Source organism: Crinia signifera, chromosome 5, assembly GCF_055691185.1.
Source record: "Crinia signifera chromosome 5, ASM5569118v1, whole genome shotgun sequence".
In the NCBI taxonomy this organism is placed as follows: Eukaryota; Metazoa; Chordata; class Amphibia; order Anura; family Myobatrachidae; genus Crinia; species Crinia signifera.
Genome location: NC_139221.1, coordinates 6,773,282 through 7,047,467, shown reverse-complemented (window position 1 = coordinate 7,047,467; position 274,186 = coordinate 6,773,282). Strand labels below are relative to the sequence as shown.

The 274,186-nt window shown below is 49.9% G+C and overlaps 5 protein-coding genes and 1 pseudogene across 6 annotated transcripts in view; 3 read left to right on the top strand and 3 right to left on the bottom strand.

Annotated features, from left to right (window-relative positions):
* Window positions 1-36,369: 36,369 nt before the first annotated feature.
* ELP6 (elongator acetyltransferase complex subunit 6) lies at window positions 36,370-44,002 on the top strand. Its single transcript, XM_083186586.1, has 7 exons — window positions 36,370-36,533; window positions 37,149-37,227; window positions 37,309-37,379; window positions 39,064-39,191; window positions 39,275-39,464; window positions 39,622-39,768; window positions 41,770-44,002. The coding sequence occupies exons 1-7, from the start codon at window positions 36,480-36,482 to the stop codon at window positions 41,875-41,877; spliced, it is 777 nt and encodes a 258-aa protein (XP_083042712.1). The 5' UTR covers window positions 36,370-36,479; the 3' UTR covers window positions 41,878-44,002.
* SCAP (SREBF chaperone) lies at window positions 43,365-150,774 on the bottom strand. Of its 2 annotated transcripts, none has more exons than XM_083186584.1 (23): window positions 150,625-150,774; window positions 99,933-100,134; window positions 86,927-87,050; window positions 82,828-82,985; window positions 82,448-82,668; window positions 82,181-82,286; window positions 81,884-82,056; window positions 79,257-79,383; window positions 79,066-79,178; window positions 78,886-78,980; window positions 72,497-72,595; window positions 71,396-71,602; window positions 70,736-71,178; window positions 70,305-70,496; window positions 69,919-70,120; window positions 68,061-68,176; window positions 53,146-53,698; window positions 51,852-51,937; window positions 51,562-51,644; window positions 49,069-49,235; window positions 46,559-46,639; window positions 45,971-46,177; window positions 43,365-45,816 (listed from the first exon to the last, which is right to left on the bottom strand). In XM_083186584.1, exons 2-23 carry the CDS (start codon window positions 100,052-100,054, stop codon window positions 45,571-45,573), a joined length of 3,921 nt encoding a protein of 1,306 aa, XP_083042710.1. In that variant the 5' UTR covers window positions 100,055-100,134; window positions 150,625-150,774; the 3' UTR covers window positions 43,365-45,570. The 2 variants fall into 2 exon arrangements, with proteins under 2 accessions (XP_083042710.1, XP_083042711.1); XM_083186585.1 differs by lacking the exon at window positions 150,625-150,774 and adding an exon at window positions 123,500-123,521.
* A 5,294-nt stretch (window positions 150,775-156,068) lies between these two features.
* On the bottom strand, window positions 156,069-185,121 carry PTPN23 (protein tyrosine phosphatase non-receptor type 23). The gene is made up of 25 exons (XM_083186577.1): window positions 184,914-185,121; window positions 183,087-183,161; window positions 182,856-182,983; window positions 179,165-179,241; window positions 178,991-179,040; window positions 178,364-178,495; window positions 177,901-177,981; window positions 177,086-177,217; window positions 176,880-176,927; window positions 176,725-176,781; window positions 175,934-175,992; window positions 175,625-175,704; window positions 175,428-175,542; window positions 175,178-175,243; window positions 173,846-173,991; window positions 173,337-173,648; window positions 167,731-167,885; window positions 167,502-167,653; window positions 163,369-163,548; window positions 160,781-163,289; window positions 159,076-159,260; window positions 158,758-158,862; window positions 158,541-158,679; window positions 158,335-158,448; window positions 156,069-158,172 (listed from the first exon to the last, which is right to left on the bottom strand). The coding sequence occupies exons 1-25, from the start codon at window positions 184,995-184,997 to the stop codon at window positions 157,582-157,584; spliced, it is 5,772 nt and encodes a 1,923-aa protein (XP_083042703.1). The 5' UTR covers window positions 184,998-185,121; the 3' UTR covers window positions 156,069-157,581.
* An 18,400-nt stretch (window positions 185,122-203,521) lies between these two features.
* LOC146079892 (cyclin-dependent kinase 5 activator 1-like) lies at window positions 203,522-208,054 on the top strand. The gene has a single exon (XM_083186576.1). The coding sequence runs from the start codon at window positions 204,565-204,567 to the stop codon at window positions 205,444-205,446; it is 882 nt and encodes a 293-aa protein (XP_083042702.1). The 5' UTR covers window positions 203,522-204,564; the 3' UTR covers window positions 205,447-208,054.
* On the top strand, window positions 207,530-213,050 carry LOC146079832 (uncharacterized; annotated as a pseudogene).
* Window positions 213,051-220,230: 7,180 nt separating this feature from the next.
* The window catches only part of LOC146079830 (unconventional myosin-Ig-like), a 194,502-nt gene continuing 140,546 nt past the window's right edge, over window positions 220,231-274,186 (bottom strand). The window contains 1 exon segment of the mRNA XM_083186470.1: window positions 220,231-221,567. Coding sequence (XP_083042596.1) covers window positions 221,411-221,567 — 157 coding nt within the window. The 3' untranslated portion in view covers window positions 220,231-221,410.

The window sequence follows — 274,186 nt, the reverse complement described above, 5'->3', positions numbered from 1 at the left end:
ATATAACCCTCATACATCCTCATTACCTCCAGCACACCGACACGTGCTCCTCACTGCCACTGCCTGCTATATATAACCCTCATACATCCTCATTACCTCCAGCACACCGACACGTGCTCCTCACTGCCACTGCCTGCTATATATAACCCTCATACATCCTCATTACCTCCAGCACACCGCCACGTGCTCCTCACTGCCACTGCCTGCTATATATAACCCTCATACATCCTCATTACCTCCAGCACACCGCCACGTGCTCCTCACTGCCACTGCCTGCTATATATAACCCTCATACATCCTCATTACCTCCAGCACACCGCCACGTGCTCCTCACTGCCACTGCCTGCTATATATAACCCTCATACATCCTCATTACCTCCAGCACACCGACACGTGCTCCTCACTGCCACTGCCTGCTATATATAACCCTCATACATCCTCATTACCTCCAGCACACCGACACGTGCTCCTCACTGCCACTGCCTGCTATATATAACCCTCATACATCCTCATTACCTCCAGCACACCGACACGTGCTCCTCACTGCCACTGCCTGCTATATATAACCCTCATACGTCCTCATTACCTCCAGCACACCGCCACCTGCTCCTCACTGCCACTGCCTGCTATATATAACCCTCATACGTCCTCATTACCTCCAGCACACCGCCACCTGCTCCTCACTGCCACTGCCTGCTATATATAACCCTCATACGTCCTCATTACCTCCAGCACACCGACACGTGCTCCTCACTGCCACTGCCTGCTATATATAACCCTCATACGTCCTCATTACCTCCAGCACACCGACACGTGCTCCTCACTGCCACTGCCTGCTATATATAACCCTCATACGTCCTCATTACCTCCAGCACACCGACACGTGCTCCTCACTGCCACTGCCTGCTAAATATAACCCTCATACGTCCTCATTACCTCCACCACACCGACACGTGCTCCTCACTGCCACTGCCTGCTATATATAACCCTCATACGTCCTCATTACCTCCACCACACCGACACGTGCTCCTCACTGCCACTGCCTGCTATATATAACCCTCATACGTCCTCATTACCTCCAGCACACCGACACGTGCTCCTCACTGCCACTGCCTGCTAAATATAACCCTCATACGTCCTCATTACCTCCACCACACCGACACGTGCTCCTCACTGCCACTGCCTGCTATATATAACCCTCATACGTCCTCATTACCTCCACCACACCGACACGTGCTCCTCACTGCCACTGCCTGCTATATATAACCCTCATACATCCTCATTACCTCCAGCACACCGACACGTGCTCCTCACTGCCACTGCCTGCTAAATATAACCCTCATACATCCTCATTACCTCCAGCACACCGACACGTGCTCCTCACTGCCACTGCCTGCTATATATAACCCTCATACATCCTCATTACCTCCAGCACACCGACTCGTGCTCCTCACTGCCACTGCCTGCTATATTTAACCCTCATACATCCTCATTGCCTCCAGCACACCGACACGTGCTCCTCACTGCCACTGCCTGCTATATATAACCCTCATACATCCTCATTGCCTCCAGCACAGCGACACGTGCTCCTCACTGCCACTGCCTGCTATATATAACCCTCATACATCCTCATTGCCTCCACCACACCGACACGTGCTCCTCACTGCCACTGCCTGCTAAATATAACCCTCATACATCCTCATTGCCTCCAGCACACCGACACGTGCTCCTCACTGCCACTGCCTGCTATATATAACCCTCATACATCCTCATTACCTCCAGCACACCGACACGTGCTCCTCACTGCCACTGCCTGCTATATATAACCCTCATACATCCTCATTACCTCCAGCACACCGACACGTGCTCCTCACTGCCACTGCCTGCTATATATAACCCTCATACATCCTCATTACCTCCAGCACACCGACACGTGCTCCTCACTGCCACTGACTGCTAAATATAACCCTCATACATCCTCATTACCTCCAGCACACCGACACGTGCTCCTCACTGCCACTGCCTGCTATATATAACCCTCATACATCCTCATTACCTCCACCACACCGACACGTGCTCCTCACTGCCACTGCCTGCTAAATATAACCCTCATACATCCTCATTACCTCCAGCACACCGACACGTGCTCCTCACTGCCACTGCCTGCTATATATAACCCTCATACATCCTCATTACCTCCAGCACACCGACACGTGCTCCTCACTGCCACTGCCTGCTATATATAACCCTCATACATCCTCATTACCTCCAGCACACCGACACGTGCTCCTCACTGCCACTGCCTGCTATATATAACCCTCATACATCCTCATTACCTCCAGCACACCGACACGTGCTCCTCACTGCCACTGCCTGCTATATATAACCCTCATACATCCTCATTACCTCCAGCACAGCGACACGTGCTCATCACTGCCACTGCCTGCTATATATAACCCTCATACATCCTCATTACCTCCAGCACAGCGACACGTGCTCCTCACTGCCACTGCCTGCTATATATAACCCTCATACATCCTCATTACCTCCAGCACAGCGACACGTGCTCCTCACTGCCACTGCCTGCTATATATAACCCTCATACATCCTCATTACCTCCAGCACAGCGACACGTGCTCCTCACTGCCACTGCCTGCTATATATAACCCTCATACATCCTCATTACCTCCAGCACAGCGACACGTGCTCCTCACTGCCACTGCCTGCTATATATAACCCTCATACATCCTCATTACCTCCAGCACACCGACACGTGCTCCTCACTGCCACTGCCTGCTATATATAACCCTCATACATCCTCATTACCTCCAGCACACCGACACGTGCTCCTCACTGCCACTGCCTGCTATATATAACCCTCATACATCCTCATTACCTCCAGCACACCGACACGTGCTCCTCACTGCCACTGCCTGCTAAATATAACCCTCATACATCCTCATTACCTCCAGCACACCGACACGTGCTCCTCACTGCCACTGCCTGCTAAATATGACCCTCATACATCCTCATTACCTCCAGCACACCGACACGTGCTCCTCACTGCCACTGCCTGCTATATATGACCCTCATACATCCTCATTACCTCCAGCACACCGACACGTGCTCCTCACTGCCACTGCCTGCTATATATGACCCTCATACATCCTCATTACCTCCAGCACACCGACACGTGCTCCTCACTGCCACTGCCTGCTAAATATAACCCTCATACATCCTCATTACCTCCAGCACAGCGACACGTGCTCCTCACTGCCACTGCCTGCTAAATATAACCCTCATACATCCTCATTACCTCCAGCACACCGACACGTGCTCCTCACTGCCACTGCCTGCTAAATATAACTCCATACATCCTCATTACCTCCAGCACACCGACACGTGCTCCTCACTGCCACTGCCTGCTATATATAACCCTCATACATCCTCATTACCTCCAGCACACCGACACGTGCTCCTCACTGCCACTGCCTGCTATATATAACCCTCATACATCCTCATTACCTCCAGCACACCGACACGTGCTCCTCACTGCCACTGCCTGCTATATATAACCCTCATACATCCTCATTACCTCCAGCACACCGACGCGTGCTCCTCACTGCCACTGCCTGCTATATATAACCCTCATACATCCTCATTACCTCCAGCACAGCGACGCGTGCTCCTCACTGCCACTGCCTGCTATATATAACCATCATACATCCTCATTACCTCCAGCACACCGCCACCTGCTCCTCACTGCCACTGCCTGCTATATATAACCCTCATACATCCTCATTACCTCCAGCACACCGCCACGTGCTCCTCACTGCCACTGCCTGCTATATATAACCATCATACGTCCTCATTACCTCCAGCACACCGCCACCTGCTCCTCACTGCCACTGCCTGCTATATATAACCCTCATACGTCCTCATTACCTCCAGCACACCGCCACCTGCTCCTCACTGCCACTGCCTGCTATATATAACCCTCATACGTCCTCATTACCTCCAGCACACCGCCACCTGCTCCTCACTGCCACTGCCTGCTATATATAACCCTCATACGTCCTCATTACCTCCAGCACACCGACACGTGCTCCTCACTGCCACTGCCTGCTATATATAACCCTTATACGTCCTCATTACCTCCAGCACACCGACACGTGCTCCTCACTGCCACTGCCTGCTATATATAACCCTCATACGTCCTCATTACCTCCACCACACCGACACGTGCTCCTCACTGCCACTGCCTGCTATATATAACCCTCATACGTCCTCATTACCTCCAGCACACCGACACCTGCTCCTCACTGCCACTGCCTGCTATATATAACCCTCATACGTCCTCATTACCTCCAGCACAGCGACACGTGCTCCTCACTGCCACTGCCTGCTATATATAACCCTCATACATCCTCATTACCTCCAGCACACCGTCATGTGCTCCTCACTGCTACTGCCTGCTAAATATAACCCTCATACATCCTCATTACCTCCACCACACCGACACGTGCTCCTCACTGCCACTGCCTGATAAATATAACCCTCATACATCCTCATTACCTCCAGCACACCGACACGTGCTACTCACTGCCACTGCCTGCTATATATAACCCTCATACATCCTCATTACCTCCAGCACACCGACACCTGCTCCTCACTGCCACTGCCTGCTATATATAACCCTCATACATCCTCATTACCTCCAGCACACCGACACCTGCTCCTCACTGCCACTGCCTGCTATATATAACCCTCATACATCCTCATTACCTCCAGCACACCGACACCTGCTCCTCACTGCCACTGCCTGCTATATATAACCCTCATACATCCTCATTACCTCCAGCACACCGACACCTGCTCCTCACTGCCACTGACTGCTATATATAACCCTCATACGTCCTCATTACCTCCAGCACACCGACACCTGCTCCTCACTGCCACTGACTGCTATATATAACCCTCATACGTCCTCATTACCTCCAGCACACCGACACCTGCTCCTCACTGCCACTGACTGCTATATATAACCCTCATACGTCCTCATTACCTCCAGCACACCGACACGTGCTCCTCACTGCCACTGCCTGCTATATATAACCCTCATACGTCCTCATTACCTCCAGCACACCGACACGTGCTCCTCACTGCCACTGCCTGCTATATATAACCCTCATACGTCCTCATTACCTCCAGCACACCGACACGTGCTCCTCACTGCCACTGCCTGCTATATATAACCCTCATACGTCCTCATTACCTCCAGCACACCGACACGTGCTCCTCACTGCCACTGCCTGCTATATATAACCCTCATACGTCCTCATTACCTCCACCACACCGACACGTGCTCCTCACTGCCACTGCCTGCTAAATATAACCCTCATACGTCCTCATTACCTCCACCACACCGACACGTGCTCCTCACTGCCACTGCCTGCTATATATAACCCTCATACGTCCTCATTACCTCCAGCACACCGACACGTGCTCCTCACTGCCACTGCCTGCTAAATATAACCCTCATACGTCCTCATTACCTCCAGCACACCGACACGTGCTCCTCACTGCCACTGACTGCTATATATAACCCTCATACGTCCTCATTACCTCCACCACACCGACACGTGCTCCTCACTGCCACTGACTGCTATATATAACCCTCATACATCCTCATTACCTCCAGCACACCGACACGTGCTCCTCACTGCCACTGCCTGCTAAATATAACCCTCATACATCCTCATTACCTCCAGCACACCGACACGTGCTCCTCACTGCCACTGCCTGCTATATATAACCCTCATACATCCTCATTACCTCCAGCACACCGACACGTGCTCCTCACTGCCACTGCCTGCTATATATAACCCTCATACATCCTCATTACCTCCAGCACACCGACACGTGCTCCTCACTGCCACTGCCTGCTATATATAACCCTCATACATCCTCATTACCTCCAGCACACCGACACGTGCTCCTCACTGCCACTGCCTGCTAAATATAACCCTCATACATCCTCATTACCTCCAGCACACCGACACGTGCTCCTCACTGCCACTGCCTGCTATATATAACCCTCATACATCCTCATTACCTCCAGCACACAGACACGTGCTCCTCACTGCCACTGCCTGCTAAATATAACCCTCATACATCCTCATTACCTCCAGCACAGCGACACGTGCTCCTCACTGCCACTGCCTGCTATATATAACCCTCATACATCCTCATTACCTCCAGCACAGCGACACGTTCTCCTCACTGCCACTGCCTGCTATATATAACCCTCATACATCCTCATTACCTCCAGCACACCGACACGTGCTCCTCACTGCCACTGCCTGCTATATATAACCCTCATACATCCTCATTACCTCCAGCACAGCGACACGTGCTCCTCACTGCCACTGCCTGCTATATATAACCCTCATACATCCTCATTACCTCCAGCACACCGACACGTGCTCCTCACTGCCACTGCCTGCTATATATAACCCTCATACATCCTCATTACCTCCAGCACACCGACACGTGCTCCTCACTGCCACTGCCTGCTATATATAACCCTCATACATCCTCATTACCTCCAGCACACCGACACGTGCTCCTCACTGCCACTGCCTGCTATATATAACCCTCATACATCCTCATTACCTCCAGCACACCGACACGTGCTACTCACTGCCACTGCCTGCTATATATAACCCTCATACATCCTCATTACCTCCAGCACACCGACACGTGCTCCTCACTGCCACTGCCTGCTATATATAACCCTCATACATCCTCATTACCTCCAGCACACCGCCACGTGCTCCTCACTGCCACTGCCTGCTATATATAACCCTCATACATCCTCATTACCTCCAGCACACCGCCACGTGCTCCTCACTGCCACTGCCTGCTATATATAACCCTCATACATCCTCATTACCTCCAGCACACCGACACGTGCTCCTCACTGCCACTGCCTGCTATATATAACCCTCATACATCCTCATTACCTCCAGCACACCGACACGTGCTCCTCACTGCCACTGCCTGCTATATATAACCCTCATACGTCCTCATTACCTCCAGCACACCGACACGTGCTCCTCACTGCCACTGCCTGCTATATATAACCCTCATACGTCCTCATTACCTCCAGCACACCGACACGTGCTCCTCACTGCCACTGCCTGCTATATATAACCCTCATACGTCCTCATTACCTCCAGCACACCGCCACCTGCTCCTCACTGCCACTGCCTGCTATATATAACCCTCATACGTCCTCATTACCTCCAGCACACCGACACGTGCTCCTCACTGCCACTGCCTGCTATATATAACCCTCATACGTCCTCATTACCTCCAGCACACCGACACGTGCTCCTCACTGCCACTGCCTGCTATATATAACCCTCATACGTCCTCATTACCTCCAGCACACCGACACGTGCTCCTCACTGCCACTGCCTGCTAAATATAACCCTCATACGTCCTCATTACCTCCACCACACCGACACGTGCTCCTCACTGCCACTGCCTGCTATATATAACCCTCATACGTCCTCATTACCTCCACCACACCGACACGTGCTCCTCACTGCCACTGCCTGCTATATATAACCCTCATACGTCCTCATTACCTCCAGCACACCGACACGTGCTCCTCACTGCCACTGCCTGCTAAATATAACCCTCATACGTCCTCATTACCTCCACCACACCGACACGTGCTCCTCACTGCCACTGCCTGCTATATATAACCCTCATACGTCCTCATTACCTCCACCACACCGACACGTGCTCCTCACTGCCACTGCCTGCTATATATAACCCTCATACATCCTCATTACCTCCAGCACACCGACACGTGCTCCTCACTGCCACTGCCTGCTAAATATAACCCTCATACATCCTCATTACCTCCAGCACACCGACACGTGCTCCTCACTGCCACTGCCTGCTAAATATAACCCTCATACATCCTCATTACCTCCAGCACACCGACTCGTGCTCCTCACTGCCACTGCCTGCTATATTTAACCCTCATACATCCTCATTACCTCCAGCACACCGACACGTGCTCCTCACTGCCACTGCCTGCTATATATAACCCTCATACATCCTCATTGCCTCCAGCACAGCGACACGTGCTCCTCACTGCCACTGCCTGCTATATATAACCCTCATACATCCTCATTGCCTCCACCACACCGACACGTGCTCCTCACTGCCACTGCCTGCTAAATATAACCCTCATACATCCTCATTGCCTCCAGCACACCGACACGTGCTCCTCACTGCCACTGCCTGCTATATATAACCCTCATACATCCTCATTACCTCCAGCACACCGACACGTGCTCCTCACTGCCACTGCCTGCTATATATAACCCTCATACATCCTCATTACCTCCAGCACACCGACACGTGCTCCTCACTGCCACTGCCTGCTATATATAACCCTCATACATCCTCATTACCTCCAGCACAGCGACACGTGCTCCTCACTGCCACTGCCTGCTATATATAACCCTCATACATCCTCATTACCTCCAGCACACCGACACGTGCTCCTCACTGCCACTGACTGCTAAATATAACCCTCATACATCCTCATTACCTCCAGCACACCGACACGTGCTCCTCACTGCCACTGCCTGCTATATATAACCCTCATACATCCTCATTACCTCCACCACACCGACACGTGCTCCTCACTGCCACTGCCTGCTAAATATAACCCTCATACATCCTCATTACCTCCAGCACACCGACACGTGCTCCTCACTGCCACTGCCTGCTATATATAACCCTCATACATCCTCATTACCTCCAGCACACCGACACGTGCTCCTCACTGCCACTGCCTGCTATATATAACCCTCATACATCCTCATTACCTCCAGCACACCGACACGTGCTCCTCACTGCCACTGCCTGCTATATATAACCCTCATACATCCTCATTACCTCCAGCACAGCGACACGTGCTCATCACTGCCACTGCCTGCTATATATAACCCTCATACATCCTCATTACCTCCAGCACAGCGACACGTGCTCCTCACTGCCACTGCCTGCTATATATAACCCTCATACATCCTCATTACCTCCAGCACAGCGACACGTGCTCCTCACTGCCACTGCCTGCTATATATAACCCTCATACATCCTCATTACCTCCAGCACAGCGACACGTGCTCCTCACTGCCACTGCCTGCTATATATAACCCTCATACATCCTCATTACCTCCAGCACACCGACACGTGCTCCTCACTGCCACTGCCTGCTATATATAACCCTCATACATCCTCATTACCTCCAGCACACCGACACGTGCTCCTCACTGCCACTGCCTGCTATATATAACCCTCATACATCCTCATTACCTCCAGCACACCGACACGTGCTCCTCACTGCCACTGCCTGCTATATATAACCCTCATACATCCTCATTACCTCCAGCACACCGACACGTGCTCCTCACTGCCACTGCCTGCTAAATATAACCCTCATACATCCTCATTACCTCCAGCACACCGACACGTGCTCCTCACTGCCACTGCCTGCTATATATGACCCTCATACATCCTCATTACCTCCAGCACACCGACACGTGCTCCTCACTGCCACTGCCTGCTATATATGACCCTCATACATCCTCATTACCTCCAGCACACCGACACGTGCTCCTCACTGCCACTGCCTGCTAAATATAACCCTCATACATCCTCATTACCTCCAGCACAGCGACACGTGCTCCTCACTGCCACTGCCTGCTAAATATAACCCTCATACATCCTCATTACCTCCAGCACACCGACACGTGCTCCTCACTGCCACTGCCTGCTAAATATAACTCCATACATCCTCATTACCTCCAGCACACCGACACGTGCTCCTCACTGCCACTGCCTGCTATATATAACCCTCATACATCCTCATTACCTCCAGCACACCGACACGTGCTCCTCACTGCCACTGCCTGCTATATATAACCCTCATACATCCTCATTACCTCCAGCACACCGACACGTGCTCCTCACTGCCACTGCCTGCTATATATAACCCTCATACATCCTCATTACCTCCAGCACACCGACGCGTGCTCCTCACTGCCACTGCCTGCTATATATAACCCTCATACATCCTCATTACCTCCAGCACAGCGACGCGTGCTCCTCACTGCCACTGCCTGCTATATATAACCATCATACATCCTCATTACCTCCAGCACACCGCCACCTGCTCCTCACTGCCACTGCCTGCTATATATAACCCTCATACATCCTCATTACCTCCAGCACACCGCCACGTGCTCCTCACTGCCACTGCCTGCTATATATAACCATCATACATCCTCATTACCTCCAGCACACCGACACGTGCTCATCACTGCCACTGCCTGCTATATATAACCATCATACATCCTCATTACCTCCAGCACACCGCCACCTGCTCCTCACTGCCACTGCCTGCTATATATAACCCTCATACGTCCTCATTACCTCCAGCACACCGCCACCTGCTCCTCACTGCCACTGCCTGCTATATATAACCCTCATACGTCCTCATTACCTCCAGCACACCGCCACCTGCTCCTCACTGCCACTGCCTGCTATATATAACCCTCATACGTCCTCATTACCTCCAGCACACCGACACGTGCTCCTCACTGCCACTGCCTGCTATATATAACCCTCATACGTCCTCATTACCTCCAGCACACCGACACGTGCTCCTCACTGCCACTGCCTGCTATATATAACCCTCATACGTCCTCATTACCTCCACCACACCGACACGTGCTCCTCACTGCCACTGCCTGCTATATATAACCCTCATACGTCCTCATTACCTCCAGCACACCGACACCTGCTCCTCACTGCCACTGCCTGCTATATATAACCCTCATACGTCCTCATTACCTCCAGCACAGCGACACGTGCTCCTCACTGCCACTGCCTGCTATATATAACCCTCATACATCCTCATTACCTCCAGCACACCGTCATGTGCTCCTCACTGCCACTGCCTGCTAAATATAACCCTCATACATCCTCATTACCTCCACCACACCGACACGTGCTCCTCACTGCCACTGCCTGATAAATATAACCCTCATACATCCTCATTACCTCCAGCACACCGACACGTGCTACTCACTGCCACTGCCTGCTATATATAACCCTCATACATCCTCATTACCTCCAGCACACCGACACCTGCTCCTCACTGCCACTGCCTGCTATATATAACCCTCATACATCCTCATTACCTCCACCACACCGACACGTGCTCCTCACTGCCACTGCCTGCTAAATATGACCCTCATACATCCTCATTACCTCCAGCACACCGACACGTGCTCCTCACTGCCACTGCCTGCTATATATGACCCTCATACATCCTCATTACCTCCAGCACACCGACACGTGCTCCTCACTGCCACTGCCTGCTATATATGACCCTCATACATCCTCATTACCTCCAGCACAGCGACACGTGCTCCTCACTGCCACTGCCTGCTATATATGACCCTCATACATCCTCATTACCTCCAGCACAGCGACACGTGCTCCTCACTGCCACTGCCTGCTAAATATAACCCTCATACATCCTCATTACCTCCACCACACCGACACGTGCTCCTCACTGCCACTGCCTGCTAAATATAACCTCATACATACTCATTACATCCACCACACCGACACGTGCTCCTCACTGCCACTGCATGCTATATATAACCCTCATACATCCTCATTACCTCCAGCACACCGACACGTGCTCCTCACTGCCACTGCATGCTATATATAACCCTCATACATCCTCATTACCTCCAGCACAGCGACACGTGCTCCTCACTGCCAGTGCCTGCTATATATAACCCTCATACATCCTCATTACCTCCAGCACACCGACACGTGCGCTTCACTGCCACTGCCTGCTATATATAACCCTCATACATCCTCATTACCTCCAGCACACCGCCACCTGCTCCTCACTGCCACTGCCTGCTATATATAACCCTCATACATCCTCATTACCTCCAGCACACCGCCACCTGCTCCTCACTGCCACTGCCTGCTATATATAACCATCATACATCCTCATTACCTCCAGCACACCGACACGTGCTCATCACTGCCACTGCCTGCTATATATAACCATCATACATCCTCATTACCTCCAGCACACCGCCACCTGCTCATCACTGCCACTGCCTGCTATATATAACCCTCATACATCCTCATTACCTCCAGCACACCGCCACCTGCTCCTCACTGCCACTGCCTGCTATATATAACCCTCATACATCCTCATTACCTCCAGCACACCGCCACCTGCTCCTCACTGCCACTGACTGCTATATATAACCCTCATACATCCTCATTACCTCAAGCTCCTTGAAAGATTTCCAGGTCTGTGGGTTGGAGAAAATTGGTCTTGGCATTAGAGGTGGCGATCTCATGCAAGCCCTACTCAAAAAAGAAAGCCAATGGACATTTGAGTTGGGTACACTTAACCCCACCGGAATGAATGAATACATCAATTATGGTGTATTCCTCTCATAATTTCCCTTAATATATCTGCTCTAATCGCACATCCAGGTTCCTCCACTAGTTAAATCAGCCACAAGTCCATTCAGCTTATATCATTGGACAGGTCTGTACTATATCTCGTAATCTTATATCCTAGTATTCCAATTTTAATTTAATTTAATTTCATTTAAAACTTGAGGCCATAAGGCTATTCACCCAATATCATGTAGCGATATATTAATATTGTAATAATAGTACTTAACATGGGGCTAATTATTTCCCCCCCAAATTCTCCTTACTACTTCCCATTCCTAATAGACCCAGAATACACTAGAGTATATATACCTATTCACAAATTTTTAATAATCCCCTTTTCCTTAATCTCTCTTCCCCCTCTCCCCCCCCTTTCCCTTCATCCCCCTTTTTCACTCTTTGATTTTTCTTTTCCCATTGCCCTTTCTTCTTCCCCTTTTTTTCTCCTTTTTCTCCACAGAGTGGTATTTAAGTATTGGCACCATTATTTTATGATTTATCCACTTTTTTACACATTTATTAATTAATCCTTTTTTGTCTTTTTCTTTTTTCCTTTCTCATTTTGTGCCTAAGGGCACTGTATCACTTATATATTTGACAACCTTAAAGTTTGTCTCTTAACATGTATTTAATACACATTATCACTGTGATGGGCATATATGGATATGGGGTGAGCAATAGGAGCAACACTAGAAGCTGTGGAGCTCACCATTTGTGAGCGCATAAGTACCAATGATGGCAACAATAAGATCTTCTTAAAAAATTGCTTTGAGAATGTGCATCACAAGTGGTGTTAAACCACATATTCCCAAGTATGATAGCAAGGTATTAATATAGGTGGGATTGAATTATGCATCCCTAAAAATTATACACAAAAAATTATACACAAAATATTGCTAAATAGCAATCACTCTAAATATCGCAGTAATAGATAAGGGTGGCCAGCCTGGGCCAAGATAGGATTATACAGTAAGCCACAACGGAAAATAGAAAAAACAATATAAAAATATATTTATATACATCTCTTGAATTCAAATAAAAAATAAAAATATAAAAATATTAAAAAACAGAAATATTACTAAACAAACATATATATAATAATAATAAATTATCCTAAAAAAATCAAAATAGAAAATTAAAAACAAAAAGCAGTTTTTCACGTTTTTCTAAAAAAGGTTGTGTACCTTTAAATCACGCAGGTGTGTTGAAATAAACCCTAGTATAAAAATCCCGTTTATTTGAAAATAGTATGGTGATATGTCATGCATCAGTAATGGAGCAGCTGTGTCTTACAAATTATAGACACAGAGCGATTGGATAGTCACCACTATAAAGTCTCACAACAGAGCAGCTGCAATACGCTGCCTGTGTGATCAAGCTCCGGCGAAACGCGCGTCACAACGTTCGGTCACGTGTGCACACGTGACCGCCTGAGTGTCTCCCTATACGAAAATTCAAAGAACCCGTCAGCGGCTCCTGGAGACCTCACCGCTTGCAGGATAGGTAACGAGGGACCCTCTCCCTGTGTGCTGGCCAGTCAGCTGGTCTTCTGGCACAGGACAGCGGTCCTTCGGTGCACTTATTTATTTATTTATATTGTTCATGTACTGCATAGTTTAACGCTACCTGCTTAATTTCCCCTGGCATCCAGTCTGCACAAAATTTGTTTAAATGGCATACCTGTGTAACTAATTCTGTCGCCATACACACGCTGCATTTTCTCTCCCCCATATATGCTACATTCCCGGGGCCCCCGCAGAGACACCCAGTAGTGGCAGTTCTGGTATATCTTTGCGTTTAATTCCGTGTTGGGCGATATGACATTTTGGGGCTTGTGAGATGCATCAAGCATAGAGTGCAGCCACAGGTGTTTTATTCAGAATTATACCTGAACAGCATGTGGTGATAACTTTGGTTTTGATTGTTTGATAATGCTCCTCTGTTATGTGCCTGCTCTATAAATTCTTGTAATTTATCAAATCCAGTGAGGCTGCTCTGTGACTTTGAGGGTATAACTGACAGCGACTTTTCTGGTTTTGGTCTGTGTTTTTTGGTCTGGGTTTTTTGCTGTACTCCTCTCTTTCGCATATGATATCTATGGTGTGCGCTAATTGCTGCAGGGGAACTGCAGGTGTGGGCATATTGACATGTAGCTCAGCACTCAAATAGTATTCATCCAGTTATTTTTGATTTATGCCTGCGCTGCCGTTTTTGCTGCACCTTAAATCACAGGAGTATATGATGCACATACAGATCAACTTGTAGCTGTAGGAGTATTTAATAAATTAGCATAAAAAACCACAGCCACTTCTAAAAATTACATTTCTTAAAGAGAGTCAGGATAATTAACCTATTAACCCTTGCCATCTAAAAGCATAAGATTTGTTACAATGTATGACAGCAGGTCTGCCACATAGTTAAAAGTGTTGCCAAATTGTATTAGATGCCAGTTAAGGGATTTTTTCATGATCAAAAAAGCAGTACAATATGTATATATGTAAATAATATTGCAAAAATTGTTTTACTTGATATGTGTTTTTTCATCATCTATTTCTTTGAAATTTTGAGTTATGCTGGCCAATGATTATAATCCTTATCTCAAAATTTATTGAGACTGCATTGACTTTGCCTTTTGGATAAGGGCATAAAGGATTTATGACGGCCAGCTTTTACACTCATAATTGATGGATTTTTGCACATATCAATTGGATTAAAATCCTGCAAAAAATTAACAAATCGCCAGTATAAAATAAATATCTGATTAAGTTAGCGATTTTTGCTATTGATTTAATAATCACTCAGCAAATATTAAAAAAAAAGCACAATAAAAAATAGTTTAAACATACTTTATTGAATAACTTTAGTGATTAAGATATTAAGAGTGCACCCCACCCGAGTTTCTTTTCTTTTGTTTTCTCTATCCTCATTACCTCCACCACACCGACACCTGCTCCTCACTGCCACTGCCTGCTATATATAACCCTCATACATCCTCATTACCTCCAGCACACCGACACCTGCTCCTCACTGCCACTGCCTGCTATATATAACCCTCATACATCCTCATTACCTCCAGCACACCGACACGTGCTCCTCACTGCCACTGCCTGCTATATATAACCCTCATACATCCTCATTACCTCCACCACACCGACACGTGCTCCTCACTGCCACTGCCTCTATATATAACCCTCATACATCCTCATTACCTCCACCACACCGGCACGTGCTCCTCACTGCCACTGCCTGCTATATATACCCTCATACATCCTCATTACCTCCACCACACCGACACGTGCTCCTCACTGCCACTGCCTGCTATATATAACCCTCATACTCCTCATTACCTCCACCACACCGACATGTGCTCCTCACTGCCACTGCCTGCTATATATAAACCCTCATACATCCTCATTACCTCCAGCACACCGTCATGTGCTCCTCACTGCCACTGCCTGCTAAATATAACCCTCATACATCTCATTACCTCCACCACACCGACACGTGCTCCTCACTGCCACCTAAATATAACCCTCATACATCCTCATTACCTCCAGCACACCGACACGTGCTCCTCATTGCCACTGCCTGCTATATATAACCCTCATACATCCTCATTACCTCCAGCACACCGACACGTGCCTCCTCACTGCCACTGCCTGCTATATATAACCCTCATACATCCTCATTACCTCCACCACACCGACATGTGCTCCTCACTGCCACTGCCTGCTATATATAACCCTCATACATCCTCATTACCTCCAGCACACCGTCATGTGCTCCTCACTGCCACTGCCTGCTAAATATAACCCTCATACATCCTCATTACCTCCACCACACCGACACGTGCTCCTCACTGCCACTGCCTGCTAAATATAACCCTCATACATCCTCATTACCTCCAGCACACCGACACGTGCTCCTCACTGCCACTGCCTGCTATATATAACCCTTATACATCCTCATTACCTCCACCTCACCGACACGTGATCCTCACTGCCACTGCCTGCTATATATAACCCTCATACATCCTCATTACCTCCAGCACACCGACACGTGCTCCTCACTGCCACTGCCTGCTAAATATAACCCTCATACATCCTCATTACATCCACCACACCGACACGTGCTCCTCACTGCCACTGCCTGCTAATATAACCCTCATACATCCTCATTACCTCCACCACCACCGCCACGTGCTCCTCACTGCCACTGCCTACTAAAATATAATCCTCATTACCTCCACCACACCATGCACCAGGTCCCTCGTCCGGAGTTGTTGCCGCATGATTGCATGAATTGCGCTATGAATTGTTGACACATCCACCGTACTCGCCCTCACTTGGCTCCCTGCTACTTCTTTCTGTTCCCCTAACCTGAAAACGTGGCTCGCGTGGGGAAAAAAACAATTCATAGCGCAATTCCTGCAATTTGGCCGCAACAATTCCGGATGAGGGAGCTGGTGCATTGTCGTGGTAGAGAAAAAAACTATGAATCAATCTGAGATTTGGTATGGCGTTGTTTGAGAGATGGTAGCACACGACAGTAATACCAACTCTCCTCAGCAGCGCCACCTGTCTTCAAACACAGGTACTTATTGATCCACCCTCGTATTAATATTACATAGATACACAGATAGGTATTACATAGATATTGCATAGATAGATAGATAGATATTACATAGCTAAACAGATGGATAGATAGATGGGTGGGTGGGCACTAGCCGTGGCCCCCAGTTCCTCTGGGCCACGTGCCACTGTCCCATCCCCTCCTACAGTCCGCTGCTGCCGGACGCCCCGGTTGTCTCCTTATTTATGCCTCACCCTAATTGTGAGAGACGGTTGCAGCCAGCAGAACCACAAGCGTTGCACCGTTGCACATAAGTCACCCAATGTATTACATAAGTTATATATATACATATACACATGAGATCTGATTACGGGTCACTGGTGGTTCCCTCAGTCCAGCACGATACATCCTCTCACATGTCAGAAGCACCTAACAGTCATCTCCATCGTCACTGGGCCGAGCGGAGCCTGCTGTTATTACATTACAATGCTCCATTAGGTCTCAGATTTACACCGACAGCCGCGTCCTAGGCGGGAAGAGCAGAAGAAGGAGAAGTCGCTGCTTGTGGCTGACTCAGAGGTGGATTTTAATTGGGCATGCACCAGGACGGAAGTCCGCCCTATCCGTCAATGGTACTGCGGCACCGGTCACAGCGCCCAATGGTGATCCAATGCACCGGATCACAGAAGCTGATAGTGCGTGTCTTTCGCCTTCTGCTGCAACTGTGCCATTACCATCCCTCTTGCCCCAGCCATGTATCCCACTTGCCCCAGCCATGTATCCCTCTTGTCCTAGCCATGTGTCCCACTTACCCCAGCCATTTTTCCCTCTTGCCCTAGCCACGTGTCCCACTTTCCCCAGCCATGTTTCCCTCTTGCCCTAGCCACGTGTCCCACTTGCCCCAGCCATGTATCCCTCTTGTCCTAGCCATGTGTCCCACTTACCCAGCCATGTATCCCTCTTGCCCTAGCCACGTGTCCCACTTGCCCCAGCCATGTTTCCCTCTTGCCCCAGCCATGTTTCCCTCTTGCCCTAGCCACGTGTCCCACTTGCCCCAGCCATGTTTCCCTCTTGCCCTAGCCACGTGTCCCACTTGCCCCAGCCAGGTTTCCCTCTTGCCCCAGCCAGGTTTCCCTCTTGCCCTAGCCACGTGTCCCACTTGCCCTAGCCACGTGTCCCACTTGCCCCAGCCGTGTTTTCCTCTTGCCCTAGCCATGTATCCCTCTTGTCCTAGCCATGTGTCCCTCTTGCCACAGCCATGTTTCCCTCTTGCCCTAGCCACGTGTCCCACTTGCCCCAGCCACGTTTCCCTCTTGCCCTAGACACGTGTCCCACTTGCCCCAGCCACGTTTCCCTCTTGCCCTAGCCACGTGTCCCACTTGCCCCAGCCATGTTTCCCTCTTGCCCTAGCCACGTGTCCCACTTGCACCAGCCATGTTTCCCTCTGCTCTAGCCATGTGTCCCACTTGCCCCAGCCATGTTTCCCTCTTGCCCTAGCCACGTGTCCCACTTGCCCCATCCACGTTTCCCTCTTGCCCTAGCCACGTGTCCCACTTGCCCCAGCCATGTTTCCCTCTTGACCTAGCCACGTGTCCCTCTTGCCACAGCCATGTTTCCCTCTTGCCCTAGCCACGTGTCCCACTTGCCCCAGCCATGTTTCCCTCTTGCCCTAGCCACGTGTCCCTCTTGCCACATCCATGTTTCCCTCTTGCCCTAGCCACGTGTCCCACTTGCCACAGCCATGTTTCCCTCTTGCCCTAGCCACGTGTCCCACTTGCCCCAGCCAGGTTTCCCTCTTGCCCCAACCATGTGTTCCACTTACCCCAGCCATGGACCCTCCAAAGACCTCATCTTATGCTCTTAGCCCTTTCGGGGGTCCATGGCTTGGGCAGGACACTCCCTGGTCCAAACACTAATGTGCTAATTTGATTTGTTTATTTTGTACTGTTAAATTAATAATTAAAATATGTATATGAAAAAATAATTTGAAATAAATGAACAATATATATATATGTACATATATCTGCAGGTTTAGAATGTGTCAGTGCAAACACATTCATTAGTTCAGCCTTGCTTCGCATATACTGGGAATAACTAAACAAAATGTGCAAAACACTGCGCAAATAAATGTAAATGCACCATGAACTGGTTCCGGACCACAAGTGTAGATGATGGAAGCTGGGTATTTGTCCCACTGGCGCGTTTTCGCTTATAGACTTTGTCACAGCTGGTGATTACACAGCCGCAGTAAGAGACACCAGCATTACCAGCCAGAGCCGGAGTAGGTGGTCACGCAGGTGAGAGACACCTGCACCAACTCTACACCACCCTCCGAGAGCCCCCAGGCAGGCACTGTACACCGCTGCAGGACTCCCGCTGTGGGTGCAGTGTCCCGGCAACACCGCGGTTTTACAAGCGGCCAAATACACCAAGATACAGAGCCAGATCCGTGCAACTATATCCGACAGTGACTCTTACTGTACATTCTGTGCAGTTTTCTCTTCCGCTAATATCTACAGGAACATTATAATATAAATTACCATCAAAGCTGGACAAAGGACACACGTGCAATTAGCACTTTTATTGGTACTTGTGTATTATCACGGCGCCCATTGCATACCATCGCATAACGTATTTAGTGGTATGCGATATTAGCGTTAAATTAGCCGGAATGTACAATTAAATATCGTATAGCATCGCATGCCAGCAAATGGCATGCGATGCGATGCGATTTTTCATTGTACAAGCACCCTGATGGGTGCTTACATTGTTAAATGCACCCCCATTGTCAACGCCACCCCCACTATCAACGCCAACCTGAAGCGTGGTGAGCGCAGCGAGCCACCGTGCCCGAAGCGTGGCAAGCCCCGTGGGGGGCCGCGAAATACATGTTAAGTAATCCGCATGCGCTCGCCACGCTTCGGGCTCTATCTAAAATCAACTCCACACCGCCGTGGATAGTGGGGGTATGAAAAGGTCGGAGGACGCGTACCGCCGCCCCTCGCGGGCTCGCTGAACTTGCCATGCTTCGGGTTGGCGTTGATAGTAGGGGTGGCGTTGAAAATGGGGGTGCATTTAACATTGTAAGCACCCATCAGGGTGCTTGTACAATTAAAAATCGCATTGCATGCCGCTATATTGCAAGCGATGCGATGAGATGCACCTTCGATGAAAATGGTGGGCGCCGTGCTAATACACAAGTACCCTTTTATTTATAAGTGACCATTTGAGGCTCTTAATTTAATATTTATTCGATGCATTGCATTGCTATACTGTATGTGTTGTATATAAATAAATCTTGTATACTACCGTATAGAGGGGCTGGTCCGAGTCTTCCCGTTATACCCCTTCCACTCTGTTGGGTGGAATCTTTCAAATACTTAGGCATATGGGTAACTAATGACCCACCCAATATATACCTCTTAATATCCAACCCCAGTTGGATTACTGTGTGGGGGAAATTTCCCATTATGGTTAAAATATTTAGGTGCATTGATGGAATATTGTACTCTAGTATTTGGCACAGCCGGAGGACTCCAAAGGACCCAGTAAGTAACAACAGAATAGGCGCCACACGTGTGATCAATTTCTTACACAATTGCAGAGACAAACTCCTTTCAGAGAGAGATAGCAGGGATAGAGGATGGTGGGAAGAGGCAGTGTGAGGCTGGGCAGGCAGTGAATGACGGGGAAAGGCAGTGGGTGGCAGAGGCCCTTGCTGCCAGCCATGTGCCCCTGTGGATATCTGCATGTAGGTGAGAGATCCTGGAGTGCAGCTTCCTGGTGGCTGTGGTGGGGGAGAGGCAGAGCACTGGAGTGTGTGGGTGGGGCAGTAAGGATGCCCTGTTGGGGTCCTGTATGGCTGCCTCTGCCACCTGCAATGCTTTATGTCCCCATTATGCCAAGATGCCAAGGAAACGTTCATACTTGTGGTTCCAGACCTCCCTTGGTCCGTCTTGAATGGAGAAGGAAAGATTCATGGATCGGATGGTGCCTTGTATAAGCGCAAGAGGCGCCACCTCCTGGTGTGAGTGAGCCAATACCCTTATCTCATCTGACAATGTGGACAATGAGTCCCCTGAAGAAGCAAGTACTGGGGGCAGGACAGTCCCAGGCCCTGGTCCAATAGTGAGACATGGTCCACAGTCACCAGATCTAGGAGAATTTCAAAGTCTAATCCAATATTCCAGGACTATGTTACTTCATTTGCAATTTACAGTTTAAAGGGGGGTATTCAATCCTGGTCGTAAATGGCACAAACTGTCAATTCCACTTGGTTTCGTTTTGCTCGCCTGTCGAGTCTTCCGCATGTTCACAGTTTGAGACTGTCGTAAAGCTTCTGACGAGTTTGGATCAATGTCCCTAACTCACCTTCCCACCTCCACAGTTTCTATATAAATCCCTGCTCCGTTTGAAATGGTGCCAATTTGTCTAACTGCAGAGCTGTAATAGGAGCTGTGGGGGGACCGGAACTGGACCCAGAACAAGATTCCGAACCGGGAGCAGAACTGGAACCTGAACTAGATTCAGGACCAGATTCAGAACTGGGACAAGAACCGGGACCAGAACCAGATTTAGGACCAGAAATGGGACCAGAATCAATACCAGAACCAGACCCAGACCAAGATACCGAACCGGGCCCAGAACCAGATTCAGAACCGAGACCAGGATCATAAGTAGGACTTTGGAGAAGTCGGAGAATACAAATCAATCAAAATTCTGAGAAACGTAGACTGCTCCGACAGAAAAAACTGTCTAGCTCAAATTGTCATAATTACGATTGAAAACAGTCAAAACCAATATGACAACTTAACATTGAATAGGTCAATGCCATTTTTTGACAAAATTGTAAAAAAGTCAAAATTAAGAATTAACGACGGTCAAGAGAAACGAAAAACGAAAACTGTCAAGGTGGATGCGACAGTTGGGAAAAAAGGATTGAAAAGTCGAAAGCAAAACGACTTTTTCTGTTGAAAATCCCACTTGTTTATTGATTAATGCTCCTTTCCCACTGCAGCAAAAAAACGGTCAACTGCCGATTTTCAGCGCAATTTACCATTTTAAGGCTGCAGTGGGAAAGTGCCAGAGTTGAAATACCGTTTAAAGTTAAATGGTATTTCAACCCGTTTTTAAAGCAGAGTCCTACACGTTAAAATAACGTTTAAGAGGCAGTGGGAATGCCTCTTAAACGTTATTTAGCCTCCAGGCAGTCCCAGTGCCTGATGAGAACTAGTAGTTCTCACTTTGTGCATGTGTAATGAGTGCACTTGCATAATAATGAGCCGCTCATTACATATGCGCATATGTAATGAGCGGCTCATAATTATGCACGTGCACTCATTACATATGCGCAAAGTGAGAACTACTAGTTCTCATCAGGCACTGGGACTGCCTGGACCCCCGCTGCCTCCCCACTGCCCTGCATCCCCGTGCAGGTAAGTACAAGGGGAGGGGAGGTCGGGGCACAGGGCAGGTACGGGGGGGTTAGGCACTCTTTACACTGGGGGGGGGGGGGGGGGAGGCAGGGCCGGCGCCACCACTAGGCAAATCTAGGCATTTGCCTAGGGCGCCGGCTACTGGAGGGCGGTATTTCGCCCCCCCTTGCCGCCCGTGTACCTGTCCTGCGTCGTATATGTGCGTAAAAGCTGGCGGCGACGGCAGCGGGGGGGTCCCTGTGGTCATTAAGAAATAACGAGCGCTATCCGCCGGGCAATGCGGAAGCGCTTCTGTTTTGGAAATACTGGCCGCACGCTGATTGGCTGAGATTCAGCCAATCAGCGTGTGCCGTGCGGCCAGTGTTTCCAAAACAGAAGCGCTTCCGCACAGCCCGGCGGATAGCGCTCGTTATTTCTTATTGACTGCAGGGACCCCCCGCTGCCTCCGCCAGCTTTACAGCGCCGCAGGACAGGTACCCGGGCGGCAGACACTGGGGCGCCCCCACCCCGACTTGCCTGGGGCGCTCTGGTGCCTTGCACCGGCCCTGGGGGGAGGGATTAGGCACTCTTTACACTGGGGGGGGGGGGGGTTAGGCACTCTACATTTTACATGGTTCACGGTACTTGTGTATTTTGACGGCGCCCACGAAATCGGCCGAAAATCGGCCGCAAATCGCATGGAAAAATCGGATGCGATTTTGCTGCCGATTTTTGGCCGATTTCTCACTTTTTCCGGCCGATTTGCATGCTGTTCCATCATTGCACACCCCCGATTTCCATCGCAGTGCATCGCATGCAATATAGTGGCATGTGATGCATGCCATGCGATGCATGTGAAGCGATTCGATTTGTCCCTGATGGGTGCTTACAATGTTAAATGCACCCCCATTGTTAACGCCACCCCCACTATCAATGCCAACCCGAAGCGTGGCGAGCGCAGCGAGCCCGCGAGGGGAGCGGCGGTACGCGTCCTCCGACCTTTTCATACCCCCACTATCCACGTCGGCGTGGAGTTGATTGTGGCGAGCGCAGCGCAGCGAGCCCCGCGAGGGGACGCGGAATACATGTAAAGTAATCCGCGTCCGCTCACCACGCTTCGGGCTCGGTGGCTCGCTGCGCTCGCCACACTATCTAAAATCAACTCCACGCCGACGTGGATAGTGGGGGTATGAAAAGGTCGGAGGATGCGTACCGCCGCTCGCCACGCTTCGGGTTGGCATTGATAGTGGGGGTGGCGTTAACAATGGGGGTGCATTTAACATTGCAAATCACATCGCATCGCATGCCACTTGCTGGCATGCGTTGCTATGCGATATTTAATTGTACAATCAGGGGCATTTTCCCGAAAATCACATCGCATACCACCTGGGGGTGTGCAAGGATGGAATAACATGCAAATCAGCAGGAAATGGCCGAAAATCGGCAAAAAATCGGCCGAAAATCGGCTGATAAATCGGATGCGATATCGGATGCGATTTACATGAAATCGGGCGCCGTTGTAATACACAAGTACCTGGATCACTGCAGTGGGAATGGTACTTAAATGGTATTTAAAACGGTAATCTGCTGCAGTGGGAATGCTAATACCGTTTTAAATACCATTTAAGATTACCAGTACTTTAAATTGGTCTGCAGTGGTCTGCAGTGGGAAAGCAGCATAAGTCATAGTTGCCTACCCTCCCGCTTTTAGCGGGAGGCTCCCGCTTTTTCACCCATCCTCCCGCTCCCCCGCAAACCCCTCGGTTCCTCCCGGTTTTTGGCCTCAATGGAGAGAAAAAACTGTCTGCGCATGCGTGAATGCAATTTTACGGGACGGGGTCTGCATGCGCAACGTCATGATATTTAAATCCCATCCACCGCGGGGCTGTGTGGGTAGCAGTGACTGTGGGAGAGCAGACTGTATGAGGTACAGTATGGCTGCGGCAGCAGGAGCAGGAAAAGAAGCGGCAGCAGCAGGTAAGCGGAATTGCCCGGCCCCGGAGTAGAAGAGGCAGCTTCTACGGAGGTGCCTTCAACGGAGGTGCGGCAGTGTCAGTGAGCGGGATCAGAAGAGCCGGGCAGCGGGAGCGGAAGTGCCCGGCCCTGGAGTAGAAGAGGCAGCTGAGAGGGAGAAGTTGAACGGAGGTGCGACAGCGGCAGCAGCAGTGTCAGTGAGCCGCTCACTGACACTGCTGCTGCCGCACCTCCGTGCCGGGCAGCAGGAGCAGGAGTGCAGCAGTGTAAGACTAAGTGTAAACAACATGCCTCTCCCCCACCCACTAAGCCTGGGCTGCTTCGTGATTTCTTATTATTGCTCTCCCCTACTACCCCAGAGCCCCGACTGGCACCCAGTACCTGCTCCAATCCTTAGGTTCCTGTCACACCCTGTCCTGTCATGGACATGAGGCATGCCCAATAATCTGTCTGCCTGTGTAGTGATCCTGTTAAGTATTTAAAAAAAAGTATTCCTACAAGGGGCACTGTTTTGAGATAGATATATATATATATATATATATATATAATGTGTGGAAATAGATATGCCCATAGGTGAATCATAATACGCCCCTTGGTGCGCAACGCTGCATTTTGCTTCCATCTAAAATCTCCCTCAAACTGCTCTTTAAAAGTAGGCAAGTATGGCATAAGTTGGGATGTAGACATCCGCTGTGCATCGTGTTGTGGGGCCGGTTTAGGATTTTGAGTCAGTGCTGGAATTGGAATGGAAACTTGAAATGTAGCAAACTAAAGGATGGTCAGGAACTAGTCCAATAGTTGATGAGACCTGGAACACGGTCGTGGGGTCTAACCAGTCCTAACCAAAAGTTCAGGACTTTACCCATGCTGCACCCCTTCAGTGGAATGCACTCCCTCGCTCCATTAGACTCTCCCTGACCTTGCAAAGCTTCAAACGGGCACTGAAAACTCACCTATTCATCAAAGCGTACCCTTCCACTGCATAAACCAGCTGGTTCTCCGACCCCTTGCCTGTTTACATCCTGCTATCTAGTCACCACCCACTTGCTTGCACCTCTTGTAATCTGTCCGTCTCCCCTTTCTACTAGATTGTAAGCTCCTCAGAACAGGGCCCTCTTCCCTCCTGTTGTCAAAGCCCACTACTCACAGCTCTCCTATACTCCAACACTCAGTGACCATCTTCGTCTGCATACTCATCTCCATCATTGGCCTCAAGCCTCTAGTAGTATGTTGATTGAGTCCTCACTACTTATATCTAAGCTGTAATGTGTATTGTACTGTGGCGCTCTTTATTTGTACTCTATTTTTGTTATTTATTTACTTTTATGCCAAGTTTTGTCTCTCTGTACTGTTCCTTTGTACGGCGCTGCGAAACACTTGTGGCGCCCTATAAATAAAATAATAATAGTAATAATAATAACCTACCAGCGGTCTTCACCAGCGGAGCCAAGGAGTTTTGGATTCTGCTGCAACTGACAAGCTTGTCACGCTCACCTGTCCGGGTCACCGGAAACTAGTGGTGGAAATAGAATGGTGAACGTCATTATATATTGATACTGGACTGTTTGTGAACACTCAATGCTAGACCGATAGGAGCCGGGTTGACCAGAAATATTCTATACTGGATCGGCTGGCACTGGACTAAACTGGGTGGACCTGTACTGACAAAGAACACACGATGCTGGACCAGTGACTGGACCACTAGAGCCAGACTGGCAGGAAATACTTGATACTGGACTGGCTGGAACTGAACAGGAAGGACCCAGATAGACAAAGAACACTTGCTACTTTTTTTTGCAAAAAATGGGACATTCCCATGGAAAGCGGAACACTTGGGAGGTACAGATGTAGCGGCCGTCATTCATTGCCGGCGCCCGCCAGATCCTCCCCTCTGGCGAGCACCGGCGGATGGAGACTGGGATGCGTGTGCGTCTCACGCCCGACCCAGTATCACGGCGGCTGGGCAGTGTTAGGGAGGAGACAGGTAGTGTTTAGGGGGCGGTGGTGTGTCGGGCGGCAATCAGGACCGGCGTGGGAAGTGGCGGACGGCAGTGGGCAGCTGCGTTGCCCCGGAGCACGCGAGCGTCTCGTGTGCGCACGCCCCCTGGCGGAAGCTGTCGGCTATTTCGCCAGCCAGTGCAAGGAAGACAGCGGCTCCATCTGTAGGTGTGTAGAAAGGTTCTTCTCCGGGTGTATATAGATAACCGCCATGGTCAGACACCAATTCTTTCTGCTTGTCACAAACTAATTGTTGTGTTTGGAAGCCGCAGTCTCAATTTACTGCCACTGGGGGCAGTGCTGAGTAAGGCAGGTTGGACTCCTGCATAGGACCTGGCTGTTGGAACATAACAAATGAGGTGCCTGAGCAATAGAACAGATGTAGCTTCATATTAAACTGCCAGGCAGTATGTAAGGACATCTCACCAAGCCTTTGTGTTGGAGGCCTAGTCATGGTCAGAAAGGAACAATGTTTCAGTGGTTCCTCTTGGAGCAAAGGGGAGTTTTGGTTTGCATGTACAACTGTCTGCTTCCTATTATATTATTTTTGAATGCCCAGAATTGAGAAATGTCTGCATTTAACCAACTTAACGTCCATTTAATCATTTTCTGATGTGCAGCCAGCTGAATAGATGGCGGAGCCTCCGTTTGCTGCAGCCATGATGCTAATGCATTGGAGGGCTCAGTGACAATAAGCAGCCAGATAATGGCACCGTACCAGCCTCCGGCTGCCTAATGGCAGGTGGCTTTGTGGGTGGTCCCAGGGGTGCCGCAGAATAAGGGGTGTGGCAGCCAGAGTAGGCGGGGTTGCCAGGAGCGGCTGCTGGGGTGGCCTGGTATCATAAGCAGCAGGTGTTACATAATATATCGGACAGCTAGGAATTAATAACAATAAAGATCTAGCAGGTATAAAACAACCAAGAAGTGGATACATTCTATGCAATATTGCTGATCCCCTACTGCCGTTCTCAGCTAGATGCTTGGCCCAGACCTCGTACACAGTACGGCGGTGAATGTGCTGGTAGGAATAATAAAACGTAATGGTCATTATACGAGAGGTTAGGCGACCACAAGACCGGCAGAGAAAGCCATCAGTAACACAAGCACCGGCCAATTGGCAGAGGTACTGAACCAGTTCAGATAGGTGCTGAGACCAGTAAATGCGGGGAACCAGATGACACGCCCCCCCGGCTTCTCTGGGAAAGGTTTCTAATAATTATACTCTAGTAACGGACTGAGGAGCAGGAGACGGAGACACAACGTAGGGGAGATCTGTCCAGAGAACTTGGTGCTTTGTGGGTTACAATACAACGGAGATGAGAACCTCGTACAGATACATATAACGTGTGTACAGGATAAGTATGTTTTATTGGAATATGGGCAGAACATCTTCAATGCATGAATAAAATGTTGCATATTATGGGCGCGATTCCTGTGGTGCTTCTGGATTCCAGATGGCCTTATGTACTATCATTAACAACAGCGTTTAATTGTAAGTCGCCACAAATCCTACAGCGCCCAACAGTCAGTGTACAAATCACATGAATGCTAATTACACATAATAACGCGGCAAACAAAGGGGTGCAGCTGGGATACAGCCAGCAGCTGAGGGCCATCATCCTGCCAAGGCCCTATCTGTATGTGTGCCAGTCACACTGGGGCAGTACTTGGGCCAACAGATATATCTAGTCTGTAGGTAAGGGGCATCCATATTCTGGGTAAGGTGTGTCTAGGCTCTAGGTAAGGGGCATCCGTAACCTAGGTAAGGTGTGTCTAGGCTCTAGGTAAGGGGCATCCATAACCTAGGTAAGATGTGTCTAGGCTCTAGGTAAGAGACTTACATAACCTAGGTAAGGTGTGTCTAGGCTCTAGGTAAGGGACATACATAACCTAGGTAAGATGTGTCTAGGCTCTAGGTAAGGGACATACATAACCTAGGTAAGGTGTGTCTAGGCTCTAGGTAAGGGACATACATAACCTAGGTAAGATGTGTCTAGGCTCTAGGTAAGGGACATACATAACCTAGGTAAGGTGTGTCTAGGCTCTAGGTAAGGGACATACATAGCCTAGGTAAGATGTGTCTAGGCTCTAGGTAAGGGACATACATACCCTAGGTAAGGTGTGTCTAGGCTCTAGGTAAGGGACATACATAGCCTAGGTAAGGTGTGTCTAGGCTCTAGGTAAGGGACATACATAACCTAGGTAAGGTGTGTCTAGGCTCTAGGTAAGGGACATACATAGCCTAGGTAAGGTGTGTCTAGGCTCTAGGTAAGGGACATACATAGCCTAGGTAAGGTGTGTCTAAGCTCTAGGTAAGGGACATACATACACTAGGTAAGGTGTGTCTAGGCTCTAGGTAAGGGACATACATAACCTAGGTAAGGAGAGTCTAGGCTCTAGGTAAGGGACATCCATAACCTAGGTAAGGAGAGTCTAGGCTCTAGGTAAGGGACATACATAGCCTAGGTAAGGTGTGTCTAGGCTCTAGGTAAGGGGCATACATACCCTAGGTAAGGTGTGTCTAGGCTCTATGTAAGGGGCATCCATACCCTAGGTAAGGTGTGTCTAGGCTCTAGGTAAGGGACATAAATAACCTAGGTAAGGAGAGTGTAGGCTCTAGGTAAGGGGCATACATACCCTAGGTAAGGTGTGTCTAGGCTCTAGGTAAGGGGCATCCATACCCTAGGTAAGGTGTGTCTAGGCTCTAGGTAAGGGGCATCCATACCCTAGGTAAGGTGTGTCTAGGCTCTAGGTAAGGGACATACATAACCTAGGTAAGGTGTGTCTTGGCTCTAGGTAAGGGACATACATAACCTAGGTAAGGAGAGTAGGCTCTAGGTAAGGAACATACATAACCTAGGTAAGGGGAGTATAGGCTCTAGGTAAGGGGCAGCCATAATCTGGGTAAGGTGCACCTACTGTAGGTTCTAGGTAAGGGACATACAGACCCTAAGTAAAAAGAGTATAAGCTTCAGGTAAGGGCAGGGGTATCCAAACTTTTTGAGACGAGGGCCAGATTTGGTGAGGTGAAAATGTGGGGGACCGACCATTCATCCTGACAGTCTTTGAATCATTAATCGCGTCAGAATGGTCCCCCACTCTGCCTACATTCACTCTATGTCCCCAAGCTTGCCCCTTCACTGTATTTCCCCCAGCCTGCCCCTCCTTCACTGTATGTCCCCCAGCCTGCCCCTCCTTCACTGTATGTTCCCCACTCTGCACCCATTTACTCTGTCCCACAGCCTGCCCCCCTTCTCTTAATGTCCATCAGTGCCTCCATTCATTGTATGTCCCCAAGCCTGACCCTCCTTCACTGTATGACCCCCATTCACTGTATGACCCCCATTCACTATGTACCCCACTCTGCCTCCATCCATGGTATGTCCCCCAGCCTGACCCTCCTTCTCTGTATGTCCCCCCACTCTGCCCCGTCCCTTCTCTGTATGTTTCCCAGCCCCTTGTGTGAGCCAGAGGAAGGAGAGGCAAAGCAGGCACTGCAAGGACAGGAGATGCTTGGCCTCCCGCTGCTGCCCTGCTCCACTCTGCATGTTATGGGTGCAAGCTTCCCCCTTGCTGCCCCCCTCCCCAAACACTGCTGTCACTGTGATTGTGGAGTAGGGTGATATAAGATTGCAGCAGCAGGAGTAGGATGCCAAACACATCTGACTGTGGCGGCCGGCACCTCCTCACTGCAGCAGACAGCAAGGTAAAAGCGCGCTCGCCAGGGGCCCACCTTTAGTGTCCTGTGCTGTGCTTCCCACATCTGATGTTCTGCCCGCTTCCAGCTGGAGGCTGCGGGCCACTTGAAATGACAGCACGGGCCGCAATTGGCCCCCGGGCCTAACTTTGGGCATGCCTGAGGTAAGGGACATACAAACCCTATATAAAGTTTGTCTAGGCTCTAGGTGAGGAGCATCCATACACTAGGTAAGGAGTATAGGCTCTAGGCAGGGCCGGCGCCACTGGAGGGCGGCAGTTCGTCCCTCGTCCCTGCTGCACCGTCTGGGGAGAGGGCAGGGGGGGTCCATGCCGGCTTCTGACATGCGCCTGCAGTGGTGTCCTTGCCACGCGGGTAACTGTGGTGCTGTGTATAAAGCTGGCGGCGGTGGGGGGTCCCTGCAGTGAATAAGAAATAACTAGCGCTATCTGCCCGGCTATGCGTCGGCGCGGGAAGCGCTGCCGGGTTTGAAAACACTGGCCGCACGCTGATTGGCTGAGATTCAGCCAATCAGCGTGCGGCCAGTGTTTTCAAAACAGAAGCGCTTCCCGTGCTGCCGCATAGCGCTAGTTATTTCTTATTCACTGCAGGGACCCCCCGCCGCCGCTAGCTTTATACACAGCGCCGCAGGTACCCGCGCGGCAAGGACACCACTGCAGGCGCATGTCAGATGCCAGCATGGACCTGCCCGCTCCCCAGACGGCGCAACAGGTACCCCACCCCCCGGCACCGGGGCGCCCCCACCCCGACTCGCCTGGGGCGCTCCGGTGCCTTGCACCGGCCCTGGCTCTAGGTAAGGGACAGCCATACTCCAGGAAAGGTTTGTCCAGACTCTAGTATGAGACATCCATACCCTAGGTAAGTAGGGTTTAAGCTTTAGGTAAGGGACATACATACCCTAGGTAAGGCGGTCTAGGCTCTAAGTGCAGTGTGTCTAGGCTCTAGGTAAGGGCCAAACATACCCTAGGTAAGGCGGTCTAGGCTCTAAGTGTGGTGTGTCTAGGCTCTAAGTGCAATGTGTCTAGGCTCTAGGTAAGGGCCAAACATACCCTAGGTGAGGTGTGTCTAGGCTCTAGGTAAGGTGTATCTAGGCTCTAAGTAAGGTGTGTGTAGGCTCTAGGTAAGGGACATACAAACCCTAGGTGAGGTGTGTCTAAGCTCTAGGTAAGGGGCATCCATACTCGTGGTAAGATGTGTCTAGGCTCTAGGTAAGGGACATCCATACTCTGGGTAAGATGTGTCTAGGCTCTAGGTAAGGGGCATCCATACTCTGGGTAAGATGTGTCTAGGCTCTAGGTAAGGGACATCCATACTCCAGGCAAGGTGCGTCCAGACTCTAGTAAGAGGCATCCATACCCTAGGTAAGGAGAGTTTAAGACATACCCTAGGTAAGGCAGGTCTAGGCTCTAGGTAAGGTGTGTCTAGACTCTACGTAAGGGACATACATACCATAGGTGAGGTGTGTCTAAGCTCTGGGTAAGGGGCAGCCATACTCTGGGTAAGATGTGTCTAGGCTCTAGGTAAGGGGCAGCCATACTCTGGGTAAGATGTGTCTAGGCTCTAGGTAAGGGGCAGCCATACTCTGGGTAAGATGTGTCTAGGCTCTAGGTAAGGGACATCCATACTCCAGGCAAGGTGCGTCCAGACTCTAGTAAGAGGCATCCATACCCTAGGTAAGGAGAGTTTAAGACATACCCTAGGTAAGGCAGGTCTAGGCTCTAGGTAAGGTGTATCTAGGCTCTACGTAAGGGACATACATACCATAGGTGAGGTGTGTCTAAGCTCTGGGTAAGGGGCAGCCATACTCTGGGTAAGATGTGTCTAGGCTCTAGGTAAGGGGCAACCATACTCTGGGTAAGATGAGTCTAGGCTCTAGGTAAGGGGCAACCATACTCTGGGTAACATGTGTCTAGGCTCTAGGTAAGGGGCAGCCATACTCTGGGTAAGATGTGTCTAGGCTCTAGGTAAGGGGCAGCGATACTCTGGGTAAGATGTGTCTAGGCTCTAGGTAAGGGGCAGCGATACTCTGGGTAACATGTGTCTAGGCTCTAGGTAAGGGGCAGCCATACTCTGGGTAAGATGTGTCTAGGCTCTAGGTAAGGGGCAGCCATACTCTGGGTAAGATGTGTCTAGGCTCTAGGTAAGGGGCAGCCATACTCTGGGTAAGATGTGTCTAGGCTCTAGGTAAGGGGCAGCCATACTCTTGGTAAGATGTGTCTAAGCTCTAGGTAAGGGACATACATACCAAAGGTAAGGAGTGTCTAGGCTCTAGGTAAGGTGGGTCTAAGCTCTAGGTGTGGTGTGTCTAGGCTCTAGGTAAGGGACATACATACCAAAGGTAAGGAGTGTCTAGGCTCTAGGTAAGGTGTGTATAGGCTCTAGGTAAGGGACATACATACCATAGGTGAGGTGTGTCTAAGCTCTAGGTAAGGGACATACATACCAAAGGTGAGGTGTGTCTAAGCTCTGGGTAAGGGGCAGCCATACTCTGGGTAAGATGTGTCTAGGCTCTAGGTAAGGGGCAGCCATACTCTGGGTAAGGTGTGTCTAGGCTCTAGGTAAGGGGCAGCCATACTCTGGGTAAGATGTGTCTAGGCTCTAGGTAAGGGACATCCATACTCCAGGCAAGGTGCATCCAGATTCTAGTAAGAGGCATCCATACCCTAGGTAAGGCGGGTCTAAGCTCTAGGTATGGTGTGTCTAGGCTCTAGGTAAGGGTCATACATATCCTAGGTAAGGAGAGTCTAAGCTCTAGGTAAGGTGTGTCTAGGCTCTAGGTGAAGGAACATACATACTGACCCTAGGTACGGTGTGTCTATGCTCCAGGTAAGGGACATAAATACCCTAGGTGAGGTGTGTCTATGTTCTAGGTAAGGGGCATTCATACTCTGGATAAAGTATATCTAGGCTCTAGGTGAGGTGTATCTAGGCTCTAGGTGAGGTGTATCTAGGCTCTAGGTGAGGTGTATCTAGGTTATAGGTGGGGTGTATCTAGGTTATAGATGAGGTATATCTTGGCTCTAGGTAATGTGTATCTAGGCTCTAGGTGAGGTGTATCTAGGCTCTAGGTGAGGTGCATCTAGGTTATAGGTGAGGTGTATCTCGGCTCTAGGTGAGGTGTATCTAGGCTCTAGGTGAGGTGTATCTAGGCTCTAGGTGAGGTGCATCTAGGTTATAGGTGAGGTGTATCTAGGCTCTAGGTGAGGTGTATCTAGGTGAGGTGTATCTTGGTTCTAGGTGAGGTGTATCTAGGTTATAGGTGAGGTGTATCTAGGCTCTAGGTGAGGTGTATCTAGGCTCTAGGTGAGGTGTATCTAGGTTATAGCTGAGGTGTATCTAGGTTATAGGTGAGGCGTATCTAGGCTCTAGGTGAGGTGTATCTTGGTTCTAGGTGAGGTGTATCTAGGTTATAGGTGAGGTGTATCTAGGCTCTAGGTGAGGTGTATCTAGGCTCTAGGTAAGGTGTATCTAGGTTATAGCTGAGGTGTATCTAGGTTATAGGTGAGGCGTATCTAGGTTATAGGTGAGGTGTATCTAGGCTCTAGGTGAGGTGTATCTAGGCTCTAGGTGAGGTGTATTTAGGCTCTAGGTGAGGCGTATATAGGTTATAGGTGAGGCGTATCTAGGCTCTAGTTGAGGCGTATCTAGGTTATAGTTGAGGCGTATCTAGGTTATAGGTGAGGCGTATCTAGGCTCTAGGTGAGGTGTATCTAGGTTATAGGTGAGGGGTATCTAGGATCTAGGTGAGGTGTATCTAGGTTATAGGTGAGGGGTATCTAGGCTCTAGGTGAGGGGTATCTAGGCTCTAGGTGAGGGGTATCTAGGTTATAGGTGAGGTGTATCTAGGCTCTAGGTGAGGTGTATCTAGGTTATAGGTGAGGTGTATCTAGGTTATAGGTGAGGTGTATCTAGGCTCTAGTTGAGGTGTATCTAGGTTATAGGTGAGGCGTATCTAGGCTCTAGGTGAGGTGTATCTAGGTGAGGTGTATCTAGGCTCTAGGTGAGGTGTATCTAGGCTCTAGGTGAGGTGTATCTAGGTTATAGGTGAGGTGTATCTAGGCTCTAGGTGAGGTGTATCTAGGTTATAGGTGAGGTGTATCTAGGCTCTAGGTGAGGTGTATCTAGGTTAAAGGTGAGGTCAGTGGTGGGATTGAAATAAATTAACAACAGATTCTATGTCCTAATGCCCATTGCACATAAGGCCACACACTGTATACCCATTACACATTGTGCTACACGCCGTGATGTACACATTTTGCCGCACACATGATGCCCATTACATATTTGAAACATGTGCCACTTACCTACATGCTCATTGCTCACCCCCTGTGTTGCTCGATGCCAGGAGCTTCATGCTGGATGCTAAGGGGGCTTCATGCTGGTTGCCAGGGGCATAACAAGAACTTGTTGGGCCCCATAGAAAAAGTTTTGGAAGCCCCCCCCTCTCAGGGAGGGAGAGAGAGTGTGTCAGAGAGAGGCTCTACCTGCTCAGCGGTAAATACAGGCATCTGTCCCAGTGTCAGGGATTCCAGGAGTGAGAGCGAGTGAGGGGTTCGCCGTCATCTGCCGGGTCCACACTCCACACCTCAGCGCTCAGCACGGAGGAGGAGACTGCAGGGATGACTGCCACCATGGAGCGCTCGGCTAATAGAGAGGAGAGGCGCTGTAAGGAGCTGTGGCAGCCGGGCTGCAGGCAGAGAGCTGCGTGCTGAAAGCAGGTCCGCGGCTATTTTGAATTCTCCCGCTGGACCGAGAGACAGTAGGAGCTCGCGGCCGGCAGCCAATAAGAAGCCCCGATTGCCGCTCCTTATTGGCTGCCGGAACACGAGCTCCTATTAGCTCGCGGTCCAGCAGTAGCATTCAAAACAGCCGCGGACGGTGGCGAAACCGCTTTCAATATACAGCCGGGCAGCATGCAGCTCTCTGCCCGGCTGTTACAGCTGCCTGCTTCAAGTACCTTGTGAGCGTCCGCAGCGCTCCTTAGCCACCGGTTCTGCAGAACCGATCGTATATTAGGTATGTGACCGGTGCAAACCGGCTGAATCCCACCTCTGGGTGAGGTGTATCTAGGTTGTAGGTGAGGTGTATCTAAGTTATAGGTGAGGTGTATCTAGGCTCTAGGTGAGGTGTATCTAGGCTGTAGTTGAGGTGTATCTAGGCTATAGGTGAAGTGTATCTAGGCTCTAGGTGAGGTGTATCTAGGCTGTAGGTGAGGTGTATCTAGGTTGTAGGTGAGGTGTATCTAGGCTCTAGGTGAGGTGTATCTAGGTTATAGGTGAGGTGTATCTAGGCTCTAGGTGAGGTGTATCTAGGCTCTAGGTGAGGTGTATCTAGGCTCTAGGTGAGGTGTATCTAGGCTCTAGGTGAGGTGTATCTAGGTTATAGGTGAGGTGTATTTAGGCTCTAGGTGAGGTGTATCTAGGCTATAGGTGAGGTGTATCTAGGCTCTAGGTGAGGTGTATCTAGGTTCTAGGTGAGGTGTATCTAGGCTCTAGGTGAGGTGTATCTAGGCTCTAGGTGAGGTGTATCTAGGCTCTAGGTGAGGTGTATCTAGGCTCTAGGTGAGGTGTATCTAGGCTATAGGTGAGGTGTATCTAGGCTATAGGTGAGGTGTATCTAGGCTATAGGTGAGGTGTATCTAGGCTCTAGGTGAGGTGTATCTAGGCTCTAGGTGAGGTGTATCTAGGCTCTAGGTGAGGTGTATCTAGGTTATAGGTGAGGTGTATCCAGGTTCTAGGTGAGGTGTATCTAGGCTCTAGGTGAGGTGTATCTAGGTTATAGGTGAGGTGTATCTAGGCTCTAGGTGAGGTGTATCTAGGTGAGGTGTATCTAGGCTCTAGGTGAGGTGTATCTAGGCTCTAGGTGAGGTGTATCTAGGTTATAGGTGAGGTGTATCTAGGCTCTAGGTGAGGTGTATCTAGGTGAGGTGTATCTAGGCTCTAGGTGAGGTGTATCTGGGCTGTAGGTGAGGGGCACAATGATACATAATACCGTTGCACGTAATGAGAGATAGGGAAGTGCAGCAGCAGCAGCAGGACACTGACAGGTCGGCTCTCTGGCTCCCTCTTCCGGTCGCAGCCACACACAAGGGACGTCACTGCAGTCGCCAGCCACAAGATGGCCGTGCGGAGGGCAGAGACCCGTCACCCGACGTCATCCCGGAAGTGATCGCTTCTTCCTCGCAATAGCATCCACGTGCCGGGCTGTGCATAATGTTTCCCGAGCTAAATGCTCTGCTGGGCGCCAGCACCGAGACTGCGGAGCGGGTGAGACCCGGGACACCCGAGTGTGTGTGACCCGCTCAGTGCCAGCTTCTCCTTTTCACCCGGACGTCACTGTACCCCTACTACTGACCCCCCCCCCACACTGTCACTGTGCCCCTAGTACTGACCCCCCCCCCCACACTGTCACTGTGCCCCCAGTAATGCCCTCCTACTGTCGCTGTGCCCCCAGTAATGCCCTCCTACTGTCGCTGTGCCCCCAGTAATGCCCTCCTACTGTCGCTGTGCCCCCAGTAATGCCCTCCTACTGTCGCTGTGCCCCCAGTAATGCCCTCCTACTGTCGCTGTGCCCCCAGTAATGCCCTCCTACTGTCGCTGTGCCCCCAGTAATGCCCTCCTACTGTCGCTGTGCCCCCAGTAATGCCCTCCTACTGTCGCTGTGCCCCCAGTAATGCCCTCCTACTGTCGCTGTGCCCCCAGTAATGCCCTCCTACTGTCGCTGTGCCCCCAGTAATGCCCTCCTACTGTCGCTGTGCCCCCAGTAATGCCCTCCTACTGTCACTGTGCCTCCAGTACCAACACATCCGCCCCAGCTGTATATCTGTCCCAGAGTCAGTGGCATGTATACATACCCAGCACGTGGTATTTTGTGTCTTCCAGGGCCAATTCACCCTGATCAGCGGCTGTAAGACCGATGCCGGCTTCTTGGTCCATCATTTCCTGTCCTATTACCTGAGAGGTCAGTGGTTGTAATTCTAGACGGTGATAATTGTAATACCTGTGTGCGCTGTACAGTCATAGGCTTCTCTTCTGTCCCCAGCCAACTGTAAAGTGTGCTTTGTGGCCCTGGCGCAGTCCTTCAGCCACTACAGTATCGTCGCGCAGAAGCTGGTAAGCTTCCCCTACATTGCACCCCCTCTCTAAATGACACATGGCATTATATCCTGCTTTATCTCAATGATTGAAGCTTCTTTGTGGAGGGTTAAATAACAGCTAGATATGAAGCTTGCAGTCTGGTCCCCTAACACTTCGGGTCAGATTCAGTCAATCATAAAAAGAAAGTACCAATACTAGGTAAAAGCCCATGGCAACAACGGCTTCTGTAATGTACCTTCACTTTGAGCTGCGACAGTTTTTAGCCCACAAACACGTGACCCCACTTTCTATCTGCTCCTGCCTCCAGTCTGTCATCCTCAATCACTATGTAGCACAAAAACATTGGAAATGCCTTATCTGGGGTAACACCGGGTATTTATTAAGATTTCATGTGGGTGATGTTACTGCCCTTCTGGAATACATGACTACGAGTCCTAAATCCACAAAGACCCATGTCTCTGTATAAGTGGGTGTGGTATATTTCACAGACAGTCATTACTCAGACGTCAGAATCCCGACTGCACAGTGGGGGGGGTGAGCGCAATGATGCCCCTTGCGGGCTCGCTGCTCTCGCCACGCTGCGGGCACGGTGGCCACCTATTTTATTATCCACGAGGGAGCAGTCAGGATTCCGACGTCGGAGTAATGACTGTCGGAATCCTGACTGTCCGGCACCCGTATAAGCCATGTACTTATGATGTATCAAATGCAGCAATACTTTGTTATACCCACTTTAGTAGTGGCTATACCTGATTAGCAAAGGATTGGTCAGCATGTGCGTTAGTACCAGTGTCCGTATGGGCACAGTCCTGATAAATGACAATCTTCCACTTATAATCGTCATTACATTACAGAGCCCTTGGTAGATGATGAGAGGGTGACAATAAGCAGCTTGCTTTCTATTGCAGAACACAAATATAATTCCAAGTACAGCGGTCACAGTGTGAGGACATTATACCCAACGCGTTTCATCTTAGACTTCCTCAGAGGTTGCAGTGTGAGAACATTAGACCCACCGTGCTTCATCTTAGACTTCATCAGGGGTAGTATGTGAGCACATTAGATTAAACATGTTTCATCTTAGACCTCAGGGGTTGCAGTGTGAGAACAATAGACCCAATGCGTTTCATCTTGGACTTCCTCAGGGGTTGCAGTGTAAGAACAATAGACCAATGCGTTTCATCTTAGACTATCTCATGGGTTGCAGTGTGAGAATAGACCCAAACACGTTTCATCTTAGACCTCAGAGGTTTGTATGTGAGCAAATGAGATAAAATGTGTTTCATCTTAGACCTCAGAAGTTGCAGTATGAGAGCAATAGCACCAACAAGATTCATCTTAGACTTACTCAGGGGTTGTAAGGGAGCAAATGAGATCAAATCATTTTATCTTAGACCTCAGAAGTTGCAGTATGAGAGCAATAGGTCCAACGCGTTTCATCTTGGACTTCCTCAGGGGTTGTATGTGAGCAAATGAGATAAAATGCATTTCATCTTAGACCTCAGAAGTTGCAGTGAGAGCAATAGGCCCAACCCGTTTCATCTTTAACTTCCTCAGGGGTTGTATGTGAGCACAAGGTGCTATCCAGGGGTGGGTTATATAGCGGTCCACCAGATCATTCTACGTTGCCCATTGTTGCATGAATAAATGTTAGTTTCGATGTGACTGGACTGCGTGTTACAGCCATGTTCCTTTCCAGGGAGTAAGCCTGGCGAGTGCCAGGGATCAGGGGCAGCTGGTGTTCCTGGAGGGGCTGAAAGCATACAACAGGCTGTTATTCTCAGAGACGCCGGATGCAGAAGCTGAGAACCCTCTCCGTTTCCTGAGGTCAGGAATGTCCTTATTTTATTTGGTTATTTTCCAGCATTTCTTGGCTCTTCACCATCCCAGTAATTGCACCTTTCTTGCAGGACGGGTTCGGACCTCAGCCCTCTTTATCATTGTATTCATGCTGCACTGGAGTCCTCTGCAGGGGAACAGTGGAACTGCCCAGTGCTGATCGTGGATGACGTCAGCCTGCTGCTTAGTCTGGGAGCCACCAGCCTGCAGGTGCTGGACTTCATCCACTACTGCAGAGCCACCGTGTGCAGTGAGGATCAGGTACGGACATCCAGCATTGGTTTGTGGGAGGAAGACTGCTCCGTGTCCTGTAATAAATAGACCCTGGTGGTAAATACAGTAGCATTGTGCGTATGACTCTCATGTAAGGGTCACTGCATGGCAGAAGGCTGACGTGTGACCTGTTGATGTGTTGCAGGGGAACGTGGTGTGTCTGCTGCAGACAGATGACGAGACGGAGGACGAGGAGAACGAGATGCTGATGAAGTCACTTTGTCACCAGAGCAGCCTCATTCTGCAGGTCCACGGCCTCATGACCGGGTACTGTAAGGATGTACATGGGGAGGTGAGTGATCCTTGTAGCCAGTGACTATATGCGGTGCTGGGACAATGCTTTTGAATTCAAAGGAAAGATCTAGTAATGCCCAGGCTGAAAAAAGACATTAGTCCATCGAGTTCAACCTATCTGACTTGTAACTACTGATGTGAATGAAGGTGCGTACACACGGGGCAATATGATCGCTGGCAATATATTGCTCAGCAATCATATTGTCCCGTTTTCATCTGCGACCAGATGGGTGAAGAGGCTGGGTGAAGAGGCAGGGGATGTCGCTGGTCGGAGGAGCATGCTCCTCCGACCAGCGACCATTCAGGGGCTGAAAACGGGAGCGCGCACCTGGCGATTTATCACTGGTGCACACTCCAATCACTGGCAATATGGTCGCTCAGCGACCATATTCCCAGCGATTTCAGCCCCTATCGCCCCCGTGTGTACACAGCATTAGACATATCTATAGGATTCCCTTAGTGGCCAAAAATGCATCCAGTTTTGATGTCATTTCATTACCAGTAGTTGCTGTAATCACCCCACCGACAATGAGTTCCAGAATGTTACTGCTCTAATGGTGAAGAATCCTCTTCTTAATTCAGTACGGAATTTCTTTTCCTCGAGCCTCAGTACATGCCACGTGTCCTAAGTATAGGCCTGTTAGTGACCAGTCATCTCCCAATTCCATATGATTCCCAATCCTGTATGTGAACATACTAATCATATCACCTCTCCGTTTCTGCAGTGATAACATATTCAGCCTGGTATAACCTATCTTTGTATTCTAGTGATTCAAGACCTTTTACTAGCTTAGTCGCCCTTCTCTGTACCTGTTCCAATTCATTTGTGTCCTTTTTATGGTGCAGTGCCTAGAACTGAACACAATACTCCAAGTGTGGTCTCACCAATGCCTTCTAAAGAGACACTATCACATTGGCAACCCTTGAATCCATACCCCTTTTATTGCATGCCAATGTCCGGTTTTCTTTTGCTGCTGCACTTGACCAGCGTGCACTATTACCCAATTTTTCATAATGACCCCCCCCCCCCCCCAAGCCCTTCTCTACAGCAGAATTCCCTATAAGAACTCCCATTAGCCTATAAGTAGCTTGTTCATTTTTTCCCCATAATTAATTTCTTTACATTTATCAACGTTAAACCGCATTTTCCACCTTTCCAGTTTAATTAAGTAACTTAGTAGTTACTTTGTAGTGTAGTGTTTCCACATCTTTCATTTCCTTACTCAATTTTGTGTTGTATGCAAATATTGCAATCTTACTCACTATGTCACTACCTATATATAATTAATGAATATATTAAACAAGGTGGGTCCCAATATTGAACCTTGTGGGACTCCATTTTGGACCCTTACCATAGCTGGAATGTATGCCTTTTACCACCACTCTCTGTCCCCGATTGTGCAACCAGTTATCAATCCAATTTCAAATTTTACCTCCTAACCCTAAGTTACCTAGTTTCATTAATAACCTTTCATGAGGCACCATCTCAAAAGCTTTAGCGAAATCAAGAAGTATTACATCAACAGATTTCCCTAAGTCCAGCCCCTACTGACTTCCTCATAGAAGCTAATTAAATGAGTCTGATATGATCTGTTTTTTATCGAACCCATGCTGAGCCTTACTTATCACTTTCTCCTGTTCTAAGACATTTTGGATACTATCTCTTATTATTCCTTCTAATATTTTCCCCACAATGGATGTAAGGCTGACAGGTCTGTGATTTTCAGGGTTAGTTTTGCTACCTTTCTACCATATTGTTACTACGTTAGCTATGCGCCAGCCCCTTGGTACCGTCCCTGAGCTAATTGATTTCTTGAATATCAGATATAATGGTAGTGCTATGACAGAACTCAGTTCTTTTAGTATCCTAGGGTGTATTTCGTCCGGGCCAGGAGATTTGTTACTATTTAGGTTCTGTAATCTGTTTTTGACTATTTCCTCACTCAAACATACAGTTTGGGAGCAATCACTGGAGTGTAACAACATCTCTTCCTCATAGCTGATGATCACCCGGAAGACACAGAAGCAGTCGGCCGTCTATCAGTACAAAGTCCAGGACAAGGTGGTCAGCTTTTTCGCCAGAGGCCTCTCTGCAGCGGTCTTATAAGCAGAGAACCCTGTGCTCTTATGCCCTCTGCGGGGACTGGACCTGCTGGGACGACTGCTGTCTGGTGGTGCTACATAAGCAGGACATGGTGTGACCAATATTAAGGATGCTGACTGCTGCGAGGATACCTGGCTGTACCGGATGACGTCTCTGTGCAACACACCAATGCGTTCTACTGCAGAAGCTAGAACATGCACAATTGGATTCTGGGTATTACTCTGTAGGAGCCTGGTACTGGGATGTTACTACAGCTGTGATTGAGGACAGGGCTGCACAGTGGTTAGTGTTGCTGGTTAATAGCACTGAGGTTTGACTCCCACCAATGCCTTATCTGTGTGGAGTTTGCGTGTTTCCTCTGGGTGGATCACTTTACCTCCTGCAATAATGTAAAGCGTTTTTGAGTAGTTTTGGGAGAAAGTACTACATAAATAAATGACTATTCTCATCAGCTGCCTTCTGCAGAGCTCAACCATTTATCACAGGATACTTTGGTTTCAGCATTCCAGCCACACGGTATCAGCTAAAGGTAGTATCACGTAGGAAGGGGGCGCAGATGGGTACACGGTAATCAGTGGTGGTTCCTGCTATAGGGCTGCAGTCCTGCAGCCCCTCCAGTTAAATCACAACACCAGAGACACAGACAGACAGCACCAGAGCTCCGGTGCTCCCCCCCCTTCCCCGGAGCTCTGGTGCAGACTGTCTGTGTCTCTGACAGGCTGGTAATCTCCTCTCACCAGGCTCCATGAAGCAGCAGGACAGATACAGCAACAGCCCAACCCTGTGGGGAGGAGTTCAGCATGTGGTAGCCTCCTACTATTGGAAGCTGCTACTGCTCATCATACACAGAGCTGGAAACTCCTCCCCCTCTTGGGCTGCCAGTAGATGGAGTGATGACAGCAATAGCTTCCAAGAGGAAGCCATTCTGTGCAAATCGCCAGAGCTACAGTGCTGCCAAGGGCTGCTGCCTGTGCAGCCCAGCAGCAATTCTCTGCAGTGAGCATGCCCAGACTCAGTGAGTACCTGTTAACTGGTTCACAGGAGGTTGTGTGATGCAGCTGAAGGAAGGTATGCATTGCACCAGAGAGGTGCATGGAAGTTCTTTTTATGTTAATATTTGTGTGTAGATCTTTATTAAGAGTATAATTTTGTGTACTTTAATATTAAAGTTAGTAAAAGTGTGTATTTTGCTCTGTACCTGTGTTTGTGTGCATACGAGTACATTTACAGTAAATGCATACAAACACAGCTACAGCGCAAATCAAACTAATAACCTGCAAGTAATTAATGACTGTGTGTAACAAGCAGCACCCAGGAAATTGCAGCCCCCCTTAAGTCTAAAGGCCGGAGCCGCCACTGACTGTAATGCTGATGGGAACGTTCTGGGCCGTGCTAACCAGGGTGGCACACTATTCTGACTCAGTAACCGTTCTATGCTCGGCAGTGAAGGACAGACCAAGCCCCGGAGAACCAGACGCACAACAGCACAATGCATTTGAGGAAATGTTTTATGTAAGAAAATCATAGAGGAAGATTAAAAAAAAAAAGTAAACAAAACAAATTAAAAATATACAAAGAAACTAAAACTGTACAATGAACATTTACCTCTCATGTAAAGCACTAAAGCAGAAGACCTACATCAAAATAAATTATAACCGTTACCAAAAATATTATGTTTTTTTTTCTGTAGACCATGACGCAATTAGACTTGACATAAAGCAGTAGTTGCGGCAGAGAACCGTCCCGGGCAGGGGGGGCAGCGTGCTGGGTATCAGGCTGTCCCCTCCTGAAAGTAAATGATAAGACGACCCTCATCACACTGTGCGTTCCTTCCGTGCAGTATATTCATTACCTGTGTCCAGGAGGGCTCTGAGACCAGAAACGTATGACACTACTAGCCCCGGAAGTGGATGAATAGTACAAGGGGGGCTGTGATGAGGATTTGCTGGGGAGGGTTCACGCCAGCTATCGCCCTCATGGTGCGGTTTGATTGGATGAGAAATGGTTCCCTGGGAGAAGGATGTTTGCACAAGTGCCCGTTATACAGTGTTGCTTGGTAACACACAGACTCCAGGATAATAGGGCAGGAATTGTCCTGTTACAGTGATGACTGACATTCCTTGCAGGACCCCCCCCCCCTTATTGTAACTGCCCACGTCTGGGCTCAGAAAATTTCCTGCACCCCTCTACTAAGAGGATTTGTGTCTGTGCAGGAAGATCTTTGGTTGCATCGTTTCCCTCCAGTGCATCCATGTTGACATTAATCTCGTGTTTCATGTGCATCATTGTTCAGTGCATCTGCAAATAATTTATTAAATAGTCACCTCAATATCAGGAACAAGTGTACGTCATTGTCAGAGGGGACTGCAGCAATGGGTGTCTCTCCCCATCCCCCCAGTAACTATGCTGGGCTGGACAATAATACGTGTCCGGGTCAGGCTGCAGCAGAAGTGTAATCGGACTGTTCTACAGGCTCCTCTGCAATCACCCCCACTCTCCAGCAGCTGGCAGATGCAGATAAGGACACTTGGGCCAATGCCAGCTACCCCTAGAGGGTGCAGGGAAGACATCATTGAAGAACCTGCCTCAAATCACTGCTCAGCTTCACTGGTTTCTCTACAGCCATAAATGTCCATAATGGAGATAACACAGGAAGTTGTGACTGCTCTCTATTGAGGCTTCAGGCCTGGCCACACCCACATGAGACCAAGTATTAAGCCACACCCCTACCCTGTTGTACGCAGGATCGAGTAACGGTAAACTGGGGAACAGAAGCGGCAGACTGCAGCGAGTAACCATTATAACGCCACCAAAGGAATCCGCTAAATCCCCTGTGTGGGGATCAATTGATTTAAAGATATTTGTTGGGCACCTTGCACCACGCGATTCACAACTCCTGCATTCTAAAATGTGTCTTATTGTTTATGCTCAAAGAAACCTCTCAGCATAAACATCCCTCCAGAAATCTGCTGTTAAATGATCTCTCGCGGCTGGGATTCAGAATATCGTCACACCCAGCGTTAAGGAACCCCAGGACAGAGTGGCAGCAGCACGTCACCTCCACAGCTTTCTCCCAGAACCATTGCAGCCTCTGACAATAACATTTGGGGACAGTCAGATAATCTATATCATCATAATGAAGGAAGGAAGAGCTTGGTCTCCTTCCACTGACGATCGTGGAATGAAGTGCATGTTGATACTCAGTATCATGAAATAGTGCAGCATCGGTTTTCCCCTCTCCCACAATCCGGAAAATTTTCTCTCTCTTTTTTTTTTCTTACCAAGTGCTAGATCTGTACTCACCTACGAGGGGCCCAATGACATTCCGAAATATGAACCACGCCCACGCAAGGTGTGCTATACAATGACACAGTAATGAAATATAAAGCTGGCGGAACTCCACCAGGACATGCGCCATGTGATCATGAAGTGCTACGGATTCATTACGAATCTCTCCAGGCTTCTGCATTTTCTGGGACACCACCGACCAGCCTCAGCTGAAGATGGAAATGTACCTGAGACAGGTGAGTGCTGTGCCGAGAAAACCGGGAGCTAGAAATTGTACAATTCCATTGGAAGTATAGATAGTGTTCTCTTATGTATTGGAGCCTGTTCTTTCAATGATAGATCAACCCCTTCCAGACCAGCCCTTCGGCATGGCAGGGATTAAAGCCAAGTTCCCGACTCGAGTCCTCCTTAGTCCAGCTTCTCCAGGACTGACGGAACATAGACCAGGTTGAGCTCACTGCCAAAGTCACAGACTATCGCTGCGTTGTCCAGAACCAGGATCTGCCGGGCCGGCTGTGCCTCCTCGCACTTCCCCAGATACACCGTCTGCAGGAGATCGCCATAGCCAATGTCCCAGAATGACACACAGCCCTGACCCCCAGTCACCAGCAAGTTGTCAGAGATGAGGCCCAAACTCGAGCCGCAGCCCAAGTCCTGCAGAGAGAGAGAGGATGTAACGGTCATTACGGGGACAGAGTCTGCGCAGAGCAGCAGGGGTGGAACACGGGTGAGCAGAGACGAGAAAAGGCAGATAACACACATGTAAGTCAGAGCGGAGGAGAGGCAATGTTTGCCACCCAGAACTCACTTGTTGTATGGAGTAGAGTTTGATGCACGTGCTCCGGTCCCACACGCTGATGACATCATCCAGGCCGCTGCTGATTACGCAGGATGCTGTGCAGATCAAGAAAGTGATGTCCCCGCGGTGTCCGTGCATGTGGCCAACGCGGCTTCCTGTGAGGACATCCCAGAGACATATGGCTCCATCCTGCCCTCCGCTGGCCAGAACCATAGTCTGCGGGTACAGAGGAAGGCAGGACACCAGTTACATACTGATTTATGGGCCGACAGCCTCACACTTATATTAAATAGGGGGGTCTGCGGAGGAGGGGAGCCAAAGTCAGGATCTTAGGGTAGTGAGGGGCAGCATCCGTCTCAGCCCTTTCAGTCTAAGGTACATTAGCTAGTTAACCGATCAGCCAGCATCCTGTCATATACTCACTGATTACAGCACAGCGTTGTGTGTATAATTACAGGACATAGAATTGTTGTGAATCCAGCTCCATAATTCCAAATGTAAACCTTTCAGATCTCATTTCTCCACCAGTCATTGCTATAGTTACACAGTGACCTCTATATACAGTCACCATTCAGTCTTCAGTCACAGGCCACTTACCTGGTCAATATATATGGCAGTAATCCCCCCTGAGTGTCCCTGCAGTGTGAACAGGCAGCACGCATCCTCTAAACGGTACACCTACACAGAGAGAGAGAGAGAAAACATGTCAAACACTAGAGGGATCCACTGTCTATACCGCAGGAGAAGGCTTGCTCATCCTCTACCCCACAACAGGTTACCAGCCTCTGCCCAGGCTACGTATGGTCTGGGTCTGATGACAGCTATTTACAGAGCCACATCAGCCTTATATAATCATACGGCCTGTTATAAATCTTCCTATAGGACTCACAGACCAACAACCTAGCAAAGTATAATTACAGCTGAAAGGAACGGCCTTCTTCCAGTCACATATCTACTACAAAAAATCTAAATCTATGTGTATACACTAATAAGGTTAGCATGTGCCATCCACAAATGTACAGGAAACTTTTGAAACAAATACTTTTTCCGCAAGACGCACACAGGAGACCCAATCCCCACCAAATCCCTGCAAGATCCAGGACAATGACCATCGCTTCCTGTGTCACAGGAGACCCAATCACTACCAAACCCCTGCTAAAGCCAGGACAATGACCATCGCTTCCTGTGTCACAGGAGACCCAATCACCACCAACCCTCTGCTAGAGCCAGGACAATGACCATCACTTCCTGTGTCACAGGAGACCCAATCACCACCAAATCCCTGCAAGATCTAGGACAATGACCATCACTTCATGTGTCACAGGAGACCCAATCACCACCAACCCTCTGCTAAAACCAGGACAATGACCATCACTTCCTGTGTCACAGGAGACCCAATCACCACCAAACCTCTGCTAGAGCCAGGACAATGACCATCACTTCCTGTGTCACAGGAGACCCAATCACCACCAAATCCCTGCAAGATCTAGGACAATGACCATCACTTCATGTGTCACAGGAGACCCAATCACCACCAACCCTCTGCTAAAACCAGGACAATGACCATCACTTCCTGTGTCACAGGAGACCCAAACCCTCTGCTAGAGCCAGGACAATGACCATCATTTCCTGTGTCACAGGAGACCCAATCCCCACCAACCCTCTGCTAGAGCCAGGACAATGACCATCGCTTCCTGTGTCACAGGAGACCCAATCCCCACCAACCCTCTGCTAGAGCCAGGACAATGACCATCACTTCCTGTGTCACAGGAGACCCAATCCCCACCAACCCTCTGCTAGAGCCAGGACAATGACCATCGCTTCCTGTGTCACAGGAGACCAAATCATCACCAACCCTCTGCTAGAGCCAGGACAATGACCATCACTTCCTGTGTCACAGGAGACCCAATCACCACCAACCCTCTGCTAAAACCAGGACAATGACCATCACTTCCTGTGTCACAGGAGACCCAATCACCACCAAACCTCTGCTAAAACCAGGACAATGACCATCACTTCCTGTGTCACAGGAGACCCAATCACCACCAAACCTCTGCTAGAGCCAGGACAATGACCATCGCTTCAGGTGTCACAGGACACCCAATCACCACCAAACCTCTGCTAGAGCCAGGACAATGACCATCGCTTCAGGTGTCACAGGAGACCCAATCCCCACCAACCCTCTGCTAGAGCCAGGACAATGACCATCACTTCCTGTGTCACAGGAGACCCAATCCCCACCAACCCTCTGCTAGAGCCAGGACAATGACCATCACTTCCTGTGTCACAGGAGACCCAATCACCACCAAACCTCTGCTAGAGCCAGGACAATGACCATCACTTCCTGTATCACAGGAGACCCAATCACCACCAAACCTCTGCTAGAGCCAGGACAATGACCATCGCTTCCTGTGTCACAGGAGACCCAATCATCACCAAACCTCTGCTAGAGCCAGGACAATGACCATCACTTCCTGTGTCACAGGAGACCCAATCACCACCAACCCTCTGCTAGAGCCAGGACAATGACCATAATTTCCTGTGTCACAGGACACCCAATCACCACCAAACCTCTGCTAGAGCCAGGACAATGACCATAATTTCCTGTGTCACAGGACACCCAATCACCACCAAACCTCTGCTAGAGCCAGGACAATGACCATCGCTTCCTGTGTCACAGGAGACCCAATCACCACCAACCCTCTGCTAGAGCCAGGACAATGACCATCACTTCCTGTGTCACAGGAGACCCAATCCCCACCAACCCTCTGCTAGAGCCAGGACAATGACCATCGCTTCCTGTGTCACAGGAGACATCCACGCGCAGTGCATTAAATAAAATGGGGCATATGTAACAGCATTCAAGTTCGGGTTGCCATCTGACTGACCCCTTTTTTTTTTTAAAGCGGCAATCATTTATTGGTTTTGCGTAAAAGATTGAAGCTTTAAATAAAACTTTCTGAGGGCGGGCAGCATTCTGCACCTCTGGCAATCTCTGGTGCTTCAGTGGTTTTAGGGAATGTACAGGGAAATGGGCAGCAATCCAGCAATAGCTCCATAAGCAGGTAATGAGGGTACAAGACGAGTGCCGCTGTCGTCCAACTCACTCTCAGAGTGTGATCTTGGCTCCCAGTGACGAGTCGGCCAGCTGCTGCTCTCAACACGGTGATTGGCTTCTGGTGGGCACATGCCACGTTGTGGGTCAGCTGACAGCGGATGATATCATCACTGGAGTATAATGGGGAGCTTGGAACGGTGCTGCGGTTAGAGGTCCCTGGATTGGAGAAAACACATTGCTGAGCACCTTGTATAGTAAATAACTGCATCATCTTGCACAAAGTAACCAGAGACCAAGCACAACATGCTCCTTTCACGTCTGTATTTATAATATTCAAAAGAGGCTACTCTCATTGCACACAGCATCGCAGTCAGACACAGGACTCAGATTTCATATAGGATGTAAGAATCATACTAAGCTCATTGCATCAGTGTGATGGGAGCCTTGTATCACTAGTCTGAGCTCCATGGTCACCCTGCTCCTCCACTATATAACACTCAGTCTGTGGCTTCCTGCTGCCCCCATTCCCCTCCTCACATCATGTCACTGCCCCTGTCACATGCAGCCCTGTCCTCACTGACACATCCCTCATCTCCTGATATACTCTGTGCTGCTGTGGACCCTGCTCCTCCCACTATATAACTCTCAGTCTGTGGCTTCCTGCTGCCCCCATTCCCCTCCTAACATCATGTCACTGCCCCTGTCACATGCAGCCCTGTCCTCACTGACACATCCCTCATCTCCTGATATACTATGTGCTGCTGTGGACCCTGCTCCTCCCACTATATAACTCTCAGTCTGTGGCTTCCTGCTGCCCCCATTCCCCTCCTCACATCATGTCACTGCCCCTGTCACATGCAGCCCTGTCCTCACTGACACATCCCTCATCTCCTGATATACTCTGTGCTGCTGGGGACCCTGCTCCTCCCACTATATAACTCTCAGTCTGTGGCTTCCTGCTGCCCCCATTCCCCTCCTCACATCATGTCACTGCCCCTGTCACATGCAGCCCTGTCCTCACTGACACATTCCCCATCTCCTGATATACTCTGTGCTGCTGGGGACCCTGCTCCTCCCACTATATAACTGTCAGTCTGTGGCTTCCTGCTGCCTCCATTCCCCTCCTCACATCATGTCACTGCCCCTGTCACATGCAGCCCTGTCCTCACTGACACATCACTCATCTCCTGATATACTCTGTGCTGCTGTGGACCCTGCTCCTCCCACTATATAACTCTCAGTCTGTGGCTTCCTGCTGCCCCCATTCCCCTCCTCACATCATGTCACTGCCCCTGTCACATGCAGCCCTGTCCTCACTGACACATCACTCATCTCCTGATATACTCTGTGCTGCTGGGGACCCTGCTCCTCCCACTATATAACTCTCAGTCTGTGGCTTCCTGCTGCCTCCATTCCCCTCCTCACATCATGTCACTGCCCCTGTCACATGCAGCCCTGTCCTCACTGACACATCACTCATCTCCTGATATACTCTGTGGTGCTGGGGACTCTGCTCCTCCCACTATATAACTCTCAGTCTGTGGCTTCCTGCTGCCTCCATTCCCCTCTTCACATCATGTCACTGCCCCTGTCACATGCAGCCCTGTCCTCACTGACACATCACTCATCTCCTGATATACTCTGTGCTGCTGGGGGACCCTGCTCCTCCACTATATAACTCTGTCTGTGGCTTTCTGCTGCCCCCATTCCCCTCCTCACATCATGTCACTGCCCCTGTCACATGCAGCCCTGTCCTCACTGACACATCACTCATCTCCTGATATACTCTGTGCTGCTGGGGGACCCTGCTCCTCCCACTATATAACTCTCAGTCTGTGGCTTCCTGCTGCCCCCATTCCCCTCCTCACATCATGTCACTACCCCTGTCACATGCAGCCCTGTCCTCACTGACACATCACACATCTCCTGATATACTCTGTGCTGCTGGGGACACCGCTCCTCCCACTATATAACTCTCAGTCTGTGGCTTTCTGCTGCCTCCATTCCCCTCCTCACATCATGTCACTGCCCCTGTCACATGCAGCCCTGTCCTCACTGACACATCACTCATATCCTGATATACTCTGTGCTGCTGGGGGACCCTGCTCCTCCCACTATATAACTCTCAGTCTGTGACTTCCTGCTGCCTCCATTCCCCTCCTCACATCATGTCACTACCCCTGTCACATGCAGCCCTGTCCTCACTGACACATCACTCATCTCCTGATATACTCTGTGCTGCTTGGGACCCTGCTCCTCCCACTATATAACTCTCAGTCTGTGGCTTTCTGCTGCCCCCATTCCCCTCCTCACATCATGTCACTGCCCCTGTCACATGCAGTCCTGTCCTCACTGACACATCACTCATCTCCTGATATACTCTGTGCTGCTGGGGACCCGGCTCCTCCCACTATATAACTCTCAGTCTGTGGCTTCCATCAGCAATGACCAGTCCGGCTGCAGGGTTGGACACAGATGGATTCCCCCTCGGCCATACACTCCTCAGACCTATAGATGATGTGCACATTCAGATCGGTCTCACCTCTGAACTGTAAGCGGTTGGAGGATTTTTGGGACTCTAGACAGAAGAAGTCCAGGGAGCCATTGAGTCTGGCAGCCACAATCCTGGGGAAAAGAAATCATATAAAGATTAATACAACAGCCATCCTCTTATGGCCTGGCCCCGCCTTGTGGCGGGTCACTTACACCCACAAGAGAGACACGCAGATTGTGCAGCAATGCAAGCAACCACTGCAATACGTTCTTGTAGAACAAAGTCTTATAACCGTGGGTTTGTGGTGCCGTGGCTGTGCCTCTGTGGGAGCATCGTACCTGTGATTAAGGAACACGAGTGCAGTGATTCCGCTCTGTCCCTCGTAGTTGCTGCAGCGCAGAACCCCCTCGATGGCATCCCACACCTACAGAGGAGGAGACAAGGGAACACGTCACTGACAGCAGCAGAGGGGGCGGGACATGCACGGAACTAGCCAGTAATACAGGACACTCATCATCTAAGCATCAGAGATAGATCTGCCCCCATCAGATATATAGGCAGGGGCCACTGAACCATCAGATACGTAGGTAAGGGCCACTGAACCATTATATATGTAGGCAGGGGCCACTGAACCATCAGATATATAGGCAGGGGCCACTGAACCATCAGATACGTAGGTAAGGGCCACTGACCCATTATATATGTAGGCAGGGGCCACTGAACCATCAGATATGTAGGCAGGGGCCACTGAACCATCAGATACGTAGGTAAGGGCCACTGAACCATTATATATGTAGGCAGGGGCCACTGAACCATCAGATACGTAGGTAAGGGCCACTGACCCATTATATATGTAGGCAGGGGCCACTGAACCATCAGTTACGTAGGTAAGGGCCACTGAACCATCAGATACGTAGGTAAGGGCCACTGACCCATTATATATGTAGGCAGGGGCCACTGAACCATCAGATATGTAGGCAGGGGCCGCTGACCATCAGACAGGTAGGCAGGGGCCGCTGACCATCAGACAGGTAGGCAGTTACAGTGACCCCTCAGACAGGTAGGCAGGGGCCGCTGACCATCAGACAGGTAGGCAGGGGCCGCTGACCATCAGACAGGTAGGCAGGGGCCGCTGACCATCAGACAGGTAGGCAGGGGCCGCTGACCATCAGACAGGTAGGCAGGGGCCGCTGACCATCAGACAGGTAGGCAGGGGCCGCTGACCATTAGGCAGGTAGGCAGTTACAGTGACCCCTCAGACAGGTAGGCAGTTACAGTGACCCCTCAGACAGGTAGGCAGGGGCCGCTGACCATCAGACAGGTAGGCAGGGGCCGCTGACCATCAGACAGGTAGGCAGGGGCCGCTGACCATCAGACAGGTAGGCAGGGGCCGCTGACCATCAGACAGGTAGGCAGGGGCCGCTGACCATCAGACAGGTAGGCAGGGGCCGCTGACCATCAGACAGGTAGGCAGGGGCCGCTGACCAATCAGACAGGTAGGCAGTTACAGTGACCCCTCAGACAGGCACACAGAGGCTGCTGATCCTCAGTCACCCCTCGTTGTGCAGATTACTCCCACACCACACACAACACAGTCCCTGATATTCTTAGTACATAAAAGGTCTCCCTCACCTCCAGCTTCCCATTACTCCGCCCGGCCACAATCAGGTTACCCTGGAGCCCCAAACTCCAGACAGAACTGTCAAAGTCTTCTGCCCAGCCAGAGACCGGGGAAGACGTCCCGTTACAGAACACCGGCTCTTCTGCAGAGCTCTTCCTCCTGGCAGGAACACATCCACCCTCTGCACGGCTTCCAGGCGACCTGCTCCGTCCTCCTGGCACAAGCTGGCAATGTCCATATGGAGCAGGTGAGAAGACTGGGCTGAATGTGCCCATGCTGGCGTGTTCCTCGTAGGCACGCTGCACCAGGCTGCTGAAGTCATACCCGGTAGCGTCTGCCCCCTGCTGGTCAGTCCCAGGCTCCTGTTTCACCTGGTCAGAGAAGTTTGAATCGATGAAACTGGACAGGTCTGGCTGGTCGTAGAAGAGCGAGGGCTGGTTGGTGGCGGGTCTCCTCTTCAGCAGGTAGCCATTCTCCAGGGAGTCCTCAGGGTTGTATTTACACTCGGATAACTGGTCCCAGGCGTCCTGGTACTCAAAGATGCCGCTGCTGTCTCTGCGCAGCCTAGGGATGAGAGAACGCCGCCGTTATGGAACACCGTCTACAACACGCAGCACAGTTCTTGTATTAGGGAATGCTGGGATGTGTAGTTCCACAACTTTTCTTTGAAACAATACCCTTTATTGGTAACTGTCTGTTGTATCTATCTTATACAGATGTGTTCACATGCATCTAGCCTCCTTGCGCATTAAACAGACCTTCCAGTCACACCATGCAACATATTTGCAAAATATAGTACAATGTAAAAGTATAGGATGCACAAGCAGCTTTTGCTGACTAAAATTATATACAGCATGCCTATATTCTGTGTGCGACAATGGCTGTATCTGCATATGAAATGTTATGTTACAGTGTTTTCCAGTAAAGAATGGATTTTGTACTTACCATTAAATCCTTTTCTCTGATTCCCCAGGTGGCACTGGAGTTCACAGTGGGGAATAGAAGGGCGACTACAGGGTGCATGGGCACTTTAAGAAATTATAGTGTGGCTGACTCCTCCCCTTCTACTTCCCCTTCCCAGGCAGTCTGAGTAATTGTGCCTGGAGGGAGCTGGAAGAAAACATACTTCCGAAGAGGTTAAACTTCACCCATACATAAAAGAACAGGAACAGTGACAATAGAAATTGCAAATGGAAGCAACCATACACATAAATGACAAGGGCGTTCCAACAGACAACCGGAATCAACCCTGGCAGGAGACTTCAACTTAAGAGTAAAGTAACCTGATCGTACAGAAGAGCAGTGCTGGGAAGGTGTCCAGTGTCACCCGTGGAATCAGAGAAAAGGATTTGAAGGTAAGTACAAAATCCCATTTTCTCTTTCATCCACTAGGTGTCACTGGAGTTCACAGTGGGGACGTCCTAGAGCTCCCATCACCAAAACACCAAACAGCCTTACTGGGAAGCCTGAGCAGCAAAGGTGTCAAAATGGTAGAACTTGATAAAAGGTTCTCTGACCAAACCAAGTAGCGGCCCTACACAGTTGTTGAGCCGAGATCCTTCAGGCAGCCGTCCATGAGGGGCCAACTGATCATGTTGAATGCGCTGTAATAGAGGAAGGTGGCACTTGTGAAGCTGCCACGTACATGGATGAATGGTAAGGTGGAGCCACCTAGCTGATGCTTGTTTAGATGCCGGACAGCCTGGAGTCGTACAAAACAGAGTTTCTGATGTCCGTATGGAAGCCGTTCTGGAGGTGTAGACCCTAACGGCACGCACCACATCCAGAGATCTGGAGTCTGCGGAATCACCCTGGAAGGCAGGTACAACAATCTGTTGATTGATGTGAAATGAGGACACAACCTTCGGAAGAAACGACGCCTGTGTTTGCAATTCCGCCCTATTGTTATGGACATGACAGTGCCCTTAAGTCTGATAGGCCAAAGCCAGCACCAAGAGCAGGATCTTCGTCTTCCAGGAAAGGTACTTGAGGTGTAATGATTCCAAAGGTTTGAACAATAGAGTTTGTAAGAACGACAGCAATAAATGTAAGTCCCCGGTGCCGTGGGAGGTCGGAAGGGGGGGGGGGGTTGAATTCTCAAAACTCCGATAGAAAGTCTGCACTTGTGGCAGCAATGCCAATTTTCGCTGAAGGAAATTAGAAAGGACAGACACCTGTACCTTTAAGGAGCCTAGACGCAGACCAGCGGCAAGTCCAGCCTGAAGAAAAAGAAGCAGCCGCGCCAGCTTGAATGCCCTAGGTGAGACCTGGCGACCCTAGCACCATGAAATGTATGCTCTCCAGATACGGTAATAGTGAACAAAGGTCACTTCTTTTCTGGCAAGCAACATGGTGGGAATTACCGCAGAGGGGATACCCACCTTCCTGAGGATGAACCTTTCACTAGCCAAGCCGTTAAATGAAGCCTCCCTAAGTCCGGATGGACAAAGGGACCCTGGGACAGCAGGTACTCTCGCAACAGCATGGCCATGGTTCGTCAACAAGCAGAGATGTTAGAGTGGTGTACCAGGACCTGCTCGGCCAGTCCGGTGCTATGAGAAGAATGGTGACGGTCTCTCTGCGAATGTGTTGAAGGATCCGTAGTAACATTGGAAATGGAGGGAAAAGGTTGACAAACTGGTAGCACCATGGGATCGTGAGTGCGTCCACCCCCACCACTGCCGGATCCCGAGTCCGCGCACAGTACAGAGGCAACTGATGTGTCGCGATGCCACAAAGTCTATCTGGGGGCATCCCCAATGATGTGTCAGACTTTGGAAGACGTGTGGGTGGAGTGCCAACTCTCTCTGATGTACATTGTGCCAACTGAGGTAGTCAGCTTCCCATTTTGTCTACACCATGTATGAAGACAAGATTACCTCGTGGTGGTCCTGAGCCCACAGTAGATCCGACTGACCTCCTTCATGGCGGCGCGGCTGCACGTCCCACCTTGTTTGTTGATGTATGCCGACTGTACTCTGAGATATCGCCCCCAACAATGCAATGTAGATTACGCATAGTTCGAGAATATTGATTGGGAGGAACGCCTCCTGAGGCGTCTAAAGACCTTGGAACTGACAACCCATCGTGACTGCTAAATAACCGCGGAGGCTGGTGTCCATGGTGAGAAGGGTCCAATCCCAAATTCCAAATCTCCTCCCCTACAGGGGGTTCGAGGAGTTGACCCACCAGGCTAGGGAGAGACGAGTCCTCGATGTAAGAGTGACCCGCTGATGGATACTGAGACGAGAGCCCGACCACTGGTGAAGCAGACTGAGCTGGAAAGGTCTGGAGTGGAAATGACTGTACTGGATCGCTTCGAAAGCGGCCATCATCTTCCCCAGAAAGCAGGTACATAGGTGTATAGTCACCCGCCGGTGTTGTAAGACCAGCCGAACTAAAAGTTGGATCGAGGTGACCTTGTCTGCTGGCAAGAATACTTTTTGCTGAACCGTGTCTAGGATAATTCCCAGGAACAGCAAACGTTGTGAGGGTTGGAGCTGCGACTATTGGAAGTTGAGTATCCACCTATGTTGCAGGAGGACACGCTGGTTCTGTTGGATATTGCAGATCAGAATATCCTGTGAAGATGCCTTTAGCACCTAGGATTTTTGTAAAGATCCTGGGTGCCGAGGACAGCCCGAACTGCAATGCCTGACACTGCAAATGGTGTTCTCAGATGGTGAAATGCAGAAACGCCCGATGTGCCTGCCAAATGGGAACGTGATGGTAGGCGTACATGATGTCCAGGGACACCAAGAATTCCACCGGTTCCAAACCTGCTATTACAGAATGTAACGATCTTCCATCTTGAACTTCACCACTCCTTTAGGTTGAGGATGGGTTGTGCCGAGCAGCAGAGCAGATCCTGTCCCCTGCACAGTTCCCAGAGCACATGTGTAAGATGGCTGCCGTCTGTGAGGAGAAGCTGGGAGCCTGCAGTGTTAAGCTCCGCCCCCCTGTAAAAGTGTGCATATTAAATGGCCCTCATGTCCCTAATACCGCCAATTTTCACAGACTCCCTCACTAACGGAGCAGGGATATACTTACAAATGATCAGAGGGGGAGGGGGTTTGGGGTGATCGCACAGGACTGCAATATAGGAAGGACCCCTAAATAACAATAATCTATAGAGATGTTGGTAGGGGTGTGCTACCTTAGGACAAGATAAATGGACAATTGAAAAGAAGAAAAGAATGTCCCTTAGTTAGGTGCACCTTACAGAGAAGAATCTAAAATATAACTTTTATTATTTACGTTCATAAAAGGCTGCGATAGTTTAAAACCATATAACAAACAGGGGTGGGTAAACACACATAAAATATGGGGTGGCAGGCAGGTGTCCGCTGATAAGAGCTGGAATATAAGGATTTAATTATATCTGCAAGGATGGTAGTATATAGGGCTGTTATTGGACCAGTGCTGTGTCTGGTCCTCGGATAAAGCTCTGCTAAAGAGTCTGGCTTTTAGCCCTAGTCTGTCAAAAATAGTTGTATGTGCTCAGTTACAATAACACAGTTGCCGTGTTTATGCTAATCACTGGCAATATTAACACTAAACTGCAGCTAGGATAGTCGTAGCTTTTCCTACATGTAGTCTCTCTATGAATATCAGAGAGACCTTACCACACGTGAATTAGTGTGTAATTGGAAGGAAGTGGGGGTATGGCTAGGTTAGGTATGTCGCCCAACAGCACTAGTACCCCTAAGTACTAGAGTCCCAATGAAGGGTACCCCTAGTCTGAGCACAGAACAGGCTGGAAGCCCTGATAAGGGCTATCAAGTCTGGATACTACTACACATCAATCAAAATTGCATTGTAAGAAAAATAATAAATCTATCAGCGGAACACTGCTGTCTGCACACCGCTAGCCGGCGCGCTTCGCAGTTAAGCTTCCTCAGGGCCAACCTGCCTGAGGGATTGTGAGGGTTTAAATACCCACTGTTGAATTGTATGGCCAATCACAGCACTCGCTGTTTGGCGCCAAAAAACGCGTCATGGGGGCACAAGGACCAATCTATAATGTGTATGAGACGCACCTCTAATAGGGCTGAAGCGTCTGTCAAAATCAGGAAGTGTCGGTAACGTGTGGCCAATGAGGATCGTATATGCGTGGGTGTGTCGTTGTGACGTGGCGCTGGTGCGTCACCGTCATGTCCCCACAGCGGATGTGTATAGCGGTTGCTGTGGTAACCCGCCGGATAGAAGAAGGCGGGAGCCTGGTGTGGAGACGTCACCGTCATGTCCCCACAGCGGATGTGTATAGCGGTTGCTGCGGTAACCCGCCGGATAGAGGGGGGCGGGAGCCTGGTGTGGAGACGTCATGACGTTCATGAGTGTTCGGCGTCTCCATCTTGATGCGATGTGCATTGCGTTGCTATGGCAACATGAAAACCGGCTACCTGATCACGTAGGATCATACATATGCTGGCATATACGCATTGCCAGCATGTTTACATTAGGCGGGCCAATAGTCTCCGTGGGTGTGGCCATTGGTAAGCTGTCATAATATCACCCTGGTTATTTAGAAGGAGGGCTATGCGTATGTGATTTGGGATCATGTATTGGTGTACTATAACAATGGACAATCTACGTGTCAAAGGTAAAGTATATCACTTATGTACATCATGAATATATAATCCAGGGCAGTCTGCGTCCCATTAAGTTATGAACTGTCCGATGTGAAAATAGCTATCAGATGAATAACAAATAAAATAAAAGGTTTTGTGACTCCATGAGTCATCTGTCAATCCAATATGAAAATACTCAAATGTGGTGTACCGTGCCCTATTAAATAGGTCGACATACTGGACGTGGTATGTCGATCTTGTGGAGTTAAAGTGCTGGTGCACAGGCTACATGTGAGCCTGTTCAAAATTGTAACAAAATATACGTTGCAGAACCAAAGAAAATAAGTGACCAAACTTGAAAAACACACAAAACACTCAAGTGAAAATGTGGAGATTCTACAATTAGAATGAAGTGAATAATGACCGCTTGGGTCAAAGTGTCCCCTAATTGGGGATTTGGGGTGATTATAGGCGACAACCAAAAAAGGTACTTGGGAGTAAGCCTATGAGTATTGTAAAAAATATATATGGAGTGTGGGAGGTAAGGAGTGAAGAAGGAAAAATGTGAACATGGAGTCTCAATAATTTTGTGCTACTACATGCTGAGTAGAAATAAATAAACATTGATTGAATCTGGTGTTGGGACAGATGGTCCCAAAAAAAAAAAAAAATAAAAAAAATAAAAAAAAAATTTGTCACATTTAGCTAGTATATCTGTAGGTTATGTTGATAATTAACATGCAGTTCTTCGCGACCACCTGATATCCTCTGGATTGTCCAAGTTCCTGTACACAGTGATGCAGTAAAGATACATAACTAACTGGTGTATGTCGAATATGCGGAATCCCTATCTGGGGTATGTATATCAATGCATACAACTGCTAGCATCGAACATAGATCTCTATCCCCATGGGTAAGTATTAATTCGTCCAAAGCAAGATGCCACTTAGTGTATGACCGCTGGTGTCTCTCGTATCTATCATAATTCGTCCGGGACATTTGTTCGCCCTCAGGTAAGTAAATTGTTGTCCATGTGTGTATATGCCAGAATAGACACTGTATACATGGATCATACACAACTTATAATGTTAATGATGTCAGAATAAGATCCGGTATCAGAAAAGGGTCTATAGATTCAGAGGAATGCAGAATAACTGTTCTCCTCATTGAGACCCCTAGGTACCATAGTACCCATCATGAAGATCATCTGGGTTTCCCGCTTAAGAAGTTCGGTGTCCAGGTCCCCTCTTCTAAAACCTAGGTCAACCTGAAGCATGCCATAGGCCTGTAGGCCTGTTGGTTGGCTTTGATGATATTTGTGAAAATGCCTGGCAATGGGAGTTAGAACCTTCATTGCTCGTTTGTCCTTCTCGGCATTCCTAATACTTGTAAGATGTTCAAGAATCCTCTTTTTCAATGGCCTTATGGTCTTGCCGATGTACTGTTTGTGACATGGACATTCCAAGTTATATATCACTCCCACTGTGTTGCAATTGATATATTGCTTGATCTTATTGGTGTGTCCATATTTGTCTGTGTATTCGTGTTTTGTAATCATAGTCGAACAGGCTTTACATGACCCACATTTAAATGAGCCTTTCCTTTGATGCATGGGTTTGTTAACCTTGCCCATATGGCTTTGGACCAGAATGTCTTGGAGGTTTCGGCTTCTCCGCCAGCTCAGTTGTACTCTATCATCTAGGATGTCTGCCAGGTCTGGATCAGTTTTAAGAATAGGTAGGTGTCTGTCAAGGATATTCTGCACCTGTCGCCATTCCTGGCAGAATGTGCCTATGAAGCGTACAGTGTTATCAGCTGGATCAGCATTGGTAGGTGGTTTGGGAACCAAGAGATGTTCTCTCTTACATTCCCTTGTGTCCTTGAATGCCTTTCTCACACATCTCTTGCTGTATCCTCTATCTGTTAATCGAGAACTGAGTTCACTGGCTCTTTTTTTATAAGTATCAGCCTTCGAGCAGTTCCTTTTTATTCTAAGGAATTCTCCCTTAGGGAGCCCTTTGATAACCGGCGGAAAATGGGAACTGGTACTGTGTAGCAGAGAGTTGGTTGATGTTTCTTTGCGAAAGAGATCCGTTGCAAGTGAGCCGTCTTCTTCAACAGTAATACGTAAATCTAAGTAGTTGACTCCTTGTTTGCTCATTTCATATGTGAGGCGTAAGTTAAAGTGATTACAATTGAGGACACTGATCATTTCTATAAATAGATCTTGATCTCCCTCCCATAGGATGAGGAGATCATCTATATATCTCACCCACAGCAGTATGTGATCAGTATACCGTTCGTTGCTTTCGCTGAAGACAACTTCCCTCTCCCACCACCCCAGGTACAGGTTCGCATACGTGGGGGCACAAGTACTCCCCATCGCAGTCCCCCGTACCTGGAGGTAGAATTGTTCGTTACAAACGAAATAATTCTTGGTCAGAACGAATCGAAGCAGTCTAATCAGGAGTTCCTGAAAGTCATCATCTTTCCCCATTTTTAGAAAGTATTTTACTGCTTCCAGGCCGTATTGATGGTGTATGCTCGTGTACAAACTCTCCACGTCGCATGTGACTATCCATGTGTCTTTGCTGATAATGACATCTTGGAGTTTGTTGAGCACCTCCATAGTGTCCCGTACGTAAGATGGAAGTGTGAGTACGTGTTCCCTAAGATAGGCATCCACGAACTGGCTAGCCTTCTCAGTGATACTGCCAATACCGGACACTATGGGACGGCCGGGTGGTGTTCTTTCATTTTTATGAACTTTGGGGAGGAGGTAGAGGGTGGGAATCCTAACCTCTTTGACTTGGAGGAAATCTGCCTGTGTTTTAGTGATGGTACCCATATGTGCCGCTTCCTTGATCATGTTGGAGTAAAGGGACAAAAAATCGTGTGTAGGATTAAAAGTGAGTTTTTTGTAACACGTAGTGTCACCTAGTTGTTTTTGCAACTCCGCAACATATAGGGGTCGTGCCCATAGGACTATGTTGCCCCCCTTGTCAGACGGCTTAATAATGGTGTCGTCCCAACACTTGATTTCGTTGAGGGCTCTCCTCTCTTCAGGACACATATTGTTTTCAAAATGATAGATGTGTTTATCATTTTCCAGTTGGTCCAGATCTTTACTCACTAGATCTATGTACGTTTTGACCACTGGACAAATTTGAAACTGAGGGCAAAATTTGGACTTCTTTTTCAATTTAGGTGGATTCGGATGTGCTGGGTGGGTTATCCCCAGATCTCCTGTATCAACTTGTCCCTCCATTTGTAACTCCTCAAGGATACGGATAATATTTTCGTCCTCGCTATTAGGGATAAAATTTTCATCCTCACTATTAGGGAGTGGGACCGTGGGACCAAGTGGGAGGTTGGACGAATTCCGGCTGGTGTTATCCAGAGCTTGGGTTCTTAAACAGTAGAATTTTTTAAGAAGCAATTTGCGTCCATACAGATTGAGGTCTTTTTCTGTATCAAATCTGTTAAAAGAGCTTGTTGGAGAGAAAGATAACCCTTTCTGTAACACTTTAGTTTGTAAATCAGTTAGGGTGTGTGACGAGAGATTTATTATCTTAAGGGAGTCAGATTCTGATATTATTTTCTGTATCTCTGAAACTCCCTGTGATCCTCGCGCCACTCTCTCATTGGTCTTTTTCTTCTTCTTCCCCCTCCTTGTCCTGGGGTGTCCCAGCCTAGACGGTCTCTGGTGTCTCTGGGACTCACCCCTAAAAAATTCCTCTGTGTGGTTCTAGAGGTCTGGTCAGATGACTCATTCTCTGATGAATCCACATCAGAGGTGCTATAATTGAGGGAATTTCGTAAGGGGGCTCTTTTATTTTGTGTGGTGTTCCACCTATAGACCTTATTGGTCCTGAAGTCCTCAATATCTCTTTGTAGTTTATTCTTCTTCCTACTTATAGTTTCTTGTTCCATGCCCTCAATTTCAACTTTAAATTTGTGATATGTGTGTTGAAATTTCTCTAGCCCTTCAAAGTCCTTCAGTTTCGCACTCAATCTGGCGATTTCTGTGGCATGTCTGTCCAACATAATTCTGTCATGTCTGACTAATATCTCTATCAATTGGAGGGAGCAGTGTGTTAATGCTTTTTCCCAATCTAATTTTAAAGTCTCATCGGCTAGCTCGAAAGAAGGGAAGACACGTGGCCTCAGACCCCTAGGTGTTATCTTTTGTTTTAGGTAGCTCTCTGATGTCATCTTGTTCCAAAAATTTTTGGATTGTTTGATGAGTACGGATTTTAGCTGGAACAGGTCATTAAGCCAATCCTCCTTGGCGGTATTAATGTGGGAGATATCTGTTGTTAACAAAGATTCCATACATTTTTGTAAATTTGTCTGCCTGTTGGATAATTCCTGGCTCAGACTGAACACAGACACGTTCTCTCTACTATTTTCTGCGTTAGACATCATGTTGTGATGTTAATAATTGTGTGTGATTTAAACAGGTACAGTGAACCCACACAGTTCTCAGGTCAGGTTGTTCGTAACAGTCATAAGGTTACAGTAAGGTTTTTATATAAAGCATGTGCATGTGGATCCGTGCTGATCTCCCAGAAAGTGAGTTAAGGAGGCTCACTATATACATGTGATCAGAGGGGGAGGGGGTTTGGGGTGATCGCACAGGACTGCAATATAGGAAGGACCCCTAAATAACAATAATCTATAGAGATGTTGGTAGGGGTGTGCTACCTTAGGACAAGATAAATGGACAATTGAAAAGAAGAAAAGAATGTCCCTTAGTTAGGTGCACCTTACAGAGAAGAATCTAAAATATAACTTTTATTATTTACGTTCATAAAAGGCTGCGATAGTTTAAAACCATATAACAAACAGGGGTGGGTAAACACACATAAAATATGGGGTGGCAGGCAGGTGTCCGCTGATAAGAGCTGGAATATAAGGATTTAATTATATCTGCAAGGATGGTAGTATATAGGGCTGTTATTGGACCAGTGCTGTGTCTGGTCCTCGGATAAAGCTCTGCTAAAGAGTCTGGCTTTTAGCCCTAGTCTGTCAAAAATAGTTGTATGTGCTCAGTTACAATAACACAGTTGCCGTGTTTATGCTAATCACTGGCAATATTAACACTAAACTGCAGCTAGGATAGTCGTAGCTTTTCCTACATGTAGTCTCTCTATGAATATCAGAGAGACCTTACCACACGTGAATTAGTGTGTAATTGGAAGGAAGTGGGGGTATGGCTAGGTTAGGTATGTCGCCCAACAGCACTAGTACCCCTAAGTACTAGAGTCCCAATGAAGGGTACCCCTAGTCTGAGCACAGAACAGGCTGGAAGCCCTGATAAGGGCTATCAAGTCTGGATACTACTACACATCAATCAAAATTGCATTGTAAGAAAAATAATAAATCTATCAGCGGAACACTGCTGTCTGCACACCGCTAGCCGGCGCGCTTCGCAGTTAAGCTTCCTCAGGGCCAACCTGCCTGAGGGATTGTGCGGGTTTAAATACCCACTGTTGAATTGTATGGCCAATCACAGCACTCGCTGTTTGGCGCCAAAAAACGCGTCATGGGGGCACAAGGACCAATCTATAATGTGTATGAGACGCACCTCTAATAGGGCTGAAGCGTCTGTCAAAATCAGGAAGTGTCGGTAACGTGTGGCCAATGAGGATCGTATATGCGTGGGTGTGTCGTTGTGACGTGGCGCTGGTGCGTCACCGTCATGTCCCCACAGCGGATGTGTATAGCGGTTGCTGTGGTAACCCGCCGGATAGAAGAAGGCGGGAGCCTGGTGTGGAGACGTCACCGTCATGTCCCCACAGCGGATGTGTATAGCGGTTGCTGCGGTAACCCGCCGGATAGAGGGGGGCGGGAGCCTGGTGTGGAGACGTCATGACGTTCATGAGTGTTCGGCGTCTCCATCTTGATGCGATGTCACAACGACACACCCACGCATATACGATCCTCATTGGCCACACGTTACCGACACTTCCTGATTTTGACAGACGCTTCAGCCCTATTAGAGGTGCGTCTCATACACATTATAGATTGGTCCTTGTGCCCCCATGACGCGTTTTTTGGCGCCAAACAGCGAGTGCTGTGATTGGCCATACAATTCAACAGTGGGTATTTAAACCCTCACAATCCCTCAGGCAGGTTGGCCCTGAGGAAGCTTAACTGCGAAGCGCGCCGGCTAGCGGTGTGCAGACAGCAGTGTTCCGCTGATAGATTTATTATTTTTCTTACAATGCAATTTTGATTGATGTGTAGTAGTATCCAGACTTGATAGCCCTTATCAGGGCTTCCAGCCTGTTCTGTGCTCAGACTAGGGGTACCCTTCATTGGGACTCTAGTACTTAGGGGTACTAGTGCTGTTGGGCGACATACCTAACCTAGCCATACCCCCACTTCCTTCCAATTACACACTAATTCACGTGTGGTAAGGTCTCTCTGATATTCATAGAGAGACTACATGTAGGAAAAGCTATGACTATCCTAGCTGCAGTTTAGTGTTAATATTGCCAGTGATTAGCATAAACACGGCAACTGTGTTATTGTAACTGAGCACATACAACTATTTTTGACAGACTAGGGCTAAAAGCCAGACTCTTTAGCAGAGCTTTATCCGAGGACCAGACACAGCACTGGTCCAATAACAGCCCTATATACTACCATCCTTGCAGATATAATTAAATCCTTATATTCCAGCTCTTATCAGCGGACACCTGCCTGCCACCCCATATTTTATGTGTGTTTACCCACCCCTGTTTGTTATATGGTTTTAAACTATCGCAGCCTTTTATGAACGTAAATAATAAAAGTTATATTTTAGATTCTTCTCTGTAAGGTGCACCTAACTAAGGGACATTCTTTTCTTCTTTTCAATTATATACTTACAAATGCCTTGCTGGCCAGTGGCGGTATGGCTGGAAGGACCGCGACGCACGCAGCGGCATCTGGTCACTGAGAGGCGGTGGTCTCAGGAGCCGGGAACCCTGACCCTGTCCTCAGGTAAAAGTAGCACAAAATAAAACATAATTGAAAATGAAATTTCAATTCGCACTAGAGAGAGCACTGCAAGTGCCCAGCTCCCGCAGGACACAATCTAAGACTGCCTGGGAAGGGGAAGTAGAGGGGAGGAGTCAGCCACACTTTCTTAAAGTGCCCATGCACCTGGCAGTTGCCCTTCTATTCCCCACTGTGAACTCCAGTGCCACCTAGTGGATGAAGGAGAAAAACAATATTGTAGCATTTCCTATGGATATACACAGCCCTGGTGCACACAGAATATAGGCATGCTGCATATCATTTTAATCCGAAAAAGCTGCTTGTGCATCCTATACATATTATTTAGCAAATATGTTGCATGGTGCTATAAGAAGTTCTATTTAATGCGCAAGGAGGCTAGATGCATGTACAAAGACGCTCGGACGTAATACAAAGACGTAGTACACAAAAGATAGATGTAGGATGCATGTGTACGACCTACGTTGGTCAAACACACCAAGTGCCAAATCCCGGCCCAACAACATAGATCTAGGAACTAGGACATGGATAGAACACACCACAAAATAATTTGTATGTCCAATTTAAAGACAATATATGTGTATGTGTACTGTATAATATATATATATATATATATATATATATATATATATATATATATATATATAGACAGGGTTCGGCGGCAGCACTCGCAATGTCAATAATAACTGACTCAAAGAGCTCAGAATAAGTTCATAACGTTTCGGACGACTTCTTTTACAGAGGGAAGCAAGCTGGATCAACCGTCTCAGGACGGTGGCACCAGCGGGGTTAAATGAATATGTGAGCTATAATTGTTTCTTCTGATTCTTTGCATGTTTTATTCAATTTACGATTATATTGTACATTGTATGCAACAGAGGAATGTATTGTTTATCCTTTGTACATACTGTTACTTAGTGTATATTTTCGTACAGTGCCGCATCCCCTCGCCTTCGTTCACCAGGAACGGTATGTTATGGAGTATTGTTTCCGGACACTTACCACTGAACATTTTTTTGTGAGCACCTGGGGTGTTTCCGGTGCAAGCACGGTGAAGGCGGTGAGGGGAGGCCCCTCTACACTTAACACTTGTATAAAGGTGAGCACTGATATGTACTTTTTTATCTGAAGACGGAAATAAATTCCGAAACGTTATGAACTTATTCTGAGCTCTTTGAGTCAGTTATTATTGAGATTGCGAGTGCCGCCACCGAACCCTGTCTATATCATTGCTGCAAAGCTTAGAGGGCACTGCACCGGTTGTTTTATTGTCTCCATCGGAGTGCCGACCATACAACAATTTCTATATATATATATATATATATATATATACATACAGACAAATTACCACTGCGCAAATAACCTCCTGTCACAGAAATTAGTTCAATCTGTCCCCCGTAGTCTGCAGCTCACTCCAGGACTCTACCACCGTCCAAAGTAGTGTAATATACAAAAGAAGGAGAAGCGCACTATGAGCGAAATAAAAGTACAATTCCTTTACTGATATTATATGCTCACATGCATGGGGGTTAAGAATAAACAGCTTGCCAAGCCAAGGTGGACACAGGAACACGTGGATACCAGGACAGCCTCTCACGCTGCACTTTCACAGGTCAGTCTTCCCTCACCGATAATCCACAGCTCACTCCACCAGACAGACGTCACTACGTCCACCGTATAGGCCACGTCCAACGCGTTTCGTACAAGGACTTCGTCAGGGGCAAGCTGTTTATTCTTAACCCCCATGTATGTGAGCATATAAAATCAGTAAAGGAATTGTACTTTTATTTCGCTCATGGTGCGCTTCTCCTTCTTTTGTATATATATATATATATAGAACAATCCAATAAGCCGGCACCCTCCAAAGTTGTAAACAGCTGCCGTGGTGCACTTGCTGAATAAATAAATGTACAGACCAGTCCAGATCAGCGGCACCCAACGGACTTCTCACAGATGAATGACACAGGACACCAGAACTGCAAGCTTTCGGGTTTATTCACCCTTCATCAGGCGGCATACAAGTACTCGTATTTGTATGCCGCCTGATGAAGGGTGAATAAACCCGAAAGCTTGCAGTTCTGGTGTCCTGTGTCATTCATCTGTGAGAAGTCCGTTGGGTGCCGCTGATCTGGACTGGTATATATATATATATATATATATTTATTTATGTATGTGTGTATACTGTACTTATTTAGGATTTATCCTGGGTAACAAGTGATGCAATAACTTGTGAATTTAGGGGTGCATGCACTAAGTTCGGGGTCCCCTACTTCCTGCGTCTGTAGAATACATAACGTTCCTGCTGTGCACTGTACATATAATAATAATAATAAACACTTCCAGCTCACCCCTGCTTGGGAATAACAGTGAGACAATCTCCAGTCTGTGCATCCCACACACGAATCTGCCCCGCCAAACAGCAGCTCACTAACAGCATCCCGTCACTGGCCAGACACTCAATGTCCTGCGGGAGAGAGAATGGAACCAAGAAAGAGAGAGAGAGAGAGAGAGACAGATGATTGAGGGGGAGAGAGAGCGAGAGGCAGTGAGAGAGAGAGGGAGGCAGAAACAGATATGAGAGGGGGAGAGATAGCGAGAGACAGAGACAGATGAGAGAGGGGGAGAGATAGCGAGAGGCAGAGACAGATGAGAGAGGGGGAGAGATAGCAAGAGGCAGAGAGAGAGGGAGGCAGAGACAGATGAGAGAGGGGTAGAGATAGAGGGAGGCAGAGACAGATGAGAGAGGGGTAGAGATAGAGGGAGGCAGAGACAGATGAGAGAAGGGTAGAGATAGTGAGAGGCAGAGACAGATGATTGAGGGGGAGAGATAGGAGAGGCAGAGAGAGAGAGGCAGAGACAGATGAGAGAGGGGGAGAGATAGCGAGAGACAGAGACAGATGAGAGAGGGGGAGAGATAGCGAGAGGCAGAGACAGATGAGAGAGGGGGAGAGATAGCAAGAGGCAGAGAGAGAGAGAGAGGGAGGCAGAGACAGATGAGAGAGGGGTAGAGATAGAGGGAGGCAGAGACAGATGAGAGAGGGGTAGAGATAGAGGGAGGCAGAGACAGATGAGAGAAGGGTAGAGATAGTGAGAGGCAGAGACAGATGATTGAGGGGGAGAGATAGGAGAGGCAGAGAGAGAGAGGCAGAGACAGATGAGAGAGGGGGAGAGATAGCGAGAGGCAGAGACATATGAGAGAGGGGGAGAGATAGCAAGAGGCAGAGAGAGAGAGAGAGAGGGAGGCAGAGACAGATGAGAGGGGGGTAGAGGTAGTGAGAGGCAGAGACAGATGATTGAGGGGGAGAGATAGCGAGAGGCAGAGAGAGAGAGGGAGGCAGAGGCAGAGAGAGAGAGGGAGGCAGAGACAGATGAGAGAGGGGGAGAGATAGCGAGAGGCAGAGACAGATATGAGAGGGGGAGAGATAGCGAGAGGCAGAGACAGATATGAGAGGGGGAGAGATAGCGAGAGGCAGAGAGAGAGAGAGGCAGAGACAGATGAGAGAGGGGGAGAGATAGCGAGAGGCAGAGACAGATATGAGAGGGGGAGAGATAGCGAGAGGCAGAGAGAGAGAGAGGCAGAGACAGATGAGAGATAGCGAGAGGCAGAGAGAGAGAGAGGCAGGCAGAGACAGATGAGAGAGGGGCAGAGACAGATGAGAGAGGGGCAGAGATAGTGGAAGGCAGAGACAGATGAGAGAGGGGGATAGATAACAGAAGGCAGAGACAGATGAGAGAGGGGGAGAGATAGTGGAAGGCAGAGAGAGAGGAAGGCAGAGACAGATGAGAGAGGGGGATAGATAACAGAAGGCAGAGACAGATGAGAGAGGGGGAGAGATGGCGGGAGGCAGAGACAGGAGAGAGAGGGGTAGAGATGGCGGGAGGTAGAGACAGATGAGAGAGGGGTAGAGATGGCGGGAGGCAGAGACAGATGAGAGAGGGGGAGAGATGGCGGGAGGCAGAGACAGGAGAGAGAGGGGTAGAGATGGCGGGAGGTAGAGACAGATGAGAGAGGGGTAGAGATGGCGGGAGGCAGAATAGGAGAGAGAGGGGTAGAGATGGCGGGAGGCAGAATAGGAGAGAGAAGGGTAGAGATAGCGAGAGGCAGAGACAGATGAGAGAGGGGGAGACAGAGAGAGGGGAGAATATTAGAGGCTGCAACACTACATAAGTATCATTCTATACCACACGCAGGTCCAGCATACGCACCATAAGATGACCTCTCAGAACCAGCGGCACGATTTCGGTCTCGGGTGGTGAGTACCCGTAGTCGTCACACGGGAGGTCCCCCTTCTTCCGCCGGTTGTGAGACCGCCCATTCTGTCCGTAGTTTTTAGGGCACAGCAGCCGGTAGAGACAGAAGAGAAGCAGAACCAGGAAAATCCCAGAAGCCAGACCCAGAGCAGCGACTCTGTAGAGGGACGTGGACAGCAATGGGTGTATAACGGAGGGACGGAGAGGGGACATAAGCAGAAGGGGGGGGGGGGGGGGGGGGCAGGGACAAGGTGAGAAGTGGTAGAGGAGACAAAGATGGGGGGGGGGGGGGGGGGGGCAGACAGGAGGAGACAGGACACAGGAGACATCCTCTCTCTTACTTGTACAATGTGACATCCACATGCCCCTGGACTTTGCTGGGAGGGGGGGCAGCTTTGTCGTCCTCCAAACGTCCGTCCCGCTGGGGCTGAAAGATGTGGGAGTTCTGAGCTTCATGTGGGTGTCGGGCCTCGGACACCTCCTCTGGGGTGAGGTACAGTGTGATGGGAATTATGGGTAAGATGCTGATGTACCTAGAACCAAAGAGAAAGAGTCGATGCCCAGTGAGACATCGGACGGAGTTCTGGTAACATCTCAATGTAAGTGGATGAGAAGCCCATCTCATCAGATGATGTATGAAGAGGTTGTGTGGTGAGTACATGTGCGTGTGTCTGTTACATGGTGCCTAACAATAGAGGCTTTATAATGAGGGTTCTACTGGTAATGACAATGTGGAGAGTTCCATCTCCACCTGTTTTGTAGGGACACTCACTTCTTGGCCAGGGTGAGGTTGTAGTAGCTGAAGAGTGTTGGCCAGTGGCGGAAGGACAGCTTTCTCCAGGTCTCCTCATCCTCCGGGCCCCAGGTCACCTCCGTATAGGCCTGGTCCTCCTTGGTCTGTGGTCTGAGTTTGCTTTGGTCCTTTGGGTGGCTTTCTCCCCAGCCTCTGGGGTTTACATCCAATCCCCCTCGGAGGGTCTCCAGTACCTCCTGGTGGTCTCTTTGAGACTGGTTCTCCAGGAGTTGCGATGAGCCGGTAGGGAAGATGGAGAGTGAGCTCTGGGGATCAGAAGCTGGCAGGACGGGCACGGGAATAGGGGGCACCACTGCTCCGCCCATGGGACTCTGCTCCGTGACCTGGACTGTAGTTAGGTAGGTGCGAAGGCCTGTAGGGTCGGTGTACAGAAGGATTCCAATCCAGACCACAGTTCCTGTCTAAAGAAGAAAATTAATGAGCAGCTTAGAACCAGTACTACGGAGGATACGAAACTGTCCTCTGCTATAAAACTCTAGAAACGTTACACCAGTTGAAGAAGTGCCAACTCCTCCGGCCCCATGGTGAGCAGTGTCCCCCCGATTGGAAGGAGAAGGCACCGCGGTTACACCAATGTTACAATGTAACATAATTAAATATAAGATGCACAGGTCTTACCATGATGATCCGCTGCGCCAGCCGCGTTCTGGCAAAGAAGTAGATGAGGCGAAGTCTTTTGGGAAGGCGCAGATTTCGGAAGGGCTGCAGGGTGATGGTGTGAGGGGTGTTGGGGCGCAGGGCTTGTTGGCGCTCGTATCTGGGTGTGCGGGCCTTGGCGGGCAGCATGCAGGCTTCAGCTGGCATACGCTTGTTCAGGTCAGCGAGCTACAAGTAATACACAATGGAACGTTGAGAATAGTCAGAGTGTTCCCAGGAAGTGACACATTCTGTTTCCTTCCCCACTAGTCCCTGGAGGTCGCGGCTCTCCTGCTGTTACTTCATATAGGATTGTTCTACATCGCGGCCCTCATTCAGATCCCACGGGATCTGTGGTGCACGCTGCAACGTACTGATGCTCAGTATGGGACTGCGACGGGGAACATAGGACGGCATCAGATAGTCAATGATGTCATTTGGGGGCAGTGACTGCCTGATAAATCAGAGGCGTGTCGCTGGGAAGGAAGAGGCCAAGATCTCAAGGATGGAGGTTTCCTGGCCTCTGTGTAGGACATGCAGCAGCTGGCTGATGGTAGACACTAGGGTCTTAGGACACAGATTGGACCAGTAATGGATGTAACTATGTTACATCTATGATCAGGTATATTTTACAGCGCTGCCGGCTCACGTGACACTCGGAGGCTAATTCCAATGCACAGGAGAGACCTTGGAGGCGGTGTCCGACGGCTCGCAGCCCAGCGATCAGGTCTGAGTTAGGCCATTACCCCGTTGTAGGCCGCAGCTCAGGAATTGTCATGTATACAGGTTGTTGGATGTATGGGGGAAACCCAGATACCAGGTAGGAATCACATAGGGGCTGACTAACCGTGCGCATTACTCGGTTTCTTGCATGCAGGGTAAATACAGGCTGCTTTTGCACGTAGCCCACAAATGCTGGGCAGATAGGGCGCACCCCACCTCACTGGAGCCGGTTGAGCATTTACACTCAATCTGGCTGCTCTGTGCCTCCATAGATTACGTTCACCCTATACTGTGTTCCGGACCACAGCGGGCCCTATGAGTCCCATATGACTCGCTCAGCCGCTCCCGCGCTCTCCGTACCTCCATCCTGCGGATGTCGATGGATAAGACGGTGGTGAAGAACAACATCTGGAGGAAGAAGTCAGACACCAGCCCGACGACAGCGAAGAGGCAGAACTCCTGGCAGAGGGAAGACACAGGGAGAGGATGAGGGAGAATACGGACTTCAAGAAAATGGCTACATACTACATACATACGACCTTCCCTCTCAGTGCCTTTATATAGCCCCCTTTCCTCAGCCAGCTCCCCCGGGACACACATGCGCTGACAATCATCACTGTGGCTGTTTGGACCTACCAGATAACTACTGGGTGTGGATGTGACAATGGCAGATATCCAATTACCAGTGTTACATTGCCGGGCACCGGCTCCACCCAACAGCTATGGCCCTTCACAGCTCCGTCTCCCCCATCACATTACCTCTGCCAGGCCGGGTCATGTGATGGAGGAGCCGGGGGATGTGGGTTACAGAAGCTCCACCCCTGCTGTCCCCAGATGCTGCACGGCACACGGAATGGAGGGGTCACCGCGGCTTATCATTGAACAAAAAATCCCAGATACAGTAAGTGCTGGATTTTTAACTCTGTGGTGGTGAAAACGCACTAAAATATATTTTTTTTATGGGAGATCTATTTGTATACCCCATAATTTTTTTTAAAATCAGTAATACATCGGAAAAAAGCCCGATGTTTCATCCCACTAAGGGGTAAATTTACTAAGATGGGATGTTGCCTGTAGCAACCAATCAGATTCGACTTCTTATTAAGCACCTTTTAGAAGATAATAGAATGTGATTGGTTGCTATGGGCAACACCCCGTCTACAATAGAATGTGACGGCAGATAAGAACCACTTGGCCCATCTAGTTTGCCCCTTTTTTAAACAATGTTACCTCAAACCATATTTGATCCTTATTGCTTTGTAAGGATATCAATATACCTATCCCAAGCATGTTTTCATTGTACTACTCTATTTGCGTCTACGACCTCTGTTGGGAGGCTATTCCACTTATCTACTACTCTTTCTGTGAAGTAATTCTTCCTCACATTTCCCCTGAATCTTCCTCCCTCTAGTTTCAGTGCATGTCCTCGTGTTCTGCTGCTCCTCTTCCTGTGACTAATGTCTCCCACCTGTACCTTCCTCCCTCTAGTGTCGGTGCATGTCCTCGTGTTCTGCTGCTCCTCTTCCTGTGACTAATGTCTCCCACCTGTACCTTCCTCCCTCTAGTGTCAGTGCATGTCCTCGTGTTCTGCTGCTCCTCTTCCTGTGACTAATGTCTCCCACCTGTACCTTCCTCCCCTAGTGTCAGTGCATGTCCTCGTGTTCTGCTGCTCCTCTTCCTGTGACTAATGTCTCCCACCTGTACCTTCCTCCATCTAGTGTCAGTGCCTGTCCTCGTGTTCTGCTGCTCCTCTTCCTGTGACTAATGTCTCCCACCTGTACCTTCCTCCCTCTAGTGTCAGTGCATGTCCTCGTGTTCTGCTGCTCCTCTTCCTGTGAAGAATGTCTCCCACCTGTACCTTCCTCCCTCTAGTGTCAGTGCATGTCCTTGTGTTCTGCTGCTCCTCTTCCTGTGAAGAATGTCTCCCACCTGTACCTTCCTCCCTCTAGTGTCAGTGCATGTCCTCGTGTTCTGCTGCTCCTCTTCCTGTGACGAATGTCTCCCACCTGTACCTTCCTCCCCCTAGTTTCAGTGCATGTCCCCATGTTCTGCTGCTCCTCTTCCTGTGAAGAATGTCTCCCACCTGTACCTTCCTCCGCCTAGTGTCAGTGCATGTCCTCGTATTCTGCTGCTCCTCTTCCTGTGAAGAATGTCTCCCACCTGTACCTTCCTCCCCCTAGTGTCAGTGCATGTCCTCGTGTTCTGCTGCTCCTCTTCCTTTGAAGAATGTCTCCCAACTGTACCTTCCTCCCCCTAGTGTCAGTGCATGTCCTCGTGTTCTGCTGCTCCTCTTCCTGTGACTAATGTCTCCCACCTGTACCTTCCTCCCTCTAGTGTCAGTGCATGTCCTGGTGTTCTGCTGCTCCTCTTCCTGTGACGAATGTCTCCCACCTGTACCTTCCTCCCCCTAGTTTCAGTGCATGTCCTCATGTTCTGCTGCTCCTCTTCCTGTGACGAATGTCTCCCACCTGTACCTTCCTCCATCTAGTGTCAGTGCCTGTCCTCGTGTTCTGCTGCTCCTCTTCCTGTGACTAATGTCTCCCACCTGTACCTTCCTCCCTCTAGTGTCAGTGCATGTCCTCGTGTTCTGCTGCTCCTCTTCCTGTGAAGAATGTCTCCCACCTGTACCTTCCTCCCTCTAGTGTCAGTGCATGTCCTCGTGTTCTGCTGCTCCTCTTCCTGTGAAGAATGTCTCCCACCTGTACCTTCCTCCCTCTAGTGTCAGTGCATGTCCTCGTGTTCTGCTGCTCCTCTTCCTGTGACGAATGTCTCCCACCTGTACCTTCCTCCCCCTAGTTTCAGTGCATGTCCCCATGTTCTGCTGCTCCTCTTCCTGTGAAGAATGTCTCCCACCTGTACCTTCCTCCCCCTAGTGTCAGTGCATGTCCTCGTATTCTGCTGCTCCTCTTCCTGTGAAGAATGTCTCCCACCTGTACCTTCCTCCCCCTAGTGTCAGTGCATGTCCTCGTGTTCTGCTGCTCCTCTTCCTTTGAAGAATGTCTCCCAACTGTACCTTCCTCCCCCTAGTGTCAGTGCATGTCCTCGTGTTCTGCTGCTCCTCTTCCTGTGACTAATGTCTCCCACCTGTACCTTCCTCCCTCTAGTGTCAGTGCATGTCCTGGTGTTCTGCTGCTCCTCTTCCTGTGACGAATGTCTCCCACCTGTACCTTCCTCCCCCTAGTTTCAGTGCATGTCCTCATGTTCTGCTGCTCCTCTTCCTGTGACGAATGTCTCCCACCTGTACCTTCCTCCCTCTAGTGTCAGTGCATGTCCTCGTGTTCTGCTGCTCCTCTTCCTGTGAAGAATGTCTTCCACCTCTACCTTCCTCCCTCTAGTGTCAGTGCATGTCCTCGTGTTCTGCTGCTCCTCTTCCTGTGACTAATGTCTCCCACCTGTACCTTCCTCCCCCTAGTGTCAGTGCATGTCCTCGTGTTCTGCTGCTCCTCTTCCTGTGACTAATGTCTCCCACCTGTATCTTCCTCCCTCTAGTGTCAGTGCATGTCCTCGTGTTCTGCTGCTCCTCTTCCTGTGAAGAATGTCTCCCACCTGTACCTTCCTCCCCCTAGTGTCAGTGCATGTCCTCGTGTTCTGCTGCTCCTCTTCATGTGACTAATGTCTCCCACCTGTACCTTCCTCCCTCTAGTGTCAGTGCATGTCCTCGTGGTCTGCTGCTCCTCTTCCTGTGACTAATGTCTCCCACCTGTACCTTCCTCCCTCTAGTGTCAGTGCATGTCCTCGTGTTCTGCTGCTCCTCTTCCTGTGAAAGAATGTCTCCCAGCTGTACCTTCCTCCCCCCAGTGTCAGTGCATGTCCTCGTGTTCGGTTGCTCCTCTTCCTGTGAAGAATGTCTCCCACCTGTACCTTCCTCCCCCTAGTGTCAGTGCATGTCCTCGTGTTCTGCTGCTCCTCTTCCTGTGACTAATGTCTCCCACCTGTACCTTCCTCCCCCTAGTGTCAGTGCATGTCCTCGTGTTCTGCTGCTCCTCTTCCTGTGAAGAATGTCTCCCACCTGTACCTTCCTCCCCCTAGTGTCAGTGCATGTCCTCGTGTTCTGCTGCTCCTCTTCCTGTGACTAATGTCTCCCACCTGTACCTTCCTCCCTCTAGTGTCAGTGCATGTCCTCGTGTTCTGTTGCTCCTCTTCCTGTGAAGAATGTCTCCCACCTGTACCTTCCTCCCCCTAGTGTCAGTGCATGTCCTCGTGTTCTGCTGCTCCTCTTCCTGTGACTAAGGTCTCCCACCTGTACCTTCCTCCCCCTAGTGTCAGTGCATGTCCTCGTGTTCTGCTGCTCCTCTTCCTGTGAAGAATGTCTCCCACCTGTACCTTCCTCCCTCTAGTGTCAGTGCATGTCCTCGTGTTCTGCTGCTCCTCTTCCTGTGAAGAATGTCTCCCACCTGTACCTTCCTCCCCCTAGTGTCAGTGCATGTCCTCGTGTTCTGCTGCTCCTCTTCCTGTGACTAAGGTCTCCCACCTGTACCTTCCTCCCCCTAGTGTCAGTGCATGTCCTCGTGTTCTGCTGCTCCTCTTCCTGTGAAGAATGTCTCCCACCTGTACCTTCCTCCCTCTAGTGTCAGTGCATGTCCTCGTGTTCTGCTGCTCCTCTTCCTGTGAAGAATGTCTCCCACCTGTACCTTCCTCTAGTGTCAGTGCATGTCCTCGTGTTCTGCTGCTCCTCTTCCTGTGAAGAATGTCTCCCACCTGTACCTTCCTCCCTCTAGTGTCAGTGCATGTCCTCGTGTTCTGCTGCTCCTCTTCCTGTGAAGAATGTCTCCCACCTGTACCTTCCTCCCCCTAGTGTCAGTGCATGTCCTCGTGTTCTGCTGCTCCTCTTCCTGTGACTAAGGTCTCCCACCTGTACCTTCCTCCCCCTAGTGTCAGTGCATGTCCTCGTGTTCTGCTGCTCCTCTTCCTGTGAAGAATGTCTCCCACCTGTACCTTCCTCCCTCTAGTGTCAGTGCATGTCCTCGTGGTCTGCTGCTCCTCTTCCTGTGACTAATGTCTCCCACCTGTACCTTCCTCCCTCTAGTGTCAGTGCATGTCCTCGTGTTCTGCTGCTCCTCTTCCTGTGAAGAATGTCTCCCACCTGTACCTTCCTCCCCCCAGTGTCAGTGCATGTCCTCGTGTTCGGTTGCTCCTCTTCCTGTGAAGAATGTCTCCCACCTGTACCTTCCTCCCCCTAGTGTCAGTGCATGTCCTCGTGTTCTGCTGCTCCTCTTCCTGTGAAGAATGTCTCCCACCTGTACCTTCCTCCCCCTAGTGTCAGTGCATGTCCTCGTGTTCTGCTGCTCCTCTTCCTGTGACTAATGTCTCCCACCTGTACCTTCCTCCCTCTAGTGTCAGTGCATGTCCTCGTGTTCTGTTGCTCCTCTTCCTGTGAAGAATGTCTCCCACCTGTACCTTCCTCCCCCTAGTGTCAGTGCATGTCCTCGTGTTCTGCTGCTCCTCTTCCTGTGACTAAGGTCTCCCACCTGTACCTTCCTCCCCCTAGTGTCAGTGCATGTCCTCGTGTTCTGCTGCTCCTCTTCCTGTGAAGAATGTCTCCCACCTGTACCTTCCTCCCTCTAGTGTCAGTGCATGTCCTCGTGTTCTGCTGCTCCTCTTCCTGTGAAGAATGTCTCCCACCTGTACCTTCCTCCCCCTAGTGTCAGTGCATGTCCTCGTGTTCTGCTGCTCCTCTTCCTGTGACTAAGGTCTCCCACCTGTACCTTCCTCCCCCTAGTGTCAGTGCATGTCCTCGTGTTCTGCTGCTCCTCTTCCTGTGAAGAATGTCTCCCACCTGTACCTTCCTCCCTCTAGTGTCAGTGCATGTCCTCGTGTTCTGCTGCTCCTCTTCCTGTGAAGAATGTCTCCCACCTGTACCTTCCTCTAGTGTCAGTGCATGTCCTCGTGTTCTGCTGCTCCTCTTCCTGTGAAGAATGTCTCCCACCTGGACCTTGTTAAAGCCCTTGATATATGTGAAAGTTTCTATCTTAGTAAATTTACCCCTTAGTGCCTAATTCAGCACAGATCGCTATTTACTGAATCCGCCTATAAATTTCCATTTACAAAGCAGTCACAGTTTGATTGAGTGGAAGTCGTCATTCCTGCGTAGAAACATGGCGGTTTATGGGAGTGGAGTCATGTGCAGGAGTTTTTGGGGTCCATAATGTCAGTGCTGCCCACTTCCAGCTCATCTCAGCTGCAGATTAATGGCGGCCTCAGACATATTCACAGATGGAAAGTACCCTTCCACGTTCCGGGAATTGTGCATGGATCTGCGAATGGATCGTTATTTTCGATGCAGTCACAATTTCGCACTGGGCAGCAGCTTTCTGATTGAAGTCAACGGCTTTTTCTCTGATTAGCGATCCGTTCCGAATTAGGCCCCTTATTGGATACCCCCATTCAGTTTGACTCCATGAAATGACATCGACCAATCACGTACCTTCACACATTACCAATTCTGAGGCAACACAAGAAACGTTATATTCCGGTGCGGTTTATAACCAGAGACAATCGCTCAGTATACAGCTGTATCGCTGCAGCTGGGGATTCTGGGTATGACCCCCATGTATTAATGAGATGCACTAGCATCACTGTGTGAGCAGGTTAGCGGGAATACCCAGCACACCGGGAGCATTCGGGCGCACTGCGTACACAACCTCACGGTGATATATTAATACCGACACGGATCAATAACAGCTATAGCACATACAGGAAATGTCCAGATGGCCGGTGACACAGAGTGGGACTCTGTAATAAGGGGTTACCTGAATGGCAGGAACCAGGGTGAAATAACCGATCAGGATGATCCCCAACTCTGTAGCCATGTTCTTCATGATGGACCAACTCTCATTACTCAACCCTGCGGGCACAGGACAGATGAACGTGGGAACACAGCCGGAACCACTTCTAAACGACCACAACACATTCCCAGCCAGCTCGCTCACCTTGTGCTATACGGAGCTTAACCTCAAGGTCCACCGGAGTGGACACAACAGATTTCGTCAGCACCAAAACGTTTTCCAAACCGATGACCACAACAAGGTAGGGGAAGATCTCTCTGCGGGACACAACAGGTAAGTGAGGACTTTCCCACAGTGTGACAATGACACACCCCGGGCTAATGGCTGGTACATACCCGCCATTGAGGGTCGGCGTCAGTCCAAAAAGAGTGCAGAGTCCCACGGACATGAGCAGCGAGCTCAGGACCGTCACCACGGCCGCCAGAGCTAGGCCCCATTTGGACTTTACCAAGTCAATCTTCCCTAGAAAAAAATAAATCAAAACTCGTTTTGTATATGGTCAAATTATTTAGGATTTCATATCCCAAAATGCATTTATAATTACTGTTGGTTTATATCACAGGTTCTCAAACTCGGTCCTCAGGACCCCACACAGTGCATAGATTTCCCACAATTACAGCTTAATGATGATGCAGGTAAAACATGTAATGCCCGATTTCCTGTTCCGCCTGTCTCATCCTATACACGGACTTGATAAGAAGAGCTCCGCCTTGGAATCAGGAATTGCCACATTTCCAAAGTGTTGGGTTTCGCTGATCCCCTGCCCAGTTATGGGCAGAACGGGAATTGTCCTGATCGCTGCCAAATGTGCGGGCCCTTAAGCCGGACACAAACTATATATAGGGGCCAGCAAAGCAAATGTAGAACATAATGACCACAACCTCTGTAAAATTTGTTGCATGATTGCGGCTTCTTTAAGGTAAAAAGCACGACAAGGAAAAAGGTTGGTGACATAGACAGGTCTGGTGTTTACACAGGTAACCCGTATAATAGGAACATTGTGCCGAGTCTTCCTGTATTATTATTACTGATTATTTATAACGGTGCCTCGCTGTGTACTGTACATATAAATACACACCCTAGCAGGGACTAGTAATGAGCAGGGTAACTGGTGCGGGAGACACGTCCTGGCTGGTGGTGGTGGGGTGACACGTGCCCGGGCTGGGGGAAGGGAGATGTGTCCTAGCTAGTGCGGGGGGTACACGTCCTGGCTATTGCGGGGGGTACGCGTCCTGGCTAGTGCGGGGGGGGGGGGGGGGGTACGTGTCCTGGCTAGTGCGGGGGGGGGGGTACACGTCCTGGCTAGTGCGGGTGGGGTACGGGTCCTGGCTAGTGCGGGGGGTACGCGTCCTGGCTAGTGCGGGGGGTACGCGTCCTGGCTAGTGCGGGGGGGTACGCGTCCTGGCCAGTGCGGGGGGGGGGGGGGGTACGCGTCCTGGCTAGTGCGGGTGGTGGGGTACGCGTCCTGGCTAGTGCGGGGGGGGGGGGGGGGGGTACGCGTCCTGGCTAGTGCGGGGGGGGGGGGGGGGGTACGCGTCCTGGCTAGTGCGGGGGGGGGGTACGCGTCCTGGCTAGTGCGGGGGGTACGCGTCCTGGCTAGTGCGGGGGGTACGCGTCCTGGCTAGTGCGGGGGTTATGCGTCCTGGCTAGTGCGGGGGGTACGCGTCATGGCTAGTGCGGGGGGACGCGTCCTGGCTAGTGCGGGGGGTACGCGTCCTGGCTAGTGCGGGGGGTACGCGTCCTGGCTAGTGCGGGGGGTACGCGTCCTGGCTATTGCGGAGGGTACGCGTCCTGGCTATTGCGGGGGGTACGCGTCCTGGCTATTGCGGGGGGTATGTGCCATGGCTAGTGTGGCGGGTACGCATCATGGCTAGTGGGGGGGTACGTGTCCTGGCTAGTGCGGGGGGTATGTGCCATGGCTAGTGTGGCGGGTACGCATCATGGCTAGTGGGGGGGGTACGCGTCCTGGCTATTGCGGGGGGTACGCGTCCTGGCTATTGCGGGCGGTATGCGTCATGGCTAGTGTGTCGGGTACGCGTCCTGGCTAGTGCGGGGGGTACGTGTCCTGGCTAGTGCGGGGGGTATGTGCCATGGCTAGTGTGGCGGGTACGCATCATGGCTAGTGGGGGGGGTACGCGTCCTGGCTATTGCGGGGGGTATGTGCCATGGCTAGTGTGGCGGGTACGCATCATGGCTAGTGGGGGGGTACGTGTCCTGGCTAGTGCGGGGGGTATGTGCCATGGCTAGTGTGGCAGGTACGCATCATGGCTAGTGGGGGGGGGGTACGCGTCCTGGCTATTGCGGGGGGTACGCGTCCTGGCTATTGCGGGGGGTATGTGCCATGGCTAGTGTGGCGGGTATGCATCATGGCTAGTGGGGGGGTACGTGTCCTGGCTAGTGCGGGGGGTATGTGCCATGGCTAGTGTGGCGGGTACGCATCATGGCTAGTGGGGGGGGTACGCGTCCTGGCTATTGCGGGGGGTACGCGTCCTGGCTATTGCGGGGGGTATGTGCCATGGCTAGTGTGGCGGGTATGCATCATGGCTAGTGGGGGGGTACGTGTCCTGGCTAGTGCGGGGGGTATGTGCCATGGCTAGTGTGGCGGGTACGCATCATGGCTAGTGGGGGGGGTACGCGTCCTGGCTATTGCGGGGGGTACGCGTCCTGGCTATTGCGGGCGGTATGCGTCATGGCTAGTGTGTCGGGTACGCGTCCTGGCTAGTGCGGGGTAACCGCGCCCTGGCTAGTGCGGGGGGTACGCGCCCTGGCTAGTGCGGGGGGTACGCGCCCTGGCTAGTGCGGGGGGTACGCGCCCTGGCTAGTGTGTGGGGGGGGTACGCGGCCTGACTAGTGCGGGGGGGGGGGGTACGCGGCCTGGCTAGTGCGGGGGGCGGTGTACGTGTCAAGGCTAGTGGGGGGGATGGGGTACGAGTCCAGGCTGGCGGGGGAGTCGCGCACTTACTGGTGGAGAAGTAGATGTATGCGAACAGTATGAAGTAGGTGGTGACCAGAGGAATCAGCTCTGCGATCCCGATCTCCTCCTTGAAATGGACGTGGACAATGTTCTGCCCTCGGGAGGTGCTGTTGGTGCTTGGATAGAGCTGTCGGAGACGAGACCTCAGGCTACTCAGGAATCTATCAGACAGAGCAGAGATACCCAACGTGTTACACAAGCAGACAGCCTTACGCACCATCTGTCAGACATGACGGCAAACAGCGGCTTTGTGCAAAGGTTCTGCTCATCCTCCACACGACTTACTTTGCATCATGCGTGCGCAGGGCCAGTGTGACGGTGTACGACACGATTCGCTTACGGTTGTACAGGCTGATTCCGCTCTGCTTCCCTGGAACGCCAAAAAGTAATTCTGCGGGACAAAGAGAGAGGATAAAATAATCCGACCAGAACTGGGGGGACACTGAGAACAGCACCCAACACTGTATTCCCCAATAAGGGATTCATATACACCAGTCACATGCTACAGAATGGGTGGGCACACATCTAACGGACTATGGATATTCCTCCAACCTCTAAGTGTGGCCGAGGTCTGCAGCGTCTTGGGCTCATGTTGCTGAATGGTCCGAATAAGATCTGGGTCGTTATTGAACTGCTCGCGGCTGTTCTGCCAGAAGTTAGCCGGTGACAGCAGGAGGCAGCCATGTTCTGGTAGTCTGTTCCGTAGCTTCTTCAGTCCTGGCAGGAGGTCGGTCACCTGCAGACACACGTCCTCCAGGCTCTTCTCACTGGTCCTGCAGGGAACACACAACAGAAACCGGTTATCTGTCTGTGCCCAGTCAGATGTGGTGCTATGGGTCCTATATCTGGTTACTGGGCGCCATATTCCATTGGTCGCTTTTGAAATTCTTTCCAGGGGTATGTGGGCTGTTTAGGACGTAAGCTGCCGTTACCTCTCTCGCAGAACATGGTTACGGATCTCCTCCACTAACTGGAACACTCGGGAGAGAGGGGAGCGGAACACATCGACAGCCAGGAAGTTCTTGTCCCACGGAGACACGACCCCTTTCACCAGGACTTGCTGGATGTAGGCTACGGGTAAGCCGAGATACTGCGGGGAAAGGTTTCCATATATTATACATGTACATAGGACTGTGCCATATTATGTCTTGCAGAGATAAGAGAACGGTGTGCATGCTACAAATCATGATCTACGGAGTGGCGCAGGTCTATCCTGGCATGTGCAGGTGGATTACAGCGGTGTGCCATCAGATGCCTTATGTCAGAGGCTCCACCTTGGTGCAAACACAAACGTTGGTCCTGACTGCACGGCCGTCAGCTCCCCAGCTAGACCTGCTGCACACAGAAATGACAGGCAGAAGGTAAGCTGTCTCTTGTCTGCCGTATAGTAGTAGTCAGCTCCCCGCCCTCAGGACCGGCGCTCACGTCTGCAACAAGGCGGAGCCTCGGACACAGGGCAGCTGATCGCCTTCCGCTGTGATCCAGCCGCACCAGGGTACTCACCACCTGGAATACGGCACTGACCCCCAAATAGAAACATCAGGGTGATCATTACAACACACCCACAATGACTATAGGCTCACGTTATACTGAAGACTGATATGGAGCCATTGGAGTGAATTGCTACAAGTGACCTGCTGCTCACCTGGTGGCTGTGGAGTAGCAGTGTCTTTGCCTGGCAGCATGGGGAGGCAGGGTGTGAGTGTGTGTGGGCGGAGTCAGAGGCTCTGATAGGCTATTAGCCTATGACTCCACCCAGCGTTATAGACACACTCACACATTGAGTGACAGATGTAGCCAAATATATAAGAGATGGTGCCTGTTATATGAATACGGTGCCTGTTGTATGAATACGGTGCCTGTTGTATGAATACGGTGCCTGTTGTATGAATACGGGGCCTGTTGTATGAATACGGGGCCTGTTATATGAACACGGTGCCTGTTATATGAATACGGTGCCTGTTGTATGAATACGGGGCCTGTTATATGAATACGGTGCCTGTTATATGAACACGGTGCCTGTTATATGAATACGGTGTCTGTAGTATGAATACGGGGCCTGTTGTATGAATACGGGGCCTGTTGTATGAATGCGGTGCCTGCTGTATGAATACGGGGCCTGTTGTATGAATATGGGGCCTGTTATATGAATACGGGGCCTGTTGTATGAATACGGGGCCTGTTATATGAATACGGTGCCTGTTATATGAACACGGTGCCTGTTGTATGAATACGGTGTCTGTAGTATGAATACGGGGCCTGTTGTATGAATACGGGGCCTGTTGTATGAATGCGGTGCCTGCTGTATGAATACGGTGCCTGTTGTATGAATACGGTGCCTGTTGTATGAATACGGTGCCTGTTATATGAATACGGTGTCTGTAGTATGAATACGGTGCCTGTTGTATGAATACGGTGCCTGTTATATGAATACGGTGCCTGTTATATGAACACGGTGCCTGTTATATGAATACGGTGTCTGTAGTATGAATACGGGGCCTGTTGTATGAATACGGGGCCTGTTGTATGAATGCGGTGCCTGCTGTATGAATACGGTGCCTGTTATATGAATACGGTGCCTGTTATATGAATACGGTGTCTGTAGTATGAATACGGGGCCTGTTGTATGAATACGGGGCCTGTTGTATGAATGCGGTGCCTGCTGTATGAATACGGTGCCTGTTGTATGAATACGGTGTCTGTAGTATGAATACGGTGCCTGTTATATGAATACGGTGTCTGTAGTATGAATACGGTGCCTGTTATATGAATAAGGGAGCACAATACCTCATCTGGAGATGTCACTATATTAGTAACGGTTATTAACTCTTCCAGTGCCAACGTTGCCGTGAGAGCCGTGCAAAATATCCGCTAAAAGGGTCAGCGCTGTAGTGGAGGAATATGAATCACTTTAGTTATTGCCTGCAATTGATCCGCGTCCGCTCACCACACTTTATAAAATCAACTCCACGCCCACGTGGATACTGGGGGTATGACGTGGATACTGGGGGTATGACGTGGATACTGGGGGTATGACGTGGATAATGGTGATATGACGTGGATAATGGTGATATGACGTGGATAGTGGGGGTATGACGTGGATACTGGGGGTATGACGTGGATACTGGGGGTATGACGTGGATACTGGGGGTATGACGTGGATAATGGGGGTATGACGTGGATACTGGGGGTATGACGTGGATACTGGGGGTATGACGTGGATAATGGTGATATGACGTGGATAATGGTGATATGACGTGGATAGTGGTGATATGACGTGGATAGTGGTGATATGACGTGGATACTGGGGGTATGACGTGGATACTGGGGGTATGACGTGGATACTGAGGATATGACGCGGATAGTGAGGATATGACGCGGATAGTGGGGATATGACGTGGATAGTGGTGATATGACGTGGATAGTGGTGATATGACGTGGATAGTGGTGATATGACGTGGATAGTGGTAATATGATGTGGATAGTGGGAGAAATGTGTGTGTGGTGCTTTATACTTACCTTCCTCCAGCACGGCCACCGCATCCATCAAATCCACAGATGGGCAGTGTTCAGTCACCCTCCTCCGGCAGTCACTCCCGGCGCCAGCGTTCAGTCCCCCTCCTCCGGCAGTCACTCCCCGGCGCCAGCGTTCAGTCCCCCTCCTCCGGCAGTCACTCCCCGGCGCCAGCGTTCAGTCCCGCTTCTCCGGCAGTCACTCCCCGGCGCCAGCGTTCAGTCCCCCTCCTCCGGCAGTCACTCCCCGGCGCCAGCGTTCAGTCCCCCTCCTCCGGCAGTCACTCCCCGGCGCCAGCGTTCAGTCCCCCTCCTCCGGCAGTCACTACCCGGCGCCAGCGTTCAGTCCCCCCCCGGCGCCAGCGTTCAGTCCCCCTCCTCCGGCAGTCACTCCCCGGCGCCAGCGTTCAGTCCTCCTCCTCCTCCGGCAGTCACTCCCCGGCGCCAGCGTTCAGTCCCCCTCCTCCGGCAGTCACTCCCCGGCGCCAGCGTTCAGTCCCCCTCCACCGGCAGTCACTCCCCGGCGCCAGCGTTCAGTCCCCCTCCTCCGGCAGTCACTACCCGGCACCAGCGTTCAGTCCCCCCCCGGCGCCAGCGTTCAGTCCCCCTCCTCCGGCAGTCACTCCCCGGCGCCAGCGTTCAGTCCCCCTCCTCCGGCAGTCACTCCCCGGCACCAGCGTTCAGTCCCCCTCCTCCGGCACTGGACAATGTACGCAATTAGCGCAGCGCCGCTGGGGGAGCAGGGAAACCATGTGATGCTCCTCCATTAGCAATACGCTGAATTACATACATTGCTGGCGCCGGGGAGTAACTGCTGGAGGAGGGGGGACTGAAAGCTGCTGCCGTTGAGTGACCGTCGCCCGCGGGGATCGCTGACCGGAGGACGGTAAGTATAAAAGCAAGCACCCACCACCCTGCTCCCTCTGCCACCCACCACCCTGCTCCCTCTGCCACCCACCACCCTGCTCCCTCTGCCACCCACCACCCTGCTCCCTCTGCCACCCACCACCCTGCTTCCTCTGCCACCCACCACCCTGCTCCCAGTCTGGTTTCACGGCGGTGGCTGACAACGTGAAACGAAACAAGCACCAATGATCCTTTAAAAGTCAATTAATTGAAGCTTCGATAAATACTGCGCTCAAGAAAAGACCGGTCGCTGTGATCAGTGCCGGCATGTTTAGCGGATACTTTGCACATCTCTCACAGCACCATTGGCACTCACAGGGTTACCGATCCCTGCCGGACACAGATAACTGCACCCCCCCCCCCCCCCAGCTGTATTCCTGGATGTGTCAGTGAATTCATGGTACCAAGGTCAGTAATCAGATCCTTCCCTTGTAGATAACATCACACGTGGACAGATAAGAGCGGCCCCAGCCAAGGCCACGTCCAGGAATTATCTGATCACTCGCTGGTGTACTGGGATGTCCTCACACAGGCCAGCGGCGCCTCTGCGCATATATATATACATACATACACACATTATATCAGAGAGACTGGATGTATAACGCCGCTCACCCAATCCGGCCGCTCGCTGAGGGTGTCAGGGCTCACATCAGCAGGAGGGGGAGCGTAATCCTTCACAGGGGTGATGTACTCCACTGGTCCGGTCCCGGGCAGAGGGAGCTTTAACAGGGGGTAACTGAGAGCAGGGGAGAGAGAAGGGAGGGGACAGTGAAACAGAGAGAGAAGGGAGATGAGGGGGAGAGAGAAGGGAGGGGACAGTGAGACAGAGAGAGAAGGGAGATGAGGGGGATAGAGAAGGGAGGGGACAGTGAGACAGAGAGAGAAGGGAGGGGACAGTGAGACAGAGAGAGAAGTAAGGGAGATGAGGGGAAGAGAGAAGGGAGGGGACAGTGAGACAGAGAGAGAAGGGAGATGAGGGGAAGAGAGAAGGGAGGGGACAGTGAGACAGAGAGAGAAGTAAGGGAGATGTGGGGGAGAGAGAAGGGAGGGGACAGTGAGACAGAGAGAGAAGTAAGGGAGATGAGGGGAAGAGAGAAGGGAGGGGACAGTGAGACAGAGAGAGAAGGGAGATGAGGGGAAGAGAGAAGGGAGGGGACAGTGAGACAGAGAGAAGGGAGATGAGGGGAAGAGAGAAGGGAGGGGACAGTGAGACAGAGAGAGAAGGGAGATGAGGGGGAGAAAGAAGGGAGGGGAGAGTGAGACAGAGAGAGAAGGGAGATGAGGGTGAGAGAGAGAAAGAGTGAGGAGAAAAGAGGATCAGAAGGAGGAACGGACAGAGAGAGAAGGGGGAGAAAGAGAAGGGGGAGAGAGAGAGAGAGAAGGGTGAGAGAGAGAGAAGGGTGAGAGAGAGAGAGAGAGAGAAGGGTGAGAGAGAGAGAGAGAGAGAGAAGGGTGAGAGAAAAGGGTGAGAAAGAGAGAAGGGTGAGAGAGAGAGAAGGGGGAGGGAGAGAGAAGGGGGAGAGAGAGAGAGGGAGAGAGAGAGAAGGGGGAGGGAGAGAGAAGGGGGAGAGAGAGAGAAGGGGGAGAGAGAGAGAAGGGTGAGAGAGAGAAGGGGGAGAGAGAGAGAAGGGGGAGAGAGAGAGAAGGGGGGGGGAGAGAGAGAAGGGGGAGAGAGAGAGAAGGGGGAGAGAGAGAGAAGGGTGAGAGAGAGAGAGAAGGGTGAGAGAGAGAGAGAGAGAGAGAGAAGGGTGAGAGAGAGAGAGAGAAGGGTGAGAGAGAGAAGGGGGAGAGAGAGAGAATGGGGAGAGAGAGAGAAGGGGGAGAGGGAAAGATAGAGATAGGAGGATAGATAAGAAGGGGAGAGAATAAAGAATTCATATCAAAATGACAGCATACAATAACACATTTATGTATATTTATCACTGATTCTGTGTGCAGATGAATCCATTACCATTGTAGAATAGAAGCCACCACAGTAACTCTATATATACACACACACACACACACACACACACACACACACACACACATCCTGTACATACAGACAGAGGCGACTGAGCAGCGGGGACACATCCTGTACATACAGACAGACGGCTGAGCAGCGGGGACACATCCTGTACAGGGATGCGGTCATTTGGTCTACTGCATTATGGTAGACAGTCATTAGGTCGAATCCATTAGGTCGACATGCTAAAAGGTCGACATGACTCTAGGTCGACATGGGAAAAGGTCGACATGATTCTAGTTCGAAAGGTCATTAGTTCGACAGGTCATTAGTTCGACAAGGTCATTAGTTCGACAAGGTCATTAGTTCGACATTGTCTATGTCGACATTCACAAGGTCGACATGTAGTTTTTCACTGTTTTTTGAGCCAACATGTGCCGACAGGCGGTATTTCATGCCCTACCATCCACTAGGGCGTGGTGGGAGAATAAAATAGTGTGCCGAGCGTAGCGAGGCACCGTGCCCGACGCATTGCGAGCGCAGCGAGCGATGCGAGGGGATGCAGTGCACTTTAAACTGTGTCCATGTCGACTGTGTTGACATTCAGGTAAAAAAACAGTGAAAAACCCCATGTCGACCTTGTGAATGTCGACATAGACAATGTCGAACTAATGACCTTGTCGAACTAATGACCTGTCGAACTAATGACCTGTCGAACTAATGACCTTTCGACCTAGAATCATGTCGACCTTTTCCCATGTCGACCTAGAGTCATGTCGACCTTTTAGCATGTCGACCTAATGGATTCGACCTAATGACTTTCGACCATAATGCAATAGACCAAATGATCCCAACCCCCTGTACATACATAGAGGCGGATGAGCAGCGGGGACACATCCTGTACATACATAGAGGCGGATGAGCAGCGGGGACACATCCTGTACATACATAGAGGCGGCTGAGCAGCGGGGACACATCCTGTACATACATAGAGGCGGCTGAGCAGCGGGGACACATCCTGTACGTACAGACAGAGGCAGCTGAGCAGCAGGGACACATCCTGTACATACATAGAGGCGGCTGAGCAGCGGGGACACATCCTGTACATACATAGAGGCGGCTGAGCAGCGGGGACACATCCTGTACATACATAGAGGCGGCTGAGCAGCGGGGACACATCCTGTACACAGAGGCGGCTGAGCAGCGGGGACACATCCTGTACACACAGACAAAGGTGGCTGAGCAGCGGGGACATATCCTGTACACACAGACAGAGGCGGCTGAGCAGCGGGGACACATCCTGTACACATACACAGAGGTGTCTGAGCAGCGGGGACACATCCTGTACATACAGACAGAGGCGGCTGAGCAGCGGGGACACATCCTGTACATACAGACAGAGGTGGCTGAGCAGCGGGGACACATCCTGTACATACAGACAGAGGCGGCTGAGCAGCAGGAACACATCCTGTACATACAGACAGAGGTGGCTGAGCAGCGGGGACACATCCTGTACATACAGACAGAGGCGGCTGAGCAGCGGGGACACATCCTGTACATACAGATAGAGGCGGCTGAGCAGCGGGGACACATCCTGTACACACAGACAGAGGTGTCTGAGCAGCGGGGACACATCCTGTACATACAGACAGAGGCGGCTGAGCAGCGGGGACACATCCTGTACATACAGACAGAAGCGGCTGAGCAGCGGGGACACATCCTGTACATACAGACAGAGGCGGCTGAGCAGCGGGGACACATCCTGTACATACAGACAGAGGCGGCTGAGCAGCGGGGACACATCCTGTACACACAGACAGAGGCGGCTGAGCAGCGGGGACACATCCTGTACACACAGACAGAGGCGGCTGAGCAGCGGGGACACATCCTGTACATACAGACCGAGGCGGCTGAGCAGCGGGGACACATCCTGTACACACAGACAGAGGCGGCTGAGCAGCGGGGACACATCCTGTACATACAGACCGAGGCGGCTGAGCAGCGGGGACACATCCTGTACATACAGATAGAGGCGGCTGAGCAGCGGGGACACATCCTGTACATACATAGAGGCGGCTGAGCAGCGGGGACACATCCTGTACGTACAGACAGAGGCAGCTGAGCAGCGGGGACACATCCTGTACATACAGACAGAGGCAGCTGAGCAGCGGGGACACATCCTGTACATACAGACAGAGGCAGCTGAGCAGCGGGGACACATCCTGTACATACAGACAGTGGCGGCTGAGCAGCGGGGACACATCCTGTACATACAGATAGAGGCGGCTGAGCAGCGGGGACACATCCTGTACATACAGACCGAGGCGGCTGAGAAGCAGGGACATATCCTGTACATACATAGAGGCGGCTGAGCAGCGGGGACACATCCTGTACATACATAGAGGCGGCTGAGCAGCGGGGACACATCCTGTACATACATAGAGGCGGCTGAGCAGCGGGGACACATCCTGTACACAGAGGCGGCTGAGCAGCGGGGACACATCCTGTACACACAGACAAAGGTGGCTGAGCAGCGGGGACATATCCTGTACACACAGACAGAGGCGGCTGAGCAGCGGGGACACATCCTGTACACATACACAGAGGTGTCTGAGCAGCGGGGACACATCCTGTACATACAGACAGAGGCGGCTGAGCAGCGGGGACACATCCTGTACATACAGACAGAGGTGGCTGAGCAGCGGGGACACATCCTGTACATACAGACAGAGGCGGCTGAGCAGCAGGAACACATCCTGTACGTACAGACAGAGGTGGCTGAGCAGCGGGGACACATCCTGTACATACAGACAGAGGCGGCTGAGCAGCGGGGACACATCCTGTACATACAGATAGAGGCGGCTGAGCAGCGGGGACACATCCTGTACACACAGAAGTGGCGGCTGAGCAGCGGGGACACATCCTGTACATACAGACAGAGGCGGCTGAGCAGCGGGGACACATCCTGTACATACAGACAGAGGCGGCTGAGCAGCGGGGACACATCCTGTACACACAGACAGAGGCGGCTGAGCAGCGGGGACACATCCTGTACACACAGACAGAGGCGGCTGAGCAGCGGGGACACATCCTGTACATACAGACCGAGGCGGCTGAGCAGCGGGGACACATCCTGTACATACAGACCGAGGCGGCTGAGCAGCGGGGACACATCCTGTACATACAGATAGAGGCGGCTGAGCAGCGGGGACACATCCTGTACATACATAGAGGCGGCTGAGCAGCGGGGACACATCCTGTACGTACAGACAGAGGCAGCTGAGCAGCGGGGACACATCCTGTACATACAGACAGAGGCAGCTGAGCAGCGGGGACACATCCTGTACATACAGACAGAGGCAGCTGAGCAGCGGGGACACATCCTGTACATACAGACAGTGGCGGCTGAGCAGCGGGGACACATCCTGTACATACAGATAGAGGCGGCTGAGCAGCGGGGACACATCCTGTACATACAGACGGCTAAGCAGCAGGGACACATCCTGTACACACACACAGAGGTGGCTGAGCAGCGAGGACACAGCCTGTACATACAGACAAAGGCGGCTGAGCAGCGGGGACATATCCTGTACATACAGACAAAGGCGGCTGAGCAGCGGGGACATATCCTGCACATACAGACAGAAGCGGCTGAGCAGCGGGGACACATCCTGTACATACAGACAGAGGTGGCTGATCAGCGGGGACACATCCTGTACATACAGACAGGCGGCTGAGCAGCGGGGACACATCCTGTACAGACAGAGGCGGCTGAGCAGCGGGGACACATCCTGTACACACACACACAGACAGAGGTGGCTGAGCAGCGGGGATATATCCTGTACATACAGAGGCGGCTGAGCAGCGGGGACACATCCTGTACATACAGACAAAGGCGGCTGAGAAGCAGGGACATATCCTGTACATACAGAGGTGTCTGAGCAGCGGGGACACATCCTGTATGTACAGACAGAGGCGGCTGAGCAGCGGGGACACATCCTGTACACACAGACAGAAGCGGCTGATTAGCAGGGACACATCCTGTACACATACACAGAGGTGTCTGAGCAGCGGGGACACATCCTGTACATACAGACAGAGGCGGCTGAGCAGCGGGGACACATCCTGTACATACAGACAGAAGCGGCTGAGCAGCGGGGACACATCCTGTACATACAGACAGAAGCGGCTGAGCAGCGGGGACACATCCTGTACATACAGACAGAAGCGGCTGAGCAGCGGGGACACATCCTGTACATACAGACAGAGGCGGCTGAGCAGCGGGGACATATCCTGTACATACAGACAAAGGCGGCTGAGAAGCAGGGACACATCCTGTACATACAGACAGAGGCAGCTGAGCAGCGGGGACATATCCTGTACATAGAGGTGTCTGAGCAGCGGGGACACATCCTGTATGTACAGACAGAGGCGGCTGAGCAGCGGGGACATATCCTGTACACACTGACAGAGGCGGCTGAGCAGCAGGGACACATCCTGTACACACAGACAGAGGTGGCTGAGCAGCGGGGACACATCCTGTACATACAGACAGAAGCGGCTGAGCAGCGGGGACACATCCTGTACATTCAAACAGAATCGGCTGAGCAGCGGGGACACATCCTGTACATACAGACCAGAGCTGTGGAGTCGGAGTCGAAGGAAATCTCGAGTACCTGGAGTCGGAGTCGGCAAACAATGCACCGGCTCCGAAAATTATAATTAATGACTTCTCTACTGTAAGAATAAAGACCAATGCATGCAGTGCCTCACGTAACCGCAAAACGAACACGTTAAGTGACCATAAAAAAGCATGCTTTTCATGTGCTTCACTATATGGCACGCAACGCACAATTCGGAGCACCAATACTTATAAATGTATTCTCCCTTGTAGTTTACAACTTATTTCCAAAGTTCAATAAGGTTTTCAATACCTCGTTGGTAGAAATCACCTGGTGTAGACTTGAAAAATTCATTCAACCAAGCTCTCCCACCATACGCACAACATCTTTTTATGCGGATGAAGATCTTGTTTCATGCGCGGGGTTGTTTGTTTACCTTGGCTAAGCCATTCCTTACGCTGGTTCATATTGATGTACAGGCACCATTTTTCGTCACCAGTAACGATTTGGTTATAGATAAGCTTTGTTTTTGTTCCCAAAACAACCAAATAATGTGGTTTTTATCTTTGAACTGGTAAAGTTTCTGTTCCTGAAGTTTATGCCTACTGCTACTATCCAGTCATTTAATTAATTAATAAAAAAAATTAATACAACTTTGTTTTCATTGTGTTTGTCCTTTGCTTTAACTGTTCAATACAGTAGACCAGAGGTTCCCAAACTGTGCGCCTAGGCTCCCTGGGGTGCCTCGGGACACTTGCAGGGGTGCCTCGGGTTGGTCGTCCAGGACCAATTAAAATTATTTATGATCAATTATATCTGGACAAAACCAGTGCTGGTGGCTGCCAATCATAAAATGTGTACAATCAGAACCAAATCCTGCCCTTTACCACATAACTGAATTTAAGAAGCACATATAAACACAATCTACTTATTTGACATATATTTTTTGGGGCCTAGGGGTGCCGTGGAAAAATTCTGATACTCTAGGGTGCCGTGATTAGAAAAAGATTGGGAACCTCTGCAGTAGACTGTTGGCTTCCCAGCCTCTAGTTTCTGTAGTAATAATATGTATGTTGCCTTTCTTTCCTTCAAGGAATGTATCAAATACATTCGCATATTAATACAGAGGAGTCGGAGTCGAAAGTATGAGGAGTCGGAACATTTATCTACCGACTCCACAGCCCTGATACAGACAGAGGCGGCTGAGCAGCGGGGACACATCCTGTACATATAGACAGAGGTGGCTGAGCAGCGGGGACACATCCTGTACATACAGATAGAGGCGGCTGAGCAGCGGGGACATATCCTGTACATACAGACAGAGGCGGCTGAGCAGCTGGGACACATCCTGTACATACAGACAGAGGCGGCTGAGCAGCGGGGACACATCCTGTACAGACAGAGGCGGCTGAGCAGCGGGGACACATCCTGTACATACAGATAGAGGTGGCTGAGCAGCGGGGACACATCCTGTACATACAGATAGAGGCGGCTGAGCAGCAGGGACATATCCTGTACATACAGACAGAGGCGGCTGAGCAGTGGGGACATATCCTGTACATACAGACAGAGGTGGCTGAGCAGCGGGGACACATCCTGTACATACAGACAGAGGCGGCTGAGCAGCGGGGACACATCCTGTACATACAGACAGAGGCGGCTGAGCAGTGGGGACATATCCTGTACATACAGACAGAGGTGGCTGAGCAGCGGGGACACATCCTGTACATACAGACAGAGGCGGCTGAGCAGCGGGGACACATCCTGTACATACAGACAGAGGCGGCTGAGCAGCGGGGACACATTCTGTATACACACACACACACACACACACAGAGAGGTGGCTGAGCAGCGGGGACACATCCTGTACATACAGAGGCGGCTGAGCAGCGGGGACACATCCTGTACATACAGACAGAGGCGGCTGAGCAGCGGGGACACAGACTGTACATACAGACAGAGGCGGCTGAGCAGCAGGGACACATCCTGTACACACACACACACAGAGAGGTGGCTGAGCAGCGGGGACACATCCTGTACATACAGAGGCGGCTGAGCAGCGGGGACACATCCTGTACATACAGACAGAGGCGGCTGAGCAGCGGGGACACATCCTGTACACACAGACAGAGGCGGCTGAGCAGCGGGGACACATCCTGTACATACAGACCGAGGCGGCTGAGCAGCGGGGACACATCCTGTACGTACAGACAGAGGCAGCTGAGCAGCGGGGACACATCCTGTAGATACAGACCGAGGCGGCTGAGCAGCGGGGACACATCCTGTACACACACAGACAGGCGGCTGAGCAGCGGGGACACATCCTGTACACACAGACCGAGGCGGCTGAGCAGCGGGGACACATCCTGTACATACAGACAGAGGCGGCTGAGCAGCAGGGACACATCCTGTACATACAGACAGAGGCGGCTGAGCAGCGGGGACACATCCTGTACATACAGACAGAGGCAGCTGAGCAGCGGGGACACAGACTGTACACACAGACAGAGGCAGCTGAGCAGCGGGGACACAGACTGGACACACACACACACAGAGGTGGCTGAGCAGCGGGGGCACATCCTGTACATACAGACAGACGGCTGAGCAGCGGGGACATAGCCTGTACACACACACAGACAGAGGCGGCTGAGCAGCAGGGACACATCCTGTACACACAGACAGGGGCAGCTGAGCAGCAGGGACATATCCTGTACATACAGACAGAGGCGGTTGAGCAGCGGGGACACATCCTGTACACACAGACAGAGGCAGCTGAGCAGCAGGGACAAAGCCTGTACACACACACACACACACACACAGACGGCTGAGCAGCGGGGACGCTCCTCTGTATATGGAAGACGCAGGGAATGTTGGGGCAATATTATAGGAAAGGGAAGGTATTTCCTAGCTGTATAGTGGAAAGCCCAATTAAGGGACAGAACATAATGCAGGTATAAATCTTTGCCTAGTTCCTGTGACAGAACTAACTTCAGATAACAAGTTTCACCAAAGTACAGTTCCATTGTTTGCTTTCTCTAACTAATACCCCCACAATGCACTGTGGTGTTGCCTAGCAGTAGGAAGGTGTGTAGCAGCATTACATTATAGGAGGCAGCACATATATTAACATCACACACACATTATATATATATATATCTATAAGATCGAAAAACCCAACCGCGCCTCACAGAGAGATGGCAGCACCTCTGAGGGGCCCCCTGTTAGACAGGACCCAGGGTTTAGAGATAAAGAAAGTGGGGTATCAGAGTGCGCCAATTCATTTGCATATACAACAGTATTGTTGAACAAACGGTAATTAGAAGCAGAATCTTAAAATAAATTTTTTAATCAGAATTCTTCCAAGAGATGATACAGGCCCAACGCGTTTCGTCAACAGCTTGACTTCATCAGGGGCATTGGAAGCAGAGTAGTACAAAGCAATTTCACACTGTAAAATCATAACAGATTGATGTCAATTGTACATAAAAGCAATATTAAAAATATTAAAAAATATAAGTAAATGAAGAACATGATGATGATAGAGGACATAACGTGAGGAGGAGGATAGCGGGAGAACCACTTGAAACCCTTGTTTATCGAGAAAGAGTCTCAGTGGCCGAAATATATTTATTTGGCACCCAATTTGTGGATCATGCATATATACCATCTTTTAGCTTGAACAAGAGATAAGAGAAAAACCACGGTGCGAATTTTCACAACATGAACGCCTATAGTCAGCTTGAATGGAAGGTGATAAAAGTAAAACCACGGTGAGAATTCTCACACTAATAGAAAAAAATTTTATTTTAATTAATTAATCAATCAGAGTCCCAATGAGGTAATTCGAGATATGACATACCTATAAAGTTCTTATTGTTTAATTAAGAAACATACAGCAGAGATTTTCATGCGAAAGGGTAAACCTTGGAAATGGTTCACGCTGAAAAGGTGGAATAAAAAAAAAATTTTTTTTGACATATGGAAATTCGTTTAGAATGATATTCCACTAAAATAAATCAAATATGACATACCACTAGGGGTCAGCAACATTGATAAAGCATCGCAATCCAATGATATCCAAAATTTAAAACGCAATTTCTTGGCATTTAAATTCAGTGTCTAATATACTGTAGTACACCAACTTTGTTCCATGTTTTCAAACCTTGTTTCATGCAGAAATATAATATATTTGTGTGTATTTCACGTGTGTTTGGATAAGGGATACTTTACATATACATTACACACACGCACACATACATATAGTCCCCTGTACTAGGTGCTGGCGTCAGAGTCCTGGATGCTGTGCTGTACAGCGCTGCAGAACATCACTATCTGTTGTCTATTGTCTAATTGATGAACTGTCCTGGAGTACATTGAAGCAGATGAGAGATAAAGTGGAGCACCAGCCAATCATCTCCCAACTGTCATTTTCAAACACACCAGCCATTGGCTGGTGCTTTATCTCTTCTCCAGGCTTAATGCATCAGCCCCATTGAGAGAGACGCGAGTGCATAGGAGAGCGTTGCTCAGTACCGGCATAGTCATCAGTCCGGTATTTCCAGTGTGTAACATGAGTGAGTGCGGTGTGAAAGGTGAGGAGTCTGACACCAGGAATTCCCCACCAGCACAATGACATCTTATCTATAGGAAGGGCCTATGCCAACCCTGCATGTATGTATCACCTGGGCAGGACAGGTGAACTCGCTGATCCCCCATAGCACACATGGAGTGATGTAATATATGGTGTGTCATTGCTCCACTAACACAAACCCACGGCCTCCTTCTACGAGGCTGGGATGACAAGCAATGCCTCCATGGCTACAAGTTTGTTATTTGTGAACACATTTTATCCTCTATGTAATGCGCTAGTCACTTTTCAACGTAGTCCCCGTCCCTTTCCACGCATGTGCGCCAACGCTTGACGAGTCAGACAAACCCGTCGGAGAAGAAAGCAAAAAGACCCAAATTAATCCTAATTTACTCTGCTTTTCTATAAAACTATTAGACAGTTTTAACCATGTCTAATAAAGGTTATATTTTATTGGTATGATTTATTTTCCTATGGTGAACCGCACCACAACACACTTTTCTTTCTATGTGTATATTGTAATATGATAGTGTCAGTGGTAGCACACCCCTGAAAGGTACTGGTTATCATTATTTATACAAATAGGGGGCCACAATATTCATCGTTTGACCATGATATTAATTCCTGTGCGGCAGACGCCCCCACTCTGTCTCTCCATGGATATTACCTGACCTCTAGATGTCTACTTTACTGTATGAGAACGTGGGGGCAAACATCAATAAAAACTGGAAAACTTCTTTACCGATAGAATAAGTTCCTGAAATGTAAATGTGCTGCTTTATGGAGCTAAAGAGACAATGTTCTAGTACCATCGCCTCTCCAAACAGGCTCAGCAAGTAGAGATACCTGTAGAGTGCAGCAGTCCTGGCTACCCCTATACCCACCCCTGTCTCCCGCACTCACCAGCAGGCTAGGATCAGCAAGTAGAGATGCCTGTAAGGTAGAGTGCAGCAGTCCTGGCTACCCCTATACCCACCCATGGCTCCCGCACTCACCAGCAGGCTAGGATCAGCAAGTAGAGATGCCTGTAAGGTAGAGTGCAGCAGTCCTGGCTACCCCTATACCAACCCCTGGCTCACACACTCGCCAGCAGGCTAGGATCAGCAAGTAGAGATGCCTGTAAGGTAGAGTGCAGCAGTCCTGGCTACCCCTATACCCACCCCTGGCTCCCGCACTCACCAGCAGGCTAGGATCAGCAAGTAGAGATGCCTGTAAGGTAGAGTGCAGCAGTCCTGGCTACCCCTATACCAACCCCTGGCTCACACACTCGCCAGCAGGCTAGGATCAGCAAGTAGAGATGCCTGTAAGGTAGAGTGCAGCAGTCCTGGCTACCCCTATACCCACCCCTGGCTCATGCACTCACCAGCAGGCCAGAATCAGCAAGTAGAGATACCTGTAAGGTAGAGTGCAGCAGTCCTGGCTACCCCTACACCCACCCCTGTCTCCCGCACTCACCAGCAGGCTAGGATCAGCAAGTAGAGATGCCTGTAAGGTAGAGTGCAGCAGTCCCGGCTACCCCTACACCCACCCCTGGCTCATGCACTCACCAGCAGGCCAGAATCAGCAAGTAGAGATACCTGTAAGGTAGAGTGCAGCAGTCCTGGCTACCCCTACACCCATCCCTGTCTCCCGCACTCACCAGCAGGCTAGGATCAGCAAGTAGAGATGCCTGTAAGGTAGAGTGCAGCAGTCCTGGCTACCCCTACACCCACCAGGTGATCAGGCACTTACCAGCAGGCTAGGATCAGCAATCAGAGATACCTGTACAGGTAGTGCAGCAGTCCTGGCTACCCCTATACCAACCCCTGGCTCACACACTCGCCAGCAGGCTAGGATCAGCAAGTAGAGATGCCTGTAAGGTAGAGTGCAGCAGTCCTGGCTACCCCTATACCCACCCCTGGCTCACGCACTCACCAGCAGGCTGGGATCAGCAATCAGAGATACCTGTACAGGTAGTGCAGCAGTCCTGGCTACCCCTACACCCACCCGGTGATCAGGCACTTACCAGCAGGCTAGGATCAGCATGTAGCGATACCTGTACAGATAGCAGCAGTCCTGGCTACCCCTATACCCACCCGGTGCTCAGGCACTTACCAGCAGGCTGGGATCAGCAATCAGAGATACCTGTACAGGTAGAGTGCAGCAGTCCTGGCTACCCCTACACCCACCCCAGGCTCAGGCACTCACCAGCAGGCTGGGATCAGCAATCAGAGATACCTGTACAGGTAGAGTGCAGCAGTCCTGGATACCCCTATACCCACCCCTGGGCTCACGCACTCGCCAGCAGGCTAGGATCAGCAAGTAGAGATACCTGTACAGATAGCAGCAGTCCTGGCTACCCCTATACCCACCCGGTGCTCAGGCACTTACCAGCAGGCTGGGATCAGCAATCAGAGATACCTGTACAGGTAGAGTGCAGCAGTCCTGGCTACCCCTACACCCACCACAGGCTCAGGTACTCACCAGCAGGCTAGGATGCACAGGGCTGTGAAGAGGATGATAGGAATGGGGTAGGATGCACACAGCAGACCATGCCTGTAGAAGGCCTGTGATATCCTCTCACGTAGCTTATCAGTCAGGGGCATCCTCAGCTGCTGTCACCTTCGATCCATCGTGTAATACCTACTCCACCGCTGGTTCTCTACTTATCGGGAACATGTGAAACCTGCATGAGAGAAGAAAACACTCTGGTTAGTTTGATCACACATGAACCAGGTACATTGTACCCGGATACTGTAGTGTAGCTCACATTAAAATGCATTATAGTCAGCAATGATCCCCCCACCCCACACCAATGGGAAGCTAAGGCTACAGTAATCTGAGCTGCTGTGACATAACTGGCCCTGCCCATGTGAATGAAGGGACCAATCCAAACCAAGCATTCCTGTACTGCAAGTCTACCAAGCTGTCAGTCAGATCCTGCCCGCACAGTGAAAGAAGCCCCTGTGTTCTACCAGGGCAACCTGTGCCAGAGGAAGACAATGGTAAACACTGACTATATAGCCTCCGGTTATTTCACAACCGTTCATATAATACTGCAGAGCAGGCCGCAGACATAAATAGACAGGGATGCGTGCTACATGTTATCAGACAGCTACAAGTTATCAGATAGTTGGGATCGAAATAGCATAGGAGATTATATATATATATATATATATATATATATATATATATATATAGCTATTTTTCAGCAGGCTCCAGCAGGAACTGAGGCCCTTATTCTAGTTCACTCTTTCTGACAAAATCCTTCTTAGGTGGACAAAACCATGTGCACTGCAGGGGGGGGCAGATTTAAAATGTGCAGAGAGAATTAGATTTGGGTGAGTCATTTTGTTGCTGTGCAGGGTAAATACTGGCTGCTTTATTTTTACACTGCAATATAGATCTCACTTTGAAGTAAAACCCCACCCAAATCTAATTCTCTCTTCACAAGTAACACCTTCCCCACCTGCAGTGCACATGGTTTTGTCCATCTAATACTGCCCATACACGCTGTGACCCCGGCGTGCGTTGTGGGCTTAAATAGCATCCATCACATCGCATTGCATGCCTTGTGCATGCAATGCGATGTGATGAAAAGCAAGTACAAAAAGTATGTGCAGCACATACTTTTTGTACTGTGCGATGAGGTGCCGCAGGAGCGCGCACCTCAAAGCACACATCGCACCGCCGGGAAATGCAACGTGTATGGGCGGCTTAAGAAGGATTTTGTCAGAAAGAGTGAACTAGAATAAGGCCCTCAGTTCCTGCTGGAGCCTGCTGAAAAATAGCCCTGTATGTATATAAATATATATATATATATATATATATATATATACACACATACATATACACGCTAGAGTTAAGATTAATATGTGTAGAATGCTAGTGATGGGCTGCCTTATCCACAATACCCCTGTGGGCTAGGGGAAGATGAAAAGATATAAAGACAAATGTGGAGTGGCGCAACAATGCAACAATCAATATAGATCCACATTGTAATACACAAAGTATTTGTTTAACTAGTATTTTCTTCATTAAAAAGTTTTTTTTTTCTCTTTTCTTTCACAGTAGAGTAGACAGTTCTTCACTGTAGATTGCTTGATACAAAGTTATAAAAACGCACTGTTTCACCCAGCACGGGGCTTCTTCAGGGGTATCAGCTTCTGGTATTCAATGAAGAATAGTACAAGTAGGGTGGATAGTGTATAGGGGGCAGATTTATTAAGCTTGGAGAAGAGATAAACTGGAGATAAAGCAGAGAAAAGGTAAAAGGAGATAAAGCACCAGCCAATCAACTCCCAACTGTCTTTTTCAAACACAGCTGATTGGCTGGTGCTTTATCTCCTTTTACCTTTTCTCTGCTTTATCTCCAGTTTATCTCTTCTCCAAGCTTAATAAATCCAAAGTCTTTTTGCGTGACAAAGAAAAGGCACCAGGCCTATTCACACGGTCCCATTTAGTGAAAAAACTAATAGGGGCTCAATTTGGCCCCTCCTTTAGTGGTAAATTATTGGGGCAAACTCTACAGTTGCTTTGTAGATCACCTATATAATAGGATACCTGAAATGCTTGCTGAGCCAAACTGAGCCAAGTTTTAGTCATACATACACATACATACATACAACATACATACATACACAGACGAGGGAGTGGCGGCACTCAAATAAAGGGACACCAGGTTGATGAAGCCAGTCGGCTTTGAAACGCTGGCTCACAACGGCCTGGTGTCCCTTTTTTTGAGATTTACAATTGCACATCGTGTTGTGTGTTTACATATCGCAGTCAATTACTGTGTAGGGGTGTCACATACTAACCCGATGGAATTATGCGTGTCATCATGCATTCCATACATGAGGAAACAATGGAACCATAATAACATTTAAAAACAGTTTTAGATTATACCACCACTGCCAAGGCTTCACTTTAAGTTATAAACATCTATATACACAGCCCTTGATCCGTCCTTCCCTGTCTCTGCAGACAGGTTGCACAGAGACCCAGGCCCCTCTTCTATAATAAAAGGGGAAGAGCTCCTCGAGTGGTATGTCAAAAATGTAAGGAAAAATAAATAAAAACTACTAGGTGGCCCGTGCGAAAATGACGCTCCCTTTTCTCCCTTCATCCTTAACCAAAATCCATAAATGAGGTTACATTTTAAAGATTAAGTTGTCCCATTCTGATGAATTGTTAATTTAGAATTGCATATTGTATTGTTTGTTTAAAAATCGAGGTTAAAAAAGAACTCTTTGATATATATTAGTGTTCCCTCTAGGAATTTTGGGGGGCAGGGTGCCGCTGCATGGGGGCAGCGCAATCGGGGCTGACCGGGCCCGTCGATGTCATCATTGTAGGTGGTCCTGGGCCGCCGATGTCACTAAAGTGGGCGTGCCCGGGCCGTGACGTCACTAAAGGAGGCGTGCTCAGGCCCCGCATCACTAAAGGGGGCGTGCCCAGGCCGCGCATCACTAAAGGGGGCGTGCCTAGGCTTCCCCCGTCGTGCAAGGGGGTGGACCTGGCCCCGACGAAGTCCCTGAGCTGCATGGGAAGCCTAGCGCTGCCGAGATTGCGGTGCCTGGAGCTTCCCCGGGCACACCAGCAAGTCAGGCAGCAGGCTCTTTTAGCAGGGCACTGCTGGAGGGACAGCCTAGAGGGAACACTATATAATTCCTGAATAAAGGTGCCCACACACTAGAAAGATCTTTGATCTTAAGATGTGCGCATAAATTAGCCTTGAAATCTTTTGTCCGCACATCTTTACCAAAGATTTTTCTTAGGATCCCATGTGCGTTCCTATAGATCTTTTGTTAAATCTTCTGATCTTTCATGCAGCACGTAGCATGGACCCTCCTACCTCTATGTCTGTTATTCCCCAGTCACATCTTATTACTGCAATATGTAGCACTTATCCTCATTTATCACACTCCTATTTCCCTATACAGTGTAAGCCTGCGAGCAGGACCCTCCTACCTCTATGTCTGTTATTCCCCAGTCACATCTTATTACTGCAATATGTAGCACTTATCCTCATGTATCACACTCCTATTTCCCTATATAGTGTATACCTGCGAGCAGGACCCTCCTACCTCTATGTCTGTTATTCCCCAGTCACATCTTATTACTGCAATATGTAGCACTTATCCTCATGTATCACATTCCTATTTCCCTATATAGTGTAAGCCTGCGAGCAGGGCCCTCCTACCTCTATGTCTGTTATTCCCCAGTCACATCTTATTACTGCAATATGTAGCACTTATCCTCATGTATCACACTCCTATTTCCCTATATAGTGTAAGCCTGCGAGCAGGGCCCTCCTACCTCTATATCTGTTATTCCCCAGTCACATCTTATTACTGCAATATGTAGCACTTATCCTCATGTATCACACTCCTATTTCCCTACAGTGTAAGCCTGCGAGCAGGGCCCTCCTACCTCTATGTCTGTTATTCCCCAGTCACATCTTATTACTGCAATATGTAGCACTTATCCTCATGTATCACACTCCTATTTCCCTATATAGTGTAAGCCTGCGAGCAGGGCCCTCCTACCTCTATGTCTGTTATTCCCCAGTCACATCTTATTACTGCAATATGTAGCACTTATCCTCATGTATCACACTCCTATTTCCCTATATAGTGTAATCCTGCGAGCAGGGCCCTCCTACCTCTATGTCTTTTATTCCCCAGTCACATCTTATTACTGCAATATGTAGCACTTATCCTCATGTATCACACTCCTATTTCCCTATATAGTGTAAGCCTTCGAGCAGGGCCCTCCTACCTCTATGTCTGTTATTCCCCAGTCACATCTTATTACTGCAATATGTAGCACTTATCCTCATGTATCACACTCCTATTTCCCTATACAGTGTAAGCCTGCGAGCAGGGCCCTCCTACCTCTATGTCTGTTATTCCCCAGTCACATCTTATTACTGCAATATGTAGCACTTATCCTCATGTATCACACTCCTATTTCCCTATATAGTGTAAGCCTGCGAGCCGGGCCCTCCTACCTCTATGTCTGTTATTCCCCAGTCACATCTTATTACTGCAATATGTAGCACTTATCCTCATGTATCACACTCCTATTTCCCTATATAGTGTAAGCCTGCGAGCAGGACCCTCCTACCTCTATGTCTGTTATTCCCCAGTCACATCTTATTACTGCAATATGTAGCACTTATCCTCATGTATCACACTCCTATTTCCCTATATAGTGTAAGCCTGCGAGCAGGGCCCTCCTACCTCTATGTCTGTTATTACCCAGTCACATCTTATTACTGCAATATGTTGCACTTATCCTCATGTATAACACTCCTATTTCCCTATATAGTGTAAGCCTGCGAGCAGGACCCTCCTACCTCTATGTCTGTTATTACCCAGTCACATCTTATTACTGCAATATGTAGCACTTATCCATATGTATCACACTCCTATTTCCCTATACAGTGTAAGCCTGCGAGCAGGGCCCTCCTACCTCTATGTCTGTTATTCCCCAGTCACATCTTATTACTGCAATATGTAGCACTTATCCTCATGTATCACACTCCTATTTCCCTATATAGTGTAAGCCTGCGAGCAGGGCCCTCCTACCTCTATGTCTGTTATTCCCCAGTCACATCTTATTACTGCAATATGTAGCACTTATCCTCATGTATCACACTCCTATTTCCCTATATAGTGTAAGCCTGCGAGCAGGACCCTCCTACCTCTATGTCTGTTATTCCCCAGTCACATCTTATTACTGCAATATGTAGCACTTATCCTCATGTATCACACTCCTATTTCCCTATATAGTGTAAGCCTGCGAGCAGGACCCTCCTACATCTATGTCTGTTATACCCCAGTCACATCTTATTACTGCAATATGTAGCACTTATCCTCATGTATCACACTCCTATTTCCCTATATAGTGTAAGCCTGCGAGCAGGGCCCTCCTACCTCTATGTCTGTTATTCTCCAGTCACATCTTATTACTGCAATATGTAGCACTTATCCTCATGTATCACACTCCTATTTCCCTATATAGTGTAAGCCTGCGAGCAGGACCCTCCTACCTCTATGTCTGTTATAACCCAGTCACATCTTATTACTGCAATACGTAGCACTTATCCTCATGTATCACACTCCTATTTCCCTATAGTGTAAGCCTGCGAGCAGGGCCCTCCTACCTCTATGTCTGTTATTCCCCAGTCACATCTTATTACTGCAATATGTAGCACTTATCCTCATGTATCACACTCCTATTTCCCTATAGTGTGAGCCTGCGAGCAGGGCCCTCCTACCTCTATGTCTGTTATTCCCCAGTCACATCTTATTACTGCAATATGTAGCACTTATCCCCAAGTATCACACTCCTATTTCCCTATATAGTGTAAGCCTGCGAGCAGGGCCCTCCTACCTCTATGTCTGTTATTCCCCAGTCACATCTTATTACTGCAATATGTAGCACTTATCCTCATGTATCACACTCCTATTTCCCTATATAGTGTAAGCCTGCGAGCAGGGCCCTCCTACCTCTATGTCTGTTATTCTCCAGTCACATCTTATTACTGCAATATGTAGCACTTATCCCCATGTATCACACTCCTATTTCCCTATATAGTATAAGCCTGCGAGCAGGGCCCTCCTACCTCTATGTCTGTTATTCCCCAGTCACATCTTATTACTGCAATATGTAGCACTTATCCTCATGTATCACACTCCTATTTCCCTATACAGTGTAAGCCTGCGAGCAGGGCCCTCCTACCTCTATGTCTGTTATTCCCCAGTCACATCTTATTACTGCAATATGTAGCACTTATCCTCCTGTATCACACTCCTATTTCCCTATATAGTATAAGCCTGCGAGCAGGACCCTCCTACCTCTATGTCTGTTATTCTCCAGTCACATCTTATTACTGCAATATGTAGCACTTATCCTCATGTATCACACTCCTATTTCCCTATATAGTGTAAGCCTGCGAGCAGGACCCTCCTACCTCTATGTCTGTTATTCCCCAGGTACATCTTATTACTGCAATATGTAGCACTTATCCTCATGTATCACACTCCTATTTCCCTATATAGTGTAAGCCTGCGAGCAGGGCCCTCCTACCTCTATGTCTGTTATTCCCCAGTCACATCTTATTACTGCAATATGTAGCACTTATCCTCATGTATCACACTCCTATTTCCCTATATAGTGTAAGCCTGCGAGCAGGGCCCTCCTACCTCTATGTCTGTTATTCTCCAGTCACATCTTATTACTGCAATATGTAGCACTTATCCTCATGTATCACACTCCTATTTCCCTATATAGTGTAAGCCTGCGAGCAGGACCCTCCTACCTCTATGTCTGTTATTCCCCAGTCACATCTTATTACTGCAATATGTAGCACTTATCCTCATGTATCACACTCCTATTTCCCTATATAGTGTAAGCCTGCGAGCAGGACCCTCCTACCTCTATGTCTGTTATTCCCCAGTCACATCTTATTACTGCAATATGTAGCACTTATCCTCATGTATCACACTCCTATTTCCCTATATAGTGTAAGCCTGCGAGCAGGGCCCTTCTACCTCTTATGTCTGTTATACCCCAGTCACATCTTATTACTGCAATATGTAGCACTTATCCCCATGTATCACACTCCTATTTCCCTATATAGTGTAAGCCTGCGAGCAGGACCCTCCTACCTCTATGTCTGTTATTCCCCAGTCACATCTTATTACTGCAATATGTAGCACTTATCCTCATGTATCACACTCCTATTTCCCTATATAGTGTAAGTCTGCGAGCAGGGCCCTCCTACCTCTATGTCTGTTATTCCCCAGTCACATCTTATTACTGCAATATGTAGCACTTATCCTCATGTATCACACTCCTATTTCCCTATATAGTGTAAGCCTGCGAGCAGGGCCCTCCTACCTCTATGTCTGTTATTCCCCAGTCACATCTTATTACTGCAATATGTAGCACTTATCATCATGTATCACACTCCTATTTCCCTATATAGTGTAAGCCTGTGAGCAGGACCCTCCTACCTCTATGTCTGTTATTCCCCAATCACATCTTATTACTGCGATATGTAGCACTTATCCTCATGTATCACACTCCTATTTCCCTATACAGTGTAATCCTGCGAGCAGGACCCTCCTACCTCTATGTCTGTTATTCCCCAGTCACATCTTATTACTGCAATATGTAGCACTTATCCTCATGTATCACACTCCTATTTCCCTATATAGTGTAAGCCTGCGAGCAGGACCCTCCTACCTCTATGTCTGTTATTCCCCAGTCACATCTTATTACTGCAATATGTAGCACTTATCCTCATGTATCACACTCCTATTTCCCTATATAGTGTAAGCCTGCGAGCAGGGCCCTCCTACCTCTATGTCTGTTATTCCCCAGTCACATCTTATTACTGCAATATGTAGCACTTATCCTCATGTATCACACTCCTATTTCCTTAAATAGTGTAAGCCTGCGAGCAGGGCCCTCCTACCTCTATGTCTGTTATTTCCCAGTCACATCTTATTACTGCAATATGTAGCACTTATCCTCATGTATCACATTCCTATTTCCCTATAGTGTAAGCCTGCGAGCAGGACCCTCCTACCTCTATGTCTGTTATTCCCCAGTCACATCTTATTACTGCAATATGTAGCACTTATCCTCATGTATCACATTCCTATTTCCCTATAGTGTAAGCCTGCGAGCAGGGCCCTCCTACCTCTATGTCTGTTATTCCCCAGTCACATCTTATTACTGCAATATGTAGCACTTATCCTCATGTATCACACTCCTATTTCCCTATATAGTGTAAGCCTGCGAGCAGGGCCCTCCTACCTCTATGTCTGTTATTCCCCAGTCACATCTTATTACTGCAATATGTAGCACTTATCCTCATGTATCACACTCCTATTTCCCTATAGTGTAAGCCTGCGAGCAGGGCCCTCCGACCTCTATGTCTGTTATTCCCCAGTCACATCTTATTACTGCAATATGTAGCACTTATCCTCATGCATCACACTCCTATTTCCCTATATAGTGTAATCCTGCGAGCAGGGCCCTCCTACCTCTATGTCTGTTATACCCCAGTCACATCTTATTACTGCAATATGTAGCACTTATCCTCATGCATCACACTCCTATATTACTGCAATATGTAGCACTTATCCTCATGTATCACACTCCTATTTCCCTATATAGTGTAAGCCTGCGAGCAGGGCCCTCCTACCTCTATATTTGTTATTCCCCAGTCACATCTTATTACTGCAATATGTAGCACTTATCCTCATGTATCACACTCATATTTCCCTATATAGTGTAATCCTGCGAGCAGGACCCTCCTACCTCTATGTCTGTTATTCCCCAGTCACATCTTATTACTGCAATATGTAGCACTTATCCTCATGTATCACACTCCTATTTCCCTATACAGTGTAAGCCTGCGAGCAGGGCCCTCCTACCTCTATGTCTGTTATTCCCCAGTCACATCTTATTACTGCAATATGTAGCACTTATCCTCATGTATCACACTCCTATTTCCCTATATAGTGTAAGCCTGCGAGCAGGACCCTCCTACCTCTATGTCTGTTATTCCCCAGTCACATCTTATTACTGCAATATGTAGCACTTATCCTCATGTATCACACTCCTATTTCCCTATATAGTGTAAGCCTGCGAGCAGGACCCTCCTACCTCTATGTCTGTTATTCCCCAGTCACAGCTTATTACTGCAATATGTAACACTTATCCTCATGTATCACACTCCTATATCCCTATATAGTGTAAGCCTGCGAGCAGGACCCTCCTACCTCTATGTCTGTTATTCCCCAGTCACATCTTATTACTGCAATATGTAGCATTATCCTCATGTATCACCCTCCTATTTCCCTATATAGTGTAAGCCTGCGAGCAGGGCCCTCCTACCTCTATGTCTGTTATTCCCCAGTCACAGCTTATTACTGCAATATGTAACACTTATCCTCATGTATCACACTCCTAACAGTACACCCTGTGCTATGTAGGAAACTGCTAATAAGTAATACATTGGGTGGAAGGCTTCCTCAGTGGTCTCGGTCACTTCTGTGGTTTATATATGAAATACAGGATGACATTAGTAGTCTGTGATCAGAGGAGGAATTTCCCGAAATAGATAATTCAGTGACCAGCAGATGCCAAATGTAAGAAAAGCCAAAACTGCAATGCAGCATCTGCAGAGAGCGGACAGGCGGGTGCATAGTGTTATCATGTGACTGCGGGCATGGCCCAGTGGTGGGCGCTATGCCCGTGTTGTTTACAATACCAGATCCTCCGTCACACCCTCAGATAAGGTATAACACCCGGGGGTACAGTCCCTACACCCGAGTAATGTTACCCTACCAGATCCTCCGTCACACCCTCAGATAAGGTATAACACCCGGGGGTACAGTCCCTACACCCGAGTAACGTTACCCTACCAGATCCTCCGTCACACCCTCAGATAAGGTATAACACCCGGGGGTACAGTCCCTACACCCGAGTAACGTTACCCTACCAGATCCTCTGTCATACCCTCAGATAAGGTATAACACCCGGGAGTACAGTCCCTACACCTGAGTAACGTTACCCTACCAGATCCTCCGTCACACCCTCAGATAAGGTATAACACCCGGGGGTACAGTCCCTACACCTGAGTAACGTTACACTACCAGATCCTCCGTCACACCCTCAGATAAGGTATAACACCCGGGGGTACAGTCCCTACACCTGAGTAACGTTACCCTACCAGATCCTCCGTCACACCCTCAGATAAGGTATAACACCCGGGGGTACAGTCCCTACATCTGAGTAACGTTACACTACCAGATCCTCTGTCTGTCACACCCTCAGATAAGGTATAACACCCGGGGGTACAGTCCCTACACCCGAGTAACGTTACCCTACCAGATCCTCCGTCACACCCTCAGATAAGGTATAACACCCGGGGGTACAGCCTTACACCCGAGTAACATTACACTACCCGATCCTCTGTCACACCCTCAGATAAGGTATAACACCCGGGGGTACAGTCCCTACACCCGAGTAACGTTACCCTACCAGATCCTCTGTGACACCCTCAGATAAGGTATAACACCCGGGGGTACAGTCCCTACACCCGAGTAACGTTACCCTACCAGATCCTCCGTCACACCCTCAGATAAGGTATAACACCCGGGGGTACAGTCCCTACACCCGAGTAACGTTACCCTACCAGATCCTCTGTCATACCCTCAGATAAGGTATAACACCCGGGAGTACAGTCCCTACACCTGAGTAACGTTACCCTACCAGATCCTCCGTCACACCCTCAGATAAGGTATAACACCCGGGGGTACAGTCCCTACACCTGAGTAACGTTACACTACCAGATCCTCCGTCACACCCTCAGATAAGGTATAACACCCGGGGGTACAGTCCCTACACCTGAGTAACGTTACCCTACCAGATCCTCCGTCACACCCTCAGATAAGGTATAACACCCGGGGGTACAGTCCCTACATCTGAGTAACGTTACACTACCAGATCCTCTGTCTGTCACACCCTCAGATAAGGTATAACACCCGGGGGTACAGTCCCTACACCTGAGTAACGTTACACTACCAGATCCTTCGTCACACCCTCAGATAAGGTATAACACCCGGGGGTACAGCCTTACACCCGAGTAACATTACACTACCCGATCCTCTGTCACACCCTCAGATAAGGTATAACACCCGGGGGTACAGTCCCTACACCCGAGTAACGTTACCCTACCAGATCCTCCGTCACACCCTCAGATAAGGTATAACACCCGGGGGTACAGTCCCTACACCCGAGTAACGTTACCCTACCAGATCCTCTGTCATACCCTCAGATAAGGTATAACACCCGGGAGTACAGTCCCTACACCTGAGTAACGTTACCCTACCAGATCCTCCGTCACACCCTCAGATAAGGTATAACACCCGGGGGTACAGTCCCTACACCTGAGTAACGTTACACTACCAGATCCTCCGTCACACCCTCAGATAAGGTATAACACCCGGGGGTACAGTCCCTACACCTGAGTAACGTTACCCTACCAGATCCTCCGTCACACCCTCAGATAAGGTATAACACCCGGGGGTACAGTCCCTACACCTGAGTAACGTTACCCTACCAGATCCTCCGTCACACCCTCAGATAAGGTATTACACCCGGGGGTACAGTCCCTACACCCGAGTAACGTTATACTACCAGATCCTCCGTCACACCCTCAGATAAGGTATAACACCCGGGGGTACAGTCCCTACATCTGAGTAACGTTACACTACCAGATCCACTGTCTGTCACACCCTCAGATAAGGTATAACACCCGGGGGTACAGTCCCTACACCCGAGTAACGTTACCCTACCAGATCCTCCGTCACACCCTCAGATAAGGTATAACACCCGTGGGTACAGTCCCTACACCTGAGTAACGTTACACTACCAGATCCTCCGTCACACCCTCAGATAAGGTATAACACCCGGGGGTACAGTCCCTACACCCGAGTAACGTTACCCTACCAGATCTTCTGTCACATCCTCAGATAAGGTATAACACCCGGGGGTACAGTCCCTACACCTGAGTAACGTTACCCTACCAGATCCTCCGTCACACCCTCAGATAAGGTATAACACCTGGGGGTACAGTCCCTACACCCGAGTAACGTTACACTACCAGATCCTCTGTGACACCCTCAGATAAGGTATAACATCCGGGGGTACAGTCCCTACACCTGAGTAACGTTACCCTACCAGATCCTCCGTCACACCCTCAGATAAGGTATAACACCCGGGGGTACAGTCCCTACACCCGAGTAACGTTACCCTACCAGATCCTCCGTCACACCCTCAGATAAGTTATAACACCCGGGGGTACAGTCCCTACACCTGAGTAACGTTACCCTACCAGATCCTCTGTGACACCCTCAGATAAGGTATAACACCCGGGGGTACAGTCCCTACACCCGAGTAACGTTACCCTACCAGATCCTCCGTCACACCCTCAGATAAGGTATAACACCCGGGGGTACAGCCTTACACCCGAGTAACATTACACTACCCGATCCTCTGTCACACCCTCAGATAAGGTATAACACCCGTGGGTACAGTCCCTACACCCGAGTAACGTTACACTACCAGATCCTCCGTCACACCCTCAGATAAGGTATAACACCCGGGGGTACAGTCCCTACACCCGAGTAACGTTACCCTACCAGATCCTCCGTCACACCCTCAGATAAGTTATAACACCCGGGGGTACAGTCCCTACACCTGAGTAACGTTACACTACCAGATCCTCTGTGACACCCTCAGATAAGGTATAACATCCGGGGGTACAGCCCTACACCAGAGTAACGTTACCCTACCAGATCCTCTGTCTGTCACACCCTCAGATAAGGTATAACACCCGGGGGTACAGTCCCTACACCTGAGTAATGTTACACTACCAGATCCTCTGTGACACCCTCAGATAAGGTATAACACCCGGGGGTACAGTCCCTACACCTGAGTAACGTTACACTACCTGATCCTCTGTCACACCCTCAGATAAGGTATAACACCCGGGGGTACAGTCCCTACACCTGAGTAATGTTACACTACCAGATCCTCTGTGACACCCTCAGATAAGGTATAACACCCGGGGGTACAGTCCCTACACCTGAGTAACGTTACACTACCTGATCCTCTGTCACACCCTCAGATAAGGTATAACACCCGGGGGTACAGTCCCTACACCTGAGTAATGTTACACTACCAGATCCTCCGTCACACCCTCAGATAAGGTATAACACCCGGGGGTACAGCCTTACACCCGAGTAACGTTACACTACCTGATCCTCTGTCACACCCTCAGATAAGGTTTAACACCTGGGGGTACAGTCCCTACACCTGAGTAATGTTACACTACCAGATCCTCCGTCACACCCTCAGATAAGGTATAACACACGGGGGTACAGTCCCTACACCTGAGTAACGTTACACTACCAGATCCTCCGTCACACCCTCAGATAAGGTATAACACCCGGGGGTACAGTCCCTACACCTGAGTAACGTTACACTACCTGATCCTCTGTGACACCCTCAGATAAGGTATAACACCCGGGGGTACAGCCCTACACCAGAGTAACGTTACCCTACCAGATCCTCTGTCTGTCACACCCTCAGATAAGGTATAACACCCGGGGGTACAGTCCCTACACCTGAGTAATGTTACACTACCAGATCCTCTGTGACACCCTCAGATAAGGTATAACACCCGGGGGTACAGTCCCTACACCTGAGTAACGTTACACTACCTGATCCTCTGTCACACCCTCAGATAAGGTATAACACCCGGGGGTACAGTCCCTACACCTGAGTAATGTTACACTACCAGATCCTCTGTGACACCCTCAGATAAGGTATAACACCCGGGGGTACAGTCCCTACACCTGAGTAACGTTACACTACCTGATCCTCTGTCACACCCTCAGATAAGGTATAACACCCGGGGGTACAGTCCCTACACCTGAGTAATGTTACACTACCAGATCCTCCGTCACACCCTCAGATAAGGTATAACACCCGGGGGTACAGCCTTACACCCGAGTAACGTTACACTACCTGATCCTCTGTCACACCCTCAGATAAGGTTTAACACCTGGGGGTACAGTCCCTACACCTGAGTAATGTTACACTACCAGATCCTCCGTCACACCCTCAGATAAGGTATAACACACGGGGGTACAGTCCCTACACCTGAGTAACGTTACACTACCAGATCCTCCGTCACACCCTCAGATAAGGTATAACACCCGGGGGTACAGTCCCTACACCTGAGTAACGTTACACTACCTGATCCTCTGTGACACCCTCAGATAAGGTATAACACCCGGGGGTACAGTCCCTACACCTGAGTAATGTTACACTACCAGATCCTCCGTCACACCGTCAGATAAGGTATAACACCCGGGGGTACAGCCTTACACCCGAGTAACGTTACCCTACCTGATCCTCTGTCACACCCTCAGATAAGGTATAACACCCGGGGGTACAGTCCCTACACCTGAGTAATGTTACACTACCAGATCCTCCGTCACACCCTCAGATAAGGTATAACACCCGGGGGTACAGTCCCTACACCTGAGTAACGTTACACTACCAGATCCTCTGTGACACCCTCAGATAAGGTATAACACCCGGGGGTACAGTCCCTACACCTGAGTAACGTTACACTACCAGATCCTCTGTGACACCCTCAGATAAGGTATAACACCCAGGGGTACAGTCCCTACACCTGAGTAACGTTACACTACCAGATCCTCCGTCACACCCTCAGATAAGGTATAACACCCGGGGGTACAGTCCCTACACCTGAGTAACTTTACACTACCAGATCCTCTGTGACACCCTCAGATAAGGTATAACACCCGGGGGTACAGTCCCTACACCTGAGTAACATTACCCTCCCGGGTGCCGGAGGACTCACCGGCAGTTGGATTTCCGACAGTTATTATCCCGACACATGGCCACCGGCTATTCTCCCTCGTGGGGGTCCACAATCCCCATAGAGGGAGAATAAAATAGGTGGCGAGCGTGCAAGGTGCTTCGTTGTGCTCGCCCCGGTGTCGGAGTCTCAACAGTCGGGATTCTGAGGTCGGGATAATGACTGTTGGAATCCTGACTGTCGGTGTGTTATACCACACCCACACTAACTACCCCTGAGCCATTGCTGTGGATTACAGGGGGATACGGTCATTAGGTCTACAGCAACTAGGTCGCCAAGCATTGGGTTGACACCACTGGGTCGACAGTCAACAAGATCAACATGGGTTTAGGTTGACAGGTCATTATGTCGACAAAAGCATTAGGTTGACATGGGCAAGGTCGACAGTCAAAAGGTCGACATTGGGTTTTTCACTGTTTTTTGAGCCGACATGTGCCGACAGGTGGTATTTCATGCCCTACCATCCACTAGGGAATGGTGGGAGAATAAAATAGTGTGCCCGAAGCATCGCGAGTGCAGTGATAGCGCACTTCAAACTGTGTCCATGTCAACTGTGTTGACATTCGGATAAAAAAACAGTGAAAAACTCCATCGGCATAATGCTTGTGTCGACCTAATGTCCTGTCAACCTAGACCCATGTCGACCCAATGCTTGTCTACCTAGTTGTTGTAGACCTAACACCCTACACAGGAGGGGGAAATGACGAGGACAAAATATTCTTCCAGAAAATGAGAAAGCGACAAGGGGTCTGGGTACTGTGGGAAATGTGAGAGGGCGCAGGGTTAGTATTAGAGCCATCTGACTATACAACATGTACAGGTTATGTGAGAGGGCGCAGGGTTAGTATTAGAGCCATCTGACTATACAACATGTACAGGTTATGTGAGAGGGCGCAGGGTTAGTATTAGAGCCATCTGACTATACAACATGTACAGGTTATGTGAGAGGGCGCAGGGTTAGTATTAGAGCCATCTGACTATACAACATGTACAGGTTATGTGAGAGGGCGCAGGGTTAGTATTAGAGCCATCTGACTATACAACATGTACAGGTTATGTGAGAGGGCGCAGGGTTAGTATTAGAGCCATCAGACTATACAACATGTACAGGTTATGTGAGAGGGCGCAGGGTTAGTATTAGAGCCATCAGACTATACAACATGTACAGGTTATGTGAGAGGGCGCAGGGTTAGTATTAGAGCCATCTGACTATACAACATGTACAGGTTATGTGAGAGGGCGCGGGGTTAGTATTAGAGCCACCTGACTATACAGCATGTACAGGTTATGTGAGAGGGAGCAGGGTTAGTATTAGAGCCACCTGACTATACAACATGTACAGGTTATGTGAGAGGGCGCAGGGTTAGTATTAGAGCCATCTGACTATACAACATGTACAGGTTATGTGAGAGGGCGCAGGGTTAGTATTAGAGCCACCTGACTATACAGCATGTACAGGTTATGTGAGAGGGAGCAGGGTTAGTATTAGAGCCACCTGACTATACAACATGTACAGGTTATGTGAGAGGGCGCAGGGTTAGTATTAGAGCCATCTGACTATACAACATGTACAGGTTATGTGAGAGGGCGCAGGGTTAGTATTAGAGCCATCTGACTATACAACATGTACAGGCTATGTGAGAGGGCGCAGGGTTAGTATTAGAGCCATCTGACTATACAACATGTACAGGCTATGTGAGAGGGCGCAGGGTTAGTATTAGAGCCATCTGACTTTACAACATGTACAGGTTATGTGAGAGGGCGCAGGGTTAGTATTAGAGCCATCTGACTATACAACATGTACAGGTTATGTGAGAGGGCGCAGGGTTAGTATTAGAGCCATCTGACTATACAACATGTACAGGTTATGTGAGGGGGCGCAGGGTTAGTATTAGAGCCATCTGACTATACAACATGTACAGGTTATGTGAGGGGGCGCAGGGTTAGTATTAGAGCCATCTGACTATACAACATGTACAGGTTATGTGAGAGGGCGCAGGGTTAGTATTAGAGCCATCTGACTATACAACATGTACAGGTTATGTGAGAGGGCGCAGGGTTAGTATTAGAGCCATCTGACTATACAACATGTACAGGTTATGTGAGAGGGCGCAGGGTTAGTATTAGAGCCATCTGACTATACAACATGTACAGGTTATGTGAGGGGGCGCAGGGTTAGTATTAGAGCCATCTGACTATACAACATGTACAGGTTATGTGAGGGGGCGCAGGGTTAGTATTAGAGCCATCTGACTATACAACATGTACAGGTTATGTGAGAGGGCGCAGGGTTAGTATTAGAGCCATCTGACTATACAACATGTACAGGTTATGTGAGAGGGCGCAGGGTTAGTATTAGAGCCATCTGACTATACAACATGTACAGGTTATGTGAGGGGGCGCAGGGTTAGTATTAGAGCCATCTGACTATACAACATGTACAGGTTATGTGAGAGGGCGCAGGGTTAGTATTAGAGCCATCTGACTATACAACATGTACAGGTTATGTGAGAGGGCGCAGGGTTAGTATTAGAGCCATCTGACTATACAACATGTACAGGTTATGTGAGAGGGCGCAGGGTTAGTATTAGAGCCATCTGACTATACAACATGTACAGGTTATGTGAGAGGGCGCAGGGTTAGTATTAGAGCCATCTGACTATACAACATGTACAGGTTATGTGAGAGGGCGCAGGGTTAGTATTAGAGCCATCTGACTATACAACATGTACAGGTTATGTGAGAGGGCGCAGGGTTAGTATTAGAGCCATCTGACTATACAACATGTACAGGTTATGTGAGAGGGCGCAGGGTTAGTATTAGAGCCATCTGACTATACAACATGTACAGGTTATGTGAGAGGGCGCAGGGTTAGTATTAGAGCCATCTGACTATACAACATGTACAGGTTATGTGAGAGGGCGCAGGGTTAGTATTAGAGCCATCTGACTATACAACATGTACAGGTTATGTGAGAGGGCGCAGGGTTAGTATTAGAGCCATCTGACTATACAACATGTACAGGTTATGTGAGAGGGCGCAGGGTTAGTATTAGAGCCATCTGACTATACAACATGTACAGGTTATGTGAGAGGGCGCAGGGTTAGTATTAGAGCCATCTGACTATACAACATGTACAGGTTATGTGAGAGGGCGCAGGGTTAGTATTAGAGCCATCTGACTATACAACATGTACAGGTTATGTGAGAGGGCGCAGGGTTTGTATTAGAGCCATCTGACTATACAACATGTACAGGTTATGTGAGAGGGCGCAGGGTTAGTATTAGAGCCATCTGACTATACAACATGTACAGGTTATGTGAGAGGGCGCAGGGTTAGTATTAGAGCCATCTGACTATACAACATGTACAGGTTATGTGAGAGGGCGCAGGGTTAGTATTAGAGCCATCTGACTATACAACATGTACAGGTTATGTGAGAGGGCGCAGGGTTAGTATTAGAGCCATCTGACTATACAACATGTACAGGTTATGTGAGAGGGCGCAGGGTTAGTATTAGAGCCATCTGACTATACAACATGTACAGGTTATGTGAGAGGGCGCAGGGTTAGTATTAGAGCCATCTGACTATACAACATGTACAGGTTATGTGAGAGGGCGCAGGGTTAGTATTAGAGCCATCAGACTATACAACATGTACAGGTTATGTGAGAGGGCGCAGGGTTAGTATTAGAGCCATCTGACTATACAACATGTACAGGTTATGTGAGAGGGCGCAGGGTTAGTATTAGAGCCATCTGACTATACAACATGTACAGGTTATGTGAGAGGGCGCAGGGTTAGTATTAGAGCCACCTGACTATACAGCATGTACAGGTTATGTGAGAGGGCGCAGGGTTAGTATTAGAGCCACCTGACTATACAACATGTACAGGTTATGTGAGAGGGCGCAGGGTTAGTATTAGAGCCACCTGACTATACAACATGTACAGGTTATGTGAGTAGGCGCAGGGTTAGTATTAGAGCCATCTGACTATACAACATGTACAGGTTATGTGAGTGGGCGCAGGGTTAGTATTAGAGCCATCTGACTATACAACATGTACAGGTTATGTGAGAGGGCGCAGGGTTAGTATTAGAGCCACCTGACTATACAACATGTACAGGTTATGTGAGAGGGCGCAGGGTTAGTATTAGAGCCATCTGACTATACAACATGTACAGGTTATGTGAGAGGGCGCAGGGTTAGTATTAGAGCCATCTGACTATACAACATGTACAGGTTATGTGAGAGGGCGCAGGGTTAGTATTAGAGCCATCTGACTATACAACATGTACAGGTTATGTGAGAGGGCGCAGGGTTAGTATTAGAGCCATCTGACTATACAACATGTACAGGTTATGTGAGAGGGCGCAGGGTTAGTATTAGAGCCATCAGACTATACAACATGTACAGGTTATGTGAGAGGGCGCAGGGTTAGTATTAGAGCCATCTGACTATACAACATGTACAGGTTATGTGAGAGGGCGCAGGGTTAGTATTAGAGCCATCTGACTATACAACATGTACAGGTTATGTGAGAGGGCGCAGGGTTAGTATTAGAGCCACCTGACTATACAGCATGTACAGGTTATGTGAGAGGGCGCAGGGTTAGTATTAGAGCCACCTGACTATACAACATGTACAGGTTATGTGAGAGGGCGCAGGGTTAGTATTAGAGCCATCTGACTATACAACATGTATAGGTTATGTGAGTAGGCGCAGGGTTAGTATTAGAGCCATCTGACTATACAACATGTACAGGTTATGTGAGAGGGCGCAGGGTTAGTATTAGAGCCATCTGACTATACAACATGTACAGGCTATGTGAGAGGGCGCAGGGTTAGTATTAGAGCCATCTGACTATACAACATGTACAGGCTATGTGAGAGGGCGCAGGGTTAGTATTAGAGCCATCTGACTATACAACATGTACAGGTTATGTGAGAGGGCGCAGGGTTAGTATTAGAGCCATCTGACTATACGACATGTACAGGTTATGTGAGAGGGCGCAGGGTTAGTATTAGAGCCATCTGACTATACAACATGTACAGGTTATGTGAGAGGGCGCAGGGTTAGTATTAGAGCCATCTGACTATACAACATGTACAGGTTATGTGAGAGGGCGCAGGGTTAGTATTAGAGCCATCTGACTATACAACATGTACAGGTTATGTGAGAGGGCGCAGGGTTAGTATTAGAGCCATCTGACTATACAACGTGTACAGGTTATGTGAGAGGGCGCAGGGTTAGTATTAGAGCCATCTGACTATACAACATGTACAGGTTATGTGAGAGGGCGCAGGGTTAGTATTAGAGCCATCTGACTATACAATATGTACAGGTTATGTGAGAGGGCGCAGGGTTAGTATTAGAGCCATCTGACTATACAACATGTACAGGTTATGTGAGAGGGCGCAGGGTTAGTATTAGAGCCATCTGACTATACAACATGTACAGGTTATGTGAGAGGGCGCAGGGTTAGTATTAGAGCCATCTGACTATACAACATGTACAGGCTATGTGAGAGGGCGCAGGGTTAGTATTAGAGCCATCTGACTATACAACATGTACAGGTTATGTGAGGGGGCGCAGGGTTAGTATTAGAGCCATCTGACTATACAACATGTACAGGTTATGTGAGGGGGCGCAGGGTTAGTATTAGAGCCATCTGACTATACAACATGTACAGGTTATGTGAGAGGGCGCAGGGTTAGTATTAGAGCCACCTGACTATACAACATGTACAGGTTATGTGAGAGGGCGCAGGGTTAGTATTAGAGCCATCTGACTATACAACATGTACAGGTTATGTGAGAGGGCGCAGGGTTAGTATTAGAGCCATCTGACTATACAACATGTACAGGTTATGTGAGAGGGCGCAGGGTTAGTATTAGAGCCATCTGACTATACAACATGTACAGGTTATGTGAGAGGGCGCAGGGTTAGTATTAGAGCCATCTGACTATACAACATGTACAGGTTATGTGAGAGGGCGCAGGGTTAGTATTAGAGCCATCTGACTATACAACATGTACAGGTTATGTGAGAGGGCGCAGGGTTAGTATTAGAACCATCTGACTGTACAACATGTACAGGTTATGTGAGAGGGCGCAGGGTTAGTATTAGAGCCATCTGACTGTACAACATGTACAGGTTATGTGAGAGGGCGCAGGGTTAGTATTAGAGCCATCTGAATATACAACATGTACAGGTTATGTGAGAGGGCGCAGGGTTAGTATTAGAGCCATCTGACTATACAACATGTACAGGTTATGTGAGAGGGCGCAGGGTTAGTATTAGAGCCATCTGACTATACAACATGTACAGGTTATGTGAGAGGGCGCAGGGTTAGTATTAGAGCCATCTGACTATACAACATGTACAGGTTATGTGAGAGGGCGCAGGGTTAGTATTAGAGCCATCTGACTATACAACATGTACAGGTTATGTGAGAGGGCGCAGGGTTAGTATTAGAGCCATCTGACTATACAACATGTACAGGTTATGTGAGAGGGCGCAGGGTTAGTATTAGAGCCATCTGACTATACAACATGTACAGGTTATGTGAGAGGGCGCAGGGTTAGTATTAGAGCCATCTGACTATACAACATGTACAGGTTATGTGAGAGGGCGCAGGGTTAGTATTAGAACCATCTGACTGTACAACATGTACAGGTTATGTGAGAGGGCGCAGGGTTAGTATTAGAGCCATCTGACTGTACAACATGTACAGGTTATGTGAGAGGGCGCAGGGTTAGTATTAGAGCCATCTGAATATACAACATGTACAGGTTATGTGAGAGGGCGCAGGGTTAGTATTAGAGCCATCTGACTATACAACATGTACAGGTTATGTGAGAGGGCGCAGGGTTAGTATTAGAGCCATCTGACTATACAACATGTACAGGTTATGTGAGAGGGCGCAGGGTTAGTATTAGAGCCATCTGACTATACAACATGTACAGGTTATGTGAGAGGGCGCAGGGTTAGTATTAGAGCCATCTGACTATACAACATGTACAGGTTATGTGAGAGGGCGCAGGGTTAGTATTAGAGCCATCTGACTATACAACATGTACAGGTTATGTGAGAGGGCGCAGGGTTAGTATTAGAGCCATCTGACTATACAACATGTACAGGTTATGTGAGAGGGCGCAGGGTTAGTATTAGAGCCATCTGACTATACAACATGTACAGGTTATGTGAGAGGGCGCAGGGTTAGTATTAGAGCCATCTGACTATACAACATGTACAGGTTATGTGTATATAACAGGGGCAGGACTATTAAGGGCTACAGTCTCCAACTGAGGACAGGAAATGCTGCTAATGTAATGGGAAGATGTGTGCTAGGGGCAGTGCATCACATTACAGTGACACACCCGGCATATATAACACACAGGTGTGATAATGGTGTGCAAGCTATTGAGCACTATACAGAGCTATGTCATCATTATTTATTTATTTATTTATTAACAGTTTCTTATATAGCGCATACATATTCTGCAGCGCTTTACAGAGCATAGTTATTAGCAAAAACACATAACGAATTACAGCACAAGACAGTTTAGGACAAGTACATGGTTAATATGGATAGTTGCATCAGTGGACAGGACACAGGATCAGGGTGGCAGAGGTTTATATATTCTAAGAAAGGCACATGAGGAGAGAGGGCCCTGCTCGTGAGAGCTTACATTCTAAAGGGGAGGGTTAGACAGACAGGGGTAACACAGAAGGGGAAGACGTGAGCATAAACAGTAGGTTAGGATGAGAGATGGTCGGGTTTTATGCAGGAGGGTGGGAAGAGTTCAGCTTAGTCCTTGATATTTTAAGTCTAAAAAAGAGCTGGGTCATCCAGGAGTAGACAGCAGAGAGACAGTTGGAGATATGAGTGAGGATAGAGGGAGAGCGATCAGGAGAGGAGCAGTAGATTTCAGTGTTATCAGCATAGATGTGATAGTGGAAGTGAGTGAGCAAATTAGCTCACCCAGATGATTATTCTGGTTCACTTCTTCTGGAAAATTCCTTCTTAGATGGACAAAACCAAGTGCACTGCAGGTGGGGCAGATGTAAAATGTGCAGAGAGAATTAGATTTGGGTGAGTTATTTTGTTTCTGTGCAGGGTACATACTGGCTGCTTTATTTTTACACTGCAATATAGATCTCACTTTGAAGTAAAACCCCACCCAAATCTAATTCTGTCTGCACATGTTACATCTGCCCCACCTGCAGTGCACATGGTTTTGTCCATCTAAGAAGGAATTTGTCAGAAGGAGTGAAGCAGAATAACCCCCCCAGAGAGGACGTATAGAGATAGAGAAGAAGAGGGCCAAGAAAAAATTTTTGGGGGACACCTAAAATCAATGGAAGAGCAGGACAGGTGAAGTCATTAGAGGTACAGCAGGGCATTTTCAAAACTGACAGTGCACATACAATTATTAACAGTGATAGTAAAAGGTGTTTGCAGATGTAATAATGATGATGTTATGGTTGAATATCCAGATTAAGTAGCCAGGAGTAGTATGTTGTGAGACTGAATTGAACTCACTCAAAGCAGTCTTTGGTTTTCTCACTTGTTGCTTCTGTCCTTCTGTTTCACTTCAGTGTAACGCCGGTATAACGCCACAGTTATATTTAAATTATGCCGCACTTCAAAACTATTATGCACACAGCCTATGTAATGACCATTAAATGCATCTGCACTCATTAATTGGACTTTCCCCACCCAATCCCAACCCCCCTACTATAATGAATGGTAATAAAATGGGCTTACATAAACATCCATGCATTCCAAGATAGCATGTGTCATTAAGAGTTATAAGATATTCCTCCCTTCACATAGGCAACAGAGATTTGCTTTTAACTTGCAAAATTAAGTTAGTCAAAAACACATTTCTGATATCTAAAGACATCTGGGAATGCCAGCACACCAGACAAGGATGCCCTGACATGCCAGGTTCATGGCATTTGCAGTCACCAGGTAGGTGGGGGGACACCTGAGTTACTATTACCTGTACACTGCACAATAGGTGACCTGTGCCATCAGCCAGTCCGCGCTGCACCTTGTACATACATGGGGGAATCACGCTTCATGCTGGATGCTGGCCAGGAGAGTAGTCGTGTAAATGACGTCATCCATACACTCTCACTGATTACCTATCAATCATTAATTCCAGAGAACACACTAATGTCCACAGATATCAGCAGACACCGTAACACCATCTGTATACGCACAGAAATATCTACAACCAGGGAACTATGAATGAGGGACGCCGTCAGTGACAAAGGAGTGCGCACCCCAGCGCGGTACAGAGAGGGGAGGAGGATACAGCGCGGTACAGAGAGGGGAGGAGGATACAGCGCGGTACAGAGAGGGGAGAAGATACAGCATGGTACAGAGAGGGGAGGAGGATACAGCGCGGTACAGAGAGGGGAGGAGGATACAGCGTGGTACAGAGAGGGGAGGAGGATACAGCGCGGTACAGAGAGGGGAGGAGGATACAGCGCGGTACAGAGAAGGGAGGAGGATACAGCACGGTACAGAGAGGGGAGGAGATACAGCGCGGGACAGAGAGGGGAGGAGATACAGCGCGGGACAGAGAGGGGAGGAGGATACAGCGCGGGACAGAGAGGGGAGGAGGATACAGCGCGGGACAGAGAGGGGAGGAGGATACAGCGCGGGACAGAGAGGGGAGGAGGATACAGCGCGGTACAGAGAGGGGAGGAGGATACAGCGCGGGACAGAGAGGGGAGGAGGATACAGCGCGGGACAGAGAGGGGAGGAGGATACAGCGCGGGACAGAGAGGGGAGGAGGATACAGCGCGGGACAGAGAGGGGAGGAGGATACAGCGCCGGACAGAGAGGGGAGGAGGATACAGCGCCGGACAGAGAGGGGAGGAGGATACAGCGCGGGACAGAGAGGGGAGGAGGATACAGCGCGAGACAGAGAGGGGAGGAGGATATAGCGGGACAGAGAGGGGAGGAGGATACAGCGCGGGACAGAGAGGGGAGGAGGATACAGCGCGGGACAGAGAAGGGAGGAGGATACAGCGCGGGACAGAGAGGGGAGGAGGATACAGCGCGGGACAGAGAGGGGAGGAGGATACAGCGCGAGACAGAGAGGGGAGGAGGATATAGCGGGACAGAGAGGGGAGGAGGATACAGCGCAGGACAGAGAGGGGAGGAGGATACAGCGCGGGACAGAGAGGGGAGGAGGATACAGCGCGGGACAGAGAGGGGAGGAGGATACAGCGCGAGACAGAGAGGGGAGGAGGATATAGCGGGACAGAGAGGGGAGGAGGATACAGCGCGGGACAGAGAGGGGAGGAGGATACAGCGCGGGACAGAGAAGGGAGGAGGATACAGCGCGGGACAGAGAGGGGAGGAGGATACAGCGCGGGACAGAGAGGGGAGGAGGATACAGCGCGAGACAGAGAGGGGAGGAGGATATAGCGGGACAGAGAGGGGAGGAGGATACAGCGCAGGACAGAGAGGGGAGGAGGATACAGCGCGGGACAGAGAGGGGAGGAGGATACAGCGCGAGACAGAGAGGGGAGGAGGATATAGCGGGACAGAGAGGGGAGGAGGATACAGCGCGGTACAGAGAGAGGAGGAGGATATAGCGGGACATAGAGGGAAGGAGGATACAGCACGGGACAGAGAGGGGAGGAGGATATAGCGGGACAGAGAGGGGAGGAGGATACAGCGTGGTACAGAGAGGGGAGGAGGATACAGCGCGGGACAGAGAAGGGAGGAGGATACAGCGCGGGACAGAGAGGGGAGGAGGATACAGCGCGGGACAGAGAGGGGAGGAGGATACAGCGCGGGACAGAGAGGGGAGGAGAATACAGCGCGGGACAGAGAGGGGAGGAGGATACAGCGCGAGACAGAGAGGGGAGGAGGATATAGCGGGACAGAGAGGGGAGGAGGATACAGCGCGGGACAGAGAGGGGAGGAGGATACAGCGCGGGACAGAGAGGGGAGGAGGATACAGCGCGGGACAGAGAGGGGAGGAGGATACAGCGCGGGACAGAGAAGGGAGGAGGATACAGCGCGGGACAGAGAGGGGAGGAGGATACAGCGCGGGACAGAGAGGGGAGGAGGATACAGCGCGAGACAGAGAGGGGAGGAGGATATAGCGCAGTACAGAGAGGGGAGGAGGATACAGCGCCGGACAGAGAGGGGAGGAGGATACAGCGCGGGACAGAGAGGGGAGGAGGATACAGCGCGAGACAGAGAGGGGAGGAGGATATAGCGGGACAGAGAGGGGAGGAGGATACAGCGCGGTACAGAGAGAGGAGGAGGATATAGCGGGACATAGAGGGAAGGAGGATACAGCACGGGACAGAGAGGGGAGGAGGATATAGCGGGACAGAGAGGGGAGGAGGATACAGCGTGGTACAGAGAGGGGAGGAGGATACAGCGCGGGACAGAGAAGGGAGGAGGATACAGCGCGGGACAGAGAGGGGAGGAGGATACAGCGCGGGACAGAGAGGGGAGGAGGATACAGCGCGGGACAGAGAGGGGAGGAGGATACAGCGCGGGACAGAGAGGGGAGGAGGATACAGCGCGAGACAGAGAGGGGAGGAGGATATAGCGGGACAGAGAGGGGAGGAGGATACAGCGCGGGACAGAGAGGGGAGGAGGATACAGCGCGGGACAGAGAGGGGAGGAGGATACAGCGCGGGACAGAGAGGGGAGGAGGATACAGCGCGGGACAGAGAAGGGAGGAGGATACAGCGCGGGACAGAGAGGGGAGGAGGATACAGCGCGGGACAGAGAGGGGAGGAGGATACAGCGCGAGACAGAGAGGGGAGGAGGATATAGCGGGACAGAGAGGGGAGGAGGATACAGCGCGGGACAGAGAGGGGAGGAGGATACAGCGCGGGACAGAGAGGGGAGGAGGATACAGCGCGAGACAGAGAGGGGAGGAGGATATAGCGGGACAGAGAGGGGAGGAGGATACAGCGCGGTACAGAGAGAGGAGGAGGATATAGCGGGACATAGAGGGAAGGAGGATACAGCACGGGACAGAGAAGGGAGGAGGATATAGCGGGACAGAGAGGGGAGGAGGATACAGCGCGGGACAGAGAGGGGAGGAGGATACATCGGTACAGATCGGGAAGAGGACACTGCAATACATATCAGGAGGCGGATACAGCGCAGTACAGAGAGGGGAGGAGGATACAGTGGTACAGAGAGGGGAGGAGGATACAGCGCGGGACAGAGAGGGGAGGAGGATACAGCGCGGGACAGAGAAGGGAGGAGGATACAGCGCAGTACAAAGAGGGGAGGAGGATACAGCGCGGGACAGAGAGGGGAGGAGGATACAGCGCAGGACAGAGAAGGGAGGAGGATACAGCGTGGGACAGAGAAGGGAGGAGGATACAGCGCAGTACAGAGAGGGGAGGAGGATACAGTGGTACAGAGAGGGGAGGAGGATACAGCGCAGGACAGAGAAGGGAGGAGGATACAGCGCGGGACAGAGAGGGGAGGAGGATACAGCACGGGACAGAGAGGGGAGGAGTATACAGCGCGGGACAGAGAAGGGAGGAGGATACAGTGCGGGACAGAGAGGGGAGGAGGATACAGCGCAGGACAGAGAGGGGAGGAGGATACAGCGCAGGACAGAGAGGGGAGGAGGATACAGCGCGGGACAGAGAGGGGAGGAGGATATAGCGGGACAGAGAGGGGAGGAGGATACAGCGCAGGACAGAGAGGGGAGGAGGATACAGCGGTATAGAGAGGGAGGAGGACACAGCGGTACAGATCGGGAAGAGGACACCGCTGTACATATCGGGAGGAGGATACAGCGCAGTACAGAGAGGGGAGGAGGATACAGTGGTACAGAGAGGGAGGAGGACACCGAGGTACAGATGGGGAGGAGGACGTAGCTGGCTGCGGTAACGGATTTCATTATTTTTTGCTATTAGCCCATGGCTAATACACAGGACTGTTATGATTACTGACTTATGTAAGATACAGAACAATATCAGATACAAAAGAGTCCTGTTGTAGGGTGGTTTTCACTCCATAAGGATAATACCTTAGGGACGGACATTCACTGAAATATGGCAGCAACCAGTGACGTCCTAAGAATGAGTCCTACATATAATAACTGATCAAAGAAAATCACTATAGAACAGATAAAACATTAAGCCGTTATGGAACTAGTAGTTCCCCTGTATAAATCTAGGTCTTGGCAAGGGAGACATTACCCAGCACAGTTAGATTTAGGGATAACATCATCAGCCATCAGCATTTAGTCCCTACAAATGGCGCAACTTATGGACTTACAATGTCCTTATTTTCCTTACACGTTATGTTATTGGGTTTTTATTTCCGCAGAAGTGTAAAACCTTAAACACTACATTTACAAAAAGCAGACAGCGGACATATTCTCCACATAACGCACAGCACGTACCCATAATGCATTTCCAGTGATGACATGTCTCCGTAACTTCATTAGAGATGGTTACGGCAGAGTGCATCTGTGTGACTGCCGAGGCCTAATGGGAATAAGGGACTAGAAGTCCTAGCAACACACCGATCAGTGTAGCAGGAAGCATCAGTCCAGTCTGGAATATCTGTACCTACAGTATAAGTCACACACAGCGGTAAACGACACGCAGAGTGAGGCACGAGGCACTGTAACACATGCAGCCTCATCTTATTATGGTTTCCTACTGATAAGCACTATGAAATAAGACAGCATTATATAAATACAAATAGGGACGGTCGAGCATGATATGACAGAGCAGACCGGGTGCTGGTGGGCCCCGAGCAAGCAGGGATCACGTGCCAACAGGGTCCCGGCTCTATGTGCAGCAGATCAGCGGGTATTCCCATGGGAATCAGAGGCACAGGGTCAGGAAGGGTCCGTCTCCTTCTCCATCCCCCCTAGCCCCCCCCCCCCCCATACACCAGCACCTCTCTGACAAGGAGGAAACTAGAACAGAACCCCAGCCACTATGACAGATCTGTGTTCCCATGTGAGATGCCCAGAGGGAGAGGCTGAACTTTCACCCAGGCCATTCCTCACAGCCCACTGCCACATAAATATTCCTTCCTCCAACCACATGGCTGCTAGCCTGGGTGTGCAGAGTGGTATAGAACCATATTCTGGTGTAATAGCAGGTCATACTCGCCTACCTGACCCTCTCCATGCGGGACACAATGCTCTGCTCCTGGGCTTCCCTGGTAATGTATGATTGCCAGCACCTGTGGTGACACCTTTCTTATCAGTTACCCAGCTACCCACAGGTGCTGGCAATCCTACATTATCCATACCTCCCAGCATGCCCCTCTCCAGGAGGACACAATGCTCTGCTCCTGGGCTTCCCTGGTAATGTATGATTGCCAGCACCTGTGGTGACACCTTTCTTATCAGTTACCTAGCTCCCCACAGGTGCTGGCAATCCTACATTATCCATACCTCCCAGCATGCCCCTCTCCAGGAGGACACAATGCTCTGCTCCTGGGCTTCCCTGGTAATGTAGGATTACCAGCATCTGTGGTGACACCTTTCTTATCAGTTACCTAGCTCCCCACAGGTGCTGGCAATCCTACATTATCCATACCTCCCAGCATGCCCCTCTCCAGGAGGACACAATGCTCTGCTCCTGGGCTTCCCTGGTAATGTATGATTGCCAGCACCTGTGGTGACACCTTTCTTATCAGTTACCCAGCTACCCACAGGTGCTGGCAATCCTACATTATCCATACCTCCCAGCATGCCCCTCTCCAGGAGGACACAATGCTCTGCTCCTGGGCTTCCCTGGTAATGTATGATTGCCAGCACCTGTGGTGACACCTTTCTTATCAGTTACCCAGCTCCCCACAGGTGCTGGCAATCATACATTATCCATACCTCCCAGCATGCCCCTCTCCAGGAGGACACAATGCTCTGCTCCTGGGCTTCCCTGGTAATGTATGATTGCCAGCACCTGTGGTGACACCTTTCTTATCAGTTACCTAGCTCCCCACAGGTGCTGGCAATCCTACATTATCAATACCTCCCAGCATGCCCCTCTCCAGGAGGACACAATGCTCTGCTCCTGGGCTTCCCTGGTAATGTATGATTGCCAGCACCTGTGGTGACACCTTTCTTATCAGTTACCTAGCTCCCCACAGGTGCTGGCAATCATACATTATCCATACCTCCCAGCATGCCCCTCTCCAGGAGGACACAATGCTCTGTTCCTGGGCTTCCCTGGTAATGTATGATTGCCAGCACCTGTGGTGACACCTTTCTAATCAGTTACCCAGCTCCCCACAGGTGCTGGCAATCCTACATTATCCATACCTCCCAGCATGCCCCTCTCCAGGAGGACACAATGCTCTGCTCCTGGGCTTCCCTGGTAATGTATGATTGCCAGCACCTGTGGTGACACCGTTCTTATCAGTTACCTAACTCCCCACAGGTGCTGGCAATCATATATTATCCATACCTCCCAGCATGCCCCTCTCCAGGAGGACACAATGCTCTGCTCCTGGGCTTCCCTGGTAATGTATGATTGCCAGCACCTGTGGTGACACCGTTCTTATCAGTTACCTAACTCCCCACAGGTGCTGGCAATCATACATTATCCATACCTCCCAGCATGCCCCTCTCCAGGAGGACACAATGGAGGACACATGGAGGGATATACACTCTACAGGAAAGACAGGGAAAATAGAAGGGGCGGGGGTGTGTGCCTATATGTAAATAATAACTTAACATCATGTGAGAAAAATATGAGCACAGACCTGGAAGACGACAACTCGGAGACAGTGTGGGCAGAGATAACCGACAATAATAAGAAACCAAAAAACAAATTTATAATAGGGGTATGCTATAGACCACCAAATATAAATGAAAGGGAAGAGTCTCTTCTTTTAAACCAAATCAAACAAGCATCAAATCAGGGTCAGGTATTAATTATGGGGGATTTTAATTTACCCGACATTGATTGGGAAAACGAAACAGGTAAATCAGCAAGAAGCAATGGGTTCTTAAGCTTACTTAAAGACCAGTTTATTACACAAACGGTAGAAACTCCAACTCGTGATGAGGCACTCTTGGACTTAGTATTAACAAATAACACAGACTTAGTTTCAAACACAAAAGTAATTGAACAATTAGGGAACAGTGATCACAATATGGTTTCACTGGAAATCAACTTCAGTAAATTACATCAAAAAGGATCTGCAAAAATACTAAACTTCAGAAAAGCGAACTTTGAATTATTCAGGGAAGCCCTAACAGGAATTGGGTGGGAAACGGTTATGGAGGGAAAAAATGCAGAGGAAATGTGGGATACTCTAAAAAAGGTGCTTGATTCACTAACTATTGAATACATTCCTAAAGTAACTAAAGGTAAATTCAACAAAAAAAAGCCACCATGGTTGGACAAAGAAGTAAGGTCAGCTATCAACAATAAAACCAGAGCCTTTAAATTCTATAAAAATAACTTGAATGAGGAGGCATTCGCAAAATACAAAGAATCAAACAAAACTTGTAAAGGGGTAATCAAAGCAGCTAAAATATTATATGAAGAGTGCATAGCCACTGAAAGCAAAAACAACCCAAAGAAATTTTTTAAACGTTTAATTAAGGAAAACATAGGCCCACTAACTGATACTAGTGGAAAAAGTGTTACTGAGGACAAGGGAAAAGCAAAACTGTTAAATGAGTTCTTCTCATCAGTATTTACTAAGGGAGAGCAGACTGTGGAACGAACATTTACCACAAACGGGACAAATAAGCCAGATCTCATTGTGGATTTCACGCCGAAAGAAATAATACTGAGGCTAAGCAAACTCAAAACAAATAAGTCACCAGGGCCAGATGGGATTCATCCGAGGGTATTAATGGAATTAAGGGATGAACTAGCTACCCCCCTACATTATATCTTTAGCAAGTCACTATCGTCAGGTATAGTACCAAAAGATTGGAGAATAGCAGAGGTAGTGCCAATATTCAAAAAAGGAAAAAAGGAAGATCCAGCTAATTACAGACCCGTTAGTTTAACATCAATTGTGGGTAAACTATTTGAAGGATTTTTAAGGGATGGTATCTGGGAATATTTAGATCATCACCTTCTACTCAGTACTAACCAACATGGGTTCGTGAAAAATCGTTCATGCCAAACTAATCTACTAGGGTTCGATGAAGAGGTTAGCAAAAACCTCGATAATGGAAATGCTGTAGATGTGATTTTCCTAGATTTTGCTAAAGCATTTGATACTGTCCCACACAAGAGATTGATTAATAAAATGGAGAACCTAGGATTGGGTGAAAATATCTGCAGATGGGTAGGGAATTGGCTATGTAATAGAGAACAAAGAGTGGTTGTGAATGGTGCCGTATCAGATATGATACCGGTACTAAGTGGAGTGCCCCAGGGTTCGGTTTTGGGGCCCATTTTGTTTAACATTTTTATTAACGATATTGGGATAGGGTTACTCAGCAATGTATCCATCTTTGCGGACGATACAAAACTTAGCAAAGTCATCAAATCACCAGAAGATGTCACCATGCTTCAAAATGATCTTGCAATTCTAGATGAGTGGGCAAAAAAATGGAAGATGAGGTTCAATGTAGATAAATGCAAGGTTATGCACCTTGGGAGACACAACCAGTGTGCAAGTTACAACCTTAGCGGAGAGGAACTGGGTAATTCCATACTTGAAAAGGATCTAGGAGTCCAAATAGACAGCAATCTAGGATGTAGTGCCCATTGTAATGTAGCTACAAAAAAGGCCAACAAAATTCTGGCATGTATTAAAAGGGGAATGGAAACTAGGGACTCAAGGGTAATTATGCCACTATATAAAGCATTGGTGAGACCTCACCTAGAGTACGGAGTACAGTTCTGGGCCCCACACTATAAAAAGGACATCATAGAATTAGAAAAAGTCCAAAGGCGTGCAACAAAGCTTATTAGGGGAATGGAGAATTTAAGCTACGGGGAGAGATTAAGCAATTTGGGACTATTTACATTAGAAAAGAGACGTTTAAGGGGGGACATGCTCAACATGTACAAGTATATCAAGGGCCAATATAAGGAACTGTCACACACCCTATTTTCTACTAGAAAGGAATCTAGGACGCGAGGGCATGAGTATAGATTAGAAGAAAAAAGATTTCATTCAGCTAGTAGAAAGAATTTCTTTACGGTCAGAACAGTCAAACTCTGGAACTCTCTTCCCAGAGAGGTGGTAACGGCTGGCTCATTAAATGCGTTCAAGGCAAAGTTGGACAAACATTTACTGGAGAAAAACATCCATGGGTACAAATAAGAAATATAATTTGTCTGTAAAATACCAGAACCTACCAAATCAGCAATGGATATCTATACCAGGTTGAACTAGATGGACGCAAGTCTTTTTTCAGCCTTACCTACTATGTAACTATGTAACAATGCTCTGTTCCTGGGCTTCCCTGGTAATGTATGATTGCCAGCACCTGTGGTGACACCTTTCTTATCAGTTACCTAGCTCCCCACAGGTGCTGGCAATCATACATTATCCATACCTCCCAGCATGCCCCTCTCCAGGAGGACACAATGCTCTGTTCCTGGGCTTCCCTGGTAATGTAGGATTGCCAGCACCTGTGGTGACACCGTTCTTATCAGTTACCTAACTCCCCACAGGTGCTGGCAATCATACATTATCCATACCTCCCAGCATGCCCCTCTCCAGGAGGACACAATGCTCTGTTCCTGGGCTTCCCTGGTAATGTAGGATTGCCAGCACCTGTGGTGACACCGTTCTTATCAGTTACCTAACTCCCCACAGGTGCTGGCAATCATACATTATCCATACCTCCCAGCATGTCTCTCTCCAGGAGGACACAGTGCTCTGTTCCTGGGCTTCCCTGGTAATGTATGATTGCCAGCATCTGTGGTGACACCTTTCTAATCAGTTACCTAGCTCCCCACAGGTGCTGGCAATCATACATTATCCATACCTCCCAGCATGCCTCTCTCCAGGAGGACACAATGCTCTGCTCCTGGGCTTCCCTGGTAATGTATGATTGCCAGCACCTGTGGTGAAACACCTTTCTTATCAGTTACCTAGCTCACCACAGGTGCTGGCAATCATACATTATACATACCTCCCAGCATGCCCCTCTCCAGGAGGACACAGTGCTCTGCTCCTGGGCTTCCCTGGTAATGTATGATTGCCAGCACCTGTGGTTACACCTTTCTTATCAGTTACCTAGCTCCCCACAGGTGCTGGCAATCCTACATTATCCATACCTCCCAGCATGCCCCTCTCCAGGAGGACACAATGCTCTGTTACTGGGCTTCCCTGGTAATGTATGATTGCCAGCACCTGTGGTGACACCTTTCTTATCAGTTACCTAACTTCCCACAGGTGCTGGCAATCATACATTATCCATACCTCCCAGCATGCCCCTCTCCAGGAGGACACAATGCTCTGTTCCTGGGCTTCCCTGGTAATGTATGATTGCCAGCACCTGTGGTGACACCTTTCTTATCAGTTACCCAGCTCCCCACAGGTGCTGGCAATCATACATTATCCATACCTCCCAGCATGCCCCTCTCCAGGAGGACACAATGCTCTGTTCCTGGGCTTCCCGGGTAATGTAGGATTGCCAGCACCTGTGGTGACACCTTTCTTATCAGTTACCTAGCTCCCCACAGGTGCTGGCAATCATACATTATCCATACCTCCCAGCATGTCCCTCTCCAGGACACAATGCTCTGTTCCTGGGCTTCCCTGGTAATGTATGATTGCCAGCACCTGTGGTGACACCTTTCTTATCAGTTACCTAGCTCCCCACAGGTGCTGCCAATCATACATTATCCATACCTCCCAGCATGCCCCTCTCCAGGAGGACACAATGCTCTGTTCCTGGGCTTCCCTGGTAATGTATGATTACCAGCACCTGTGGTGACACCTTTCTTATCAGTTACCTAGCTCCCCACAGGTGCTGGCAATCCTACATTATCCATACCTCCCAGCATGCCCCTCTCCAGGAGGACACAATGCTCTGTCCCTGGGCTTCCCTGGTAATGTATGATTGCCAGCACCTGTGGTGACACCTTTCTTATCAGTTACCCAGCTCCCCACAGGTGATGGCAATCCTACATTACCAGGGAAGTCCAGGAACAGAGAATTGTCTCCCTCATGGAGAGGGTCAGGTAGGCATGTATGAATATACTGTGTGTGCATGCGGGGCCGGTGGTACAACAATATAATTATATCACTCATCCACTAATAACCCCGTTCTGGTAACTGAACACAACGCAGGAGGGTCTCTGTAGGATTTTAGCAGGACCCAGGCTTCATGGTTCTTCATCACTTCACCCTGCAACTTTCAAAACCCACCAATTCCTCTCCTTTGCCACAGGCGTCACTCTCCGCTGTGTTGTTTCTAGCACAGTGTGGTCTGTATTTCAGCACTGATATGCAGACCGTGCAGCAAGAGGAACTGCACTGGTTTTGGGAGATGCAGGGTGCTAGCACGAACACTAATATTTATTTAAAGCTACGGTGCCCAACGCCAGCAAGTCAATTGGAAATAAGGCTTAGCGCTGACCGGTCTATCTGATAATAGCCGGCTGTGCGAGGGTTAACCCCTCCAGTGCAGAGCCGGCATCAGGGCTGGGACAAGGTCACGGGCAGCTTTGGCAATGGGTCCCTGTATTAACCTCGCCGCGCAGGATGTGTCCTTACACTACCTCCCAAAATAATATATCTGGCACACACCAAAAGAGAAGGGAGATTAGGCAAAATTCCTTCCCTCTTATCCGATCACAAAGGCGGAATTCAGCAGGAGCCATCGGAAAATACAGGGCCTGTCCCGGTGTACAGGGAGCTGATACTCTAATGTGGGAGCCTGCAATAATCCGCGGCATAGGAATATGGCACTGCCCATACGCCCGGGGTATAATGTGGGAGCCTGCAATAACCCGCGGCACATAGGAATATGGCACTGCCCATACGCTCCGGGTATAATGTGGGAGCCTGCAATAATCCGCGGCACATAGGAATATGGCACTGCCCATACGCCCGGGGTATAATGTGGGAGCCTGCAATAACCCACGGCACATAGAAATACGGCACTGCCCATACGCTCCGGGTATAATGTGGGAGCCTGCAATAACCCGCGGCACGTAGGAATATGGCACTTCCCATACGCTCCGGGTATAATGTGGCAGCTGTGGCTCCGAGTCTGTGGCATGGAAGAAAGGGAGTGTCAATGACTTCAGCCTCAGGGAACCAAGGCGCCAATATAAATATATTTAACAGAGATATGGAAAGTGTTTTGGGTTTCGCGGGAACAATCAGGTCAGAGGTCGGTCCACGTGGCGCGTTCACTCCAGCAACTAGTCAGCAAGGGGGCAGGTTTTCATGTTGAAGGGCAAAATGTTAAACGATAGGTATCCAAATACGCCCCCCTCATGGATTATGTGCATGGTGCTACAATGGACATTAGAATAATAAATATTGTCCTTGCATGCCCGGTCAATGCCAGCCCACCACAGTTGGGCTCTGATCCAGCAGCACCAGTCGCCAAGGGTATAACAACAACAGCTAGGACGCTATTAATCAGACTCCAGGAGGCCGTGCACTCACTAATACACGAGAAGAGCGGGCACACTCACTAATACGCGAGAAGAGCGGGCGCACTCACTAATACGCGAGAAGAGCGGGTGCACTCACTAATACGCGAGAAGAGCGGGCGCGCTCACTAATACACGAGAAGAGCGGGCACACTCACTAATACGCGAGAAGAGCGGGCGCACTCACTAATACACGAGAAGAGTGGGTGCACTCACTAATACACGAGAAGAGCGGGCGCACTCACTAATACACGAGAAGAGCGGGCACACTCACTAATACGCGAGAAGAGCGGGCGCACTCACTAATACGCGAGAAGAGCGGGTGCACTCACTAATACGCGATAAGAGCGGGCGCACTCACTAATACAAGAGAAGAGCGGGCGCACTCACTAATACGCGATAAGAGCGGGTGCACTCACTAATACGCGAGAAGAGCGGGCGCGCTCACTAATACGCGAGAAGAGTGGGCGCGCTCACTAATACACGAGAAGAGTGGGCGCGCTCACTAATACGTGAGAAGAGTGGGCGCACTCACTAATACGCGAGAAGAGTGGGCACACTCACTAATACGCGAGAAGAGCGGGCGCACTCACCAATACGCGAGAAGAGTGGGCGCACTCACCAATACGCGAGAAGAGCGGGCGCACTCACTAATACGCGAGAAGAGCGGGCGCACTCACTAATACGCGAGAAGAGCGGGCGCACTCACTAATACGCGAGAAGAGCGGGCGCACTCACTAATACACGAGAAGAGCGGGCGCACTCACTAATACACGAGAAGAGTGGGCGCACTCACTAATACGCGAGTAATGGATAGACACCGTCTAGTAACATATTCGACAGGTCCACCCCACAAAGTCGCCATGGTCACCATCCCCGTGAGCCACAGCTGTGAAGAGTAACCTGTGCCAAGCACAGTGGTGGCAGCCAAGGCACCTTGCCCAGAGAAGCGGCCCACTGGGGTGTAGATATTCACTAATCGTGGTCACAGACACTGAAATGGCCTTCCAACCCTATAGACCAGGCATGGCAAAACTGCGGCCCTCCAGCTGCTGGACATTAGAATAATAAATATTGTCCTTGCATGCCCGGTCAATGCCAGCCCACCACAGTTGGGCTCTGATCCAGCAGCACCAGTCGCCAAGGGTATAACAACAACAGCTAGGACGCTATTAATCAGACTCCAGGAGGCCGTGCACTCACGATACACGAGAAGAGTGGGTGCACTCACTAATACACGAGAAGAGCGGGCGCACTCACTAATACGCGAGAAGAGCGGGCGCACTCACTAATACACGAGAAGAGTGGGTGCACTCACTAATACACGAGAAGAGCGGGCGCACTCACTAATACACGAGAAGAGCGGGTGCACTCACTAATACGCGATAAGAGCGGGCGCACTCACTAATACGCGATAAGAGCGGGCGCACTCACTAATACGCGAGAAGAGCGGGTGCACTCACTAATACGCGAGAAGAGCGGGCGCGCTCACTAATACGCGAGAAGAGTGGGCGCGCTCACTAATACACGAGAAGAGTGGGCGCGCTCACTAATACGTGAGAAGAGTGGGCGCACTCACCAATACACGAGAAGAGCGGGCGCACTCACTAATACGCGAGAAGAGTGGGCGCACTCACCAATACGCGAGAAGAGCGGGCGCACTCACTAATACGCGAGAAGAGCGGGCGCACTCACTAATACGCGAGAAGAGCGGGCGCACTCACTAATACGCGAGAAGAGCGGGCGCACTCACTAATACACGAGAAGAGTGGGCGCACTCACTAATACGCGAGTAATGGATAGACACCGTCTAGTAACATATTCGACAGGTCCACCCCACAAAGTCGCCATGGTCACCATCCCCGTGAGCCACAGCTGTGAAGAGTAACCTGTGCCAAGCACAGTGGTGGCAGCCAAGGCACCTTGCCCAGAGAAGCGGCCCACTGGGGTGTAGATATTCACTAATCGTGGTCACAGACACTGAAATGGCCTTCCAACCCTATAGACCAGGCATGGCAAAACTGCGGCCCTCCAGCTGCTGTGAAACTACACATCCCAGCATGCCTTGCCATAGTTTTAGCATTCGCTAATAGCAGGGCAAGGCATGATGGGCCATGTAGTTTTGCCACTGTTGGAGGGCCATAGTTTGGCCATGCCTGTGGGGTGTGTGGGGTGGTGTGAATGGGGCTACAGTGCAGGAGATGCCACCTGGGGGTAGGAGAGGGCAGCGCTTCTTGCAGTGCCCAGTGCAGGAGATGGGGGGTAGGGGGAGGCAGCGCCCAGTGCAGGAGATGGAGGTAGGGGGAGGCAGAGCCCAGTGCAGGAGATGGGGGGTAGGGGGAGGCAGCACCCAGTGCAGGAGATGGGGGGTAGGGGGAGGCAGCACCCAGTGCAGGAGATGGGGGGTAGGGGGAGGCAGCACCCAGTGCAGGAGATGGGGGGTAGGGGGAGGCAGCACCCAGTGCAGGAGATGGGGGGTAGGGGGAGGCAGCACCCAGTGCAGGAGATGGGGGGTAGGGGGAGGCAGCACCCAGTGCAGGAGATGGGGGGTAGGGGGAGGCAGCACCCAGTGCAGGAGATGGGGGGTAGGGGGAGGCAGCACCCAGTGCAGGAGATGGGGGGTAGGGGGAGGCAGCACCCAGTGCAGGAGATGGGGGGTAGGGGGAGGCAGCACCCAGTGCAGGAGATGGGGGGTAGGGGGAGGCAGCACCCAGTGCAGGAGATGGGGGGTAGGGGGAGGCAGCACCCAGTGCAGGAGATGGGGGGTAGGGGGAGGCAGCACCCAGTGCAGGAGATGGGGGGTAGGGGGAGGCAGCACCCAGTGCAGGAGACGGGGGTAGGTGGAGGCAGCGACGGGGGGTAGGGGGAGGCAGAGCCCAGTGCAGGAGACGGGGGGTTGGGGGAGAGGAGTAAAGGCCCCCATACACTATGCGATTTTGGGACGATTTCATCCGATTTCGGCACTTTGTGCCGATAATCGGGTGAAATCGGCCCAAAATCGTAGGTGTGTGATATCTGATCCGATCCGATGCGCGGTCCCGTGCGCATAGGACCGGATCAGGGAGGTCGGACGGTCTGTACATACGATCACGTCCGACCTCCCTGTATGCATATGCCTGCCACCTGACAGGCATATGCATGCAGACACCGGGCGGGCAGCGGGTCCCTGAGCACTGGCGAGTGCTGCTGACTGACCTGGCCGGGCGGTGGTGGGGGCGGGCGGCGGGTGCGGTGAGCGCTGCTGACCTGGCCGGGCAGTGTACTTACACATAGCAGCAGCGGGGACGACGGGCAGCGCAGTGGCGGCTATTATATTTTTAAAATACTTGTCAAATGACCGGCCGCTCTCTGATTGGCCGGAGAGCTCTCAGCCAATCAGAGAGCGGCCGGTCATTTGACAAGTATTTTTAAAATATAATAGCCGCCACTGCGGTGCCCGTCCCCGCTGCTGTTATGTGTAAGTACACTGCCCGGCCAGGTCAGTCAGCAGCACTCGCCGCCCGCCCCCACCACCGCTGGCCGCCGCTGCCCGCCCCCACCACCGCCGCCCCCACTACTCCTCACCGCCCTGCAGTTCCCCGGAGTTTTTTTTTACATGGGATAAATTGCATGCGATTTATCCCATGTAAAAAATGGCACATCAAGTGCCAAATTGTATGTGAGCCTCCCGGGGAGCTGCCGGGCGGCTCGCAGGTAAATTGGGTCCGACTTGTCCCTAGGACAAGTCGGCCTAATGTATGGGGGCCTTAAGCATGTGAGGTGAGAAGACAGAAGAATAGTCAAAAATCAAAGAGCGCAAATGTCACATTTAAATTTATAAATACAGCAATTTATTGGGACCACACTAACAGTACGTTGAACACAGAGGAATACTAATTCTTCCAATTGTATGTATTGTATTATATGAGCCAAGCCCTCAGCTGCGCACCATGCCATACGTGTGATATCAGGGAGCATCGCGCGCCATGCCACACGTGTGATATCAGGGAGCATCGCGCGCCATGCAAGACGTGTGATATCAGGGAGCATCGCGCACCATGCCACACGTGTGATATCAGGGAGCATCGCGCACCATGCCATACGTGTGATATCAGGGAGCATCGCGCACCATGCCATACGTGTGATATCAGGGAGCATCGCGCACCAGGTCATACGTGTGATATCAGGGAGCATCGCGCACCATGCCACACGTGTGATATCAGGGAGCATCGCGCACCATGCCACACGTGTGATATCAGGGAGCATCGCGCACCATGCCACACGTGTGATATCGGGGAGCATCGCGCACCATGCCACACGTGTGATATCGGGGAGCATCGCGCACCATGCCACACGTGTGATATCGGGGAGAATCGCGCACCATGCCACACGTGTGATATCGGGGAGCATCGCGCACCATGCCAGACGTGTGATATCGGGGAGCATCGCGCACCATGCCATACGTGTGATATCGGGGAGCATCGCGCACCATGCCATACGTGTGATATCGGGGAGCATCGCGCACCATGCCATACGTGTGATATCGGGGAGCATCGCGCACCATGCCATACGTGTGATATCAGGGAGCATCGCGCACCATGCCACACGTGTGATATCAGGGAGCATCGCGCACCATGCCATACGTGTGATATCAGGGAGCATCGCGCACCATGCCATACGTGTGATATCAGGGAGCATCGCGCACCATGCCACACGTGTGATATCGGGGAGCATCACGCACCATGCCACACGTGTGATATCGGGGAGCATCGCGCACCATGCCATACGTGTGATATCAGGGAGCATCGCGCACCATGCCACACGTGTGATATCAGGGAGCATCGCGCACCATGCCACACGTGTGATATCAGGGAGCATCGCGCACCATGCTACACGTGTGATATCAGGGAGCATCGCGCACCATGCCATACGTGTGATATCAGGGAGCATCGCGCACCATGCCATACGTGTGATATCAGGGAGCATCGCGCACCATGCCATACGTGTGATATCAGGGAGCATCGCGCACTTATGTGGATAGCCGAGTTAGGAGACAGAAGGGGACATCTGAAAATCCAGGAAAATCGGAGAGACTTTCTGCTGTGAAATGAACGATTAACAGAATGCAGCCATGTGACTACCATGACAACCACTGTCACATGACTCAATGGTTTGGAATATCCTTCCTTGCAGCCTGGTTATCTCCGCACAGTCCCATCTGCCCCTTCCTCTGTCACCATGTACAGAGATGGACGGCTCTGAGCGTGTCCCTCTGTTGTGCAAGTATTTACCGATTGCAGTTGGGTAATCGTGCCCCCCCCCCAGGAGAATGCAGTCTCCAGGCACCTGCTGAGCAGCAGGGTATCCCTGGGAATGATCTTAGACTGTGGGCATGTAAGAGCATGTTGTAAGTGTGCAAAGCGCTGTACACATTCCTCACGCACCTTGCTGTACAACCAATAGGCACATTTACTTCTCCCCTGGAGGACATGAGCCCCAGGGGTGTGTACCAGGAATAGTATAACCTGGCTGACACCAGCTGAGTGCACCACAGGCAGCAGGGAACTGTGGCGGGACTCACTCAACAAAATATACAAACACTACTTCTATGATGGAATGCATGTAATCAGGGAGGGGGCAGGGGGGTGCCGGTTATTCATGCAGTCACATTACCAGATAAATGTGTGTACACACAATACCCTGACTGCTGTAATCACACAATTAGGGATTACCTGGGAGAACTGTCCAACAAGCCTGCAGTACAGGTGACACCTGATTGATATCCTTGTGTCCCCTGTGCTGAGGGTCAGTAACAATGTCACAGACAGACAATGTGACAGAGGAAGTGAAGACTAATAATCTTGTTACATTGTACATAAGGCAGCAAACAAGCAATCGGTTCTGAAAGTGTAATGCTGGGTACACACTGGCGCATATACAGTACCAGCGCTCAACCGAACAGCTGTCATATCTTAAGACATATTGTAAGATCTCTCAGTATTGTATGTCTTTCTATTGAAATGAATAACGTTTTATAACCCTGAAAACTCACCTCTTCAGGCAAGCCTATCATATTTATATACCGCACCCATAACCCTCTGAGGCACTTATGTATTATATAGCTTCCCTTCTGGACTTGTAACTTGGTGGGACTGCTATGCTATTACTGGTGCCTGTCCTTGTGTTTCCCTCCTATGTCCCTATAGATTGTAAGCTTGCAGCAGGGCCCACCTACCTTCAAGTCTGTCTGTTGTTACCCAGTTTGTTTTATCACTGTCTACTATTGTAAAGCGCAACGGAATCTGCTGCGTTATATAAGACACTGTAACGGAATCTGCTGCTCTATATAAGACGCTGTAACGGTATCTGCTGCGCTATATAAGACGCTGTAACGGAATCTGCTGCGCTATATAAGACGCTGTAACGGAATCTGCTGCGCTATATAAGACACTGTAACGGAATCTGCTGCTCTATATAAGACGCTGTAACGGTATCTGCTGCGCTATATAAGACGCTGTAACGGAATCTGCTGCGCTATATAAGACGCTGTAACGGAATCTGCTGCGCTATATAAGACACTGTAACGGAATCTGCTGCGCTATATAAGACACTGTAACGGAATCTGCTGCGCTATATAAGACACTGTAACGGAATCTGCTGCGCTATATAAGACTCTGTAACGGAATCTGCTGTCTTATATAAGACACTGTAACGGAATCTGCTGCGCTATATAAGACGCTGTAACGGAATCCGCTGCGCTATATAAGACGCTGTAACGAAATCTGCTGCGCTATATAAGAAACTGTAATGGAATCTGCTGCGCTATATAAGACGCTGTAACGGAATCTGCTGCGCTATATAAGAAACTGTAATGGAATCTGCTGCGCTATATAAGACGCTGTAATGGAATCTGCTGCGCTATATAAGACGCTGTAACGGAATCTGCTGCGCTATATAAGACGCTGTAACGGAATCTGCTGCGCTATATAAGACGCTGTAACGGAATCTGCTGCGCTATATAAGACGCTGTAATGGAATCTGCTGCGCTATATAAGACGCTGTAACGGAATCTGCTGTGCTATATAAGACGCTGTAACGGAATCTGCTGCGCTATATAAAGGTGCCCACAGACGCATCAATTATCGAATGCGTTTTGTACTTTTTAAGCACAAATTGCATCTTATGTACAATTATTGGATGGTGTTTATGGGCTTGTGCGACGCGATGCGCGTTCCCGGGAGTCCGATATTGTATGTCTAAAAAAGTACGTGCTGCACGTACTTTTTAGACTACATCTGAAAATTAACATTACAAACATGGGTTCATCACATCGCATCGCATGCATCCAAGTGCACATCGCATCGCAAGCTGGAAGAAAAATTGTATAGAACCATTGTACAGACAAAAACGCATAGCACAGTACAATTGTAGCGTCTGTGGGCACCTTAAGACGCTGTAACATAATCTGCTGCGCTATATAAGACACTGTAACGGAATCTGCTGCGCTATATAAGACGCTGTAACGGAATCTGCTGCGCTATATAAGACGCTGTAACGGAATCTGCTGCGCTATATAAGACACTGTAACGGAATCTGCTGCGCTATATAAGACGCTGTAACGGAATCTGCTGCGCTATATAAGACGCTGTAACGGAATCTGCTGCGCTATATAAGACACTAACGGAATCTGCTGCTCTATATAAAACACTGTAACAGGATCTGCTGCGCTATATAAGACGATGTAACGGAATCTGATGCGCTATATAAGAAACTGTAAATAAATAAATAAATATAATCACTTACTTGTAAGTTGTGCGCACCCACAGAAGCAGGCAGAGTACCCATACTGGCCCCAGGGAGCAACGGAGGAAACTGGCACCAGACTGCAGCTCCTGCCATGTGGTGTTACTAGTGCCGCCATTCCTGGCAGTAGTCTCAGCAGGATAATGCGCCCGGCTGCACCCCACACAGGAACATGGCAGAAAGCACAAGGTGCTGACTCGGCCTCCAATCCCCCAGCTCCCAGTCTGATGAAGCATCTGTGGGATGTGCTGGGAGCGCAGTCCAAATCATGGAGGCCGCACCACACAGGACTTACAACATTGACTGCTGTTTATGGAGTGTCAAAGGCAACTGGATTATGCATCGGAACATAGAAACCCAGGAGAACATGCAAACTCCACACCAAATGGGACCAGTCAGTATAAAACCTATGACTGCAGTGCTATGAGGTAGCAACGCCAACCACTAGCGATGTGGCAGTGATGTGTGCTGAGTGATCTGTCAGGGCCAGTGTCCTACGGGGCCCCTACACACAAAGCAATGTAGGGCCATTTTCTGAGAAACATCGCTGATGAAATGGCCTGACATCGCTACGTGTGTAGGCCCCATTAGGAGTTGATTGGCTGGTGTGTTATCACCAGGCTTAATATACCATCTGAGTATACAGCACCGGTTCCTTCCCGGGACCTGGCAGCCGCTTTCCATCTGCTTTGCATGTGATGCTGTCAGGTGCATGCAGCGCAGCGTTGGGCATCCGGCTCTGCAGGACAGATAGATGGCTCTGCTGTGCACGGCATATAACCTGTATTGTACAGAATGGGGCCATTCAGCCGTAGTGTGCAGCGTGTATTAGCTTTCTACGTTATGTGGAAAAGCCCCACCCGGCCCAGTCATTATATACACAGAAGTGAGGCAGACCAGACCAAACACAGACGACCTGCCTATGTCCACCCATATCCCCTTTATACTGTAAGGCCGTGTGAGCAGGGCCCTCCCTCCCCCGACTTCCTTACATAATTACTGCACACTGTCATTATGTGACACTGTTACTTTGTCTGCATAAGTCTGTACTCCTGTGACATACGGTCAGTTGTATCCCCCTGTGGTCTACATGGGATTCCTGGATTCTGTGGGGAGCGGGGGCTGTGTGGGGAACAGGGTTTTTTCCAAAATAAAATACTATAACATTCTGAGAGTAAGTCTTGTGTTTATTTTAGTATTTCTTCTTTTTTTTTACAGCTCTCATCGCATCCTTAATGTCCAGGCATGCTGACAGTTATGGTTCTACAAGTGCCATTATGCGGTGGTGGGCTTACTGGGACATATAGGCCTAAAGTAAAGAACAATAATGTTAACAATTCTCATTATCCCCGCTATTACCATCATCTATCCCGTCTATTAGCACCGTCTAACCCACCGGATCACAGAGGTGTCAGATACACCGGCTATTAGCACCATCTAACCCACCGGATCACAGAGGCGTCCGATACGCCGGCTATCAGCACCATCTAACGCACCGGATCACAGAGGCGTCCGATACGCCGGCTATTAGCACCATCTAACCCAGCGGATCACAGAGGTGTCAGATACGCCGGCTATTAGCACCGTCTGACCCACCGGATCACAGAGGTGTCAGATACGCTGGCTATTAGCACCGTCTGACCCACCGGATCACAGAGGTGTCAGATACGCCGGCTATTAGCACCGTCTGACCCACCGGATCACAGAGGTGTCAGATACGCCGGCTATTAGCACCATCTAACCCACCAGATCACAGAGGCGTCAGATACGCCGGCTATTAGCACCATCTAACCCACCGGATCACAGAGGTGTCAGATACACCGGCTATTAGCACCATCTAACCCACCAGATCACAGAGGCGTCCGATACGCCGGCTATTAGCACCATCTAACGCACCGGATCACAGAGGCGTCCGATACGCCGGCTATTAGCACCATCTAACCCACCGGATCACAGAGGTGTCAGATACGCCGGCTATTAGCACCATCTAACCCAGCGGATCACAGAGGTGTCCGATACGCCGGCTATTAGCACCATCTAACCCACCGGATCACAGAGGTGTCAGATACGCCGGCTATTAGCACCGTCTGACGCACCAGATCACAGAGGTGTCAGATACGCCGGCTATTAGCACCATCTAACCCACCGGATCACAGAGGTGTCAGATACGCCGGCTATTAGCACCATCTAACCCACCGGATCACAGAGGTGTCAGATACGCCGGCTATTAGCACCATCTAACCCACCGGATCACAGAGGTGTCAGATACGCCGGCTATTAGCACCATCTAACCCACCGGATCACAGAGGTGTCAGATACGCCGGCTATTAGCACCATCTGACCCACCGGATCACAGAGGTGTCAGATACGCCGGCTATTAGCACCATCTAACCCACCGGATCACAGAGGTGTCAGATACGCCGGCTATTAGCACCGTCTGACCCACCAGATCACAGAGGTGTCAGATACGCCGGCTATTAGCACCATCTGACCCACCGGATCACAGAGGTGTCAGATACGCCGGCTATTAGCACCATCTAACCCACCGGATCACAGAGGTGTCAGATACGCCGGCTATTAGCACCGTCTGACCCACCAGATCACAGAGGTGTCAGATACGCCGCCTATTAGCACCGTCTGACCCAGCGGATCACAGAGGTGTCAGATACGCCGGCTATTAGCACCATCTGACGCACCGGATCACAGAGGTGTCAGATACACCGGCTATTAGCACCATCTAACCCACCAGATCACAGAGGTGTCAGATACGCCGGCTATTAGCACCATCTAACCCACCAGATCACAGAGGTGTCAGATACGCCGGCTATTAGCACCGTCTAACCCACCGGATCACAGAGGTGTCAGATACGCCGGCTATTTTATTACAACTGTCAATATTTTGACCATGTTTACATTTTGGTTGTCGATCTTATGATTTGTCAATATGTTCACTGTCTACATAATTTGGATATACTGATTGCAGACGTCCATGTCTACACGGTGTGCGTATACTGGTTGTATACATTTTCCCTGCCTAAGCACTAATCAGTAGTACACAGCGCTTCAGTGACCGAATCTGTAATATCATGTCAGGTATAAATCTCGCCTGCGCTTCGAATTAGCGTCCTCACACACATGTGCCTGGAGTGTGTCGTTACATCGCTGATCTGGATCCGCTACCCAGCCATCAAACAGACATGCAAACTACCCAATCATATGGGACAAGTCCAATGCACTGTGTTCCTCCAACCATATTATCAGACATATACACACATCACTGGCTGTCAGGGCACATGGCGCCCGCTGGAAGACTCACAATACGGGCACTATGCTCTGGAACGCATTCTCTGTATAATCATCTGCCTCCATGTACATATATACAGTAATAAGCATCATTCCCAGGGACAGATGTAAGGAGCCATAGCCGCTGTCTGTTCTGCAGGGTCAACAGCCTGGAGCTATTCAGGTAACGGCCCCCAAGGGAGCAGATAATGCCGTCCCAGGCACAGACCCCCCATTACTCTCCAGTCGTAACAATGTCAGAAGAGATCATAACACTCAAAATCACTAGTGATAATAGTGAGCGGCCCCTGTATCCCCCTCACATGTACTAGTGGCAATAGTGAGCAGCCCCTGTACCCCCCTCACATTTACTAGTGGTAATAGTGAGCAGCCCCTGTACCCCCCTCACATGTATGAGTGGTAATAGTGAGCGGCCACTGTACCCCCTCACATGTACTAGTGATAGTAGTAAGAGGCCCCTGTACCCCCTCACATGTACTAGTGATAACAGTAAGCAGCCCCTGTATCCCCCTCACATGTACTAGTGATAATAGTGAACGGGCCCTGTATCCCCCTCACATGTACTAGTGATAGTAGTGAGCGGCCCCTTTAACCCCTCACATGTACAAGTGATAGTAGTGAGCAGCCCCTGTAACCCCTCACATGTACTAGTGATAGTAGTGAGCAGCCCCTGTATCTCCCTCACATGTACTAGTGATAATAGTGAGCAGCCCCTGTATCCCCCTCACATGTACTAGTGATAATAGTGAGCGGCCCCTGTATCCCCCTCACATGTACTAGTGATAGTAGTGAGCGGCCCATGTATACCCCTCACATGTACTAGTGATAATAGTGAGCAGACCCTGTATCCCCCTCACATGTACTAGTGATAGTAGTGAGCGGGACCCTGTATCCTCTCTCACATGTACTAGTGGTAATAGTGAGCGGCCCCTGTACCCCCTCACATGTACTAGTGATAGTAGTGAGCGGCCCCTGTACCCCTCACATGTATTAGTGATAGTAGTGAGCAGACCCTGTATCCCCCTCACATGTACTAGTAATAGTAGTGAGCAGACCCTGTATCCCCCTCACATGTACTAGTGATAGTAGTGAGCAGACCCTGTATCCCCTTCACATGTACTAGTGATAGTAGTGAGCGGCCCCTGTATCCCCCTCACATGTACTAGTGATAGTAGTGAGCAGACCCTGTATCCCCCTCACATGTACTAGTGATAGTAGTGAGCAGACCCTGTATCCCGGCCTCACATGTACTAGTGATAGTAGTGAGCAGACCCTGTATCCCCCTCACATGTACTAGTGATAATAGTGAACGGGCCCTGTATCCCCCTCACATGTACTAGTGATAGTAGTGAGCAGACCCTGTACCCCTTCACATGTATTAGTGATAGTAGTGAGCAGACCCGGCCTCACATGTATAAGTGATAGTAGTGAGCAGACCCTGTATCCCCCTCACATGTACTAGTGATAGTAGTGAGCAGACCCTGTATCCCCCTCACATGTACTAGTGATAGTAGTGAGCGGCCCCTGTATCCCCCTCACATGTACTAGTGATAGTAGTGGGCGGCCCCTGTATCCCCCTCACATGTACTAGTGATAATAGTGAGCAGACCCTGTATCCCGGCCTCACATGTACTAGTGATAGTAGTGAGCAGACCCTGTATCCCCCTCACATGTACTAGTGATAGTAGTGAGCGGCCCCTGTATCCCCCTCACATGTACTAGTGATAGTAGTGGGCGGCCCCTGTATCCCCCTCACATGTATTAGTGATAGTAGTGAGCAGACCCTGTATCCCCCTCACGTGTACTAGTGAGAATAGTGAGCAGACCCTGTATCCCCCTCACATGCACTAGTGATAGTAGTGAGCAGACCCTGTATCCCCCTCACATGTACTAGTGATAGTAGTGAGCAGACCCTGTATCCCCCTCACATGTACTAGTAATAGTAGTGAGCAGACCCTGTATCCCCCTCACATGTACTAGTGATAGTAGTGAGCAGACCCTGTATCCCCTTCACATGTACTAGTGATAGTAGTGAGCGGCCCCTGTATCCCCCTCACATGTACTAGTGATAGTAGTGAGCAGACCCTGTATCCCCCTCACATGTACTAGTGATAGTAGTGAGCAGACCCTGTATCCCGGCCTCACATGTACTAGTGATAGTAGTGAGCAGACCCTGTATCCCCCTCACATGTACTAGTGATAATAGTGAACGGGCCCTGTATCCCCCTCACATGTACTAGTGATAGTAGTGAGCAGACCCTGTACCCCTTCACATGTATTAGTGATAGTAGTGAGCAGACCCGGCCTCACATGTATTAGTGATAGTAGTGAGCAGACCCTGTATCCCCCTCACCTGTACTAGTGATAGTAGTGAGCAGACCCTGTATCCCCCTCACATGTACTAGTGATAGTAGTGAGCGGCCCCTGTATCCCCCTCACATGTACTAGTGATAGTAGTGGGCGGCCCCTGTATCCCCCTCACATGTACTAGTGATAATAGTGAGCAGACCCTGTATCCCGGCCTCACATGTACTAGTGATAGTAGTGAGCAGACCCTGTATCCCCCTCACATGTACTAGTGATAGTAGTGAGCGGCCCCTGTATCCCCCTCACATGTACTAGTGATAGTAGTGGGCGGCCCCTGTATCCCCCTCACATGTATTAGTGATAGTAGTGAGCAGACCCTGTATCCCCCTCACGTGTACTAGTGAGAATAGTGAGCAGACCCTGTATCCCCCTCACATGCACTAGTGATAGTAGTGAGCAGACCCTGTATCCCCCTCACATGTACTAGTGATAGTAGTGAGCAGACCCTGTATCCCCCTCACATGTACTAGTGATAGTAGTGAGCAGCCCCTGTATCCCCCTCACATGTACTAGCGATAGTAGTGAGCAGACCCCCATATGAAGTACGTCAGCATGTCCCTCTCACACGGGGTTGCGTCATGCTGCACATGGTGACGTAACACATGCACGGGTGTAATGGCGCCGCCGGGTGGGTGGGGTTACCTGGAAGGCGGGAGACCGGAGATGTCAGATCCGTCCGGTGCCCGTGCCGTCTCCGGAGAGCAGCGAGTGGTAATATCCGGCACACACCGTACAGCGCCGCCCCGCAACCCCTCACCCTTCCCCTCTCACCCGGCATCGCCCGCCCCGTCCTCCTGTCACCAGTGCGGCCACAGCGACACCCGGCGGCGGGAGGGGGAACCGCGGGCTCCTGTATCATTGCACACTCTCCTGTTATATGTGTATTATATAATACTGTATATATGAAGCAGCACTCGTCAGCAACTCACAAGTTTACATACCCCAGCAGCAGAATGTGTGATCTTCTGGCCATTTGTCAGAGAATATGAATGATAACTCACAAACGTTTCTGTCACTCATGGTCAGTGGTTGGGTGACGCCAGTCATTGTCACACAACTGTGTTTACTCTTTTTGAATCATAATGACAACAGAAACTACCCAAATGACCCTGATCAAAAGTTTACATACCCTGGAGATTTTGGCCTCATAACATGCACACAAGTTGACACAAATAGGTTTGAATGGTTGCTAAAGGTAACTGTATAAAACAGGAAAGGGATGTAAAAAGAAATCCGAGCAATTGAGAATGCCAATCAGCAGTGTTCAAACTCTAATTAAGAAGTGGAACATGAGGGATTCTGTGGAAACCAAATCACGGTCAGGTAGACCAACAAAGATTTCAGCCGCAACTGCCAGGAAAATTGTTCACGATGCAAAGAAAAATCCAGAAATAACTTCAGCTAAAATACAGGACTCTCTGAAAAAAAGTGGTGCGGTTGTTTCAAGATGCACAATATGGAGGCATTTGAAGAAAATGGCTGCATGGTCGAGTCGCCAGAAGAAAGCCATTACTACGCAAATTCCACAAAGCATCTCGCTTACAGTACTCCAAACAGCACAGAGACAAGCCTCAAAACTCCTGGAACAAAGTGATGAGACCAAAATTGAACCTTTTGGCCACAACCATAAACATTACATTTGTAGAGGAGTCAACAAGGCCTATGATGAAAGGTACAGTGCACCATTCCTACTGTGAAACACGGAGGTGGATCGCTGATGCTTTGGGGATGTGTGATCTACAAAGGAACTGGGAACGTGATCAAAAGTGATGGTAAGATGAATGCAGCATGTTATCAGAAAATACTGGGAGGAAAATTTGCACTCATCAGCCCGGAAGCTGCACATGGGACGTACTTGGACATTCCAACATGACAATGATCCAAAACACAAGGCCAAGTCTACCGGTCATTGGCTACAGCAGAATAAAGTGAAGGTACTGGAGTGGCCATCTCTGTCTCCTGACCTCAGTATCATTGAGCCACTCTGGGGAGATCTCAAATGTGCAGCTCATGCAAGACGGCCCAAGAATTTACAGGAACTGGAGGCTTTTTGCCAAGAAGAACGGGCAGCTTTACCATCTGAGGAAATAAAGAGCCTCATCCACAACTACCACAAGACTTCAAGCTGTCATTGATGTTAAAGGGGGCAATACATGGTATTAAGAACTGGGGTATGTAAACTTTTGATCAGGGTCATTTGGGCAGTTTCTGTTGTCATTATGATATAAAAAGAGTAAACACAGTTGTTGGACAATAAATGGCGTCACCCAACCACTAACCATGAGTGACAGAAAGGTTTGTGAGTTATCATTCATATTCTCTGACAAATGGCCAGAAAATCACATATTCTGCTGCTAGGGTATGTAAACTTATGAGCACAACTGTATATTAGGATACATAGAAACGTACATTATATTATACGGCTTCAGCCTAGGGTTACGGTGACACTATCCATAGACATACCTGATTGTGTGCGAGCCGGCCTTCCTTCTCACAGCATGCCTCAATGTAATCCACGTCCACGTCTCTCTGCAATAATAATAATAATGTAACTCACATACAGCCCCCAGGCCGTGGAAAAGATCATTATAGTTGTATTAAATGAAATGTTCCCCCAGCAGCTATTAATGCTTTGTGTTCCGTTTACTCCGGAACGGACATGATCCTTACAGCAGAATGGCCATCATAGGTGCTGACACTAGATAACTAGGTAGTGCTTCCACCTGTCTCCCTGGGGCTACCATGGAGTCATCCCAGCGGGTCAGGATGTCGGCATTCAGTGTACCGCGTCAGAACATGGAAAACATCAGGATGCTGACAGCCGTCATCCCAATCGGTGAGTATGTGGGGCGGGATAGCGTGCGGCCAGGGAAGGGGGTAAGGGTTTAGGCTGCGGGTGTGACACTCCACCATATTAGAAGCCCCTTTGAATTGTCTGTCTCTGCTGGCACAGGGCTGGTGGTGCCCTGGCACGGTGCCGCTTAGGTGCGTCACAGGGGTAGTGTTCTCACCTCCAGTCATTCGTGGACTCTCCAGTCAGTACTCCTGAGGTCGGCAGGGAACCGCTTCTTGTAGTGTATAATTATTCTACGAGGGGATCATGTTCTATATATAAACCAAGGCAATTCATATTTTGATTTAACTTTTGTTACGTTGCCCGTTATAGTGGTATTTAGTGGTTCTAATTTAGGGTGTGGTATAGTGGTGCCCTAACCCTGATGTGCATTGGAGCATGAGCAAAGCCTATACTTTACACAGAAGCACAACAGTGGCAAAATACTGCAGTACAACAGACGCTAGCGCCCCCTCCTGACAGAGATAGAACACAACATATAGACACGTACAGTATGATTGGCAATGATGTCAGTGTGAGCATGGGACAGAAGGATTAAACAATGCTGCACTGCATGACAGAACAGCGTTATCGTTGTGTCTATGTCACTGGAAGGACTGCCCCGTGCAAACCGACACGTTCCTCTCCAAACCCCCCAGATAACACACAGGAAGTCTGACAAGCACAGGAAAAATTCTCTCTCCACATCATGAAAAAATGTATTTTACAAGACTCAAGGGGATGCAGTTACAATCCCGGCGGTCGGAATCCCGACACTTTCTCCCTCTGTGGGTGTCCACGACACCCATAGAGGGAGAATAAATTAGTGTGCAGAGCGTAGCGAGCCCGCAAGGGGGGGCGATCCACGTCCCCTCCCTTGTCAGGATTTCGGTGGTCGGGATTTTGAACGCCGGGATTCCGACCACCGTAATTTAGAACCAATCCCGACTCAAGTATTTACTTCTGGTTCTAGTTTCCAAAACTATCAGTATAGTGGGCACAGAATCAGTGTCAACGTAAGACGTACGTGTGTCAAACTGGACAGACCCTTTCACATGCAAATTGTAACACAAGGGTACAAAAAATGAGACTATGCGCCTATTTTCGTTAAGACCATCCTACTGGGAATTGTACTGCCGGGACCCTGGCCGCGGTAATGATAACTGCATGCCTGTGACAGAAGCACTGGTAATAAATGGGAGTTGTCTCTGGTTTCTGGCCTATGTCTTTCTTATCTGCGGTCAAATTCTGTGTCTATGGTCGCTCTGCTGATAAAAGCCAGATAAGAGTTCCTGGGGTGCGGATGCAAGAGAGAAGGAAAGGCTCCAACTACAAGGCCCGTTTTGGGTCTTTAGGCCTTCAGCCTGACCGGCTAATTAGTGCCTACACCTTAAGAGTCTGATAATAGCGGTATGTGGTAGGGGCATCAGGTCCTACCATGGACAGGGAATCTAATTGGTTAAGCTTGTTCCCAGTTAGTGTTGTGTGTACTGCATGATCCACACTCATTACTCGCTCCCATTCCCGACTGCAGGACTTTCTACGGGCTGCACCCACTCTGTGGAATGCCCTCCCAAGCACAATAAGACTCTCCTCCAGTCTCCAAACCTATAAGCATTCCCTGAAGACTCATCTCTTCAGGCAGCTTATCAAATTCCAGAACCAGTCACAGAACCTTGCGTTCTGGTGGAATCGATGCAATAAAGAATACAGTATCTATCCTTATGTATCAATGCCTATTTCCCTATAGATTGTAAGCTTGCGAGCAGGGCCCTCCTACCTCTGACTGTCTGTAAATACCCTGTTTTGTTGTATCACTGTCCCCTTTGTAAAGCGCAACGGAATATGCTGCGCTATATAAGAAACTGTTAATAAATAAAATAAATAAATGATAGAACCAGCCACAACTAGATTGCTACGAAAACCCTGGACTGGTGTTCTCCCACGCCACCATACCAACAGGATAAAATCACTCTGCAATAAATACTTTTTCAGCGGAGGACTAGAGCGGCGGGTTGTGATATCCAGCGCCCGTCAAACCACTGACGTGCGGCACTGAGGGCTTCCAAGCTGCAGGCGGTAACCATCTCCTCCTGACACAGCGATTACAACATCGACCGCAGCGTCCGAGGACCGCATATTGCAGATCCCCCCTTGGAGCCTATCCAACCCAGCGGCCAAACAACTGACCCGGTAAGCTCCGGACCACCTTTGTGGAACTACAAGGACATTCATGCGCTAATACAACGAGTGGTGAGATCAATATTTCTGGAACTTATACTGTTTATTCCCTACTCAATGGAAATTCAATTGGAGACTTAATTAGTCCGAGGACTCTGGTCCATAGGACCTTGCCTACTATAAGGGATTATTGCCCATATTTTATTACCTAATTATGGTATCTACCATTTTAAGTGTCTAATACTGTTGTTTTTAATAAAGGTTTAATTTTTTACTGGTTCATATGCGCTCTCAATAATTTGTGTATTTCTGTTCTGTTTACTGGCTGCTGTGTGTTTGGAGGTGCCCATCTACCCCAGGAGAGGGCACCCGTGCCCTGATCAATGTTCCCTCTAATTTGACAAAGGTTGTGTGCGGCAAAAGATTTTGGCTGTGCAACTTTGGAAGGAAATTTCAATTTTTGTGCATTAACTTTACTTCAAAATGATATTAAACATTGAAATCACAGCACAGAATGTAGTTAATGGGTGAAACACACATTCATTGAGTCCACAACTGCAAAAAGGGACCACTGCTGCTTTGTGCGCTCTGTTGTAATGTCTGTGCGCATGCTCGTCGAGTTGTGTGCGCGCGCACAGCTTAGAGGGAACACTGGCCCTGATCTCAGTGGGCTTTGGTATTTCACACAATACCCATCCTGCCCAAGTGTACAGGGACTTACCCTCCCCTGAGACATCTGTGCATTATTTATTTTCTGGTGACATCAGTAAAGTCACCGCTACAGCCCCACCCGGCAAAGAACGCTAGATAATAGGATATATCCAAACACTGTGCATGGTACAAGATGTTACAGTATCATCCTCTCCACCCCATTTCATACTGGGTACTGGAAAGTCCATAATGCGGAGGTGCCATAAGCTTAATCTAAATTCCGCACATTGTTATCTGTGAGATTTCATATACAACTCTCCCATACGAGACCGGACGGTCAATTATTTAAAGCTGCAGTCCCATTCGGCCATTAGTGAGAGAAAAGGGAATGTAAAAAAAAGGCAGAATTTTTTTGTTTTTAATATTTATTTTATAATTTAAAATATGCTTATTCATACTGTACATATGGGGGCATGACAATCAAACGGTTGTAAAATACATATTATAATATTCACATAGTATTTGAGGGATATGCAGAGAATTAAACAAGAGTACAAAGTTGCAACAATCGAGTATTTTTTTTCAATCTTGATAACCGTAGAAGATTGGATATCGAGAGCTGGAGAAACGGTTTAGTTTTAAAAAGTAGGACCGCACCTTTAAGTACTGGCTGATTACTATGGCAACAAGAAAACGAATCAAGACACTACACTGCTGTCAGCTGACACATTTCATGCATGTACGGGATGGTCTAACTATACAAAGGTGTCCTAGGAATTTCAGAGCTGCAATGGTGACAATTAATGTATTACTACAACCGTTTGTAGAAGGAAAATCACAGACAGAAGCAGGGAAGGGCTGAAACACGAAGCCAGATCAGACGTACATGGTCACCGTGTACACAGTAATCAACTGGCGACAGCTACACGCCTCAGCGGCACAATCATGGGCGTGCAGCCGACCGTACGGTGTGTCCAGGTGAATGCATCTTCTCTGTCAGGTCAGCGGGTCGCAAGAATATCATTGCGGCCAATCAGATCTATGCTTCCAATGCATAGTAACCTTTCAGTGCCCAGAAGAAGTCGTCATTTCCCCACATGCTGGAGAGAATGTGCTATTACACGTATTAAAGCTTCTTAATGCACTAGTGTAGGACCAGGAGTCCGATCAGCTTCCTCTGCGATGTCCCCCTTGGGTCCAGTCTAGTCACTCCTTACTGGACCCTGCAGGTGATAAGATGGTACTACACCCAGTGATGCATTGTGCTAATGGAAGCTGGGCTATGTATATGCAGGTGGGTACTTTGAAACAAGCGAAGCTTCCCTCCGAATAGTTTATAAATGTTACTGAATGCTTACTACTTGTCTGGGGCGATGTCTTCTCCCTTATACTGTTACTGTGTTTCCAAGTTCTAGCAGTCTTCATGAATACAAGATCCATCACCAGGACGCAAGCAACCGATAGAGCACTACTGCAAATGGTCACCTAGACACAGACATAAGAGGGGACCTCCCTATGTAAGGCAGCATTATCCCACTGAACCTGGGTCCCCACCCTAAGCAGAGCCAGCTGGTGAGGGCCACCACAGGCCGATCACCCTGATGCTACATTTGCAATGTTGGCTTGAGCTGGGCGGGCCGTCCTTGGGCCAGGTGATAAGCATTTGGGAAGTACCTGTTACTCTCAGGTAAGGAGTAGGCCATTGTCCGGTGACTTGGTTCTTACCGGCGTATTGGCACCGTTTCCATGGTAAGCCCATAAGGTCAGCCAGCACCGGTCTAGTGTCATGTTAAGGCAGCAATGAGAGTCCAGGGGAGTGTAGTCGATCTACGATACAGTATTTATGTCGTCATAGACCCGGAGGGGAGAGAGTACGGTGCCTAAACCTGTGGTCTGATGGAAAGGATGCCATTGTCCAGAGGTCTCCGCGCGGACTATGTTTTATTCAGTGTCCACAATGGGTCCAGCATATTCAGAGGGTCATCGCCCGTTTTCTCACCCCGTGCCAGGCCCCCTCCGTTCTGTGGCTGGAGAAAGCTATTCTTGTTCATCTTCTGCTTTCCTCGCTGAGAGCTGTCCAGGCTGAAGGCCTCAGGGGTCATAGAGGCCAGCAGGTTGAGTGAGGAGGATGAGGACGACAGAGGCGTAGGAGCGGGAACGTGCTCTGGACTCGGCACGGCCTCGGCAGAGATGGGGGCACTGTGGTTGATCGATTCCGCGGTAACGCCGCTGGTAGGGCCATTTGCGGCAGCCTGGGAATGGATGGGAGATGATTGCGGCTCAGGGATTATTTGCGCGGTTAGATCTGGCTGCGAGGAACTGGAGGGAAGCACAAGCTGCAGGATCTCACTTGACAGCTGCTCGTTTAGGAACGGGTCTTGTAACGGCGCTGGGTGGCAATGGTTGGTACTCTCAGGGCTGCCCGAGCAGGGTCTTATACTCAGCTTTGCGATGGTAGCTTGGATTGAGCTGATGGGCATGTCTCCGCCAAGCACAATGTCCTGCGGATCTTGCAGGTTATACAGCTGGAATGAAAATCACAAACGTTACTGGTTAGACCTCATATCAAGGTGATCTACCGACGGCAAATCCTCCCCCCAGCCGCCCAGTCTCCTGTCTCTGCAGTCACGGCTGCACCCCGATCACCACCAGACAAAGGCGGTACTCACTCTGTTTCAGGTACAGACCTTTTGTGTAGAACTGTGCTGTGGCTTGTTGGAGGAGGGGGTGCAGACCCCGTGTCGCTGCAGAACCTGTTCAGCGTGCTTTAGAACCGCCTCATAGCAGAACTTCAGGTGTATCTATATTAGGGAGGCACAGAGGAGATAGTGACACACACATCAATGGGAAAGCAGCTCTAGAAGCCACATCACATAACAGAGGGTTCCAGCACCTTCTCGTGCAGCATATGCTTCCTCTGCTGTCTCATCTTCTTCACCAGCTCCGCCAGGTCAGGGATACCATTGCCGGCCTCCACTTCCTGAACGGCGGCATATAGGAGGCAGAAGGCCCCGGTCCGCCCCACCCCAGAGCTACAAGAGATCAAGTGTAGCATTACATGTAATAATCTAGGGACTGCTCATTTAGAGTCATGTGGGAAGAGGGTTTACCTGCAGTGCACCACGATGGGCGTGTGAAGGGGACGCTGGTGTAAGTAGTGTTTATGCACATCCTGGATGAAACGCAACAGGTGTCCTTTACTGTCAGGGAGTCCCCTAAAAGACAAGACTACTCAGAAACGTGTACACAGTCCCAATTACCGTCCCACATCCCCTGTAAACACCCAGCATAATGCTCTGTTGTCTTCCCCTTTCCTTTACAGATATACAGGCCTGACAAAGTCAGCGAGGGACCTAAGCCTTCTCTGCAGGACCCCCCTCCCCTAACTCCCGCCCATTATTCATGTAGCCTCTGTCACTGGTACATACAGCTCAGGCCAGGACGTGAACTGGAGGTGGATGATAGAACGTTTCAGGCTTTGGTCCTTGTATTGCAGGGATATCACCCGCTCCACGTGTGTATCGGCCACTTTGTGGCTGGTGAGGGTCAGAGTGATGTGTCCATGTAGCAGAGGCTGACCACGCTCGCTTGGGAAATACCGCACCACTTTTTGCTGTAAAGAGATAATTAGATTAGTGCGCTGTACTCGCAGCGGCAGCCACCTCACCGCAGCCATAGCCCAGCGGCAGCCATAGCCCAGCGGTAGCCGCCCCGCAGCCAGAGCCCAGCGGTAGCCGCCCCGCAGCCAGAGCCCAGCGGTAGCCGCCCCGCAGCCAGAGCCCAGCGGTAGCCGCCCCGCAGCCAGAGCCCAGCGGTAGCCGCCCCGCAGCCAGAGTCCAGCGGCAGCCATAGCCCAGCGGCTCTGGTCAAACTCACACAAAATATATAAGTGGCTGAAAACATGGGGGAATATTATTATTATACAATAGAAAAACAGCATTATAATTAAACAAGTCTAGAATAAGGAGTGCATTACAGAATTTTACCTAGGATGTAATATTCTCTATATTGAAAAGAAACCTCAATGGAATGGCAATTTAGTTACGGACTCCTGTTATTGGTTTTGTTGATGACTTATCTACAGGTCCTGGTTGTTACATATTAACATACAAGATTCATAGGACACGTCTTATACATCTGTATAAACCCTAAATTAAGAATATAATATTCCTAATATAAAACACAAACAGCATTCCTGTTGGATAGCATTGTATATATTTACTTGAACAGAACAATTTTTTTCTTGAATTACCGTACACATAATAATCAGCTAGTACAGGGCATGGCAAATAGTTGTGAGTTTCACCCCTAGCTATACTACAAGTACAGGGTACAGCAATGGGTGCACATTTCACTCCCAGCAATCCTACCAGCAAATGCAGGGTACAGAAATGGGTGCATATTTTGCCCCAGCAATTCTACCAGCAAGTAAAGGGTACAGCAATGGGTGCACATTTCACTCCCAGCTATTCTACCAGCAAGTACAGGGTACAGTAATGGGTTTATATTTCACCCCCAGCTATGTTAAGATTACTGGGAAGGCCAGATAAAATTTGTCTCATTAAAGAATATATCATGTTGGTTCAGGTATAAATCGATCACAATTTGCTTGTCTAGGATAAATCCTGTTTTAAACAATTTATAACACATTTAGGAGATAATCCATTAACTCCCTTCTCACATGATATGGGTGATAAAAGCATTTACCATCTGGATTGGAACCAATGAAGACATCACCTGCACTAAAACGTATCAAATCTAGTGATGGAAGTTCAAGGGCAGATACCAACTACCAAAAATACATCAGTGTGAGCAGGACATAGAAATTCCATTGAGTACTCGGATATACAACTAAAAATCAGTTAGTAAATGATACACTTCTGTGCAAGGGTCACACGAAACGGGAATCAGAGGCAATTATTTATGGCAATAAATTGGGAGGGCAAACTATCTTTTGTCAAATGATTAAATCCCTTTGACACCCGCGGGTGTCCAGCTTTGGTCAACGCACAATAGACCAGAGAACTGTGGTCATGATTTAGCTATGGCTTCATTCACACTTGTGCTACTTCTATGTACAACCTATTTTCTCATTACCAAATCCCCTTATGTACCACTGTTCTACACACTCACCTTTTCTATCTCCAAGTCAGACACCAACATGACAATCAACGAGACCTTCTGTTCATAAATCATTAACCAAAAGTCGGAGGCGGTCCCTATCAGCGGTGCCTGCGTGACAATGACAGTGGGGCAATATGGCGAGAGGTCCTCAATCTTACTAGCATTGATGTAATCGTCCTTCCCAGTTTGTAGGACAATGCGATTTTTGTCATAGGGCATAATGTCCTGGTGCCTGTTCTTCATGGTATAACAGCGAGCAATGGCGATGGATAGGTGTCTAGCCTCCTTCTCTTGGGCATCCTGGAACTCTTTCCACATAAAATCCAACTGGGTTGCAGCACCAGGCACTGGTTTTTCGAGCGCTCCGACCACAACACGGAAACGTTCAAGCTCAGACAGCAACCTCATGATGCGTTCCGGCTTTTCATATGGATCATTCTCGATCAGCTGGATGCTCTTGGGTTTCTGCCCATCCTTAGAATCAGCCTTAGTCGGTTGCAACAATGGTTGCCCAACTGAAGTTTTAGACCCTCCGTGTTGGCTTTCAGGGCTAGACGACAAAAGGTCATCTGTGGTGGAGCTCTGCCGCTGAAAGACGGGTTCAGTAGAGCCTTGACTTAATGGTGTAGTACCAGGTGTCAAAGTAGGGGGTGGTCTCTGAGGCATAGCTGTGGAGGTAGACACAGTAGAGGAAAGAACTGCTGGAGGTTGGACAACCAGGGATGGTTGGGGAGAAGGTGCTGGAGAAGGAGTGGCTGGAGCTCCTGAAACAATAGCTGCTCCTGGTAACTGGCTCACAGCAGGGCTTCCAGGAGTTTGTATATGATGAGGATGAGTCGCAGCCTGAGGCGCCCCTATTGGCATTTGAGTTCCAGGTGGCATTGAATTTATTAAACCACTAGTAGGGGGTACTGTGTGTCTTGCAGGGGGAACAAAGGGCATTGTCGGTGTAATTTGAGATGCTGAACCAGGAGGTAGAGCTTGCATTGTGGGAACTGCAGGATGGGGTAGAATTTGAGGCGATGGCTGACTCATGGGTGGAGGCATAGCTTGTACCGGCTGGGGAGATGCTCTAGGTAGAGCACCAGGAAATGTTGTGTGGAGAGGCTGCTGAGGCAGATTATCATGGTGGGGGACTGGATACCGCTGCGGCATTAAGTGCGGAGGGGCTTGGACTGATGGGTGTGAAGGCTGCACTGCAAATTGCTGGAACTGCTGCTGAGGTGGCATTTGGTTAATAAAAGGCATTCCTGGAGGCTGCCCCTGTGGCTGATAGACAGTAGGCGGCTGTGGATGGAGGACGGCCCTCATCTGAGGTGAAAATTGAGGCTGTACAGGGGTCGTGAACTGTGGCTGCCCAGGAAGAGGCTGCTGCCGTCCCTGCATGTCCAGTCTTGGCTGAGACTGCCCAGGCATCGGAAACATCTGAGCTGATGGAGGATGTGGTAAATGTGGTGGGGGTGGTTGCACGTAATTCTGAATCCCGCTTTGAGAATATGGAAAAGGCGTGGTCTGACCCATTACTGGGTGCCCTGGGGCTCCCATATAACCACTCTGAGAAAAGTTTGGTGGCAAGGGCTGGTTGTGCAGAGGTGCCCCTGTGGAGGCTGGGCCTGGCAACCTGGGAGCTGTGTAGCTTGAAATGGGCCCTTGAATGCTGTCGACTGTAGTGGTTGCTGGACGAATACCTTGTGTAACCTGTGGATGAAAATGATTAATCTGCGCTGAATTAGGGAAATGCAGTCTTGAGTCATGAGGCTGGAGACACTGGTTTGGGGCAGCAGGTACAGCTGATGTTGGTGGGACTTGCTGCCCCATTCCATAGGCCATTGCAGCAGTTGGCTTAAACTGAGGAGGCAATTGTGCCGCTCCTGAAACCGGCATTTGTACATGCTGCGGAGAAGTCCTCTGGGTGAGGTATCCTGGCGGCATGGTGGCAGATGCTGGGTTTTGACCCCTAGCTGGATACATGTTTGGAACCTGTGATGGTGAAGTCGTTGGCATATAACTGGGCCCACTGGGATGAGTAGTGGATGGATACATGTACTGCGAGGACACGGCAGTGCCAGAGCTCACTGGAGGAATATTGCCATAAGAGACTGGCGGGAAGCCATGACCGTGCATAATACGCGCAGCATACTGTTGCGATTGTCCAGGAAAAGCATTATAAGACGCCTGGCTGAAAGGCACTGCTAGAGGATCTGGCATAGGTGCGCTTGCAGTTCTACGATCCCTGTAAGGGTTCGTGCCAGGCGGCCTTATTCCACTATATGCAGCTACTGGATCACCAGGAAATACGGCCAGGGCTTCTGCGGACAACCGGTCCAGGTGAGCGACAAGGGCTTCAGGGGGCAAACTCTTCAGCTCTTCGGGCAGGTCAGAGAGGAACAGAGAGGAGAAGTGCTGCATGTCTGCAAGCTCAGCAGCAGCAATGTTCTCAAGGTCCAGGTCAGAAGACTTCTTCTCCAAGGCCGGCTTTGGGGCTGTAGGACGAGGAGGTGGTTTCTTTTTCAGTTCCCTAGAAAAAAGACAAAATGGGAACATTACACTCCAGTAATAACACTGAGCAGGCAGCAAATGCTTAGAGTGGAAAATACCGTTCCAGGATCTGCAGCCGGCTGGCCTGAGAGGCCTCGTACGCTCCCCGAGCTTTCTCCAGGAGTTTGGCAACTTTGCTTTCCAAGTCTGCATAAAAGTCTTTCCCTTCCTGAGACTTCTTCATTAGGTCCTCATAGGCCTCAAAGGAAGAGATCAGAGTCTGCACAGTGTGGTTCCACCTGCAGAACAGAGTGGCACGGGCCATTACTTGCAGTTACCAAAAGGAGTTTAAAGGGAAAATACTAATTGAACAAGTGTAACAATTGGACAATTGTTATTTGCGCATTAAATAAGCACTTTAATATCACTGGATAAGTAGCAAAGGGTTTGATCTGTAGCAGCCATGTCAACTTTTTATTTGTGTTGACCTTATGTAGACATTGTGTCAATGTCCACATTGTGCATATTTTGAACTGGACCCCTAGTATGTGACTCCTCCCCCCCCCCCAACTTCCTGGGAGTAGTGAGCAGACTTAATTTCCTTTTCCGACCAGTAGCGATGGAGGACTTACTACCATGTGACCCTCACACACACCTCCTGGGACGGGTGAATATCAGACATTACATGACCAGTAGCGAGAGTGGACCTCATACCATGTGACCCTCACACGCACCTCCCGGGACAGGTGGATATCAGACATTACCCGACCAGTAGCGAGAGTGGACCTCATACCATGTGACCCTCACACGCACCTCCCGGGACAGGTGAACATCAGACATTACCTGACCAGTAGCGAGAGTGGACCTCATACCATGTGACCCTCACACGCACCTCCCGGGACAGGTGGAAATCAGACATCACCCGACCAGTAGCGAGAGTGGACCTCATACCATGTGACCCTCACACGCACCTTCTGGGACAGGTGGATATCAGACATTACCCGACCAGTAGCGCGAGTGGACCTCATACCATGTGACCCTCACACGCACCTCCCGGGACAGGTGAATATCAGACATTACCCGACCAGCAGCGAGAGTGGACCTCATACCATGTGACCCTCACACACCTCCCGGGACAGGTGAACATCAGACATTACCCGACCAGTAGCGCGAGTGGACCTCATACCATGTGACCCTCACACGCACCTCCCGGGACAGGTGGATATCAGACATTACCCGACCAGTAGCGAGAGTGGACCTCATACCATGTGACCCTCACACGCACCTCCCGGGACAGGTGGATATCAGACATTACCTGACCAGCAGCGAGAGTGGACCTCATACCATGTGACCCTCACACGCACCTACCGGGACAGGTGGATATCAGACATCACCCGACCAGTAGCGAGAGTGGACCTCATACCATGTGACCATCACACACCTCCCGGGACAGGTGAATATCAGACATTACCCGACCAGTAGCGAGAGTGGACCTCATACCATGTGACCCTCACACGCACCTCCCGGGACAGGTGAATATCAGACATTACATGACCAGTAGCGAGAGTGGACCTCATACCATGTGACCCTCACACGCACCTCCCGGGACAGGTGAACATCAGACATTACCTGACCAGTAGCGAGAGTGGACCTCATACCATGTGACCCTCACACGCACCTCCCGGGACAGGTGAATATCAGACATTACCCGACCAGTAGCGAGAGTGGACCTCATACCATGTGACCCCCACACGCACCTCCCGGGACAGGTGGATATCAGACATTACCCAACCAGTAGCGAGAGTGGACCTCATACCATGTGACCCTCACACGCACCTCCCGGGACAGGTGAACATCAGACATTACCCGACCAGTAGCGAGAGTGGACCTCATACCATGTGACCCTCACACGCACCTCCCGGGACAGGTGGATATCAGACATTACCCGACCAGTAGTGAGAGTGGACCTCATACCATGTGACCATCACACGCACCTCCCGGGACAGGTGGATATCAGACATTACCTGACCAGCAGCGAGAGTGGACCTCATACCATGTGACCCTCACACGCACCTCCCGGGACAGGTGGATATCAGACATCACCCGACCAGTAGCGAGAGTGGACCTCATACCATGTGACCATCACACACCTCCCGGGACAGGTGAATATCAGACATTACCCGACCAGCAGCAAGAGTGGACCTCATACCATGTGACCCTCACACGCACCTCCCGGGACAGGTGAATATCAGACATTACCCGACCAGCAGCGAGAGTGGACCTCATACCATGTGACCCTCACACGCACCTCCCGGGACAGGTGAACATCAGACATTACCCGACCAGCAGCGAGAGTGGACCTCATACCATGTGACCCTCACACACCTCCCGGGACAGGTGAACATCAGACATTACCCGACCAGTAGCGCGAGTGGACCTCATACCATGTGACCCTCACACGCACCTCCCGGGACAGGTGGATATCAGACATTACCCGACCAGTAGCGAGAGTGGACCTCATACCATGTGACCCTCACACGCACCTCCCGGGACAGGTGAACATCAGACATTACCCGACCAGTAGCGAGAGTGGACCTCATACCATGTGACCCTCACACACCTCCCGGGACAGGTGGATATCAGACATTACCTGACCAGCAGCGAGAGTGGACCTCATACCATGTGACCCTCACACGCACCTCCCGGGACAGGTGGATATCAGACATCACCCGACCAGTAGCGAGAGTGGACCTCATACCATGTGACCATCACACACCTCCCGGGACAGGTGAATATCAGACATTACCCGACCAGTAGCGAGAGTGGACCTCATACCATGTGACCCTCACACGCACCTCCCGGGACAGGTGAATATCAGACATTACATGACCAGTAGCGAGAGTGGACCTCATACCATGTGACCATCACACACCTCCCGGGACAGGTGAATATCAGACATTACCCGACCAGTAGCGAGAGTGGACCTCATACCATGTGACCCTCACACGCACCTCCCGGGACAGGTGAACATCAGACATTACCTGACCAGTAGCGAGAGTGGACCTCATACCATGTGACCCTCACACGCACCTCCCGGGACAGGTGAATATCAGACATTACCCGACCAGTAGCGAGAGTGGACCTCATACCATGTGACCCCCACACGCACCTCCCGGGACAGGTGGATATCAGACATTACCCAACCAGTAGCGAGAGTGGACCTCATACCATGTGACCCTCACACACACCTCCCGGGACAGGTGGATATCAGACATTACCTGACCAGTAGCGAGAGTGGACCTCATACCATGTGACCCTCACACGCACCTCCCAGGACAGGTGGATATCAGACATTACCCGACCAGTAGCGAGAGTGGACCTCATACCATGTGACCATCACACGCACCTCCCGGGACAGGTGAATATCAGACATTACCCGACCAGCAGCAAGAGTGGACCTCATACCATGTGACCCTCACACGCACCTCCCGGGACAGGTGAACATCAGACATTACCCGACCAGTAGCGAGAGTGGACCTCATACCATGTGACCCTCACACGCACCTCCCGGGACAGGTGGATATCAGACATTACCCGACCAGTAGTGAGAGTGGACCTCATACCATGTGACCCTCACACGCACCTCCCGGGACAGGTGGATATCAGACATTACCCGACCAGTAGCGAGGGTGGACCTCATACCATGTGACCCTCACACGCACCTCCCGGGACAGGTGGATATCAGACATTACCCGACCAGTAGCGAGAGTGGACCTCATACCATGTGACCCTCACACGCACCTCCCGGGACAGGTGGATATCAGACATTACCTGACCAGTAGCGAGGGTGGACCTCATACCATGTGACCCTCACACGCACCTCCCAGGACAGGTGAACATCAGACATTACCCGACCAGTAGCGAGAGTGGACCTCATACCATGTGACCCTCACACGCACCTCCCGGGACAGGTGGAAATCAGACATCAACCGACCAGTAGCGAGAGTGGACCTCATACCATGTGACCCTCACACGCACCTCCCAGGACAGGTGAACATCAGACATTACCCGACCAGTAGCGAGAGTGGACCTCATACCATGTGACCCTCACACACACCTCCCGGGACAGGTGGATATCAGACATTACCTGACCAGTAGCGAGAGTGGACCTCATACCATGTGACCCTCACACGCACCTCCCGGGACAGGTGGATATCAGACATTACCCGACCAGTAACTAGATAGGACTTACTTCTGTTCAGACTCTGTGAGGATTTTCCGTATTGGAGCATATTTGACATTGGCTTCTGTCAGAGCTTTTAGAATGTTCTCTTGAGCCGAAAGGTTTTGGTCAATGTAAACCTTCAGCTGCTCGTACTTCTTCAGCTGTTCCGCAAAAAGTTTCTGAGAGACCAGGAAGAGTCAGTCAGACTAGGATGCAATAAGGAATATGAGCCAATCCCCAGGTCAGGCAGCCTCACCTTCATCTCTGAGCGGTCGGTGGTGACCAGAGAGGTGGTGATGTCATCCTTCTGTATGGTGTCCCGCAGCTGCTGTTCCAGGGACAGTCGCTGCTCTCTCATCTCCTGCACCTTGCTCAGGATCCTCTTCAGGTTCTGCAGCACCGATTTGTCATCTGCAAGGACACAAGATGCCATCACTTAGCCGAGTGCTTTGTGCCACCCTAGCAGAGTGCTCCGTTCACATAGCTGCCGCCTAGCCAAGTGCTCCGCTCACATGGCCGCCACGCCGAGTGCTCCGCTCACATAGCCACTGCCTAGCCGAGTGCTCCGCACACAAAGCCGCCGCCACGCCGAGTGCTCCGCACACAAAGCCGCAGCCTAGCCGAGTGCTCCGCACACAAAGCCGCAGCCTAGCCGAGTGCTCCGCACACAAAGCCGCAGCCTAGCCGAGTGCTCCGCACACAAAGCCGCAGCCTAGCCGAGTGCTCCATTTACATAAAGGTAGAGCGCGCAGCACAAACCACCCAGTATAAGGTAGAGCGCAGCACAAACCACCCACAAACCACTCCGCTCACATAGCTGCCACCTAACCGAGTGCTCCGATCACATAGCTGCCACCTAGTAGTAGTAGTAGTAGTACGTTTATTTATAAGGCGCCGCAAAGTGTCCGCAGCGCCGTACATAGCAAAAAAAAAAAAAAAAACAAATTACAAGGTAACGTACAGGGTGTGTTGAAAGATACAGTATAAATAGGGGTATAGCTGGTAGAACTAAAATCAGCATCAGTTCAGAAGTAGGTGTCAAAATTGTCAAGGAGACTGAAGATGAAGTAGAGGAAGGGAAGAACAGGACAGGAGCACAGGTGAGGTAATGAGGTAGGGTGAGTACGTGAGGAAGGAGGGCCCTGCTCATAAGAGTTAACATACTAAAAATAGGTGGGTGGACGAACGCAATACAATAGGATAAGTAGGAACGGAGGGGAACGGAGGCAGGATAGGAGGATCAAAAGAGGTTAGGAGGAGGGATAGGCTAGTCGAAAAAAGTGGGTTTTGAGGGAGCGCTTGAAGGAGGTAAGGGAATCAGAAAGCCTGATGGGTGGCGGGAGGTTGTTCCAGTGGAGGGGGGCAGCGCGAGAGAAGTCTTGGACACGGGAGTGGGAGGAGGTGATTAGGTGAGAGGTCAGTCGGCAGTCAGCGATGGAGCGAAGAGGACGGGAGGGAGTGTGGATAGAGATCAGTGAAGAGAGGTAGGGAGCTGTGGAGGAGGAGAGAGCCTTGTAGGTGGTGGTGAGGAGTTTAAAGAGAACTCGGAAAGGAATGGGGAGCCAGTGAAGAGATAAACAGAGGGGGGAGGCGGAGGTAGAGCGGCGGGAGAGGAAGATGAGCCTAGCAGCAGCGTTAAGAATGGATTGGAGAGGTGCGAGGCGGGTGAGAGGTAGCCCAGAGAGAAGGATGTTGCAGTAGTCAAGGCGGGAGATGACAAGAGAGTGAATGAGAATTTTGGTCGCGTCAGTGGAGAGGAATGGTCTGATGCGTGAGATGTTGCGTAGGTGAAAGCGGCAAGACTGTGAGAGAGCACGAATGTGGGGGGTGAAAGAGAGGGAGGAGTCAATGATGACACCGAGGCAGCGCGTTTGGTCGGTGGACGTGATCTCGGTTTCACCAATGCTGATGGAGATAGTGGGAGAAGAGGGGATGTTCGGGGGATGGAAGATTAGAAGTTCAGTTTTAGCCATGTTTAGTTTCAGGAAGCGTTGGGTCATCCAGGCTGAGATGGCCGTGAGGCATTCGGAGACCTTGGACAGAAGTGATGGGGATAAGTCGGGGGAGGAGAGATAGATTAGGGTATCATCAGCATAAAGGTGGTAATGAAAACCATAGGAGCTGATGAGGGTGCCCAGAGAGGTGGTGTAGAGGGAGAAGAGGAGAGGGCCAAGGACTGACCCTTGGGGAACACCGACTGGCTGGGGGGTAGTAGGAGAGGAGGAGCTCGGAGTGGAGACGGAGAAGGAGCGATCGGAGAGGTATGAGGTGAACCAGGAGAAGACCGTGCCAGTGATGCCAAAGGAGCGGAGGGTGTTGAGCAGGAGAGGGTGGTCAACAGTGTCAAAGGCAGCAGACAGATCAAGCTGGATGAGGATAGAGAAGAGGCCTTTGGATTTAGCCGATAGTAGATCGTTAGTGACTTTGGTCAGGGCAGTTTCAGTGGAATGTAAAGGGCGGAACCCGGATTGGAGGGGGTCTAGAATGGAGTTAGCAGTAAGGTGGCTTAGGAGACGATTATAGGTCAGACGTTCTAGGAGTTTGGAGGCAAAAGGGAGGAGGGAGATGGGCCTGTAGTTGGATGGAGAGTTGGGGTCCAGATTTGTTTTTTTGAGAATTGGGGAGACAAGAGCGTGTTTGAAGGAGGAAGGGAAGATCCCAGAGGATAGGGAAAGATTAAAGAGGTGAGCCAGGTGAGAGCAGACTGATGGACTGAGACGACGGATAATATTGGAGGGGATAGGATCAAGCGGGCAGGTGGAGGGAGAAGCGGATTGAAGGATAGAGTGGACTTCAGCAGCAGTGGTGGGGTAAAATGAGGACAGGGGTTGGAATGAGGGGAGTGGAGATGTAGGAGGGGAGGAGGGAGAGGGTGAGTTCATGGCAGCAGTGATGGCAGTCCTGAGAGAGGAGATTTTGGTTGAAAAGTAGGTAGCAAAATCAGCGGCTACGATGGAGGACGGAAGAGCTGGAGGAGGGGGGGAGAGCAAGGAGTTGAAGGTGGCGAAGAGCCTGCGGGGATTGGATGATTGGGAAAGGATGAGGGACTTAAAGTAGGATTCCTTGGCCAGAGCAAGGGCAGAGCTGAAGGAGGAAAGAATGAATTTGAAATGGAGATAATCTGCAAGGGAGCGTGATTTCTTCCAGAAGCGCTCAGCAGTGCGAGAGCACTTTTTAAGGAATCGGGTGATAGGCGAGTGCCACGGTTGGGGGTTGGAGCATCGAAGGGGGATAGAGGAGGGAGGGCAGGCAGAGTCCAATGCCGAAGATAGGGTGTCATTATAGAGGGAGGCAGCGAGGTTCGGGCAGGACATGAGGGCGATTGGGGCGAGAAGAGGACACAGCGTGTTTGAGAAGGCAGCAAGATCAAGTGTGTTGACGTTATGCCGTGAGACAATGCGCTTGGGAGGGGGGGTGGGAGAGGGGGAAGCAGTGAGGGAGAAGGAGATGAGGTGATGGTCAGAAAGAGGAAAAGCTGAGATAGTGTAGTCAGTAAGGGAACAAGAGCGAGAGAAGACGAGATCGAGGGAGTGTCCTTGGATGTGGGTGGGAGAGGTAGTCCACTGAGATAGGCCAAGAGAGGAGCAGAGAGAGAGGAGTTTGGAGGTGCCAGGATCAGCGGGGTTATCCAAGGGGATGTTAAAGTCACCAAGAATGACAGATGGCAGGTCAGAGGAGAGGAAGTGTGGAAGCCAGGCGGCGAAGTTGTCAAGAAATTGGGAGATAGGGCCAGGGGGGCGATAGATTGCAGCGACACGGAGGTGGTAGGGGTAGTATAGACGGATAGAGTGAGACTCAAAGGAGGAGAAAAGGAGAGAGGGTTCAGGGTGAATGACACTGTGGGTGCATGAGGCTGAGAGGAGAAAACCCACACCGCCACCTTGGCGACCGTCAGGCCTGGGAGTGTGAGAGAAAGAGAGGCCACCGTGGGAGAGAGCAGCTGGAGAGACAGAATCGGAGGTCTCAGTGATAGCAAGGAGGTGGAATGCTCTAGAGATGAATAGGTCATGGATGGCAGGGAGTTTGTTGCAGATGGATCTGGCGTTCCATAGTGCACAGGAAAGAGGGGGGGTGGGTTGTGTATTTATGTGGATAAGGTTTTTGGGATTGCAGAAGCGAGGGGGGGTCATTGGGAGGGTGGGGGTGCGGGGGCGAGTGGTCAGGATAGGTATGGGATGGGAGGGGGGAGGAGCAGTTGGAGAAAGTGAAGTTGAGAGATTAACAGCCATGAGGAACCGAAGGTGAGAGGGTAGGTTAGTGAAAGCAGACAGAGGGATTTGGGAGGACAGACAGCGTCTGTAGTAGATTGGTAGAAAACAGAGTGAGAGAGAAGGTAACAGGCAAGGAACTACTGTCAGAGAGGAGACCAGTGGGTAAAATCAGGTTGATTGAGTAATCCAATTAAGTATGAAACAACAACAAGTGAGAGGATGAAGGGAACAGAGAAGGTCAGAAGTGAGGCAAATGTGAGCAGGCGTGAAGAGGGAAACAGTGTGCAATAAATGTGTGGCAAAGATAAGAGAAAATAATAGTGAATGAGTAAAAATGACATACAATGTTGGAAAAATATAGATACAATTAATTTAAATGTCAAAATTGAGCAACAGGTTACAATAGGATAGAAAGAAGATGAATCTATTACAATAAAACAGAATATGAAAATTTAGACTGTGTTCAAACTCACCTGCTTCAGTTTCCAACTCACTTAAGTAATCAAGCTCCGCTCACATAGCTGCCACCTAACCGAGTGCTCCGATCACATAGCTGCCACCTAACCGAGTGCTCCGATCACATAGCTGCCACCTAACCGAGTGCTCCGATCACATAGCTGCCACCTAGCCAAGTGCTCCGCTCACATAGCTGCCACCTAACCGAGTGCTCCGATCACATAGCTGCCACCTAACCGAGTGCTCCGATCACATAGCTGCCACCTAGCCAAGTGCTCCGCTCACATAGCTGCCACCTAACCGAGTGCTCCGATCACATAGCTGCCACCTAACCGAGTGCTCCGATCACATAGCTGCCACCTAGCCAAGTGCTCCGATCACATAGCTGCAGCCTAGCCGAGTGCTCCGATCACATAGCTGCCGCCTAGCCGAGTGCTCCGCTCACATAGCTGCAGCCAAGCCGAGTGCTCCGATCACATAGCCGCAGCCTAGCAGAGTGCTCCGATCACATAGCTGCAGCCAAGCCGAGTGCTCCGATCACATAGCCGCAGCCTAGCCGAGTGCTCCGATCACATAGCTGCAGCCTAGCCGAGTGCTCCGCTCAAATAGCTGCCACCTAACCGAGTGCTCCGATCACATAGCTGCCGCCTAGCTGAGTGCTCCAATCACATAGCTGCCTGCCACCTAACCAAGTGCTTCGATCACATAGCTGCCACCTAGCCAAGTGCTCCGATCACATAGCTGCCACCTAACCGAGTGCTCCGATCACATAGCCGCAGCCTAGCCGAGTGCTCCGATCACATAGCTGCCGCCTAGCCGAGTGCTCCGATCACATAGCTGCCACCTAGCCAAGTGCTCCGATCACATAGCTGCCGCCTAGCCAAGTGCTCCGATCACAGAGCCGCAGCCTAGCCGAGTGCTCCAATCACATAGCTGCCGCCTAGCCGAGTGCTCCAATCACAGAGCCGCAGCCTAGCTGAGTGCTCCAATCACATAGCTGCCTGCCACCTAACCGAGTGCTCCGATCACATAGCTGCCACCTAGCCAAGTGCTCCGATCACATAGCTGCAGCCTAGCCAAGTGCTCCGATCACATAGCTGCAGCCTACCCTAGCGCTCCGCTCACACTGCTGTCACCTAGATGAGTGCTTCGCGCCAGCAGCACATGTTCTGGAACAGATGGCGGGCGTACTTACCCTCAGTCAGGTTGGGGGTGGGAAGAGCCTGCTGGAGTTGGTCCAGGGGCCCGGTAAGAAGCCTCAGGTTGCCGATGTGCAGATTCATGGCTTTGTGCAGCTCGGTGTTGGTAAAGCTCGCCTTCTCGTGCACCTCCATGTATTTGGTCCATTCCTTGCTCACTTCTGCCATTGAAGGTGAGGGCGGAGTGGGTACATTCACCTGCTTCCCAACTTCTTCCTGCAGCTTCTCCTCCTGCTCCTCATCTTCATCCAGAAGGGACTTTATGTCCTTCAGCGATGCCTCCACATCAGTGTATACTCCAGACAGCACTAGAGGATGACCGCAGAGATGGGACACTCGATTAGAACAGGCTGGGATCACAATGTGGACAGGAGGGGGGCACAAGGAGCAGCTTATCGAACTTATCCTTAGGTTATGATTCCTATTCAACTGGTCATAAGGTTCCAACTGACACCACGTGTAAGGCTGGTGATCCAGTTATCCCTGACGCTGAGCAGGCACTCACCCTGCATAGACTGTACTAGACTCTTCACAGTGTCTGGCCGTACGCTCAGTGCTGCGCACTTCTCCATCAGGGCAGGCGGGATGTGGGTGTAAGTGTCCAGATTATCCACTGTGTCTGGTTCCAGCTGCAGGGAATCTGTGAACTGACTGCAAACAAAGATAAAGGGAAGATGATTGCATGTGATATATATCAGCTATTCCATAGGTGGCTTATATGGAGAACAGCTCATTCTGTATCTACCACCATATCCTGGAAAACTAACAACATCCCATGGGTCAGGTACCACTGCAATGCTAGTGACACCCAGACTGGTCAATCCTCTGCAGAGGCTGCACCATAAGTTGTATTCATTCATTTGTACAACAGGATTTATAACGTAATGTGTTCCTGACCGCTAATGAGATCATTGTGTCAAATGCATGAAGTTCCCTATAACATTTAACCAGATCACCTGCTCAACACTGATCACACAAAACTTATATGTGTTCTCCTATAGCAGTGGTCCGGGAACTCTGTCCTCATTACACCACACAGTGCATGTTTTGCTGGTAACCTAGCAGGCGCACAGGTGTACTAATTACTCAGACATATTATAAGATCTGCAGGTGGAGTTAATTATTTCACTTGTGATTCTGTGAGGAGACCTGCACTGCGTGGGGTAATGAGGACCGAGTTCCCTGACCACTGTCCTATAGTCAAACAACTCTGCCCTGGAGCGGCATTGCTGCGTGACTGGGTCATATCGCCCACTAAGCACTTATTCCCAGTACCAGGCCAACACGAGCCTCACAAGACTTATATTCCGCTATTATCCCGTACATTGTAAGCTTATGAGCACAGTGCCATAGGCGCAACTTCTGACTATTAATCTCAGGTTTTGTTTGATCACTGGGCTTGTTCCCAATTGTAAAGTGCTGTGATTCATCTTCTCTGCCTGGGGTGTCGCTCTCTGCTGTGGTGCTTGTAGCACAGGTCTGGTCTGCATATCAGTGCTGAAATACAGACCACACTGTGCTATCAACAGCAGAGAGCCACACCCCAGGCAGGGAAGAGCATGGGTTTTGAAAGATGCAGGGTGCCAGAATGATCTCTAATTATCTCATAGAGCCGGCATAGTCCGCTGTGCTTTACAATTGGGATGGAATCAGTGCTAATAATATAAGCCAGGAAACAGAACTGCAATGGGATGCGCCAGCGTGCTCCGCCTGTGCAATCGGAATCACCGACGTTGGCAGGAGCATTGGCGGCCTAGTGTATGATCTCCTGGTCCCTGGTGTATGACCCTGTATGCGGGTGACCACTGCAGCGAATGGGACCATAAAAAGAACCTACTCGAGGACTTCATTCTTGGCTTCTATCTTGGACATGACCTCTCGCAGGAGTTTGGCCTTCTCCTCACTGGAAAAGACGGGGAGACAGAAAAGCATGATACCACAAACCTCCATCAGTAACGCAACATGAACAGCACAGGTGCATTAATAAGGTCACAGCAGCCAGGCCTTAGCTTTCATTGGTTACAGAATGACAATGATCTGATTGGCGACAGGGAACCCAGTCTCCAAGATCCTTGTTGTGACGTTACCTGTACAGCGATGATGCCTCATGCGCCGCCATCGGTACTAGTTTAGAGAAAATGTCGGGCCCAGTCACAGCCGGATCCGTGGGGTTCACGGGAAGAGCTTTAACCAGAGGGGCACCTGGGAAGCAGAAGAGGAGAGGTCAGAATGGAGGGCGCTGGTCCTGTCACCGTATAACATTACGCTGCCCCACCGACCTCACCTTTCACAGCTTGCAGCGTGTCCAGCGCAGGCACAGACTCATGGTAGATGAAATCATTGTCTTTCTTGGAAGAATTGAACCTGTCACGAGAAAGACCACAGGGGTGTCTGGGTATGACTGAGCCATGTAGAGAGATTGTTCAGAGATGAACAAAAGGCAAAACAAAGTGGGTTTTTGGGGCACAAAACTATGACTGAGCCATACAAGGTTTCACTGCAGAACAGACTCTTTAAACATGCAGTGTCATTTATTACAGAGAACGACGCAGAACGATGTCTGGGGCGCACAATTAGGGGAGACAGAACTTACTTCCCACCGATCACATCCATGGTGAAGCGCAGAGCGTCCTGTACCGTGGTGGGCTGGCCCTGAGATGGGAAGAGGTCAGACTGTGGTTACTAGAAGCTGCAGGCACAGAGATAACGGCCGGCGAGTGCAAGACTCATAAGGGGTGTACACATGGAGCGATTTTCACTAAGCAATTCGACTAAAGGTGTCCATAAACATTTCGATTTTAACGTGCTGTGCGTTTTGAACTTCAAGGTTCCGTACAATTTTGGCACTTGTAGGGGATGTGATGTACAGTACTGTAGCAATTTTTGCCATTTTTTAAATTTTTTTATAGTTACCTAATGTACATCGCATCGCATGTACTACAAAAGTGATGCGTGCACAAAAAGCACAATATTGTACCCGCATCCCATCCCCGCAGGTACACTGTGCGGTTCTAACCAATGCGATGCATTTTGAACGCATGTTAGAATCGCAATGTGTATGAGCACCTTAAGCGATATGACTAGATACAACAGCGATTTTGTCTATAGGCGATTTTTACTATACTAGAATTAACATAATTGGTTGGTATTGGCAGATGGCCTGGTGATTATCTCCCTCCGGAGTGAATACCAGACAGCCGGCGATCCAAATATTCCTGCCTGGCAACTCTTTATTACTAAGCGATATTATAGGGAGATTTGTGTTACCGTGACAGCGATCTTTACTATGTAGTCAAAATCGCTTAGAAGCATCGCTCTGTGTGTACACCCCTATACACCAGGGTGATGATGTGTGTAACCTCTATGGCGAGGAACATTTCTTACCTTGGACTGTTTGATGGCTTCATTCAGCTTGTCCAAAGCACTCTGCAAATAGGCAACCTGCAAAGGTGTAATCCAGAATCATCAGTCAGACACAGACACCGCCCCAGCCAGCAATGACTGCGCGGGAACTAATGGTGAGCGCCATGCGCACTTACCTGCTCTCCGTACTTCTGCTGCTCCTCTGCCTGCTTCCCCATGTGCAGCTATGGAGACAAGAGGTAGGTACACAATGTTATTACACCAATTCCTGCAGGGACATCTCCTGATCTAACCGGGTCCCGCAACAGACTTTTCTGAACCACACAGGACAATCGCGTTCTGCGCACTGGAAGCAGGGCGCGGTGTCGCAGGTCCAACTTACGTGAGCAATGGCTGCGAAGTAGTAAATCTTCATCTGCACCAGCTTCTTCCAGTCCTTCTGGATCTTCCCCAGCAGAGAAGCAGTCTCGGAGTTCTCCAGGGCCCGGCAGGCTTCCTTGTAATAATCTACCACCTGGGTGGGAGGTAAACATTAGGAAGGGGGGGAGCTGTCATGAGACCAAACCCGGGATCGTGAGCAGGTGCAATAATATAATGAATCCCGGGGAGCGCCAGCAGACAGAATATTAAGCGCCCGGGACGAGAGCAGAATTAGGGGCTCATTTACCATTTGCCCAAAGACACCTGTTTTCGGGGGTTAGCCACAAATATAAAAGTTTCCTCCAAATGTATCAGAAGGGGCCGACGCAAGGACTCTCCAATCACTGCTGCGCTCCCTCCTGTCCCACCGCATCCCCCATAGGAATGACATGCACGATGCCGTAGTGATAAAACTGCGATGGATGCGAGAAGACCGAATGATAAACGCTGGGGATGCGAGAATAACGCAAGCTGGGAATATGAGCAGTCCCAACCGCAGCAGCTGGGGGTCATAGAATGACCACTAGGCCCATCTGTCTGCCCATGTACACTGTAGAGTTACTTATTTCTCTGGGAGCCAATTAGCCTACCAGTATATTTTTGGATTGTGGGAGGAAACCGGAGTACCCGGAGGAAACCTTCGCAAGCACGGGGAGAATATACAAACTCCACACAGTTAGGGCCATAATGGGAATAGAACCCGTGTCTCAGTGCTGGCAGCAATCGAACCACTACACCATCCGTACTGCCACCAGTAAATCGTCCCAGCGGCCTCACCTGAGCGCTGATCCTGGCCACTAGGAAACTCTTCCTGTTGTCCAGCATAGATTTCTCCAGCAGACACTCCTGGGCCTGGCCCTAAGGGATGGAGGAGTTAGTAAATACTCACAGATGTCTTATTACAGGATGTGGCTTTGAGAACCAGTAAGCTGTAACAATGCCTGTTGGCGCACACACACACACACACACACACACACACACACACACCGTACAGAAGTTATTGCTCTGTATATCAGCCTCTCCAGGGAGGAAGTCATATACTCAACAGGGATGATAACAAAAAAAGTTTATGGTAGAGACGGGGATAAACCTCCACCTGGCCTGCACACAGGTGCGTCCCTGCGGTGTGACTTAGTAGTCCCTCTCTCAGCCACAGCTTGCTTAAATGACTGAATACACTTGAGTTTTTATCCAGAACACATTCAGAAGGAAAACAAAACCCCATTGGGTCCTCACTCACCAGCATCAGGTTTATGTTCAGGTTGAGGATCTGGTGACTCATGTCCACGCTGTAGGAATGAGCGAAATGCTCTCGCAGATAGGAGAAGGCTCCGGCCGCACACTGGAAGTGAGTGCAGGAAATCTTCATCCCCTGCAACAGAAAACCACATTTACCAGGAACACTGACTGACCTAGCAATGCCCGGGTTCCGGATGACTCGCCGGCGGTCGTTTCTCCAACATCCGGAGCCCGACAGTCGGAATCCCTACGGTCTATTTTCCCTTGTAGGGGTCCACAACACCCCCATCGCGAGCCACTGATCCTGCTTGAATGCGCTCTCCCTATCAGGCTTCTGACAGCTGGGATTCTGATGTCAGAGAAATGACCAATCGGAATCCTGTCAGAGGGTTATACCACACCCACAACGCCCCGTTACAGCTGCGGAGAGGGCTGCTCCTCTGAGCACTAGTAGACATACCATGGGGATAGTAAGGAGGCCTGCAGTACTGTAGCTAGGCCCAGCTCTTACTTGTACCCCGTAACCATCACATACAGAGTCAGGACGTACGGTCTGTGCCCCCCGTTACTCTGTATCTTATCCCAATGCAAAGTCATTGTATTAGCAGTGAGAAGACGCAATAATTACCTCCTCCGAGACTCTCTTGTCCATAGCGCCCAGCATGGAGTGTAAAGCACCTATAGGAGACAGGACATTGTTATGTACAACTACACGTGTGAGTGACACTGTGTGCTATAACGACAGCATCATACACGGTGGTCACATATGAAGGAGGGGCTGGCAGCGAGCGGTGCCCCTTACCCAGATTGTACAGGACGCAGGCCTGCTCATACTTGATGTCAGCGTGAGTCACAGATTTCCCAGAGAAGATTTCAGTCCTGGGGAGAGAAACGGAGAGCTGATCATACATTATGTTTGTGTGGCAATCTAGAAAATAGCCATAAGAGGGCACTGTTACCAGCTTTCAGCCCATGGCCACTGACCTAAACAGGCGATACTATGAGCAGCATTCACAGACACTGAACTAAGGGGTCATTCAAGGATCTCAAAAGCAAAACTGCCAGCGCCCCCTCGGGTAGTGTTACCTATCCAGGCTGCCGGCGCCCCCTCGGGTAGTGTTACCTATCCAGGCTGCCGGCGCCCCCTCGGGTAGTGTTACCTATCCAGGCTGCCGGCGCCCCCTCGGGTAGTGTTACCTATACAGGAGATGCCAGTGTTCCCTACGGTAGTGTCACCTATACAGGATGCCAGTGTCCCCTAGGGTAGCGTTACCTAAACAGGACTTATGGATGTGGGTATAATTGCTGCCCAAGGCTCGTGCAACTTCTCTGGATATCACCCCCAGCATATAGCGCCCACAGTGTATATGACTAACGTGGCACAGAGCATGGTGGGCGTCCGAGCAGCTCATATGAGAGCTATCGCTGTGATATGATGTAAGCCTATCGCGTTATTATAAAGGGTACATGAGGAGCCTGAGTAACATGTAATGCGGTCACAGCTCTGCCGCTTCCTGCATCCATGTGAGCCAATTAGAAACATCGAATGTGACGGCAGATCAGAACCACTTGGCCCATCTAGACTGACCCTTTTTCTCTGAATCCATCCTGGTGACACAGCTCCACCTTGGGTGGAGGGTCCGCAGGAGCTAGGCACCTATGCTAAGTCTTTGAGAGGCAGGCTCCTCCCTTCTGCATCCCAGCATTCCTCAGTTCGTTTTAGGTGCCCACTGGAGTGGATTTTTGAGACCCAAGTGCATGGTTTTTTGGCATTAAACTTTAGTTGCCATGCTCTTGACCATTCCTCTAATCTACCTAGATCATCAATCACTTGTTTTACCACTCTCGGTGTGTCTACCCTGTTGCATACCTTTGTGTCATCTGCAAAAAGGCACATTTTACCCTCAATTCCATTTGCAATATTACCAACAAAGATATTAAAAAAGCACCGATCCAAGTACAGATCCCTGGGGTACTCCACTTGTAACCTTTCCCTCCTTTGACTGTACTCCATTTACTACAACTCTCTGTTTTCTGTCCTGCAACTAAGATCGTATCCATTCAACTATCTTAGAATCCAATCCAAGCTTTCAAGTTTATTTAACAGTCTGCGATGTGGGACAGTGTCAAAAACCTTAGTAAAGTCTAGATAAGCTACATCTACAGCCCCAACTTGATCTATTACTTTAGACACCCAGTCAAAAAAGTCAATAAGATTTGTTTGACATGATCTTCCCCCAGTAAACCCATGCTGTTTCGGATCCTGTAAGTTGCTGGTTTTGAGATATTCTACAACTTTTTGTTTTAAGAGTGTTTCCATCAATTTCCCTACTACTGATGTAAGGCTCACTGGTCGATAGTTGCTTAACTCTTCCTTGCTTCCACTTTTGTGCAGTGGGACTACATTCACTATTTTCCAGTCCTCTGGAATTATTCCAGTAGCTAGTGACTGGCTGAATAATTCTGTTATTGGTTTTACCAGCTCCCCTTTAAGCTCTTAGTATCCTTGGATGTATCCCATCTGGCCCCATTGATTTCTCCCCTTTTAGTTTTGAGAGTTCTGTGTGGACTTTCTCCTCTGTAAACGTACTTGTCTCTCCCTCAGTTTTCTGACTGCACTCGCAACTTAACTGTGGCCCCTTCCCCTCTCTTTCAGCAGTGAATACTGAGCAGAAATAATTATTAATATGATCTGCTATTACATTGTCCCCCTCAAAGAATTGCACTCTCTGTCTTTAGTCTTATTACTCCACTTATTTATGTATAGTTTCTTATATAGCGCATACATTTTCCACAGCGCTTTACAGAGAATATGTAAAAAATCACATCAGTCCCTCCCAGTGGAGCTTACAATTTATATACCCTACCACAGGGCTCAACAAACCCCGGGCGCCAGGTCGCCACGGTGACCAGATTTTGCTGTCTGGCGACTAGATTCTGTGAGAGGTGTGGCCTGTCGTCTGCCCTTTGTTGAGGTAGGACGCAGTGGCAGTGCTCCTGCCTAAGCCACATAGCTGTGGATAGTAGTGTGCAGTGGCTGGCTATTTGAATCCCCCTCCCCTGCCCGCACAGCTGAGTGGAGTTCAGCTTCGCCCCCACTAGTGAGAAGCCGCGGGTGTCAGCATAGGAGCTGGTGAGGGCACAGGAGCTGGTGTCAGTAACCGTCACTGCTCCAGCGCCGTGCATAGCTGAGTGAAGTTCAGCTCCGTCCTCACTAGGTGTCAGCGCAGGAGCTGGTATAGTGACAATAGCTGCAGACCAGCCCCGATGTGCCAGGCAGGAGTTGTGTGTGAGTCAGAGCAGCAGATCTGTGTCAGGTCATGTGTTCCAGTCTGAGCAGTGGGAACGAAGCTATATAGGTTAATCAGTGATAGGCATTATTGTTATATGTATGTCCTGTTTCATACTGCGGTACTTTTTTCCTAGCAGGGTGCCCAGTTTTGTTACGGACGCTACCGTACCGAGATTTTTTAATGTAATTTCTTCACTGCTCTGTTGGCCCCAGGGGATCGCATTGCATCACACCTCCCGCAAAATCGCATGCGATCGTATGCGATTTTATAGGGTGCAATGCCATGGCATTAGCAATACACTTGTATGACATACAATGAGGTATTACTGACCCACCACTATCCACGCCCCCCCAAAGCGTGGCGAGCTGTGGCGGAACGCATCCTCCCGACCTTTCCATACCACCATTATCCACGTAGGTGTGGAGTTGATTTTATCTAGTGTGGCGAGCCACCGAGCCCGAAGTGTGGCGAGTCCCGCAAAGGGACGTGGATTACGTTACATATATTCCGTGTCCCCTCGCCACACTATATAAAATCAACTCCACGCCGACGTGGATAGTGGTGGTATGAAAAGTTCAGGAAGACGCGTTCCGCCTCCCCGCTAGGAAACACGTACCCATACTGCTTTAATTAATGTACACCTTGTACAAGTTTTCAGTCTTTTTATTTTTGGGGGCAATTTATTTTGTCTGGCTCCTACTCTTTTGTCCTGGATCCTAGAAAAAAATTGTCAAGCCCTGCCCCACCACATGTACACGCACACACAGACATTCTAGGGTTAATTTGTTGGGAGCCAATTAGCCTACCAGTATATTTTTGGATTGTGGGAGGAAACCCACACAAGTACGGCGAGAGTATACAAACTCCACACAGTTAGGGTCATGGTGGGAATGGAACCCATGACCTCAGCGCTGTGAGGCAGTAATGCTAACCCTTCCGTACTGCCCCTTCCTTACCAGCACTTACACCAGCCCTATCCTTAGTGCAGGAGATGCGTCCACTTCTGGCGGACCTCTGCATACGCTAATCTGAGAGCAGGGCCTCAGTCTCCAGTCCATACTCTGACTAGTCTCCATGTGTTTGCAGACAGTGACCAGTCCTGGGAGGAGGCTGAATTGCTCCCTCTGGAAGTACTATAACCCTCTGGTGTGATTATACAGCACAGAACAATGAGCTAAAAGGCTGGGCGCCATCTCTTACCAGGTGATGGGGACAGCCGCCTCCTGCTCAGACCCCATGGGGATGCGACTCTGCAGGTAATGAAGCTGGCCGAAGTACTTGCGTAGGACGCTGCATCCTTCGAAGTCCCTGGGCACATTGACCGCGCCCTGCAGGCAGAATACAGAGAGCGTTACACACAGCACAGCTGCGGGGAAACGCACAGCGCCTCCACCCGGCGTCACAAGGGAGGTCACTGTGTTATTCCAATACCTGTCTCAGCTGCTCCAGCTTCTTCAGCTCCTCTTTGTAATTGTCAGGATTCTCACCGTAATTCTTCAGTACAAACTGCAATAGGAGATGGGGAGAGAGACCGGTGAGATCCTATGACCCGAACCATGTCGACCTTTTGCATGTGTCTACCTGTCCATGTTGACAAATAGAGGCCGACCCTTGACTGCTGATCCAATACATATCGGCCCAAAGTCCAGATCCCATCTTATAGATCAGGGGTAGGGCAACGCGTGGCACTCCAGCTGGGGAATTATACATCCCAGCATGCCTTAATAAAATAACTGAGGTATTGAATGCTGGGATGTGTAGTTCCACTATTTTAGAACGTAAATTGATAAGAGCACAATTGGTGGGAGATTTAAATCCACTGATACATATATGAGTGACACATTACATTGTATCCCACCTGTAACAATCACAGCAGTATCGCCGGCCCTATAATCAGTACCGCCTCTGCCTGATGATAACACTGAGGAATGAACGTGTGGTGTAGCGCACGTTACAGCAATGTCACAGTAACCTGATCACCTGCGCACAGCTGTGGGCACTGAACTGGGGAAGGGGCATATACATGTACACTCCCAGTGTCTGCCATTCACCCCAAACACAGTCCAATGACACTGTAAGTCAAGTCCTTGCCCATCCCCAGCCTCCCACGCCATCTTCCCTTCATTAACCCCATCAGCTGCTCCCCATGACCACCCCTCACACTGTCAGCCCCGCCGATCACCAGCCCCCTGCATTGTCTGACTCTCCCCATCACCATCCCTCTGCGTTGTCCAACTCTCCCCATCACCAGCCCCCTGCATTGTCCAACTCTCCCCATCACCAGCCCCCTGCATTGTCTGACTCTCCCCATCACCAGCCCCCTGCGTTGTCCGACCCCTTCATTCACCATGCTCTCCAGTTGTCTGCCCTTCCCCGTCACCAGCCCTCTGACACTGTCATTATCTTATTTTTGTCCCTTTCCCCTATTCTCACTGTCCATCCCCCCACTCTTTTTACACTATAGAAGCCCCGTCAGACACAACCCCCCTCCTTAAGTCTATCCCCCTCAGACTCACACTCTGCCCCCCTTAGTCTCACCCTCCTCACACTCTGCCCCCTCAGTCTCACCCTCCTCACACTCTGCCCCCCTCCCCCGTCACCCTCCTCACTCTGCCCCACCCCCAGTCTCACCCTCCTCACTCTCTGCCCCCCCTGTAGTGTCACCCTCCTTACACTCTGCCCCCCCCCCCCCCCCAGTCTCACCCTCCTCACACTCTGCCCCCCCCTCAGTCTCACCCTCCTTACACTCTGCCCCCCCCCCCCATCACCCTCCTCACTCTGCCCCCCTCAGTCTCACCCTCCTCACACTCTGCCCCCCTGTCTCACTCTCTGCCCCCCCGTCACCCTCCTCACTCTGCCCCCCCCCTCAGTCTCACCCTCCTCACTCTCTGCCCCCCCCCCCGCAGTGTCACCATCCTCACACTCTGTCCCCCCCTCCCCAGAGCCATCCTCCTCACACTCTGCCCCCCCCCCCCCCCCTCAGTCTGACCCTCCTCACACTCTGTCCGCCCCCTCAGTTTCACCATCCTTACACTCTGCCCCCCCCCCCCTCAGTCTGACCCTCCTCACACTCTGTCCCCCCCCCCAGTCTCACCCTCCTCACACTGTCCCCCCCCCAGTCTCACCCTCCTCACACTCTGTCCACCCCCCAGTCTCACCATCCTTACACCCTCCTCACACTCTGCCCCCCCGCAGTGTCACCATCCTTACACTCACAATACCCCCCACCCATATCACAGCCCTTGCCCCCTCCCCCACCTGTTTGACAGCCTGGCTGAAGCCGAACTCCCCGGCCTCCTTAAGGTCCAGCCATATCATGGGCATACGGGGCACGGCCTCCATTCTGCGGCCTGTGCGGGGCCCGAGAGCTGCGTCACTGGCGGCACCGACACACACTCAGCCCGGAAGCAGCAGCACGGCCGCCGCGATCCCCTCCTCCCGTCACGGGACGCGCGGGGCACGCCGGGAAATGTAGTCCTCCTCCGCCCTACACTTCCCTCGGCATGCCGGGAAGTGTAGTCTACCTGGGCGAGGTGACGTCACCGGCGGGACTGCAAGTCCCAGGCTCCCGGTGAGGTTTGGCCACAGCACATCCTGTGTCCCACCCCCAGGGTGCAGAGGGAGAGAGGGGGCACCCAGCAGCCGGGTACCAGGGGTAAGAGCTGGGCTGTGAGGTGGTGTGCCCCATCCCATGGTGATGCCAGCTGTGCCCAGGGTACATGGCAGGAGTAATATGTCATCTTCATACTACAGAGGTTCCGCCAGATAATAATAGTGACAGCCGACATGTGCGTGTCGACCAATCACCTGACTGCGTATCTGAACGGGGGAACGCGGGGTCCTGGGGCCACAGGGGCCAACACATTGCTCTTATTTATTTATTTACAGTTTCTTATATATTTTCTTATGTGTTCGGTACTTACCTCTCCAGCGTGCCAGCGCAAGTCACACCAGCGTACCTGCCAGCATGCCCCTCTCCAGCGTGCCAGCGCAAACACACACCAGCGTACCTGCCAGCATGCCCCTCTCCAGCGTGCCAGCGCAAGTCACACCAGCGTACCTGCCAGCATGCCCCTCTCCAGGAGGACACAAATCTCTGCTCCTGCACTTCCCTCTTATTACTGTATGACTGCCTTCACCTGTACAGGATCTCAGCAGCAGTACACTAATATATATATATATATATATATACAAAGCACGGGGTCCGGCACAGCCTCCTGAAGAAATAGTTACCCGGGTGCCTCCAAACAATCAAATGGATAGGCAGGAATACAATGTGGCACTCCCGGGATTTTGCAATAGAAAAATTTTTAATGAAGCAGAATACACCAACGTTTCAATGCCTACTTGGGCATTTTTGTCAAGGCTAAAGACTAATACATAGTGTGTCCTACCTTAAATACACCAAAACACAAACGCCGCAGTGCCGCGAACGGGACCACGCACCCGTGCGGCGGCGCAGACACAGTGACGTCAACCCGCCGACGCTTCCCCTAACGTCAGCGGCGTATGTCGCCATAGCAACCTATATGGACAAAAGAGAAAAAAAACAAACATTTAAAAGCACATTAATCAAAGCAAAAAAGGCTATACATTTCATAAAGCATGTTGGAAATGTCACGATGTTACAGAGTTAAAGGTAACGCAAATAACCAAAAAACTAAACAGCCAAAATTGCTGATTAGCCAAGGCACAAAACGGCAACCCTCAAACTTTGAGGGTAAAAGTATAATGACGTTATTATAGTCTATGAATAATCCAGACCAATGGCATATAGGCACATAACGTATAAGGGCATCTACGGAGTCCCCTGCACAAAAGAAAATTAGTTAAAGGCATAGTATAAATCTCCACAAAAAAGCAATTGGGAAGATCAGGAAAACAGGAACTCAAGATGAATATTAAATTTCACACTGATAATACACTAATACCAGAGTGATCATTTAGTCCGTTGGGGGTAACGGTACCCAACCTCAGGATCCACCTCGCTTCACACTTAAGCAGAATAAGACCCCTGTTGCCACCCCTCAATGAGTCTGGAATGTGATCTATCATCCGATACTTTAGTTGAGACATAGTATGGGATGACGTCACCCAATGACGGGCTACAGGTTGTTCACTGCTACCTGATAGTAAGGCTTTTTTAATAGCTGACCTGTGGGCTGTCATACGTTCCTTAAATGACCGTTCTGTTTTGCCAATGTATGACAACCCACAGGGACAAACTATTTGATACACCACATACCGGGTGTTACAGGTTAAGGTGTGGTTAATGTACATACTTCTACCAGTTTGTGGGTGTGGAAACGTATTACCCGTCATCAGGAAGCGACAAGTGGTACAGGTACAACGAATGTTACCTTTGTTAGACCTCTTATTACTGGGGCCAATTAGGATATTAGTTTTCACCAGTGTGTCCTTTAAATTTCTAGGTCTCTTGTAACATGCTAGAAGGTTGGTAGATTGTAAACCCAAATCCGGGTCTGATTTAATCATATGCCATAGTTTTTTTGAAGTGGCATTAATGATGGGGCTACTAGAATTGTAAGTAGTAACCCAGGGCATTCTGTCCCCCAAGGCCTTCGCTGTGGGCTTAGGTATCAGCAAATCTTTTCTATCAATACCATCGACCTTAGTTTTGGCTGAATCAAGGACTGTAGATGGATATCCCCTATCCTCAAATTTAGACAACATGTAATCCATTTGGAGGGCCGCTCGCACAGGGTGCGAGCGGCCCTCCAAATGGATTACATGTTGTCTAAATTTGAGGATAGGGGATATCCATCTACAGTCCTTGATTCAGCCAAAACTAAGGTCGATGGTATTGATAGAAAAGATTTGCTGATACCTAAGCCCACAGCGAAGGCCTTGGGGGACAGAATGCCCTGGGTTACTACTTACAATTCTAGTAGCCCCATCATTAATGCCCTTTCAAAAAAACTATGGCATATGATTAAATCAGACCCGGATTTGGGTTTACAATCTACCAACCTTCTAGCATGTTACAAGAGACCTAGAAATTTAAAGGACACACTGGTGAAAACTAATATCCTAATTGGCCCCAGTAATAAGAGGTCTAACAAAGGTAACATTCGTTGTACCTGTACCACTTGTCGCTTCCTGATGACGGGTAATACGTTTCCACACCCACAAACTGGTAGAAGTATGTACATTAACCACACCTTAACCTGTAACACCCGGTATGTGGTGTATCAAATAGTTTGTCCCTGTGGGTTGTCATACATTGGCAAAACAGAACGGTCATTTAAGGAACGTATGACAGCCCACAGGTCAGCTATTAAAAAAGCCTTACTATCAGGTAGCAGTGAACAACCTGTAGCCCGTCATTGGGTGACGTCATCCCATACTATGTCTCAACTAAAGTATCGGATGATAGATCACATTCCAGACTCATTGAGGGGTGGCAACAGGGGTCTTATTCTGCTTAAGTGTGAAGCGAGGTGGATCCTGAGGTTGGGTACCGTTACCCCCAACGGACTAAATGATCACTCTGGTATTAGTGTATTATCAGTGTGAAATTTAATATTCATCTTGAGTTCCTGTTTTCCTGATCTTCCCAATTGCTTTTTTGTGGAGATTTATACTATGCCTTTAACTAATTTTCTTTTGTGCAGGGGACTCCGTAGATGCCCTTATACGTTATGTGCCTATATGCCATTGGTCTGGATTATTCATAGACTATAATAACGTCATTATACTTTTACCCTCAAAGTTTGAGGGTTGCCGTTTTGTGCCTTGGCTAATCAGCAATTTTGGCTGTTTAGTTTTTTGGTTATTTGCGTTACCTTTAACTCTGTAACATCGTGACATTTCCAACATGCTTTATGAAATGTATAGCCTTTTTTGCTTTGATTAATGTGCTTTTAAATGTTTGTTTTTTTTCTCTTTTGTCCATATAGGTTGCTATGGCGACATACGCCGCTGACGTTAGGGGAAGCGTCGGCGGGTTGACGTCACTGTGTCTGCGCCGCCGCACGGGTGCGTGGTCCCGTTCGCGGCACTGCGGCGTTTGTGTTTTGGTGTATTTAAGGTAGGACACACTATGTATTAGTCTTTAGCCTTGACAAAAATGCCCAAGTAGGCATTGAAACGTTGGTGTATTCTGCTTCATTAAAAATTTTTCTATTGCAAAATCCCGGGAGTGCCACATTGTATTCCTGCCTATATATATATATATATATATATATATATATATACATACATACATACATACATACCTCCCAGGAGGACACAATGCTCTGCTCCTGCACTTCCATCTTACTTTATGATCGCTCACACCTGTTTTAAACAGGTTAATTGATAGCAAAGGTGTTTCTTTCTTCCATATTGGTACTACGTTAGCTATTCGCCAGTCCCTTGGTACCGTCCCCGAGTTTATTGATTCCTCGAATATCAGATATAACGGTAGTGCTATGACAGAACTCAATTCTTTTAGTATCCTAGGGTGTATTCCGTCCGGGCCAGGAGATTTGTTACTATTTAGGTTCTGTAATCTAGTTTTGACTATTTCCTCACTCAAACATACAGTTTGGGAGCAATCGAGAGCCGAGCATTTAATCTGTGGGAGATCTTCTGAAGATTCTTTGTAGTAATCCCACTAGGCTGCTTTAGCGGGGCACTGCGCCCTGCCCGATTATTAAAGGGCAAAAGGCGCCATGCCCCTCTAGCAGCACCCACTGCAGTTACCGGCGATGTGTGATAGGCGCTCACTAGGCTTGCTATGGACGCCGGGGACAGACCCGGGCTGCCGTGCAGTAGATACGCTAACTACGCTAGGCAGCAGTTGGGCTACGCTGAGAGCGTAGCTTAACCTACGCTGAAAACGTAGTGTAGCCGGGCGCCGTGCCCGCCAAGTACCAACACAAGTACCAACACTTTGAATGCCCTCTTTTTTTTTAGCTATTTCAAATTTGACTTTGTTGTTAAGCCACATAGGTTTCCTTTTGACATTTGTTCTTTTATTTACCCTAGGGATAAATTTATCAGTGCCCTCCAGCAGTATGTTGTTTTTGTTTTTTTGTTACTTCTTTTTTATTGAGAAAAAGAAAAATGGTACAATAACTTCCATATACAGCAAATAGGCTGTTGAATGGTGGAGTAACACAATTGCATAGTCAACCAGGAACAAAGAAGTGGCATTTCTTAGTTTGACAACTTTTAGTAGTATCCGTACCTCTAAATAATTCCTTCCAGTTTATATACTTTAAGGACTCCTCAAACTTACCAACGTTTGCTTTTCTGAAATCTAAGGACCTAGTTGCTCCAATATAATTATCTTTGTTAAAATGTGATCATATTGTGATCACTGTTCCCCAATGTCTCCCTTATGGTTATGTTAGTAACAATGTCCCAGTTGTTGCTTATCAAGAGATCCAGGATATTGTTATTTCTGATTGGACAATAAATTGATATAAATAGTGGTCATTTAGGGCATCCAATAAAACATTTCCCCTAGCGGTACTACCTGACCTACAGTATCCTTCCAATGTATTTCTGGGTAGTTAGTCACCCATAATAATAATGTCCCCTAAGCTGGCCGCTTTTCCCACCTGTAGCAAGAGGTCTTTTTCCTCCTCCGTATTTATTTTGGGTGGTTTATAACATGTTCCTACTATAAGTTTTTTAGCCCCTTTAATATTGCCTGTGATTTCTCCCCATACCGATTCTACCGACTCCATTGTGCTCTCGTCTATGTCTTCCCTTATGTAGGGTTTTACATATAAACAAACCCACCTCCCCTTCCACCTAATCAGTTTTTTTCTAAACAGACTATTACCTTCTATGTTATCCTCCCACTCAGGTGATTCACCCCACCAAGTTTTGGTAATACCCATGAGATCAAAATCTTCCTCCAAAACTCTAGTTCCCCCATTTTACCAGTTAAACTCCTAGCATTCAGATAAAGGCATTTCAGGTCTCGTCTTTACTTTGCCCACTTCATGTTACCTGTTACAGTCGCAGAATGTTCCGGAAACAATAAATCCGTATCATGGACAATATTTGTACTTGGCCGTGTGTCTCTCATACACCTTTCGTATACCTTGTTCCCTTTTTCCTCCCTTCCCCTTGCTTCCTCCACAATGTAGCTGTCTTTGCCCTCTATTCTACACTCATTTATTGGTTTAAGGTTTCTTACTATATCCCTCCCCCCCACCCGCCTAGTTTAAAATCTTCAGCGTTTTCTTCTCTTACTTAAACATCTTTGATAGCACCAAATCCTGTGGGTTTCTGCCCCCTGATACTTATGTCAGTGCCGCCTGCTGATGCAGCTATAGTTATGTGCCCTGTACTTGTCCTCTATTGTATACAGCTGTCTGTCACTGTCTCCTGGGTTATATACTGCTGCGGATCCCTTGTTCTCTGCCCCTGATACTTATGTCAGTGCTACCTGCTGACACAGCTATGGTTATGTGCCCTGTACTTGTACTCTATTGTATTCAGCTGTAAGTCACTGTCTCCTGGGTTATATACTCTGTAATATGGTGCTGCGGATCCCTTGTTCTCTGCCCCCTGATATTTATGTCAGTGCCGCCTGCTGATGCAGCTATGGTTATGTGCCCTGTACTTGTCTTCTATTGTATTCAGCTGTAAGTCACTGTCTCCTGGGTTATATACTGTGTAATAGGGTGCTGCGGATCCCTTGTTCTCTGCCCCCTGATACTTATGTCAGTGTCCCCTGCTGATGCAGCTATGGTTATGTGCCCTGTACCTGTCCTCTATTGTATTCAGCTGTAAGTCATTGTCTCCTGGGTTATATACTCTCTGTAATACGGTGCTGCGGATCCCTTGTTCTCTGCCCCCTGATACTTATGTCAGTGTCCTCTGCTGATGCAGCTATGGTTATGTGCCCTGTACTTGTCTTCTATTGTATACACCTGTAAGTCACTGTCTCCTGGGTTATATACTGTGTAATAGGGCGCTGCGGATCCCTTGTTCTCTGCCCCCTGATACTTATGTCAGTGTCCTCTGCTGATGCAGCTATGGTTATGTGCCCTGTACTTGTCTTCTATTGTATACACCTGTAAGTCACTGTCTCCTGGGTTATATACTGTGTAATAGGGCACTGCGGATCCCTTGTTCTCTGCCCCCTGATACTTATGTCAGTGTCCTCCTGCTGATGCAGCTATGGTTATGTGCCCTGTACTTGTCCTCTATTGTGTACAGCTGTAAGTCACTGTCTCCTGGGTTATATACTCTGTAATAGGGCGCTGCGGATCCCTTGTTCTCTGCCCCCTGATACTTATGTCAGTGTCCTCTGCTGATGCAGCTATGGTTATGTGCCCTGTACTTGTCTTCTATTGTATACACCTGTAAGTCACTGTCTCCTGGGTTATATACTGTGTAATAGGGCGCTGCGGATCCCTTGTTCTCTGCCCCCTGATACTTATGTCAGTGTCCTCTGCTGATGCAGCTGTGGTTATGTGCCCTGTACTTGTCCTCTATTGTATTCAGCTGTAAGTCACTGTCTCCTGGGTTATATATTCTGTAATAGGGTGCTGCAGATCCCTTGTTTTCTGCCCCCTGATACTTATGTCAATGCCGTCTGCTGATGCAGCTATAGTTATGTGCCCTGTACTTGTCTTCTATTGTATTCACCTGTAAGTCACTGTCTCCTGGGTTATATACTCTGCAATAGGGTGCTGCGGTTCTCTACCCCCTGATACTTATGCCAGTGCCGTCTGCTGATGCAGCTATGGTTATGTGCCTGTACTTGTCCTCTATTGTATTCAGCTGCAAGTCACTGTCTCCTGGGTTATATACTCTGTAATAGGGTGCTGCGGATCCCTTGTTCTCTGCCCCCTGATACTTATGTCAGTGCCCTCTGCTGATGAAGCTATAGTTATGTGCCCTGTACCTGTCCTCTATTGTATTCAGCTGTAAGTCACTGTCTCCTGGGTTATATACTGTGTAATAGGGCGCTGCGGATCCCTTTTTCTCTGCCTCCTGATACTTATGTCAGTGCCGCCTGCTGATGCAGCTATAGTTATGTGCCCTGTACCTGTCCTCTATTGTATTCAGCTGTAAGTCACTGTCTCCTGGGTTATATACTCTGCAATAGGGGGCTGCGGTTCTCTGCCCCCTGATACTTATGTCAGTGTCCTCTGCTGATGCAGCTGTGGTTATGTGCCCTGTACTTGTCCTCTGTTGTGTACAGCTGTAAGTCACTGTCTCCTGGGTTATATATTCTGTAATAGGGCGCTGCCTATCCCTTGTTTTCTGCCCCCTGATACTTATGTCAGTGCCGCCTGCTGATGCAGCTATGGTTATGTGCCCTGTACTTGTCTTCTATTGTATTCAGCTGTAAGTCACTGTCTCCTGGGTTATATACTCTGCAATAGGGGGCTGCGGTTCTCTGCCCCCTGATACTTATGCCAGTGCCGTCTGCTGATGCAGCTATGGTTATGTACCCTGTATCTGTCCTCTATTGTATTCAGCTGTAAGTCACTGTCTCCTGGGTTATATACTGTGTAATAGGGCGCTGCGGATCCCTTGTTCTCTGCCCCCTGATACTTATGCCAGTGCCGTCTGCTGATGCAGCTATGGTTATGTACCCTGTACTTGTCCTCTATTGTATTCAGCTGTAAGTCACTGTCTCCTGGGTTATATACTGTGTAATAGGGTGCTGCGGATCCCTTGTTCTCTGCCCCCTGATACTTCTGTCAGTGCCGTTTGCTGATGCAGCTATGGTTATGTGCCCTGTACTTGTCCTCTATTGTATATAGCTGTAAGTCACTGTCTCCTGGGTTATATACTGTGTAATAGGGCGCTGCGGATCCCTTGTTCTCTGCCCCCTGATACTTATGCCAGTGCCGTCTGCTGATGCAGCTATGGTTATGTACCCTGTACTTGTCCTCTATTGTATTCAGCTGTAAGTAGTAGTAGTAGTAGTAGTAGTACGTTTATTTATAAGGTGCCGCAAAGTGTCCGCAGCGCCGTACATAGCAAACAAAAAAAACAAATTACAAGGTAACGTACAGGGTGTGTTGAAAAATACAGTATAAATAGGGGTATAGCTGGTAGAACTAAAATCAGCATCAGTTCAGAAGTAGGTGTGGAAATTGTCGAGGAGACTGAAGATGAAGTAGAGGAAGGGAAGAACAGGACAGGAGCACAGGTGAGGTAATGAGGTAGGGTGAGTACGTGAGGAAGGAGGACCCTACTTATAAGAGTTAACATACTAAAAATAGGTGGGTGGACGAACGAAATACAATAGGATAAGTAGGAACGGAGGGGAACGGAGGCAGGATCAAAAGAGGTTAGGAGGAGGGATAGGCTAGTCGAAAAAAGTGGGTTTTGAGGGAGCGCTTGAAGGAGGTAAGGGAATCAGATAGCCTGATGGGTGGCGGGAGGTTGTTCCAGTGCAGGGGGCAGCGCGAGAGAAGTCTTGCACACGGGAGTGGGAGGAGGTGATTAGGTGAGAGGTCAGTCGGCGGTCAGCGATGGAGCGAAGAGGACGGGAGGGAGTGTGTATAGAGATCAGTGAAGAGAGGTAGGGAGCTGTGGAGGAGGAGAGAGCCTTGTAGGTGGTGGTGAGGAGTTTAAAGAGAACTCGGAAAGGAATGGGGAGCCAGTGAAGAGATAGACAGAGGGGGGAGGCGGAGGTAGAGCGGCGGGAGAGGAAGATGAGCCTAGCAGCAGCGTTAAGAATGGATTGGAGAGGTGCGAGGTGGGTGAGAGGTAGCCCAGAAAGAAGGATGTTGCAGTAGTCAAGGCGGGAGATGACAAGAGAGTGAATGAGAATTTTGGTCGCGTCAGTGGAGAGGAATGGTCTGATGCGTGAGATGTTGCGTAGGTGAAAGCGGCAAGACTGTGAGAGAGCACGAATGTGGGGGGTGAAAGAGAGGGAGGAGTCAATGATGACACCGAGGCAGCGCGTTTGGTCGGTGGAGGTGATCTCGGTTTCACCAATGCTGATGGAGATAGTGGGAGAAGAGGGGATGTTCGGGGGATGGAAGATTAGAAGTTCAGTTTTAGCCATGTTTAGTTTCAGGAAGCGTTGGGTCATCTAGGCTGAGATGGCCGTGAGGCATTCGGAGACCTTGGACAGGAGTGATGGGGATAAGTCGGGGGAGGAGAGATAGATTAGGGTATCATCAGCATAAAGGTGGCAATGAAAACCATAGGAGCTGATGAGGGTGCCCAGAGAGGTGGTGTAGAGAGAGAAGAGGAGAGTGCCAAGGACTGACCCTTGGGGAACACCGACTGGCTGCGGGGTAGTAGGAGAGGAGGAGCTCGGAGTGGAGACGGAGAAGGAGCGATCGGAGAGGTACAGTATGTTACGTTTTTTATCCTTGCTGGCGGGTCGCCAGAACGTACGCGCTGGCGACCCGCCAGCAGCCTCACCAGCGAGAAAACTGAGACGCGCGTGCGTCTCACGCGCACGCGCGTCTCAGTCTCCGTCGCTAGCGCGACGGAAACCCTGTCCGTCTCCGCCTCAGGGAGACGGACAGGGTTAGGGGGGGTTAGTGGGGGGTGCGGGCAGTCGGCGGGGACCCCGGGTTACCGCCGGCAAGCCGGCGGGGACCCGGGGAAACGTATGGAAGCGCCGTCGGAAGGGGACGCGCGCGCCTCTCGTGCGCGCGCGTCCCCTTCTCACGATCGCCATGGCGCTGGCGGGGGATGGCGGCTGGCGACGCCAGCGCCATCCCCTGCAAAGATGGGAAAAGACCCATCTGTATGAGGTGAACCAGGAGAAGACCGTGCCAATGATGCCAAAGGAGCGGAGGGTGTTGAGCAGGAGAGGGTGGTCAACAGTGTCAAAGGCAGCCGACAGATCAAGCTGGATGAGGATAGAGAAGAGGCCTTTGGATTTAGCCGATAGTAGATCGTTAGGGGGACATTTACCAAAATGGATTCGTAGAAAAAAGGTGTATTCGTAGGGAGAAATACACCTTTTTTTTACGAATTTGTATTTTCGGGATTTACAATCCCAAAAATACAACAATTCGTAGTCCTAAAGATGGAACATTCGTATTTGTAGTTACAAATACGAATGCCCTACACCATCGATAGGATACGACAGAAATCACCATTCAAAAGAATGGTGGTTTCTGATTTACTAAGCAGCCGTACTGACAATACGGCTGCTTAGTGGTGTGAAACACCCACGCAAATACGACAGGAAAATAGAACACCATTTTCCTGTTCTATTTGCGTTTTAGCCTGCACGGATCAGTCAGATCCGTGCAGGCTACAGTGTAAAAAAATAGAAAAATAAATAAATAAAAAAAAAAACGGCGTGGGGTCCCCCCCCACAGCCGAAACCAGCACCAGGCTAAAGGAGCCGGGGCCGGTAATTAAAAATCAGGGAACCCGACAAATAGGGGTTCCCCGATTTTTAACAACCAGCCCCAGGCTCCAGGTCCGGGGCTGGTTCCCAAAATACGGGGGACAAAATGAGTAGGGGTCCCCCGTATTTTAAGAACCAGCCCCAGGCACAACCAGCCGGCAGGGTAATGTCACAGCCGGGGGACACTTATAATATAAGGTCCCGCCGCCAAAACATTCTCCCTACCGACCAGTCAGCCTGGCCAGGGGCCCTGGGGGAGTGGGGACCCCCCCAATGAAGGGGTCCCCCCCCTCCAGGATTTACCTGACCAGGCTGAAGCCTGGTGCTGTCCTCGATGCCCCTGGGCGGTGGGCATCGAGCTGATAAATGGTGTAAAAAAAAGATGAACCTATTGTTTTTTACTGTGGCACTACAAGTGCCAGCAAGCCTCCCCAGCAAGCTGGGACTTGGAGAACCACAAGTCCCAGCCTGCTGGGCATTAAAGGGCCCGCTGGCACTTGTAGTTCTACAATTAAAAAAATAGTGCACAAAACACACTGACACACTTTTAAAATAAAACTTTATTACACACAAAGCCCACACATACTAATACTTACCTATCTTCTTCCCATAGGTCGCCCTGGTCCTGTGTCGGCGTCTTCTGGTCCTGTGTCGTCTTCTTCCTCCATGTCGACCGTCGCTGTCGCCGTCCGGATCCGACGAAATCCATTTGGGAAGCTGTGGAAGGAAACCATACTCACCTGTCCCAGCGCGACGTAGTCCAGGTAAGGGTCTTTGCAAAAAAACAAACCGACACCCCGAAACCAGACCGGACTGACGGAGACGCACGGTGTTTACATCGTGCGGCTCCGCCTCCCGAATGCCGCTATTGGCCGCCTTGCGGCCTAGCGGCCAATCAGGAGCCGCTAGGCCGCAAGGCGGCCAATAGCGGCATTCGGGAGGCGGAGCCGCACGATGTAAACAAACACACGTGCGTCTCCGTCAGTCCGGTCTGGTTTCGGGGTGTTCGTTTTGTTTTTTTGCAAAGACCCTTACCTGGACTACGTCGCGCTGGGACAGGTGAGTATGGTTTCCTTCCACAGCTTCCCAAATGGATTTCGTCGGATCCGGACGGCGACAGCGACGGTCGACATGGAGGAAGAAGACGACACAGGACCAGAAGACGCCGACACAGGACCAGGGCGACCTATGGGAAGAAGATAGGTAAGTATTAGTATGTGTGGGCTTTGTGTGTAATAAAGTTTTATTTTAAAAGTGTGTCAGTGTGTTTTGTGCACTATTTTTTTAACTGTAGAACTACAAGTGCCAGCGGGCCCTTTAATGCCCAGCAGGCTGGGACTTGTGGTTCTCCAAGTCCCAGCTTGCTGGGGAGGCTTGCTGGCACTTGTAGTGCCACAGTAAAAAACAATAGGTTCATCTTTTTTTTACACCATTTATCAGCTCGATGCCCACCGCCCAGGGGCATCGAGGACAGCACCAGGCTTCAGCCTGGTCAGGTAAGTCCTGGAGGGGGGGGACCCCTTCATTGGGGGGGTCCCCACTCCCCCAGGGCCCCTGGCCAGGCTGACTGGTCGGTAGGGAGAATGTTTTGGCCGCGGGACCTTATATTATAAGTGTCCCCCGGCTGTGACATTACCCTGCCGGCTGGTTGTGCCTGGGGCTGGTTCTTAAAATACGGGGGACCCCTACTCATTTTGTCCCCCGTATTTTGGGAACCAGCCCCGGACCTGGAGCCTGGGGCTGGTTGTTAAAAATCGGGGAACCCCTATTTGTCGGGCTCCCTGATTTTTAATTACCGGCCCCGGCTCCTTTAGCCTGGTGCTGGTTTCGGCTGTGGGGGGGACCCCACGCCGGTTTTTTTTTTATTTATTTATTTTTTCTATTTTTTTTTACACCATGCAGCCTGCACGGATCTGACTGATCCGTGCAGACTGCTAGAAATAATTCGTATTAGCGGCCGTATATACGGCCGCTAATACGAATCATTACACCATCGGAGGGTTACAAAGCAGTCGTATATGACTGCTTTGTAACTGATCCTCCGGAACACGAGGTTGCATACGACTTAAACAGTCGTATGCAGTCGTAGGGAAAATACCAATACGAAAAACTAGGTTTTTCATATTGGTAAATTTCCCCTTAGTGACTTTGGTCAGGGCAGTTTCAGTGGAATGTAAAGGGCGGAACCCGGATTTGAGGGGGTCTAGAATGGAGTTAGCAGTAAGGTGGCTTAGGAGACGATTATAGGTCAGACGTTCTAGGAGCTTGGAGGCAAAAGGGAGGAGGGAGATGGGCCTGTAGTTGGATGGAGAGTTGGGGTCCAGATTTGTTTTTTTGAGAATTGGGGAGACAAGAGCGTGTTTGAAGGAGGAAGGGAAGATCCCAGAGGATAGGGAAAGATTAAAGAGGTGAGCCAGGTGAGAGCAGACTGACGGACTGAGACGACGGATAATATTGGAGGGGATAGGATCGAGCGGGCAGGTGGAGGGAGAAGCGGATTGAAGGATAGAGTGGACTTCAGCAGCAGTGGTGGGGTAAAATGAGGACAGGGGTTGGAAGGAGGGGAGTGGAGATGTAGGAGGGGAGGAGGGAGAGGGTGAGGTCATGGCAGCAGTGATGGCAGTCCTGAGAGAGGAGATTTTGTTTGAAAAGTAGGTAGCAAAATCAGCGGCTACGATGGAGGACGGAAGAGCTGGAGGAGGGGGGGAGAGCAAGGAGTTGAAGGTGGCGAAGAGCCTGCGGGGATTGGATGATTGCGAAAGGATGAGGGACTTAAAGTAGGATTCCTTGGCCAGAGCAAGGGCAGAGCTGAAGGAGGAAAGAATGAATTTGAAATGGAGATAATCCGCAAGGGAGCGTGATTTCTTCCACTGTCTCCTGGGTTATATACTGTGTAATAGGGCGCTGCGGATCCCTTGTTCTCTGCCCCCTGATACTTCTGTCAGTGCCCTCTGCTGATTCAGCTATAGTTATGTGCCCTGTACTTGTCCTCTATTGTATTCAGCTGTAAGTCACTGTCTCCTGGGTTATATACTCTGCAATAGGGGACTGCGGTTCTCTGCCCACTGATACTTATGCCAGTGCCGTCTGCTGATGCAGCTATGGTTATATGCCCTGTACTTGTCCTGTGCATACACACTGAGCGTTTTTCGCTCTTACCTGCGATTTTCCCCAGGGTGGATGACTTTCCATAGCAGGAAGCTATGGAAAGCCATACACTCCCTCGCTCGTCTGCTGGTAAGGTCGACATGGGGTTTTTCGCCCCATGTCGACCCGGGGGGGGGGGGGGGGGGGGGGGGGCAGACATGTAAACTAAGCGTCTTTCAGCTGTGTGTACAGAGCAACAGTGCTTCCAGTTACTCCTGAGTGTGTCCACCCTGCTGCGGCCCGACCTCCTCCAGTATCCAGCCTGGAACCGCCTTTGTTCTAACCAAGTCCATACTACATCACCATTCCATCGTTCACTATATTCTTCACTGCTTACTTCTATTTGCAACCTGCTCATGTATCTAATACCATCCTACCGGTCACCACCTCAGAGTGTCAACATCGATATTACCACCATCGGTGCTAAACATCGGTGAACACTCCTGTGCCTGTGTTATTGGTATCTGCCTGACCTATATACTTTCCTGCAGTGCTCCTTGGTGTATGCTCCACCATCGATGGTCAACATCGGTCAGCACCGATTCCTATCTTCATTGTGATGTTTTTCAGTCCATTTACTAGTCTTCTACGTTCCAGTTCTTCAGCAATTCCAAGTATCCCTTGCAGTCACGCCTTTGGCCCCTTCACCTTATCCACCGTATGTCTAGGCTTCATTTGTGTGTCCTAGTATTATAGAACCCAGCTTCCGTTTCACAACAGCCTCAGCCCAGAGTCACCTCTCAGATGTGACATCTGCGCATTGCTTACTTATATCTTGTGCGAACTTACACAACTAAAACAAGTACATTCAACGTTCTCTCCAAAGCTGATTAGAAATGCGGTGTGTGCGGAACTGCTAAGTGTACGGCTATATAGCGCATTACCATGATGTCTGCTGAGGATGCGGCTTATAAACTGATACAACAACTTTTTATACAACACCCTGAGAACGAAGGCGCTAGGAATAGTACATGGTGTGATACCATAACTTAAGTGTAAAGCAGAAATATATTAGCACCAATTTCCACCATGGAATTATTACAAACCGTAAAGACACCCCCTGCGGGGTACGAGGTGGCGGCCTATTCTGATTGGCAGGTGTTAAATCTATAGGTGAATAATACAAGAGAGGACGCTGTAGAGTTGTATGTTAGTAATTATACAGCAGGCTGTAAGATCTAAACCCAATATCTGTGAGATATTTGTATATAAGCTCCCAGCAGGGGCATAGAGAGCCACGCCGGGCCCAGGTGCTGCCTAGGAAGGATAGACTATTGGAAATAAAGAATTGGGGAGCACTTTGTCTTGTGTGGAGGGGGGTTAACGGGGCAGAATCAGCAATGAATGATCCTGCTGCGATTGGCTCCTCTTAGATCATTATACCAATACTATCACTAAAGTCTGCACCCAACCCAAAGAAGATAACTGGTGTTAAGGTATGAAGAGGCCTCTGGCCAGTGGATGGTAGGGATGGACATTGATGACTCAAAATCATCGATGGTTTATGGTCAATGTAGAATAGTTTTGCCATCAATGGGGGGAGAACCAAATGATTCCCTCCATTGATGTCAAGCATAAACAAATATATATATTTTTTTTTCCCCAAGGGGCCGGGACACAGAGCATAGCTCCGCCCTTGACACCCATGAAGCCCCACCTCCATATTTTGATTGGTCCATAGGCCAATCGGTAAAACAAAATTTGATGACCACCAATAGGAAAAAAATTGATGGTCATCCATTGCATAGTATGCCACTATCGATAGCCAGTTGCAATATTGCCATTGATGGCAATGGCATCGATGGACATCCCTAATGCCTAATACCATATAAACAGTGTGCTGGTGATTATAATACTTATAGCACTAGCTGTGTGATTACACATCATTGTTCTGCAGTGTTGGGGGGCATCCTATGCTACCTGAGATTTCTCCGGGGGACATTGGACCATAGGACGTTCAACAGCAGCCCCCAGAGGACGGGAGGCTCAGGCTGCCTGACAGAACTGCGTATCGGAGACAAACCTATAATAATAGTAAAAATGAGCAAACGTGGATGAAGGACCAGTTAGCTGCATGACAGACTTGCCGCGGCCCCACGTCGTGCTACTTAGGATATCACCACCACCCTAGTGGAATGTACTCACACTCAATCTGGTGCCAGTCTGCTTTGTAGCCAGCCAACCACGTTTATGTGCATCATAAAGAAGAAGCAGAGGTCCTATGTGGTGGACAGTCTTGTCAAAGGAGATCTGCAGAGCTTGGAAAGTGGAAAGCCGAGGTCACTTTTGCCTGGAGAGTAGGAACAATACAAAGAACCGCAGTGTTGTCATGGAAGAATAGATAAAGCCCCTATCACGGAAACTTGCCAAGCTGAGGCAAGAGCTATAAGGAAGACCAGCTTCCATTCCAAGTCATGGACTGAAGATCCGCTAGATCTAAAGGCTAAAATGAAACTTGCTTGAGAGCCATTAGGACAAGATTAAGATCCGCTATTGGTGGATGAAGCAGTGGTTGCATATGCACCACACAACGGAAAAATGTTTACACCCCTGGTCCAAGGGTGAAACGCAGCAGAAATAAATTGACAGGTCCCGGATCTGTACTTTCAAAGACCAAAGCTTTAAACTGGCCTCCACACCCCAATGAACGAAGGCCAAAATATGGGAGAGGTGAAATTTTGAGGTATGAATCCTTCCCTGTTCTCAACACAAGATGTTGAGTTCCCATACTATAGTATGGACTACCAAGGGAGAAAATCCATGCTTTCAAAAGTTTAATCTCAGAAGCTAAGCCAATAAACCAATTTGAGGAAGGCACTTGTGTAGAAACTGACCTTTTTATAGCAGGTCTGGTCGAAGCCACCTGGGATCTACCAACATTTTGAGAATGTTGGTGTACCACAACTTACGTGACCAGTCCAGAGGCACTAGGAGTACCATCACCTGTTAGTCTTTGATGTGCCACAGACATACTAGATGAAAATCCCATGAACCTTCATCACATCCATTGGGAAAGCCAGTGGGTCTCTGGATCTTGCACAAAAAAAGTGGATCTTTGAAGTTGTGTCAAGAGGCCATGAGATCCACCTGCAGAAGGCCCCACTTGCACAGTAACCATTGGTAGATCTCTGGATTAAGAAACCACTCCGGCAGGAGAAATGTGATTCGGCTGAGGAATTTCATATGTTATACACCTGGTATGAACATACCTGAGAGTGCCGGGACATAGGTCTGTATGGATGTGGGCTGCCCGCACCATTTCTACCATACTGTTTTTGCCTCCCTAGTGGTTTACATATACCAGCATCATGGTATTATCCAACTGAATCAAAAGTAGAGGTCAGGGTTAGGCTGCAGAAAGAGAGCATTAGGATTGGGCACTATGGCCAGGTCAGGGTTAGGCTGCAGGATGGGAGTATTAGAATTGGGCACTATGGGGCGGTCAGGGTTAGGCTGCAGGACGGGAGCATTAGGATTGGGCACTATGGGGCGGTCAGGGTTAGGCTGCAGGAAGGGAGTATTAGGATTGGACACTATGGAGAGGTCAGGGTTAGGCTTCAGGACAGGAGCATTAGGATTGGGCACTATGGGGAGGTCAGGGTTAGGCTGCAGGATGGGAGTATTAGGATTGGGCACTATGGCCGGGTTAGGCTGCAGGATGGGAGTATTATTTTAAACGATATTGCTCAATTTGTCCCTTCTGAGCGATATAACGATGCACGGGTCAGTAACGATCCCCTCCATCATCTGTACATGCAGCTCATTTTCTCTGTGTTGTCAATAACTGCATGTGCGGAGCGGGGGCAGGGTGACGTCACTGAACGATATTGTGAGCGTTCAGTGTCTATGCCCTATATCGTTTGCCCAGGTGTTCAGCAGGAACCATTGACAAAATTGTGTATGGAGCTAATCTTCTAGTGCCCAGCTTTAGGGTGGCATCAACGGGTACCAGTCTCTGTGACCCAAAAAAAGCTTATGGAACCAGAACTGAAAGCTGGGGAGTATTCGCCGTGCAGGTAAGGGGACTTTGCAGTGACACTTACTCATGCGTGCTGCACCCTGCCGCTCTCCACCTGCTGTGGTACCATAAGTCCCAGCACGTTCCACCCTCTAATCATCCACCTGTTAGGGGAATAGATGTCCCCACATTCTGCATCTATTGCTGATGACAGCTCTGCAGGTACTTGTGGTTCCACAATGGACGCAGCTTGCTGGCGGAATGTGGCTGAGGCTTTGTATGTGTGATGGGTGAGTTATGTATAACAATGGATTATATTCTGAATAACTCCCTGGAACAAAGACCTGATGGGGAAGGAGAGGAGATGCCTGCAGAGGGCAGTATAATTCCTGCTACAGCACACGGATGCAGAGTCAGGAGGGGCTGAGGCTGCAGGCAGGGAACAAATCACAATGCCTGGGATTTTCTCCCCCTGGAAGCCCAGAGCTGGTTGGATCAGCCAGACAGAGATGCCTGTGAGCAGGGAAACAGGATCAGCCCTTCTGCTCCCAGCATCTCCTGTCTCCTACCATCAGATGCTGAGCACCAATGCGGCAGATCTGGGCTCCTCTCAGTGACAGCACAGGGGCCAGGAGTGCATCTGCACCGGGGAGACACGCCTGACCCTCTAATGCAAAATCTCCCCTGATCCAGAAGGAATCAGCAGCCTGAACCCCTTCCGGGAAAGCCTCCGCTGTCTGACGGTGGCTGAGATTCCGCATCCTCCTTTGTGTCAGTGGGATATCTCTATTTGCGATGTATCCATGAATTATTCTGTGCAAATGCTGCTGCTGGCTCCATCCCTGCGCTCCTCCTTATACACCTGACTGTACTCCACCTGTCATCCAGAGAGACCTCATCTGCAGCCAACATTTCTCATGGCAGCAAGACAAGGACGGATCAATAAAAAGAGAATCCTCTGTCGGAGGTGGTGAAGGGGAGAGGCAGCTTCCAGCCAGTTCCCCTTTTATTCCCGGTAACATCTGCCCCCCCCCCCCTCCTGTCTGCAGACGACATCTCGGAATAAGGATTGCAGGAAGACCCTCGTGCTGGACAGAGCAGCATCTGTGTGGCTCCATCCTCTGAGATTCTGACACAACATCCTCAGCAGACTCCACTAATTATTCTATTTATTCCATCAATGCTTTGAATGGACATTGTGCACTCGGGGGGGCACGAGGGAGCTGCTAATCACAGGATCCAGAACAATCTTATCTGCAGGGGCCAGCATTCCCCTTACCCCCTGCCCTGTGTAGAAGCATATTTGCCCCTGTCAGTGTGCTGTCTTCAGGGGGAGCTGCAATGCAGGCAACAAAGAGCCCTCAGTCACATTCTTCCGCTTACAATTAATCAGCCCAGAGCAAGAGTGGATATTTATTGGACTAATTGCTTCTCCCAGAGGCTGCTCGGACTCCTCCCAGTCCTGGTATTGCTCATCAAGACCTCTGCTAGCCATGGGCACTGTCCTCTCCCTGTCCCCAGGCTCTCGGAAAGCTAGCCTCTATGACGATGGCTCCGGATCTCTGGCTCATTATACCAATGTTAGCAAGGGCAGTGGGCAGAAGCCCGAAAAGACATTGAAGCGGCACTCTATGTTCATTCCTGCCCTCACCTGGAAAAGGCTGGTGGCCTCCACCAAGAAGAGGACCTCCAGGAAGGGAACCGTCAACAACAATTACCAGAAGGATGTTGCCCATCTGAACCATGAGAATGTGAAAAAATCTTTGTCTTGTGCCAACCTCTCTAGCTACGACAGCCAACCTTTGGCACCTCTTACCTCCAAGCAGATATCGTCCATCAAGAAGGTCTCCAGCACCACTGGTGGTGGCTCTCCAAAGAGGGTCATAGTCCAAGCTTCCACTGGTGAGCTACTGAAATGCCTAGGGGAATTTCTCTGCAGGAGATGTTACCGCTTGAAACATTTGTCACCCACAGACCCTATACTTTGGCTGCGTAGTGTGGATCGCTCCTTGCTTCTCCAAGGATGGCAAGACCAAGCCTTTGTCACCCCGGCTAATGTGGTTTTTGTCTACTTGCTCTGCAGAGACGTCATTGACGGGGACTCAGTGGCCACCGAGCATGACTTGCAAGCCACTCTATTGACCTGCTTGTATCTTTCCTACTCTTACATGGGCAATGAGATCTCCTACCCCCTGAAACCTTTCCTCGTGGAAGCAGGCAAAGATGCCTTCTGGGACCGATGTCTTTGCATCATTGATTCCATGAGTGCTAAGATGCTGAGAATAAATGCGGACCCACACTATTTCACCCAGGTGTTTGCTGACCTAAAAAACGAGGGTAACCGCGATGAGTTCTCTAGAGTACTGGACCGGTGACTGTCCCAGGAGAGAACAGGTCAAACAATCACAGCACTTGAAGGTCAGCTCTGAGAACCACCATCTCTGGCCAAACTTGAACCAGTAGCCAAAAAAAAGGGACCACATTCAGCCTTTTGTGCATTGTCCACTTGTGGTGGAAATCTGAGGCACCTTGGCCACCCTCCAACGTGCACCATTATTTTAGGCCATTAAGTGCCTGGCACTCACATCACCTTTCTCTCGCTGTAATGGATAGAAGAGTCACTGGGTAGCAGCTGCCCGCACTCATCCCAAAGGACCAGACTCTTACCTCCTACCAGTATTTTTGTATAAATGTGCAATTCGGAGCCCTGGAATGGAAAAAATATTCATCACGGGAACTCCCCCCCTATTTATAGTTCGGAGCTGGAAATATTTCAGAACCATACAGAGATGAGGAGGCTGAGAGGCCCCCAATGGCTGGTGGAGATGGGTCATGGTGGACGGTCTCTTCTCCAATCCCTTTGTATACATGAATGTGACGTGTCAGACTTTATTTAAGAACTATACTTTATTGGTAACGATACCTCTTTTATTTTATGTCTGTGGTTTATTCCCTAACATGTGGAAGGGTGGGCTGCAGTGTGGGGAGGGTGTACGAGGGCCGTTGTCAGTATTTTATCTTCATAAATAGCCAGTTGTTTGTAGACGCATCCTGTAGCTGCAATGATAGGACTTTACTGCAGATTATCCAGTTTATTGCAGAAGGCAATGGCTAACGTCAGCTGTGTATGGTAGAATGAGGGACAGGGTTGTGTTCTTATGTGGAAGATGAGGTATTATGCTCTAGGATCTTAGGATATTGTTACACCTGTGCTCAAGCAGGAGCACCCAGCCTGGACTCTGATTATTAATCTCCGGATGGGCCGGGTTGGCTGATGCCAGCACACTGATCTGGCTTTAAGTTAATGAGAAATAGATTGACGTGTGACATGTCTCCAGGGCGTCTGTTCTATATTACATGCATGAAGCCTCATCCGGCAGAGAGGGAGGACGCATCCGAAACATGCAACCGATAATAATGCCATTAGCTCTGCTGTATTCTGTAATGCTGGAAAACTGGGGTTTAAACGGCTAAACACTTAAATCTTATTTACTAAGATGGGAGTTCTGTTTTACATGGGATGTAACTACGGCCAACCAATCAGAACCTACTTCTTATTTATTTAGCATTTCTAGAAGATACAGTAATAGATAGCGTTGGATTGGTTGCCCATCTCCCCAGTGGGGAGAGATAAAATTCCAACCAATTGGCTACTGTCATTTTTCGAACACAGCCTGTAATATCGAGTGCAGCTGATTGGTTGGCACTTTATCTCTCCCCCACTGATGCGGATGGTTGTGTGTATGGCTATGGCCTGTATACAGTGTTACGCTGGGCTCTGTGTGTATCCGGTGACTGCGGCCAAGGTGGAGGCTGCTTCTCATTCCCGCAGCCATTTATTTGCCCGATTTATGTAAATAAATGCTTTTCCATCTCATTTAATGATCAGTGGCTGGTAATAGGGCGTCACCATTAGCCACAATGTGGAAATCCAGAATATATGGCCTGTCACCTGCTGCTGCTTCTCTGGAGGCAAACCACTATACACTGGTGGCATCACTGAGGCACGAGGCACAGTCTGTAGGAGAGAGGTACGCTGCCAGTGTGCGCTGCGCGTGTCAGCAATGTACCCTGTGTGTTGTACTGTGGTGCGTGTGCACGGAGACACGTTGGCTCTGCCTCCTGGGCATTCTGTGTGTGTGTGTGTGTGTGTGTGTGTGTGTGTGTGTGTGTGTGTGTGTGTGGTGCGGTGACCTACATCTCTGCCTGTTTCTGCTGTATTAGCTCCCTGACATTTACAGAGAACGTCCCTCTGCCTGTCTGCTTGCAGCAGAGGTGATGTGTGGGGACATGAGCAGTGATTCTACCCATGATGAAGGGGTCATTGGAGCAGGGCATGATGGGTACTGTAATGACCACTGACCTGTATGAACACAGGGTATGGTAGGAAACAAATGAAGATTCTGCTTACTGTCTGCCTGGCTGCTGTCATGTCTGTAACTTGTGTGGGCACTTGTCATGTTGGTGGTGCTGACATTCTACGCTCTCCCCCGATATATTTATAATGAAGGTGACGATGTCAATTACAAAATAGGAAACTCCAAATAGTCACCCCCAGCACCCAGGTTCTCCATCTATTTACAGCCGGCACCTAGGTTCTCCATCTATTTACCACTGGCACCCAGCTTCTCCATCTATTTACCACTGGCACCCATGTCCTCCAATTAGACACCACTGGCACCCGGGTTCTCCAACTAGACACCATTGGCACCCAGGTTCTCCATCTATTTAACACTGGCACCCAGGTTCACCAACTAGACAGCACTGGTACCCAGGGTCTCCATCTATTCACCACTGGCACCCAGGTTCTTCAACTAGACACCACTGGTACCCAGGGTCTCCATATGTTCACCAATGGCACCCAGGATCTCCTTCTATTCCCCACTGGCACCCAGGTTCTCCATCTATTCAACACCCACACCCAGGTTCTCCATCTAGTCATCACCTGCACCCACTTCATCTTGTCACCAGTGACACCCAGGTTCAAAATCTATTCCCCACCTGCACCCAGGTTCTCATCTATCCTCCACCCTCACCCAGGTTCTCCATCTCTTCCCCACCCGCACCCAGGTTCTCCATCTCTTCCCCACCCTCACCCAGGTTCTCCATCTATTCTCCACCCTCACCCAGGTTCTCCATCTCTTCCCCACCCTCACCCAGGTTCTCCATCTATTCTCCACCCTCACCCAGGTTCTCAATCTCTTCCCCATCCACACCCAGGTTCTCCATCTATTCCCCACCCACACCCAGGCTGTCCATCTCTTCCCCACCCTCGCCCAGGTTCTCCATTTATTCCCCACCCTCACCCAGGTTCTGCATCTATTCCCCACCCTCACCCAGGTTCTGCATCTATTCCCCAACCGCACCCAGGTTCTCCATCTATTTCCCACCCACACCCAGGCTGTCCATCTCTTCCCCACCCTCGCCCAGGTTCTCCATTTATTCTCCACCCGCACCCAGGTTCTCCATCTCTTCCCCACCCTCGCCCAGGTTCTCCATCTCTTCCCCACCCACACCCAGGCTCTCCATCTCTTCCCCATCTGCACCCAGGTTTTTCATCAATTCCCCACCTGCAACCAGGTTCTCCATCTATTCTCCACTGGCACTAAGATTCTCCATCTATACCCAACCCGCACCCAGGTTCCCCATCTATTCTCCACCTGCACCCAGGTTCTCCATCTATTCCCCACCTGCACCCAGGTTCTCCATCTATTCCCCACCTGCACCCAGGTTCTCCATAGTATTCCCCACCTGCACCCAGGTTCTCCATCTCTTCCCCATCTGCACCCAGGTTCTCCATAGTATTCCCCACCTGCACCCAGGTTCTCCATCTCTTCCCCATCTGCACCCAGGTTCCCTATCTATTCTCCACCCGCACCCAGGTTCTCCATCTATTCCCCACCTGCACCCAGGTTCTCCATAGTATTCCCCACCTGCACCCAGGTTCTCCATCTATTCCCCACCTGCACCCAGGACCTCCATAGTATTCCCCACCTGCACCCAGGTTCTCCATCTCTTTCCCATCTGCACCCAGGTTCCCTATCTATTCTCCACCCGCACCCAGGTTCTCCATCTATTCCCCACCCGCACCAAGGTTCTCCATCTCTTCCCCACCCTCACCCAGTTTCTTCATCTTGTCACCAGTGACACCCAGTTTCAAAATCTATTCACCACCCGCACGCAGGTTCTCAATTTAGTCACCACTGGTACCCAGGTTCTCCATCTCTTCCCCACTCTCACCCAGGTTCTCATCTATTCCCCACCCTCACCCAGGTTCTCCATCTATTCTCCACCTGCACCCAGGATCTCCATCTCTTCCCCACCCTCAAACAGGTTCTCCATCTCTTCCCAACCCTCAAACAGGTTCCCCATCTATTCTCCACCCGCACCCAGGTTCTCCATCTATTCCCCAACTGCACCCAGGTTCTCCAGCTGGTGAATGGGTCATGGAATGTGTATAGCTGTAAAACGGATTATTTTCCTATACAGTTCTCCCGATGCTGCCACTAATGGATCCTCTGCAGTTACACTGGAAGCATTAGCGATACATGTAACCTGCCGGTATAATTAGACTTGCTGCATTGTGGTGCTGATACCTCATCTATGTAGCCTGGGTTCCACCACATACAGGACTAAAAGCAAATTAAATGGTTACAGTGTAATCCCATCACCTGCTCGCAGCCGTAGCGCCGTTACGTGGACTACAAATGTGTGGCCTTCTGGTTCACTAGCAGCCATTAACCTTACTGAGGTATGAGGCACAAAGCAACTTATGCATTGATGCCAGCTGTGTGGGCACCACTAGAAATGTGTGTGCAAATTGGTGGGGGCAAGCAATTTAAAAAAGCAACCTCAAGCCAACACGATGCCACTAGTATATTGATAGTTCACAAAATGGCAGCAGCCACTGTGGGCAGGTGATGGTAACGTATTATTACGTTGTGTTAGCTGTGTAGGATGACAGTTTCCTAAGGCCAAAGGAGACCGGTAACGCTATAGAGCCGCTGTCTGCGGAGACTCACTCATTGGTCTGACGTGCACTAAACCTACCAGCCCCTGGGCATTATCTGTGGCTGTGCCACAAGTCCCGCATTGGTAAATGCACTATTACCCTATTGCTGTGCAAGTTGTTTCCACATTCTATGGATTAAGCATTGGGGCAACCTGTGTCTGTGCAACTATTACCTATCCCAGCAGTAGCTAGCTGAGACACAGGCTGACTAAGCTTCTCCTATAGACTCAGCTGTTATAAGGCTGCTGACGCCTATCAGACTTAGTCTGGCATTGTTATTGGGGTGCTGCCATCTATCTGGCTGTTAGTCCGGCATTGTTATTGGGATGCTGCCGCCTATACGGCTGTTAGTCTGGCATTGTTATTGGGGTGCTGCTGCCTATACGGCTGTTAGTCTGGCATTGTTATTGGGGTGCTGCCATCTATCTGGCTGTTAGTCCGGCATTGTTATTGGGATGCTGCCGCCTATACGGCTGTTAGTCTGGCATTGTTATTGGGGTACTGCTGCCTATACGGCTGTTAGTCCGGCATTGTTATTGGGATGCTGCCACCTATACGGCTGTTAGTGTGGCATTGTTATTGGGGTGCTGCCGTCTATACGGCTGTTAGTCCGGCATTACTATTGGGGTGCTGCCACCTATATGGCAGTTAATTCGAAATTGTTATATTATTCTGTGTATACAGTTCCCCATAAAATGAAAAAGACAATATACTGTAAAACAACATGATAGTACATCCCATAAACATGCACCATGGGTGTGGGTCCTCACACCCATTAACCTTACTAACCCCTACCCTCAGACGCCCCTCAGATCTTACTGACCCCTACCCTCATACGCCCCTCAGATCTTAAGGTGCGTACACACGTACAGATTTATCTGTCCAATCTATCTGCTGGGAACAAAAACATGGAAATGTATGGGAGCAAATGACAATCAAAAATCTCTACCCAAATGCAGGAAAACAGAAAAAAAAAATCTGCTTTGATAAATTTGTTATATCAGAATGATTTAAACAATTTGTCTGACTGATCACTGTCTGTTTTCAAGTGTTTGGGAACAATTTTTTGATTGTCATATGCTCCCATACATTTCCAGGGTTTTGTTCTCACCAGATAGATCAGACAGAAAAATCTGTATGTGTGTACGCACCTTAACTGACCCCTACCCTCATACACTCCTCAGATCTTACCTACCCCTACCCTCAGATCTTACTGACCCCTACCCTCATACACCCCTCAGATCTTACTGACCCCTACCCTCAAATCTTACTGACCCCTACCCTCATACACCCCTCAGATCTTACTGACCCCTACCCTCATACACCCCTCAGATGTCACTCACCCCTACCCTCAGATCTTACTGACCCCTACCCTCATACAACCCTCAGATCTTACTGACCCTTACCCTCATACATCCCTCAGATCTTAATGACCCCTACCCTCATACACCCCAGATCTCACAGACCCCTACCCTCTTACTGACCCCCTACCCTCATACACCCCTCAGATCTCAATGACCCCTACCCTCAGATCTTACTGACCCCTACCCTCATACACCCCTCAGATCTTACTGACCCCCTACCCTCATACACCCCTCAGATCTTACTGACCCCTACCCTCTTACTGACCCCTACCCTCATACACCCCTCAGATCTTACTGACCACCATCCTCTTACTGACCCCTACCCTCATACACCCCAGATCTTACTGACCCCTACCCTCTTACTGACCCCTACCCTCATACACCCCTCAGATCTTACTGACCCCTACCCTCTTACTGACCCCTACCCTCATACACCCCTCAGATCTTACTGACCCCTACCCTCTTACTGACCCCAGCCCCATCACATGACTTTGTCTAGTTGGAATGACCAGATGTAACATGAGCTTGCCGTAGAAATCTTGTCATCACATTTTCCTCCGATTGACCACTGGTTGTGCATAGGTTCAGTTCTAGGCCAACACGTCCAGTGTCTCCCTCGTTAGCAGATCCAATACACAGGTCCATGTCAGTAATTCTACTCTGTGGTGGGAGGGGTCCCAGTGGTAAATACCCCACCTCCCCAGGGATACGTCACCAACCTACTTTTCTATGTCACCTTCGTGAGTAGCGATGTTGTATAGGAATCGTGTGACCCCAGCTCAGGCGCTACAGGACCGGATTGGATTTATAAGCCCCTTCCATCCCCCCGAGCCCAGCCACCAAATGCTTTCCTGTATATATTAGCGGGCGGTGGAATAATTCACGTGTCCGTGTGTCCGTGTGTGTGTGTGTGTGTGTGTGTGCTGCATGCATGACCTTGGTGTCCGCCTCACTATGTAAATTATTTATTGTATACGGGAAAACATAAGAACATAATAGAGACCGTCCTGGCTCCGTGTGCAGGGTGCAGAACGTTTGCGCTCATTTCTCTTTTATCTTTGTAAGAACTGTTTTTTCTATGTGTGGACACTGGAATCTCTCCGCCCGGAGGGAGGGGCCCAGGGTTTCCGGCCTTTCTAATTCCAGAGGAATTACAAAAATCTTGTCTGCTCCACGGCCTTGGAAGAAGACTGATGTATTTAGGCCGCATCTCCGTATCCTGGTCACACACGTCCTTTGCCTGGATTCCTGCTTTGGTTTTCATGGAAAAAATTAGGGACGAGCACTTTGGCTGTGAGTCCCCACTAGAAGTAACATGAAAGAACGCAACAATATGGCCGCTGTGTATGAAGCCGCCTACATCGGTGGCCGGATGTCGGCAGCAAATGGTGAAGATGAGAAAGATGGTTGAAATATTTGGTTGGGGGTTTCGTGTTGGTTAGCTTGTCTGTGCGGAACGTGTGATATGTGGGGGTAGATAGCGGGTCACTGCGGGGGTGGGGTGGGGGGCTCTGTGCGCCCACAGCCGGGTAATGTCCTATTGTTTGGAGGACATGGAAAGTGGCACTTTTAATTAAAATAAAACTTTGAAAATGGATCTTTGTGTCTTTACGTCATATCTATAAGAGGATCGAACATTGTATTTTCGGTATTAAATTAGGATTTAGCGCTTCCCAGTCTTATTAAAGGGCCCGTTCTCTAGGACAGGGTGAAACTGGCCTGATAATACTGCCCCTGGTGTTGGCCAGGAAAGAGAAACGGGCTGCAGTCCCCGCTTCTGCTGAGTTACAATACCAAGGACATCTTATATCTGAACTTGGCACATCCTAAATCCAGTCTTTATTTTAACCCTTAAGAAGCCATAAGTGGTACATGTGACCCTTTATCCCTACCTGTCTGCAATCTCTACCTGTGCGATTACTGCATCAGGAGCGTTACCCCATTTGCCCCAGCCTGTTTTTATGGAGATGCCCCCTGCCCGCCCCCATTCTGCCCACTATGGAGCGAAGGCATATGCATAGTCACGCATGCTGAAATCTCAACCATCGGTGACGGGGCTGAATCACCCCCTATGGCAGTATATTTACCAAAGCTTCTACAAATGAAAAAAGGGGCATTGCCCACAGCAACCAATCAGGTTCTGTCTATAATTTCTCCATAGATACGGTGGTAGCCTAGCGCTCACCCTCCATTTTGTGTGTGCTCACTGATAAACAACAACCTAGGTACGGTGACGGTGTCCTGGGTGTTTAAATGAAGCATATAGTTATAGGAATGACCTGCAGTAAGGTGCTGGTGGTGTACGGACTATGAAATATTGGAACGTGGAAGTAAATGTCCAGGATGTGTGGGGCTGCGGTCCGTGCGGGGCAAAGGGAAGGGAAGGATTGGGCGGTGGGTCCTCACCGGGTCCCCACAGTGGATGGCGCTCTCCGTTGCTGAGGCGATCGACGAGGGACGTGAGAAGACAGGTAAGCGTATACCGCGGGTTGGACGGGATGTCGCCCCCCCCCCCCGCGGCACAACTTGCCCATCCACTCCTGGACTGCATATTGCCACTGTACCCCCGATGCCACTGCCCAATCCATCCCTCACCTTTGCCACGCACGGACCCCAGCCCCACACATCCTGGACATCTGCAAACCCTTCCAATACTTCATAGTCCTGATTACAGTGAAATAATTTACCAACAGCCCAGGATCTCTAGCGCGGATACTCATTCTTTCTATCTTATCATTTCTCCATGATAGACAGGATCTGATTGGTTGTTATTGGCAACATCGCCTCACCCTATGGTGGTAGCTTTATCAAAGCTTCCTTAAACAGCCAAGTGATGGTGTTTCCCCTTAGCAACCATAAATCTTAGCCAAAATTGGACAAGTTGCTACGGGCAACTCCACCACTTCTTTGTCTTAAAAGCTTTAGCAAATCTACCCCCATTTGTCTCATATTTCAACCAGACCCAGTGGTTGGTGCAGGATGTGGTGGGGTTGAAGTTGGGCTGTCTGGGAGGTGGTGGGGGTGAGGCTGGTGGTCTGGGAGGTGGTGGGGGCGAGGATGTGGTGGGGGGTGAGGCTGGTGGTCTGTGCTGGGCAGTCTGTGAGGTGGTGGGGGCGAGGCTTGTGGTCTGTGCTGGGCGGTCTGGGAGGTGGTGGGGGGTGAGGCTGGTGGTCTGAGCTAGGCGGTCTGGGATGTGGTGGGGGTGAGGCTGGTGGTCTGTGCTAGGCTGTCTGGGATGTGGTGGGGGTGAGGCTGGTGGTCTGTGCTGGGCAGTCTGGGAGGTGGGGGTGGGGTGAGGCTGGTGGTCTGTGCTGGGGTGTCTCGGAGGTGGTGGGGGTGAGGCTGGTGGTCTAGGCTGGGTGGTTTGGGATGTGGTGGGGGTGAGGCTGGTGGCCTGTGCTGGGCTGTCTGGGATGTGGTGGGGGTGAGGCTGGTGGTCTGTGCTGGGCGGTCTGGGATGTGGTGGGGGTGAGGCTGGTGGTCTGTGCTGGGCGGTCTGGGATGTGGTGGGGGCAAGGCTGGTGGTCTGTGCTGGTCTGTCTGGGAGGTGGTGGGGTGAGGCTGGTGGTCTGTGCTAGGCTGTCTGGGAGGTGGTGGGGGTGAGGCTGGTGTTCTGTGCTGGGCGGTATGGGATGTGGTGGGGGTGAGGCTGGTGGTCTGTGCTGGGCGGTCTGGGAGGTGGTGGGGGTGAGGCTGGTGGCTGAGCTAGGCTGCCTAGGATGTAGTGGGGGTGAGGCTGGTGGTCTGTGCTGGGCGGTCTGGGATGTGGTGGGGGTGAGGCTGGTGGTCTGTGCTGGGCTGTCTGGGAGGTGGTGGGGGTGAGGCTGGTGGTCTGAGCTAGGCTGTCTGGGAGGTGGTGGGGGCGAGGCTGGTGGTCTGGGATTTGGTGGGGGTGAGGCTGGTTGTCTGTGCTGGGCGGTCTGGGAGGTGGTGAGGCCGAGGCTGGTGGTCTGGGATGTGGTGGGGGTGAGGCTGGTGGTCTGAGCTAGGCTGTCTGGGATGTGGTGGGGGTGAGGCTGATGGTCTGAGCTAGGCTGTCTGGGATGTTGCGGAGGTGAGGCTGGTGGTCTGTGCTAGGCTGTCTGGGATGTGGTGGGGGTAAGGCTGGTGGTCTGCGCTGGGCAGTCTGGGAGGTGGAGGGGTGAGGCTGGTGGTCTGGGAGGTGGTGGGGGCGAGGCTGGTGGTCTGTGCTGGGCTGTCTCTGAGGTGGTGGGGGTGAGGCTGGTGGTCTAGGCTGGGTGGTTTGGGATGTGGTGGGGGTGAGGCTGGTGGCCTGTGCTGGGCTGTCTGGGATGTGGTGGGGGTGAGGCTGGTGGTCTGTGCTAGGCTGTCTGGGAGGTGGTGGGGGTAAGGCTGGTGGTCTGTGCTAGGCTGTCTGGGAAGTGGTGGGGGTGAGGCTGGCGGTCTGAGCTAGGCTGTCTCGGAGGTAGTGGGGGTCAGGCTGGTTATCTAGGCTGGGTGGTTTGGAAGGTGGTGGGGGTAAGGCTGGCGGTCTAGGCTGGACGGTCTGGGATGTGGTGGGGGTAAGGCTGGTGGTCTGCGCTGGGCAGTCTGGGAGGTGAGGCTGGTGGTCTGGGAGGTGGTGGGGGCGAGGCTAGTGGTCTGTGCTGGGCTGTCTCGGAGGTGGTGGGGGTGAGGCTGTCGGTCTGAACTAGGCTGTCTCGGAGGTGGTGGGGGTGAGGCTGGTGGTCTAGGCTAGGTGGTTTGGGATGTGGTGGGGGTGAGGCTGGTGGTCTGTGCTAGGATGTCTGGGAGGTGGTGGGGGTAAGGCTGGTGGTCTGTGCTAGGCTGTCTGGGAGGTGGTGGGGGTAAGGCTGGTGGTCTGTGCTAGGCTGTCTGGGATGTTGCGGGGGTGAGGCTGGTGGTCTGTGCTAGGCTGTCTGGGATGTGGTGGGGTTAAGGCTGGTGGTCTGCGCTGGCCAGTCTGGGAGGTGGGGGGGGGGGGTGAGGCTGGTGGTCTGGGAGGTGGTGGGGGCGAGGCTGGTGGTCTGCTGGGCTGTCTCGGAGGTGGTGGGGGTGAGGCTGTCGGTCTGAGCTAGTCTGTCTTGGATGTGGTGGGGGTGAGGCTGGTGGTCTAGGCTGGGTGGTTTGGGATGTGGTGGGGGGGTGAGGCTGGTGGCCTGTGCTGGGCTGTCTGGGATGTGGTGGGGGTGAGGCTGGTGGTCTGTGCTAGGCTGTCTGGGAGGTGGTGGGGGTAAGGCTGGTGTTCTGTGCTAGGCTGTCTGGGAAGTGGTGGGGGTGAGGCTGGCAGTCTGAGCTAGGCTGTCTCGGAGGTAGTGGGGGTGAGGCTGGTTATCTAGGCTGGGTGGTTTGGGAGGTGGTGGGGGTAAGGCTGGCGGTCTAGGCTGGACGGTCTGGGATGTGGTGGGGGTAAGGCTGGTGGTCTGCGCTGGGCAGTCTAGGAGGTGGGGGGGTGAGGCTGGTGGTCTGGGAGGTGGTGGAGGCGAGGCTGGTGGTCTGTGCTGGGCTGTCTCGGAGGTGGCGGGGGTGAGGCTGTCGGTCTGAGCTAGGCTGTCTCGGAGGTAGTGGGGGTGAGGCTGGTTATCTAGGCTGGGTGGTTTGGGAGGTGGTGGGGGTAAGGCTGGCGGTCTAGGCTGGACGGTCTGGGATGTGGTGGGGGTGAGGCTGGTGGTCTAAGCTGGGCGGTTTGGGAGGTAGTGGGGGTGAGGCTGGTGGCCTGGGCTGTCTGGGTGGTGGCAGTGGTGAGGCTGGGCAGTCTAGGAGGTGGTGGGGTTGAGGCTGGTGGTCTATGCTGGGTGGTCTGGGAGGTGGTGGGGGTGAGGCTGGCAGTCTGTGCTGGGTGGTCTGGGAGGTGGTGGGGGTGAGGCTGGTGGCCTGGGCTGTCTGGGTGGTGGCAGTGGTGAGGCTGGGCAGTCTCGGAGGTGGTGGGGGTGAGGCTGGTGGTCTAGGCTGGGCGGTTTGGGAGGTAGTGGCGTTGAGGCTGGTTGTCTGTGCTGGGCAGTCTGGGAGGTTTGTTAGGGTGAGGCGGGAGTCTGGGCTGTCTGGGAGGTGGTAGGGGTGAGGCTGGCGGTCTGTGCTGGGCTGTCAGGGAGGTGGTGGTGGTGGTGAGGCTGGTTGTCTGTGCTGGGCGGTATTGGATGTTGTGGGAGTGAGGCAGGTGGTATCGGCTGGGCGGTCTGGAATGTGGTGTGGGTGAGGCTGGTGGTATGGGCTAGGCTATCTGGGAGGTGGTGGTGGTAAGGCTGGCCATCTAGGCTGGCAGTCTGGGTGGTGGTGGGGGTGAGGCTGGTGGTCTAGGAGGTGGTGGGGGTGAGGCTGGTGGTCTAGGCCAGGCGGTCTGGGAGGTGGTGGGGGTGAGGCTGGTGGTATGGGCGGTCTGGGAGGTGGTGGGGGTGAGGCGGGCGGTCTGGGTGGTGGTGGGAGGTGAGGCTGGTGGTCTGGGAGGTGGTGGGGGTGAGGCTGACGTCTGGGTGGGGGTGAGGTTGGTGGACTGGGAGGTGGTGGGGGTAAGGCTGGTGGTCTGTGCTGGGCAGTCTGGGAGGTGGGGGGTGAGGCTGGTGGTCTGGGAGGTGGTGGGGGCCAGGCTGGTGGTCTGTGCTGGCCTGTCTCGGAGGTGGTGGGGGTGAGGCTGTCGGTCTGAGCTAGGCTGTCTCGGAGGTGGTGGGGGTGAGGCTGGTGGTCTAGGCTGGGTGGTTTGGGATGTGGTGGGGGTGAGGCTGGTGGCCTGTGCTAGGCTGTCTCGGAGGTGGTGGGGGTGAGGCTGTCGGTCTGAGCTAGGCTGTCTCGGAGGTAGTGGGGGTGAGGCTGGTTATCTAGGCTGAGTGGTTTGGGAGGTGGTGGGGGTAAGGCTGGCGGTCTAGGCTGGACGGTCTGGGATGTGGTGGGGGTGAGGCTGGTGGTCTGAGCTGGGCGGTTTGGGAGGTAGTGGGGGTGAGGCTGGTGGCCTGGGCTGTCTGGGTGGTGGCAGTGGTGAGGCTGGGCAGTCTAGGAGGTGGTGGGGGTGAGGCTGGTGGTCTATGCTGGGTGGTCTGGGAGGTGGTGGGGGTGAGGCTGGTGGCCTGGGCTGTCTGGGTGGTGGCAGTGGTGAGGCTGGGCAGTCTAGGAGGTGGTGGGGGTGAGGCTGGTGGTCTATGCTGGGTGGTCTGGGAGGTGGTGGGGGTGAGGCTGGCAGTCTGTGCTGGGTGGTCTGGGAGGTGGTGGGGGTGAGGCTGGTGGCCTGGGCTGTCTGGGTGGTGGCAGTGGTGAGGCTGTGCAGTCTAGGAGGTGGTGGGGGGGGGGGTGAGGCTGGTCGTCTGGGCTAGGCTGTCTCGGAGGTGGTGGGGGTGAGGCTGGTTGTCTGTGCTGAGCAGTCTGGGAGGTGGTGGGGGTGAGGCTGGTGGCCTGGGCTGTCTGGGTGGTGGCAGTGGTGAGGCTGTGCAGTCTAGGAGGTGGTGGGGGGGGGGTGAGGCTGGTCGTCTGTGCTGGGCAGTCTGGGAGGTGGTGGGGGTGAAGCGGGCAGTCTGGGAGGTTTGTTAGGGTGAGGCGGGTGTCTGGGCTGTCTGGGAGGTGGTGGTAGGGGTGAGGCTGGTGGTCTGTGCTGGGCTGTCAGGGAGGTGGTGGCGGTGAGGCTGGTGGTATGGGCTAGGCTATCTGGGAGGCGGTGGGGTTGAGGCTGGTGGTCTGGGATGTGGTGGGGGTGTGGCTGGTGGTCTGGGGGGTCTGGGTGGTGGTGGGAGGTGAGGCTGGTGGTCTGGGTGGGGGTGAGGCTGGCGGTCTGGGTGGTGGTCTGGGCAGTCTGGGAGGGGGTGAGGCGGGCGTTCTGGGTGGTGGTGGGGGGTGAGGCTGGCGGTCTGGGTGGTGGTCTGGGCAGTCTGGGTGGGGGTGAGGTGGGCGATCTGGGTGGGGGTGAGGCTGGTGGTCTGGGTGGGGGTGAGGCTGGTGGTCTGGGCGGTGGTGAGGCTAGCGGTCTGGGTGGTGGTGGGAGGTGAGGCTGGTGGTCTGGGAGGTGGTGGGGGTGAGGCTGGCGGTCTGGGTGGTGGTCTGGGCAGTCTGGGTGGGGGTGAGGTGGGCGATCTGGGTGGGGGTGAGGCTGGTGGTCTGGGTGGGGGTGAGGCTGGTGGTCTGGGCGGTGGTGAGGCTAGCGGTCTGGGTGGTGGTGGGAGGTGAGGCTGGTGGTCTGGGAGGTGGTGGGGGTGAGGCTGGCGGTCTGGGTGGTGGTCTGGGCAGTCTGGGTGGGGGTGAGGTGGGCGATCTGGGTGGGGGTGAGGCTGGTGGTCTGGGTGGGGGTGAGGCTGGTGGTCTGGGCGGTGGTGAGGCTAGCGGTCTGGGTGGTGGTGGGAGGTGAGGCTGGTGGTCTGGGTGGTGGTTTGGGTGGGTTGAGGCGGGCGGTCTGGGTGGGGGTGACACTGGCGGTCTGGGCGGTGGTGAGGCTGGCGGTCTGGGTGGTGGTGGGAGGTGAGGCTGGTGGTCTGGGTGGTGGTTTGGGTGGGTTGAGGCGGGCGGTCTGGGTGGGGGTGACACTGGCGGTCTGGGCGGTGGTGAGGCTGGCGGTCTGGGTGGTGGTGGGAGTGAGGCTGGCGGTCTGGGCGGTGGTGAGGCTGGCGGTCTGGGTGGTGGTGGGAGTGAGGCTGGCGGTCTGGGCGGTGGTGAGGCTGGCGGTCCGACCTGCAATGCAGTAGGTGAATGATGCAGTGATGTGACCCAACCTGGCCTCGTACAAAGTGCCTGATTCAGACCTGTGAATATCCGCAGCCTGGGAACCTGCTGCGGCCTCAGAGCGCCGTGTGCGCGGTCACTGGATGATTCGCATTTATGTTCCATTAATTACAGACACGACGATAAGAAGCATCATGAATATTTTATAAAAAGCAAATGAGATTATAAACATAAAACATTCCTCCCACTACATCACATGCAGGAGAACACAGTGACTCCGCCTACTCAGTGCCAGCCAATCAGCAGCATACGCCCAGCGTGGCGTGCTCAGAACCAGCAACCGACATTGGGCCTGATTCACGTCTGTTAGCAAAGAAAAAATTCACACGACTGGGCAAAACCATGCTGCACTGCAGGGGGCAGATGTAACAGGTGCAGAAAGAGTTACATGTGGGTGAGGTGTGAGCAAACTGATATCTAATTTGCAGTGCAAGAATAATGCAGCCAGTATTTACCCTGCACAGAAACAAAGGAACTCACCCAAATCTAACTCTCTCTGCACCTGTTACATCTACCCCACCTGCAGTGCAGCATGGTTTAACTCAGTAGGGGGGAAATCCATCATGTGGTGGCAGTGGCCATGCTGACATCGATGGGAGTGTGCATCATCAGCAACATGGTGCGCGCACACTGGGTGGCTGAATGTGTTGGCATCTCGATCCGTCTGAAACGGCCAAATCGTACAAAATGTCGAGTCTATCTCTTGTAGAGAGGCTGATAACAGAGAACAATGGCCTGCACTCTGCTTTATGTAAACTGAATGGTAATAAAATAAAATATTTTGTTTATGATAACCAAGTTCCTGTATATACAGGTGATAGCAGAGCTTCTATTTCAGTCCTGGACACAGACAGGAAGGGCGCTCAGGACTGGAGTTCCTCAGGTATAATGTACAGAGTAGAGTGTGGTCAGTGCTGGGAACATCGGAGGTCTCACCAGACCAGGGATGGTTTGAGAGGGGGGGGGGGTGCCTATTTAGTTATGTCCGAACCCCACAATTTCTGATGGCAGCCCTGCCCCCGCTAGATGACCTCATGCGTGGGCTGCACCTGCAACATTAACACCCAGTTACTCCCAGAGACACCCATTGCATGAAAAGAGCCAACATTGTCCAATCAGAATCGCCCTGAGATACACAGAATGGATGGACGGCTTCTGCGCCATGTTCAGTTTCCGGCGTATACACAGCTGCACCGAGTATCTGTGATTCCAGTAACGAGGAACATTCTGTGCGTAGCATACTGTAGGTATATAATCATGTGAGGAGTCTTTGTAGCATAAATAACAGTAACGACCCCGCTGTGGGGCTCAGTGTCCCGGCCAGTGCAGCACAGTGCCGTTCCGACCCTTGCGGAAGTCCGGCTTTGCCGCATCGCTCCGCTTCTCCACAGATACCAGCCGTCGTCTGCCGCGGACCTTCATCTGGATGCAGTCCGTCACCTTCACTGAGAGATCCCTGTGTTCCCTACAGGAAAACCAAACACACGGTGATCAGAACATGGTGATTACATGTATGTCACGGTGACCAGCACATAGTAATTACACGTATGTCCCCCTGACCAGCACATGGTGATTACATGTATGTCACCGGACACAGAAATCACGGCGACCAGCACATGGTGATTACATGTATGTCACCGGACAACTCACACGGTGCCAGCACATGGTGATTACATGTATATCACCGGACATAGAACACACGGTGCAAAAACATGGTGATTACATGTATGTCACCGGACATAGAACACACTGTGCCAACACATGGTGATTACATATATGTCACCGGATACAGAACACATGGTGACCAGCACATGGTGATTACATGTATGTCACCGGACACAGAACACATGGTGCCAACACATGGTGATTACATGTATGTCACCGGACATAGAACACACTGTGCCAACACATGGTGATTACATATATGTCACCGGATACAGAACACATGATGACCAGCACATGGTGATTACATGTATGTCACCGGACACAGAACACACGGTGCCAACACATGGTGATTACATGTATGTCAAGGTGACCGGCACATAGTGATTACATGTATGTCATAGTGACCAGTACATGGTGATTACATGTATGTCACCGGACACAGAACACACGGTACCAGCACATGGTGATTACATGTAAGTCATTGGACACAGAACACACGGTACCAGCACATGGTGATTACATGTAAGTCACCAGACACAGAACACATGGTGATTACATGTATGTCACAGAACACATGGTACCAGCACATGATGATTCAATGTATGTCACCAGACACAGAACACACGGTGACCAGCACATGGTGATTACATGTATGTCACCGGACACAGAACAAACGGTACCAGCACATGGTGATTACATGTATGTCACGGGCACAGAACACATACATGTAATCCCCATGTGCTGGTACCATGTGTTCTGTGTCCGGTGACATACATGTAATCACCATGTGCTGGTACCATGTCACGGACACAGAACACAAGGTGACCAGCACATGGCACTGGTCCTGTGGTTGGTATATAGACAGGGGTTACACAGCACTGGCCCCATGGTCAGTATATAGACGGGGTACACGGCGCTGGTCCTGTGGTCGGTATATAGACAGGGGGTACACGGCGCTGGTCCTGTGGTCGGTATATAGACGGGGTACACGGCGCTGGTCCTGTGGTCAGTATGTACACGGCGCTGGCCCTTTGGTCAGTATATAGACAGGGGGTACACAGCGCTGATCCTGTGGTCGGTATATAGACGGGGGGTACACAGCGCTGATCCTGTGGTCAGTATATAGACAGGGGGTACACGGCGCTGGTCCTGTGGTCAGTATATAGACGGGGGTACACGGCGCTGGTCCTGTGGTTAGTATATAGACAGGGGTTACACAGCACTGGCCCCATGGTCAGTATATAGACAGGGGGTACACAGCGCTGATCCTGTGGTCGGTATATAGACAGGGGTTACACAGCACTGGCCCCATGGTCAGTATATAGACAGGGGGTACACAGCGCTGATCCTGTGGTCGGTATATAGACGGGGGGTACACAGCGCTGATCCTGTGGTCAGTATATAGACAGGGGTTACACAGCACTGGTCCTGTGGTCGGTATATAGACAGGGGGGTACACAGCGCTGATCCTGTGGTCGGTATATAGACAGGGGTTACACAGCACTGATCCTGTGGTCGGTATATAGACAGGGGGGTACACAGCCAGCACAGCAGATACCAGCACAGCGCTGTGATCCTCCTGTCGCTCAGTGCAGGCTGAGGCACCATGAGATCACATCCTGTGCCCGGGGCTGTCACATGGCACATGCCCGCACAGGCATCTGCTAATAGGAAGCACGAGGGGGGCCAGCAGTGGGACAAAGGAGCATGTGTGCGGCAGCTAATTGGCTGTAATTGATTGCATTAGAGAATATACTATATTTATACCAGGCTGCAGCTAATCTCGCTGCGTGGGGTGATAGACCGGTCTCTGCCATAGAGCGCAGTCAGTACAACGCTGGGCTAGAAACGTAGACATTAGTGCAATGCGCAGCCAAGTCCAGCTGGTAGATGCTTGCTGGGCACATGGCTGGCACTGGGTATATCTGTGGGCACCGGTATAACTAGCGGTTACATTACTCCAGGATACACGGTGCCATACCACTTCCCGCTATCAGTGCGGTTTGTATGTTCTCCCAATGCTTATAGTGGATGTACCACGCTACACAGTATGCTGCCGCTATATAGTAAGTGGCATTAATAAGAATTGCTGCTCAGGTGATAAATTAATATCATATTATTTATCAGGAAGCTTCACACGCGTTGCGGCAAGTGGGGGGAGTTTGGTGATTTAGGGAACTATTCATTATCACAGAAACGCTAGCTTCCGTATGTCCCGCCATTCATCCTCCTGCAGGGGGCAGACTGGTCGGTACATAGGGGTGTGGTGTCCAGTATACAGTGCCAAGAAAATGGGCATTGCAGAGTGGGGGAGACGGGGCTTCCATGATGCAATCCTGCACGATTCGGGTTCCCATGGACTACCCGGTCTGTAAGTTACCGACCGAGATAGCGGCGGCGGGCAGTGGCGGCTCCAGAGTTGGGGCTGTAGCACACCAACTGCCACCAACTGCTGTTCCATACTGATTCACTGTTAGTGGGTGCAGCTCCCCTATTTGAATTTCGAACTGTGCTCTGGTGCTGACGTCTAATTGTCCCCAGCCGCGAGTTCACCTAATCATTGGAGATAAAATAAACTTTCCTTTAATGCAAACCCCAGAGCTTGCAATCTAGTGAGTTTCACGGTCAGCGAAGGGTGCGTGGGATGTGATCAGATGCATGGACCTCAGCGCATTACCACATTCCCGGAATCAGCGGCTCAGGCTATTTCCAGCCTTTCCTAATGGATTTTCCTGTCTCTGCATCACTCAGCTCCCAGGGTTCCGGCTGACGGTTTATTATTAATCAGTGACCTGAATATAGCGCAGGTGGTATACGCAGTGCTGTGCAGAACATGTCAGGCAGCCTTGCCATCCAGCAGAGTTATCCATCAGACATACAGGGGCCTGTCTATTCATCCCCAGGAAAACTGCGCAGAAACCTCAGTCTCGCCAATGTGGCGTCGGACGCTGTAACAAGTACCTAACGTGGAAATCGCCTTTAATGACAAATGGTGCTGAATCAGGCCCTATCTCCATTAGCTAATGCTCTCTCCGGATGGCCGCTATCTGAGAAGCCAGCAGAAGAGGGAAGTTGTGATCCCTCACTGGTGGGCAGCTTATGTCCTGGCACCTCCCCCCACAGCCCACATCTCAGCATCTCCCCCCACAGCACCTCCCCCCACAGCACGCATTCCAGCATCTCCCCCACAGCCCGGGGCCCCAGCATCTCCCCCGACAGCCCGCATCCCAGCATCTCCCCCCACAGCACGCATTCCAGCATCTTCCCCCACAGCACGCATTCCAGCATCTCCCCCACCGCCCGGGGTCCCAGCATCTCTCCCGACAGCCCGCGTCCCGGCATCTCCCCCAACAGCCCGCATCCCGGCATCTCCCTCCCCAACACACACAGCCCGCGTCCTGGCATCTCCCCCCACAGCCCGCGTCCCAGCATCTGCTCTCCCCCACAGCCCGGTATCCCAGCATCTCCCCCCACAGCCCGCATCCCGACACCTCCCTCCCCAACACACACAGCCCGCGTCCCGGCATCTCCCCCCACAGCACGCATTCCAGCATCTCCCCCACAGCCCGTGGTCCCAGCATCTCCCCCGACAGCCCGCGTCCCGGCATCTCCCTCCCCAACACACACAGCCCGCGTCCTGGCATCTCCCCCCACAGCCCGCGTCCCGGCATCTGCTCTCCCCCACAGCCCGGTGTCCCAGCATCTCCCCCCACAGCCCGCGTCCTGGCATCTCCCCCCACAGCCCACGTCCCGGCATCTCCCCCCACAGCCCGGATCCTGACATCTCCCTCCCCAACACACACAGCCCGCGTCCCGGCATCTCCCCCCACAGCCCGCATCCCGGCATCTGCTCTCCCCCACAGCCCGGTGTCCCATCATCTCCCCCCACAGCCCGCATCCCGACACCTCCCTATCCAACACACATAACCCGTGTCCTGGCATCTCCCCCCACAGCCCGCATCCTGACATCTCCCTCCCCAACACACATAGCCCGCGTCCCGGCATCTCCCCCCACAGCCCACGTCCCGGCATCTCCTCTCCCCCACAGCCCAGTGTCCCAGCATCTCCCCCCACAGCCCGCATCCTGACACCTCCCTCCCCAACACACACAGCCCGCGTCCCGGCATCTCCCCCCACAGCCCGCGTCCCGGCTTCTCCCCCCACAGCCCGCGTCCCGGCATCTCCCCCACTGCCCGTGTACCGGCATCACCCCAACAGCCCGGTCTCCCGTCATCTCCACCCTCAGCTCATGGCCCGGCATCACCCCTAGAGCCCACATCCCTGCATCTCCCCCCCCCCCCCCACAGCCCACATCCTGGCATCTCCCCCACAGCACGTATCCCAGCATCTCCCCCGCGTCCCGGCATCTCCCTCCCCAACACACACAGCCCGGTGTCCCAGCATCTCTCCCCGCATCCCGACACCTCCCTCCCCAACACACATAACCCGCGTCCTGGCATCTCCCCCCACAGCCCGCGTCCCGGCATCTGCTCTCCCCCACAGCCCGGTGTCCCAGCATCTCCCCCCACAGCCCGCATCCTGACATCTCCCTCCCCAACACACATAGCCCGCGTCCCGGCATCTCCCCCCACAGCCCACGTCCCGGCATCTCCTCTCCCCCACAGCCCAGTGTCCCAGCATCTCCCCCCATAGCCCGCATCCTGACACCTCCCTCCCCAACACACACAGCCCGTGTCCCGGCATCTCCCCCCACAGCCCGCATCCCGGCATCTGATCTCCCCCACAGCCCGGTGTCCCAGCATCTCCCCCCACAGCCCGCATCCCGACACCTCCCTCCCCAACACACATAACCCGTGTCCTGGCATCTCCGATACAGCCCGGTCTCCCATCATCTCCCCCCTCAGGTCATGTCCTGGCATCACCCCTAGAGTTCACATCCCGGCATCTTCCCCCTCACAGCCCACATCCTGGCATCTCCCCCACAGCACGTATCCTGGCATCTCCCCCACATCCCGGCATCTCCCCCCCCCCACAGCCCACATCCTGGCATCTCCCCCACAGCACGTGTCCCGGCATCTCCCCCACATCCCGGCACCTCTCCCACAGCCCGTCATCTCCCCGCGCATCCAGGCATCTCCATGGCATCCCAGGATTCCCCACACAGTCCACATCCCGGCCTCTCCCGCACATCCTGCGTCCCAGCATCTTCACTACAGCCCATGTCCCGGCATCTGCCCAGATTAATGCAGGTGGTGGTGGAATACACGTGTGGGTGGTGGAATACATGTGTTGGCGGTGGAGATAAAGGGGCCCATTTATCAAAATACATTTGCAGTTAATATCACACACAGATCGCATTGAATATATAACGTATACTGTATGTGGCACAGAGCCACGTCCTTAGGAAGAATGGCGCACATGCTCAGTAGGTGCCCTGGGTTGGAGGTTGCGCAGACCACATAGCATTCTCTCCGCACACATACATGTATTATCCTGTAGTACATACAGCGCTCTCTGTATCTCTCCGCACACAAACATGTATTATCCTGTAGTGCACACAGCGCTCTCTGTATCTCTCCGCACACATACATGTATTATCCTGTAGTGCATACAGCGCTCTCTGTATCTCTCCGCACACATACATGTATTATCCTGTAGTGCATACAGCGCTCTCTGTATCTCTCCGCACACAAACATGTATTATCCTGTAGTGCACACAGCGCTCTCTGTATCTCTCCGCACACATACATGTATTATCCTGTAGTGCATACAGCGCTCTCTGTATCTCTCCGCACACATACATGTATTATCCTGTAGTGCATACAGCGCTCTCTGTATCTCTCCGCACACATACATGTATTATCCTGTAGTACATACAGCGCTCTCTGTATCTCTCCGCACACATACATGTATTATCCTGTAGTGCATATAGCACTCTCTGTATCTCTCCGCACACATACATGTATTATCCTGTAGTACATACAGCGCTCTCTGTATCTCTCCGCACACATACATGTATTATCCTGTAGTGCACACAGCGCTCTCTGTATCTCTCCGCACACATACATGTATTATCCTGTAGTACATACAGCGCTCTCTGTATCTCTCCGCACACATACATGTATTATCCTGTAGTACATACAGCGCTCTCTGTATCTCTCCGCACACATACATGTATTATCCTGTAGTGCATACAGCGCTCTCTGTATCTCTCCGCACACATACATATATTATCCTGTAGTGCATACAGCGCTCTCTGTATCTCTCCGCACACATACATGTATTATCCTGTAGTACATACAGCCGCTCTCTGTATCTCTCCGCACACATACATGTATAATCCTGTAGTACATACGGCGCTCTCTGTATCTCTCGGCACACATACATGTATTATCCTGTAGTGCATACAGCGCTCTCTGTATCTCTCCGCACACATACATGTATTATCATGTAGTACATACAGCCGCTCTCTGTATCTCTCGGCACACAAACATGTATTATCCTGTAGTACATACAGCGCTCTCTGTATCTCTCCGCACACAAACATGTATTATCCTGTAGTGCATACAGCGCTCTCTGTATCTCTCCGCACACAAACATGTATTATCCTGTAGTGCATACAGCGCTCTCTGTATCTCTCCGCACACATACATGTATTATCATGTAGTACATACAGCCGCTCTCTGTATCTCTCGGCACACATACATGTATTATCCTGTAGTACATACAGCGCTCTCTGTATCTCTCCGCACACATACATGTATTATCATGTAGTACATACAGCCGCTCTCTGTATCTCTCGGCACACATACATGTATTATCCTGTAGTACATACAGCGCTCTCTGTATCTCTCCGCACACAAACATGTATTATCCTGTAGTGCATACAGCGCTCTCTGTATCTCTCCGCACACAAACATGTATTATCCTGTAGTGCATACAGCGCTCTCTGTATCTCTCCGCACACATACATGTATAATCCTGTAGTACATACGGCGCTCTCTGTATCTCTCGGCACACATACATGTATTATCCTGTAGTACATACAGCGCTCTCTGTATCTCTCCGCACACATACATGTATTATCATGTAGTACATACAGCCGCTCTCTGTATCTCTCCGCACACATACATGTATTATCCTGTAGTACATACAGCGCTCTCTGTATCTCTCCGCACACAAACATGTATTATCCTGTAGTGCACACAGCGCTCTCTGTATCTCTCCGCACACATACATGTATTATCCTGTAGTGCATACAGCGCTCTCTGTATCTCTCCGCACACATACATGTATTATCCTGTAGTGCATACAGCGCTCTCTGTATCTCTCCGCACACAAACATGTATTATCCTGTAGTGCACACAGCGCTCTCTGTATCTCTCCGCACACATACATGTATTATCCTGTAGTGCATACAGCGCTCTCTGTATCTCTCCGCACACATACATGTATTATCCTGTAGTGCATACAGCGCTCTCTGTATCTCTCCGCACACATACATGTATTATCCTGTAGTACATACAGCGCTCTCTGTATCTCTCCGCACACATACATGTATTATCCTGTAGTGCATATAGCACTCTCTGTATCTCTCCGCACACATACATGTATTATCCTGTAGTACATACAGCGCTCTCTGTATCTCTCCGCACACATACATGTATTATCCTGTAGTGCACACAGCGCTCTCTGTATCTCTCCGCACACATACATGTATTATCCTGTAGTACATACAGCGCTCTCTGTATCTCTCCGCACACATACATGTATTATCCTGTAGTACATACAGCGCTCTCTGTATCTCTCCGCACACATACATGTATTATCCTGTAGTGCATACAGCGCTCTCTGTATCTCTCCGCACACATACATGTATTATCCTGTAGTGCATACAGCGCTCTCTGTATCTCTCCGCACACATACATATATTATCCTGTAGTGCATACAGCGCTCTCTGTATCTCTCCGCACACATACATGTATTATCCTGTAGTACATACAGCCGCTCTCTGTATCTCTCCGCACACATACATGTATAATCCTGTAGTACATACGGCGCTCTCTGTATCTCTCGGCACACATACATGTATTATCCTGTAGTGCATACAGCGCTCTCTGTATCTCTCCGCACACATACATGTATTATCATGTAGTACATACAGCCGCTCTCTGTATCTCTCGGCACACAAACATGTATTATCCTGTAGTACATACAGCGCTCTCTGTATCTCTCCGCACACAAACATGTATTATCCTGTAGTGCATACAGCGCTCTCTGTATCTCTCCGCACACAAACATGTATTATCCTGTAGTGCATACAGCGCTCTCTGTATCTCTCCGCACACATACATGTATTATCATGTAGTACATACAGCCGCTCTCTGTATCTCTCGGCACACATACATGTATTATCCTGTAGTACATACAGCGCTCTCTGTATCTCTCCGCACACATACATGTATTATCATGTAGTACATACAGCCGCTCTCTGTATCTCTCGGCACACATACATGTATTATCCTGTAGTACATACAGCGCTCTCTGTATCTCTCCGCACACAAACATGTATTATCCTGTAGTGCATACAGCGCTCTCTGTATCTCTCCGCACACAAACATGTATTATCCTGTAGTGCATACAGCGCTCTCTGTATCTCTCCGCACACATACATGTATAATCCTGTAGTACATACGGCGCTCTCTGTATCTCTCGGCACACATACATGTATTATCCTGTAGTACATACAGCGCTCTCTGTATCTCTCCGCACACATACATGTATTATCATGTAGTACATACAGCCGCTCTCTGTATCTCTCGGCACACATACATGTATTATCATGTAGTACATACAGCGCTCTCTGTATCTCTCCGCACACATACATGTATTATCCTGTAGTGCATACAGCGCTCTCTGTATCTCTCCGCACACATACATGTATTATCCTGTAGTACATACAGCACTCTCTGTATCTCTCGGCACACATACATGTATTATCCTGTAGTGCATACAGCGCTCTCTGTATCTCTCCGCACACATACATGTATTATCCTGTAGTACATACAGCACTCTCTGTATCACTCCGCACACATACATGTATTATCCTGTAGTGCATACAGCGCTCTCTGTATCTCTCCGCACACATACATGTATTATCCTGTAGTACATACAGCACTCTCTGTATCTCTCGGCACACATACATGTATTATCCTGTAGTGCATACAGCGCTCTCTGTATCTCTCCGCACACATACATGTATTATCCTGTAGTACATACAGCACTCTCTGTATCACTCCGCACACATACATGTATTATCCTGTAGTACATACATATCTCTGTATCTCTCTGCTTCAAAGTGAACATGTGACAAATGCCTGGAAAGCGCAGGGTTAATATAACCGGGGAGACAATATAACATGCTAGAAATGTACATGACGGTGAGCACGGAACATGTCACCATCTGCCCAGCGGCACCTGGGCTCTGCCACTGTCACTATGTGCAATAGTAATAGGACTTGGACAGATCTGGGGCGGGGTACTCGGCTGTGGCGCGCACAGTGCACGGAGGATGGCGCCTGACAATGTAATGTGTTACTCTGCTGGTCATTGGTGGAACAAAACAATGGTTACATGGCTGTGATCACCCCCATATTTATCTGTATATTATTGTATATTGTGTCTGGGGAAGGTGCAGCGATGGTTACTGCATTGTGTACTGCAGGCTACACAGGGTCTGCTACAAAATGCCGACAAGCACAAACTCAACATGGTCAGAATATTAACATTACGTTTTAGTGGATTTACACCTGACCCTTACCTTAACACAGATGAACCCAGACCGCAGCCTAAATCTGACCACAGATTATCCCAAACCCTGACTGTAGCCTAACCCTGACCACAACCACAGCCTAACCGCAATTTAACCCTAACTAACCCTAATCAAAGCCTAACGTTGACCGCAGCCTTACCCTGACTGCAGCCCTACTCTGACCGCAGCCTAACCTTGACCGCAGCCCTACTCTGACCACAGCCTAACCCTGACCTGACTGTAGACTAACCCTGACCACAACCACAGCCTAACCGCAGTTTAACCCTAACCCTAATCACAGCCTAACGTTGACCGCAGCCTAACCCTGACTGCAGCCCTACTCTGACCACAGCCTAACCCTGACCGCAGCCTAACCCTGACCGCAGTCTAACCCTGACCGCAGCCTAACCCTGACCGCAGCCCTACTCTGACCACACCTAACCCTGACCGCAGCCTAACCCTGACCGCAGCCTAACCCTGACCCTGACCGCAGCCTGACCCAGCCTAACCCTGACCTCAGCCTAACCGCAGCCTAACCCTGACCGCAGCCTAACCCTGACCGCAGCCCTACTCTGACCGCAGCCTAACCCTGACCGCAGCCTAACCCTGACCCTGACCGCAGCCTGACCCAGCCTAACCCTGACCTCAGCCTGAGGTTATCGAGATGAGACGAGTGGCAGAGAATGCGCAGTTTTGGCAGCACTCCTTGTAGTGTGAAGGGCGCATGGCCTTACATGACACAATCAGTGTAATCTCAATCAGTCACCGTACACTTTGGTCGCTGCGGTGCCTCCGTAGCCTCTGCACCGGTGTAATAACCAGAATACGGGACTCTACAGGAGGGTTATGGAAATAGCACAGGCTTTTCTCTGAGAACCTGCGGGAAGCCTCCAGCTCTGACCCCGATATTCTGCTGCGCTACTATAATTAGAGCAGTTGAGGGTCCCTGGTCCGAGATGATTTATCTTCATTCTCATGGATTTATATTGGGTGGGGGACACAGTGACAGGTGTCATCGTTCATGGTTCAGTGGGTGTACCGGTGGGAAGAGTGAGAACGCTGGCCCTATGAATATCTCCTGCGCACTGCGTTGGACGGTTGCCATAGTGAGGGTCAAAGTGGAGGCACAGCCCACCCCCTCCCGAGACTTGGGATTCATTCATGTATACTGTATGTTTGCATGGCCCGATCTGTGGAATCTGAGTCAGTCTCTTCCTTCCATGATATCGTTTTATTGATGTTCTCTTAGATTTGATGTGAGCACGGTTACATGCCAATAATGTAATAATAATAATAATAATAATTACGTGTTACAAAGTTTACATGTAGCATATTCTGCTTTTATAGGTTTGTCAGAAAGCTGGCCATACACTAGTGAGATTTTGGGCGATTTCACACGATTCTGACGGATCGTGCCAAGAAATCGGATTAACAGTGCCCAAATCGCAAGTGCGATCCGATCCAACCTGCGTTACTGTGTTAGATCGGATCTATAGATTGGACGTACTGCACATAAGATAAATTACAATCGCAGGCGTCAGTGCACATTGCAACGCTTTTTAGCAGCTGCGATATATGATATATCATCACATCGGATTTCCCTTGAAAATCGCACGTTAAATACTGGGATGGAAGGACTCACGAGGAGCTGCCGGACAGATTCAGGAGAACACACAGACAAGTCGCGCTAATTTATGTCAGCCTTTACCGTGAGGACGCATGTAACACCACGCACTTTCCGCGCCCCATTGCGTCAGTGTACGGCATTGTTTGTAATATTGTGCAGTGTTTGGCCGTGTGTTACCTCTATGTCCGACCTCGGTGGGTCCATCCACTCTCCATAATATTCTGCAGCACATTAAGAAAACTCTGTGCTCAGGGGAAAACTTCAGCACCCATACCATGGACAGCTCCAGTATCCATACCATGAGCAGTTCCAAAACCCATACCGTGGACAGCTCCAGCACCTATACCATGGACAGCTCCAGCACCTATACCACGGACAGCTCCAGCACACATACCACGGACAGCTCCAGCACACATACCATGGACAGCTCCAGTATCCATACCATGAGCAGTTCCAATACCCATACCATGGACAGCCCCAGCACCTACACCACGGATAGCTCCAGCACACATACCATGGACAGCCCCAGCACCCATACCACGGACAGCTCCAGCACCTATACCATGGACAGCTCCAGCACCCATACCACAGACTGCTCCAGCACCCATACAATGGACCGCTTTAGCATCCATACCATGGACAGCCCCAGCACCTATACCATGGACAGCTCCAGCACCCATACCATGGACAGCCCCAGCACCTATACCATGGACAGCTCCAGCACCCATACCATGGACAGCTCCAGCACCCATACCATGGACAGCTCCAGCACCCATACCATGGACAGCTCCAGCACCCATACCATGGACAGCTCCAGCACCCATACCATGGACAGCTCCAGCACCCATACAATGGACAGCTCCAGCACCCATACCATGGACAGCTCCAGCACCCATACCATGGACAGCTCCAGCACCCATACCATGGACAGCTCCAGCACCCATACCATGGACAGCTCCAGCACCCATACCATGGACAGCTCCAGCACCTATACCATGGACAGCTCCAGCACCCATACCATGGACAGCTCCAGCACCTATACCATGGACAGCTCCAGCACCTATACCATGGACAGCTCCAGCACCCATACCATGGACAGCTCCAGCACCTATACCATAGACAGCTCCAGCACCTATACCATGGACAGCTCCAGCACCTATACCACGTGAGCATTACCAGCACCTATACCATGGACAGCTCCTGAACCTATACCATGGACAGCTCCTGAACCTATACCATGGACAGCTCCTGCACCCATACCATGGACAGCTCCTGCACCCATACCATGGACAGCTCCAGCACCCATACCATGGACAGCTCCAGCACCCATACCATGGTCAGCTCCAGCACCCATACCATGGTCAGCTCCAGCACCCATACCATGGTCAGCTCCAGCACCTATACCATGGTCAGCTCCAGTACCCATACCATGGACAGCTCCAGCACCTATACCATGTGAGCATTACCAGCACCTATTCCATGGACAGCTCCAGCACCTATACCATGGACAGCTCCAGCACCTATACCATGGACAGATCCAGCACCTATACCATGGACAGATCCAGCACCTATACCATGGACAGCTCCAGCACCCATACCATGGACAGCTCCAGCACCCATACCATGGACAGCTCCAGCACCCATACCATGGACAGCTCCAGCACCCATACCATGGACAGCTCCAGCACCCATACCATGGACAGCTCCAGCACCCATACCATGGACAGCTCCAGCACCCATACCATGGACAGCTCCAGCACCCATACCATGGACAGCTCCAGCACCCATACCATGGACAGCTCCAGCACCCATACCATGGACAGCTCCAGCACCCATACCATGGACAGCTCCAGCACCCATACCATGGACAGCTCCAGCACCTATACCATGGACAGCTCCAGCACCTATACCATGTGAGCATTACCAGCACAGAGCCACGGAGAACTCTCATTCTGGGCCAGATTCAAATTAAAATGGAGAGTGAAAAACTGCCAGCCATTAAGATCCTATTATGCTACATGCTGGGTTCGAAAAATGACAGTTATGAGCTGATTGGCTGGTATTTTATCACTCTCCACTTTATCGCTTTTTGAAGCTTGATACATCGGACCCTCTGCCACCAAATGCACAATCGTACCAGTCTGACCCAACAAAGTGCCAACAGCTTCAACCTTCTGCCCACAGTAAGTAGCCCAGGTAACACCCCGGGCCCCAGGTCAGGGGACAGGCAGAGAATGAATGTAATCTATCACTGTGTAGCACAGACTGCAGCGGAGATGACTGAGATCCTGTGATATCCGCCTGTCCCAGCTGCTGCGCTACCTGCCCTCCACACCCCCAGCATTACACATCGCCGTGTTGCTAGGTAGGCTTTCTCCAACACCTCCTCGTTCTCCTCCAACCATTGCGTGCGCTGTGTAGGTGTCGCAGAATGCCAGCTCTTCTGGTAATAAGGAGCAGGAGAAGTCTCTGTACTCTCCTCCTCCTCAGCAGGCTTCTAATTTAGTCTCAGCCATTAATGAGCATTTCTGCAGTCGCCAAGCAACCGTCGGCCCAGCTGTCAGGCATCTGTAAATTGGGACAACGAGGCCTATGCAGAGGACTGATTGATTTCTGGCCATTAGCCTTGTGCTGCTGCTGCATAGTGTTCGGTGACCGGCGTGTGATCTCAGCACTGAGCACAGCAGGAACACGCAGCACTTATTCCTAATCACACATACATTAATCCATCGCGCACTGCGTCCCAGCCTCAGCAAACGCTGAATGACGCCCCGTCACGTGGGCGGCTGGTAGCCGGGCTGGAAATGGTTCCATATTACACCGAGGGGTTGATTCACAGTCACACGCTGCAGCAACCGCATTAGCATCTCTTACTGTCATAAGGCAGTATTCAGTTAGAGTCGGAAATTGCCGTTTGACGGAAAACGTCAGTTTCCGACTTTTTTTTTAGTCGAATCCGTGATTCGATCTATTCTACATAGGTGGATCCATGTGGATGGTCGGAATAGCCACCAATCCGCGTGCTTTTGTCGGAAACAGAGCCAAATACGGTTTTGACTCGTTTCCGATACTCTCAATCGGACTTGGATTGAGGTGATGAGGTGGGGAGGACGGCGCCAGGTGATCAGCAGCAGCTCACCCAGCACCACCCGCCATCCTCCCAGTGCCATCCTCCTGTCCCCCCCACTGCTCACCCGGTCCCAGCGCCAGGTATTGAATAGGTATTGCTGGATCCATTCCGACAAATGCCTGTTGGAATGGATCCGACGTTATTTGAATATACCACATAGCATCTGCTCCTATATACACCACCATTAGGTCACACCATGCACACTTGCACCAGCCGAGGTGAGCGTACCATCAATAGTCACCATCGATGGCTAAGCTATGAGTGACCATACATGATAACAAACTATGCTATTGAAATCATCGATGGTTCCCCCAACGATGGTCATCCCTATTCTTTCAATGACTCAGCTTGGGGGAGGGGATTTGCAGGTGTTGGGAGGCGGAGCTATGCTTTGTATTCTGGCACTCCTTAGAAAAAAAAAAACATCTGATGGTCCTATACCATCGATGGTAAGAAACCATTTCATTTTCTCCCATCGATGGAAAAAGCATTTGACATAGGGGCTTATTAAGTATTGATCGTTATATAGAAAAACGCAGTGGACTGCGAGCACAAAGTCACCTCACAAAAGGTTGCACGATGCGAATGCTGCACACGCGCAGTCAGCCAATAATCGCTCGATTAGCGTTTTCTGAAATTAGCGATCCACGCTAGACCATCAACACCAGCCCCAGCCAGTGCGGATTCTCAGCATCACTGCGAGGGATTACATGTGTGGGGGTAATTCAGACCTGCCCAGCGAGCAGGTGAATGCAGATTTCACACCCGCTCTAATCTCTAATGACCCCCCCCCCCACCTTGTACAAGACCCTCATCTATCTGCAGCCACAGATCCCGCGTCCTGGCCTATGTCTGAGGTAAAATCCTTCCTCCGTATAAATCTCACATAATTAATATGTGAAGCGCGGATCCTGCGGAGCTTTGTTCACAGGCTGAGGTGTTGGCGTCCTCGGATCCTTATTAAAAACAATTATTTTCTTCTACACAATCTATTCCTGGCACCAGCCACCTCCCATCTGTAATGGTTATTTAAGGGGAAACGGCATTGATAAATAACACAGCCTTAATTACAGGTTTACAGCCTTCGTTACAGGTGAGTCCACTGAATGTTACACTGCTCTGATTGGTTACAGGTGAGTACTGTGAACATTGCAATGATCTGATTGGTGAATGTTACAATGGTCTGATTGGTTACAGGTGAGCACTGTGAATGTTACTATGATCTGATTGGTTACAGGTGAGCACTGTGAATGTTACAATGATCTGATTGGTTACAAGTAGCACTGTGAATGTTACTATGATCTGATTGGTTATGGATGGACACTGTGAATGTTACTATGATCTGATTGGTTATGGATGGACACTGTGAATGTTACAATGATCTGATTGGTTACAGGTGAGCACTGTGAATGTTACTATGATCTGATTGGTTACAGGTGAGCACTGTGAATATTACAATGATCTGATTGGTTATGGATGGGCACTGTGAATGTTACTATGGTCTGATTGGTTATGGATCGGCACTGTGAATGTTACAATGATCTGATTGGTTATGGATGGGCACTTTGAATGTTACTATGATCTGATTGGTTATGGATGGGCACTGTGAATGTTACAATGATCCGATTGGTTATGGATGGGCACTGTGAATGTTACTATGATCTGATTGGTTATGGATGGGCACTGTGAATGTTACTATGATCTGATTGGTTATGAATGGGCACTGTGAATGTTGCTGCACTGCGTCCTCTGTCACAGACCCGTATGACTAATGTACAGTACAGGTCCGGCACATGCACAAAATAGAGTCATGACCACTATGCGATAAATCGTATCCTCAGCTAACAATCGATATATCGCAGGTGCATCGGCTGCGGTGTACGACCCACGTCTGTAATCTGTGTCATTCACAGACCTGCAGCACAGCTGATGCTCGTATAAAGGTATAATCTGCCTGTGTGTGCGACTGGCCTGCTGACTGCACCATATACCGTGTTTCCCCGATAATAAGACACTGTCTTATTTTTTTTTTTTTCTCAAAAAAGACCATAGGTCTTATTTTCGGGGGAGGGCTTATTTTAATAGATGCTCCATGTTACATGCCCCACTGTGCCTTTACAAAATGCCCCACTGCACCTTTAAGAAATTCCCCACTGCGCCTTTAAGAAATGCCCCACTGCAATCCATAATTTAATGTGCCGGTATTTCACATTTTACATGCCCCCACCTGTTTGTTTTAACTTTAACTGGATGTTCGTTGATGCCGCTGTATGGTGAGCAGCAGCCAGCCAGTCTGCCGCGTGATGTGCGCGGCGCGATGTGCGCGGCGTGACGTCACGCCGCGCCTACCGCAATGCATCCCTGGGAACGGGAGCTGCGGTGCTGTAGGTGAGTGAGAGGAGGTGAGCGGAGGGCAGCGGGGGTCAGCGGGAGTCAGCGGGAGCTGAGCGGGGGCTACACATATGGTGTACATACAATTACATGGGGAAAATGGTAGGGCTTAATTTCGGGGGAGGGCTTATTTTGGACCAGCGTCCAAAATCTGGGGTAGGGCTTATTATCGGGGTAGGTCTAATTATCGGGGAAACACGGTATTGGCTACAGAATCCCTTGAATATAACATCACAAGTGGGCGGGTATATGCAAATGGCCTGTTGGCGAGACATATCGGCCGGACACCTGGTAAGTGTGTACGCACAAAATCATTTATGCCCAAACCTTACCGATGCTTCACTTCTTCCTGCAGATACAATAATGCTACAGAAGCTTTATTACAGACTCAGAGAACCCTCCGCTCCCCAACCAGCCGGACGCCTTCCCCTACAGAAGGAAATGTGCAGGTAATTTATGAACGAGCCACATGCAGGCAGGTCATGTGACCAGCAATGGCCAATGGGGCGCAGTCGGCCTGGGTAGCAGATCTGCCGACACAGCACACGTGCACAGTTCCAGCTTCCCTACGTACATATGGAAATGAGTCGTTAGCGCTATTTCTGTCCCTGGAAATGGTTCTGAGGCTGCGAGACATTGCCCTGGGGAAGGTCCCTGGGCTCTGCACTAATGAGTCCCAATCCAGAACAGAGCAGATTCCCTGAGAGACCGAGGAGGTAGAGTAATCAGACCCCTGTATAATCCCCCATCTCCTGGAGACACCGGCTACATGTGCTCATCAGCTGCAACAGAGGGATCAGATACATAGAACATCATATGCTGCAGGAGGCGACGGGGGCTCGCTGATTACTGGAAACATTTGGGTGACATGTCCCCATCTATTATGCATGCTACAGCGGAAGCGAATGGAGAAATGACATGTGTAGAAAGGTGCCAGTATGTTTCCCAGCCACTCAGGTGTTGCTCAGTGCACTCTGCCATATTCCCATCACAGACCACACTGATGATTATATTCAGTAATTCAGATTATAATTCTGTAGAAGATCAGAGGATCACAGAAGAATTATTACCGTCACTATATATAGCCAGCAACAGATTACATTAAATAAAAATGGTATATATCAGCAGAGTACATAGGGGCTTATTCCACTAACACTATAGATCACCAAAAATAGCTATTTGGCTCTCCGCTTTTTTGTCCCAAATGTTGACGTAATTTGACATGATGCACTCACCATACTTCAGGCACGGAGCATATTCCTAGTGTGTAGGCTGCGCTCGCCACACTACATAGTATCAACTCCACGCCGACGTGGATACTGGGGGGTATGAAAAGGTCGGAGGACGCGTACCACCGCCCCTCGCGGGCTCGATGCGCTCGCCACGATTCGGTTGACGTTGATAGTGGGGGTGCATTTAACATTGGAGCAACCATTAGGGTGCTTATACAATTAAAAATCGCAGTGGCTATATGGCATGTGATGCGATACAATGCATAAGATGCCATACGATTGAAAATCGTGGGCGCCGTGCTAGGAAACAAGTACCTATACATGTCCTACTCTCCTATATACCTAGCGTGTAGTATATACATGTCCTACTCTCCTATATACCTAGCGTGTAGTATATACATGTCCTACTCTCCTATATACCTAGTGTGTAGTATGTACATGTCCTACTCTCCTATATACCTAGTGTGTAGTATATACATGTCCTATATACCTAGTGTGTAATATATACATGTCCTACTCTCCTATATACCCAGTGTGTAGTATATACATGTCCTACTCTCATATATACATAGTGTGTAGTATATACATGTCCTACTCTCCTATATACCTAGTGTGTAGTATATACATATCCTATTCTCCTATATACCCAGCGTGTAGTATATACATGTCCTACTCTCCTATATACCCAGCGTGTAGTATATACATGTCCTACTCTCCTATATACCTAGTGTGTAGTATATACATGTCCTACTCTCATATATACATAGTGTGTAGTATATACATGTCCTACTCTCCTATATACCTAGTGTGTAGTATATACATATCCTATTCTCCTATATACCCAGCGTGTAGTATATACATGTCCTATATACCTAGTGTGTAGTATGTACATGTCCTACTCTCCTATATACCTAGTGTGTAGTATATACATGTCCTACTCTCCTATATACCTAGTGTGTAGTATATACATGTCCTACTCTCCTATATACCTAGCGTGTAGTATATACATGTCCTACTCTCCTATATACCTAGCGTGTAGTATATACATGTCCTACTCTCCTATATACCTAGCGTGTAGTATGTACATGTCCTACTCTCCTATATACCTAGCGTGTAGTATATACATGTCCTACTCTCCTATATACCTAGCGTGCAGTATGTACATGTCCTACTCTCCTATATACCTAGCGTGTAGTATATACATGTCCTACTCTCCTATATACCTAGCGTGTAGTATATACATGTCCTACTCTCCTATATACCTAGCGTGTAGTATGTACATGTCCTACTCTCCTATATACCTAGCGTGTAGTATATACATGTCCTACTCTCCTATATACCTAGCGTGTAGTATATACATGTCCTACTCTCCTATATACCTAGCGTGTAGTATATACATGTCCTACTCTCCTATATACCTAGCATGTAGTATGTACATGTCCTACTCTCCTATATACCTAGCGTGTAGTATGTACATGTCCTACTCTCCTATATACCTAGTGTGTAGTATATACATGTCCTATATACCTAGTGTGTAGTATGTACATGTCCTACTCTCCTATATACCTAGCGTGTAGTATATACATGTCCTACTCTCCTATATACCTAGCATGTAGTATGTACATGTCCTACTCTCCTATATACCTAGCGTGTAGTATGTACATGTCCTACTCTCCTATATACCTAGTGTGTAGTATATACATGTCCTATATACCCAGCGTGTAGTATGTACATGTCCTACTCTCCTATATACCCAGCGTGTAGTATATACATGTCCTACTCTCCTATATACCTAGCGTGTAGTATTTACATGTCCTACTCTCCTATATACCTAGCGTGTAGTATATACATGTCCTATATACCTTGCGTGTAGTATACACATGTCCTACTCTCCTATTTACCTAGCGTGTAGTATACACATGTCCTACTCTCCTATATACCTAGCGTGTAGTATACACATGTCCTACTCTCCTATATACCTAGCGTGTAGTATGTACATGTCCTACTCTCCTATATACCCAGCGTGTAGTATATACATGTCCTACTCTCCTATATACCTAGCGTGTAGTATATACATGTCCTACTCTCCTATATACCTAGTGTGTAGTATATACATGTCCTACTCTCCTATATACCTAGCGTGTAGTATATACATCTCCTACTCTCCTATATACCTAGCGTGTAGTATGTACATGTCCTACTCTCCTATATACCCAGCGTGTAGTATATACATGTCCTACTCTCCTATATACCTAGCGTGTAGTATGTACATGTCCTACTCTCCTATATATCCAGCGTGTAGTATATACATGTCCTACTCTCCTATATACCTAGCGTGTAGTATATACATGTCCTACTCTCCTATATACCTAGCGTGTAGTATATACATGTCCTACTCTCCTATATACCTAGCGTGTAGTATATACATGTCCTACTCTCCTATATACCTAGCGTGTAGTATATACATGTCCTACTCTCCTATATACCTAGTGTGTAGTATATACATGTCCTACTCTCCTATATACCTAGCGTGTAGTATATACCTGTCATTCCTGTTGTGCAGCCCCCCTGTCCTCTATACCGCAATATGGCTGGGCACTCACGGGAAGGTGACAACTGACAATGTCAATGACTTCTGCTTACCCCTAGATACGGTGACATCTGTCCCCTCAGACGAGTGTTGAGGTGATAACATTGCAGCAAGGAGACATGTCACAGTCTGGCACCTAGAACCCAGGCCTTAGCCCCAGTGCTACTGACGGAGAAGGTGACACTGGTCCAGGTACTGATGTCTGTAGGCCTCAGTCAGAGCCTCGACAAGCCACGCGGCCATATTAGTACACTAATAATTGCAGTATTCACATCTAGCTTATTACAGTTCATTGCTGCTGCCTGGGCACTAGGAGGCTGGCTCAGCGCGGTCGTACCCAAATCACATGCGCGATTAACGTTCACTGAAAAAAGCAGTACTGTAAATATAGGTGGTGGCAACTGGCCTAAGGTGCCTGCAGGTGGGCAAGCGAAGCGCGTGCTCCTGATTTACACTGGGCACATGCCACATATGTCCCATTTGTGCCCATAATCTGAAAAACTCTAAAGAATTCCCCCCCGCAGGGTTACCCTCCCCTTGTGCAGCCAATCCTTCTCCATCGTACCCTAACCCCCACCTGGTGCTGCACAACCTTCTCCCCTGCAGCCTAACCTTCTCCCCCGCAGCCTAGCCCTCCCCTTGTCCAGCCTAACCCCCAGCCAAGCCTTCTCCACTGCTGCCTAGTCCTCCACTTGTGCAGCCTAACCTTCTCCCCTGCAACCTAACCTTGTGCAGCCTAAACTTCTCCCCTTGTGCAGCCTAACCCTCCCCTTGTGCAGCCTAACCCTCACCTTGTGCAGCCTAAACCCCCCCCCATGTGCAGCCTAACCTTCTCCCCTGCAGCCTAACCCTCCCCATGTGCAGCCTAACCTTCTCCCCTGCAACCTAACCTTGTGCAGCCTAAACTTCTCCCCTTGTGCAACCTAACCCTCCCCTTGTGCAGCCTAACCCTCCCCTTGTGCAGCCTAACCTTCTCCCCTGCAGCCTAACCCTCACCTTGTGCAGCCTACCCCCCCATCCCCCATCCCCCATGTGCAGCCTAACCTTCTCCCCTGCAGCCTAACCTTCTCCCCTGCAACCTAACCTTGTGCAGCCTAAACTTCTCCCCTTGTGCAGCCTAACCCTCCCCTTGTGCAGCCTAACCCTCCCCTTGTGCAGCCTAACCCTCCCCTTGTGCAGCCTAACCTTCTCCCCTGCAGCCTAACCCTCACCTTGTGCAGCCTACCCCCCCCCCATGTGCAGCCTTACCTTCTCCCCCCGCAACCTAACCCTCCCCTTGTGCAGCCTAAACTTCTCCCCTGCAGCCTAACCCTATCCTTGTGCAGCCCAACATGCAATCTGCCCCCAATCCCAACTGATCTGACGTGCAGCACGATGTGCACACAATCTGCATACAATCCATTTTACAATCAATTGAGATTGTATGATTGGGTGCAATGTCTTTCTGATGTATGGCCACCTTAACCCTAACCTCCCCCACAAGCATAACCCCTCCCTAGTGTCTAACCCCGCCCCCCCCAGCCTGCTTTGACAGTCTTGCCAGGACCTGTGACATGAAACTCTTTACCACAACCTCAGCTTTATAGCACAGTTTGGCTGTTTCTCATCCAGGTTTAAGCCCTTACACAGCTGTTTCTGTTTCAGTCAATGACTGTGTTTGTATTCACAAAGGTGCGCTCACAGGCGGGCAGCAAATATATCAGAGATAGAAAGGAGGTTTTCCCACAGCTCCTCCAGTAAAGAAACTAGACAAAGGGGTATAATATCTCCAACACTTCAGTGCACCAAACCCTTCACATGTGCAATATGAAATGAATTGATCTTATCTTAATCCAGCCGATTGTATATCGATTCTCTCTTCCAGATCTCTCAGTGTGTATCATATAAGAGAGAGAAGTAAAGCCACCATAGCGTAATTCAATTTTGAATACAGTCTTACACACATGATATAAAAACACAAGGTATCCATACATTGTTTAAAACGCAATTACCATAGGATTATGAGAACTATTAAGAAAAGTTCTCTACATAAGCATCAAAGTACATGTAGGGAGATCCACCCCAATAGGCCTATTTGAGGACCACAGGGACCCACCACCAGGACAGGAGCTGGAAGAAACAAACGCCGCTCGGGACTTACTGCAGGGTTCCAGGAACGGCAGAAGAACTGCGATTTTTGCCTGTGTGAGAACTAAGTGGATCTTAAGTTCTCCACAACATCTGGTCATTTTCTGCTGTTTTTTTCTGTAACTGAACTGATTGGGGTGGTACAGTACTTTGATGCTTATGTAGAGAACTTTTCTTAATAGTTCTCATAATCCTATGGTAATTGCGTTTTAAACAATATATGGATACCTTGGGTGAGATTTAATAGGATGAGATATTCAGAAAGTGAGAGATTCTCAGTTTTTAAAGCGGCAATCATTTACACTGCAAAATCAAACTGGTTTTGCAGTGTAAATGGTTGCCGCTTTAAAAAAACTGGAGATTTCTTCCCAAATCTCTCACTTTTTGAATCTCTCATTCTATTAAATCTCACCCCTTGTGTTTTTATATCATGTGTGTAAGACTGTATTAAAAATTGAATTACGCTATGGTGGCTTTACTTCTCTCTCTTATATGATACACACTGAGAGATCTGGAAGAGAGAATCGATATACAATCAGCTGGATAAAGATAAGATAAATTCATTTCATATTGCACATGTGAAGGGTTTGGTGCACTGAAGTGTTGGAGATATTATACCCCTTTGTCTAATGACTGTGTTTCAATCTACCTATGAAAACGATGTTTATCACCTGTGTGGGATGATTGGTCAATGGTACTCCTGACTATAATGCTACACACTACCTGATGGTGTACAAGCGTAACTAGAAGAACTGATGCTGTACTGAAGGCAAAGGGCAGTGACACCAAATATTGGGGCAGCTGTATTAGGCCTGGAGAAGAGATCAACTGGAGATAAAGTGCAGATAAGGTGAAAGGAGATAAAGCACCAGCCAATGAGCTGTGTTGGAAGATGACAGTTGGGAGTTGATTGGCTGGTGCGTTATCTCCACTTTATCTCTTCTCCAGGCTTAGTACATCCGGCCTCTAGTCTGATTTATATTTCTCTTCTGTTCATTTACTTTGATTCTGTTCAGTTATAGAAATAAACCAAGACCCGTCTACTGTTGGAAGCGTTATTTCTACAGCGGCCTCAAACATTCGCACATTATTGTATTTCCATTAAAAAAGCCAGTGGAAGATTTAATTATAGTGTGAGATCTGCTCAATTAAATTAGTAATGTCCCTGGTGTGCTGCAGGGGAGGGGAGGGAACCCCCAGCACACCAGAGGCATCAGTGATACAACTGGAAAACCAACATAATAGAAGGTCATTCAGAGATGTTAGAGGTTCAATCGGATGGGGCCAAATTCAGTACGCGGATGTGCGAATATGCGCAGTCCCTCTGTGCGAACGCCTGTGGAGAGTTTCACACGAGCCAAGGAGCGTTTGTATGGGCTAGTGCCACCCTGCCACAACCGCCCGCCGGACCATTTCCCAGAATGTGACCGCAGTTTCTGGGCTCGCGCAGATTAGCGGCCAGTACTGAATCAGGCCCACAGAGTGCAAGCTCTTATCTCACTCTCCTGCGGTAGGAACCGGAAACCTCCATACAATAAGCTGCGTGCCTCTTACAGGGACAGCTGCTGAGCACTGCGAGGACATGACACCCATTATAAGGGGAGATAATTGGATATTATCTCTTAATAGATCCTCAATAAGACCAGGGATGACATTCTACCCCTCCGGGACCCCTCCCCCACATCCGGGACTAATGCCAGCAGTACTGGACTGTGGTGTCATCCTAACAAAAATGGCCTTTTTGTTCCCCAACCCCCCCCCCCCCCCACTTCCCTCACTTTATCATGAACCAGACTCTATGATTCCACCAGAGGATGGGGATATTTTCGGCATTATAAAATGTCCACCTTTATTCTCATTAATGCATATACTGTACCATTGTAATATGCGATTTATCATCTAGCCTTACTATAACTATAGGGCTGTTCCCTGTCACAATGGTAGCAGAGGGATGCATTAGTCATTTTACACCCCCCAATATATTGTAGTTCTGAAATTAAACATTCATGGCTCCGCCACTGTATTCACAGTAACCTCCCACATGCCGGGGGTTAGTCCCGCCCACCAGCCAATAAGGAGCAGACTTTGGCTGGTGGGTGGGACTAACACCCCCCCCCCCCCATCATGTGGGAGGAGCCACGAATGTAAACAAACATTCGGGTTTCTCTCACAGGGGTACTGCGATCGGGAGAAGACCGCGTTTGATCTGGGAGGTGTGTGGCGAGTATGATTTATCACATTAGATACTCGTTGGGATTATACATGGAGAAGGGCACAGGACTACAAGGGAATCCACAGGTAATGTATGTGTGAATGCATGTAGTATGTAATAAAGCTGAAGTGTTCAGCAAGTGACACTGTGGCCCTTATTCTGATTCACTCGCAAAGCCAAATTCCTTCTCAAATGGACAAAACCATGTGCACTGCAGGTGGGGCAGATGTAACATGTGCAGAGAGAATTAGATTTGGGTGAGTTATTTTGTTTCTGTGCAGGGTAAATACTGTCTGCTTTATTTCTACATTGCAATATAGATCTCACTTTGAAGTAAAACCCCACCCAAATCTAATTCTCTCTGCACAAGTTACATCTGCCCCACCTGCAGTGCACATGGTTTTGTCCATTTGAGAAGGAATTTGCCTTTGCGGTGAACCAGAATAAGGGCCTATAGCGCTATTAGTAGGATTTGATGTCTGGCCGATAATACTCTCCATCCCATAATAAACCCATCTGGTCAGGATGTATAATACTAGGCGATACGAATGTCAATCTGTCCGCCAGAATCTTAGTAAGCAATGTGTATTCAGTATCAAGTAAGGAAATGGGTCTGTAAGAATGTGGGTTACAGCCTGTAGAACCCTAACTATGGCGGGGATATAATGCATGTAACCAGTGCCATGTATGGTATTAAAGAGTCTACTGAGTCATTTGTAATAATCCGCTGTCAGTCCATCTGGACCTGGTGCTTTTCCTAATATCAGCTGAGATGTGGCCTGTTGGACCTCAAATTCCGTAATTGGGGTTATTAAAGAGGACTGAGAGGTCTGTGCGACCTGCGGAATCGACATTATTTGTATAAAGATTTCCTAGTGTCGGCCATATGGGCGCTAGAGGTAATGAGACCACCTCAGGCAATATCAGTGGGTGTACAGGGGGTAGTTTGAATCAGTTAATTGAAAGCCGTAAATATCGCTTCTGTGGCTGACTCCCAGGACCATAGATATCACACCCTCTTTATTCTAAACATAATATTCATAACATAAACGTTGTGGTTTATACTATGTCTACATCCCAATGCGTATACGGTAAGCTTGGTGCAAGGTGGTGACATCATATGGTTTATACTATGTCTACATCCCAGTGCGTATACGGTAAGCAGGGTGACACGGTGGTGACATCATATGGTTTATACTATGTCTACATCCCAGTGCGTATACAGTAAGCATGGTGGCACGGTGGTGACATCATATGGTTTATACTATGTCTACATCCCAGTGCGTATACGGTAAGCACGGTGGCACAGTGGTGACATCATAGCTGCACATTGTGGTTTATACTATGACTACATCCCAGTGCGTATACGGTAAGCACGGTGACACAGTGGTGACATCATAGCTCCACACTGTGGTTTATACTATGACTACCTCCCAGTGCGTATACAGTAAGCATGGTGGCACGGTGGTGACATCATAGCTCCACTTTGTGGTTTATACTATGACTACATCCCAGTGCGTATACGGTAAGCATGGTGACACAGTGGTGACATCATAGCTCCACATTGTGGTTTATACTATGACTACATCCCAGTGTGTATACGGTAAGCACGGTGACACGGTGATGACATCATAGGTCCACATTGTGATGTACTATGACTACATCCCAGTGCGTATACGGTAGGCACGGTGACACAGTGGTGACATCATAGCTCCACATTGTGGTTTATACTATGACTACTTCCCAGTGCATATACGGTAAGCACGGTGACACAGTGGTGACATCATAGCTCCACACTGTGGTTTATACTATGACTACATCCCAGTGTGTATACGGTAAGCACGGTGACACGGTGATGACATCATAGGTCCACATTGTGATGTACTATGACTACATCCCTGTGCGTATACGGTAAGCACGGTGACACAGTGGTGACATCATAGCTCCACACTGTGGTTTATACTATGACTAGATCCTAGTGCGTATACAGTAAGCATGGTGACACAGTGGTGACATCATAGCTCCACATTGTGATGTACTATGACTACATCCCAGTGCGTATACAGTAAGCACGGTGACACAGTGGTGACATCATAGCTCCACATTGTGGTTTATACTATGACTACTTCCCAGTGCGTATACGGTAAGCACAGTGACACAGTGGTGACATCATAGCTCCACATTGTGGTTTATACTATGACTACATCCCAGTGCGTATACAGTAAGCACGGTGACACAGTGGTGACATCATAGCTCCACATTGTGGTTTATACTATGACTACTTCCCAGTGCGTATACGGTAAGCACGGTGACACAGTGGTGACATCATAGCTCCACACTGTGGTTTATACTATGACTACATCCCAGGGCATATACGGTGGGCACGGTGACACAGTGGTGACATCATAGCTCCACACTGTGGTTTATACTATGACTACATCCCAGTGTGTATACGGTAAGCACGGTGACACGGTGGTGACATCATAGCTCCACATTGTGGTTTATACTATGACCACATCCCAGTGCATATACGGTAAGCACGGTGACACGGTGGTGACATCATAGCTCCACACTGTGGTTTATACTATGACTACATCCCAATGCGTATACAGTAAGCACGGTGACACAGTGGTGACATCATAGCTCCACACTGTGGATTATACTATGACTACATCCTAGTGCGTATACAGTAGGCACGGTGACACAGTGGTGACATCATAGCTCCACACTGTGGTTTATACTATGACTACATCCCAGTGCGTATACAGTAAGCACGGCGACACAGTGGTGACATCATAGCTCCACATTGTGGTTTATACTATGACTACATCCCAGTGCGTATACGGTAAGCACGGCGACACGGTGGTGACATCATAGCTCCACATTGTGGTTTATACTATGACTACATCCCAGTGCGTATACAGTAGGCACAGTGACACAGTGGTGACATCATAGCTCCACATTGTGGTTTATACTATGACTACATCCCAGTGCGTATACAGTAAGCACGGTGACACAGTGGTGACATCATAGCTCCACACTGTGGTTTACACTATGACTACATCCCTGTGCGTATATGGTAAGCACGGTGACACAGTGGTGACATCATATGGTTTATACTATGACTACATCCCCGTGCGTATACGATAAGCACGGCGGCACAGTGGTGACATCATAGCTCCACATTGTGGTTTATACTATGACTTCATCCCAGTGCGTATACAGTAAGCACGGTGACAAGGTGGTGACATCATAGCTCCACACTGTGGTTTATACTATGACTACATCCCAGTGCGTATACGGTAAGCACGGCGACACAGTGGTGACATCATAGCTCCACATTGTGGTTTATACTATGACTACATCCCAGTGCGTATACAGTAAGCACGGTGACAAGGTGGTGACATCATAGCTCCACACTGTGGTTTATACTATGACTACATCCCAGTGCGTATACAGTAAGCATGGTGGCACGGTGGTGACATCATATGGTTTATACTATGTCTACATCCCAGTGCGTATACGGTAAGCACGGTGGCACAGTGGTGACATCATAGCTGCACATTGTGGTTTATACTATGACTACATCCCAGTGCGTATACGGTAAGCACGGTGACACAGTGGTGACATCATAGCTCCACACTGTGGTTTATACTATGACTACCTCCCAGTGCGTATACAGTAAGCATGGTGGCACGGTGGTGACATCATAGCTCCACATTGTGGTTTATACTATGACTACATTCCAGTGCGTATACGGTAAGCATGGTGACACAGTGGTGACATCATAGCTCCACATTGTGGTTTATACTATGACTACTTCCCAGTGCATATACGGTAAGCACGGTGACACAGTGGTGACATCATAGCTCCACACTGTGGTTTATACTATGACTACATCCCAGTGTGTATACGGTAAGCACGGTGACACGGTGATGACATCATAGGTCCACATTGTGATGTACTATGACTACATCCCAGTGCGTATACGGTAAGCACGGTGACACAGTGGTGACATCATAGCTCCACATTGTGGTTTATACTATGACTACTTCCCAGTGCATATACGGTAAGCACGGTGACACAGTGGTGACATCATAGCTCCACACTGTGGTTTATACTATGACTACATCCCAGTGTGTATACGGTAAGCACGGTGACACGGTGATGACATCATAGGTCCACATTGTGATGTACTATGACTACATCCCTGTGCGTATACGGTAAGCACGGTGACACAGTGGTGACATCATAGCTCCACACTGTGGATTATACTATGACTACATCCTAGTGCGTATACAGTAGGCACGGTGACACAGTGGTGACATCATATGGTTTATACTATGACTACATCCCAGTGCGTATACGGTAAGCAGGGTGACACGGTGGTGACATCATAGCTCCACATTGTGGTTTATACTATGACTACATCCCAGTGCGTATACAGTAAGCACGGTGACACAGTGGTGACATCATAACTCCACATTGTGGTTTATACTATGACTACTTCCCAGTGCGTATACGGTAAGCACGGTGACACAGTGGTGACATCATAGCTCCACACTGTGGTTTATACTATGACTACATCCCAGTGCGTATACAGTAGGCACGGTGGCACAGTGGTGACATCATAGCTCCACATTGTGGTTTATACTATGACTACATCCCAGTGCGTATACAGTAAGCACGGCGACACGGTGGTGACATCATAGCTCCACATTGTGGTTTATACTATGACTACATCCCAGTGCGTATACGGTAAGCACGGCGACACGGTGGTGACATCATAGCTCCACATTGTGGTTTATACTATGACTACATCCCAGTGCGTATACGGTAAGCACGGCGACACAGTGGTGACATCATAGCTCCACATTGTGGTTTATACTATGACTACATCCCAGTGCGTATACAGTAAGCACGGTGACAAGGTGGTGACATCATAGCTCCACATTGTGGTTTATACTATGACTACATCCCAGTGCGTATACGGTAAGCACGGTGACACGGTGGTGACATCATAGCTCCACATTGTGGTTAATACTATGACTACATCCCAGTGCGTATACGGTAAGCACGGTGACACAGTGGTGACATCATAGCTCCACGTTGTGGTTTATACTATGACTACATCCCAGTGCGTATACGGTAAGCACGGTGACACAGTGGTGACATCATAGCTCCACATTGTGGTTTATACTATGACTACATCCCAGTGCGTATAGAGTAGGCACGGTGACACAGTGGTGACATCATAGCTCCACATTGTGGTTTATACTATGACTACATCCCAGTGCGTATACGGTAAGCACGGTGACACAGTGGTGACATCATAGCTCCACATTGTGGTTTATACTATGACTACATCCTAGTGCATATACAGTAGGCACGGTGACACGGTGGTGACATCATATGGTTTATACTATGACTACATCCCAGTGCCTATACAGTAGGCATGGTGGCACAGTGGTGACATCATAGCTCCACATTGTGATGTATTATGACTACATCCCAGTGCGTATACAGTAGGCACGGTGACACGGTGGTGACATCATATGGTTTATACTATGACTACATCCCAGTGCGTATACAGTAAGCACGGTGACACAGTGGTGACATCATAGCTCCACATTGTGGATTATACTATGACTACATCCCAGTGAGTATACGGTAAGCACGGTGACACAGTGGTGACATCATTGCTCCACATTGTGGTTTATACTATGACTACATCCCAGTGCGTATACGGTAAGCACAGTGACACAGTGGTGACATCATAGGTCCACACTATGGTTTATACTATGACTACATCCCAGTGCGTATACAGTAAGCACGGTGACACGGTGGTGACATCATAGCTCCACACTGTGGTTTATACTATGACTACATCCCAGTGGGTATACAGTAGGCACGGTGACACAGTGGTGACATCATAGCTCCACACTGTGGTTTATACTATGACTACATCCCAGGGCATATACGGTGGGCACGGTGACACAGTGGTGACATCATAGCTCCACACTGTGGTTTATACTATGACTACATCCCAGTGCATATACAGTAGGCACGGTGACACAGTGGTGACATCATAGCTCCACATTGTGGTTTATACTATGACTACCTCCCAGTGCATATACGGTAGGCACGGTGACACAGTGGTGACATCATAGCTCCACATTGTGGTTTATACTATGACTACATCCCAGTGCGTATACAGTAGGCACGGCGACACAGTGGTGACATCATAGCTCCACATTGTGGTTTATACTATGACCACATCCCAGTGCATATACTGTAAGCACGGTGGCACAGTGATGACATCATAGCTCCACATTGTGGTTTATACTATGACTACATCCCTGTGCGTATACAGTAAGCACGGTGGCACAGTGATGACATCATAGCTCCACATTGTGGTTTATACTATGACTACATCCCAGTGCGTATACGGTAGGCACGGTGACACAGTGGTGACATCATAGCTCCACATTGTGGTTTATACTATGACTACATCCCAGTGCGTATACGGTAAGTACAATGACACAGTGGTGACATCATAGCTCCACATTGCGGTTTATACTATGACTACATCCCAGTGCGTATACAGTAGGCACGGTTACACGGTGGTGACATCATATGGTTTATACTATGACTACATCCCAGTGCGTATACAGTAAGCACGGTGACACAGTAGTGACATCATAGCTCCACATTGTGGTTTATACTATGACTACATCCCAGTGCGTATACAGTAAGCACGGTGGCACAGTGGTGACATCATAGCTCCACACTGTGGTTTATACTATGACTACATCCCAGTGCATATACAGTAGGCACGGTGACACAGTGGTGACATCATAGCTCCACATTGTGGTTTATACTATGACTACCTCCCAGTGCATATACGGTAGGCACGGTGACACAGTGGTGACATCATAGCTCCACATTGTGGTTTATACTATGACTACATCCCAGTGCGTATACAGTAGGCACGGCGACACAGTGGTGACATCATAGCTCCACATTGTGGTTTATACTATGACCACATCCCAGTGCATATACTGTAAGCACGGTGGCACAGTGATGACATCATAGCTCCACATTGTGGTTTATACTATGACTACATCCCTGTGCGTATACAGTAAGCACGGTGGCACAGTGATGACATCATAGCTCCACATTGTGGTTTATACTATGACTACATCCCAGTGCGTATACGGTAGGCACGGTGACACAGTGGTGACATCATAGCTCCACATTGTGGTTTATACTATGACTACATCCCAGTGCGTATACGGTAAGTACAATGACACAGTGGTGACATCATAGCTCCACATTGCGGTTTATACTATGACTACATCCCAGTGCGTATACAGTAGGCACGGTTACACGGTGGTGACATCATATGGTTTATACTATGACTACATCCCAGTGCGTATACAGTAAGCACGGTGACACAGTAGTGACATCATAGCTCCACATTGTGGTTTATACTATGACTACATCCCAGTGCGTATACAGTAAGCACGGTGGCACAGTGGTGACATCATAGCTCCACATTGTGGTTTATACTATGACTACATCCCAGTGCGTATACGGTAAGCATGGCGACACAGTGATGACATCATAGCTCCACACTGTGGTTTATACTATGACTACATCCCAGTGCGTATACGGTAAGCACAATGACACAGTGGTGACATCATAGCTCCACACTGTGGTTTATACTAGGACTACATCCCAGTGCGTATACAGTAGGCACGGTTACAAGGTGATGACATCATAGCTCCACACTGTGGTTTATACTATGACTTCATCCCAGTGCGTATACGGTAAGCACGGTGACACGGTGGTGACATCATAGCTCCACATTGTGGTTTATAATATGACTACATCCCAGTGCGTATACAGTAGGCACGGTGACACAGTGGTGACATCATAGCTCCACATTGTGGTTTATACTATGACTACATCCCTGTGCGTATACAGTAAGCACGGTGGCACAGTGGTGACATCATAGCTCCACATTGTGGTTTATACTATGACCACATCCCAGTGCGTATACAGTAGGCACGGTGACACAGTGGTGACATCATAGCTCCACACTGTGGTTTATACTATGACTACATCCCAGTGCGTATACGGTAAGTACAATGACACAGTGGTGACATCATAGCTCCAGATTGCGGTTTATACTATGACTACATCCCAGTGCATATACAGTAGGCACGGTTACACGGTGGTGACATCATATGGTTTATACTATGACTACATCCCAGTGCGTATACAGTAGGCACGGTGGCACAGTGGTGACATCATAGCTCCACACTGTGGTTTATACTATGACTACATCCCAGTGCGTATACGGTAAGCATGGCGACACAGTGATGACATCATAGCTCCACACTGTGGTTTATACTATGACTACATCCCAGTGCGTATACAGTAAGCACGGTGACACAGTGGTGACATCATAGCTCCACATTGTGGTTTATACTATGACTACATCCCAGTGTGTATACGGTAAGCACGGTGACACGGTGGTGACATCATAGCTCCACACTGTGGTTTATACTATGACTACATCCCAGTGCATATACTGTAAGCACGGTGGCACAGTGGCACAGTGATGACATCATAGCTCCACATTGTGGTTTATACTATGACTACATCCCAGTGCATATACAGTAGGCACGGTGGCACAGTGGTGACATCATAGCTCCACATTGTGGTTTATACTATGACTACATCCCAGTGCATATACAGTAGGCACGGTTACACGGTGGTGACATCATATGGTTTATACTATGACTACATCACAGTGCGTATACAGTAGGCACGGTGGCACAGTGGTGACATCATAGCTCCACATTGTGATGTACTATGACTACATCCCAGTGCGTATACAGTAAGCACGGTGACACGGTGGTGACATCATAGCTCCACACTGTGGTTTATACTATGACTACATCCCAGTGCGTATACAGTAAGCACGGTGACACAGTGGTGACATCATAGCTCCACATTGTGGTTTATACTATGACTACATCCCAGTGCGTATACGGTAAGTACAATGACACAGTGGTGACATCATAGCTCCACATTGCGGTTTATACTATGACTACATCCCAGTGCATATACAGTAGGCACGGTTACACGGTGGTGACATCATATGGTTTATACTATGACTACATCCCAGTGCGTATACAGTAGGCACGGTGGCACAGTGGTGACATCATAGCTCCACATTGTGATGTACTATGACTACATCCCAGTGCGTATACAGTAAGCACGGTGACACAGTGGTGACATCATAGCTCCACATTGTGGTTTATACTATGACTACATCCCAGTGCGTATACGGTAAGCACAATGACACAGTGGTGACATCATAGCTCCACACTGTGGTTTATACTAGGACTACATCCCAGTGCGTATACGGTAAGCACGGTTACACGGTGATGACATCATAGCTCCACACTGTGGTTTATACTATGACTTCATCCCAGTGCGTATACGGTAAGCACGGTGACACGGTGGTGACATCATAGCTCCACATTGTGGTTTATAATATGACTACATCCCAGTGCGTATACAGTAGGCACGGTGACACAGTGGTGACATCATAGCTCCACATTGTGGTTTATACTATGACTACCTCCCAGTGTGTATACAGTAAGCACGGTGACACAGTGGTGACATCATAGCTCCACATTGTGGTTTATACTATGACTACATCCCAGTGCGTATACAGTAGGCACGGTGACACAGTGGTGACATCATAGCTCCACATTGTGGTTTATACTATGACTACCTCCCAGTGCGTATACGGTAAGCACGGTGACACAGTGGTGACATCATAGCTCCACATTGTGGTTTATACTATGACTACATCCCAGTGCGTATACAGTAGGCACGGTGACACGGTGATGACATCATAGCTCCACACTGTGGTTTATACTATGACTTCATCCCAGTGCGTATACGGTAAGCATGGTGACACAGTGGTGACATCATAGCTCCACATTGTGGTTTATACTATGACTACATCCCAGTGCGTATACGGTAAGCACAGTGACACAGTGGTGACATCATAGCTCCACACTGTGGTTTATACTAGGACTACATCCCAGTGCGTATACAGTAGGCACGGTGACACGGTGATGACATCATAGCTCCACACTGTGGTTTATACTATGACTTCATCCCAGTGCGTATACGGTAAGCACGGTGACACGGTGGTGACATCATAGCTCCACATTGTGGTTTCTAATATGACCACATCCCAGTGCATATACGGTAAGCACGGTGACACGGTGGTGACATCATAGCTCCACATTGTGATGTACTATGACTACATCCCAGTGCGTATACAGTAAGCACGGTGGCACAGTGGTGACATCATAGCTCCACACTGTGGTTTATACTATGACTACATCCCAGTGCGTATACAGTAGGCATGGTGACACAGTGGTGACATCATAGCTCCACACTGTGGTTTATACTATGACTACATCCCAGTGCGTATACGGCAAGCACGGTGACACAGTGGTGACATCATAGCTCCACATTGTGGTTTATAATATGACTACATCCCAGTGCGTATACAGTAGGCACGGCGACACAGTGCTGACATCATAGCTCCACACTGTGGTTTATACTATGACTACATCCCAGTGCGTATACAGTAAGCACGGTGGCACAGTGGTGACATCATAGCTCCACTTTGTGGTTTATACTATGACCACATCCCAGTGCGTATACGGTAAGCACAGTGGTGACATCATAGCTCCACACTGTGGTTTATACTATGACTACATCCCAGTGCGTATACGGTAGGCACGGTGACACAGTGGTGACATCATAGCTCCACATTGTGGTTTATACTATGACTACCTCCCAGTGCGTATACAGTAGGCTCGGTGACACAGTGGTGACATCATAGCTCCACATTGTGGTTTATACTATGACTACCTCCCAGTGCGTATACAGTAAGCACGGTGACACAGTGGTGACATCATAGCTCCACATTGTGGTTTATACTATGACTACATCCCAGTGCGTATACAGTAGGCACGGTGACACAGTGGTGACATCATAGCTCCACATTGTGGTTTATACTATGACTACCTCCCAGTGCGTATAAGGTAAGCACGGTGACACAGTGGTGACATCATAGCTCCACATTGTGGTTTATACTATGACTACATCCCAGTGCGTATACAGTAGGCACGGTGACACGGTGATGACATCATAGCTCCACACTGTGGTTTATACTATGACTTCATCCCAGTGCGTATACGGTAAGCATGGTGACACAGTGGTGACATCATAGCTCCACATTGTGGTTTATACTATGACTACATCCCAGTGCGTATACGGTAAGCACAGTGACACAGTGGTGACATCATAGCTCCACACTGTGGTTTATACTAGGACTACATCCCAGTGCGTATACAGTAGGCACGGTGACACGGTGATGACATCATAGCTCCACACTGTGGTTTATACTATGACTTCATCCCAGTGCGTATACGGTAAGCACGGTGACACGGTGGTGACATCATAGCTCCACATTGTGGTTTATAATATGACCACATCCCAGTGCATATACGGTAAGCACGGTGACACGGTGGTGACATCATAGCTCCACATTGTGATGTACTATGACTACATCCCAGTGCGTATACAGTAAGCACGGTGGTACAGTGGTGACATCATAGCTCCACACTGTGGTTTATACTATGACTACATCCCAGTGCGTATACAGTAGGCATGGTGACACAGTGGTGACATCATAGCTCCACACTGTGGTTTATACTATGACTACATCCCAGTGCGTATACGGCAAGCACGGTGACACAGTGGTGACATCATAGCTCCACATTGTGGTTTATAATATGACTACATCCCAGTGCGTATACAGTAGGCACGGCGACACAGTGCTGACATCATAGCTCCACACTGTGGTTTATACTATGACTACATCCCAGTGCGTATACAGTAAGCACGGTGGCACAGTGGTGACATCATAGCTCCACTTTGTGGTTTATACTATGACCACATCCCAGTGCGTATACGGTAAGCACAGTGGTGACATCATAGCTCCACACTGTGGTTTATACTATGACTACATCCCAGTGCGTATACGGTAGGCACGGTGACACAGTGGTGACATCATAGCTCCACATTGTGGTTTATACTATGACTACCTCCCAGTGCGTATACAGTAGGCTCGGTGACACAGTGGTGACATCATAGCTCCACATTGTGGTTTATACTATGACTACATCCCAGTGCGTATACGGTAGGCATGGTGACACAGTGGTGACATCATAGCTCCACATTGTGGTTTATACTATGACTACATCCCAGTGCGTATACAGTAAGCACGGTGACACAGTGGTGACATCATAGCTCCACACTGTGGTTTATACTATGACTACATCCCAGTGCGTATACAGTAGGCACGGTGACACAGTGGTGACATCATAGCTCAACATTGTGGTTCATACTATGACTACATCCCAGTGCGTATACAGTAAGCACGGTGACACGGTGGTGACATCATAGCTCCACATTGTGGTTTATACTATGACTACATCCCAGAGCGTATACAGTAAGCACGGCGACACAGTGCTGACATCATAGCTCCACATTGTGGTTTATACTATGACTACATCCCAGTGCGTATACAGTAGGCACGGTGACACAGTGCTGACATCATAGCTCCACATTGTGGTTTATACTATGACTACATCCCAGTGCGTATACAGTAGGCACGGTGACACAGTGGTGACATCATAGCTCCACATTGTGGTTTATACTATGACTACATCCCAGTGCGTATACAGTAGGCACGGTGACACAGTGCTGACATCATAGCTCCACATTGTGGTTTATACTATGACTACATCCCAGTGCGTATAGAGTAGGCACGGTGACACAGTGGTGACATCATAGCTCCACATTGTGGTTTATACTATGACTTCATCCCAGTGCGTATACGGTAAGCACAGTGACACGGTGGTGACATCATAGCTCCACATTGTGGTTTATAATATGACCACATCCCAGTGCATATACGGTAAGCACGGTGACACGGTGGTGACATCATAGCTCCACACTGTGGTTTATACTATGACTACATCCCAATGCGTATACAGTAAGCACGGTGACACAGTGGTGACATCATAGCTCCACATTGTGGTTTATACTATGACTACATCCCAGTGCGTATACGGTAAGCACTGTGACACAGTGGTGACATCATAGCTCCACATTGTGGTTTATACTATGACTACATCCCAGTGCGTATACAGTAGGCACGGTGACACAGTGGTGACATCATAGCTCCACACTGTGGTTTATACTATGACTACATCCCAGTGCGTATACGGTAAGCACGGTGACACAGTGGTGACATCATAGCTCCACATTGTGGTTTATACTATGACTACATCCCAGTGCGTATACAGTAGGCACAGCGACACAGTGGTGACATCATAGCTCCACGTTGTGGTTTATACTATGACTACATCCCAGTGCGTATACAGTTGGCACGGTGACACAGTGGTGACATCATAGCTCCACATTGTGGTTTATACTATGACTACATCCCAGTGCGTATACAGTAGGCACGGTGACACAGTGGTGACATCATAGCTCCACATTGTGGTTTATACTATGACCACATCCCAGTGCGTATACAGTAGGCACGGTGACACGGTGGTGACATCATAGGTCCACACTGTGGTTTATACTATGACTACATCCCAGTGCGTATACAGTAGGCACGGTGACACGGTGATGACATCATAGCTCCACACTGTGGTTTATACTATGACTTCATCCCAGTGCGTATACGGTAAGCACGGTGACACGGTGGTGACATCATAGCTCCACATTGTGGTTTATAATATGACCACATCCCAGTGCATATACGGTAAGCACGGTGACACGGTGGTGACATCATAGCTCCACATTGTGATGTACTATGACTACATCCCAGTGCGTATACAGTAAGCACGGTGGCACAGTGGTGACATCATAGCTCCACACTGTGGTTTATACTATGACTACATCCCAGTGAGTATACAGTAGGCATGGTGACACAGTGGTGACATCATAGCTCCACACTGTGGTTTATACTATGACTACATCCCAGTGCGTATACGGCAAGCACGGTGACACAGTGGTGACATCATAGCTCCACATTGTGGTTTATAATATGACTACATCCCAGTGCGTATACAGTAGGCACGGCGACACAGTGCTGACATCATAGCTCCACACTGTGGTTTATACTATGACTACATCCCAGTGCGTATACAGTAAGCACGGTGGCACAGTGGTGACATCATAGCTCCACTTTGTGGTTTATACTATGACCACATCCCAGTGCGTATACGGTAAGCACAGTGGTGACATCATAGCTCCACACTGTGGTTTATACTATGACTACATCCCAGTGCGTATACGGTAGGCACGGTGACACAGTGGTGACATCATAGCTCCACATTGTGGTTTATACTATGACTACCTCCCAGTGCGTATACAGTAGGCTCGGTGACACAGTGGTGACATCATAGCTCCACATTGTGGTTTATACTATGACTACCTCCCAGTGCGTATACAGTAAGCACGGTGACACAGTGGTGACATCATAGCTCCACATTGTGGTTTATACTATGACTACATCCCAGTGCGTATACAGTAGGCACGGTGACACAGTGGTGACATCATAGCTCCACATTGTGGTTTATACTATGACTACCTCCCAGTGCGTATAAGGTAAGCACGGTGACACAGTGGTGACATCATAGCTCCACATTGTGGTTTATACTATGACTACATCCCAGTGCGTATACAGTAGGCACGGTGACACGGTGATGACATCATAGCTCCACACTGTGGTTTATACTATGACTTCATCCCAGTGCGTATACGGTAAGCATGATGACACAGTGGTGACATCATAGCTCCACATTGTGGTTTATACTATGACTACATCCCAGTGCGTATACGGTAAGCACAGTGACACAGTGGTGACATCATAGCTCCACACTGTGGTTTATACTAGGACTACATCCCAGTGCGTATACGGTAAGCACGGTGACACGGTGGTGACATCATAGCTCCACATTGTGGTTTATAATATGACCACATCCCAGTGCATATACGGTAAGCACGGTGACACGGTGGTGACATCATAGCTCCACATTGTGATGTACTATGACTACATCCCAGTGCGTATACAGTAAGCACGGTGGTACAGTGGTGACATCATAGCTCCACACTGTGGTTTATACTATGACTACATCCCAGTGCGTATACAGTAGGCATGGTGACACAGTGGTGACATCATAGCTCCACACTGTGGTTTATACTATGACTACATCCCAGTGCGTATACGGCAAGCACGGTGACACAGTGGTGACATCATAGCTCCACATTGTGGTTTATAATATGACTACATCCCAGTGCGTATACAGTAGGCACGGCGACACAGTGCTGACATCATAGCTCCACACTGTGGTTTATACTATGACTACATCCCAGTGCGTATACAGTAAGCACGGTGGCACAGTGGTGACATCATAGCTCCACTTTGTGGTTTATACTATGACCACATCCCAGTGCGTATACGGTAAGCACAGTGGTGACATCATAGCTCCACACTGTGGTTTATACTATGACTACATCCCAGTGCGTATACGGTAGGCACGGTGACACAGTGGTGACATCATAGCTCCACATTGTGGTTTATACTATGACTACCTCCCAGTGCGTATACAGTAGGCTCGGTGACACAGTGGTGACATCATAGCTCCACATTGTGGTTTATACTATGACTACATCCCAGTGCGTATACGGTAGGCATGGTGACACAGTGGTGACATCATAGCTCCACATTGTGGTTTATACTATGACTACATCCCAGTGCGTATACAGTAAGCACGGTGACACAGTGGTGACATCATAGCTCCACACTGTGGTTTATACTATGACTACATCCCAGTGCGTATACAGTAGGCACGGTGACACAGTGGTGACATCATAGCTCCACATTGTGGTTCATACTATGACTACATCCCAGTGCGTATACAGTAAGCACGGTGACACGGTGGTGACATCATAGCTCCACATTGTGGTTTATACTATGACTACATCCCAGAGCGTATACAGTAAGCACGGCGACCCAGTGCTGACATCATAGCTCCACATTGTGGTTTATACTATGACTACATCCCAGTGCGTATACAGTAGGCACGGTGACACAGTGCTGACATCATAGCTCCACATTGTGGTTTATACTATGACTACATCCCAGTGCGTATACAGTAGGCACGGTGACACAGTGGTGACATCATAGCTCCACATTGTGGTTTATACTATGACTACATCCCAGTGCGTATACAGTAGGCACGGTGACACAGTGCTGACATCATAGCTCCACATTGTGGTTTATACTATGACTACATCCCAGTGCGTATAGAGTAGGCACGGTGACACAGTGGTGACATCATAGCTCCACATTGTGGTTTATACTATGACTTCATCCCAGTGCGTATACGGTAAGCACAGTGACACGGTGGTGACATCATAGCTCCACATTGTGGTTTATAATATGACCACATCCCAGTGCATATACGGTAAGCACGGTGACACGGTGGTGACATCATAGCTCCACACTGTGGTTTATACTATGACTACATCCCAATGCGTATACAGTAAGCACGGTGACACAGTGGTGACATCATAGCTCCACATTGTGGTTTATACTATGACTACATCCCAGTGCGTATACGGTAAGCACTGTGACACAGTGGTGACATCATAGCTCCACATTGTGGTTTATACTATGACTACATCCCAGTGCGTATACAGTAGGCACGGTGACACAGTGGTGACATCATAGCTCCACACTGTGGTTTATACTATGACTACATCCCAGTGCGTATACGGTAAGCACGGTGACACAGTGGTGACATCATAGCTCCACATTGTGGTTTATACTATGACTACATCCCAGTGCGTATACAGTAGGCACAGCGACACAGTGGTGACATCATAGCTCCACGTTGTGGTTTATACTATGACTACATCCCAGTGCGTATACAGTTGGCACGGTGACACAGTGGTGACATCATAGCTCCACATTGTGGTTTATACTATGACTACATCCCAGTGCGTATACAGTAGGCACGGCAACACAGTGGTGACATCATAGCTCCACATTGTGGTTTATACTATGACTACATCCCAGTGCGTATACAGTAGGCACGGTGACACAGTGGTGACATCATAGCTCCACATTGTGGTTTATACTATGACCACATCCCAGTGCGTATACAGTAGGCACGGTGACACAGTGGTGACATCATAGCTCCACACTGTGGTTTATACTATGACTACATCCCAGTGCGTATTCGGTAAGCACGGCGACACAGTGGTGACATCATAGCTCCACATTGTGGTTTATACTATGACTACATCCCAGTGCGTATACAGTAGGCACAGCGACACAGTGGTGACATCATAGCTCCACGTTGTGGTTTATACTATGACTACATCCCAGTGCGTATACAGTAGGCACAGCGACACAGTGGTGACATCATAGCTCCACACTGTGGTTTATACTATGACCACATCCCAGTGCGTATACGGTAGGCACGGTGGCACAGTGGTGAGTTCCAGAACTTAGAATGGTAGAATCTGAATCAGTCTATGGGGCATATGTATCAAAGTTTAGGTGGAGTGATTCGCTGATCAGCTCCTAACTGCCAAGTTGCAAGCTGCGTTTGGAGAATGACAGGAGCTGATTGCTTGGTACTTTAACTCTCTCCATGTGGATGAGTCACTTATTCCCTGCAAAGAAAGCAATGTTCCACGCCCAGTGGCCATCATCTGTCCCCATCCTTCCAGCAGGCACACACGTCTGGGCATATGTACTGCGGGCAGATGGTGGCACCAGCCCAGGTCCTCCGAGTGCTGTCCTGACTGTCTGGGGTGGATGCAGCAGACATGACTCCATAACACCAGAGCTAGGGAGCACCGGGGGCAGATCGGGGACAAGGACAGCAGGTTGTGGGAAGGATCAGAGCGGTTTACAGCAGGCAGAGGAGATAAATGTCATTTATTGTCAGCAGCCGTTATCTGCGGCTCGTGTGGTAGTTATAGGGATTACTGAGCCAGTCAGGAAGCTGAGCACAAAGCTCTTAATAAGGGATCTATTACTATCCCCACCGAAAATCATGCAGCTCCCACAAGCGCTATACCAGCTATTTATCAAAGGAGAGAGCTGAGGTAACACGGACACCTCCTGCATCCAGCACTGCAGAGAGCACCGGCCCCAGGTTTATGTATGGAGGCTGCGGCCTTGTCCAGCTGGATCATTGCCCCCGGAGATCGATGTGACACTATATGGGCTGGTAATTCCTGGGAGCGCATCGCTGATATTATCACACCTTATTGGGTGCCTATGTCATGTGATATTTGCAGCATTTGTGTTATCCCTGTATCAGGCGCATGTACGTCAGAGGGGCCGCAGCAAATATCGGGAGTCCCTGTATTTCCATCGGAGCCACAGTTCTATGGGGGATGCTGCCAGATTCACTGAGATAAAGAATGGCACTTATTAACGGGAAACGGTCTTCTGTCAGACTAGACTTAGGTCTACAGTCATTAGGTCGACCCCGGAAGGTCGACTGGCCCCAAGGTCGACTGGCCCCAAGGTCGACAGGGTTAAAGGTCGACATGGGCCAAGGTCGACATGGGCCAAGGTCGACATGGGTTTAGGTCGACAGTCATTAGGTCGACATGAGTTTTTCACTGTTTTTTGAGCCGACATGTGCCGACAGGCGGTATTTCATGCCCTATCATCCACTAGGGCGTGGTGGGAGAATAAAATAGTGTGCCGAGCGCAGCGAGGCACCGTGCCCGAAGCATTGCGAGTGAAGTGAGGGGCTGCGGTTCAACTCCAACTGTGTCCATGTCGACTGTGTCGACATTCGGGTCAGAAAACAGTGAAAAACTCATGTCGACCTAATGACTGTTGACCTAAACCCATGTCGACCTTGACCCATGTCGACCTTTGACCCATGTCGACCTTGGGGCCAGTCAACCTTCCGGGGTCGACCTAATGACTGTAGACCTAAAGGAGCCCATACACGCTCCGTTTTAAAGCTCCGTTCTGTACTTTTAAAGTACACATCGTATCGGACCGCATCCCTAGTGCATGCACTGCGATCCGATCCGATGTGTACCTAGTACAAAAAGTATGTGCAGCACATACTTTTTGTACCGTACTATGTGATGCGCGGGAACGCGCATCGCATAGTACAGAACGGAGCCGGCGAAAACGGAGCGTGTATGGGCTCCTTAAGTCTGGTCTGACAGATGTACCGATTCCTATTAACAATCATGCGAACATCGGCTGCGAGAGAGAACGCACCATTATCTACACCCCCTTTCTGGGCACCCCTGACCCTCCCGTAACACACCCCTGACTCTCCTAAAACATCCCCCTCTGAACCCTGCCCATAACACGCCCCTGACCCTGCATGCTGACGGGGGCACTGAGGGCAGCGGAGGGGGGTGCTGAGGGAAGCGGACGGGGGCCCTGTGGGTAGCGGATGGGGGCCCTGTGGGCAGCAGACGAGGGGCTCTGTGGGCAGTGGACGGGGCTCTGAGGGCAGCGGACGGCGGCTCTGAGGGCAGCAGGCGGTGGCTCTGAGGGCAGTGGACGGGGCCCTGTGGGCAGTGGACGGGGGCCCTGTGGGCAGTGGACGGGGGCCCTGAGGGCAGTGGACGGGGCCCTGTGGGCAGCAGGCGTATGCTTTTACGTTTTGATGTAGATGGTTTTTGTGCTAAGCCTATGAAGCCTAATAGCTGGGACTGCTCGATCTTTCACACACATAACAGTACAGAGAGGGAAAGGGGCGAGGGTCACATTTCTAATCTGACCCTCCAAATAGGAACCTCCCAGACAATAAGTGTGGCGACTCATTACCACGTCCCCACACAACACGCTCCGTGTATTCACCGCCGGAGCAATTATACAATTACGTGTAATCCTGCTGCCGAGGAAACCCTCAAATATTTATTGTGATATTTTCCCGCAGACGTCTAATTAGAGCCTGTAGATTGTTAATGAAGGATGACCCTGTCAGGCCAGGAGGAGCTGCACAGAATAAGGCCCCCGTCACATATTACAGGCCAGGAGGAGCTGCACAGAATAGCCCCCCGTCACATATTACAGGCCAGGAGGAGCTGCACAGAATAGCCCCCCGTCACATATTACAGGCCAGGAGGAGCTGCACAGAATAGCCCCCCGTCACATATTACAGGCCAGGAGGAGCTGCACAGAATAAGCCCCCCCCCGTCGCATATTACAGGCCAGGAGGAGCTGCACAGAATAAGCCCCCCCCCGTCGCATATTACAGGACAGCACAGTCTATCTGATGCCACGTTGGTGTCACTGATGATGCCCCAAAAGCCCCCGAGGAAGGGGGGGGGGGGCTCGCTGCATCATCAGCTCTGTCCACCTAGAACGCGCAGTCCCAGTTACCATGGAAACCAGTATAATAATAAGGACAGTCCTGTCATAAATTCATTAATCTACCAGACAACTACCCCGAGCTCCCGGCAGCCGGAGACTCCACCACCCGCTGCCTCCATGTTTTACCTGAGGTACAGAAGTGGTTTTACTTTGAGCAAATAATCGAAATGAATTATTCAAACGATGCAAACGTAAATTTACTAAAGATTCTGTAAATGAAAAGTAAGGATGTTGCCTGTAGCAACAGATATGTTTTTGGTGATCATTTCTCTACTGTATCCTAGAAAATGATTGGCAGAATTGTATTGGTTGCTATAGGCAATATCACATCTTTTCATTTCAGAAGCGTTAGTCCAGTTACACATACTGAGCTTATATAGAGACACGGAGACACACGGAGGATTGCTATATGATAACCCTCCATGGTGGAGGCTAGGAGAGAGAGATAAAGTACCAGCCAATCAGCTCTTACATGTCATTGTCACTAAATAAAGCACAAACACCCGGCATCGGCGATATTCCGATGCATCTACCAATGTTCTACAAAAGCAGATAGGGAGGGAGCAGCGCGTTGGGCAGGACAGAGAGTGGGGGGACCCTGCATGTGCCCAGCCCCATATACCAGTCCAACAAAGCAGCTACTGTCCCAGAGTGTAAGGGTTAATGTGCTGCTTCACCAGACCACTCTGCTGACACGCCGACACACATGGCCAGTCATTTCTGATTGGTGGATAAATGGTTTTCCTTTAATTGCCGACCTGAAAGAACATGGAGTTACTCCGTGTTACATGGCATGTAACCCTTTCATGTGCAGGGAGGTACGAGGCATGGGGGAGCCATATATAGCCGACAGTAACCCTTTCATGTGCAGGGAGGTACGAGGCATGGGGGAGTCATATATAGCCGACAGTAACCCTTTCATGTGCAGGGAGGTAGGAGGCATGGGGGAGCCATATATAGCTGACAGTAACCCTTTCATGTGCAGGGAGGTACGAGGCATGGGGGAGTCATATATAGCCGGCAGTAACCCTTTCATGTGCAGGGAGGTACGAGGCATGGGGGGAGCCATATATAGCCGTCAGTAACCCTTTCATGTGCAGGGAGGTACGAGGCATGGGGGAGCCATATATAGCCGACAGTAACCCTTTCATGTGCAGGGAGGTACGAGGAATGGGGGAGCCATATATAGCCGACAGTAACCCTTTCATGTGCAGGGAGGTACGAGGCATGGGGGAGCCATATATAGCCGTCAGCAACCCTTTTTATGTGCAGGGAGGTACGGGGCATGGGGGAGCCATATATAGCCGACAGTAACCCTTTCATGTGCAGGGAGGTACGAGGCATGGGGGAGCCATATATAGCCGTCAGTAACCCTTTCATGTGCAGGGAGGTACGAGGCATGGGGGAGCCATATATAGCCGACAGTAACCCTTTCATGTGCAGGGAGGTACGAGGCATGGGGGAGTCATATATAGCCGACAGTAACCCTTTCATGTGCAGGGAGGTACGAGGCATGGGGGAGCCATATATAGCCGTCAGTAACCCTTTCATGTGCAGGGAGGTACGAGGCATGGGGGAGCCATATATAGCCGACAGTAACCCTTTCATGTGCAGGGAGGTACGAGGCATGGGGGAGCCACATATAGCCGACAGTAACCCTTTCATGTGCAGGGAGGTACGAGGCATGGGGGAGCCACATATAGCCGTCAGTAACCCTTTCATGTGCAGCGAGGTACGAGGCATGGGGGGAGCTATATATAGCCAGCAGTAACCCTTTCATGTGCAGGGAGGTACGAGGCATGGGGGAGCCATATATAGCCGACAGTAACCCTTTCATGTGCAGGGAGGTACGAGGCATGGGGGAGCCATATATAGCCGACAGTAACCCTTTCATGTGCGGGGAGGTACGAGGCATGGGGGAGTCACATATAGCCGACAGTAACCCTTTCATGTGCGGGGAGGTACGAGGCATGGGGGAGCCATATATAGCCGACAGTAACCCTTTCATGTGCAGGGAGGTACGAGGCATGGGGCAGCCACATATAGCCGTCAGTAACCCTTTCATGTGCAGGGAGGTACGAGGCATGGGGGAGTCACATATAGCCGACAGTAACCCTTTCATGTGCAGGGAGGTACGAGGCATGGGGGAGCCATATATAGCCGACAGTAACCCTTTCATGTGCAGGGAGGTACGAGGCATGGGGGAGCCATATATAGCCGTCAGTAACCCTTTCATGTGCAGGGAGGTACGAGGCATGGGGGAGCCATATATAGCCGACAGTAACCCTTTCATGTGCAGGGAGGTACGAGGCATGGGGGAGCCATATATAGCCGACAGTAACCCTTTCATGTGCAGGGAGGTACGAGGCATGGGGGAGCCATATATAGCCGACAGTAACCCTTTCATGTGCAGGGAGGTATGAGGCATGGGGGAGCCATATATAGGCGACAGTAACCCTTTCATGTGCAGGGAGGTACGAGGCATGGGGAAGCCATATATAGGCGACAGTAACCCTTTCATGTGCGGCGAGGTACGAGGCATGGGGGAGCCATATATAGGCGACAGTAACCCTTTCATGTGCGGGGAGGTACGAGGCATGGGGGAGCCATATATAGGCGACAGTAACCCTTTCATGTGCAGGGAGGTACGAGGCATGGGGGAGCCATATATAGCCGACAGTAACCCTTTCATGTGCAGGGAGGTACGAGGCATGGGGGAGCCATATATAGCCGTCAGTAACCCTTTGATGTGCGGGGAGGTACGAGGCATGGGGGAGCCATATATAGGCGACAGTAACCCTTTCATGTGCGGGGAGGTACGAGGCATGGGGGAACCATATATAGCCGACAGCAACCCTTTCATGTGCGGGGAGGTACGAGGCATGGGGGAACCATATATAGCCGACAGCAACCCTTTCATGTGCGGGGAGGTACGAGGCATGGGGGAGCCATATATAGCCGTCAGTAACCCTTTCATGTGCGGGGAGGTACGAGACATGGGGGAGCCATATATAGCCGACAGTAACCCTTTCATGTGCGGGGAGGTACGAGGCATGGGGGAGCCATATATAGCCGTCAGTAACCCTTTCATGTGCGGGGAGGTACGAGGCATGGGGGAGCCATATATAGCCGACAGTAACCCTTTCATGTGCAGGGAGGTACGAGGCATGGGGGAGCCATATATAGCCGACAGTAACCCTTTCATGTGCGGGGAGATACGAGGCATGGGGGAGCCATATATAGCCGACAGTAACCCTTTCATGTGCAGGGAGGTACGAGGCATGGGGGAGCCATATATAGCCGACAGTAACCCTTTCATGTGCAGGGAGGTACGAGGCATGGGGGAGCCATATATAGCCGACAGTAACCCTTTCATGTGCAGGGAGGTACGAGGCATGGGGGAGCCATATATAGCCGACAGTAACCCTTTCATGTGCAGGGAGGTACGAGGCATGGGGGAGCCATATATAGCCGACAGTAACCCTTTCATGTGCAGGGAGGTACGAGGCATGGGGGAGCCATATATAGCCGACAGTAACCCTTTCATGTGCAGGGAGGTACGAGGCATGGGGGAGCCATATATAGCCGACAGTAACCCTTTCAAGTGCAGGGAGGTACGAGGCATGGGGGAGCCATATATAGCCGTCAGTAACCCTTTCATGTGCAGGGAGGTACGAGGCATGGGGGAGCCATATTTAGCCGTCAGTAACCCTTTCATGTGCAGGGAGGTACGAGGCATGGGGGAGCCATATATAGCCGACAGTAACCCTTTCATGTGCAGCGAGGTACGAGGCATGGGGGAGCCATATATAGCCGACAGTAACCCTTTCATGTGCAGGGAGGTACGAGGCATGGGGGAGCCATATATAGCCGACAGTAACCCTTTCATGTGCAGCGAGGTACGAGGCATGGGGGAGCCATATATAGCCGACAGTAACCCTTTCATGTGCAGGGAGGTACGAGGCATGGGGGAGCCATCGCTAATTTATTAGAGCCTTGCCATTTCCTGCACTGTGTGGCTGGCGGTAAAACTCTACCCCTCTCTGAATGCGGAAGCACCAGGCATCCCCTCACCAAGCACTGAGGTGACCGGCATCCCCTCATCCAATCACAGAAGCACTGGGCATCCCCTCATCCAATCACAGAAGCACTGGGCATCCCCTCATCCAATCACAGAAGCACTGGGCACTGGAGAAAGGAGATAAAATACGGCTTCTGGGAAATGCCGTTTCTGATGAAATCGCTTTTTTATAGGGAGACATAAAAGGTTCCAGCAGCAGACGCTCGGCGCACATCCTGTAGAAATGGATGCCACTAACATGCGCAGGAAAATGGTATCGGAATCACCAGGGTGAGGGGCCACATTACAGGGTGAGGGGCCACATTACAGGGTGAGGGGCCACATTACAGGGTGAGGGGCCACATTACAGGGTGAGGGGCCACATTACAGCGCGTTGAGGCTAAACGTGTGAGATCCAGCATTACGCGGACCCTGCATATATCATGTGGGATAGCGGGGTCCTGTGTATATATAATGCAGGATAGTGGGGTCCTGTGTATATATAATGCAGGACAGCGGGGTCCTGTGTATATATAATGCAGGATAGTGGGGTGCTGTGTATATATAATGCAGGACAGCGGGGTCCTGTGTATATATAATGCAGGATAGCGGGGTCCTGTGTATATACTGCAGGATAGCGGGGTCCTGTGTATATATAATGCAGGATAGTGGGGTCCTGTGTATATATAATGCTGGACAGCGGGGTCCGGTGTATATGTAATGCAGGATAGAATGTCAACACAGTCGACATGGACACAGTTTAAAGTGCACTGCATCCCCTCGCATCGCTCGCTGCGCTCGCTATGCGTCGGGCACGGTGCCTCGCTACGCTCGGCACACTATTTTATTCTCCCACCACGCCCTAGTGGATGGTAGGGCATGAAATACCGCCTGTCGGCACATGTTGGCTCAAAAAACAGTGAAAAACTCCATGTCGACCTTGTGAATGTCGACATAGACAATGTCGAACTAATGACCTTGTCGAACTAATGACCTGTCGAACTAATGACCTTTCGAACTAGAATCATGTCGACCTTTTCCCATGTCGACCTAGAGTCATGTCGACCTTTTAGCATGTCGACCTAATGGATTCGACCTAATGACTGTCGACCATAATGCAGTAGACCAAATGACCGCATCCCATATATAATGCAGGATAGCAGGGTCCTGTGTATATACTGCAGGGTAGCGGGGTCCTGTGTATATATAATGCAGGATAGTGGGGTCCTGTGTATATATAATGCTGGATAGCGGGGTCCTGTGTATATACTGCAGGATAGCGGGGTCCTGTGTATATATAATGCAGGATAGCGGGTCCTGTGTATATATAATGCAGGATAGTGGGGTCCTGTGTATATATAATGCTGGATAGCGGGGTCCTGTGTATATATAATGCTGGATAGCGGGGTCCTGTGTATATATAATGCTGGATAGTGGGGTCCTGTGTATATATAATGCTGAATAGCTGGGTCCTGTGTATATACTGCAGGATAGCGGGGTCCTGTGTATATATAATGCAGGATAGCGGGGTCCTGTGTATATATAATGCTGGATAGCGGGGTCCTGTGTATATACTGCAGGATAGCGGGGTCCTGTGTATATATAATGCAGGATAGCGGGGTCCTGTGTATATATAATGCAGGATAGCGGGGTCCTGTGTATATATAATGCAGGATAGCGGGGTCCTGTGTTTATATAGTGCTGGATAGCGGGGTCCTGTGTATATACTGCAGGATAGCGGGGGTCCGGTGTAAATACAATGCAGTATTGTCGTGGTCCTTAGTGTAAGGGGGCATATTTGGGTCAGGGCTCTGCAGGTGCAGCGTTCCTAGAGTCTCATTTCTTGAGGAATCCGCCGGTCACGGGAGCAGTTTTGGCCTAATCAGGACGTTGTTGTGGTGTAAATAATTCATTGCTCCCTCCACGATGTTCAGCTGACATGGCGGTGTTCAGTCTCATGTTCACAGCCCGCTGATCTGTGATTGTTAGCAGCAGCTCACACTAATTATCAGCTGCCTCATAACAGAGGCCTGGCGGCTGCAGGGCACGTGTCTGCGTTGTGTCATGTTGTGATGTAGTGTATCACTGTACTATGTGCATGTGTACAGTAGTCTACACAGTGCTTGTGTGCGCGCTGGGTGAAATAACTGGCGCAGTGCTTGTGTGCGCGCTGGGTGACATAAGTGGCGCAGTGCTTGTGTGCGCGCTGGGTGAAATAACTGGCGCAGTGCTTGTGTGCGCGCTGGGTGACATAAGTGGCGCAGTGCTTGTGTGCACACTGGGTGACATAACTGGCGCAGTGCTTGTGTGCACACTGGGTGACATAACTGGTGCAGTGCTTGTGTGCGCGCTGGGTGACATAACTGGCGCAGTGCTTATGTGCACACTGGGTGACATAACTGGTGCAGTGCTTGTGTGCGCACTGGGTGACATAACTGGCGCAGTGCTTGTGTGCGCACTGGGTGACATAACTGGCGCAGTGCTTGTGTGTGCGCTGGGTGACATAACTGGCGCAGTGTTTGTGTGCACACTGGGTGACATAACTGGCGCAGTGCTGGTGTGTGCACTGGGTGACATAACTGGCTCAGTGCTTGTGTGCGCTCTGGGTGACATAACTGGCGCAGTGCTTGTGTGCGTGCTGGGGGACATAACTGGTGCAGTGCTTGTGTGCGCGCTGGGTGACATAACTGGCGCAGTGCTTGTGTGCACACTGGG

Coding starts and splice junctions, on each gene's coding strand:
- ELP6 (XM_083186586.1), top strand. CDS start 36,480: ATGTTTCCCGAGCTAAATGCTCTGCTGGGCGCCAGCACCGAGACTGCG. Junction 39,192..39,274: donor AACCCTCTCCGTTTCCTGAG/GTCAGGAATGTC, acceptor CCTTTCTTGCAG/GACGGGTTCGGACCTCAGCC. Junction 39,465..39,621: donor CCGTGTGCAGTGAGGATCAG/GTACGGACATCC, acceptor GATGTGTTGCAG/GGGAACGTGGTGTGTCTGCT.
- SCAP (XM_083186584.1), bottom strand. CDS start 100,054: ATGCCCCTGACTGATAAGCTACGTGAGAGGATATCACAGGCCTTCTAC. Junction 70,121..70,304: donor GTGGATGTCACATTGTACAA/GTAAGAGAGAGG, acceptor GTCCCTCTACAG/AGTCGCTGCTCTGGGTCTGG. Junction 51,938..53,145: donor GGAGTAATGGGAAGCTGGAG/GTGAGGGAGACC, acceptor CCTCCTCTGTAG/GTGTGGGATGCCATCGAGGG.
- PTPN23 (XM_083186577.1), bottom strand. CDS start 184,997: ATGGAGGCCGTGCCCCGTATGCCCATGATATGGCTGGACCTTAAGGAG. Junction 173,992..175,177: donor GCCAAGAATGAAGTCCTCGA/GTAGGTTCTTTT, acceptor CTTTGTTTGCAG/TCAGTTCACAGATTCCCTGC. Junction 158,449..158,540: donor AGCATATGCTGCACGAGAAG/GTGCTGGAACCC, acceptor TCCCTAATATAG/ATACACCTGAAGTTCTGCTA.
- LOC146079892 (XM_083186576.1), top strand. CDS start 204,565: ATGGGCACTGTCCTCTCCCTGTCCCCAGGCTCTCGGAAAGCTAGCCTC.